The sequence below is a fragment of the Triplophysa dalaica genome, chromosome 9 (genome assembly GCF_015846415.1).
Source record: "Triplophysa dalaica isolate WHDGS20190420 chromosome 9, ASM1584641v1, whole genome shotgun sequence".
Classification (NCBI taxonomy): Eukaryota; Metazoa; Chordata; class Actinopteri; order Cypriniformes; family Nemacheilidae; genus Triplophysa; species Triplophysa dalaica.
The window spans coordinates 22,614,143-22,845,675 of record NC_079550.1 but is presented as its reverse complement, the minus strand read 5'-3'; the positions used below and the strand labels follow the sequence as shown (position 1 = coordinate 22,845,675).

General features: G+C 39.8%; 6 protein-coding genes and 2 pseudogenes across 8 annotated transcripts; 5 read left to right on the top strand and 3 right to left on the bottom strand.

Moving 5' to 3' along the window:
• Positions 1–4,322: 4,322 nt before the first annotated feature.
• On the top strand, positions 4,323–16,963 carry LOC130429241 (NLR family CARD domain-containing protein 3-like). 2 transcript variants are annotated; one of them, XR_008907562.1, is made up of 11 exons: positions 4,323–4,399; positions 5,616–5,733; positions 6,032–6,145; positions 6,487–6,600; positions 7,114–7,227; positions 9,307–11,091; positions 11,774–11,947; positions 12,608–12,781; positions 13,825–13,998; positions 16,715–16,811; positions 16,913–16,963. XR_008907562.1 is itself a non-coding variant. In XM_056757697.1 (10 exons), the coding sequence occupies exons 2-10, from the start codon at positions 5,684–5,686 to the stop codon at positions 14,857–14,859; spliced, it is 2,712 nt and encodes a 903-aa protein (XP_056613675.1). In that variant the 5' UTR covers positions 4,323–4,399; positions 5,616–5,683; the 3' UTR covers positions 14,860–16,012. The 2 variants fall into 2 exon arrangements, 1 of the variants encoding a protein (XP_056613675.1); XM_056757697.1 differs by lacking the exons at positions 16,715–16,811; positions 16,913–16,963 and adding an exon at positions 14,847–16,012.
• Positions 16,964–26,106: 9,143 nt separating this feature from the next.
• Positions 26,107–150,839, top strand: LOC130429240 (NACHT, LRR and PYD domains-containing protein 12-like). The gene is made up of 17 exons (XM_056757695.1): positions 26,107–26,180; positions 29,345–29,426; positions 29,608–29,721; positions 30,968–31,078; positions 31,177–31,284; positions 31,460–33,301; positions 33,965–34,138; positions 35,829–36,002; positions 37,334–37,507; positions 39,913–40,086; positions 41,436–41,609; positions 63,979–64,152; positions 106,166–106,300; positions 137,429–137,602; positions 145,790–145,963; positions 147,008–147,181; positions 149,549–150,839. Exons 2-17 carry the CDS (start codon positions 29,377–29,379, stop codon positions 149,559–149,561), a joined length of 3,939 nt encoding a protein of 1,312 aa, XP_056613673.1. The 5' UTR covers positions 26,107–26,180; positions 29,345–29,376; the 3' UTR covers positions 149,562–150,839.
• Positions 91,460–104,613, top strand: LOC130429242 (NLR family CARD domain-containing protein 3-like; annotated as a pseudogene).
• Positions 123,760–135,014, top strand: LOC130429243 (NLR family CARD domain-containing protein 3-like; annotated as a pseudogene).
• A 2,030-nt stretch (positions 150,840–152,869) lies between the features above and the next one.
• LOC130428454 (ribonuclease inhibitor-like) lies at positions 152,870–188,929 on the bottom strand. Its single transcript, XM_056756513.1, has 9 exons — positions 188,863–188,929; positions 187,049–187,141; positions 184,230–184,403; positions 182,083–182,256; positions 178,659–178,832; positions 172,195–172,374; positions 170,784–170,957; positions 168,033–168,206; positions 152,870–154,092 (listed from the first exon to the last, which is right to left on the bottom strand). Exons 2-9 carry the CDS (start codon positions 187,090–187,092, stop codon positions 154,059–154,061), a joined length of 1,128 nt encoding a protein of 375 aa, XP_056612491.1. The 5' UTR covers positions 187,093–187,141; positions 188,863–188,929; the 3' UTR covers positions 152,870–154,058.
• Positions 188,930–191,186: 2,257 nt separating this feature from the next.
• On the bottom strand, positions 191,187–198,979 carry LOC130428452 (uncharacterized). Of its 2 annotated transcripts, none has more exons than XR_008907467.1 (2): positions 191,442–198,979; positions 191,187–191,270 (listed from the first exon to the last, which is right to left on the bottom strand). XR_008907467.1 is itself a non-coding variant. In XM_056756511.1 (2 exons), the coding sequence occupies exon 2, from the start codon at positions 197,809–197,811 to the stop codon at positions 191,917–191,919; it is 5,895 nt and encodes a 1,964-aa protein (XP_056612489.1). In that variant the 5' UTR covers positions 197,812–198,518; positions 198,690–198,979; the 3' UTR covers positions 191,187–191,916. The 2 variants fall into 2 exon arrangements, 1 of the variants encoding a protein (XP_056612489.1); XM_056756511.1 differs by having other exon boundaries at positions 191,187–198,518; positions 198,690–198,979.
• Positions 198,980–211,029: 12,050 nt separating this feature from the next.
• LOC130428453 (NACHT, LRR and PYD domains-containing protein 3-like) lies at positions 211,030–224,692 on the bottom strand. The gene is made up of 10 exons (XM_056756512.1): positions 224,598–224,692; positions 223,990–224,100; positions 223,699–223,809; positions 220,961–222,802; positions 218,300–218,473; positions 216,383–216,556; positions 215,490–215,663; positions 213,388–213,561; positions 212,361–212,534; positions 211,030–211,754 (listed from the first exon to the last, which is right to left on the bottom strand). Exons 2-10 carry the CDS (start codon positions 224,037–224,039, stop codon positions 211,742–211,744), a joined length of 2,886 nt encoding a protein of 961 aa, XP_056612490.1. The 5' UTR covers positions 224,040–224,100; positions 224,598–224,692; the 3' UTR covers positions 211,030–211,741.
• A 1,946-nt stretch (positions 224,693–226,638) lies between these two features.
• LOC130428876 (uncharacterized) lies at positions 226,639–230,184 on the top strand. The gene is made up of 3 exons (XM_056757165.1): positions 226,639–226,967; positions 227,600–228,250; positions 228,408–230,184. The coding sequence occupies exons 1-3, from the start codon at positions 226,728–226,730 to the stop codon at positions 228,696–228,698; spliced, it is 1,182 nt and encodes a 393-aa protein (XP_056613143.1). The 5' UTR covers positions 226,639–226,727; the 3' UTR covers positions 228,699–230,184.
• The last annotated feature ends 1,349 nt before the right edge of the window (positions 230,185–231,533 follow it).

The following is a 231,533-nucleotide window of genomic DNA, read 5'->3' as shown; positions in this document are numbered from 1 at the left end:
GTCTGTCTCTTTTGTGTGATCAAGAAAAATATAATAAAGCCATAAAGATTTTAGACCAGACTTAAAACGCCTTAAAACATATTAACCAAATGCCGAAATTTATTAACAATCAAACGATTTCATGAATTAACAGCTCAAAAGGCTTCCATTTCTATTGTCATGAAAAAGTTTCTCCAGTCTGGCAGTGATCGTTTTTCTAGATGGAACAGTAAACTCGGGCTGTACAAACTCCATAAGATTTTAAATACCCTCTCCTTCCACTAAGCTGATCAGAAGCATATCCTTAGCCATCATCTTAGTTATTAGAGCTGTTTTTTGACCATAAAACTATCAACTGAATGCTGACCTGTGGATGGATCAGAACTAATTTTTGACACCATCTCAATTGACTGTATCCGTTATGGCACGCAGGTCTAAAGGGCGTAACTTTGTTAGCAATTGTTGTGAGAAAATGTTTTCCTCTATTGTCTCTTGATTGACAGCCTTTAGGTTTTAGATGCGTCGTTATTGGCAGCGCCACCCTTTGGTTACATGAACGCGTTACGCATGATACATTTTTTTGCAATTTTTTTAAGATCACACACACTATTTGAATTCTATACTTAAATTAACTAATCAAATATTCAAAATTCATGACTCATCCCTAGCTTGTAGGTCCCCTACCCTCTTGATAAAAGCGAGCGCCACCGGGAGAGCCATATTCATTGAGAGATGAGAAAGAGCGGTGTCTCCCAGGGGCTCGAAATGGGGAATGTTGAAGGCCCTTCAGGACCATATTGAGGATCCAAGAGGGATTAGGGTGCGTACGAGACAAAGTTCACCTTCTCGCGCCCCTGAGGAACCTAATGATCAGTTCATGCTGTCCCAGAGACTTTCCAGCGACTGGTTCCTGATAAGCGGAAATGGCAGCTACATACACTTTCAGTGTGGAAGGGAGAGATTACTCTAGAGTCTCTCTGGAAGGAAAGCACGTTTCCAAACGAGCAACTCCGTGGGTCTCCTCCTCAAGAAGAGCACCAGGACAAAAGACACACACTGAAAGGCGTACAGCCGCCTTGTGGCAGGGGCCCTAGCCCTAGTGATGGTCTTAACCGCCGGGTGCTGGAGACCCATTTACATTTAGTCATTTAGTAAGTCGCTTTTATCCAAAGCGATTTACAGGTGGGGTAAGCAATGGAAGCAATTGGGACAGCATAAGTACAACAAAAGCATAATTGCAATCAAAAAAAGAAGACTGGTCTCATATAACCTAACACAGTATGCAGAGCTAAGTTTTTTTTTTTTTTTTTTTAAGAGTAGAGAAGAAATAGAGCCATAACAGATCAGTCAGCTGTTGACGGAAGAGATGTGTTTTAAAGACGTTTCTTAAAGATGGCTACAGAATCTGCAGATCTTTTAGCAGCGGGCATATCATTCCACATAGGTGGAACCGATCCGGAGAAGGTACGTGAGAGGGAGTTTTTGCCTTTATGGGATGGCACCACAAGACGTCGGTTGTTTGCAGAGTGTAGGGATCTGGCGGGTACATATATCTTTTTTAACGAGTTAAGATGAAAACACATCTCTTCCGCCAACATCTTACTGATCTGTTCTGACTCTATTTTTTTCTCTAGTCTTTTCTTCTCTAGTCTTTTCTTCTCTAGTCTTCTCTACCCATAAAAAAATATATATATATATAACTGAATGATTCTGTATACTGTGTTAGGCTATATGAGACCAGTCTTGTTTTGATTGCACTTATGCTTTTGTTGTACTTGTGCTGTCCCAATTGCTTCCATTACCTACCCCACTTGTAAGTCGCTTTGGATAAAAGCGTCTGCTAAATGACTAAATGTAAATGTAAGATTAGGGGGTGCCGAACCCTGGTCTTGTAGGCCAGGAGCAGAGTCTTGAATTTGATGCGAGCGACTATAGGGAGCCAATTTAGCTTAATTAGATTAGATTCAACTTTATTGTCATTACACACATACAAGTACAGTGTAACGAAATGTAGTTTAGGTCTAACCAGAAGTGCAATTAGCAAGTGCAGATATACAGTGTGAATAAATACAGAATACAATATTAGGAAAATAATTTACGATGGGCATGTACTATGAAAATATGACAATCGGTATGTACTATGAACAATATATACAGAAGGCTATATACTGTGAACATTAATGTACAGGAGGTTATGAACAGATAACAATATAGACTATACAATAGTGCAATAGTGCAAGTGACTTGAGTGTGCATTAGTTACAGACATTAGCTATTAAAGTTACAGTGCAGTAGATGAGTTGATGCGGTTATTAAAGGTACAGTGCAGTACATGAGTTATTGAAGTTATAGTGCAATACATGAGTAGATGCAGTTATACATTTACAGTGCAGTAGATGAGTTAATGCAGTTATTAAGTAGGAGTGATGAAGTAATGCAGTAATGAAGTAGGAGTGACGTGTGCTCTCTTCGGTTCATTAAAGATGACTCTTGCCGCAGCATTCTGGATCATCTGTAGAGGTTTGGTTGTGCAAGCTGGAAGTCCACCCAGTAGCGCATTGCAGTAGTCCAGTCTGGACAGGACCAGAGCCTGTACTAGGACTTGCGTAGCATGCTCTGATAGGAACGGTCTAATTTTCCTAATATTGTAGAGTATGAATCTACATGACCGGGCAGTGCTGGCAACTTGATCTGTGAAGTTAAGCTGATCGACCGATGCACTTGAGGAAGGCATTGTGTCGGTCCCCCTCCTCGATGAGTGTGTTGCACCCACAAGAACAGCGTAACATGCTGCGCTGGAAAAATTTAGCTCTTTTAGAAAAATAACTTGAACACCTCTGGAACTGCCAAGACGTCCAGGGGAAGTTGCTGCAGGAAGGGACAGTCAGCTGCACCACGTCGTAAGATTCTTGCAGATACAGAAGATCAGCGTATATCACAGTAGATACCATAAGATCCAAGGCTCTGAAGAACTAAAGGTGAATGAATGCCTCACGCCGTCTCCCTTTTATACCCAGATATTCGGGGGCAGAGTCCGGGATGAAAATGATTTGTCAATTTCATTGGCCTTTTCAAATCTAGTCAGAAAATGATAGGATCTCAAGTCAAACCGATCTGTCGGTTCGACACAACGCCAAGAAACCAACAGAAAGGGAACAAAACCTTTGATAACACAAACACTAGATCAACAACATCAAACTGTGCTGTGTCATCTTCACACGTATAGATTTAAATTCAATCATAAGATCCTCTGAATAATGCACAAAAACTCTATGACCTGGTAAAAAGATCTGATGCTGACGACACCTGATGTTTTACATCTACATTAGACAAATGAAAACCTTGATTCTCTCTTAAAAATACAAGATGAATGTAAAAATAATTAAACATTTTAAATAAAGTTATTATTAAGCAATAAGCTCCAAGAAGCCGGGGGTTACAGTGCATTTTATAACAGCTAAGGGGCGTTGTTAGGCACGACGCGAAGCAGAGTTTTACTTACTTCAGTTTTTCTGGATTCTTTAATCACACAAGAACTTCTTCTGGTGTACTTTTAGCTCCAATAAATGTATTCAGATGAAGTTCATCCAAATGCTGTTTAGACATCATCCATCCATCCATCCATCCATCCATTTTCTACCGCTTATCCGAACTACCTCGGGTCACGGGGAGCCTGTACCTATGTCGGGAGTCATCGGGCATCAAGGCAGGATACACCCTGGATGGAGTGCCAACCCATCACAGGGCACACACACTCACTCATTCACTCATTCACTCACACCCTACGGACAATTTTTTCCAGAGATGCCAATCAACCTAGCATGCATGTCTTTGGACCAGGGGAGGAAACCAGAGTACCCGGAGGAAACCCCCGAGGCACGGGGAGAGCATGCAAACTCCACAGACACAAGTCGAAAGCGGGAATCGAACCCCCAACCCTGGAGGTGTGAGGCAAACATGCTAACCACTAAGCCACCGTGCCCCCCCAAGAGTTAATAGTTAAATTTCTAAAATTATTTCTTTCCATTCTGAAGAAATACTCTGTATTTTGTTCTCCTTGCTCTAGCCATCTTCTTCTAGAGTGAATAAAAGCACCCTCTGCCTTATTCTCATAAACTGAGTCTAACTGAGTTTGCAGATCAATAAATTCTGCCAGTTCAGTTTCTGACAAACCATCCTGCATTTTCCCAGAGAGAGACATTATATTAGAAAAGTATTTTACGTTTAGCTAGAAGGCTGCCAAAATTCCTAGTACACAACTATTTCTGTTGTTGTATTGGAAGGTGACGCCCTGTGACGTTTTAGCTCCGCTGCTTCTGATTGGTTCAGACACTGAGGAGACTCCGGTACACACACCTGACTGCGGCTGAAGGGAAAGTGAAAGAAAATGTTTGCGATGATCTTCCGCAGTTTTAAACAGGTAAAACTCGACGATTTACTATGTGGAGCATCAACATGTTTAAAATAAGAGTTTATAAAAGCATATAGAGGTATTTTCATGTATTTATTTGATGTAAAGACAGAAGGTTTTGAGAATTTGATGCTCGTCAGATGTGTTCAGGTGTCTCGAGACTCTTAACTTCCTCATTCATGCTATTGTATATGGACTGATTTATTCTTTAATATTTGGTGGCTGTTACTTTTTATTTGACACGTAATATTGCGTCAATGTGAGTCATTGTGTAGTTGAGTTAGTTGTTTCTTGAACACTCAGTCAGGACTCATTGATCAGTTTTCACCTTTTCTTGACATCTCCATGGAGGGCGCAATTACAGCGAGTGACTTCCGGTTTGATGCTACGCACTTCAGTTTTGTTACTATGTTAAAGAACATTTCTGTAAAATAAATGCTGTCATAACAATAACATAAAGCTCAGAAAACCTTACGAACGAGTGTTACCACGTGACACAACAAGAGCGTTAAGTAAATAACATCTAAAGACAGCTCGGTCTTATCTCTGACTGACGCATTCTGCACCTCTCAAAACATCACAACATATTATTTACTTCGGTATTTACTTTATTGTTGTTGCATATTTCATCACTATTAACACATGAAGCATACATCCAGGGCTAAGTGACATAATAATATTAATAATAATACTGGGATCAAGCAGCGAAATGGAAGTATGTTCCGTCCGGGCGCCGTCCGCATGACGCAATTTTCGTCATCAGACGTGCCGCGTACAACAGCGCATGCGCAAAAAAGTGCATTAGTCCATTCATTCAATTCAAGTTTATTTATATAGCGCTTCTCACAATGTGCAGTGTTCAAAAAAGCAGTTTTACAGGAGCCAACAGGAAAAACAGAAAAGTTAAAACACAGCACAGTGCATGGTGTTTATAGAACGAGCAAGGTCATTCTAATAAATAATATCTAATTAATAAATAAATAAATAAATGCAGTCTCCCAGTGAGCAAGTCAACACTGCCCTGCTATGGTGAGGAACCCAAATTCCAATTATTGATTAATGGAGAAAAAGAAGGGGGTCAGTCAGCTAGATTTTAATTAGAAATTTATGTGCAACGTCTCCTTATTTTGTGACAAATTTCTCTGATTTTTGAAGATCTTTTAATGAGATGTTTATCATAAAATATAAATACTTTAAATCAAAATAAATGTTTTGTGTGTTATAGTTCAGTTGATCAGAAGAGATCATATCCAGAGTTCAGATGTGTGTCTATGAAGAGTGACATCTAACATAATGGAGCCGACATTCAACTTTAGGTGTGAAGGGACACGGCCTGATCTCGGGTATAAAACATAAATAAAACATTATTATACATTGACGCCTTGATTTATTTTGTAAATGAGATGGAAAGTTGTTGTTTTATTAATTATTTTAGGAAATGTTATATTAATGATTATGAATACATGCTTACACAGAAAAACAATGATTGCTGTATAATTTACTCCATGAGACAAATACGTAAACATACAGTCTATTTCATTTTTTATATTAACAGTATGAATAGATAAGATATTGTATGTGTTAACTTGTTGAATGCAGTAATTCAGTTCAGGATTAACAGTAATGTGTTGTGTGTTATAGATCAGTTGATCAGATGAGATCAGATCCAGAGTTCAGCTGTGTGTCTATGAAGAGTGATGCGTCTATGGATCAGCCATTAAACTTTAAGAGTGGAGATACAAGACCTGATCTCAGGTATAAAATGTCTATAAAAGTATATTTATATTTTGCCCTTTTTATGATGATTTATTTTGTTAAAGAGTTCAGAAATTGTTGTTGTGATTGTTTGTAATACATTTTATCATCATTATCAATGATGTTCACAAGAAAAGACACATCAATAGCATCTATAGCATGTTATTGATTAACTCAGAAAGACGCCTTACAGGATGAAATATAATCAACATGTCTGAGGAAACACTCAGTTCAACTGACAATTTTTATATCAACAATATAACTGAAACATAATGTATGCATTTATTTGGTGAATACAGTAATACGCTACAGGATTAACAGTCATGTGTTGTGTGTTATAGATCAGTTGAACAGAAGAGATCAGATCCAGAGTTCAGCTGTGTGTCTATGAAGAGTGATGCGTCTATGGGTCGGCCATTAAACTTTAAGAGTGGAGATACAAGACCTAATCCTGGGTATAAACTATAAATAAAACATGATTATACCTTAACATATTATTAGATTATTTATTTTGTAAATGAGATGTAAAGTTCTCTTACTCCTTTTTGTTAGGAAATGTTATTTTCATGATTATAAATACATGCTTACACAGAAAAACAATGAATGCTGTATAATTAACTCCATGAGACAAATACGTAAACATACAGTCTATTTCATTTTTTATATTAACGGTATAAATAGATAAGATATTGTATGTGTTAATTTATTGAATACAGTAATTGAGTTTAGGATTAGGAAATTTTGGAAATTGTTGTTGTGATTGTTTGTAGTATATTTTATCCTCATTATCAATGATGTTCACAAGAAAAGACACATCGCTAGCATGTTATTGATTAACATGTCTGTGGAAAAACTCAGTTCAACTGACAATTTTTATATGAACAATATAATTATACATAATGTATGCGTTTATTTGTTGAATACAGAAATTCAGTTCAGGATTAACAGTAATGTGTTGTGTGTTATAGATCAGTTAATCAGATGAGATCATATCCAGAGTTCAGCTGTGTGTCTATGGAGAGTGATGCGTCTATGGAGCTGTCAACCAACTTTAAGAGTGGAGATACAAGACCTGATGTCAGGTATGAACTATCAATAAAACATGATTATAACTTAACATATTATTAGATGATTTATTTTGTAAATGGGATTGTTCCTTATATTGGGTATAAAATATCTCTTAAGAAGATTATTTGACATATGTATGATATGTATTTATGTTCTAGTGTTTTGTATTTATCTTTTGTTCGCCGGCGGTCGGCCGTGAGGGGCCGCCGGCTGTTATTATTTATATTAAACGTTTAAATGTTTGCCGGTTCCCGCCTCCTTCCTTCCATTTTATGTAGATATTCTACATTGCCTCACGGCCGACCGCCGGCGAACAAAACATTAATACAAAACACTAGAACATAAATACATATACAAAAACTTCGGGCCCAGACCTCTATTTTCGACGGTCCGGTCCCTCGTTCCTTTTATATGCTCCCGATCTCCTACGTGATTCGAGCCCGGTGTGCGCACAGCTGGCGCTAATTCACAATTACTCAACGGACTCGAACCACGGTCTCGCTTCGCCTACTCTAGTACGATTATTTTCTTACATTTTAAAGAATTGACATCAGACAGTACACGCTCGTGTTACTGAGTCAGTTGTTGATGGAAGAGGAAAGTCTTCAGATATTTCTTGAAAAGCTTTGAATTGGATTTATGCTGCAAGCGGTGTGATGTGCTCCCTCTTCAGTTTGCTGTCACATTCTGAACCATCTGTAGAAGTTTGATGGTGCATGATGGTGAGCTGATCAGGAGAGCATTACAGTATTACAGTCTTGATAGAACTAGTAGAGGAGGAATCTGAAGGATCAGGTCGTGGCAATGTGGTCGGTGAAATTTAACTGATCAGGTGCTAATAAGGTTCTTGGTTGTCTTGGAAGGAGTAATGGTAGATGAGCTGAACTGTACAGAGAGGTTGTGCTGAGTCATAGGGTTGGCTGTGATAACAAGTAGTTCTGTCTTGAAGAGGTTTCCCTTAATGATCAAACATGTTCACACAGAAAGAACATATAACTCACTGAGAGACACGTGTGTGAAATAAACACTGTTCACTTTGAACCATATGTGTGCAAGCACTCTTCAGAACACCTAAAACTGTGACTGTGTGCAGAAAACGGGGATGTCTGGTCACTAAATAAAAATATTGTGATTCATAGTCAGGGCTTCAGACTAACTTTTTTACTAGGAGCACTAAAGACCCTGAATGAAATTTTCAGGAGCGCACCTTAAATCTGTCAGTAATGTATTTATTCTAATTTTCCCAAAACTAACTGTATTACTGATAATGAAAAATAAGTTGATGACAGCAGATTTGGTTCTACTTATTTAAAAAGAGGCAATGTCTACAGAGCAGCTTCATAATTGATTGGTGCTAAATAGAGAGACTGTAATCTGAATTGATTTGAACCTACAGAGATTGAGCTTCTCCTGTATGTCATTTAAAGTTACACATTAAAGCAAAATGGAAGACTTCGTGTTATGTTCTTACGAGGATTTTATTGTGTATTAAGGACACTTTTCCTCATGTTCACAACACGTGACGTCAAATAAACCTTAACAAAACATTCGCCTGTCGTTCGTTCTTGCTTTAAACAGATTTGAAATAATTCAGGCATTTCTCTTAAGTAATCCACAGATAAATGATGTTTACAACAGCATTAAGTGGTATGATAAAAATAAATGATTATAACATTTCGAGAATAAAATTGAGCGAAACTGTGACCAATACACAAAACTGTGAGCAATACATGATCTTATTGTTTCTCACGATACAAACACAAACAATTGTTCCACTTGAAAAGACATTTTGAACCCACTGTGCTTTAGATTGGACTAATATAATGGGTTCATGTTATTTTTGGAGCGTCAACAACATCAACTACATAAGATGTTAAAATTATGACAGTTGTAAATGGTTCATCTGTATTTATCTAAAGTAATAAACATCTAAGGTGGCCTGAGGAAGAGTAATCCATGAGAGAATGAGTGAACAATTCCTCTAAACACATTATAAATGTTTTGCAGCTTATGGAACTAAAACATAGAAGAAGTCTTGCTCTGGGCATTAAGTTTTCTAACTTGAGTAATAATCTGTTATCTTCATTAAACAGCTATGACTCTAAACCTCCTGAAGTCTTGAGAACATTTAAATCAAACCTGAGGAAGAAGTTTAAGTGTTTGTGTGAAGGAACATCAGATGAGAGAAACCCAACACTGCTGAATGAGATCTACACAGAGCTCTACATCACAGAGAGTGAAAGTGGAGAGATCAGTAATGAACATGAGGTGAGACAGATTGAGACACAATCCAGGAGAACAGCAACAGAGGACACACCAATCAAATGCAATGACATCTTTAAAGCTTTACCTGCACAAGACAAACCCATCAGGAGTGTGCTGACAAAGGGAGTCGCTGGCATTGGAAAAACAGTCTCTGTGCAGAAGTTCATTCTGGACTGGGCTGAAGGGAAAGAGAATCAGGACGTCCACCTCATATTTCCACTTCCTTTCAGAGAGATCAATCTGATGAAGAACCAAACACTCAGTCTTTTACATCTTCTTCATCTTTTCTTCCCAGAGACAAAAGAAATGGAAATCTCCAGCGGTGAATATAAAGTGTTGTTCATCTTTGATGGTTTGGATGAGTGTCGTGTGTCTCTGGATTTTCACAGCAGTGTGAGGTTGTGTGATGTCAGTGAATCAGCCTCAGTGGACGTGATGCTGACAAACCTCATGAAGGGGAATCTGCTTCCCTCTGCTCTCATCTGGATCACCTCCAGACCAGCAGCAGCTGATCTCATCCCCTCTGAGTGTGTTGATCGAGTCACAGAGGTACGAGGCTTCACTGACAAACAGAAGGAGGAATACTTCAGCAAGAGAATCAGTGATGACAGTCTGAACAACAGAATCATCTCACACCTGAAGTCATCCAGGAGCCTCTACATCATGTGTCACATCCCAGTGTTCTGCTGGATTTCAGCCACTGTTCTAGAGAGAATGTTGAGTGAAGCAGAGAGTGAAGGAGAGATCCCCAAGACTCTCACTCAAATGTACACACACTTCCTGATCATTCAGACAAACACCAAACATCAGAAGGACTATGAGAAGAAAGTGAAGAATGATGAAGACATGATCTTCAAACTGGCCAAACTGTCTTTTGAGCAGCTTGTGAAAGGGAACCTGATCTTCTATGATGAGGACCTGAGAGAGTGTGGCATTGATGTAGCAGAAGCATCAGTGTACTCAGGATTGTGCACTCAGATCTTCAGAGAGGAGTTTGGCTTGTATCAGGGGAAAGTTTACTGCTTTGTTCATCTGAGCATTCAGGAACATCTTGCAGCTCTTTATGCTCACATCTCCATCACAAACAACAAGAGAAATGTGTTTAATAAAGCTAGAAAATCATATCAAGTAAAGACGTCAATATCTGAGCTGCATCAGAGAGCTGTAGATGAGTCTCTACGGAGTAAAAATGGACATCTGGATCTTTTTCTTCGTTTTCTTCTGGGTTTGTCTCTGGAGTCTAATCAGAATCTTCTAGGAGGTTTGATGACACAGACAGTAAGAAGCTCTCACAGCAATGAGAAAACAGTCGAGTATATCAAGAAGAAGATCAGCAGCACTCGCTCTCCAGAGAAATCCATCAATCTGTTTCACTGTCTGAATGAACTGGGTGATGATTCACTGCTGCAGGAGATTCAACATTATGTGAAATCTGAATCAGTCGGAAAATCCAAACTCTCCTCTTCACAGTGGTCAGCTTTAGTTTTTGTGTTGTTGATGTCTGATCAGTATTTGGATAAACTTGATCTGAAGAAATTTATTGGAGGTCAAAATAAAGCAGATGAAGTTCTTGTGAAACTGAAGCCTGTGATTAAAGAATCAAGAAAACTGAAGTAAGTAACACTAACAACAATCACTTCACTGTTACAGTTTTATTCCTTGTAACCATCACTCACTTTCTAGACCCGAAATCAAATAAAGTTTTCATATTAAACACAAAGCCAGTGTATATATAGGCTGTAGATTATCCCTTACTTATTTAATGATATTATTTTAAATTGTAAATTATTTTTACATTCCTTTTGTATTTTGTTATCCTGACCCAGAGAGTATCAAGGGTTTAATTTCTCTGATGAAGATGTAAAGCAGCAGGTGTTGTGTCGTCAGCATCAGATCTTTTCATCAGAGAGTTGATGTGTATTCAGTTTATATGATGTGTGAATTATAATATATGAGATAAGTGTAAAGATGTCACATCACAGTTTGATGGTGTTGATCTAGTGTTTGTCTTATCAGTTTTTTTTTGTTTGTGTGGAGTTTCTCTAAATCACTGTGATGTTCTTCAACAAGAACTCAAAACTCTTCAGTGTTCTTCATCAGTCTGATGTTCATGAGCTTCAACATCAAACATCTGCGTTTAACAACAAACACAACAAAAATATTACACTTATTACACTCACATGTGTTTATATGAGTAAAGACAGAATGAAAAACTGATTTGTCTGTTTTATTATTGTTTAATTTTCTCTTTTTTATTTCATGTTTAGCAGCAATGTTTGTCATTTATCTCTACAGGTTGAGTCAGTGTAAGATCACAGATGAAGGTTGTGTTGCTCTGACTTCAGCTCTGAGATCAAACCCCTCACACCGGAGACATCTGGATCTGTATTATAATAATGTAGGAGATTCAGGAGTGAAGCTGATCTCTACTGTACTGGAGAATCCTCACTGTAAACTGGAGACACTGAAGTAAGATCATCTCTCTGATAGTCACACATGTACTGATTCTTACAGTAGCAGAAAACATCAAGTGTTTATGGGACATAAAAGTTATGAAGTGATCTGATCAGACACAAGCTCCTCTTTGCTGGTTTTTTGTATGAACAGGTTTTCTCCTCTATTCATTATTAAAAACATTGTGTCAGGTACTCTTGTGTGTTTCAATGTTTATTTAATGATGACATAACTGAGGAACATTTGTCAAACCTGACAATCACACTCGGTCACGCAGCAAAAAAACACCTAAATAAAGTGTCTCGTCATTCTTGATCATGAACTCTGGAGCAGTTGACTTGTGATAAAAACACAATCTGACCCAACAGACCAACAAAACAGACTGTATGAGAGTGTTTGTGTTGATCTTTAAAGATTCTGAGCACAACTTTAACATTCAAGACGATCTGTTATTGTACATTAATGTGACAGTAAGAAGTGCATCATACAACACATATGTTCTGAAAAAATCATCTGAACAAGTAATAAATTCAGACACTTTATTCTGACTGAATGAAAATGTAAATCTTAGTGATGTCATTTTATAAAACATTATTTTATATAGTCATTATTTTTATTTAATAATGATATTCTGCTGAAGTGAGAGACTGAAGTGTGTGTTATTGTTCTCTACAGGTTGAGTCTGTGTAAGATCACAAATGAAGGTTGTGTTGCTCTGACTTCAGCTCTGAGATTAAACCCCTCACACCTGAGACATCTGGATCTGTCTGGTAATAATGTAGGAGATTCAGGAGTGAAGCTGATCTCTACTGTACTGGAGAATCCTCACTGTAAACTGGAGACACTGACGTAAGATCATCTCTCTGATAGTCACATGTACTGATTCTTAGTTCATCATCTTCTATATTCATGTTCATGGGTTGGTTGTGGAGTATTTGAGATGCAGGAATGTCATAAAAACACAAACACAAAACTTTACATTATAAGTGTATTGTGATTGTCAAAAAATTTGATGACTACAATCAACATCATTTTATTACTTTTAATTTTATATGAACTGTCCCTTTAAATTTTGAGCAGATCAGAGATTTCAAACAATGGTTAAGAGATCTTTCCAAAAAGAATAAATCACTGAAATCAGGTGAAATTATGTATTTAAGTATATATAAGTATATATTTTTATTTTAATAGATTAAACACAACCAATAAACAAACTTTAAAAGCCACACAGTTTACTGGGACTTTGTAAAATGCTTAATGTGAAAAGCACTTAACGTACACAAACAACCACCAGAAAAAAACTCAATTTCTGTCAAATGTTACTTGTAATAAACACAAGCTGCTGTAAACAGAAGGAGTTGTTATTCCACAGATAAAGTGAATAATGTCACGTTAAGTGTTTTCTCCTCCATAGAAGTCCATTATAAGGAAACAGTTTAATGTGGGACATTCACACACGCTTCACATGAAACTTTACTTGTTGTGTTTATATTCTGAGCTCATCAGATCATCTGCACATGAAAAACTTTATTTACAGAAGCGCTCGGCTCTGTCAACACTAACTCTCGTCTTCTTTCATTTGATTGGTCACCTCACTTATTTTGACATTGAGGAGCGCTGTTAGACCACTGAGACGTTATCAAATGTTTGAGCATTAAATACACTTCAGCTTTTACACAATTATTACACACATTTGATGACACACTATAGAACAATGGTGCGTACGGTCCTGTGTAAGAAAACAGATGTGTGGTGTGAGAGCGTGAGAACAGCATTTTAATGATGAGGTGAAGATTTAACATGATGATGAATGTTATTCAGTGTAATATGTGTTTCATTCATGACATTCTGCTGAAGTGAGAGACTGAAGTGTGTGTTATTGTTCTCTACAGGTTGATCAAGTGTAAGATCACAGATGAAGGTTGTGTTGCGCTGACTTCAGCTCTGAGATCAAACCCCTCACACCTGAGACATCTGGATCTGAATTATAATAATGTAGGAGATACAGGAAAGAAGCTTCTCTGTGAGCTGAGAGATGATCCACATTATAAACTAGAGACAGTGACGTGAGTAGAGCTCATTTAAATAAATGTTTCATCAGTTCAACAACTATAAAAACTTACTCAAATAAATGTAAATGACTCTGGTGCTGTTATAAGATCAGTGTTTTTGTTTTAAGACATTTCTCATTATTATTTCCTTATAATTTGTTTGTTAAATTCTTTCTACTCATCTCTACCCCTCTGACTAGTTTAAGTTTTTGTCAAAATACAAATATTTCTTAGTTTAATCAAACTTCATGTGTGTTTATTTTTTTTAGATTTTAGTCCAACTGAAAACAAAAACTATATTTTTTAAAACAGTTTGTGGAGCACATATGAGTTGTGAATAATAAAACACAAGAGTAAATGTGAAGTGTACAGATGAACACACTTGATGTTTTATAAGTGCAGCACAATAAGAATTCAATTCAATGAGTGTGATGAAGAGTCTGTTCACTTCAGGATTTAATACTGTCATCTTACTCTTCTTAAACATATGATTATTATTGATGTGGAGCTTTATTCTTTTATTTCCTGCTGTTTGTTTGATGGATGTTCACCTCAGTGTTTGTGCACACATGGGTAGATGTTTTTATTTGATGCTCTTGATCATTATTATTGATCAAATCATCATCACCATCATCACACGTGTGCAGTGAGTGAAAGTCTTGAGTGCTTCAGACACTGCAGAATACTGACAGACTGTAGATATAACAACACACAATATATACACAAAACATCTACACAATAAAGTGACAGATGACACATATAATACAGGTTATAAGTTCAACAGAGGAAGATTAAAGTGAGTTTATTATTGTTGATGTGTGTAGTGATGATACTTTACTTCTGTCTTTGTGTTTCTCTTTTAGGACTCACAGGTGATGACAGTAATGTGTGTGTTTAAAGGTGTGTGTGTGTGTGATCTTCAGTATCATCTGATGGACAATTAGAAGACAACACTATAGTGACATCACAGACACACAATCAACACAGACTGAAGACACAATAACACCTCACACTGATAACACTGTTTGAAAACAATCATTCACACATTCAGTTTCATAATCCTGTGATAGTCTTGATGAAGTGACTGAAAAACTTCTTCAACAAAAGAAAATGATGTTACACAATATTGTCAGGACAGTAAACACACACAAATGTTGTGTAAACTCCAGTAGATTTGAATCAAATAGAGCAAATCTAGTGTGTGTGTTCAGATATGTACAGTAAAGATCATCATGTGTGTGACTCACTTTATCAACCAATAAAACAAATGAATTTAAGCGTCACAACATCTGAAGAAGGATCAGAAATAGAAAGAGATTGATACTTTGAGTCTGAATCCTGAAAGTATTGAAGTAATGACTTCATATTAACATTATTATTATTTTATTTCACTTTTACTAGAAGGTCATTTATGTAACTAACATCTATGAGCTGCACATTTACTTCCAAAAGTAAGTAAAATGAAAATTTTGTCATGAATTACTCGCCCTCGGGTTGTTCAAAACCTGTAAAAGTCTTTGTTCTGTAGAACATGAAGATATTTGTAAGAATGTCAGCAATGGACAGTTCTGTGGTACCTTTGACTATAATTGTCATTTTTCCTACAATAGTAGTCAATGGTGCCCCAGAACTGATAGTTGCTGACATTCTTCCAAATATCTTTCTCTGTGTTCAACAGAACAAACACATTATTACAGGTTTTGAGGGAGAGAAAAGGACATAATTTTCGTTTTCCTGCAGACTTTCCCTTTAACAGATTTTCTGTTCAAACCATCAAACTGACATTATCAGAGATGGATCATCACTTCAGAACAGAAGTATAATCACAGATGACACAGATGACAGTCTACAGTTAAATTGAACAATTCTATTGATTGTGTATATTGTGTATGTATAGTATACTCTATGTGCATCTTTATGTGTTATACTGTGATTATATATCATCAGATTATTTCATAAACATTGTTCAAAACATGTTGTATGTCATGTTAAATGTTATAAGATGTAATAAAACTGTGTCTTTTGTTAGTTTACAAAAATAAGTGCAGTTATGATGTATAAATATAAATATGTGGGAGAGTTTATGGTCAACAAATACATGAAATTTTTACTTTCAAGATTTATTCTGCTGTGAATCTGAAGTTTCTGGAGTTTGACAGACAGCTGTCAGATGATGTGTTTGGGTTTGAAGAGCTTCATGTTGAAGTGTGTTTGAAGAGCTTGAATGAAGGTGTGTGGATATGTTCATGTTGATATATTTCACTCTTGTGTATTCATTGTTCAGAGATTCTCTGCGGTGTTTGTCACATTTGGACTTTAATCTATCAGACCGTGTGAGTCCTCAAACCACGTGTGACCATATTGAGCAATAGACATAATAACACTGAGAAAGAGTTTAGATTTTATACTATAAGAGAACAAGAATATGGTTTGAGTACATAAACAACAAAACACAAAGGGCCTCATTCATGAAACACGAGTACACACGTTTTTTTGGGGAAATTGAGACATTTTGACGTGATTTTTCAGATGCATGAACATTTTTCTAAATGTTGGTTGGTTCAAAGGAGATGTACACCTGCTCCATATCACGTGTAAATAGTGCGTAAAACCACACGTAACCTATTATTTTAGAAAAACTGATGACTGATGCGTTTTGATGCACTATGTGTCAAAATGATATTTCACAAGTTTTTTTTATCATGTTTTACATTGTAACTCTTTTTTTTAGGTAATCGCGGTCCATTTTTACACAGCCGTCCAATCACAGTGGAGAAGAGGCGGGACAAACACTACATTGACCAAGCGTCATACACATCAATGGAGAAGTTAATATTAATGTTTACTGCATTTTCATGTTAAGTAATATTCTTCAAAATAAGAAACTAGTATCAAGTAGATTAACTGTTGATGATATTCTAACTCACAGCAATCAACGTCTCTCCGGAATGACGCGCAGTTTGGCGCCACCAGCTGGTCGTTTTCAGAAGAGCACCAGATATTATTATTTTATCTCTCTAAAAACACTTTGGTGAATAAAGTTTTATTTGTGATTTTTTTGGTAAACATATAGCCTATTACTATCTTATGCATTTATGCTATTTAATGTAGCGAAACCAGAGAATGAAGTCCAGAGGATTCCAGCGGTTTCTGTATAGATTTACGTCATTTGAGTAACTGTAATTCATGGTCGGGATTATGATCATTGTGAATGAGCGCATGCGCGACCTGTTTACGAGCGATTGTAATTCATTAACACATTTTACTACGAAATCTGATGTTTACGAAGTATTTGTGAATCCGGAGGAAAGTTCTCGTCAAGGTTTGTTTGACACACAAATTACTTTGAATTTACTCATTTATGTACGATTATTGTCCACGAGTACTTCAGATAGTTATATTTACAGGTTTACACAGAGACTGTAAGTGTAATATTATCACACATGTATTTATTCTTCAAGTTCACAAATTCAAAATATAAGCAGTTTTGCTTCTCTTCATATTTTAATGATCATTTACTTACTGACATCTTATTGCCTCTGTGTGATATGTGAGAGAAATATTATTTTATTATGTCTAGTTCACAGCTTTCATCTGGGGCCCGTTTCAATAAGGAAGTTCAACAAACACCGAGTTAAAATCTGAACTCTGAGTTGATTTACTCAGAGAATCGTTACTCTGAGTTTTCAGTTTCAGAACAGCTGATTTGAGTTAGTTTAATCAACCCTGAGTAAGTTCACTCTAGGTTACGCGCGTGCAGCATGGCGATGAAAAGCCATCATCAATTGAGTGAAGATAGCACGATTCACCATGGCAACGGCACGTGACAAAAAGCGCTCTGTTCATTTCTCGCCTATCGAATTGAAGGTACTGTTACAAGCGTACAGTGAATATGAGCAGGTATTTAGAAAAAAGAGCAACACAGCCACAGCAGCAGAAGAAAGAGAGTTGGCGTGGGAGAAAAGTGCTTCACGTGTTAATGCGCAAGTTTATATGCCAATCACTGTTATATTTATTTTGTTGAAACTGTGAAAATACGAATTATATTTAACTCTCTCGCTCTCATGTAGGTACAATCCTTCTGCAATAAAAAGATCTTGGCAGCAGCTGAATATGAAATATACGACGGTGTTTTAAAAACAAAAAAGATTTCGAGAATAAAGTCGAAATGTTACGACAATAAAGTCGAAATGTTACGAGAATAAACTCGTAATATTTTGAGAAAAATCACAGAATTGCTAGAAACAATGGCTGTGGAGGATTTCGTTGAATCCTACTTTAGATTATGATTTAGCAATAAGCAAATTCTTTGTCTTTTGGCGCATCATAACGGAGTTATAATTAGTAAAAGGACACTGCAGTGATCATGTAGGAAACTGAAAAAATCAGACATGAACTACGAATTAACTCACTGATTCAGATGACGTGCTTAAACATAATTTAAACTCTTAAACTACAACTTTGACGAAAATAAAATACGTATTACGACGAGTTTATTCTCGTAACATTTCGACTTTATTCTCATAATCTTGATTTTATTTTTAACGTGGCACTAAACGCCGTCGTAGAAATACAATAACATCATTCATTCAGGAAAGTTTAAAGAAATAAAATGGTCTTGCTAGTAGGATGACTGATTGGGAAATGTTAAATATCCTTCTTAAACTGGCCTTAAAAGTGAAGATAAAACGTCCAAACGGGGCCTCACAATTCTCTCCAGACATAAATGTAATTCTCTGCGAATTAATGCAGATTCCTCATCTACGGGTTCCTAAATAAACGAACATGCTATTTTAAGTTCTGTGTGACTAAATTGAGCGCGATTAGGAACACGAATCAATAAACAAATGACGTATGCAATTTCAACACCGCTCGCGCTTCGAAAAGGGGGCGGAGACTGTAACAAACCCTAGGTTTGCGGAATAAAACCTGCTCCCGACCAGGTTAGGTTCACGGAGTATGTTACTCTGGTTACTCTCTCGGAGTATAAAATACCTCGACTTCTGAAATGGGCTTGACTTACTCTGCGGTCGCGGGTTTGACATACCTCGCGTTCTGAAACCAAAAACCCTGAGTATTCCGTTTTCTGGGGTTGACTTACTCTGAGTTTGCACTTACCCTGCTTTCTGAAACGGGCCCCTGCTGTGAGGATGTTTGTGATCTGATGTTTACAGTGTTTCACCAGCAGAGGGCGACATAGACCGTGTGATGATGAGAGCGTTTGATAAAAGACATTAATCACACAAATAGATTCAGTGAAGTATTAACTATAGGATATAAATCTGTATCTGATCACAATATAAATATAAACTTAACATTTCAGTTGTAATAGTTGATAAGTGTGTAAGTTTTCAGTATTTTTATTCAGACCTCTGGATTCTATTTAATTCAAATTCGTTTTTTTCCAAGTCGATTTTCAGGATACGTGTGTGTGTGTGTTTATTTATACGTTTTGATCACATGTCATTTTCCCTCTTATTTATATATTTTTCTATTGTATTATTATATATCAACTATTTTTATCGATATATATATAACTATATCAATATATTTTCTGTTGTTTTAAAGGGAGTTTACCAAAAAAGATAATTCTTTCATTATTAACTGCCTCTCATGTCATTCTAAACATGTATGACTGACTTTGCAGAGCACAAAAGATATTTTAAAGAATGTTGTAACCAAACAACACTGAACACCATTGACTTCCATTGACACATTTCTCAAAGTATCTCCTTTTGTGTTCCACAGAAGAAAGTCAAATACATACATGATGACATTTTATTATGGCTGAACTATCCCTTCATCTGAAGATAATTAACTACATGAAATAAGTAAATTCATTTATATGTGTATTAATGTCAATTAATTGTATAACATTTAGTGTCCAAATGAAAGAGTTTCTTCTACGAGTATCATCTACTACAGCGCTCTGAAGAGGTCAGATAGTTTGGTATTTGTGCACTTTGACGTTTTTAAGACATTGGACGCACGTGCGATCTTACTTCCTGTCGCGTGCACGCGCTCTCAAGTGATCAAGACCGCAAGTGGGGTATAATATTATATATTTCACGTGTCTTATTACAAAAATAAACAGTTATATTAACTTTATTAAATCTTTTAAAATCGTTTAGCTGCTTTTTTAGTGGAACATATTAAAACTTTTATGAAAAATCCAACAGTTAATTTCTCTAAAATGTACATATGTTGTTTAAGTTTATTTAATGAAAAGATATGTATTTAATAAACTAATTATATTTTGGGTATTTCTTTTACATTTACACAGTTTAACAGTAAATTTCATTGATTTCACACTTTTAAAATGTACTCAAGATTTTTGGGGTGTAAATTGCTTTACGTAAATTGTCTGTTACACATTGTAGAGTGATATGAGACCATAAAACTAAAGTTCAACCCTCCTCTACGGCCACATCATCCTCGACGGCCACTGATCATCGTCCTGCTCACGGTTGTTGACAGAAGAGTCTGTATAACAAACAACAGTAAAACATGTTTACATCTATAGACCTGAAAAACAATTCAGTCAGGCTTGTTGATCATATTTCTTATTAATAATAAAGTTTAAATTAACTTTATGAAGGTGTCACGTGACCTGTTAAAAGATGATTATTGTGTGTATTTGGTGTAATGTGTTAACACGGTTTAGAGAGAGATCACACAGACAGTGAGAATTGAAACAGTATCGTCCTGTCGTCAGATCTCTGTGTCAGATTTAAAGTGTTCAGAGCTCTAGATCCAGAACTGATGTTATATTTACTCATCTGATGAAAAACTGCTCTGAAACATCAATAAAAGCTTTAAGTGGGATAATACACGGCTAACTGTGGATTAAAGGATTTTAAAGCCCTCCACTTCATCTGATGATTCTTTGTCTCGTGTTAAAGTCCTGCACAGCTAGCAGTGGATTATTACTGTAAAAACTGTTACTTAGATTCAACTCAAAAAAATGAAGGCAATATTTTCCAACTGCTTTTTGTAAGTTTAGTGAACTTTTTGGTATTTTAAGTTGGTAAAAATCAGTATTATGTATTTTACAGTATGTTAAAAAATGAAGTAGAGTCTACAAGAAAAAGCAAAACATTTGAGTTTAACCATTGTGAAAAATAGCAGCATTGACCTAAATTACACTTAATTAAAATAAGTAACTTTTCAAATTAAAACTTTACTTTTTTGCTTTTAATTAATTCATTTACTCTAATTAATTTAGACAAATTATTTCTTCAATCCACTTAAAATAATTAGTTATCATTGCTATGACAATAAGGAAAGAGAGGTATTCGTTTCTGATGTTTATTTCTCTATAACAGCTGCCATATACAAACAATACACTGGTTTCTCTAATCAATTTGAATGTTAATGTTGTAAACATTTTAACATTAAAAATGACAGAAACTTCTGAGCTCATCTTTAAGTGCAGCGACCTTCAAAGTGATATCTGTGTATTCTTAACACTGACATTAAAATACAGTGACTTTTGACCTGAGCAATTTACAGAACAGACCTGACTTAAGTTCACAGTTCAGTACCTTTTCATATGTATTAAAAACATAAAAACAAACCAATACAAGAACACATTTTAAGTACAATCTGTGCCATATTCTTAAACATTTGACATTAAAATAAAATAAAGGGTCTCTGACCTCAGCATTTGACTAAACAGAAGTGAGTTAAGCTCTTCAAAAGCCCAGCAGCTGGATGCTTATCCAGGAAATGAAGAAGTCTGTGTTTGACTACCAAGTTGTTCTCAGTTAAACTGCTCACCATGCAAGAGTGGTGAGACAAAGAAAACAAACAAAAAACAAAATAAAAATGCATAATCTTACATAAATCCTTACAAAAACACATTCAACACAGTACACTGTAAACTCTTAAAACATTTCACAATTAAATAAAACAGTTAATTCGAATTCAGATTTCCAAGATCAGTAAGCACTGGGATTCCCTCAATGATAATGTCTACTGCATCTGGTTCACTGCAGAAATATATCTGCATATTGTGCATTTTCAAGTCCTCATGGACACTGCTCTCCGTTTTTCCCTGGATAAGATATAAACAGAACAATAAGTGGAAACGGAGAACAACAACAACGAAAGCCTTCAGTAAATTCACACATTAAAAGTTGACAAAAGGATTTAAGTTTGGTCGAGCCAGCTGCTGCAAAGAAAACCTGCCTGTTGAACTGACTTCAAAGTACAACTTTCAGTAGAGACTCACTTCCCACAATAAACCTGCTCGACTACATCACATACACAAGTCACCACCAAGACCTAAATCCTTAAAGGGGAGAGGGGCTCAGCTGGTAACACACAGATGTGGTGAAGTATCTGAAAATGACACTTTTACTGTGACATCATCAGATGATTATGACTCCTGCATTAATGTAAAACAAGGATTTTACTTTTGTGAAGCTGCATTAGACAAATATGACAGATTGTTTATCAAACCAAGTCTACTAGTCACTGGAAGAGCAAAAGGTTAATTTTGAACCCTGGTTGCTGCACATTTAGGTGTTTGTAGGTGTGTAGTAGAGTAGGCGGGGCGAGACCGTGGTTCGAGTTCGGTGAGTAATTGTGAATGAGCGTCCGCTGTGCGCACACCGGGCTCAAATCACGTAGGAGATTGGGAGCATATAAAAGGAACGAGCGACCGGACCATTGAAGAGAGAGGACCGGGCCCGAACTTGTGTTTGTATTTCTATTTATGGTTTTTTCGCCGGCGGTCGTACATGAGGGGCCGCCGGCTGTTATATTACTTTATTAAATGTTTTAAAATGTCTTCCGGTTCCTGCCTCCTTCCTTCCATTTTATGGAGATTTGTTACAAGTTGTTTTTGTACTTTTGACAGAGCCAGACTAGACATTTCCAACACATGACAGTACTTGTTCTAAGACAAGCTAACTAATCGCCAACTCCAGCTCTGTACTAAACTCAGAAAGACATCAGATTGATATCTGAGGAAGAAGTGCTTTTCTCCAAAAAAAGTCAAACTATGTTTTTTAAACAATACTTACGTAGTAGTCAGAGATGAGCTCTTGCCCACTCTCTCCCATGTATTCAATGAGGCGTCTTAGAGTCACGTCTCTCTTCTTCACCACATTCAACTATATTTGGATCCTATAGTTGGTAAGTGAATAATGAAAAACTGAATCTCTCAGGCAATATAACTACAAACATACAATGCCATTATCAGTGTGGGTCTACCTATTCAACAGAGCTTATAAATATATATATATGACACTTTTATACCACTTTTTCCTCACCTTTATCAGTTCTTGATGCGTTAACCAACTGCTCCACTCTGCACACTAAACAGGTCCAGAAGTTTTGGAGTGAACTTGTCCAGCTGGGACATGAACGCTGACTCTAGTGAACTGCAGCACACCTTCTGAATTCTTCATTTATCTGTAATGCATCAATTGTTAGACTCTTATTTGAAACACTCAAGATGTGTAAAGAAATGTCATCCTTTCATGTTTATGTAATCCAACACGCAGTGCTGTTGCTGTCAGTATTATCTTTCTACTTTAAGTCTAAAACCTTTTTTTACCCTTATTCACAACACAAAGCAGGAGAGAGCAACACAGTTATACATATTGACCCATTTTCATGATAACACGTTGCAGAGAGACACGCCATTATGTCCTTATTTTTTTTTCACTCATGCCTCGACGACAACAGTGATTACAAAACTAAAGTTAGCAGTTAACGTGACCTTTGCCCGACACATGGACGAGAGGCCAGAATAATGCACATTCACCGAGGCTAACGTTATTAGATTCCTTAAACTAATAAATAACGGTGTTGTATTTAAAAAGTCCACAAACTACATTTACATTTAGTCATTTGGCAGACGCTTTTATCCAAAACGATTTACAGTGCACTTATTACAGGGACAATCCCCCTGGAGTAACATGGAGTAAAGTGTCTTGCTCAAGGACACACTGGTGGTGGCTGCTGGGATCAAACCAGCAACCTTTGATTTACCAGTTCAGTGGTTTAACCCACTAGACCACCATCTCAAACTAAGTAGAAACAGCATTAATCTCACATATATCTTACATATACCTCTCCTACGTTAGCGATAGCTGTTTAAGATTAATGTTAAGAGCTTCGGTGAGGCCTCATGGCGCTTGAAAAACTGACAAACTTAACGTTGCTGTCTGATACCGGGCGATGCTTTTACATGTTATAGTGCAATAAGTGCTCATTCGACTAAAATCTAACTTTATGAAATGTAAATAGTTACTAACATGTGTTGCACGTTGTATAAAGACCTCAAAAACTCCACAAAAATCCGAATGGCACTGGTCCTGTGCAGGTGATGAGCAACGGTCTCGTTGTTTTTACTTTGGATAGAAACACTTAAGGAAAGTTTTGCAAAGGCAATTTATTGTGAAGTTTAGTAAAATCAATTTTTTGATAGGTAATATTAAGTTACCAATACATTCACACTATTTACTTATGTAAAACCTAAATTAATTCAAAAAGAAAAGGGAATCAATTTATTGAAAGAAATATACTGTTTAAAATAAATTACGACAGAAAAAACCCTTGAAGGACTTTTTACATATTCATTTGTTTTCTTGTTGTTCTTTACTCACAATACACTCACAAAAAAGTGTGACTTGAAGCTTGAATTGCTCTGATGGAGGAAGAGTTCCTTGTTTTGTCAAGACCCTCATCAGTCCCTCCAGGATTTAGCAATTTTGTTGTTGTAGAATGAACAAGCACCAACATTTGAAGGATCTGAAGAGATTCTGTATGGAGGAAAGGACTCGGATGACATGTCATGTGTTCTCAAAACTCATCAGACATCAAAGACTCAGAACTGGATTAAATACAAGGGTGTTTTTGTCAACAATGTGATATTCCTCCACTTCCAATTGTTTTATTTCAAAGAAATGTTTCAATATTGTAGATTTTTAAAATAAAAACAAGATACAATTCTGATTTATTTTTACAGCCCTCTTTACTCATGTTTATCAAGCCGCCGTCACAAATCTGTTGTAGGTTTGGGCCGACAAACGATGTCATCCTCCATCGCCGATTGCTGAATGACATGAGGATGTTGAGCTGGTATCATGATTCCACAAGAGATGTTTCACTTTCATCACGTGACTCCTGCTGCTCTGTGCTGCAACGACACATACAAATTAAGCCTAAAATAAAACAACATCAGATTGTGAAGAAAATGTCAGCTGGAGACGTAGACACATCAGAATGTTAACTGAAGGGACACAAAAACTTTAATGTTGAAGGGCTGTAGTTGGTTTAAAAGTTAGCAGTGGATCAGAGTTGGGCGATGTTCACCAAATGAGCATCAGATGATGGCTACAGTGACACATTGTGATGGATGATGTCATCGCCCTGCGGTGTTTAAAGTGAGGCAGGAGCTGCACAGAGAGTGATTGTATTCTTATTCTCATGTTATATTCATTAAAAGACTTATAAAATGAGACACGACTTCTTTATAAAACACAAGCTGCTCAAACTGTGATCCTCAGCAAGCATATCTCCACCAGGAGCTCTTATCACTATTAACACAGCCTAACCTGCTCCTGCAAGAGCCCACATCTCTGCTCTCCTCTGTCTCAGTGACCACCACTTCAGCAGGAGCTTTATCTTCATCTTCTCACTGTTAACATAGCAGCACTCACGTCCTCAGGGCCTTAACCCTCCTTCTCACGCCCTACCCTGAACAGACTCTTCCACCTCCGTTACCTTAAGCCTTGCGTTTTTTGGGATGTATGCGTCACCCGGCTTCTGTTTGGCTTAAATTTCTAGGATAAAATACAGCTGAGTTTCCGGTAATTAATACGTAAAGTATTCGTATTTAGGGGCATTTTTTGTGTTTTAGAAAAAGCAAAACAGAGAAATATTTTGTGTAATTACTCACTAAATAAAAACAAACTTCTTTTGGTTCTGTTTTTTGGTCAAAATGGATATAGAAATATAGGAAGATATGCAGATTATAGTTCTTCATTTTAAGGTGTTTTCTCTTATTGTTTAAGGAAGCTTTATAACCACATTTGTTTCGTATTTTGCAACTCTGGCGTCTACCGTCAACTCACATGACTCTCGTCTGAAAGAGCAGAACAACACAAATACACTTCATGATTCACAAATGAAGCAGCTCTCTCTGGACCGGATAATCCTCACTGTACACTAGAGAAACTGAAGTAAGATCTCTTTAAGATTGACATATTTACTGTTGTATGAATAACACTTTAAAATAAATAGTAATATTTTAATTATATTAAGAGTGGCTCAATTCCTTAAAAAGATTTTTCATTTTATAATATTGTTTATATTAAAGAATAGGATGTTCATGTAAAGTTTACTGAGGCATGTTTAAAATACAGTATATGTCACAGATATTATTCCAAATACAAAAATATATGAGCCATATATAGCTAAAGAATGTATGATCAAAAAAGGCCCCGATGTTGAAAAAATACTTTTTAAAGACTGTCAAAGAATCTGTCACTTCATCTACTAACTTTGCGCCCTCATGTTTTGAAAACATCCGGCATTACCTTGTCATATGGTATTTGTTATATATTCAGGTTATATATAAATTTTATTTAAAAAAAAACACCCTGCAAGATGTTCTGTGTTATCCTGTTACTTTTTACTTTTCAGTGACTTCCTGTTTGTGTCATGTGTTTTGTAGTCCTTCGTAGTTTTTCGTGCAAATTAGTTCCCCAGGTGTTTCTTGTTTTCTCGTTTCTCTTTGGCATGTTCAAGCTCAACCCGGTGCATAACTTTTTGCAACAGTTTCTGGGTTGAACGACATGTTTCCTGGAAACAGTTTGCAACGGTGTGGGACAGGGTTTGAGATGTGTTTTCTCTTGTTTGTTGGGTGTGTCAAGAATGTCAGCCAATCAGCAGCAACACGTATAACCCACACGGTATTAAAGAGACAGATCGCACAATGGGTCCAACTAAGGTCGTGTCTGCTGCAGCTCGCTTTACACACCAATTGAAGATATTGGAAGAGATTTTTTTGCAGTATTCAACACATATTTATACCCATTTCATCAGACTCCGAAAATTCTTCAAAAAGAACACAAAGAATGACCATCTCAGCTTCAGTAGTTCAACTCTTGCGTCATCACTAGGGTGTTCAACCACACAACCGTATCGGTGTCGTGGGCAGCATATATCAATAGAAGAACCGTTGATCTGCAACGCTGCTATTGGCTGAATGTTACGTCTAAAGATGTTGTTACTTCCATTTTTGTTTTACCGCTGCTACATCTGCAAAGAAAAGCGGTACAAAGAGAAAGAAAATGTGATTTTGTCACTTATTTTTATATGTATTGTGAATTACTGATTTCTCTCCACTAAAATGCACAGTTCTATAAACATTTTTAAATGTTGAATATATGCAAATTAAAAAGCAAAACCTTCAAGGCATTGACCTTAACAAGAAAGAAGACTTGAGACAAAACTTCACACGAAGTGTTTCATCAATTGTTGAATAATAATAAAGAAATGATATTCCCAAACGTTAAATCTCATGAAGGTCAGTGTAGTAGATTAAGTGAAGTGTCTGGAGATCATCATCAGCTGCTTCTTCATCACAGGTCTCTTCTCTTTTCTGATGATGTGTGTCGTGTAGCTCATGGCACCAGATCCGGACCTGGGCATAGGCGGAGTAGGCAAATGCTAGAGTAAAATGAGTAAAGATTTTATTTATAATTCATCATCTTAACGCGTTATTAATTATGTCACCTAGTGAGATCTGTGCAGCTAATCTCACTCCCAGACTACAATTTACATTATGTTGTGTTCAGACCGATCATGTTTCTTGCTCTTTATTACTCTTGGGAACAGTTAGTTATTTTCCTCAAGGCAATTTCTCGCCCGAGTTGAATTATTTCAAATTGCACAGAAGACACGATTTACGCACGTCCGCAGCCCGTCTGCTTTTATTTCTATGCGTTGACTCTGTATGTAATTAACTGGAACATATAACTTAATTCACGTCAATAAACCTTATTATTGTCTGAGGCAGTGTGGTAAGAGTTCTTGCCATTTTGTACTTCTCTCTGGTTAGAAGTTTGGACCTTGTTCAGAGCAGGTTTAGGTAGGATCGGTTACGCATGTCAGCCACTTATGCAAACACAAACCCGTGTATACAAAACTTTTATACACAGGTGAAAGGGAAAATAAATCAAAAACATATCAGATGTGAAAAGGTAGGAAACAAAAAATGTTGGTATATAGAGGTGCAAATTATAGGTTACAATTGCTTACAGAACCACTCTACTGGTAACTCTGATTTGCGATGTATTTTACTGATTTCAACTAAGTTAACTGAAAGTGTGTGTCTCTATAGCATGTGCCATTTATTTAAGAAAATCCAACACATAATTTGGGGTTGAAAAAATGTATAAAAACTATTTCTCATTAACCCTTATCTTAATAATAATCACAATCAAATATTTGTTTTATGAGCTCTAATATTCAAATACTATTATTGAGAAATATAATAGTATATATTTTATTTTATTTGCAACATTATTTTCAAACCATGAGAAGGTAATTAGAAACATTTTTTTACAAACATTTGTAGTTATTTATTTACTTCCTATTTATATTATCTTCCTATTTTATAATCATTTTTATTTATTAATTTATATTATATAAGAGGTGCGCAATCCTAAATCTTGCCTAGGGCACCAAAAGAGGCTGGTCCAGCCCATCATGACACAGTACCAGGATCTGTCAGGTACAACCCTCAGACCATATACATAAACATACATTAAACCCTTGAAATTACTGTTAATAAATAAATGTTAGGTTAGTAGTAAAACAGTATTCATATTGATAATGTGCACAGCAAAATGATACAAATCAATGGAAAAGAATTAGACGAAACACTTGCCAAGTGAACCTTGATCACAGGAGTGGCTTTTGATTATTTTACACCTGAGTGAAGTTTACTTCTTGAAAACAGAAATCTTATCCTAACATTTTAATCACGAGTGTGTAGCCGACTTGCTGTTCACTTTAAGTTACTAGAAACATTTTGATGGAGGTAAGTGTTCTGCATCGTCGTGTTCACTAAAGTTGTTGAAATTATATTTCTATGAAAATAATATTTTATAATGTTTATATTGAAACCGTTTTTATGTTGTTCTTTTGTTTTGCTAGTTGGTTCTGGCTTTAATTTGATCTCTTTGTGCAATGTTTTAGTGTTAAAGCATGTAAAGTATTTAAAGCTCAATGACAGAGTGGATTTAGTCAAAAGCAGTGCAGAGACTGTTTACAGACTTTTGATTTACAGACATTTTCTTATCGACCCAGAATGACAATAATGTGTTGATCTGTTAAGATTCATGAGTGGAGTTCAGATTGATGTGATTTATGGATGATTCACAAACATTCAGAGATGGAGATTATACTCCAGGATTCAGGTATTATTATTTAAGTTTATGTTTAAAATGGTTTTATGTATAATTTACGTTTTTAATGTCAATTCATAATTAAGTTATATGTTATACTATATGTAAAGTTACATGAAGCATTGATAAAAACATGATTTCAATATCAAAGCTGTGATTCACACACAGAACAATGTTCAATGTTTTATTTCAGATCAGAACAGAAGAGATCAGACTCATGTGAGATCAGTTGCGTGTCTATGAAGAGTGATGCGTCTATGGGGAAACCACTGACATTTAAGGGTGAAGATACATCACCTGATCAGAGGTAGGACTATTGTACAATATGCAATAAAAGTAGTTTTTACTTCCTTTTTAGATCCTTCCTTTTTTTTGTGAATGTATATATATAATTTGTGCATGTGAATTAGGTTTTATGCAAGTGTACATTGTGTTTTATGTGTGAATAATTAATGAGATCTAATTAGTATCGCCCATTAGTAACCCAGATGCTGCAAATCATTTTGAGAGGAGCAGTTTAAGATATTTAAGATATTAATTATAAATATGTCTTTCAATAACAAATATGAAATTATATTTACAAATGATTAAACCAGCTGCCTGTTCGTGACATTTGAACGTTGTTTCTTACTTTAAAACCGAAAGGGCTTTTCCTCGCCGATGGTCTGCATTAAGTAAAAATGAGCTGATAAAATATTTCAAATTTGTTAAGGAATAGAAGGACTGAATCGCAGGAGTTTCAGAAGTGAGAGTTTATTTAGCACATGGTGTAAAAATCAACCAGAAACCAAAAAGTGGCGGGAACTCCTGGGACAATAGTAGAACAGAAAGATAATCCAAATGAGGACTGGTTGTGCGAGCACCAGTAACAGCAAATGTGGTGGGCAGAGAGAAATTTAGCCGAACAAACCAAGATCCAAGCCAGTTCTCTCTCGATTCGGCCTCACCGTAACAAGACACTGAATTAAGTGCTTTATGGTAAATCCAGAATATGCATGGAGAGGTCATAACATGAGATATCAGTTCATCCAATAATACAGATTTAAATCATTCCATAACAAGTGAAATGAGAAGAGGGGAATACATAGGAAAACAGAGATGAGTAACAGGTATGGGAAATAATCAATGACGTAGTAATGAAAGTAAAACAGACTGAGAGTCACAGGGTAATGAGGCACATGTGTGATAAAGAGCATGTGGAGCCCAAAAGAACAAAAATTATAGATAACAACAAACCAACCAAGACAGAGTATGACAAAATTCATATTTTTTGTCAAGTTTTTTTTCATGTGGCCTGTAGCCGTGTAATAAGCGTGATAATGTACAAGCAGCCGGCTGTTATCTCGAAATAACCCCCTTCATACAGTCCTGATCACACTATCAGAGCTTATTTCTGTGATAACAACCTGCTGTTGTACATTATCCATTACTAAATGATCATTGTGTGAAATCTTCACTTGTCTTGCCTCTACATTAATAAGACTAATAAAGATTATACATATGATTGGTTGGGACTTTGTTGGTTATCACACATCTACTGTTCATTGTTACAGATCAGCTCATCAGAAGAGATCAGACTCACCTAAGATCAGTTGTGTGTCTATGAAGAGTGATCAGTCTTTGATGGAACCACTGAAATTTAAAGACACATCACCTGATCACAGGTACAACAGATATGTATAAATATGTGCTATAAAATAAATCTAATGAATTAACATCAGACAGTCTGACAATGTATGATTGGCTTTATTCTCTGTTTTAGGTCATTAATGTTGTCTGGATCATACTCATCAGATCAGATCAGAGTGTCTGTGAGTGATCAGACTATAAGTGATCTACAGTCAGATGAAAGAGACTCTCATAGTTCCAGGTAAAATTAAAGTGTTTCTCACTTTTTACTTTATGAGAATACATTTCTTTAGAGTTCTGAAATGACTATATACACTTCAGTCAATAAAAATACTTCATGCATTATGAATAAATATAATTTATTAAGGTCATTATAGATCTACACTCCTTTAATATCCGTGATCATCTGTGTACAGTTATTGTCGTCATCTTCCTGAAGTCCTCAACACATTCAGATCAAACCTGAGGAAGAAATTTGAGTGTTTGTGTGAAGGAACATCAGATGAGAGAAACCCAACACTGCTGAATGAGATCTACACAGAGCTCTACATCACAGAGAGTGAAAGTGGAGAGATCAGTAATGAACATGAGGTGAGACAGATTGAGACACAATCCAGGAGAACAGCAACAGAGGACACACCAATCAAATGCAATGACATCTTTAAAGCTTTACCTGCACAAGACAAACCCATCAGAAGTGTGCTGACAAAGGGAGTCGCTGGCATTGGAAAAACAGTCTCTGTGCAGAAGTTCATTCTGGACTGGGCTGAAGGGAAAGAGAATCAGGACGTCCACCTCATATTTCCACTTCCTTTCAGAGAGATCAATCTGATGAAGAACCAAACACTCAGTCTTTTACATCTTCTTCATCTTTTCTTCCCAGAGACAAAAGAAATGGAAATCTCCAGCGGTGAATATAAAGTGTTGTTCATCTTTGATGGTTTGGATGAGTGTCGTGTGTCTCTGGATTTTCACAGCAGTGTGAGGTTGTGTGATGTCAGTGAATCAGCCTCAGTGGACGTGATGCTGACAAACCTCATGAAGGGGAATCTGCTTCCCTCTGCTCTCATCTGGATCACCTCCAGACCAGCAGCAGCTGATCTCATCCCCTCTGAGTGTGTTGATCGAGTCACAGAGGTACGAGGCTTCACTGACAAACAGAAGGAGGAATACTTCAGCAAGAGAATCAGTGATGAGAGTCTGAACAACAGAATCATCTCACACCTGAAGTCATCCAGGAGCCTCTACATCATGTGTCACATCCCAGTGTTCTGCTGGATTTCAGCCACTGTTCTAGAGAGAATGTTGAGTGAAGCAGAGAGTGAAGGAGAGATCCCCAAGACTCTCACTCAAATGTACACTCACTTCCTGATCATTCAGACAAACATCAAACATCAGAAGGACTATGAGAAGAAAGTGAAGAATGATGAAGACATGATCTTCAAACTGGCCAAACTGGCTTTTGAGCAGCTTGTGAAAGGGAACCTGATCTTCTATGATGAGGACCTGAGAGAGTGTGGCATTGATGTAGCAGAAGCATCAGTGTACTCAGGATTGTGCACTCAGATCTTCAGAGAGGAGTTTGGCTTGTATCAGGGGAAAGTTTACTGCTTTGTTCATCTGAGCATTCAGGAACATCTTGCAGCTCTTTATGCTCACATCTCCATCAGAAACAACAAGAGAAATGTGTTTGCACAAGGTCCTGAAGTGACAGTTAAACAAAGAAAACCTGAAATATTAGGTTGGTTTTCTACAATTCTGGACATATTTAAATCACCAGTTTTACTATGTGAGTTTCATCACAGAGCTGTAGATGAAGCTTTAAAGAGTCAGAATGGACATCTGGATCTTTTCCTGCGTTTTCTTCTGGGTCTCTCACTGGAGTCCAATCAGATTCTCTTACAGGATCTACTGACACACATGAGAAGATGCTCCTACAAGAAAGAGAAAACTGTTGAGTACATTAAACAGAAGATCAGTGAGAATCTGTCTCCAGAGAAATCCATCAATCTGATTCACTGTCTGAATGAACTGGGTGATGATTCACTGCTGCAGGAGATTCAACATTATGTGAAATCTGAATCAGTCGGAAAATCCAAACTCTCCTCTTCACAGTGGTCAGCTTTAGTTTTTGTGTTGTTAATGTCTGAACAGCATTTGGATGAACTTGATCTGAAGAAATTTATTGGAGGTCAAAATAAAGCAGATGAAGTTCTTGTGAAACTGATGCCTGTGATTAAAGAATACAGAAAACTGAAGTAAGTAAAACTAACAACAATCACTTCACTGTTACTGTTTTATTTCTTGTAACCATCACTCACTTTCTAGAAACCTTAAACTCAAAACTAAATCTTTAAGCAACAGTAAACAAATTTATAATTAATCTGACAAAATCAAACAATTACCTGAAAACCTTGAGATCAAAATGAAATTAAGCTTTCATGTCACACATAGACAGTTACTATATAAACACTACAGAGCATCCATTAGACACATGAAGTTATGGAAACACAGCTTGGTTATCAGTTCACAGAGTTGATGTGTATTATTCAGTGTATCTGATGTGTGAATTATAATCAGATAAGTGTAAAGATGTCACATCACAGTTTGATGGTGTTGATCTAGTGTTTGTGTTATCAAAGGTTTTGTTTTGTTTGTGTGGAGTTTCTCTAAAGCACTGTGATGTTCTTCAACAAGAACTCAAAACTCTTCAGTGTTCTTCATCAATCTGATGTTCATGAGCTTCAACATCAAACATCTGCGTTTAACAACAAACACAACAACAATATTACACTTATTACACTCACATGTGTTTATATGAGTAAAGACACAATGAGAACTGATTAGTCTATTTTATTATTGTTAAATTTTCTCTTTTTTATTTCATGTTTAGCAGCAATGTTTGTTATTTATCTCTACAGTTTGAGTCAGTGTAAGATCACAGATGAAGGTTGTGTTGCTCTGACTTCAGCTCTGAGATCAAACCCCTCACACCTGAGACATCTGGATCTGTCTGATAATAATGTAGGAGATTCAGGAGTGAAGCTGATCTCTACTGTACTGGAGAATCCTCACTGTAAACTGGAGACACTGAAGTAAGATCATCTCTCTGATAGTCACACACACTGATCACACAACATTCATTCATGTTTATCAGTGTGTACTTTTAAAACATAAATAAATAATACTGTAAACACTCCATTAAATTCAGTTGTTTGGCTCGACATCAAGTGATCAGTCAGTGCTTGAAGTTCATGTGTTGAAGCAGAAAAATCAGGCGTGAAAATATCTGAGTGACTTTGACAAGCGCCAGATAGAGATGATAGAGACTGGGTCAGATCATGGGGTCAAGAAAAATCATCTTAATTAGATATAATCTCAAACAGAAGTTTTAAGCATCACTTCATTTCTAATGCAACTTTTCTTGTCCAGTAATCTTGATTTAAGATTCTTTAGATATTTGGATTGGAAACGAGACAAAATTACTAAGAAAAGCATTTTTTGTAGTGTAGCTCTATACATGACAACAGATTGATAAATGAATGGTCCAAAGAAGGCGAGTGAATACAAACGTGTATTTAGTCTTGCAATGCAGTTCAAAATAACCACCCTTGCTTTACTACTGTTATTAGCGAGCTAACGCTAATTTGTCATGCTTGTCAATCTCGATAACGAGTAAACATCCGCACCAGGGACATTACGTTCCTCACTTCAAAACGGAACAAAAGTAGGATTCTGTAGCTACTTAACCTGCTGTTGAACTCCCTTCCTTCTCATCACAACATGTTTGAGTTTCAGGTGCTGGATCATTGCCGTGATGCTCCCGCGCCATTACATGTCGCGTTTGCATATTTTGCAGTTAACACACTTTTACTGTTAATTTAGTGTGAAATGCTCCAACACCTTGGATGACTTTGGTCGCGCGGATTTCTCTGTCTTCGGCATGTATCTTTCCTCCGCTCGTTTATTTTATTCCGATCTCTGTGTCTCTGTCAGCTCGTGTCTCTCGGGGTGCAGCGGTGCTCGTGCGTGTGAACACACAGCAGACAGCGAGTGATGTTACTGGAGGAGTTGTTTAGTGTTTTCATGATGAATACTGTCAGTTCAAAAGATCATCTCTCTGATAGTCACACATGTACTGATTCTTACAGTAGCAGAAAACATCAAGTGTTTTTAAAACAAAGCAGAATTTATGGGACATAAAAGTTATGAAGTGATCTGATCAGACACAAGCTCCTCTTTGCTGGTTTTTTGTATGAACAGGTTTTCTCCTCTATTCATTATTAAAAACATTGTGTCAGGTACTCTTGTGTGTTTCAATGTTTATTTAATGATGACATAACTGAGGAACATTTGTCAAACCTGACAATCACACTCGGTCACGCAGCAAAAAAACACCAAAATAAAGTGTCTCGTCATTCTTGATCATGAACTCTGGAGCAGTTGACTTGTGATAAAAACACAATCTGACCCAACAGACCAACAAAACAGACTGTATGAGAGTGTTTGTGTTGATCTTTAAAGATTCTGAGCACAACTTTAACATTCAAGCCGATCTGTTATTGTACATTAATGTGACAGTAAGAAGTGCATCATACAACACATATGTTCTGAAAAAATCATCTGAACAAGTAATAAATTCTGACACTTTATTCTGAACAAATGAAAATGTAAATCTTAGTGATGTCATTTTATAAAACATTATTTTATATAGTCATTATTTTTATTTAATAATGACATTCTGCTGAAGTGAGAGACTGAAGTGTGTGTTATTGTTCTCTACAGGTTGAGAGAGTGTAAGATCACAGATGAAGGTTGTGTTGCTCTGACTTCAGCTCTGAGATCAAACCCCTCACACCTGAGACATCTGGATCTGTGTGATAATAATGTAGAAGATTCAGGAGTGAAGCTGATCTCTACTGTACTGGAGAATCCTCACTGTGAACTGGAGACACTAACGTAAGATTTAATAAAACATTTTATTTCATCCTCTTTCAAATTATAAATAAATCTTATTTAGTTACTTTACTAGTCATTGTTGTCAACTTAGTGACTTTGTTTGTAGATTAAGTGTCTTATTATAAAAGCATGTAGTTATAAATGTGGTGAGTTTGTATAAATGTTAAACACAAGAGCAGGAGCACATTACTGTGTTCAGTGAGTGACAGGAAGAAGCAGCACATTCACTTCAGACCGCACTGACACGTCAATGACATGTGTACATACACAACTGTGTTTCAACAACTCATCACTTACTGTCCTTGTTTGAGTCATTTTCATTTCAAACATTTATGAGTGTCTGGACATCTGAACATGAACACAGCTCATCTATAAACACACACAGTCTGATACACATTTGATCAGTTCAGTCACTGCTGGTTAACATGTAGTTTAACTGCTCACGTTCACTCACTATTTCACTATTAACAGAAAAGACAAATAAGTAAATAATAACAGATTTATTGTGTATTTGACTGTTTTATGATTTATTAAAATACATCTTATGACAGTTGAGAGAGTAGAGAAGAGAAGCACACAGTCATGACTCCTCTCTCATATTGATCTCTTCTTCTTTTGTTAACACACATGAAAAGCACGACTGCCAAAGTGTGATTGATCTTGTGTTTGTTTATAACCTTGTGTTGTAGTCTATGATTCAGTAGGTGTCATCATCATACATGTGCTCCTGAAGTTTATAAGATCCATGTCACACAGTGTGATCTGTCATGATCTTATAAGAGGACTGAAATCACACAGTCTGTATCAGGCTTTAGGATTCAGGAGAAGGATGAAATGAAAAGACACGAGGATGAAGTTTGCTTTAAGTGATGAAGCTTTAAGTGAAATGACACTGATCCTCACTCTGTGTAGAAACTTCATTTTCTATCATCAAATATCAAGTTCATCAAACACTATCAGACATTTTCTCAGACAGAGATTAGATTAAACAAGAGTTAAATAAAGACATTAAAGACGTTTTTACGAACATGCCTTACAAGAAAACAATGACACTGATATATTTATATATTACCCCCCAGAACCCTCTTTACATTAATGATAATCTACTGGACTGTATTACGTACACTACTGTGAGAAACTTGTTTTATACTGTCGATACTTTAGATTTTTTTTACTTAAATTAATCCAAAATTTGTTTCATAGTTTTTTAGAAAAAAATATATCTTAATTTACATTTTAAGTTTTATTCTTTATAATTAAACGCTTCACTCAACACAAACATCTGTGTGTCTGAAGTGAGAGAATGAACTGTGTGTTATTGTTCTCTACAGGTTTTGGAGGTGTGAGATCACAGATGAAGGTTGTGTTGCTCTGACTTCAGCTCTGAGATCAAACCCCTCACACCTGAGACATCTGGATCTGTTTGGTAATAATGTAGGAGATTCAGGAGTGAAGCTGATCTCTACTGTACTGGAGAATCTTCACTGTAAACTGGAGACACTGAAGTAAGATCATCTCTCTGATAGTCACACATGTACTGTTTCTTAGTTCATCATCTGCTATATTCATGTTCATGGGTTGGTTGGGGAGTATTTGAGATGCAGGAATGTCATAAAAACACAAACACAAAACTTTACATTATAGGTGTATTATGATTGTCAAAACATTTGATAACTAAAATCATATGATGCAATTTCTTGTTTTCCTGTATCTTTGGTGTGTTCATGCTTATATTAGACAATAAAATTGCACGAATGAAAGTCTTAAACCAAAACAGATGTTTAATTTAAAAGCGGAGGCTCATCCAAACCTTCCTAAAACGTCTCTTTTAAACACACTCCCACATGTGTATGTCAGTTTGTGAGAAGCGTTGAAGAAAAAAGGCCAAAATGTTTACGCACAGAAAGAAGGTGTGTGTGTTCACGCTGTAGTGTTGTTGCTACGTCATGTGTTTTATTATTTGTTTGTAACGGACTATTCAAACGAAAGCTTTTTGTTGGTCGTATGACCACAAATGCATAAATTGTTTTATATTTACGAGCGTCAAAGTATCGCCCAAATATTCAGCCAATCACAACTCACTGGGTTGCTGGCCAATCAGAGTACACATCACTTTCACAAAGATGAGTTTTGTTAAAAATCGAGGCGCTTCAGAAAAGTGGGGTAAAGAGAAGCAACAGTAATGCACAGCGTGTGTGAAAATAATGTGTTTTTTTATCATAAACCGTGTAAACACACTTTGTTCCACCAATTATACAATAATGTTCGTTTTAGTCATCCAATAGAACCTCTTTAAATGTTGAGCACAGATCAGATGTGAGAAATCTTGCCATAAAGAAAAACACCACAGAAATAAAGAAACAGACAAAGAAAAAAAGTTGCGCTTCTCGATTTTATTGTTAAATGATGTATTTAAGGATATACAAGTATACATTTTTATTTGAATAGATTAAACACAACCAATAAACAAACTTTAAAAGCCACACAGTTTACTGAGACTTTGTAAAATGCTTAATGTGAAAAGCACTTAACGTACCCAAACAACCACCAGAAAAAACTCAATTTCAAAGGGGGAAAACAAGACAGGATAATATATATATAAACAAAAACAAGAACAAGGACTGACTAAACTAAGGAAACAAAAACCCTTGAACATCACTAAACTAACACTCACTAGACAGGGAAAACAGGAACAAGGCAAGACTAGGCATCCACAATCAGGACCAAGGACCAAGGACCAAGGACCAAGGACCAAGGACCAAGGACCAAGGACCAAGGACCAAGGACCAAGGACCAAGGACCAAGGACCAAGGACCAAGGACCAATGTAGCGACATCAAACTCAATGGAACGTACAATGAACCAGCACAGGACAGTCAACACGAGGATGTTTTAAAGGGAAACAAATCAAAAGGGAACAGGTGCAAGGGATAAACTAATTAACACAAACTAGGAGACAGGAGGGCAGGAACGATGACGCAAACCGGAGAGAGAGAGTATGGTGACAGATAGGTGCCAAAATAGTCTCTCTCCCACATGAAACAAAGGATCCTGTATGATTCTACCTCTAGACCAAGAAATACCTGACAAGGTGAGGTGGAATCATGACACACAGAGTTTCAGGATCCTGGAGACCAAGAATGACACAGACACAGAAGTGCAGTTCAATCCAAAGTTTATTGTGTTAAGGACCCATATTTATATGCTCGAAACAGGAGGTAACATTTGTCATGGAAAATCACCAGAGTGGAAAATTACCAGACCTTCTGTTTAGTCTTATTCCTCCTGCGAACAATCAGATATGATATCACAAAGTACGTATTCAATAGAAGTACTCAATATTACAGTATCAAAACAATTTTCCCTTGACATCATTAAGAACCTTGAGATGGAGACCAACAGATACTTATATCAGCATAAGACAGCATAAGACATGATACAACTCTCAACGAGGTTACACAAACAGGACCGTAAGGCACATATTACAGGAATAGAAGCTAATCCTAAATGAATGAATGCATATGATATATGAATATTGTATTAGTCACAGATGCAATGTTGTATTAGACATTGTAGAGGACACAGACGAAATCCAGATTCTTAGTCACCTCACTTTTTTTGACATTGAGGAGCGCTGTTAGACCACTGAGACGTTATCAAATGTTTGCAGCATTAAATACACTTCAGCTTTTACACAATTATTACACACAATTGATGACACACTATAGAAACAATGGTGCCTACAGTACTGTGTAAGAAAACAGATGTGTGGTGTGAGAGCGTGAGAACAGCATTTTAATGATGAGGTGAAGATTTAACATGATGATGAATGTTATTCAGTGTAATATGTGTTTCATTCATGACATTCTGCTGAAGTGAGAGACTGAAGTGTGTGTTATTGTTCTCTACAGGTTGAGTTGGTGTGAGATCACAGATGAAGGTTGTGTTGCTCTGACTTCAGCTCTGAGATCAAACCCCTCACACCTGAGACATCTGGATCTGTCTGATAATAATGTAGGAGATTCAGGAGTGAAGCTGATCTCTACTGCACTGGAGAATCCTCACTGTAAACTGGAGACACTGACGTAAGATTTAATAAAACGTTTTATTTCATCCTCTTTCAAATTATAAATAAATCGTAGAAACATCTATTATTTCAGTCTTGAAGGACGTCTAGTCATTGTTGTCAACTTAGTGACTTTGTTTGTAGATTTAGTGTCTTATTATAAAAGCATGTAGTGATAAATGTGGTGAGTTTGTATAAATGTTAAACACAAGAGCAGGAGCACATTACTGTGTTCAGTGGGCGACAGGAAGAAGCAGCACATTCACTTCAGACCGCACTGACACGTCAATGACATGTGTACATACACAACTGTGTTTCAACAACTCATCACTTACTGTCCTTGTTTGAGTCTTTTTCATTTCAAACATTTATGAGTGTCTGGACATCTGAACATGAACACAGCTCATCTATAAACACACACAGTCTGATACACATTTGATCAGTTCAGTCACTGCTGGTTAACATGTAGTTTAACTGGTCACGTTCACTCACTATTTCAGTAATAACAGAAAAGATAAATAAGTAAATAATAACAGATTTATTGTGTATTTGACTGTTTTATGATTTATTAAAATACAGCTTATGACAGTTGAGAGGGTAGAGAAGAGAAGCACACAGTCATGAATCCTCTCTCATATTGATCTCTTCTTCTTTTGTTAACACACATGAAAAGCACGACTGCCAAAGTGTGATTGATCTTGTGTTTGTTTATAACCTTGTGTTGTAGTCTATGATTCAGTAGGTGTCATCATCATACATGTGCTCCTGAAGTTTATAAGATCCATGTCACACAGTGTGATCTGTCATGATCTTATGAGAGGACTGAAATCACACAGTCTGTATCAGGCTTTAGGATTCAAGAGAAGGATGAAATGAAAAGACACGAGGATGAAGTTTGCTTTAAGTGATGAAGCTTTAAGTGAAATGACACTGATCCTCACTCTGTGTAGAAACTTCACTTTCTATCATCAAATATCAAGTTCATCAAACACTATCAGACATTTTCTCAGACAGAGATTAGATTAAACAAGAGTTAAATAAAGACATTAAAGACGTTTTTACAAACATGCCTTACAAGAAAACAATGACACTGATATATTTATATATTACCCCCCAGAACCCTCTTTACATTAATGATAATCTACTGGACTGTATTACTTACACTACTGTGAGAAACTTGTTTTAGACTGTCAATACTTTAGATTTTGTTTACCTAAATTAATCCAAAGTTTGTTTTATAGTTTTTTAGAAAAAATGAATCTTAATTTACATTTTTAGTTTTATTCTTTGTAATTAAACGCTTCTCTCAACACAAACATCTGTGTGTCTGAAGTGAGAGACTGAAGTGTGTGTTATTGTTCTCTACAGGTTGATGAAGTGTAAGATCACAGAAGAAGGTTGTGTTGCTCTGACTTCAGCTCTGAGATCAAACCCCTCACACCTGAGACATCTGGATCTGTCTGATAATAATGTAGGAGATTCAGGAGTGAAGCTGATCTCTACTGTACTGGAGAATCCTCACTGTAAACTGGAGACACTGAAGTAAGATCATCTCTCTGATAGTCACACATGTACTGATTCTTAGTTCATCATCTTCTATATTCATGTTCATGGGTTGGTTGTGGAGTATTTGAGATGCAGGAATGTCATAAAAACACAAACACAAAACCTTACATTATAAGTGTATTGTGATTGTCAAAACATTTCCATCCATCCATCCATCCATCCATCCATCCATCCATCTTCTTCCGCTTATCCGTGGCCGGGTCATGGGGACAGCAGTCTAAGCAGGGATGCTCAGACTTCCCTCTCCCTAGACACTTCCTCCAGCTCTTCCGGGGGGACACCGAGGCGTTCCCAGGCCAGCCGGGAGACAAAGTCCCTTCAGCATGTCCTAGGTCAGGGGTTTTCAACTGGTTCTGTGCCAGGGACCACCATTCTGACTACCAAGTAATCGGTGGCCCACTATTGTGTGTGTGTATGTACCAGGGTTGCCAGGTCCAAGAAATATTTAATTATATGCCGATAACCCCTCAAAACCCGCCCAAAAGGAATGAAAACTAGCCCAATTTTTTCCCTGTGTCGAATCAAAGTTAACAACTCCCTAAAAACGTTTCTATTGCCATATTTTTTTATCTGAATGGTTTCCTGGGTATTGTATATATCGTTTTGTTCTGTTGAACACAAAATACTTATTTTTTTTCTGCTATGTTAGTCAATGATGCCAAAGAATTTTCAGCAGCTAACATTCTACCAAATATCTTTGTGTTCAACCGGACAAATAATTGTATACAGTTTTGAAACAACTAGAGTAACTCATAACAGAATTTTAATTTTTGGGTGGAGTGTCCCTTTACAAATAGAGAAATTCAGAAACTTGCTTAAGAAATAAGGAGGGTTACATTTACTGCATAATATATAATGTGTACAAGCACGTCAATGTTTTAGTTGTTCTAGACTGCGTATAGCGCTGCTCAAACGTGATATTTGGCAGCCGGAAGAATCAAGTGTTGTACACTCATGTCATGAGTGATTTCTTTCATCGTGCAACGTGACATTCACCTGACGAAACATTGGTAAAAACATCATTCGGATGCACTGTGTCTAATACCACCGCTAATTTCTCCTCTTTAGTTGAGCTGAGCTCCTGCGTTCCTCTCTGTACTGTATCTGTCTGTCAGAGTCGTTCTCCACACTTTAGATAACGGGCTGTTCCTGGAGTTGCCAGGTATTCATTCGGAGTCAGATTACACGATAAGAAACGCATCAATTATTGTTGAGCTGAACTGTGGGCCACGCCCCTCCAGCCTTGATACACTAGGCTGAGTGCACCAGGTGAAGGTGATTTACTAATCATTTTGGGGTTGGAGTCACGCACACACAAACTCTCTACAAAGCAGTAGTGGGAGCAAGCAGCATGAGAGGTGAAGGAGATCTGGACGTTTAGACTGAAAACCTAAGACTGTTGGAGCAAAACAAAGCTTTCAAGGAAGACGCAGCCGGTGAGCTCCTTTCTATTCTTGGATGTAACTGGGCATTATTGTTGTTGTCCATTGGTTGCAAGTCATTGTAGGTAAATGCAGTTAAATCTAATGTCTTTTAAAATCATGTGAGCTGATTGAAATGCAAATGTTATGTATTTAGATGTGTCTTAAAAGCTGCTAAGTTATTGCATAGTAAATCACGAGGTTGAGCCAAATTCCATACTGTGAAAGTATTGCAGATGTGTGCCATATTTAAATTATTTCTGGGTATTGAGAATTTAATACTCATGTGTTTCATAGAATGTATTTATTTTTGTTTCATTGTTTAAAATGGTATTTATTCATGTTTAAAGGTTTTTCAACTGGATATTCATATTGCATCAATCTTCTAAATAAAGAAAAGAAAGCAAAAGTGTGATGAGTGGAATCCTGTAAAGTCTTCCTGAAAATTAGCTGCCCTGTCAAGTGGGGAGTTTTGCACACTATAACTTTGCAAAAGCAAAGGAACTTGACAGTGAAAAACCGGCCGACGCGACCGGCCAGGCCTGGAAACCCAGAAGCCTGGTGAGAAACAGAACGTCACCTTACTTCATGCTTCTGGAATAGAAGATGTCCGACTCAAAATCGCTGGAGCAGCTTAAAGCCAACAGAACAACGGCGAAGCGGCAATTCTCCCGGCTGGCCAACAAGGTTGTGAGGATGCATGCAATATTGCCTGAAGAGGAGCTCAGAGACAGTTTCAAAAGGCTTACAATTGAGGCCAACAAAGTCATGGAGGCAAATGATGATGTGGAGGCCCAGTGTATGGCAGAAGTGGAGTTGGATAAAGGTGCTACAGTTCCTGTGCTGAGTGAGCAACAAAAAGCCGATGTTGGAAAAGCGGCAAGTGAGTGTGAAACCAAACTGAAGGATGTGGAAAATCTTGTCCAAAAGACACTTTGGGCTAACTTTGGAGAAGAGGAACTGACTATGGCGGTAAAAGCTGCAGAGGGTAACTTAGAGTGTCTGGCATCCTTCGAACTCAGCAGAGGCAAAGAGGCTTTCGACTTTATGTTCGACTACCTGGAAAGACTGGTTGAAAAGGCAAAAGAGCTGCACAAGCAGTGGAAGTGTTGGGCCCCTCCTGCTGAGCAGAAAGACTTCCAGTGGCGCATACGAGAGCTTGACCAGGCTATTCCAAAGTTAATGTCAAGAAAAGCACAATTTATTCAAGCAAAAGCTGAAGAAGATGCTGAAAAGGATTTGACTGCAGCTCCCAAAGGCTACCCATCGTCAGCCATTAGACTGAAGCCAACTTCCCTCCCTAAATTTACTGGCATCAAGCGTGACTTTCACTGCTGGAGAAGAGACTGGGAGGCCCTTCAGGTGCAAGGGGAACCGACTGGGTCGAAAGAAGTCAAAAAGTTCCAGCTTCTTGATAGTTTAGATGAAAGGATAAAGAGAGATCTTCGCTTGACAACTTATAAAACAGCAGACGACATCTTTCGTGTGCTGGAGAATCGGTTCGGAAGCCAAACTGTGATCGCCATTGAGATAGTTGAGGAATTGCAGAGGCTTCCAGCTGTCAAAAGCTACCAGCCAAAGAAGATTGTTGAGCTCATCCAAGCTGTTGAGAAAGCTCTTGAAGACCTGAGTGACCTTGGAAACACTGGTGCTTTAAAGAACCCTCTGGTGACTAGGTCCATTGAAAGCAAACTCCCTGATGCACTGAAGAAAGAGTGGCTACTTTGTGTAGCTGAAAAGGGCAGTGCTGATCCAGACAAGCGCTTTGATGGTCTTCTAGCTTTCCTCAAGGGTCAAGAAAGCATCTATGAGCAGCTGGACCAATTGAGGGATGAAGACCCACCAAGAAAAGAAATCCGGGCTGAGCAAAGGCAAGCCAGAACCAGGGCCTTAAACCAGTCAAGCAGCCATCTTTACGGATGTGTCGTTTGTGGCGACATCAAGCATAAGAGAAAACTCTACTTCTGCAGAAAGTTCCGCGCGCTCAGACTCCCAGAGAAGAAGGATGCTGTAAGGAAACTGGGAGCCTGCGGGAAATGTTTGGAGGTTCATGATGATGATGATGACCACTGCAAAACGTCCTTTTTGTGTAGAAATCCTGAATGTGAAGGCAGGCGGGGGGCAGAACACCACTATTACCTATGTCCCAGTGCTGAAACATTCAGAGGCAGCACAACCCAGAGGAAGAGCAAAGGCAGCATGGTGGGAGGTGGAAGCACAAGGAACTACACTGAGGTACAAGAAGAATTCTTCAGCAAACTATCGCCTGAGTTAGCCCAGCAATGCCAAGATGTATTCTGCAACACAGTGTCTAGAACCTGCCATGCTGCAAAAGGGCACTCAAGTCTTCTGAAGGGAGGCGGCTTAGTAGAGTGGCCTGTCATCATGATGCTACTGGAGGTTAAGGCCAATGCTGGACAAAGGATTGGTACCTTGATTGACCTAGCTTCAGACACCAATTACATCACCCACGAGGCAGCAGGTCGACTTAATCTAAGAAGTGAAAGAATCACACTCGTGGTCCATGGTGTAGGAGGAATGAAAGTCTTCGTCAAAACAAGGCGTTATCTCTTAAAGATCCGCGTTGGCACCTCAAGAGGTACCTTCAGGTCTCACCAGTTGATTTGCTACGGGCTAGACAGCATCGCAGATGTCCATAGGCATGTGGCAGCTGAGAAACTGCAAGAGTTCTTCCCTGACATTCCGCTCAGTGAACTGGTGAGACCAAGAGAGATCCACCTCCTTGTAAGTCACAAGGAAGGTCAGCTGGCTCCCCAGAAAATCCGAACAGTGGGGGACCTTGTGCTGTGGGATGGACCACTGGGAAAGACTGTTGCTGGCACACACCCTGAGCTGTTTGAAGAGGTTGCAGTATCAGCCCATATGTCTAGAACGCATTTTGCAAGGTCAATGAGGACCGCTGCGGTGAAATATGAAGAACATACCTGTGTGGTCCCTATCCATTCTCCACAAATTCAACCTACCCCGATAATCACTCAATGTCAGCATTCCAGTTCAGCACCCACTGCCTCCAACTTCCTCGAGTGGTGGAAATGGGACAGTATTGGTGCCGGCTGTGTCCCGAAATGCGGAGGCTGTCGCTGTGGAAACTGTCAGCCAGGTGGCAAAGAAATGACGCTTTCTGAAGAAAGAGAGTTGGAGGTGGTGAGGAGTGGTCTTACATATGCAACTTCTGACGATCACAGTGAGAGCCCACACTGGCATGCCAGTTACCCCTGGGTGGAGGATCCAGCTGTGTTGCCGAGCAACAGGAATGCAGTCGAAGCCACCTTCCTGAGGACAGAGAGGCAGCTGGCGAAGGAACCAGAATGGAAGGCCGCCTATGCTGCTCAAGTTCACGATATGGTTAACCGGCGAGCCGCAATGAAGATGTCTAAGGATGCCCTACATTCGTGGATTGGACCAGTATGGTACATCAGCCATCTCATTGCACCCAATCCACACTCAGTCACGACTCCTGTAAGACTTGTCTGGAATAGCAGTCAGAAGTTCAGAGGTTTGAGTCTTAATGATCTCCTGCTAAAAGGCCCAGATGTCCTGAATCCAATCCGTGCTGTACTTCTGAGGTTCCGGAGTGGAGCCTTTGCTGCTTTGGGAGACATTAAGAAAATGTACAATTCAGTATGGCTTGAAGACCGAGAAGTACATTTGCATAGGTTTCTATGGCGTGACTCAGAAGAAGAGGAGCTGGGCGAATACGCAGTAACGAGAGTCAACATTGGAGACAAACCAGCAGGCTGTATTGCTCAACTCGCCATGAGAGAGACAGCTAATCTTCCACAGTTTAGCCATCTTGAGGAAGAGCGTCGAGTACTGCAAGAAGACAGCTATGTCGATGACCTCCTGACCTCCCATGACAAATTGGACAAGCTCAAAATCATTACAGAAAATGTGGAACAGATTCTGAAAGAAGGGGGTTTCGAGTTAAAGCCGTGGGTTTTCTCTGGCCAAAGGAGGGAGGAGTCGGCTGGAAGACTGCGACAGGAGTCAATTACAAAGATGGTGGTCCTGCCAAACCAGCTCAAAGATGAGGACAATAAAGCTCTAGGCCTTGGCTACACAGTGAAGGATGACAAGCTTCACATCATGGTTGGGATAAACTTCTCGAAAAGAAAGAGAAATATGAGAATTGGAAAAAATCTTGTTCTGGAGCAAGTGAGAGACCAGACGCCAGACCCACTAACGCGGCGGGAGTTGCTCAGTCAAGTCTCTGGGCTGTATGACCCAATTGGCCTGATGACGCCTGCAAAGCAGAAAGGGGCCATCTTGGTTCGAAGAGCATTCCAAGAGGCCAAACCTAAAGGTAGCACCACCAAAGACACATGGGATCTTGCGCTGTCAGACAAGCTCAGAGAAGATGCCATCAGCCTCTTCGAGGAATACGTTCAGCTAAGCAAGGTCAAGTTTCCTAGGGCCTTGACCCCTATGGGTGCTTCTACCGTACCTGATGCCATTACCTTCTCTGATGGCAGTGAACATGCTTATGGAGCTGTCTTATACCTGCTGTGGACCAGTGACCATGATTCAACGGTGAGATTGGTGGAGTCCAAAGCAAAATTGACACCCCTAGACCACAAGGGGGAAGCAGTGAAGGCAGAACTTTGTGGAGCAGTCTTCGCTACCCGCTTAAAGAAGTTCTTTGAGAAACAGGGCCGTATCCAAGTCAAGCAGTGGTACCACTTTGTTGACAGTCAAACAGTTCTTGGTGCAATCCAGCGCGAGAGTTATGGTTTCCAGACTTTCTTCGCCAATAGAATTGGAGAGATCCAAGGCAGCACACGACTTGAAGACTGGTGGTGGATCCCTGGACCCCTGAACATTGCCGACATCATCACTCGAGGGGCTGGTCCGAAAGACTTGGACAAAGAGTCAGCGTGGCAGCAGGGGCCAAAGTTCCTGTGTCTACCAGCAGATGAGTGGCCAATCAAGTCTGCAAAGGATGTTTCTGCAATTGCCAGAGAGAGCATTGGTAAGATGCAGAAGAAATCATTCGTTGCTGCGCTTACGAGAGCTCAGACAAAGAAAGAGCCGCCAGATCAAGAGCATCGAAGGCCACCTGCAGGTGCAGCTGTCCGAAGTCTGGTGAATGAAGGACGATTCAGCAATCTGGTTCGCCTGGTCAAGACTGTTGCATGGGTCTGGAGGGCAGCAAAGAGGTTTGCAGCCCATAATAGGACCTTGGGAACTCCAAAGTGGGAGGCAGTTTCATTGAGCGGAGTCATCACTATAACAGAACGCCAAGATGCGCTAAGAGACCTTTTCCTTGCTGCACAAGAGTGTGTGACTTTTCCCACCACCACTACAGACCGGCTGGTAGTCTATAGAGAGGAAGAAACTGGACTGCTGGTTTGTGGTGGTAGGGTCCAGGCCTTTAAAGAAGACAAAGTTGGTGTTCCCCTCTTACCTTACAGTGCTTGGATCTCAACGCTTTTGGTTCGTGAGGCTCACAGTAAGGGTCACGAGGGAGTCGCTGCAACTCTTCTGAAGGTGAGAAAGAAAGCGTGGATCGTCAAAGGAAGAAGAGTTGCTCAAAAGGTTATAGACCGCTGTGTGATCTGTAAGAAAGCCAGGGCCAGGACGTGTCAACAAGTGATGGGAAATCTGCCTCAAGAAAGAACTAGACCGGCAGCCCCCTTTGAGTTCACAGCGGTGGACCTGTTTGGACCTTATCAAGTCAAAGACGACGTGAGGAAGAGGGTCACAATGAAGGTTTGGGGAGTCGTATTCTGCTGTATGGCCAGTAGAGCTATCCACACAGAATTGGCCAATACTATGTCGACTGAAAGTTTCCTGATGGCTTATCAGAGATTTACAGCATTTCGAGGGCATCCTAAGAAGATTTGGTCTGATCCTGGGACCAATTTTGTCGGTGCCAAACCTGTTCTGGACGAGTTGTATGCGTTTTTAAATGGCCTGGACAGGTCTGCTGTGGAAGAGGCTTCAGCTCAAAATGGGACCGACTGGCAGTGGAAAATCGAACCAGCTGATTCGCCACATCGAAATGGTGCTGCGGAAGCAGCTGTTCGCATCTTGAAGAAGGCATTCCAAAGTTTGGGGAGAGAGTCCTGCCTTAGCTACAGTGAGCTTCAGACAACCCTCCAGCTTGCTGCTAATCTCGCCAATGAGCGTCCTATCGATGCCAGGGTGCAGAGTCTTGAAGAAAGCGTGCAGTACATTACACCCAATGCACTTCTTTTGGGGCGAGCATCTTCAAGTAGTGACTGGAAGACATTTGACTTCACTAGATATCCCTATAAGAGACTCCAGGAAATGCAGCACCAGGTCAACAAGTTCTGGAGGTCATGGAGCCAGCTTGCTGGTCCTAATCTGTTTGTAAGAAGTAAGTGGCACACTGTACAAAGGAATGTTGCTGTTGGAGACATTGTTTGGCTGTGTGATCAGAATGCATTGAGGGGACAGTTCAAGCTTGGAAGAGTTGTCAGTGTCAACATCGACTCCAGGGCCATTGTACGGGATGTTAATGTCAGGATTGTTCCAAGCTCCTGTATCCCTGAAGTGAGGCCGGTAGGATCAGCACCCAAGCACTTTGTCTCCAGCATCCTTCGGTCCACAATACTTCACCGGGACGTCCGGCGACTGGTTGTCCTGCTGCCAATTGAAGAGCAGGCAAGAGACTTGGGAGAGAAATTTTGACTACAAGTGCACCATGGTTTGCGATCTTCCCAACGGTTTCCGTGGGAAGATCGAGTGGGAGGTGTTGAGCTGAACTGTGGGCCACGCCCCTCCAGCCTTGATACACTAGGCTGAGTGCACCAGGTGAAGGTGATTTACTAATCATTTTGGGGTTGGAGTCACGCACACACAAACTCTCTACAAAGCAGTAGTGGGAGCAAGCAGCATGAGAGGTGAAGGAGATCTGGACGTTTAGACTGAAAACCTAAGACTGTTGGAGCAAAACAAAGCTTTCAAGGAAGACGCAGCCGGTGAGCTCCTTTCTATTCTTGGATGTAACTGGGCATTATTGTTGTTGTCCATTGGTTGCAAGTCATTGTAGGTAAATGCAGTTAAATCTAATGTCTTTTAAAATCATGTGAGCTGATTGAAATGCAAATGTTATGTATTTAGATGTGTCTTAAAAGCTGCTAAGTTATTGCATAGTAAATCACGAGGTTGAGCCAAATTCCATACTGTGAAAGTATTGCAGATGTGTGCCATATTTAAATTATTTCTGGGTATTGAGAATTTAATACTCATGTGTTTCATAGAATGTATTTATTTTTGTTTCATTGTTTAAAATGGTATTTATTCATGTTTAAAGGTTTTTCACCTGGATATTCATATTGCATCAATCTTCTAAATAAAGAAAAGAAAGCAAAAGTGTGATGAGTGGAATCCTGTAAAGTCTTCCTGAAAATTAGCTGCCCTGTCAAGTGGGGAGTTTTGCACACTATAACTTTGCAAAAGCAAAGGAACTTGACAATTATCATTATTCCTTAGAATATAAATAAACATTCTGGCGGCCGCAGTACATTATGAAAGTAACCCAAAAACTCGCAACCCGCGGCTCCATAATTTTTCCCGCAACTGCATTCTCAAAACAGCCCAATTGTGCGGAAAACCGCGACCCTGACAACACTGGTATGTACGTATATGACGTTGGGGAAGCAAAACACAACGTAAGCATAGCATAAGATAGACCTGATAGGTGCAAAGCAAGCCATCCTGTGTCAGTTTGAATCTCAACTCAAACTCAAATTATTTTAAATATTTTCATTAAATTTAGTATTCACACCAATGCGCAAATATTCTGGAAATGTTTGGAAAAATAACTTATGGAAAAAAAGTGATTTTAATAGTGAAATTAGGTAGGCTGGAATGCATGTCACGGACCACATGCAATGCCGCCGCGGACCACCAGGGGGCCACGGACCACGGTTGAAAACCCCTCTCCTAGGTCTTCCCCGGGGTCTTCTCCCGGTGGGACATGCCCGGAACACCTTCCCGTGAAGGTGTCCAGGGGGCATCCGGAAAAGATGCCCGAGTCACCTCAGCTGGCTCCTCTCGATGTGGAGGAGCAGCGGATCTACTCTGAGCTCCTCCCGAGTGACCGAGCTTCTCACCCTATCTCTAAGGGATCGCCCTGCCACCCTGCGGAGAAAGCTCATTTCGGCCGCCTGTATCCGGGATCTTGTCCTTTCGATCATGACCCACAGCTCATGACCATAGGTGAGAGTGGGAACGTAAATTGACCGATAAATCGAGAGCTTCGCCATGCGGCTCAGCTCCTTCTTCACCACGACAGACCGGTACAGTATGGGGTCAGAATTGTTTCATTATTCTGTATAAATAAACTACGATTCGCAAATAAATATAGACAATTTCACAAACATTTTATAAATCCACATATGCGCAAAAAGCGAACCATAAACACATGTTAGACGTTCCACAAAAATAAATAGAATTCACATATAAATACAATGAGATTTGCAAATAAAAAATATTTACAAATGTATTTTAATTATATTTATTTGTAGATCGCCTTCTTCACATTTGGGGATCGCTTTCTGCGCATTTGTGAATCGCTTTCTGTGCATTTGTGGATCAGTGCGCGCATTTGTGGATCAGTGCGCGCATTTGTGGATCAGTGCGCGCATTTGTGGATCAGTGCGCACATTTGTGGATCAGTGCACACATTTGTGGATTGCTCTCTGTGCATTTGTGGATTTTGAAACATTTCTAACGTCAACTCGTGCGCACAATCCACAAATAGGGGGACTCCGCCCACTATCTACGTAAGCCAATCGGTTAACGTCCGCTTTTGTTGTCCAATAGGCCACGTTCTAACTTCAGCCAATCACGTTTTGCTATGCACTAAGATTCAGGGAGGTAACATGGCGACTTGTGGCGGTCTAAAATGTGTGTTATATTAAGAAATGATAATGGCCTCTTCTTTATACTATGTAATGATCGCTTGTGTTCATATACATTGTCCGTATTGTTACATATATGCTGTATTTAAACGTGTATGACTTGATAACAGCGTCCAATGACTGGAGTAGAAAATCCCGGTGACTAGGGAGTCGTGACTGATTTGGTCATCCAGCCAGACTTTTTATTGTGTTTATGTACAAAAGGGCTAAATTCCGATGTTTTGCATAAATTCCAACTGTCGGTGTACTACCAGTATAACGATGACAGTATTAACGTGAGGGGAATCATTAGCATTGTGAATTTCTATGTCATTCATAATTCAAAATAAAACGTAATTTCTACAGTCATCTCGGTTTATCTCATTCCTGAATGATCTCTGCTGCTATCGCTACACTGTTCTGTTTACTGTCTTACTCTTTGCCATGACAAAACTATATGATACCTGCTATATACATTAACAATAGCAAGCGTAGTCTTTAGTTGCAGCAGCGTAAGTAGACTATATTGCAAGATTATCATGTGGGACAAGTCTGTCCCCAATTCCCCACATAGAAATACTGTAGTAGTATAATACACAGTCCCCCTATTTGTGGACTGTGCGCACGAATTGACGTTAGAAATGTTTCAAAATCCACAAATGCACAGAGAGCAATCCACAAATGCGCGCACTGATCCACAAATGCGCGCACTGATCCACACATGTGTGCACTGATCCACAAATGCGAGCACTGATCCACAAATGCACAGAAAGCGATTCACAAATGTGCAGAAAGCGATCCACAAATGTGAAGAAGGCGATCTACAAATAAATATAATTAAAATACATTTGTAAATATTTTTTATTTGCAAATCTCATTGTATTTATTTGTGAATTCTATTTATTTTTGTGGAACGTCTAACATGTATTTATGGTTCGCTTTTTGCGCATATGTGGATTTACAAAATGTTTGTGAAATTGTCTATATTTATTTGCGAATCGTAGTTTATTTATACAGAATAATGAAACAATTCTGACCCCATAGTACAGCGACTGCGTTACAAAAAACATTTGATAACTAAAATCATATGATGCAGTTTCTTGTTTTCCTGTACCTTTGGTGTGTTCATGCTTATATTACACAATTAAAATGGCACAAATGAAAATCTCAAACCAAAACAGATGTTTAATTTAAAAGCGGAGGCTCATCCAAACCTTCCTAAAACGCCTCTTTTAAACACACTCCCACATGTGTATGTCAGTTTGTGAGAAGCGTTGAAGAAAAACAGCCAAAATGTTTACACACAGAAAGAAGGTGTGTGTGTTCACGCTGTAGTGTTTTTGCTACGTCATGTGTTTAATTACTAAAGAAAAACTACTTAGTTGGGTCTCTTAAAGGCAGTGGTGGACGAAGTACACAAACCATGTACGTGAGTAAAAGTAGAGATACCCAAGGAAAAATATTACTCAAGTAAAAGTAGAAGTGCTGCCTTTAAACTTTCACTTGAGTAAAAGTACAAAAGTATTTGCCTTCAAATGTACTCAAGTATCCAAGTACTATTATTTTGATTAAATAAAATAAATAAATAAAATAATAAAATATATTTTATGTGCTTTCTTTTAGCATGTCATAAGAAATACAGAGTATATACAGAGTATATTATTTTCAGCATAGGCTTAGTTAGATCAGTCTTTGGAAGCTTTTGAAAATAGCAATACCTGTTAATAAGGAACACTCCACTCCACCAGTCAACTGTTTTAGCATCTTACATGCACCAATGCAAAATTTTTTATAATATAATCATTGTGTTCCTAACTTGTAATAATTACTTTAATTAGCTCATTGTTTCCTTCTTTAAATTAATACATGATGTTAGCTATAACAGCATGATTTGTATTATCTTAAAACTGTACATTTAGATAACTTAGACAGTCACCTCTGATAACAGATCACTCAAAATATTTATGTAGACAAATTCAAGCTGTTTTGAAACTATATGTATTGTGAAAAACGCTAATACAAATAAATGTGAATTGAATCGGTGCAGCCTAGTCAAAATAGAATTAATTTAAATTCCAACATAAAATGTTCAATTCGATTGATTCCCATTTCACAATATCAGAGCACTCAGCTTGAAAAGTTTCAAATTCAAATATGAAATAAGGTGAAACACTAGTTAACAAGTTTACTTAGCTGACGACGTGTACAATGTTCATGGTAGCGTAACAGTCTATATTTGAACCAGAATGTGTTCTGCAAGCTACTGTTAGATTTATATCTTTTTTTTTTAAATGAGTGAAATTAAAATGGCTTACCTCTATGTTTTTCCTTAGATTGGAAGGAGAATTCTTGTATGAAGAGTTGTACAGGACCGAGGCAGGCAGAGAAGGCACTTAAAAATGAAAGACTCGTTCTTCTTTTCAACGATTTCAAAAAAAAAAATGCGTAAATAAGGCCATGGGTTTTGTGGCAAGTTAGATTCTGCAGTTCACTTCCATGATTTCACTAAAGACATTGGCAGTCAAAATGTTATGTTGTTGCAGACAGTTGCACTGAATCTGATGTGTTTAATCGTATTTTCGCGCTAAGTAGATAACGTGACCAAGGCGACAACAGGGGCAAAACAAAATAAATTTAAAATAAAGCGCGCGATGTACTGTGATTGGTGGCTCGTTTTACCAGTTAAGTTTGTCACGGTACGCAAAAGGACTCAGATGCAGGTAAGTCAAAACCAGTTTATTTGCACAACGTCAACCATATAACAGTAAGTCGGCAGGGCACTCCTGACGAGAACAAAGTAGACACGGCCGGCAATACCTCCGTGAGAGAAGACAGGCAGGAAAATCCAAACCGAAACACAGGTACTCCGTAGTAAGAAGACTCCGTGAGTGAAAATCCAACTGAATCCAAAAAAAGGAACACGAGAACCAAAAGAGAGCCGTAAGGGAAAAAATAAAATCCAAAACCGGCTCACAGGCTGTCTCGATCCTATGTAGGAACAGAAGAACAGGTAAACTCCAGGTATAAACAGAAAGACCACGGTACAAACAATTTACATCGCCACACGGAGAGAATGGCAAAACGAGCTGAAATAGAGGGAACACAAATGAGGAGCAGGTGAGGGAAATCAACAGCACTAAGAGCCTTAATGGGTTACCAGACGTGAGACAAAGGCAAAAGACAAAACACAGCAAACTGGATAAGAATAAACCCAAAATAAAATAAAATGACAGGCAAAGCCTGACAGAACCTCCTCCCCAAAGATGCCTCATGGCATCCAAAACCTACCCACGAGAGCGAAGGAACTGATCAATGAGAGAACGGTCCAAAATGTCCAGCATCTCTCCTCCGGACCGTAACCCTCCCAGTCTACCAGGTATTGGTGTCCTCTACCCCGCCGTCTCACATCGAGAAGTCAACGCACCGTATATGTCGGCGACCCCTCGATGAGTCTAGGAGGCGGAGGAGCAGAGGTCGAGGGCTGAAGGGGGGAACGAACAACATGCTTGATCTTGGCCACATGAAATGTAGGGTGAACACGCTTAAGAGAGGGAGGCAACTTGAGGCGAACTGACACAGGATTAACAATCTTAGTGATAGGGAAAGGGCCGATAAACTTGGGACCCAGCTTACATGCGGGGACATGAAGGGGAAGGTCAGATGTAGACAACCAAACCCTTTGACCGCACACGTAAGAGGGCGCCTTGGAGCGACGGCGATTAGCTGATGTTTGGTAGCGTCTACGAGCGAGAATGAGAGCCCGTCTAGCAATCCTCCAGGTGCGAATGCACCGATTAACAAAGCCCTGAGCAGATGGAATGGAGGCGTCAGCCTCTTGGGAGGGAAATAACGGGGGTTGGTAACCAAGGCAGCACTGGAAGGGCGACAAACCCGTAGACGAAACCGGAAGGGAGTTGTGAGCATACTCGACCATTGTCAACTTAGAACTCCAAACAAAGGCTCAGAAGAAGCAACGCAACGCAGGACCCTCTCGAGATCTTGATTCGCCCGCTCGGACTGCCCATTAGACTGTGGATGGTAACCAGAGGATAAACTGGCAGTGGCCAAAACACGACAAAACTCTGCCCAAAACTTAGAAACAAACTGGGGGCCCCTGTCAGAAACCACATCCACGGGAAGGCCATGGATACGGAAAACGTCCTTTAGGGACGATGCTAGCAGTTACACTAGCAGACGGAAGCTTAGGGAGGGGAATAAAATGTACCACCTTCGAGAACCACAGTGAGGACCACGGAATTGCCTCAGGACGGAGGAAGTCCCGTGACGAAGTCCAAGGCAATGTGGGACCAGGGTCTCGAAGGGGTGGGTAACGGATGCAGGAATCCCGCCGGGGGACGATTAGAAGATTTGTTAGTCGCACAGACCGGGCATGCCGAGACGAACTCGTGAGCGTCCTGCGCCATGGAAGACCACCAAAACCGTTGCTTTATAAGAGACAAGGTGCGAGCAACTCCTGGGTGACAAGCTAGTTTGGAGGAATGACCCCACTGGAGAACGTCGGTACAGACCGCCTGAGGAACAAACAACAGATTCGCTGGAACACCAGCCGGGGGAGTAATGTTGACAAGAGCTTCGCGAACCAAGGATTCCACCCTCCAAGTGACCGCACCCACCACCCGAGTGGGGGAAAGAACGGACACCGGGAGGGAGGAAGAAGCCTCGACCTCGAACTGACACGAAAGTGCGTCCGGCTTACCATTCTTACTACCCGGCCCGTAGGCGATGACAAAATCAAAACGCCCAAAAAAAAAGAGCCCAGCGAGCCTGCCGAGAGTTCAGACGCTTAACCGAACGGATATATTCAAGGTTCTTATGGTCGGTCCATACCAAGAAGGGAACCTTAGCCCCCTCCAACCAGTGATGCCACTCCTCCAACGCAAGCTTAACAGCTAACAACTCTTTATTACCGATATCGTAATTCCGCTCCGAGGAATTGAGCCGGCGGGAGAAGAACGCACAGGGATGGATCTTGTCGTCCGGGGCAGAACGTTGGGACAAGATCGCTCCTACCCCCGCCTCAGAAGCATCGACCTCCACAATGAACTGACGAGACGGGTCGGGATTAACCAGAATGGGCGCAAACGTAAAGAGACCCTTAAGTCTATCAAACGCAGTCTGAGCCCGCTCTGACCACACGAACCGCCTCAACGTGGAGGTGAGCTCCGACAAGGGAAGAGCGACCTGACCAAACCCTCGGATGAACCGTCTGTAAAAATTGGCAAACCCCAGAAATCGCTGGACCGCCTTGCGATTAACCGGGGTAGGCCAATCAGCAACTGCTTTTACCTTACTGGGGTCCATCCGAATACCCTCGGGCGACAAGATAAAACCCAGAAACGGAACCGACCGTGCGTGAAACACACACTTCTCCATCTTAGCGAACAGGCGATTCTCAAGTAACCGACTTAAGACCCGCCGGACGTGCTGGACATGGTCCCGTTCATTCTGCGAGAAAATCAAAATGTCGTCGAGGTAGACGAAAACGAACCGGTCGACCATGTCCCTCAGCACGTCATTGACGAGTCTCTGGAAAACCGCCGGAGCGTTCGACAGGCCAAAAGGCATCACACGATACTCAAAGTGGCCTGTGAGAGTGTTAAAGGCGGTCTTCCACTCGTCCCCCTCCCTTATCCTGACCAGGTGATAAGCATTGCGTAAGTCTAGCTTCGTAAAGATGGTAGCACCCTGCAAGAGACCGAAAGCTGACGACATCAACGGCAAAGGATGGCAATTCTTAACCGTGATGTTGTTCAGCCCCCGGTAATCAATGCAAGGGCGAAGGGAACCATCCTTCTCCACGAAGAAAAACCCCGCCCCAGCCGGAGAGGAAGAGGGACGAATAATGCCGGACAACAAGGAATCGGCCACATACCTTTCCATGGCCTCCCTTTCAGGACCAGAAAGAGGGTAAAGGCGACCCTTAGGTGGAGAAGTGCCAGGTAAAAGGTCAATCGCACAGTCGTACGGGCGGTGTGGAGGTAGAGATGTCGCTCGGAACTTACTAAAAACCGCTCTCAGATCATGATAACATTTAGGTACCCCCGAGATATCTACAGGCTCCTCCTGAAACAGAGGAGAAGAAATCAAAGGAGAAAGAGCAGTGTTTAAACAATTAGAAGCACAAAAATCACTCCATTCACAAACAACATTCTTTCTCCAGTCAATAAGAGGGTTCTGTTTAGTCAGCCAGGCGTGACCCAACACGATAGGAGCGGAGGGAGATTGAATCAGGAGAAACTGAAGCTTCTCGGTGTGATTTCCAGACGTGGTGAGCAAAACAGGTTCAGTAGTCAAAGAAATGTGTGTGAGAGGCGTGCCGCAGAGCGTCTCAGCCGCAATGGACTGAGCGAGAGGTACTACGGGAATCCTCCACCTCTTAGCCAGCTCAATGTCAATAAAATCACCCTCCGCTCCAGAGTCAATGAGGGCAATAACAGAGTGGCTAACTCCCCTCCACTGAATGACTGCGGGAAGAACAGTCCGGCTGTGAGAAAGGGGAACAGTAGAGCAAATGCTTACCCCACGAGAAGACAAGCTGACAGGACGACTCTTAATAAGTGGACAACCAGCCACTAAATGCTCAGGATCACCACAATAGAGACACAAATTGTTGGCCCGGCGTCGACGACGTTCCTGATTGGTGAGCCGGGCACGGCTGATCTGCATAGGCTCCTCCTGGGTCGGAGATAGAGAAGGGGGCTGGACAACATCCCTGAACACGCTAGAGGACTCCCCGTCCACGGTTTCCCTCCCGCGTCGTTGAGTACGGAGTCCCAGCCGAAAATCGACCTGAAGGGCGAGCTGTATCAGCCCGTCGAGCGTCGGAGGAAGCTCCAGAGAATAAATCTCGTCCAGCACACGATCCGCTAATCCGTGCAAGAACCGATCCCAAAGAGCCTTGTCATTCCAGCCGCAAGATGAAGCCAATGTACGGAACTCAATGGAGTAATCAGAGACCGTCCTGCAACCCTGTTGTAAGAGGGACAACGACCGAGCTGCCTCGCTGTTAAGTGCAGACCGGTCGAAAACCTTCCTAAGCTCCTGGGAGAACAACTCAAAAGAAGCACAGCAGGCATGCTTATTGTCCCAGAGCGCCGTACCCCATTCCCTGGCGACACCCTTCAGCTGCATGACCACGAATGCTACCTTCGACTGCTCGGTGGAAAAGCAGGAGGGCTGTAGGGAGAAGGTCAGAGAACATTGTGAGAGAAATGAGCGACAGGAAGTGCGCTCACCGGCGTAGGGAACTGGAGGATTGAGACGAGGCTCCGGTCGGCAGGAAGAGACTGCGTCCGTCTCAACCGGTGCAGCACTAGCTGAAGCTGCCACTTGTATAGACTGGGTCTGGTCAAGGTGATGAGCGATAGCAGCGAGTTGTTGGGAGAGAGTAGAGATGCCCACACGAATCTCTGCTGCTGACGTCCTAAAAGCAATCCCTGGCTGGCGATGGCACGGCGAACATCGACCTCTTCTGCTGAGTCCATCTTTGGTGGCGATGTACTGTCACGGTACGCAAAAGGACTCAGATGCAGGTAAGTCAAAACCAGTTTATTTGCACAACGTCAACCATACAACAGTAAGTCGGCAGGGCACTCCTGACGAGAACAAAGTAGACACGGCCGGCAATAACCTCCGTGAGAGAAGACAGGCAGGAAAATCCAAACCGAAACACAGGTACTCCGTAGTAAAAAGACTCCGTGAGTGAAAATCCAACTGAATCCAAAAAAGGAACACGAGAACCAAAAGAGAGCCGTAAGGGAAAAAATAAAATCCAAAACCGGCTCACAGGCTGACTCGATCCTATGTAGGAACAGAAGAACAGGTAAACTCCAGGTATAAACAGCAAGACCACAATACAAACAATTTACATCGCCACACGGAGAGAATGGCAAAACAAGCTGAAATAGAGGGAACACAAATGAGGAGCAGGTGAGGGAAATCAACAGCACTAAGAGCCTTAATGGGTTACCAGACGTGAGACAAAGGCAAAAGACAAAACACAGCAAACTGGATAAGAATAAACCCAAAATAAAATAAAACGACAGGCAAAGCCTGACAAAGTTTTAACTGACTTATAAATAAAAAGGAAGGACTGATTTTGAAAATATAGTCGAGTAAAAAGTAAGATATTTGACTTTGAAATGTAGTGGAGTTAAAGTAAAAGTCTCCCAAAATTGAAAAAAACTACTTAAGTACAGTAACGAATTACATTTACTTCGTTACTGTCCACCACTGCTTAAACGAGGACACGATTATAAATCGGTGGTTAAGTTTTATTAACAGCACTGTTTCAAAACAACACAACTTCAAAATCTGAGTGTGTGCAGCACATCAACACCTGGTTGTGCACAACGACTGTTTCTAAAAAGTGGAGCAAATCCATCTTTGTGAGCACAGTCTGCTGCTTCTCACTCACAGCCTGAAAGTACATTTACATTATTAAAGAATTTGTAACAGACTATTCAAACAAAAGCTTTTTGTTGGTCCAACGATCACAAATGCATAAACTGTTTTATATTTACGAGCGTCAAAGTATCGGCCAAATATTCGGCCAATCACAACACACCGGGTAGCTGGCCAATCAGAGTACACATCACTTTCACAATGATGAGTTTTGTTAAAAATCGAGCCGTTTCAGAAAGGCGGGGTAAAGAGAAGCAACAGTAATGCACAGCGTGTGTGAAAATAATGTGTTTTTTATCATAAACCGTAAACACACTTTGTTCCACCAATTAAACAATAATGTTCATTTTAGCCATCCAATAGAACCCCTTTAAATGTTGAGCACAGATCAGACATGGACTTTTCAAACAATGGTTGAGAGATCTTGCCCAAAAGAATAAATCACTGAAATCAGGTGAAATGATGTATTTAAGTATATATAAGTATATTTTTTGTATTTTAATAGATTAAACACAACCAATTAATAAACTTTAAAAGCCACACAGTTTACTGGGACTTTGTAAAACGCTTAATGTGAAAAGCACTTAACGTACCCAAACAAGCACCAGAAAAAAACTCAATTTCTGTCAAATCTTACTTGTAATAAACACAAGCTGCTGTCAACAGAAGGAGTTGTTATTCCACAGATAAAGTGAATAATGTCACGTTAAGTGTTTTCTCCTCCATAGAAGTCCATTATAAGGAAACAGTTTAATGTGGGACATTCACACACACTTAACATGAAACTTTACTTGTTGTGTTTATATTCTGAGCTCATCAGATCATCTGCACATCTGTGGTGTGAGAGCGTGAGAACAGCATTTTAATGATGAGGTGAAGATTTAACATGATGATGAAAGTTATTCAGGGTAATATGTGTTTCATTCATGACATTCTGCTGAAGTGAGAGACTGAAGTGTGTGTTATTGTTCTCTACAGGTTGTGGAGGTGTAAGATCACAGATGAAGGTTGTGTTGCTCTGACTTCAGCTCTGAGATCAAACCCCTCACACCTGAGACATCTGGATCTGTCTGATAATAATGTAGGAGATTCAGGAGTGAAGCTGATCTCTACTGTACTGGAGAATCCTCACTGTAAACTGGAGACACTAACGTAAGATTTAATAAAACATTTTATTTCACCCTCTTTCAAATTATAAATAAATCTTAGAAACATTTCTTATCTCAGTCCTGAAGGACGTCTTGTCAGTGTTGTCAACTTAGTGACTTTGTCTCTAGATTTCGTGTCTTTTTATAAAAGCATGTAGTGATAAATGTGGTGAGTTTTTATAAATGTTAAGCACAAGAGCAGGAGCACATTACTGTGTTCAGTGAGTGACAGGAAGAAGCAGCACATTCACTTCAGACCGCACTGACACGTCAATGACATGTGTACATACACAACTGTGTTTCAACAACTCATCACTTACTGTCCTTGTTTGAGCCTTTTCCATTTCAAACATTTATGACTGTCTGGACATCTGAACATGAACACAGCTCATCTATAAACACACACAGTCTGATACACATTTGATCAGTTCAGTCACTGCTGGTTAACATGTAGTTTAACTGCTCACGTTCACTCACTATTTCACTATTAACAGAAAAGATAAATAAGTAAATAATAACAGATTTATTGTGTATTTGACTTTTTTATGATTTATTAAAGGAGAGGCTGTTCTAATGGTTTCACTAGATGTTAAATAAGTCTCTGGTGTCCCCAGAGAGTGTTTGTGAAGTTTTAGCTTTTAATATACCATGCGTTAAGTGAGATGGTGGTCTAGTGGGTTAAACCACTGAACTGGTAAATCAAAAGGTTGCTGGTTCGATCCCAGCAGCCACCACCAGTGTGTCCTTGAGCAAGACACTTTACTCCATGTTGCTCCAGGGGGATTGTCCCTGTAATAAGTGCACTGTAAGTCGCTTTGGATAAAAGCGTCTGCTAAATGTAAATGTACATTCCCACTTTTGCATGTCAGGAGAAACGCGCTGTTTTGGTGTGTGTGTCTCTTTAAATGCAAGAGAGCTGCTAGTCTCCGCCCCCTTTTCAGCAGAAACTGTGCAGTGAGCCTGTGCTTCCAGCGACAATACATTAAAGTATGGTCACATAAAGAGAACGAGAAACAAGTTCTCGTCTTTAAACACCAAACACATTGTCTTTGATAAGCACACCTGTTTCCCCCTGTGGCCATTCTGGAAGCCCCTCCGGTCCCTGTTGGGAGAGAGAACCACGTCATGTGTTTACAAACCAATCACACAGTTTTCTGAAGTGAAGATACTCAAGAAAAACTCAAAGATATTTCTCTAAATCAAATTAATGTTACACAGAACAATCCTGTCGCATGTTTACAAGCCACACACATTGCTTTCTAATAGTGAACGGAGAAATGTTCACAGTGACATTTTATCTACTTTTAAGTCACCGCAGGTCCTGGGGTTTTACTTAAAAAATACCTGTACTTACAATGTCTCTATTTGAAGCTTTGACTCGTTCAGTGTGGATGATTTCCATTGAAAACTAAATAAAATCCATCGCTCTCTTGTCTCCCTTGAGTCTGGGAACATTGTTCTGTGCAGCCAACGACTATTTACGTCAGTAAGAGCGCGATTTCTGAAGCGCTTGTTTTTTCAAAGGCTTGCAGAGAGAGACTCACATACAAACAGTTAATGATTTTTCTTTTTTCACGTTTTCTGAGTTGGCAGATGCACTAGAGACCCGATTTTAGCATTTAAACATGGAAAAAAGTCTGTTATTCATGAAATGACCCCTTTAAAATACAGCTTATGACAGTTGAGAGAGTAGAGAAGAGAAGCACACAGTCATGACTCCTCTCTCATATTGATCTCTTCTTCTTTTGTTAACACACATGAAAAGCACGACTGCCAAAGTGTGATTGATCTTGTGTTTGTTTATAACCTTGTGTTGTAGTCTATGATTCAGTAGGTGTCATCATCATACATGTGCTCCTGAAGTTTATAAGATCCATGTCACACAGTGTGATCTGTCATGATCTTATAAGAGGACTGAAATCACACAGTCTGTATCAGGCTTTAGGATTCAACAGAAGGATGAAATGAAAAGACACGAGGATGAAGTTTGCTTTAAGTGATGAAGCTTTAAGTGAAATGACACTGATCCTCACTCTGTGTAGAAACTTAATTTTCTATCATCAAATATCAAGTTCATCAAACACTATCAGACATTTTCTCAGACAGAGATTAGATTAAACAAGAGTTCAATAAAGACATTAAAAACGTTTTTACAAACATGACTTACAAGAAAACAATGACACTTATATATTTATATATAACCCCCAGAACCCTCTTTACATTAATGATAATCTACTGGACTGTATTACTTACACTACTGTGAGAAACTTGTTTTAGACTGTCAATACTTAAGATTTTTTTACTTAAATTATTCCAAAGTTTGTTTTATAGTTTTTTTTAGCAAAAATTGAATCTTAATTTACATTTTTAGTTTTATTCTTTATAATTAAATGTGTCTCTCAACACAAACATCTGTGTGTCTGAAGTGAGAGACTGAAGTGTGTGTTATTGTTCTCTACAGGTTGAGAAAGTGTAAGATCACAGATGAAGGTTGTGATGCTCTGACTTCAGCTCTGAGATTAAACCCCTCACACCTGAGACATCTGGATCTGTGTTATAATAATGTAGGAGATTCAGGAGTGAAGCTGATCTCTACTGTACTGGAGAATCCTCACTGTAAACTGGAGACACTGACGTAAGATCATCTCTCTGATAGTCACACATGTACTGTTTCTTAGTTCATCATCTGCTATATTCATGTTCATGGGTTGGTTGGGGAGTATTTGAGATGAAGGAAAGTCATAAAAACACAAACACAAAACCTTACATTATAAGTGTATTGTGATTGTCAAACATTTGATAACTAAAATAATATGACACAATTTCTTGTTATCTTTGGTGTGTTCATGCATATATTAGACTTGTAAAATGGCACAAATGAGATTTACATTTACATTTAGTCATTTAGCAGATGCTTTAATCCAAAGCGATTTACAAGGAGTTAGGGAGCAACAAGCAATATGTCAAACAGGAGCCATAATACATTAGGTGCCAATACAAAGTTACTAGTTTCAACAAAAGCTGGACCACTACCTGTTGAGAAAAAGGGTTAGAGAGTGTTTTTTTTTCATTTGTCGGTCAGGTATTCACAGAAGAGATTGGTTTTGAGTAGTTTTTTGAATGTTGTGAGAGATGTGGTTGACCGGACAGAATTAGGAAGAATGTTCCACCAGGAAGAAGTTGTGAAGCAGAATGAGCGGGAATGCAATTTACTGTCCTTATGAGAAGTCAATACAAGACGTCGCTGGTTTGCTGAACGCAGGGATCTTGATGTGGTGTAGGGTTGCAGGAGGATGTGAAAGTAAGCCGATGCAGATCCAGTGAAAGTCCTGTAGGCAAGCATTAGTTACTTGAATCCGATACGGGCTTCGACCGGTAGCCAGTGGAGTGAGATGAAAAGGGTTGTCACATGAGCCCTTTTGAGCTGTTGGAAGACGAGGCGTGCTGCTGAGTTCTGAACCAGCTGGAGTGGTTTGATAGCCTTTGCAGGAAGACCAGCAAGGAGAGCATTGCAGTAGTCCAACCTTGAGATTACCAGGGCTTGGACAAGGAGTTGTGCCGCATGGTCAGTGAGATAGGGTCTCACCTTTCTAATGTTGAATAAGGCATATCAGCATGACCGTGTTGTCTTTGCAATGTGATCATTGAAGGACAGCTGTTCATCAAATATGACTCCGAGGTTCCTGGCTGTTTTTGAAGGAGTGATTGTAGTATTGCCAAGATGGATGTTGAGATCGTGTTGCACCATAGGGTGTGCCGGGAACACAAGTAATTCTGTCTTGGCTAACTCCAACTCTTGGTAACTCTGTCAACTGGAGGTGATGCCCTTTCATCCAAGCTGAGATGTCCTTGAGGCAAGCTGTAATGCAAGCTGCTACAGTGGCATCGTCTGGGTGAAACGAGATGTATATCTGGGTGTCGTCAGCATAACAGTGATACGAGAAGCCAAGTGCCTGTATGATGGGTCCCAAGGATGTCGTGTAGATGGAAAAAAGCAGCGGTCCAAGCACCGATCCCTGAGGGACCCCAGTGATCAAGTGGTGAGCAGTGGACAGCGAGCCCCTCCATGACACCTTGAAGGATCTGTTGGAGAGGTAAGATTTGAACAAGCGGAGAGGGGAGCCTGAGATTCCTAGTGATGACAAGGTTGCTAGCGGTATCTGGTGATTGACAGTGTCAAACGCTGCAGATAAGTCAAGCAGAATCGGGACTGATGAATTAGAAAACGCCTTGGCTAGCCGCAGTGCTTCTGTGACCGATAGCAGTGCAGTCTCAGTGGAGTGGTTTGTTTTGAAGCCAGACTGCTTGTTATCCAGTAGTTTGTTCTTGGATAAGTAGGAAGACACATGGTTGAATGCTGCCCTTTCAAGTGTTTTTGCAATGAATGGGAGGAGAGAGACAGGTCTGTAACTGTCGGGAGTATAGGGGTCCAATGTGGGTTTCTTCAGTAGGGGCGTGACCTGGGACTGTTTTAATGTGGATGGAAAAGTACCGGTGAGCAGGGAGGTGTTGACGATGTATGTGAGTGCAGGTGTGAGTGTGTGGGATATGGCCTGAAGGAGATCGGAGGGTATCGGGTCAAGGGGACAGGTGGTGGGGTAGCTCGAGAGAAGTCTTGTTACTTCAGTGTCCGTCAGTGGGGTGAAAGAGATTCAACAATATTTTCTCTGTAGGCCTTCAACATAATAGTTTATCAAAACAAAGACTCCCATAGCCTATATGTTAACTGTAGAACTTTAACAACAACAAATGCACCAAGAATTGCAGATGTGGAAAGTGGATGATAAATATTTAAACACTATATTTTAATATAATAGTCACATATATAGTAGCCTAAGAATAGAATAACCTACTTCTTGTTTGAGGCACTTTCTTGCAGGATTTCACTGAACATATCAGACAGCGAGGGTCAGGGCTCTAGACTAACTTTTTACACTGGTTGCCCTGGTTGCCCTTTTTTTCTTAGGTGCACCAGCACAAAAGTTAGGTGCACCCAAATTTTCGACCGCATCGAATTTAACCCATTTAACATTTAACTGGTTTTACCAGTTCACTTTGTTTTAAATGTCCATATAGGCAAAAATTACAACCTGGCTACACTTTTTTACAATGTGGCTTTATTTGGTAATAAGTATGTTTGGACGTCATCACGCTGTACTTGCGTCCAGGAACTTGTTGTATTTTAATACAACCAAATGCCCAATAAAGCCGTTGTTATTTATTTTCATTTATATATTTAATCTTTTAATGTTTATGTTCATATGTGATTGGATCTGGGAAAACCCAACACATGGTGCAGATTTATATATTTTGTATGTAACTAAATGTAACGGGTAAATATATATATTATCTAAAAAATTAATTCTTTCGGGGAACTTTTATTTTGACGGGCGGATTGGTTTTGGGAGTTAAGTGGGTGCGTAAAAAAAAGAGGTAGAAGAGCGCGGTGAAAAGAGGCTGACAGAAAAAGTGGGTGTTGTACGAATAAAGTAACTTAAGTGAAAGTTAATCGGGGCTTGGTCGAATAAAGGACGACATTAAGTGCATATTTTTCTTTTGGGAAGCTGTGTTCCACGTTTCGTAGTTTTTTTTTTGTGAGTTTGATCCGTGAGTCGCATTGCCTTCGACTTCTGGAGTGACGCAGTAATGCTTTGTGAAGGCTACGAGAACTGTGAGTGCATTTACAGTACACGTTTAGTTTGATTCGAGATGATTGAAGAGATTTTTTCACATTTTGGTTAAAGTTTTGGACTTCTACCTTGATTGAGGAGCACTCGTACCAACTAGTGTTTCGAGACGACTAGTCACGCGCATTTGAGTGTCATCGCACGTGCGGTACGAATTTCAGCTTGCAGTTGGAGCGGAACATAATTTTTTGGAAAATTTGAGTTTAAGACTATTTTGTGTTACCCTGCCATCCAACGACATCTCAGTTCGACATCTCAAGTGCTGTATACCAGTTTAATACATCCCTGTTGGTTCATTTAATTTTTGATTCATCTCAGTTTGATTCATTCTCTTTTGACTCACTGTTGATTTACACATTTTTGTTGGGAAATTTTCATTGACTGAGTGATATTGCTGCGAAACTTCAAGATGATTTCAACGCACGCTACGTCAGGACAACTCAACTGAGGTTTTCAATCTATTCCTAATTTTTTTTATTTTATATATTTTTGATTCGAGGAACGTTGAACTGTGAGAGTTCAGTTGAATCGCAGAAACTAAAGTGAAGTGAGTGAGCACATAAAGGGGAAATTTCATTGTGTATATTGATGTTGTTGTGATTGCCTGATTATTTGAAGTTGACCATTTGAAAACTGAAAACTCAGCATAAGTGGTGTTAACAAAAGTGTTTTTCTTATTTTATTTTGAAATAATTTCAGTCTTATTTCATTGCGTTTATCTCTGTACAGGTAAAAAGGTTAGAGCCTTTACATTGAGAAGGATTAAGTTGAAGTGAGTGTAAAAGAAAACAAATAGACCATACCTTTTACTTTGTCTTATTTTGTGATTATTAACCCTGAATTTAACACTTGAGTTCAGTACAGAAGGAAAGACCTGGAGAATAAATATTGTTTCATTTGCATACTTACTTCATCGTAGCTTTTTGTTTTAGGCTGTCAAGGAGGGGCGTCTCGGCTACTTTATTAGGCCAGTGGAGGGAGGGGTGTATTAGACTGCCTCACACATTTTACTTTTACTTCAGGAAGCCTGTGACATTACTTAAGCTGAAGCCTACCCCATTGGTCTGTACATCCAAGTAGAGTAGAACACAACATACATACATTTAGTGTGTAACGAGATTAAAAGCACTGAAAGCGGGGACTAAGATCTTTTCGTTACTCAGTCTTCCGTGGCAGCACTAATAAATTCTCCCCTACAGGACGGGTTAAATACCCGTTACATAAAGTTATGCCTGAGGTCGTCTGAAGCGCTATGATTTTCAGGAAAGGAATTTGGAGAAAAACGTGTTTAAAGTTCAGTTATGAAAATAAAAGCGCAACAGTCCAGTATCACAAGTAAAAAACACTTTGCATTGCTAAGATTCTTACTCTAATAACAATTTAGTTAAAAAAAATCATTTCTTAGTGTTGAAGTCTATAAAAATACTGTACAAAACCGTTGGAATAACATGAAAATAAGGAAAATGGTGCAGCGCACATTTAAAGAACGAGAGCTCTGCTATTATCACTACACAAGGAAACATTACAAAAAAAATTTAAGCAGTGGAGCAAGTTTTACGTTGTTTATCGTGTGAACAGTGTCTGGACTACTTGTATGTTTTGCGATCGCGGTCCGGCTCACGTGAGCAGCGGAGCGGGAATAACTCCTGGTCCTGTAGATGGGGAGCTTATGGGATCGGAATCCCGCCATAAGTATTGCGGGCATATTAAAAAATGTAATAAGCGTAAATCAAAACCGCGATTCATAACTTTAAACGCATTTTAAATTATATTGCACAAAATGTATACATGAAGACAAACTCCAGTACAAATCGCATGTAAAATGACGTTTCCCTTGGTTGTTTTACTCATTCTTTGATATTTTTGTTATTATTCGCTTGTTTTTCCACGTTCTGCGCTCGCTTTTCCAAATACTGCAGTTCGAGTTTCATGGTTATTAGGGCGGGCTTTTGCGTCACCATTGGTCCACTAGTTCTAGATTGACAGCTCCTCCTCTAGCCAATCAGTCGAAGATGGTGTTGACGTCACTTCATACGCGACTCGCGGCATATCCCTGGAGGTGGACTATAACCGTCATCTGCAAATCCCGGACAAGGTCCACAGGTAATTGAACATAATAATATCATTACTGAGTGTCAGATACACTTCTGTTATGAATATACTCTGCCAGGTTTACCAAGTAATTTGATGTCCGATTCCACCATATAGTCCGATAAATTAACCTACATGTGTCCCGTTAGCTGGGTTTAGTCAGCGGTGCTATAGTTTACAGTTACTTTATTAAGTTATTTAATATTGTTGGCTGTGTATTTAGAAATAAATACTGTAGTGTTGTAAATGTGATGATGTTGCTAGCTCGTGACAATGATAATGAATCTTAACTCATTTAGACGAGCACATGATTCAGTGTCTTATCTCACAGTAGTGCATTAAATCAGTAATAAGTGCTAATTGAACGTAGTGTTACCGGGGAACAGATGTGTTTTGTAAGTTTTGTGAATTTTGCTCCAATGAAAGGTATTATGTCAGAGAGCATGAGATTACACTAGTGTGTACATAAGAAACAATTTAAACATTTAAAACGGTCTTTCTTAATAGACAAAGTGTGTAAAAAAGATGGCCATTGTTTAAAGCAGAATCTTAACCCAATCAGCTTTGAATCCAGGTGTCCATGTGATGATTAAAAATGCACAGAACAATGCAAACTTCAACTTGTATATTTTTTTATCCTAGGACCTTTTGGAGTAAGACAGCGCTTGAGGACTCATTGGAGGAGCAAAAACACTAGTAACAGTCCTTCATGTGGATGGAGTGTACGTTATCATGATATGGCTCAGTTCATGACAACCAATCTTACATTTCAGAGATATTTACTTAGTTCAATTTTGTGACGCAGTCCGTTGCAACTTGAATCTTAAAGCATCAGACTATTATTAATGTAATTTGTGTTATTTTTATGTCATTTAACACCATTATATAGGTGATTAAAAAAGCAAACATCACTACAGGAACGTAATGAGACTGGTTAAATAGAGTACTTTAGTACAATATACTAAAGACAATAATAAAATGAGAAAAAGTATTAAAGCTGCAACAGAATTGTCTTTATTTGTGGTTCAAAAGTTCACATTTGTCCATTCAAGTTATGCGTACAAGTTTAATCAATCAATGTTTGTAAAAAAGTTTCAACTTTGTCTGTTAGCTTTCTGAAACTGTTTGTCATGACACAACAACATTGATCTGAGTTCAAGTTTTAGTTAGCAGCTTGTTTTTACTGAAATGTATAGATTCACTGATCAACTCCACTCAATAAATGTTGAAATGAGTTATTGACAATCTTAAATTGATGGTCATGCACTTGTATTATATGGAGCCATTCATGCTGTTCTGATGAGGAAAGTCATATCTTGGATAGCCTTCGAGTCTTTTTAGATGCAGTATACAATGCAAAGTCCATCTCCATGTTTCTTGAAGGAAATATAATTAAGTAGCTTATGATCTTCCGTTTTACCAAAGCTGTGGAACAAACTCTTGCACTAATTTCAGGAGAAACGTGGCTGAGGACGTAGTCAACATCGTGCTGGAAAAATAACTAACGTTTTCAAAACAGACAATGCTGGTAAAGAAATTTAACTGACTGTGTTGTCTCTTGCAGAGATCCTTTCCATTAACACAGGGGTGTCCAAAGTCAGTTTAGCCTGTGTCCTGCAAAGTTTAGCTTCAACTCTAATCAAACACACCTGAACAGCCAATCAAGGTCTCACAAAACATACTAGAAACTTCAAAACAGGTTTGTTAAACCAAGTTGTAGATAAACTCTGCAGGACTGTGGCCCTCCACGACCGACATTGCATTAACATACCCAGCAAACCGTAAAGTGGATGTCTTGATGCAAGTGGCCTAGCACTGATGCAACTCAAAATGTTGCATGGGAACAACTGCTTTCCTAGAGAAAATCAAGTGACATGAATCATACAAAGCAAAACTAATAATAAATATCTTTTTGTAAGAATGTAAAATTCTTATGTCCCCTTGTCTAAATATTATTCTACGGTTGAAGAGTCTAGTCGACGGAACACACAGAGTTTCAGGATCCTGGAGACAAAGTTTGACACAAACACAGGAGTCTAGTTCAATCAGAGTCCAAAATTTATTGTAGTAAGGACTAATATTTATATGCTTGAAACAGGAGGTAGCATTTGTCATGGAAAATCACCAGACATTCTTATTCCTCCTGCGAACAATCAGATATGATATCACAAATACGTATTCAATATAAGTACTCAATATTACAGTATCAAAACAATTGTCCCTTGACATCATTAAGAACCTTGAGATGGAGACCAACAGATACTTATATCAGCATATGACAGCATAAGATATGATACAACTTTCAACGAGGTTAAACAACAGGAAAGTAAGGCACATATTATGTGAATAGAAGCTAATACTAATGTGAATGAATATAAATGAATACATATGATATATGAATTTTGCATTGAACACAGATGCAATATTTGTAGAGGACAGGACGAAATCCAGATTCTCACACTTTTAAATGTGTTTTAGTCGTAACAAGTGTTGGCTAGTAAAAACAGCTACTGAAACGCACGCGCTTGTCTGTCTCTTATTTGAACTTTAAACAATGACTGCAACGTAAATTAAAATGGGACTAATTATGAAACCATTGAAATAACTTTTAAATGGCAGTTACGCTGGATAACGTTTATTACTGATATAGGTTAGCAGCCAGAATGTCTCAACAGTAGTCAAATAATGTTACCTTCACCCAGAAAAGTTCCCCGGTAACACTACGTTCAATTAGCACTTATTACTGATTTAATGCACTACTGTGAGAAAAGACGCAGCATCATGTGCTCGTCTAAATGAGTTAAGATTCATTATCATTGTCACGAGCTAGCAACATCATCACATTTACAACAATACAGTATTCATTTCTAAATACACAGCCAATAATATTAAATAAATTAATAAAGTAACTGTAAACTATAGCACCGCTGACTAAACCCAGCTAACGGGACACATGTAGGTTAATTTATCGGACTATATGGTGGAATCGGACATCAAATTACTTGGTAAACCGGGCAGAGCATATTCATAACAGAAGTGTATCTGACACTCAGTAATGATATTATTATGTTCAATTACCTGTGGACCTTGTCCGGGATTTGCAGATGACGGTTATAGTCCACCTCCAGGGATATGCCGCGAGTCGCGTATGAAGTGACGTCAACAGCATCTTCGACTGATTGGCTAGAGGAGGAGCTGTCAATCTAGAACTAGTGGACCAATGGTGACACAAAAGCCCGCCCTAATAACCATGAAACTCGAACTGCAGTATTTGGAAACGCAAGCGCAGAACGTGGAAAAACAAGCGAGGGAAAAAATAACGTATGCGTAGAAAAAGTTTAAATATTAGCAGTAAATATCAAAGAACTCGAAAATGAGTGAAACAACCAAGGAGAACATTATTTGGGTTGCGATTTGAACAACTTTGTCTTTATAAATTAATTTTGTCCAATATCATTTAAAATATGTTTAAAGTTCTGATTCATGGTTTAAATTTTTTGATTTATGCTTATTATATTTTTAAATATGCCCGCAATACATATGGCGGGATTCTGATCCCATAGGAGCTCAGTCAACTCACGAAAACATTGTATAAAAAAACTTTGCATGCCATAGTTTACACAGGACTGGTGGGAAATGTGCATTAATACTTCTTCATTCTTCTTGTTATGTGGTTTACTTTGGTCTTTCCCGTCCCAGCGCGACATCCGACAGGTTTTCCCAAATCGCATCACATGTCTAGTCAGTACAAATGACAACGACACGTAGGTCGCTTTAACGTACCCAAACAACCAGCAGAAAAAAACTCAATTTCTGTCAAATCTTACTTGTAATAAACACAAGCTGCTGTCAACAGAAGGAGTTGTTATTCCACAGATAAAGTGAATAATGTCACGTTAAGTGTTTTCTCCTCCATAGAAGTCCATTATAAGGAAACAGTTTAATGTGGGACATTCACACACGCTTAACATGAAACTTTACTTGTTGTGTTTATATTCTGAGCTCATCAGATCATCTGCACATGAAAAACTTTATTAACAGAAGCGCTCGGCTCTGTCAACACTAACTCTCGTCTTCTTTCATTTGATTGGTCACCTCACTTATTTTGACATTGAGGAGCGCTGTTAGACCACTGAGACGTTATCAAATGTTTGCAGCATTAAATACACTTCAGCTTTTACACAATTATTACACACATTTGATGACACACTATAGAAACAATGGTGCGTACGGTCATGTGTAAGAAAACAGATGTGTGGTGTGAGAGCGTGAGAACAGCATTTTAATGATGAGGTGAAGATTTAACATGATGATGAATGTTATTCAGTGTAATATGTGTTTCATTCATGACATTCTGCTGAAGTGAGAGACTGAAGTGTGTGTTATTGTTCTCTACATTTTTTAAAAAAAATACAGCTTACGACAGTTGAGAGAGTAGAGAAGAGAAGCACACAGTCATGACTCCTCTCTCATATTGATCTCTTCTTCTTTTGTTAACACACACGAAAAGCATGACTGCCAAAGTGTGATTGATGTTGTGTTTGTTTATAACCTTGTGTTGTAGTCTATGATTCAGTAGGTGTCATCATCATACATGTGCTCCTGAAGTTTATAAGATCCATGTCACACAGTGTGATCTGTCATGATCTTATAAGAGGACTGAAATCACACAGTCTGTATCAGGCTTTAGGATTCAAGAGAAGGATGAAATGAAAAGACACAAGGATGAAGTTTGCTTTAAGTGATGAAGCTTTAAGTGAAATGATCCTCACTGATCCTCACTCTGTGTAGAAACTTCATTTTCTATCATCAAATATCAAGTTCATCAAACACTATCAGACATTTTCTCAGACAGAGATTAGATTAAACAAGAGTTAAATAAAGACATTAAAGACAGTTTTACAAACATGTCTTACAAGAAAACAATGACGCTGTTATATTTATATATTACCCCCCAGAACCCTCTTTACATTAATGATAATCTACTGGACTGTATTACTTACACTACTGTGAGAAACTTGTTTTATACTGTCGATACTTTAGATTTTTTTACTTAAATTAATCCAGAGTTTGTTTTATAGTTTTTTTAGAATAAATTAATCTTCATTTCCATTTTTAGTTTAATTCTTTAAAATGAAACGTGTCTCTCAACACAAACATCTGTGTGTCTGAAGTGAGAGACTGAATTGTGTGTTATTGTTCTCTACAGGTTGTGGGGTTGTAAAATCACAGATGAAGGTTGTGTTGCTCTGACTTCAGCTCTGAGATCAAACCCCTCACACCTGAGACATCTGGATCTGTCTGATAATAATGTAGGAGATTCAGGAGTGAAGCTGATCTCTACTGTACTGGAGAATCCTCACTGTAAACTGGAGACACTGAAGTAAGATCATCTCTCTGATAGTCACACATGTACTGATTCTTAGTTCATCATCTTCTATATTCATGTTCATGGGTTGGTTGGGGAGTATTTGAGATGCAGGAATGTCATACAAACACAAAACTTTACATTATAGGTGTATTGTGATTGTCAAACATTTCATAACTACAATAATATGATGTAATTTCTTGTTTTCCTGTATCTTTGGTGTGTTCATGCTTATATTAGACACTTAAAATGGCACGAATGAAAGTCTCAAACCAAAACAGATGTTTAATTTAAAAGTGGAGGCTCATCCAAACCTTCTTAAAACGTCTCTTTTAAATACACCCCCACATGTGTATGTCAGTTTGTTGAAGAAAAAAGGCCAAAATGTATACGCACAGAAAGAAGGTGTGTGTGTTCACGCTGTAGTGTTGTTGTTGCTGCGTCATGTGTTTTATTACAAAAGAAAACTACTTAGTTGGGTCTCTTAAACGAGGACACGATTATAAATTGGTGGTTAAGTTTTATTAACAACACAGTTTCAAAACAACACAACTTCAAAATCTGAGTGTGTGCAGCACATCAACACCTGGTTGTGCACAACGGCTGTTTCTAAAAAGTGGAGCAAATCCATCTTTGTGAGGACAGTCTGCTGCTTCTCACTCACAGCCTAAACGTACATTTACATTATTAAAGAATTTGTAACGGACTATTCAAACAAAAGCTTTTTGTTGGTCCAACGATCACAAATGCATAAATTGTTTTATATTTACGAGCGTCAAAGTATCGGCCAAATATTCGGCCAATCACAACTCACTGGATAACTGGCCAATCAGAGTACACATCACTTTCACAAAGATGAGTTTTGTTAAAAAATCGAGGCGTTTCAGAAAGGCGGGGTAAAGAGAAGCAACAGTAATGCACAGCGTGTGTGAAAATAATGTGTTTTTTATCATAAACCGTGTAAACACACTTTATTCCACCAATTAAACAATAATGTTCGTTTTAATCACACGATAGAACCTCTTTAAATGTTGAGCTCAGATCAGATATGAGAAATCTTGCCATAAAGAAAAACACTACAGAAATAAAGAAACAGACAAATAAAGAAAAAAGGTTCCTCTTCTCGATTTTATTGTTAAATGATGTATTTAAGTATATATAAGTATACATTTTTATTTTAATAGATTAAACACAACCAATAAACAAACTTTAAAAGCCACACAGTTTACTGGGACTTTGTAAAATGCTTAATGTGAAAAGCACTTAACGTACCCAAACAACCACCAGAAAAAAACTAAATTTCTGTCAAATGTTACTTGTAATAAACACAAGCTGCTGTCAACAGAAGGAGTTGTTATTCCACAGATAAAGTGAATAATGTCACGTTAAGTGTTTTCTCCTCCATAGAAGTCCATTATAAGGAAACAGTTTAATGTGGGACATTCACACACGCTTAACATGAAACTTTACTTGTTGTGTTTATATTCTGAGCTCATCAGATCATCTGCACATGAAAAACTTTATTTACAGGAGCTCGGCTCTGTCAACACTAACTCTCGTCTTCTTTCATTTGATTGGTAACCTCACTTATTTTGACATTGAGGAGCGCTGTTAGACCACTGAGACGTTATCAAATGTTTGAGCATTAAATACACTTCAGCTTTTACACAATTATTACACACATTTGATGACACACTATAGAACAATGGTGCGTACGGTCCTGTGTAAGAAAACAGATGTGTGGTGTGAGAGCGTGAGAACAGCATTTTAATGATGAGCTGAAGATTTAACATGATGATGAATGTTATTCAGTGTAATATGTGTTTCATTCATGACATTCTGCTGAAGTGAGAGACTGAAGTGTGTGTTATTGTTCTCTGCAGGTTGAGTCTGTGTAAGATCACAGATGAAGGTTGTGTTGCTCTGACTTCAGCTCTGAGATCAAACCCCTCACACCTGAGACATCTGGATCTGTCTGATAATAATGTAGGAGATTCAGTAAAGAAGCTTCTCTATGAGCTGAGAGATGATCCACATTATAAACTAGAGACAGTGAGGTGAGTAGAACTCATTTAAATAAATGTTTCATCAGTTCAACAACTATAAAAACTTACTCAAATAAATGTAAATGACTCTGGTGCTGTTATAAGATCTGTGTTTCTGTTTTAAGACATTTCTCATTATTATTTCCTTATAATTTGTTTGTTAAAATCTTTCTACCCATCTCTACCCCTCTGACTAGTTTAAGTTTTTGTCAAAATACAAATATTTCTTAGTTTAATCAAACTTCATGTGTGTTCTTTCTGAGATTTTAGCCAAACTGAAAACAAAAACGATATTTTTTAAAACAGTTTGTGGAGCACATATGAGTTGTGAATAATAAAACACAAGAGTAAATGTGAAGTGTACAGATGAACACACTTGATGTTTTATAAGTGCAGCACAATAAGAATTCAATTCAATGAGTGTGATGAAGAGTCTGTTCACTTCACAATTTAATACTGTCATCTTACTCTTCTTAAACATATGATTATTATTGATGTGGAGCTTTATTCTTTTATTTCCTGCTGTTTGTTTGATGGATGTTCACCTCAGTGTTTGTCCACACATGGGTAGATGTTTTTATTTGATGCTCTTGATCATTATTATTGATCAAATCATCATCATCATCATCACACGTGTGCAGTGAGTGAAAGTCTTGAGTGCTTCAGACACTGCAGAATACTGACAGACTGTAGAAATAACAACACACAATATATACACAAAACATCTAGACAATAAAGTGACAGATGGCACATATAATACAGGTTATAAGTTCAACAGAGGAAGATTAAAGTGAGTTTATTATTGTTGATATGTGTAGTGATGATACATTTCTTCTGTCTTTGTGTTTCTCTTTTAGGATTTGGCCTTACATGTGATGACAGTAATGTGTGTGTTTAAAGGTGTGTGTGTGTGATCTTCAGTATCATCTGATGGACAATAAGAAGACGACACTATAGTGACATCACAGACACACAATCAACACAGACTGAAGACACAATAACACCTCACACTGATAACACTGTTTGAAAACAATCATACACACATTCAGTTTCATAATCCTGTGATAGTCTTGATGAAGTGACTGAAAAACTTCTTCAACAAAAGAAAATGATGTTACACAATATTGTCAGGACAGTAAACACACACAAATGTTGTGTAAACTCCAGTAGATTTGAATCAAATAGAGCAAATCTAGTGTGTGTGTTCAGAGATGTAAAGTAAAGATCATCATGTGTGTGACTCACTTTATCAACCAATAAAACAAATGAATTTAAGCGTCACAACATCTGAAGAAGGATCAGAAATAGAAAGAGATTGAAACTTTGAGTCTGAATCCTGAAAACATTGAAGTAAAGACTTCATATTAACATTGTTATTGTTTTATTTCACTTTTATAAGAAGGTCACTAATTATTGTGAACAATTTTTTGTTCTGTTGAACATATTTTGAAGAATTTAGGGAAGCAAACAGTTCTGGGGCACCTTTGACTATCATTGTCATTTTTCCTACAATAGTAGTCAATGGTGCCCCAGAACTGATAGTTGCTGACATTCTTCCAAATATCTTTCTTTGTGTTCAACAGAACAAACACATTTATTCAGGTTGTAAGGGCGAGTTAATGACAGAATTTACATTTTTCTGCAGACTTTCCCTTTAACAGAATTTCTGTTCAAACCATCAAACTGACATTATCAGAGATGGATCATCACTTCAGAACAGAAGTATATTCACAGATGACAGTCTACAGTTAAATTGAACAATTCTATCGATTGTGTATATTGTGTATGTATAGTATACTCTATGTGCATCTGTATGTGTTATACAATGTCATTATATATCATCAGATTATTTCATAAACATTTTTCAAAACATGGTGGATGTCATGTTTAATGTTATAAGATGTAAAAATACTGTGTCTTTTGTTAGTTGACAGAAATAAGTGCAGTTATGATGGATAAATGTAAATATGCCGGAGAGATTATTTGAACGCATATTGGCTGCAATTATCAATTTGAAATGCAACACTTAAAATGTGAAAACAGTGTGTAAAATGGCAATGCCATTGTGTATTTAAATATACATTTAAAATTATATATGTGCAACATTACGTGCAAAATGAAAATAAAAATTTAATAATATCTATTACATTTGTCAGTTCCTGCACTAGTTTTATTATGTTATTTAAATATATATATTTAACGCTCTTTAAAGGCATAATAAAGGGTTTTTAACAGGATCTATTGACAGAAATGCAATATAATATACAAAACTTCTTCTTCAGAGGTGATATTTCTCTCAAACGTCTCTCTGCTGGAAACTATCTCCATAGACATCTGTGAGTATCTCTGCTAAACCCTCAGTACTGCGGTTCCTACCCTTACAAAAGAAAACTGCAGTTTTTAAGAAGTAACACTACAGTTTTTATTACATGTAGAAAAGTGCAGTTTTTTGGACACAAAAAAAATGCAATTTTGCAGTATATAGTAATAAATGTCATTTGAAGAGTTTTAATGGAGTTACTGCAGTATTACTGCAATAAGCTTAAAGTACTTCTAAAATAGAACTGCAATCGTACTGCAATACGTTTAAAGTACTATTAAAATACCACTGCAATAGTACTACGATACATTTGAAGTACAACTAAAATACAAGTGCAGTATTACTGCAATACAACTGTTATTCAATTACATTGCTAGTGAAGTAAAATGATAGTAAACTGCTTAATCATTGAAATACAACCATTGATTAGCCAGAAGCAGTTTTATTAAACATCAGCAATACTGTATATAATCTATGTAATTTACATTGAAACTGCAACAGTAGATGTGAGTGAATAGCTTTTTTAACTTTAAATAACATGCATTATATAACAGTGTATATCAACAAATTGTGCATGTTTGTTTTCTCGCATCATTCAGAGAGGTTTCGTTTTTTTAAAAGCTTGTCCTCATTGTTAAGCTTGGTTCTTATGACTGCCTTTATCTCCGATGTGGAAACACGAAACCGTTTTTGGATGTAGCCTGTAAAAAAAAAGAAACAGAAACAAACTGAATTAACAAATAATAACCCATTTATTCTGAAAAAATAAACCAGAAGTCACCTATTAAGACAGACACTTTGTTAGCCGGAAGTGCCTCCTTGCTGGTATCGGCATTGGGCGCCTTTCTTCCATTTAGAGAGTGTGTGGCAAGAGTTTCTCTCCCAAAGGTCACCAAGAGAAGCTCACTTGTAAATTTTTTAAAATCTTGGGTGTTGATCCTCTCAAATTGGCTTCTCTTTATTGTCACCCCCTCTCCTAAGTTGATGTAATCAGTTACCTTTCAGGAAATATCAGGTTTGCAGTAATTATTATGAAGGGTTTGACACACAGTGACACATAGTAAGGTGTGTGTAGCCCTTAAAATGGCCAACTCCCTGATCAATGCACTGACTACTTAACTGGGAGCTGACTGAGACACACACTGAGACTCACTTACCTGCCCACTTTCTTGAGCAATGCGTGGTTCTTGGTTTTGACCAGCAGTGTCCTCAAAAGATGATGGCATATGCATTATGTCAGGTTTCTTTTTTGAATTGCACATCACCTTAATTTCCCCAACTGTACATTTTAGCTCCTGCACAACAGCATGAATTTCTGGAAGAAAATATATATTCAGTTTTGTTCTGTTTAATGCTATACAGTGCCCACCACAAATATTATATTTTTCTGTAAAGGTAAATGTAACATTGTGGCAATTGTTTAAATGGATGACTTAATAATGAAGAAAAACAGCCATTCAGTATTGTTTGAAAGAAACACAGGAGGACCCCCTAAGAATTTGCTACGGTAAAGTGAAATTAAAATTTAGGGAAAGGATGATTACATTGAATATGCTGTAATATCATAAATTTGGTTTACTTTGGACATGTTAATAACTAAAGTGGTTAAGGACACAATAATTGTTTAGATTGTTCTTAGAAATTAAAAAAATGTGTGATGTTATAGATTTCATTACCTTTCCACTCCCTTAGTTCTCTCTCTGCTTTTATCCTGAAGCGCCGTTCATATTTTAAATCTTCCTGTAGTTCTTTTATTTCATCTTTTAATTCTTTAATCTTCTCAGCCTTGTCTGAACTCTCACATGGCTTAGGTGACAGGGGACTTGATGAAAATGATTCCTCCTGCCCTCTCACAGCTCTTGGTTCCTTAAGTACAATATCAATTATGAATTCTAAACTACTATAATAAGAACAAATGAATAAAGTGGCTTGCTGCTCACCACAATTTGAGAACAACTTTCTTTCACAGCTGCCATTATCTTTTGTTGAATACTGTTCTTGGTCTTCTTTTTTTTAGCTGTAACTGGTGCATTTTCCTGAAAGCACCAAACAATATAAATAGAACAAATATCTGGATTAAACACCATCTAAAATCAGATGTACATGTATAACTATATTTAAATATATTTACCTGGTCCAGGAATGAAGTTTCACCAACATCTGGGAAGTTCCTTTTAACTTTCTCTCTTCTCCCTTTCCCCAACGATTCTTCTTTTGCAAAGAGGGGTATTCTGTCAAAGGCACACCCTTTTTCAATTTTTTTGCTAGTGTCAATTAGGGGTTGGCGCTCTCCTTGAGAAAAATTACACAGTACATTCAGTGTAGGCTCATAACATATTTATAATTGCATAATTAAATTTGTGTACAGAAATGCCAGCTGGTTGGACTGATTAATAATACAGAGTTTTTCCTGGCTCAAAATGAGGCGGTGGTGGTGCCATCATATTCTTGTGCACAAACGCTAGGCCTACCGTACCTTTAAGTGGATTAACAAAGCACTTTAAAAACAACATATAACAAGTTCTAAAATAAGATGAAAATGACAATTATTAAGTTATATAAAACATAACTTTAATTCAACCAAAAAAAATTAAGCTCTGTATCATTTTCAACCAACTTTTCAGCCTACAATTGACAGCCAACGGAATTAACCTCTGATTCAACGAGCCAACTGCGCAACTGAAACATTACAATGCTGTATGCCACATTAATTTTAAGGAATGTTTTCAAAAAAATTGAACGTGCTTGAATGCAAAAGAAACAAAACATGAACAGCCGTGAAATACAGCTAATACAGCTCCTTCTGCTACTCTCCAACGTCTGTGCTGATAACGAAACAGCGCCCCAATAATGGCGTAATACCGCAACCTCCGTTACAATTGACAGTCCATTGAGTGCACACACTTTAGGTTTTTTGTGTGAACACCGAAATCATTTTGGCTAGAGTCTGAGATTGCATGAAATTTGACGGAGAAATCCCTCGTTGGGCATCACATGACAAAGTTTAATCATTGTTAGTGAATTAAACTGTAGTCTTTCAATCGTATGAAAAAATAGTTCACTTTAAAAAGTAATATTCTCTATCACCATCGTTTCATTCAGAATTGTATGGGAACTGTTTCTTTAAGTTCGCGCTCCTCAGACTAACTCACTTTCATCTGTTTGGGTAAGCTCGTTTCTCTCATTTGTAATATTTTTATAAAAAAAAACATCTTTCACATTTCGCTAAAATTATAACTAATGTTATGAACACGATACATCACTTATAACGTTACTCACCACTGAATTGGATGACTCGACAAGGCCAGCGCTGGAGCTCGCATGAGGAACTCTTCTTCCAGAAAATGTACTCCTCTTCATTTTTGTCCCACTTGTGAATGGCATCGGGATTCAGTTTTGTCATACATCTGTGTTTTAATTGCGATAGTTCACATATATGAATAGTGTTGTCAGTGAAGAAATCAACTAATGCGTATTGTATATCCATCCTGCAGGATACTGTAGACGCAGTGGACTGACTGAAATAGCAGCGCTCGAGACTTGTTGTCAGGACAACTGTTGCATTGGCGCGAAAAACTAAATCTAGTCACGATTTCTATATACGTGAAACAAGTCCAAAGGGCGAAAGTATAAATACTTTTTAGAAGATGACCGCGTAATTCCAAATAAAAAACATTGCAGAAGAAACAAGTACAAAATATTTCTGGAAGATGACGAAGAAGAAACTCCTCGGAACACCAGTGTGCGAAGAAATACCAGAGAAAGTGCTAATCTGTTATCTGAGGTACGAATTAAAGAAACAGTCTATGTTTAATTCAGCTCCTTTAGTATAATAACTATATTATATAGTTTTTGTAATTAGCATTTTGAAATTATATGCATATAAAAACTGGAGACATTTTAAACAAGTTTAACGGTCATTTGATTTGATTGTCTAAGACACATACAGAAATGGAACAAGAAGGTACTGACTCTGATTCTGAAGACACAATTACTCTACACAGAAGAGGTAATAGCGCTGCACTGAAAATGAATTTAGTTTTCTCTTGGTATTAATTGTTTACAAAGATATACATCTTTGTCTATACTGTATTTTATTTTACAATTACTTTACAGTTTGCCATTTTAACATGTACTGTAGTGAGCTATTTGTTGTAAGCTGTGTGTCATTTAAATATTTCTCCATGTAGTCAGATGACACAGCAGGTGTTGATGTAGATGGCACACAGTGGTTGAGCAATGAGGAGGTAAATGTTGTTATCTAGGGAACTTATTACGAATGGACTTGCAGTTTTATGCTTGCTCTTTTAAAAAACAATATTTACAATATTTATTTTTAATTCATTAATTTATATGTAAAGATTTGTTCTTTATGCATCTGTATTTATCAAGAAATAGGGAATTTAGAAGGAAATCAGGAGAAAGTATATTTAACACAAAGGCAATTTAGTACATACTAATGATTTCATACACATTGACAAAGTAAATTTCATTTGATAGACAAGCAAAACTGTCTTATATCATATTGATGCCTACACATTGTCCAGTTAAATTCTTTCTAGAATCTGAACAGACCCCTAAATTAGTAACCTAACTTTTAAACCAGCAGAATATTGCTTTTAGCTCTGAACTTAATAGTTATAGGCATTAATCATAGGCCAGTGAATGAAGGAAATTAAAAAATGAATTTAAAATTGATATTAAGCTAATTCCTAATTTCTACTAAATCATAAGTTTAATGAAGATCGTATTCTGACGAAATCACATTCAATAGTCATACATCAATTTCTTCTATTTTTTCATCTAAAGAATAGCGGGTCAGTCGATCCTGAGGATGGAAATACCACAGGTCACACCTTTATCCATGATGGTGACCAGCCTTTGTATCCAAGAGCCAAACTTTCAAAAGGTGAAAGTCTAACTGCACTTCTGAGCTACATGCTACGCCACCATGTGACCAAGGCAGGATGTCAGGATTTACTGGATTTGCTTCAGATGCTTCTCCCTGAAAATAGTTTACCCTCTACCAACTACCTGTTCAATCGAGCTTTTAACAAAACCAGCTGGCAGTTACATCATTACTGTCTTAATCCTGATTGTGGAGCTTACATTGGTATACTAGATGTTGAGAGCGTAATCTGTCCAATGTGTGATACAGAATGCAAGGTATCAGAACATTTGGGTAAGGGTTATTATTTCATGTACACTAGCTTGAGAGATGAAATTAAAAATCTTTTTGAAAATCACAATCTTAAAGACAAACTAGCATTGACTAACAATTCTGATTGTATTCAGGATGTCTGTGATGGTGCACTGTATAAGAGAATCACAATGTTGAAAGGTTGCAGTAATATTTCTTTGACATGGAATACAGATGGTGTCCCAGTGTTTAACTCTTCCAGTTATTCAATGTGGCCCGTTCAGTGTATCATAAACGAGGTAACTCTATCTGAGCGGAAAAACTTTGTGTTGGTACCTGCACTCTGGTTTGGTCAAACAAAGCCAAAAATGGAAAGCTTTTTGAAACCATTCATAGAGGATTGTCGATCGTTAGAAAGTGAAGGTGTTGTGTGGTACAACACTGCGAAAAAAACATATGAATGTTCCAAAGTCGCTACCATTCTATGCACTGTTGACTCTGTTGCAAGGGCTCCTGTGCAAAATATTAACCAGTTTAATGGGGCACATGGCTGCAATTTTTGTACTCACCCTGGAGAAAGAGTGGAAAAGGGTGATGGATTTACCAGGGTCTACCCTCTCTCAGTTCCTATTCCTAGTCTGAGAACACATGAAGGCATGATTCATGATGCTGAACTGGCTTCTGTAAATAACCCAGTGAATGGTGTAAAAGGGCCAAGTCTTTTGACAACCTTACAGTGTTTTGACATGGCAGACAGTTTTGTTCCAGACTATTTACATAGTGTTCTTCTTGGAGTAGTGCGCCAAGTAACAGGCTTGTGGTTTGACAACAAAGTGTCCGAAGTAAATGTAAAAAGTCCAAGTGTCATGCAGGAGATAGACAAACGTTTAAAATCGGTGCGGCCACCTAGTGAAATAACCAGATTGCCACGATCTGTGAAAGAACGTCAAAAATGGAAAGGAAGTGAGTGGAGAACATTTCTTTTTATCTCTCCGTTTGTAATGAAGGGTTTAATCCCCACCCGGTATTTCAACCACTGGATGCTACTAGTCTTTGCCATTTTTTTGCTAACTAGTTCACATATCTCAAATGTGAACATTGATAATGCACATATGGCACTTTGTGAATTTGTACTTCTTATTGAATCTCTGTATAAAAAACAAGATGTTTCTTACAACATTCATCTCCTCACTCACTTAGCTGAGAGTGTCAGGAGACATGGCCCTTTGTCCTTGACCTCAACATTCGTTTTTGAGGACATAATGGTAGATTGCTAAAACTTTTTAATGGGACACAACATGTGCCATTACAAATAACTCAAAACCTAGCAAGACTGAAGGAGCTAAAAATATTATGTAAAGTTTATATCTCCGAAGACTCCCTGGCACATGAATACATTTTGTCAGCACTTGAATGGCTGTAAGTTTTTTGGCCATGGACATTTAAAAGAGCTACCACTGTCTCATCATATCCTGCTACAAAATTCTAGAATTCACACTGAACAAAGTCAGGCCACATACTTTCAGAGGTTTGTTTGCAATGGGACACTTTACTCCACTTATCAGTATGACTCAAAATACTCTAGATGTAATTCCTTGGTAGTCATTGGTCAACAGGTTGCAAAAATTGAACACATAATTGTTGTTCAAAAACCATCCATTTCCATGCAGCCTGTTTTACTGGTAAGGTTTACAAATCAAGTCCAAGAATTTTACAAAAAGCAAACAGAGTATGTTTGCATGAATTCTCACATTCTTTATGTTACATTCTGTTCAGGCTACAAGGCTGTGCTTCCATCTGAAATAACAAACAAATGTATAGAAATTGAAAAAAGACCAGATGGGCATTTAATTTTGCCCTTACCAAATACATATGAACGAGATTAACAAATTAACAGCATCACAATAATTGTGGCACAGTATCACTGTTTAACTGAAATGTGTGAAAAGGAGAACATTCATGCTTTGGGAAAGAATCTTGTCTATAGTTTAATCATTAGCAAAAACATTGTGAATGTTTTCAAAATGACTTGAAAATATATTGTATTATTGCATTTACTGCATTTTACCTTGTGTGAAGATGTTTTCATTTTAGAATGTGACAAATAAAATGTATTTTCTAGATATGTGCATTTGATTTTTTTTACTGTTTCTAATCAAATTAAGCTTAATCTTAAACACGATGGATGCTTTTTGTCAAAACAATGTATTGAAGCATTATAGCATATTGTTTTAAAACACAGGACAGACATCATTAGTCCAAAATATCTAAATATCACTGATTGTTTGTGATACCTGATACTGCAGCTACAGCAGTGGCTCCATTTGGCACAATGCAGCACAACTGCAGTACAATGCAGTACAATTCGGGTATACATGCAATTCATTCATCATTAAACTGCAATTTAAACTTCAGAAGATTGTAAACTTACAATTGTACTTCATTTTACTACAGTTGTAATTTTGTACTGCAATTTTACTTCAGTTGTACTTCACTGTACTGCAGTAAACCTATAGTTATTTTTGGAAAGTCTTTAAAATATAAAAGCAGGTACAGCTCCTGCGTGACTTTTATTCTTACACTCTTTATTCTTATTTACACTTAAAACCCACAGACCTTTTATTCGATGAAATAAATAGGACATCACTCTTCTACAGTCTTTCTAATGCCCGCATGATCTCTTCCCTCCGTCAACATGAGAAGACGCGTTGTCGCAGCCGATTACATATTTCGTTCTGTGGTGGACACCGTCGTGTTTGGACAGAGATATTCGTTGCAAATGTATAATTCAACACTAGTGGCCGCTGTAAATCAAAAACTGCCCATTTAAGTTAAATTTTAAAATGAATTCAGGTGTTGAAAACACTTATGACTGCAGAGATGATAAAAGTGTTAAATCGCTTTTCCACAAAAGCTAGAACAAGAACCTTGAGAGAAAGAGAGAGAGGGATAGTGATTGTACTTTCATTTGCCTCAAAGAGATATAGTTCAAGTAAAAGAAATACAGCATCAACTAAAGGTAGACATGAAGGATGGAAAGCAAATGTGTAGACAGAGATTGAACATCTGCTGGAGCAGGACGGAGCAAAGCAGGTCTGGTCTGGTCTGGAATGAGACAAATGAATGAGGTTTTGAGCAGAAGGGGTGTCGCTGCTTATTGGACACCAAGACCTTTCTGATGAGCTGAAGATGTATTTGAATAGATTTGATCACACCATCATTCCACATCTGACTCCAGAAATGAATGATGACTTTCCACTTCACCCTCAGTAATCCTCTAAATGTCTCCTCTCTTCAGGTAAAGAGGGAATTGGAGTGACTAAAGCAGGGAAAGGCGGCTGAGTCTGATGAGATGACCCCAAACGTCTAAAAGCTTCAGCCAGTTGTGAGGAATTCTTTCTCACCCGTTTAATCTGAGTTTGTAGCTGAAGAGCGTTCCTTCCACTTCCATGAAAACATCATGTATAGTTCCTGCACCCAAAGTGAAACATGCTCTTACCTCTTATATCATGAAGACGTTTGAGAAATGAGTTATTTCTTATCTCGGGCTTAAAGTGTGCACTTTTATCCCCCTCCAGTGTGCACACCAGCCCTATATAGGTGTGGATGATGCTCTTATTTACATGCTTCAGAGGGTGTATGTTCATCTTGAGAACTCTGAGCATCTGTCAGAATCATGTTCTTTGACTCTTCAAGCACATTCAGTGTGTGCATATGTACATATATTATAGACATAAGCAGATATTTCACTCTTGTGTCTACAGAATTCAGCGTGCAGGGATTCTCTGGGGTGTTTGTCACATTTGGAGTTTAATCTATCAGACGGTGTGAGTTCTCAGCCACTGCCATAACACAAGGAGGGATATAACACACAGCTCAGTCTATAGGAGTGTTTATTTAAATAACAAAAATATAAACACAACGGTGTGAAGAGAAATTAATCAGGTAACAAAATAAGACACAAAGGAGCTCAGCTCTGCTCAGATCATTCACTTCAGTCTCCTTGCCTGATTCTTCATCTTCTTCTTCTTCGTTTTACGGAGGATTACAACCATCATTTATTAGGTAAATAGCGCCACCTGCTGTGTGCAGCATGAATCACATCTCACTGAATCTTCTGGAGAAACTGTCTGAATCATATAATATACTCCTGTATCCTTCACATATTCCACCACAGCATCCTCTTCATCTTTTCTCCTGTTGTTTCCAAGACACCCTCAAGGATCCATTTTCTTCCAGTCTGACTGATCTTCTGCTTTAATCTAATCCTATCTTCTCTAAACTTCATTTTCTGTGATTTTACATTCATCAGATTTACTTTTAGCACAGAAACAATGTTTTCTTGAACCCTGTGTGGTCAAAGCTCAGTCTGGTTAAAACTGACTTCTCCTTTATTCCTTCATTCACACCCTGTGCATTGATTCATTTCTCTATACTATAATATTTCCTTCCACTATTATCCATGTCCCATCTGTTCTGACATTTCTTCATCATTTCTTTTATAATTAATGCCTTATAGCTTCTGCTTTACCATCAGCTGATATTTTCTATACTTTCATTCAATGTCAGTTTGTATATTCCTGTCTGCCCTATTTTCTTCATCTTTGGATCCATGTGTATAAATATCTAAATAACTGTCAGATTGTCTTCGATGTATTGACTCGCCATGTGTCCTCAGTTTTTGGAAACAACCCTACAGTGATATTACTACATCAGTAGGAGTGTTAAAACAGACTCTGTCTGATCTATATTCCTCTGATTTGGTCTTTGTTACCCATCCAAAGCCATGACCTTGACCAGAGTTCTACTCCCATCATTCTTTAATAACACTATTGGGCTTTTCATCACGTCAGCGACACCAGTATGTGAACATGAGTTTATCTCTTCTCAGGTCTGAGGACACGTCTCTTAACTCTACCTGGATTGTCTTAGTTGGTGTTGATCTCATCGCAGCAGAACAAATCCTCAAAGCTTTATTAATAACTCCATCTGTTTTCATTCAATGTGTTTTCTGTAGACAAAGCATCCGTCATCTATTGTTGAGCTCATTCCAGCCCTATAAATCTACATCAATGATTGTTTATCTGCTCCAGTCTTTCCCAACTTATGCTCTCATTCAGTTTATAACTTTCTTACATTTTGATTCAACCTTTTCCAGATGTACTTTCAATGAACTCTTTTGATTTAACCACAAACACAAATATTTAAAACAGTCGACTGTTTCCATATCGTAACCATATACCTTCAAGTTGTGTTTGTCTTTATTCCTGTTAAATAACACAAGACATGATTCACTTGGAGAAATCTTAAAGCCTCAATTGTATGACCATTGTTTTACTTTTCCTTTTGCTTCCTTGATTTGACTCATCACACCTGAGATCTTGTCCTCTTACCCAAATGTCCCATCATCTGCATACGATACTGACCCGACTCTTCTATTCAAGTTCATAATAATATAATTAATCATAACATTAAACAGCACTGGACTTATTCCATTAATAATCTCAATTCCTCAGACGCTTCTGATCCACTTTAACTCAAAATCTTCTTTCTGATAAAACATCTAAAACCCAATTACAGCACACACCTCTTATTTCAATCTTATTTAGTTTCATTCATAACCCTTCACTCCACTCGTAAGCTTTTTCAAGATCAAAGATTATTCGTGTTTATGAATTGTTTCATTTGAAATGTTTTCTCATTACTTACTTTCACAACAACATCATTGTAGAACGTCCTTTTCTGAAAGCACTCATGTGGAAATAAACCTCTTTGTTGAAGGAAATATTGAGATGTTCTCCATCCACTTGCACAGGTGGGATGTTAGGACGATGGGTCTGTAGTTACAACTTTTTGCCATTTTGACCGTCTTCCCAAATCTTCTTAAACAGAGACGATATTATCTCTAATATTTGTTCTGGTCATTTCTGAAACATGACACAGCTCAACTGATCTTCTCCTGTAGCAGTATTTCTGAGATCATTTAATACATCACTAATTCATTCATATTAAGTTCTTCACTCATGACACTTTCCACATGATCTTATTTAATAAATACATCCCTGCTTTCATTTACAATCTTTTCTTTATTTTGTCTGTGAATCTCTTTTAAATGGTCACTAATGTTCTTTCCTAATATTGTCTTTTCCTGATGTGTTATGGTCATTATTCCTTCATCCTGTAATACTGCTGTTTTAACCTCCACTTTATTCCCACTCATTTTCATTTTCAGCCTTTTTCTTCTGATCATTCATTATATTTTTCTGCTTCAAGTTATTTATTAATATTCAGAGCATTATTTCCTTCTTTTATCATTTCTGTACATTTATCATTCCACCATTTGACCATTTTCTCTTTTTCCTCTGACTGTCTTGAGTGGTTTTCTATTCAAAGCTGCGTTTAATATCAATTGTGAAACTTCAGACTCACATTCCTCAATATCATCCTTCATTACAGTTTAATCTGATGATTCACAACATATTTCTTCACATTGTTGCCCGTCAGCTTTTGTAAAATCTCACTTCTCATGCCGAGGCCTTTCTTGGATATCTATTTCAACATTTATAGAGCATAATATTGGAAACTTGTCGCTCTCAAAACTTGAACTGTCTTTAATATAATTCCCTCACAAGAATTTTCCAGATTATTAGAAACTAAAGTAAGATCAATACAAGACCATGTGTCAGAACGCATGTCTCTTTTTCTACCATTTACATTATTTAGACAAACTGACTGACATCCATCAACTCTTGAATGTGTTTTGAGTAAATGTGCAACAAAACATTAGTGTTTCTATAATAAAGGCTTTAGAGATAATTGTTGAGTAGAGCAGAATGTGTTCAGCACTTCAGTCACAATAGAGACGCTGTGGACTTTTTGGTGGTTTTACAGTTAACAGGTTTAGTCACAAGTCTTTTAATACTTTTATTGATTAAATATCAGACCTGAGAGGTGACTGAGAGCTATTATTTATTATTAAAAAGGTGATTTATTTACAGAAGCAAAATGAAGTTCATTCAGACTTGAGTGTTTCATCTGTTGTGAGGATGTTTGTGATCTGATGTTTACAGTGTTTCACCAGCAGAGGGCGGCATAGACTGTGTGATGATGAGAGCGTTTGATAAAAGACATTAATCACACTAATAGATTCAGTGAAGTATTAACTATAGGATTTAAATCTGTATCTGATCACAATATAGAAGATAAACTTAATATTTCATTTGTAACAGTTGAGTATGTAAGTTTTCAGTATTATTATTCAGCCCGCTGGACTCTATTTAAAACACTGGAAAGAGCGTTTTGTTAAAGTGAAAGTGAAAACACATTTCAGGATGCGCTTGTTTCATGAACTGTTAAGAGACGAAGTAAGTATAATAATTCATCGTTTATTATCTAGAAAGACATGAGCGAAGTTTATATTTCATAAACAAACATCATTAGTGTTAAAAAGAAGAGTTGTGTTTTAAATCTGCGTTCAGAATTGTTTCATAGTTTTGTTATCGGCCACGTGTCGAGATAACGGTCTCATTAGACTGAATGTTTTTAGTTTTGGGTTTTCTTACATGTTTAATAATGTATTTAATATTAATTGTATTTAATAATTTTTTATAATGTATTTGTTCAACACACACACACACACACACACACGTTTTTCTTTCTTTCTACACTATCACATAGAACATCTACAGATGGAGATTTCTGTCAATCCAGCTGCTCTCACTGAAGTCTAGTTGTTTTATTGAGACTTTAAAAGAGTTTATTGTCATGACATGTTTTCTTGTGATACTCTGACGATGACAGTAAAGTTATAAAGAATATTGTTTAAATGGATTATAATTGACTTTTTCTGCCAGTGAGACGATCGAATTCTTGGTCTTGTAAACTTTATTTAAAGGGACGAAAAGCAAACAAACATGTTGATCTTGTGCAGACTGACCTCAAGTTATCCTCATGAAATATTCAAATGTGAAATATGTGCTAAAGGACTGATTTAATATATCATACAGCTATCACATTCCCCTACACAGTCTGTAAATAGCACATTATAACTTGTACAGTATATATATATCACATGCACACAATATATCATCAGCTGCTCATATTTATTTTGTCTGTTGTGTCGTGTCTTGTCTCTTGTCACTTTCAGCTTTACGTGCACTGGCAGCTTCAGTCACTTTAACACAAATTCCTCGTGTGTAGAAAACATTTGATAATAAAGCTCCTTCTGATTCTGATGTATGTTCTCTGCGTTATTATGGGAAACTTTATATCAGCTGTTCATTTGATAGTAAATGTATATACTTCAGTATTTCTATGTGGGGAATTGTGGGCAGAATTGTCTCATATCGTCATCCTGCAATATACTTACGCTGCTACCACTATAAAGACAACTCTTACTAGTGTTAATGTCATGTGTAGTGTTTCTTACAGTGATCATATAGTTGTGTCATCATGGTAAAGAGTGAGACAGTAAACACAACAGTTTAGCCACAGCAGCAGAGATCATTCAGAAATGAGATAAACCGAGACGAAGGTTAAATGATGTTTTATTGTGAATAATGAATGACAGAGATTGACAGAGCTGATGATTTCCTCCACATTAATTCTGCATCATTATACTGGTACACCGACAGCTGCAGTGCGCATTGTAGCGCAGACGCTGCGCATCTTAAAGGAGGCACGCGCTGAGTTTGCGCGCGACCAGCTGCTTACACATGCAGTATCGGTGAAACACATTATATTTGATCGGTTGACAAAATCGGAATTTATCAGTTTGGTACAAAAAGACAATAAACCGGGATTGTCCAGCTCGTGCACGCGTTTATCAAGTCATAAACCTTTCAGTCGTTTGTTACTAACATATGGACAATGTATATAAACACAAGCGATCATTACTCAGTAGTATCGAAAGAAATTTCAAAGAAATTTGAACGTGCCGATTGGCTTGTGTAGATAGTGGGCGGAGTCCACCTATTTGAGTATTGTGCGCACGTCTTGACATTAGAAATGTTTGAAAATCCACAAATTAGAGCCATAAAATAAATGACATAAAAAAAATTTGTAAATATATTTAATCTCAGTGTATTTATTTGTGAATTCCATTTCTTTTTGTGGAACATCAAATATATATTTATGGTTCAGTTTTTGTGCACATGTGGATTTAAAAGATGTTTGTGAAACTCTCTATATTTATATGCGGGATGTAGTTTATTTATTTAGAATAATGAAACAATTCTGATCCCACACTTGTAGGTCTGAGTCAGACTTCTCTCATCTTGTGTGAGACTTTGAGCTTTGTGACGTAAAGATCTGTATACATGCACCAACAGGTTTATGAGACTCTGAAGAGAAAGAAAAACATGAAACTCTATCAGATGACCCTTTAAAATGTGTTGTTACAGAGAGACATTTACAATGAAGAGGAGATCAGACACGCCAGAGTTCAGCTGTGTGTCCATGAAGAGTGACACGTCTATGGATCCTATAAGAGATTTTAAAGGTGCAGACATGAAACCTCACTTCAGGTAATCAGTTTCTGGATAAATATATTAATAATGTTACATTCTGTTCTTTATGATATTTATTTATTTATTTCAAGGATGTTTAATGTCCTTCACTTCGTCTCATGTGGTTCTTTGTATCGTATTAAAATCACTTGAATAAAAGTGTGGCTTGAATTACTGTGATGGTGGTAGAGTTCCTTGTTTTGTCACGACCCCCATCAGTCCCTCCAGGATTTTTCAATTTGTTGTTTTAGGATTTAACACAAATCTGACAAATTCTGCAATATTTGTAACAGTTTCAGAAACTCCGAAGTTTAACTTCCACTAAGACTTGTGACATGATGTCAAACTCAGATCAGTGATGCTCAAAATGCCAGAACTGATCCGCTTTGAGTGTCTGGAGAGATTGTGTATCTGTGTTGCTTTTCAATACATGACCTGTGTAATATCACACAAAAACACTTTAATACGCTTTCATTGACCCAGTCAGTCAAATCTCAATGAATTTGACTCATTTGATGCCCCTCTTCTCAAAAGAACACTTTGTAGAAACTATAAGAACTCATCAGAGATGAACTGTCCAATCAAATCAAAGAAGGCCTGAGGTACTGTCCAATCAAATCAAAGAAGGCGTGAGGTACTGTCCAATCAAATGAAAGAAGGCGTGAGGTACTGTCCAATCAAATGAAAGAAGGCGTGAGGTACTGTCCAATCAAATGAAAGAAGGCGTGAGGTACTGTCCAATCAAATCAAAGAAGGCCTTAGGTACTGTCCAATCAAATCAAAGAAGGCCTGAGGTACTGTCCAATCAAATCAAAGAAGGCGTGAGGTACTGTCCAATCAAATCAAAGAAGGCGTGAGGTACTGTCCAATCAAATCAAAGAAGGCCTGAGGTACTGTCCAATCAAGTCAAAGAAGGCCTGAGGTACTGTCCAATCAAATCAAAGAAGGCGTGAGGTACTGTCCAATCAAATCAAAGAAGGCCTGAGGTACTGTCCAATCAAATCAAAGAAGGCCTGAGGTACTGTCCAATCAAATCACAGAAGGCGTGAGGTACTGTCTAATCAAATCAAAGAAGGCCTGAGATACTGTCCAATCAAATCAAAGAAGGCGTGAGGTATTGTCCAATCAAATCAAAGAAGGCGTGATGTACTGTCTAATCAAATCAAAGAAGGCCTGAGATACTGTCCAATCAAATCGAAGAAGGCCTGAGGTACTGTCCAATCAAATCAAAGAAGGCCTGAGGTACTGTCCAATCAAATCAAAGAAGGCCTGAGGTACTGTCCAATCAAATCACAGAAGGCGTGAGGTACTGTCCAATCAAATGAAAGAAGGCGTGAGGTACTGTCCAATCAAATGAAAGAAGGCGTGAGGTACTGTCCAATCAAATGAAAGAAGGCGTGAGGTACTGTCCAATCAAATCAAAGAAGGCCTTAGGTACTGTCCAATCAAATCAAAGAAGGCCTGAGGTACTGTCCAATCAAATCAAAGAAGGCGTGAGGTACTGTCCAATCAAATCAAAGAAGACGTGAGGTACTGTCCAATCAAATCAAAGAAGGCCTGAGGTACTGTCCAATCAAATCAAAGAAGGCCTGAGGTACTGTCCAATCAAATCAAAGAAGGCGTGAGGTACTGTCCAATCAAATCAAAGAAGGCCTGAGGTACTGTCCAATCAAATCAAAGAAGGCCTGAGGTACTGTCCAATCAAATCACAGAAGGCGTGAGGTACTGTCTAATCAAATCAAAGAAGGCCTGAGATACTGTCCAATCAAATCATAGAAGGCGTGAGGTATTGTCCAATCAACTCAAAGAAGGCGTGATGTACTGTCTAATCAAATCAAAGAAGGCCTGAGATACTGTCCAATCAAATCAAAGAAGGCCTGAGGTACTGTCCAATCAAATCAAAGAAGGCCTGAGGTACTGTCCAATCAAATCAAAGAAGGCCTGAGGTACTGTCCAATCAAATCACAGAAGGCGTGAGGTACTGTCCAATCAAATCAAAGAAGGCCTGAGGTACTGTCCAATCAAATCAAAGAAGACGTGAGGTACTGTCCAATCAAATCAAAGAAGGCCTGAGGTACTGTCCAATCAAATCACAGAAGGCGTGAGGTACTGTCCAATCAAATGAAAGAAGGCGTGAGGTACTGTCTAATCAAATCACAGAAGGCGTGAGGTACTGTCCAATCAAATCAAAGAAGGCCTGAGGTACTGTCCAATCAAATCAAAGAAGACGTGAGGTACTGTCCAATCAAATCAAAGAAGGCCTGAGGTACTGTCCAATCAAATCACAGAAGGCGTGAGGTACTGTCCAATCAAATCAAAGAAGGCCTGAGGTACTGTCCAATCAAATCAAAGAAGACGTGAGGTACTGTCCAATCAAATCAAAGAAGGCCTGAGGTACTGTCCAATCAAATCACAGAAGGCGTGAGGTACTGTCCAATCAAATCAAAGAAGGCGTGAGGTACTGTCCAATCAAATCACAGAAGGCGTGAGGTACTGTCCAATCAAATCAAAGAAGGCCTGAGGTACTGTCCAATCAAATCAAAGAAGGCGTGAGGTACTGTCCAATCAAATCAAAGAAGACGTGAGGTACTGTCCAATCAAATCAAAGAAGGCCTGAGGTACTGTCCAATCAAATCACAGAAGGCGTGAAGTACTGTCCAATCAAATCAAAGAAGGCCTGAGATACTGTCCAATCAAATCAAAGAAGACGTGAGGTACTGTCCAATCAAATCAAAGAAGGCCTGAGGTACTGTCCAATCAAATCAAAGAAGGCCTGAGGTACTGTCCAATCAAATCAAAGAAGGCCTGAGGTACTGTCCAATCAAATCAAAGAAGGCCTGAGGTACTGTCCAATCAAATCACAGAAGGCGTGAGGTACTGTCCAATCAAATCAAAGAAGGCCTGAGGTACTGTCCAATCAAATCAAAGAAGGCCTGAGGTACTGTCCAATCAAATCAAAGAAGACGTGAGGTACTGTCCAATCAAATCAAAGAAGGCCTGAGGTACTGTCCAATCAAATCAAAGAAGGCCTGAGGTACTGTCCAATCAAATCAAAGAAGACGTGAGGTACTGTCCAATCAAATCAAAGAAGGCCTGAGGTACTGTCCAATCAAATCAAAGAAGGCCTGAGGTACTGTCCAATCAAATCAAAGAAGGCCTGAGGTACTGTCCAATCAAATCAATGAAGACGTGAGGTACTGTCTAATCAAATCAAAGAAGGCCTGAGGTACTGTCCAATCAAATCAAAGAAGACGTGAGGTACTGTCTAATCAAATCAAAGAAGGCCTGAGGTACTGTCCAATCAAATCAAAGAAGACGTGAGGTACTGTCTAATCAAATCAAAGAAGGCGTGAGGTACTGTCCAATCAAATCAAAGAAGGCGTGAGGTACTGTCTAATCAAATCAAAGAAGGCCTGAGGTACTGTCCAATCCAATCAAAGAAGGCGTGAGGTACTGTCCAATCAAATCAAAGAAGGCCTGAGGTACTGTCCAATCAAATCAAAGAAGGCCTGAGGTACTGTCCAATCAAATCAATGAAGACGTGAGGTACTGTCTAATCAAATCAAAGAAGGCCTGAGGTACTGTCCAATCAAATCAAAGAAGACGTGAGGTACTGTCTAATCAAATCAAAGAAGGCCTGAGGTACTGTCCAATCAAATCAAAGAAGACGTGAGGTACTGTCTAATCAAATCAAAGAAGGCGTGAGGTACTGTCCAATCAAATCAAAGAAGGCGTGAGGTACTGTCTAATCAAATCAAAGAAGGCCTGAGGTACTGTCCAATCCAATCAAAGAAGGCGTGAGGTACTGTCCAATCAAATCAAAGAAGACGTGAGGTACTGTCCAATCAAATCAAAGAAGGCGTGAGGTACTGTCCAATCAAATCAAAGAAGGCGTGAGGTACTGTCCAATCAAATCAAAGAAGGCCTGAGGTACTGTCCAATCAAATCAAAGAAGGCCTGAGGTACTGTCCAATCAAATCAAAGAAGGCCTGAGGTACTGTCCAATCAAATCAAAGAAGGCCTGAGGTACTGTCCAATCAAATCAAAGAAGACGTGAGGTACTGTCCAATCAAATCAAAGAAGGCCTGAGGTACTGTCCAATCAAATCAAAGAAGGCCTGAGGTACTGTCCAATCAAATCAAAGAAGACGTGAGGTACTGTCCAATCAAATCAAAGAAGGCCTGAGGTACTGTCCAATCAAATCAAAGAAGGCCTGAGGTACTGTCCAATCAAATCAAAGAAGGCCTGAGGTACTGTCCAATCAAATCAATGAAGACGTGAGGTACTGTCTAATCAAATCAAAGAAGGCCTGAGGTACTGTCCAATCAAATCAAAGAAGACGTGAGGTACTGTCTAATCAAATCAAAGAAGGCCTGAGGTACTGTCCAATCAAATCAAAGAAGACGTGAGGTACTGTCTAATCAAATCAAAGAAGGCGTGAGGTACTGTCCAATCAAATCAAAGAAGGCGTGAGGTACTGTCTAATCAAATCAAAGAAGGCCTGAGGTACTGTCCAATCCAATCAAAGAAGGCGTGAGGTACTGTCCAATCAAATCAAAGAAGACGTGAGGTACTGTCCAATCAAATCAAAGAAGGCGTGAGGTACTGTCCAATCAAATCAAAGAAGGCGTGAGGTACTGTCCAATCAAATCAAAGAAGGCCTGAGGTACTGTCCAATCAAATCACAGAAGGCGTGAGGTACTGTCCAATCAAATCAAAGAAGGCCTGAGGTACTGTCCAATCAAATCAAAGAAGGCCTGAGGTACTGTCCAATCAAATCAAAGAAGACGTGAGGTACTGTCCAATCAAATCAAAGAAGGCCTGAGGTACTGTCCAATCAAATCAAAGAAGGCCTGAGGTACTGTCCAATCAAATCAAAGAAGACGTGAGGTACTGTCCAATCAAATCAAAGAAGGCCTGAGGTACTGTCCAATCAAATCAAAGAAGGCCTGAGGTACTGTCCAATCAAATCAAAGAAGGCCTGAGGTACTGTCCAATCAAATCAATGAAGACGTGAGGTACTGTCTAATCAAATCAAAGAAGGCCTGAGGTACTGTCCAATCAAATCAAAGAAGACGTGAGGTACTGTCTAATCAAATCAAAGAAGGCCTGAGGTACTGTCCAATCAAATCAAAGAAGACGTGAGGTACTGTCTAATCAAATCAAAGAAGGCGTGAGGTACTGTCCAATCAAATCAAAGAAGGCGTGAGGTACTGTCTAATCAAATCAAAGAAGGCCTGAGGTACTGTCCAATCCAATCAAAGAAGGCGTGAGGTACTGTCCAATCAAATCAAAGAAGACGTGAGGTACTGTCCAATCAAATCAAAGAAGGCGTGAGGTACTGTCCAATCAAATCAAAGAAGGCGTGAGGTACTGTCCAATCAAATCAAAGAAGGCGTGAGGTACTGTCTAATCAAATCAAAGAAGGCCTGAGGTACTGTCCAATCAAATCACAGAAGGCGTGAGGTACTGTCTAATCAAATCAAAGAAGGCCTGAGATACTGTCCAATCAAATCAAGGAAGACGTGAGGTACTGTCCAATCAAATCAAAGAAGGCCTGAGGTACTGTCCAATCAAATCAAAGAAGGCCTGAGGTACTGTCCAATCAAATCAAAGAAGGCCTGAGGTACTGTCCAATCAAATCACAGAAGGCGTGAGGTACTGTCCAGTCAAATCAAAGAAGGCCTGAGGTACTGTCCAATCAAATCAAAGAAGGCCTGAGGTACTGTCCAATCAAATCAAAGAAGACGTGAGGTACTGTCTAATCAAATCAAAGAAGGCGTGAGGTACTGTCCAATCAAATCAAAGAAGACGTGAGGTACTGTCCAATCAAATCAAAGAAGGCGTGAGGTACTGTCCAATCAAATCAAAGAAGGCCTGAGGTACTGTCCAATCCAATCAAAGAAGGCGTGAGGTACTGTCCAATCAAATCAAAGAAGGCGTGAGGTACTGTCCAATCAAATCAAAGAAGGCGTGAGGTACTGTCCAATCAAATCAAAGAAGGCGTGAGGTACTGTCTAATCAAATCAAAGAAGGCCTGAGGTACTGTCCAATCCAATCAAAGAAGGCGTGAGGTACTGTCCAATCAAATCAAAGAAGACGTGAGGTACTGTCCAATCAAATCAAAGAAGGCGTGAGGTACTGTCTAATCAAATCAAAGAACGCCTGAGGTACTGTCCAATCCAATCAAAGAAGGCGTGAGGTACTGTCCAATCAAATCAAAGAAGGCCTGAGGTACTGTCTAATCAAATCAAAGAAGGCCTGAGGTACTGTCCAATCAAATCAAAGAAGGCGTGAGGTACTGTCCAATCAAATCAAAGAAGGCCTGAGGTACTGTCCAATCAGATCAAAGAAGGCCTGAGGTACTGTCCAATCAAATCAAAGAAGGCCTGAGGTACTGTCCAATCAAATCAAAGAAGGCGTGAGGTACTGTCTAATCAAATCAAAGAAGGCCTGAGGTACTGTCCAATCAAATCAAAGAAGGCGTGAGGTACTGTCCAATCAAATCAAAGAAGGCCTGAGGTACTGTCCAATCAAATGAAAGAAGGCGTGAGGTACTGTCCAATCAAATCAAAGAAGGCAGGCTTTACTGTCTACAGATGAGCCTTTAGGTAACACACAAGTTTTGTATCTAAACTGGGCTCCAGACAGCACTTAAAATGCTGATATTAGTGACCATAAGTATTAATGTGACACTGATATTTGTGCAGAGATTGAAACTAGTGACAATGTAAACACACATGTTATGATTGTAAAATACACATGACTTTAATATGTTTGGGTCATGTGTTGTGTTGACAAGATGCTGCACATGAAAGTTGAAGTGATTGAGAAAGTGAGAATAACCTTTTAGTGGCTGATACAAACATTTGGCAAGATATCAGACTTTCTCACAGTCGTCATCTCTGTCAAGCACCAACACTAATAAAACATCAACTCACACTGTGACAACATAAGCAAGAGACTGAGAGGATCCTTCTGGTGTTCAGATATCACTTGTACACACAATGTACCGCACAATTAAACACTATTGACAGCGTAACTACTTGTAACAAAAATGTACCTCTTCAGTACATATCTGTAGGTAAACGGGAACAATATGTAAAGTTCAGGTGATAAAGGAAAATAAAAACAATATTTATGAGGGAACTGAATGCCAAATAAACTGCTCTTGCAATACTTGATTATAGTCTCAAAATATCAACATTGATTTTGCACATTTTACACATAAAAACAAACTCATAATAAAAATTCATTTGTGACCAACAATCTTCGAATAAATCAAATTAAAATGAGTCCTTAAGTCACACTTCTGTCAAATTTCCAGTCGACAGTCTGCATGTTTCATTCCAGCTGTTTTGCTTGCGCATCATTTCCCATTATTTCATATTTGCTATGATAATAAAATAAGAAACCGTACTAAATTAATATGCACAGTAAATTATTTATGGGTACATTGTGATCACAAAAATGTGTTTATGTTCATGCTAAGATTGTCGTACAGCATACTGCAGGTCATGCACACCATGTTATATTAAAATAATAACCCCTTAGTTTTAAAATACTTTCCTGACTTCTTTATTCCCCAATTTTTGCATATTGTTCCCCGTTACCTACAGATATGAACTATAAAGGTAGATTATTGTCACAGTTAGATACTCTGTAAATTCTGGTCAGTTATGCGGTACATTGTGTGCCGTAATCTAAAGCATTATCAACAGCTTTTTGTTAATATTGTGTGAGTAATGTAATGTGTGGTCGAGGTGACGCAGATGTTTCATGAGTTTATTCTGTAACACTCAGGTTTCAATCTGAATTATTATGGCAGTTTATTCACTTTGTGTTGAGTTTGTTTTGTGTCTGTGTGTCATTTTCATTCAGTTAATGAGATCAGATTGATCAGATTCACCTTTGCAGCTCATCATCACACTAATATTAAATGTTTAATAAATATAAATGTTAATAAAAGTGTGCAACGTATCCTTATTTTGTGACCAATGTCTCTGACTTTTGTTGAAGACATTTAATGAGAAGTTTATCAGATTATAATTAAAATAAATATGTCATGTGTTGTGTGTTATAGATCACTTGATCAGAAGAGATCAGATCCAGAGTTCAGCTGTGTGTCTATGAAGAGTGACCAGTCTACTGTTATGGAGCCGACATTCAACTTTAGGTGTGAAGAGACACGGCCTGATCTCAGGTATAATATATTAAAAAAACATGATAATATCTTGACATATTTGATGATTTTTTTTGGGGGAAATGTTATTTTCTTGATTATAAATACATGCTTACACAGAAAAACAATGAGTGCTTTATAATTTATAAGACAAATACATCAAAATACTGTCTATTTTTTATATAAACAATATAAATAGATAAGATATTGTGTGTGTGTTAACTTGTTGAATACAGTAATTCAGTTCATGATTAACAGTAATGTGTTGTGTGTTATAGATCAGTTGATCATAAGAGATCAGATCCAGAGTTCAGTTGTGTGTCTATGAAGAGTGATGCGTCTATGGGTCAGCCATTAAACTTTAAGAGTGGAGATACAAGACCTGATCTCAGGTATAAAATATCAAGAAAACATGATTATACCTTAACACATTATTAGATGATTTATCTTGTAAACGAGATTGATGAGACCTAATCCTGGGTATAAAATATCTCTTAAGAAGATTATTTGACATTTTATTTAATGAGAGATTGTTTCTTGTGAGTGTTTGTTTACATTCACATTACATTTAATTATTCAGCTGATGCTTTTGTTTAAAGTGTCAATCAAAATGAGGGAGAATGAAAGCAATCATGACAGCAACAGAACAAAATGTACAAGTGCATTAAAAACGTGACAAAATTTGCTAAAGCACAGTATATTCTTACATTTTAAAGAATGGACAGAACAGAAAGTAAGTGCTTGTGTTAATGAGTCAGTTGTTGATGAAAGAGGAAAGTCTTCAGATATTTCTTGAAAACGGTGGAGCTGGATTCAGCTGCTCTTGTAGGGGTGGGCAGGTCATTCCACCAGCGGGGAAGAGTCCAGAGAAATGAGCATGAGAGGCACCACTAGCTGTTGTTTATTAGCAGAATGTAAACATCTGGATGCCACGTATGTTAAGATAAGCTGGGGCTGTGACTGTAGTTGAGTTTTGAATTGGATACAGGCTGCCACTGGAAAAAGTGCAGAAGGATGAAGAGGGGTTTATGTGCGGCCTCTTCGGTTTGTCTCCAGAAAATATGGAGATCTGATCACTTTACTGTAAATGAAAATATCATAATTAAGCCTCAGGTGTATTTTACTTTCACAGCAGTGTAAAAACTGAAGTCAACGAAGTAAACAAATATTTCATTCATTTTCAAGTGTCTGATTCTTGCTTTTTAATTGTTTCATCCAGACGAGTCATAACAGAACCCGTCTGTAAGAGTGGGAAGATTGATCAGTCGAAGAATCAACCACAAAACTTAAATGAAAACATGGATTCTGGTTTCAGGTAAATCATATTAATCATAACTCACCACATTACTTCATGCAAAAATATATATTCTGTCATTTATTCATCCTCATGCTATTCCATTCATTTTGAACTAAACTTAAAATATTTTTATAAAGAAATATCTGTCTCTTCATATGATGTTGTAATATTTTGAGAATAAAGTCAAAACTTTGAGTGCCAAAACATGATCTTATTGTTTCTCACAAAACATACAAAAAAATTCAAACCCACTGTGCTTTGCATTGGACTAATATAATGGGTTCATGTTATTTTTGGAGCATCAACAACATCAACTACATAAGATGTTAAAATGACGACAGTTGTAAATGATTTATCTGAATTTGTCTAAAGTAATATAGATCTGAGATGATCTAAGCAAGAGTAATCCATGAGAGAATGAGTGAACAATTCCTCTAAACACATACATCTTTTGCAGCTTATGAAACAAATACATAGTAGTAGTCTTGCTCTGGGCATTTAGTTTTCTAACTTGAGTAATATTTGTTATTTTTACTTTACAGCAATGACTCTGAACCTCCTGAAGTCTTGAGAACATTTAAATCAAACCTGAGGAAGAAGTTTGAGTGTTTGTGTGAAGGAACATCAGATGAGAGAAACCCAACACTGCTGAATGAGATCTACACAGAGCTCTACATCACAGAGAGTGAAAGTGGAGAGATCAGTAATGAACATGAGGTGAGACAGATTGAGACACAATCCAGGAGAACAGCAACAGAGGACACACCAATCAAATGCAATGACATCTTTAAAGCTTTACCTGCACAAGACAAACCCATCAGAAGTGTGCTGACAAAGGGAGTCGCTGGCATTGGAAAAACAGTCTCTGTGCAGAAGTTCATTCTGGACTGGGCTGAAGGGAAAGAGAATCAGGACGTCCACCTCATATTTCCACTTCCTTTCAGAGAGATCAATCTGATGAAGAACCAAACAGTCAGTCTTTTACATCTTCTTCATCTTTTCTTCCCAGAGACAAAAGAAATGGAAATCTCCAGCGGTGAATATAAAGTGTTGTTCATCTTTGATGGTTTGGATGAGTGTCGTGTGTCTCTGGATTTTCACAGCAGTGTGAGGTTGTGTGATGTCAGTGAATCAGCCTCAGTGGACGTGATGCTGACAAACCTCATGAAGGGGAATCTGCTTCCCTCTGCTCTCATCTGGATCACCTCCAGACCAGCAGCAGCTGATCTCATCCCCTCTGAGTGTGTTGATCGAGTCACAGAGGTACGAGGCTTCACTGACAAACAGAAGGAGGAATACTTCAGCAAGAGAATCAGTGATGAGAGTCTGAACAACAGAATCATCTCACACCTGAAGTCATCCAGGAGCCTCTACATCATGTGTCACATCCCAGTGTTCTGCTGGATTTCAGCCACTGTTCTAGAGAGAATGTTGAGTGAAGCAGAGAGTGAAGGAGAGATCCCCAAGACTCTCACTCAAATGTACACACACTTCCTGATCATTCAGACAAACATCAAACATCAGAAGGACTATGAGAAGAAAGTGAAGAATGATGAAGACATGATCTTCAAACTGGCCAAACTGTCTTTTGAGCAGCTTGTGAAAGGGAACCTGATCTTCTATGATGAGGACCTGAGAGAGTGTGGCATTGATGTAGCAGAAGCATCAGTGTACTCAGGATTGTGCACTCAGATCTTCAGAGAGGAGTTTGGCTTGTATCAGGGGAAAGTTTACTGCTTTGTTCATCTGAGCATTCAGGAACATCTCGCAGCTCTTTATGCTCACATCTCAATCACAAACAACAAGAGAAAAGTGTTTGGAGCAGGTCTCTTTTCAAAAATATTGGACAGAGTGATGCATAAAAAATCAGAAGAGGTTGTATTATGTGAGCTGCATCAGAGAGCCGTAGACGAGTCTTTACGGAGTAAAAATGGACATCTGGATCTTTTTCTTCGTTTTCTTCTGGGTTTGTCTCTGGAGTCTAATCAGAATCTTCTAGGAGGTTTGATGACACAGACAGTAAGAAGCTCTCACAGCAATGAGAAAACAGTCGAGTATATCAAGAAGAAGATCAGCAGCACTCGCTCTCCAGAGAAATCCATCAATCTGTTTCACTGTCTGAATGAACTGGGTGATGATTCATTATTGGAGGAAATCCAACATCATCTGAAATCTGGAACATTAAGTCAAAACAAACTGTCTTCATCTCAGTGGTCAGCTGTAGCTTTTGTGTTGTTGACATCAGAACACGAGCTGAAGGAGTTTAAACTGAGTGATTTTGTTAGTGGAGGAAACAAAGCTGAAGTTCAGAAGGTTATTAAGAATCTGCTGCCTGTGATTTATGAATCCAGATCAGTTCAGTAAGTGTGAACAGTCTCTTCACTCTTTAAACATTATTCATGAAGAAAAGTCTCACAGATCTTCAGTACTGCAGATGTCAAACAGAGTTTAGTGTTCAGTGTTTTCACAAGACTTTTCTTTATTTCTGTACAGGTTGTGTGATTTTAAGATCACAGATGAAGGTTGTGTTGCTCTGAGATCAAACCCCTCACACCTGAGACATCTGGATCTGTCTGGGGTTCATCTGAGAGATTCAGGAGTGAAGCTGATCTCTACTGTACTGGAGAATCCTCACTGTAAACTGAAGACACTGAAGTAAGATCATCTCTCTGATAGTCACACATGTACTGATTCTTAGTTCATCATCAGAACAGAACCGTTCTGATGATGAACAGACCATTTCAAAACTATTTTCAGTTTTTATATGTAGATGTTTTAGGAAAAGGATCATTTTTGTTTCATTCAGTGAACTAGTTCATATTGACTAGTTCATAAGTTTATATTCATGTTTAAACAACACAATAATAATGTTTTACTAGTAATTTTATAATTGTAATCCCATTTCTGTTACTTCAGACAATAAGACGATTGTCATTGACGTAACATGTTTATTTAATAATGACATTCTGCTGAAGTGAGAGACTGAAGTGTGTGTGTTATTGTTCTCTACAGGTTGAACTGGTGTAAGATCACAATCACAGATGAAGGTTGTGTTGCTCTGACTTCAGATCAGACTCTAAGAGATTCAGAAGTGAAGCTGATCTGTGATGTACTGGAGAATCCTCACTGTAAACTGAAGACACTGAAGTAAGATCATCTCTCTGATAGTCACACACTGATCACACAACATTCATTCATGTTTATCAGTGTGTACTTTTAAAACATAAATAAATAATACTGTAAACACTCCATTAAATTCAGTTGTTTGGCTCGACATCAAGTGATCATTCAGTGCTTGAAGTTCATGTGTTGAAGCAGAAAAGTCAGGCGTGAAAAAATGTGAGTGACTTTGACAAGGGCCAGATAGAGATGATAGAGACTGGGTCAGCTCATGTTTAAAACACTTTGACCTGTCAGTGTTCCTCATTCCTGGTGAATGGACATCAGGGTCAGAGGTGCTCAAGACTTACTGATGAACATGTGGAGTGAAGCCGAGCTTGTCTGATCAGATCAGATGTGAAGAGCGTCTGGAGTTTAAAGTGATGAAAATCTGTATCACATTTCTTTAATATCAGGTGGATGATGGGTTGTTTGGAGGCAGTGTTTATGTTCTGGATAATGTTATGGTTTGAGATCATATCATAATTCTTGTTTTACTGGAGATGGTGGTCTAGTGGGTTAAACCACTGAACTGGTAAATCAAAGGTTGCTGGTTCGATCCCAGCAGCCACCACCAGTGTGTCCTTGAGCAAGACACTTTACTCCATGTTACTCCAGGGGGATTGTCCCTGTAATAAGTGCACTGTAAGTCGCTTTAGATAAAAGCGTCTGCCAAATGACTAAAATGTAAATGTTTTAATGATGTGTGAGTTCATATGTCACTTACTTTCAAGCAGCAATAAAAAACAGCGTTCATGAATACTGAAGTCAAGTACTGCGTGTGCACATTCAGAGCGTGATGTGTTGAGCACTAGAGAAAGAGTGAGATTAAAGGAGTAGTTCAGCTTCAACATCAACATTCTGTCATCATTTACTCACACTCTTGTCATTTCAAACCTGTATGTGTCAGGATCCAGGACTTGTTTTGGTCTCCAGCCACTGGATGTCACTGTCTCCTCGTGTGGTGTTTCCGTGGTGTTATTGTTTTCACCTGTTCCTCATTTGTCCCCTGTGTATTTAAGTTGGTCCCTGTTCGCTGTCTCTTTGCTCAGTCTTTAATGTTTTGTAGCCAAGTTCCCCAGTCTCGAGTGGTGTGTCTTTATGTGCTTCGTCCGCTGCTTCGTCCGCTGCTGGTTTTTTTGGAGTTCTGTGAGAACCTTATTATTATTTTTGGATCTACTTCTTCGGAGTTGTTTAAGTTTCCCCTTTTTTCCCTTTTCTTGTTTATCAAGTGGATTACCAGCATTTTTTAAGTTAAGATTCTTTAAGATAACTTTATTTTTTGCTTGGCCTCTACAAGGTTGTTTTTGTTACCCTACTTTCCTGAGCCTCATGGATTACCTTGTCTTCTGGGATGTTATTAAAAGGATCTTCTTTATTTTATTCAAGCTTCTGTTTGTGCGTCTCTCTTAATGGTCACCTTTCCTCAGTGGCACCAATGTTTAAGTGTTCACTCACAACACCAGAGACCCGAGTTTGAGGCCCAGTTCTAACAGTGTGATTTTCTTTATTTTCTGGAGAACACAAAAGAAGATATTTTGAAGAATGATTGAGTTAAAGCTAAAAGCTAGTGAAGCATAAGACTATTGCAATATCTGAAAAATGTGAAATATTGCCTACGTATCGTTATCGGCAAACTTTCAGGAAATATCTTTTTTGACAATATTAAAAACCCCTAATGTTTATTTAAATAATGACATTCTGCTGAAGTGAGAGAGTGAAGTTTGTGTTATTGTTCTCTACAGGTTGATTCAGTGTGAGATCACAGATGAAGGTTGTGTTGCTCTGACTTCAGCTCTGAGATCAAACCCCTCACACCTGAGACATCTGGATCTGTCTCTTAATAATGTAGGAGATTCAGGAGTGAAGCTGATCTCTACTGTACTGGAGAATCCTCACTGTAAACTGGAGAAACTGACGTAAGATTTAACAAAACATTTTATTTCATCCTCTTTCAAATTATAAATAAATCTTAAAAACATTTCTTATCTCAGTCCTGAAGGACGTCTAGTCAGCGTTGTCAACTTAGTGACTTTGTTTCTAGATTTAGTGTCTTATTATAAAAGCATGTACAATACAAGGGAATCAGCCTAAACGACAACCAGCTCACAGGCCGCAATCTGATGAATAGCCTTTCCAGCGTTCTGTTGTGATTCAGACAACATCCAGTAGCCTTGATGTGTGATATTGGGTGCATGTTCCATCAGTTCCACGTTGACAGGCAGACCAAAATTATTTAAGATTTCTCTGGTGGAGCAATGGAGATTGCAACTCTCAGCCACAAAAATTCCGTATGAAAATGCATCTCTTCGGAGCGTCATCGTCTCCAGGGTGTGAGACGATCTCTCGACGTTGTGTCGAGAACGACAGATGGGGTTATCTATGGAAAACGCCACAAACACTGTATCGCGTCACAATCTCAGCGAAGCGACGGTAACAAGCCTGGGCGTGTCAGCTCAAAGCTTTCGTGAAACTTGTAACCTTGTTACAGTGTGGTGGTCGGGGGTTCCAGAGCTTTCCGGAGAAAGATGGGAACAGCCCTGACCGGTAACCTATCACGGACGGGGCCTTAGCTCTCTACAGGCGAGAGGCCGTCCGGCTCGGTTTACACCGGGAAAGCGCAACTCTTAATCAGAGAAGCGCTGCAGAGGCCACCTCCTACCCGTGGGGAGGAATATGGTGGGGATCTATGTATGGTCTCGTCCTTGGAGGAGAACGCATGGAACGTGCGGACTGGATAGTTAACCGCGAGGTGGAGGTCCACCTGGGGAAGCTCATGGGTTACCAAATGTGGGAACCATTGTCATGAGGGTTTGGCAGACGGAACAGCCCTCGGTGGGGGTGTTACTGCGTCTGATAGCACAGGTCCGGTTAGAACTATGTGTGATAGGTCATAAGGTTTCCCGGCCTAACGGGGAAGGCTGCTCTGCCCAGCCAACCCCCAGGAGGTGCTTGCTTAGTGATGGATGGAATGCCTGTTCTTGACCAGAGTCTGGGTAAGAAGGAAGGTTGGTGAGGTACCAATTTTCTTAGCCATGTGTTTGGGTAAGAAGAAAAGGGTAGATAGCACACTGACCCAACCTCTTGAAGGGTGGGAAGGTTCTTTCGCAGGCTTACGCCCCCCCGGATGCCAGTCCTACATGTCGCCACGCAGGACGTGGGCTGACACCGGGTTTACGCGAAGGTTAACCTTTGCGAAGGTGTTTGGGCGTAGCCCAACCCGCAGCTCTACAGATGTCTGCTAGAGAGGCGCTTTTGCCAGTGCCTAGGAGGTGGCTAAACTCCGTGTGGAGTGAGCCCTCAATGCCAAAGGGCATGGGAGATTCTGAGATCGGAATGTCGTCGTAACGGCATCAACGACCCAGTCCGCCAGCCTCTGCTTGGAGACAGCCTTCCCCTTCTGCTGTCCTCCAATACAGACAAGGAGCTGGTCAGAGCTACTGAAGCTCTGCGTGCGGTCCAGGACACAACACGGATGGGGTTGGGTCTTCCTCCCTGACGGGGAGCGCCTGCAAGTTCACCACTTGGTCCCGAAAGGGAGTAGTGGGAACTTTGGGCACGTATCCGGGCCTGGGTCTCAGGAAAACGTGTGAGTTACCAGGTCCGAATTTAAGGCGATCCGGGGACACAGATAATGCTCGGAGATCCCCTACCCTCTTGAGCGCGAACAGGGGGGCCGTCTTACTCAGGTGAGGAAGATCGGAACCTCCGAAGGGCTCTTGGACCCACGTTAGGGTCCAAGAGGGTATGGAGCAGAGATAAGGCGGATTCCGCCCTCTCGTGCTCCTTAGGGACCTGGTGACCAGGTCGTGTTGCCCTAGAAACTTTCCATCAACTGAGTCGTGATGAGTGGCGATAGCGACTACATATGATGTTTTATAAACAAAGTTCGGGAGGAGCCGGAGCATATAATCAAACCCGGCTGGTTCGCAATCAGCAATCATGGCTTCCACCCTACCTGCTAAGCGAGCCAGCCCATAAATAAGCAAGACCTCTTATCTGCGACATCTCTTCTGTTTCTAACACCCACCCCACCTCCCCAGCTCCTTCCCCCGAACTCCCCTGTTAGCAGAATCCGGGGGGTTTGCTCTGGGTTCGGGCCGTTTCCGAGCTCGGGACACTCACCCTAGCAGGGGGAGTGTTCCGGGTTCAGAAGGAACCGGCGAGCTCGGAGCCCGCTCCCCGGACAGCACGCCGAACACGCATACCTTTTACACTTCTGCTAACCGTTTATTATCTGCATAGGTGAACTCGTGAAACACTTTCAGTGTGGAGGGGAGATGTTAGTCTCCAGTCTCGTAAGAAGGACAACACAATCCTGATCGAGCACCTCAGTGGGTCTTTCTTACTGAGAAAGACACCAGGACGAGAAGTGGCACCGTCTAGAGGCGTATAACCGCCTAGTAGATGGGGCCCTAGCCTAGGTAATGGTCTCTGCCGTAGAGGGAGAGTAGCCATCTCAGGATCTTCTCGTCCCGTCTAGAGACCAGACATGGGTGTTCCAAAGGTCTGATCTGGGATGCCAGAACGTGTCTGTAGCGAGGAAGGCGTGCGAGAGCCGTCAGACAAAGGGGCGGGGCCGGTGGCGTGAGTGATAATGGCTATCAGCTGTGCGCACACCGGCTCCGCATTTCTGACGGTGGAGATCGGAAGCATAAAAGAACGAGCTGACAGAAGGTACGGGAGAGAGGAACGGGCCCAAACTTGTGTTATGTTTGTATTTATATTTATATTTATGTTTTGTTCGCCGGCGGTCGTCCATGAGGGGCCGCCGGCTGTTATATTACTTTATTAAATGTTTGAATGTTTGCCAGTTCCTGACTCCTTCCTTCCATGTCTGAATCGTATTACATTGGTGCCGAAACCCGGGAGGAAGGAGAGACATGCTGTTGGAGAGCTCTCGCTGCTGAGGGACATCGTGGTGCTGAGGAATTCGGGCAGCGAGGACGAGGGAAGTCCGCGAGCGGCTGCCCGAGGCGGTGGTGCTGGAATAAGTATTCGGATGGGACGGACGGCTCGCTGACGTGCTCCTGGGTCAAGTTGGGGTGGCTGCCATCCAGGAGGGAGCGAATGAGTCATTGCCTTTGGCCAGAGCCTGCTGCCGTCCGCCGTGAACGGGAGCAGCAGGAAACGGGAGAGTCATTACTGGCTGCCCTTGGCTGGAGGAGCCATCGCCGGCCGCCAGGGGGCGGAGGATCGAGGCGTCCACCAAGCGTCCAGTACCATCGCATGGCACCGCGAGGAAGAGCCTTTCGGCTGGCTGAGGACCGAGTGGCAGCATGTCTGGGAACCGGACCAGATTGTTTTTTGTTTTGTTTTTCCTCTCTCCCCTCTCTCGTCCCTGTCGGTCCTGGTGCTTCCGTCTCTGTTCTCTCGTCTCGTCGGTGCATACCCCCAGGGGCGGCGGACGCCGAGACTGGCTCCCCGGGGGGGGAGTAAGCACAGTCTCGGTGGTACCCCCGGCCTATGAAGGGCGATGGGGGTACGTAGCGAGGAAGGCGTGGCGAGAGCCGTCAGACAAAGGGCCGGGGCCGGTGGCGTGAGTGATAATGGCTATCAGCTGTGCGCACACCGGCTCCGCATTTCTGACGGTGGAGATCGGAAGCATAAAAGAACGAGCTGACAGAAGGTACGGGAGAGAGGACCGGGCCCAAACTTGTGTTATGTTTGTATTTATATTTATGTTTTGTTCGCCGGCGGTCGTCCGTGAGGGGCCGCCGGCTGTTATATTACTTTATTAAATGTTTGAATGTTTGCCGGTTCCCGACTCCTTCCTTCCATGTCTGAATCGTATTACAGTGTCCTTCACCTGAGAGAGCAGGTCCTCTCTCAGGAGAATGGTTCAGGGGGAGTCGCTGTCCAGAGCATCAACTCTGAAGCCAAGTGTGGTTAAACCAGTGGTGTAACCAATAACACTTGATGCTCCTCTTTCCTGACCTTGCACAGTGTCTGTGTAAGGAGGCTCCTGGGGGGGGGGAGTGTTCTTCCGCCCGTCAGCTGAGCGCCAGGGCATCCATTCCGAGGGGGGGCCTCGGTCAGGGAGTACCAAAGCAGACAATGGGTGGTGTCGCGGGAGGCAAAGAGGTCTATCTGTGCCTATCCGAACAGCCCCCAAATGAGCTGGACCGGGGATGGTATACTGACGAGAGAGCGCGTCCGCTGTCTGGTTCAGTTTGCCTGGGATGTGTTTGGCCCGCAGGGAGCGGATCACTTGCTAACTCCACAGGAGGAGGCGTCAGGCAAGTTGTGTTAGCTGCCGTGAGCGTACGCCACCCTGGCGATGTACGGTATGGCAGTCATGCTGTCCCGGAGGACCAACATATGCTGTCCCTGCACTAGAGGCAGGAGCCTTCTCAGCGCAAGCTACACAGCCCACAACTCTAGGCAATTGCATGCCAGCGCAGACGGGGGCCCGTCCAGCGCCTCGCTACTGCGTGCCCGTTGCACACTGCACCCCACCCCTGCAGCGAGGCGACCGTCATCACCACGACGTGCCTCGTAACCTGCCCGAGGGGAACCCCGCCCGGAGGAAGGTCATGGAAGACCAAGGGGTTAGGGTGCGTCGGCAGCAGGGCGACATCACCACGCGCCTGCTGTCGGTGTGCCACGCTGTCCTCGGAACTCGACTCTGTAGTCAGTGTTGAAACGGTCTCATGTGCATCAACCCGAGGAGTATTCCCCCGCGGAGAATGCCATGTGTCCCAGGAGCCTCCAGTTCAACACTGACTAAGCGCGTGCTGCGGACAGCTGCGCTGTTATGGTGCAGAGTTTAGTTCCATACCGAGAAAGAGGATGCTCTGCACTGGGGAGAGTTTGCTCTCTTCTCGGTTGACCTGAAATCCCAATCGATCTAGATGCCGGAGCACCAGGTCCCTCTGTGTACACAACAGATCTCGCGAGTGTGCCAAGATAAGCCAGTCGTCGAGATAGTTTAGTACCCGCAGGAACAGACCGAAAGGGAGGACTCTGTCCTGATATGCCCGGCTCTCGAACGCGAACCGTGGAGCGGGGCGGTGTCGAGAGGATCGAGACATTAGAGTAAGCGTCCTTCAGGTCGATTGCCACGAACCAATCCTGACACCTGATAGATGTCATGATGCGCCTCTGCGTGAACATCTGAATGGCAGCTTGTGAAGGTGCTTGTTCAGGGTACGCAGACCTGTGGGGCGCAACCCCCGTCTTTCTTGGGAATGGTTCGTCGGATGGGGGAGCTAACCATCTGTCACGGGGTCCCCGGAAGGAAGGTTGACTCCGCCTTTTTACCTGCCTGGCGGGACAACGGCACGCACTGTCGGTTTGAGAGTGGTGACGGCTGTCGTATGTATACGGTCCAGTCCAGTGGAGTGTGCGATCGGCTGCAAGTACACCCGGGGAGAACGGAAAAACACTGTGAGTAAGTGGGCGCCAGGCCCTGAAAAGGGCCCAGCTTTGGTGACGAGGCAGGAATCGTCCCGTACCGACCGATCAGAGCCGTGGCTGTGAAGGTTCGGGCCCGATGTTGTTCTCCTAGGAGTCTTCCCGTCCGTGTCCCTTCTCGTGAGAAGTTTGCTGACGGGGTGGAGGTTCCCCCTCGACATCTGCTTCCGGGGTGCAATGTAGAAGAATGTGGTTAATTGCCACTGTCTGCTTCACCGTCGAAAACTGCTGAGCGCAGTCCTCGACGATGTTTACCAACAACCCACCCTGCGAGATGAGTGCATCAAGAAAGCGGACTTCCTTGGTGTCACTCTTCTGCACAAGGTATAGCCGGGGGTGTCTCTCCTGGACCACTACCGTGGACATCGTCCGACCCAGGGCCCGTGCAGCCGCCTTAGTCGCCCGTAGAGCGCTGTCAGCGGCGGCACGGAAATCCTGCATTATACCCAGGTCGGCCTTACCCTCGAGTGGACCTGCAGGCTAGCAATGGCGAAGAGAGAGGAGGCAGCCTTGGGTGCCCCACCATCGAGGGAAGTAAGGGAGGTGGAGCTGGTTTTCACTGGAGCGGTCCGTGAGTGGTCTCCCTCCGATGCTGCGAGCGACATATCATCTACTCACACATCGTTCCCGATGTGTGTGCGTGAGAATCCGGACGGTATGCCACCGCCGGTTGGGGAACGTTCAGAAGAGCGAATCGGGGTGCGATCGGCCCGTGAGCACTCAGCTGGCGGGTTTATGCCGCAGAGTTCCCCATATCACTAACGCTGCTAACGTGGGTGGTCATCGGGGCCGTAGCCACAGATGTCACAGCCCGGGTAGCAGATGAAATGGTGGCTAGTTCCCGTAGGAAGACAGCCACCCGTGACCGCAACTTCTGAATGACAATCTGCCCGCAGTGCGGGCAGATGTGTCAACGAACGCTGCTTCAGTGTGCTGGACGCCCAGACACCTAATGCAGCGATCGTGTCCATTCCCTGCCGCACCAAAGAGAACAGCCGCGCTGGAGAATGCTCAGTCAGTCCTGAAAAGGACTTTTAGATAAAATCTCACACACCTCGGAACTGCCTAGACGCCCAGGGGAAGGTCGCTCCAGGTAGGGACGATCCGCTGCTTCACGTCGTAGATCCGGCAATGTAGAAGAAGAAGAATTCATTGAATTCGTTCTTTTCGTAGTCATGAGCGAAGGCTCTGAAGAACAAAAGGTAAATGAATGCTGCACGCCGGCTTCCTTTTATACCGGATATCCGGGGCGGAGCCCGGCATGCAAATTTCATTCGCCAAATTTCATTGGCCTTTTCTATAGTAGTCAGAGTTGATTGGTTCTCAAGGGCGAACCCCATCTGTCGTTCTCGACACAACGTCGAGAGACCGACAGAAAGGGAACTGAAGTTTCTGGAGTTTCAGAGACAGCTGTCAGATGATGTGTTTGGGTTTTCAGAGCTTCATGTTGAAGTGCGTTTGAACACAATTCAGTATATTTGCTCGTAATGTTTTGAAGCTTTGTGATATTACAGATCAGGGGCCCATTCTTCGTACGTCGCTTATTACATCCGAGATCAAATGACACATCCAAGATCATAACATCGTGCTAATCATGATCCGGCTAATTGGGTTCTTCGAACACACCTGCCGCTTATGATTAGTATCGCTGGATTGAGTTATCTGAGATAATTGCGCGTTCATGCGCTTGTTTAAAGGGGATATGTATCGATAGTAGAAACAATGATCAGCAACGCTGCTATTGGCTGCTCACCATGGCAAAAGAGAGCGCTCAGTTAGTTTTTCAACGCAGCAGAGCAAGAATTATTACTTGAAGGGTTTGCTTCCAGTAATAATTTGAAAAAATAATTAAAACGCCAGGGGAGAGGGCTGGCAAAAAGTAGCAGACAAATTAAATGCGTAAGTGTTCCATGTTATGGTTATATCACTTACAATTACAGTATATAGTCTTATTTTAATAATTTCATATTTCATATATATTTCAATTTTCGTAAATAATTTGTTGCTGCGTTAATATATGTCTATAATCCAAATGGCTTGTACAGTCATTTCGACAATTTCTTTGACTTGTGAAGGTGAAAGCTGTATAACTACTGTAATTTTTTTTGCAATTTGATATTGATCATATTTTCTCCTTGTGTATTGTAATGCCATTGAGTTCTCCTCTTTTGTGTAGTTTTACATAATAAACCAACACTTTTATCTGTTCCCAAGAAAGTGGTGGCTGAAATATGTGCAGTAAGTAAACATTTATAACTTTACATCAAAAGGAAAGAAAGTGCAACACTTTGTAATACCCATTTTTCTTTTGCAGAGGACAGGTAAGAAACCCTCTCAGATGACTGTCCTTTGGAGGAATTACTTGTAAGTGCACAAATAACTTTATGTAATTTATAGGTGTGGACACATTATTTCTGACTGCAATATAGGAGGAGGAAACGCCTACAGACAGGCCTACAGCACAAAAATATACAGAGGTCGGCAGTCTACTTTTCCTTTTTCTGTTGCATGAGGCTTGTTGAGTTTTTTTTTAATGGCACAGGGGGATATCCGTACCCTATATAAACAGAATCTTCAACATAAAATTGAGTATTTTGTTCTTAAAAAAACAAAAATTAAGGGGAGAAATTGAACTTGACACCACTAGAGATTGAGTTGCTTCAAAAGAAACTTCAGAGTAATTGCTTAAACCCTATTTTTCACAAAGAGCACTATTGCTGCCCTTGGATAACAATATATCTTATTGCAGGCAAAAGATGACCATCACTGGCTTTTCTTGAGAAACAATCATTGAAATAAAACTCCATGAACTAAGCATGTTGTCTTCTATTATTCATTTAATGAAAGTTTATGTGTAAAAAAAAGAATTCATAAAATCGTGTTCCACAATACTGTCCTGTGCAGCTCTGCCACTATTGGTCCAAGTGCACTGGCTGGAGGTCATCATCAGGCTGCACCTCCACCACAGGGGTCCTCTCCAGGTGCAACCCTCAGACCCTTAAGACACTGAAATCTTCCTTTTGTTGGCCAAAGGTCATTTCAATGCGTGGCCTTGTCCTGGCTAGAGCTGCATTGTAACGGGTTTGTGGTCCAGGGTTTGGGTCGGGGAATGGTGTCATGAAGTACGGCCTGCCTGAAGGCATAGCCCCTGTCGCCAAACAGGATCCCATCGTCAGCACCAGGGAAAATGCAGTTTTGATAGGCTCAGAATAAAATTATGTAATACTGTGAGTTTTAAATAATTTTTCCTTACCACGTTCAAATAATGTGCATAAATGTGACTCTCTGAAAATCCTGGAGTCACCCACAGAACCAGGCCATGTGGCTTCCACATTTGTGATGTGGAACATGGAGTCGCACACCATCTAAAATATTTGAAATCAGTCTGCATACAAACTGCATACTTTTTTATTGCGTTACTTTTATTTATTTATTGCTTACCTGGAATATGAATAATTGTTATAGTAATTTACTTGCACATTTACACTGTGAAATCCCTTTCTGTTCAAAAAATCCCCTTCATTTGGGCCAGGTGGGGCCTTGATGGGGACCTGTGTGCAGTCTATGGCACCAATAACATTAGGGAAGCCTGAGGAACAAAAACTAAGTCCTGGGCTACTTTTTGGCATTATCATGTTTGCATGATCTTCATTAACAATTATAATGTACCTGCAATGGCAAAAAAAATCTGCTTCACAGCCCGTGGTCTTAAGCGGCATGGAAAATCACAAAGCCCCCTAAAACCTGTTTGAGTGACAGATAAACTTTGCGAGTGGCACGACATACAGCATTTTTACCCAGGTATTCTGCATCGCCAATAGTGTAAAGGAAAGTGCCACTCGCAAAGAATCGCAAAGCTATTCAAACTGTGCAGTTGTTAAAGCCCGACTGGGACGAGTCGAACATTTAACGTGTGGCTCCAACAAGTTGATAATGTAGATTAAACCCTCCAGAGAAAAACGATATCTCTCAATCAGTAGATTATCGCGCAGCTTTAAAGGATCCTGTCGATCTCGCAAAACGCGATTAATTCGAAAAGCTCTTTGAATTATTCTGGTACCTTCAGCAACTGATTCCTGACGTAAAAGCGGACAAGACATGTCTGCGGAAGACTTCCCATATCACCTACGCTTATAAAGCCGCAATCTAATCCTGTTTACATGAAGTAAGCCTGCTCCCGAGCAGGTTCAAGCTTACGGACCTGTTGCTATTACAGCAAGTCCAGGATGAGCTTCGAAGAACCAAACAATCCAAGATCAAGCCAAATCGTCAACAATCAAATCCAGCTAACCGAGTTAGCGACGTACGAAGAACGGGCCCCAGGTCAGTTAGATAATAATAAGAGAAGAAGTGTTTGTGAGATTATTTGCCAGATTCACAACACAGTGGGATTATTGTCCACGAGTGCTTCAGATTGTTATATTTAAAGGTTTACACAGAGACTGTAAGTGTAATGTTATCACATATGTATTTATTCTTCAAGTTCGCAAATTCAATATAATTCATGTGATTTAGTAAATATATACAATAATAAACAGTTATATTAATTTAATAACACAATTTAGATGATGGGGGGGCAAGGTGGCTTAGTGGTTAGCACGTTCGCCTCACACCTCCAGAGTTGGGGGTTCGATTCCCGCTTCCGACTTATGTGTGTGGAGTTTGCATGTTCTCCCCGAGCCTCGGGGGTTTCCTCCGGGTACTCCGGTGTCCTCCCCTGGTCCAAAGACATGCATGGTAGGTTGATTGGCATCTCTGGAAAAATTGTCCGTAGTGTGTGAGTGCGTGAGTGAATGAGTGAGTGTGTGTGCCCTGCGATGGGTTGGCACTCCATCCAGGGTGTATCCTGCCTTGATGCCCGATGACTCCTGAGATAGGCACAGGCTCCCCGTGACCCGAGGTACTTCAGATAAGCGGTAGAAAATGGAATGGAATTTAAATGATTTTTCAGTGGAATATATTAAAAGATAAATAAAAAATCCAACAGTTAATTTCTCTAAAATTCACTTATATTTTCATTAAATAAACTTAATTAATATAAGTATTTGAGTAACCAATTGTATTTTTTATATACACTTAATATTTGTGGTCAATTCTAATAGAAATATTTGAGTTACTCCAATTACTTATATTTCATAGCTTTAAAATTTTCTCACGTTTTTGGGTGTAAATTGTTTCACGTTAAATCTCTGTGACATCTTTAGGAGTTTGGTAAAGTGTTGACAAAAATATATCAAAATCTTTCTTTGAAAAGTCAACATCGCCCTCTGTTGGTCATAATGTGGAACACTTTAACCTCAGAAAAACATTTAGTCATTCAACCACATTGTTCAGGAGTCAGTCGTTTTATTTGAAGCTTTCTAGTTTACAGATGTCATCAATATGATGAATGAGCTCAGATAGATTCTTTCTGATAAATTAATGAACCATTTAATACATGTTTAAATTCATAAAGTCTTAGTGTTCAATAAGCAGCACTTGTCATGTTGTGAACATATATGTATAAAGCTTGATTATAAGTATTATTATAATGATAATGATATTAGAAAACTGAAATGTGACGTAATGTGACGTTTTAATGTTATAACTGCATGAATAAAAAGAGGGATTCTAATGAAATACATGTCAAACAGTGATCAATTTCTCACATGTTATAAATGCTTAATAAATGTATTTATTCTTCATTTATTTGACTCGAAAGCAGATTTATTGTTATCTTGATTTTGATCAGACTGGACACTTTTGTTGTGTTTCTTATATCTGCTCACTATTTGTCAGGTATTTCTTTAGAATCCCTTTTTATTCATGTGGTTATAACTGCAATACATTTGTAAATGACTTATTAATCATTAATGGAATGATACCAAAATATCTTTAGAAAAGTCACGTGAAAAAGGTAAATAAATAATGTAGGGAAACACTTATCAGCTTCAAAACAATAATAAATGACTTTAATTGGAATTTAACAACAGAAACATGTGATTGTATGTTATTATCACACATGATGTGGATTAGATAGTTGGTCTCAGATGTCGTGTTCTCTGAGGAAAATGATCCAATTCACACCAAAATTTGTCAACATGATGCCAAGATACTGATGATAAACTGCAAATGAATTTTGAATAGCAGTGTTGCCATGGCGATTTATAAAAAAATATAACTGAAATTTTTTTATATCTTTAAAGTTTATTATCCAAACGCTTTAACACTTTTTACAACTGTTTTTCTTACATAGTTTGTCTAAAGGTTTAATAAAACGTGTTGTTATTTGACAAGTGTTTTCAGGGACAAGAATGTCATTTAGATTTTTAGTCAGGTATTGAAAATTTCTAAGAACTTTTATTTATTTTTATCTTATCTAAAATTGAGACATTATAAGAGTTTTGAAGGGTCAATGATTCAAAAAGCATTTTTTTACAATATAATATGTATTATTTTAGTAGCTTTCCGTATCATTGTTTATTTTAGTATTATAGCTAATAGCTAGATTTCCAGATTAAGTTAAAATATAAGATATTTAATTCACTAAATAATAATACATACTGTTGCAATACAAGAATAATTTAACCTTTTGTATTAAAAAGAAAATGTCACATTTTATTTGTTTATTTCATATTATTAGAGAAACGTGTCATCTCTTGTGAATGTATAAATTGTATGTATTAATATTTAGTTATAGGCTATGCGTGCTTATATCTCTTCTGTTACTTGAACCTCTCAAACACAACATCTATCCTTTGATCTAAAGGTCACAATAAGCACCAAACCACATCAATATGAGATTGACAGAAACTGTGTGTGATACGTCATCTTTAAAGACAACTACAGAATCTGTGGCAAGAGAAAGATGGTTTCAGAACTCATCCTGAGAAAGTGTGTGAGAGTGATTTTTTCCTTTGTGGGATGGCAACACGAGACGTTGTTGGATCTCAGAGCGCAGGGATTGGGCGGGTACAAGTGCTGCTTTTGTAGGTCAAAAGCAGAGATATGAACTGGATGTGAGCGACTATAGGGAGCCAGTGTAACCTAATGAAGAGAGGAGTGACATGCGCTCTCTTCGGCTCGTTGAAGATCACTCTTGCTCTGCATTCTGGATCATCTGCATGTACAAGCTGGAAGTCCAGCCAGGAACTCATTGCAATAGACAGGAGATAGATAGATATGATATGAAAAGGTAGATTGGATATAGGTCTGTAGTTCACTAGTTCTTTATGGTCGTGTTGGTTTTTTCTTATAACAGCCACCTTATACACTTTAGGCACATGTCCTAGTGTCACAGATGAGTTAATAATGCTGAGAAGAGCATCTGTCATGTCTGGGAGCATCTCTTTCAGTAGATGTGTAGGTATAGAGTCTAGCGTGCATGTTGTTGATTTAGATGATCTAATGAGTTTAGATAGTTCATCGTGATCCATGGTAGAAAATAAATTGTGTACAGTGGGTCATGAGACTGTGTGTGTGTGTGTGTGTGTGTGAGTGTGTTTGCGCTGTCATTTTTACTACACTCATCTGACCTGACTGTGTATGTGTGACGCTGGGGTTTTATAGACGCTGGGGTTTTATAGACGGTTCTTCTGTTAAACGTTAAGAGATGTGACAACAGTTATTGTTTATTATATTCTGAGCTTTATCTGTTTGTGAGTAAAGTCACATTTATTTAAAACATGGTTTGAAATGATCATCAGGAGAATAATGTTTATATTTAAGGTGCAGTTTGTATAATCCTCCGCTAGAGGGCACACATTCAGAACAGATATGTTCAAAACAACATCAACAGCGAAGCGTCGATTGATGAGGACTTTCATCTTTAACTCCTCCACTAATAATCAATCAGACGTGAATGAGAAATCATGTTTATGGATGATGTAAAGTAATAAAGATTTGTAAATGTTGCGTTGGATGATATTATTTTATTTCAGTATATGAATTAGATGCATAGTACGCAATTCATACAATAATTGTTTTACTATTTAGTCAGATGATGTAAAAGAGATTACTGCTTGTTCAGTAAATGTGTACATGACACTCTTCAAGACATTAGACAAAAGACATTAAACTAAGCTTGATGATCGATATAATGAGCATATGTTTTCTGTCAGTAAAGGAATCTAAACACACACAAACAAACAAACACTTACTGCATGTTTTCTTGAGTTTTATGGCTCTTGTGCTTAAATGGAAATTTCATCCAAAAATGAAAGTTGTGTCTTCCAGAGGGTCAGTAAATGATCACAGAATAATCATTTCTGGGTGAACTGTCTCTTTAAGATTCATGTGAGTAGATCACATTAGCTCATCCTTCAGATGTTTTTTCTTTTGATAGTTTTCTGGAAACAGTGATGTGTGTGTGAGGTGACTTAAAAGTGAAAGAAAGAAGTTCACCTGAATCAGTTAGTGATCATATGAACTCCTTGAATCTCCTGATCTATATAACTGGTGGAGTCAGAGCTTGTTTTCCGGACGACTGATTATTGAACAGCTAGATCACAATATGAGCACTTTCAGAGAGTGTTTCACAGACTGTTTTGTGTAGTTCTCCTGTTGTGGCTCAAGTACACTTGATTGTTCACAATCTGACACTTGTATATTCATTATGACATTCATTAGCTCTTCCCAACTTGAAGTCCTGTTAGAGGATTTGTGTGATTGTTGTTCAAATCTGTCAACATTCAGCCAAGATATTGAAGATGCTAAAGTGTGAACTGATATTTGATATCTGGAACTGTGTTGCCATGGGGACGCAATACATTTATGACAATAAAAGGGGAAAACAGGAAGTGTCTCATATCTTCTACATACATTGTACGATTTCCATCAAACTTGTGAAATTAATGGAAATAGTAAAATCCCATCATGTAACTTTGGTATGTTATTGTTTTATTATCAGGTTTTAGGTTTCTTATTGTAAAGCATCAGATGAGTGTGTGGACAGATCAGGTTCAGTCACCTCACTGTACTCGTGTGGTGGAGCGGACGGAGGAATTACACGAGACACGATGAGTTATTTCTGTTCTGTTTTCACACACACACAGATTCAGAGACAGAAGATATTGTGAAGGAGTCTCTCACTGAGCACATGAGGTCGATAACGCCTATATTGCATCCCCTGTGGTCCAGGAGGTTATTTACCAGACACCAGTCATGTGATGCTAAACTGAAGACCTGCCCACCCTGACAGAAGACCACCTGTGAACACACAACAATCAGATATATTCACAACAGAACACATCAGTTCACTGACACTAACAGTTTAAATAAGTGTAAGTACAGTCTCAGGGTTTTGTGTCCCACATGCCTTCAGTTCACCAGACATGAAGACTCAATACATCTGAATCTGCTTTTAAAGTGTATTTTCAGAAGAATAAATCATTGATGTGTGAGTTTAATCTGCACATGTGAGTAAAGCTTTAGTGATTCTCTGTATGTGTGTCAGATCTTCTGTATGAACATCATTCATCACTCCTCGTCTCTCACACCTCTGCATGTGTGTCCTGTGTGACTGACAGTCACTTTACTAACAGCTGATGACTCAACAGACCTACACCACACTGTAAAACACATGAAGATATAAATAATGAAAAATATATATTTCAGCCACACAAAGCGTCCGTTTGTAATTATAATACGAAATAAAACTCATATTAGTGTTATTTTATTCAGATTTTTTCTCATCTTTAAAGCTTTATTCACTAGGATAAATGTAGTTCTACTTTTCAAACCTGAAGATCTGAGTCTTCAAACATCAAAGTTCACATTTCTGGTTCACATGTGTTTGTTTGCTTCACTTATGAAGAGTTTATTATATGAATATAAATCATCTTTAAGATGTTCAGAGGACTCAGTTCTGTTTAAACACACAACACAAAATACTCTCGTGTGTTATTAGTATTTAGATATTAAATCAGTTTGTTCAAGTGAATCATTACAAGAGAACATTTCACTTCAGACTCTTTCTGTTGCTGTATTGGAAGGTGACGCCCTGTGACGTTTTAGCTCCGCTGCTTCTGATTGGTTCAGACACTGAGGAGACTCCGGTACACACACCCATGACTAGGGCTTTAGGAAAGTGAAAGAAAATGTTTGCGATGATCTTCCGCAGTTTTAAACAGGTAAAACTCGACGATTTACTATGTGGAGTATCAACATGTTTAAAATAAAAAGCATATAGAGGTAGAGTATATAGAGTTTCATGTATTTATTTGATGTAAAGACAGAAGGATTTTGAGAATTTGATGCTCGTCAGATGTGTTCAGGTGTCTCGAGACTCTTAACTTCCTCATTCATGCTATTGTATATGGACTGATTTATTCTTTAATATTTAGTGGCTGTTACTTTTTATTTGACACGTAATATTGCGTCAATGTGAGTCATTGTGTAGTTGAGTTAGTTGTTTCTTGAACACTCAGTCAGGACTCATTGATCAGTTTTCACCTTTTCTTGACATCTCCATGGAGGGCGCAATTACAGCGAGTGACTTCCGGTTTGATGCTACGCACTTCAGTTTTGTTAGTATGTTAAAGAACATTTCTTTAAAATAAATTCTGTCATATCAGTCACAGAAAGCTCAGAAAACCTTACGAACGAGTGTTACCACGTGACACAACAAGCGCGTTAAGTAAATAACATCTAAAGACAGCTCGGTCTTATCTCTGACTGACGCATTCTGCACCTCTCAAAACATCACAACTTATTATTTACTTCGGTATTTACTTTATTGTTGTTGCATATTTCATCACTTTTAACACATGAAGCATACATCCAGGGCTAAGTGACACTATACTAATTTTATCATAATATCAAATAAGTGTAAGTTTAATGTTACAGTTGCTCTATATTCAAACATTGGATGACGCAGGAAATAAACACTATTTAAAAGTATGTTGAATGTAATGTATGTATTTAACTGTTTGGTTAAGTCAGCATTGTAGCTCTATAAATATAAATAAAGGCCCGTTTAGCAGCTGTATCACTACATCAGATACCAGAACCAGGCACACTGAAGCATCCAGATGTCTCAATACTGCGTTATTTTATAAAAGAGTAAGACCCAATGCGATGTGATCAGGTTTATTCATATCTGGTGTCAGATTATGACTCCCCTGTTAAGAACACTGAACTCATCCACCTCCGCTTTAGAAATGTGAACTGTTGACGCTTATGGCAAATAATTTGTCCAATGTTAACGCTGTGTAAAGTGTTTTTATAAATGTAAAGCTCTTGGCCGTCTACATACATAAGACAATAAATCAAATGTGCCTGCTGGCTAGAGTTTAATGTCATCACACCAGTAGATATCATTGTCCAACTTCTTATGGTGAGAAACAAAGTTGTTTTTGCAATATCTATTAAAAACTGATGTCTGTGCGGCCCATGTGACAGAATTTAGACACTGCTCTGACATTATCCTGTTTTAAAAGACATAAAATTATCATAGAGTCTGTTTAAAAGCTTTCAAGCTAACTTAGTAATGCCTAACTAATGGGATCAAGCAGCGAACGGGAATATGGAAATCCAAGAGAGTCAAAAACGCAGGAATATAACATGTCAACAACACGTTAAGTATGTGTATTCTACGTGTACTTAACGCATACTTTAAGCATGAAAAAAGAACATGTACTTTACGTGTATTTAATATGGAAAGCGAACGGGGACAATACTTTTGACATAAAACGTGTGAAATTTGTACGCGTAAACACGATCATTTTGTACGCGTAAATACGAATGTTGAGTTAGGGTGTTCGCGTCAGACCGTTCACCAGCTAATAGCGTTGCTCTGTTTAATATTACGTTTGCATTTGTGAAGCGACAGCACTTTTCTACACATATACACATATTTAAACATCAGACTACATTTTTTTGCGTGAAGTCTGATGCGCTGATAGGTAATCAAATACATAGAGATGGGCATTTAAAGCCAAAATAATATTCGAAGATCGATGAGAACTATTCGAAAATTATTCGAAATTCGCACCCCTCCCCCACATGGACGCATTTACAGTATATTTACAGAGAGAGGGAACATTTATGCTTCAAATCCTTACGACGACACACTGCTTAATGTACTATGGAATAGGCAATCTTAGATCAAGCAATACATTAAGTTAACGTGCTGAGACATTAATATATTAACAACCGAATGACGGCACTTATTAACAGTATGTCGAACAGAATCAACCGCTCATAATGCTAGAACATTTCCTTATAAAATATGAGGATGCACATTTATACCAACTTAAAAACAGTGTGATTGATCAGGAAAATATATTAAAGCCATATAGATTTTAGACCAGACTTAACATGCGTAAAACATACCGAATGACGTCATTTATTAACAGTTCGGAGCGATTTCATGAATTAACAGCTCAAAAGGCTTCAGTTTCTATTGTCATGAAAAAGTTTCTGCAGTCTGGCAGTGATCGTTTTTCTAGACGAACAGTAAACTCGGGCTGTACAAACTCCATAAGATTTTTTAAACCCTCTCCTCCGATAAAACCGATCAGAGGCATATCATTAGCGATCATCTTGCTAGTTAGAGTAGTAGCTAGGGATTGCTGACCTGTGGATGGACCTGCTGGGTGCTTCGTCCTCAAATGATTGTGCATCGTAGATGTTGATTCATGATAAACCAGCTTTACATTGCAGAGTTTGCACTGCACTTTATTCTCATTCATTTATTAAAGGACGCCCACACGGAACACATTTTTGACATCGTCTCAATTTACTGTTTCCGTTATGCCACGCGGGTCTACAGTGTGCGTAACTTCGTTACCAATTCTTGTGGGAAAATGTTTTCCTCTACTGTCTCTTGATTGACAGCCTTTAGGTTTTAGGTGCGTTGTTATTGGCAGCGCCGCCCTTTGGTTAAATGAACGTGTTACACGTGAACATTTACATTTTACATTTAGGCATTTGGCAGACGCTTTTATCCAAAGCGACTTACAGGGCACTTATTACAGGGACAATCCCCCTGGAGCAACGTGGAGTAAAGTGTCTTGCTCAAGGACACACTGGTGGTGTCTGCTGGGATCGAACCAGCAACCTTTTGATTTACCAATTCAGTGGTTTAACCCATGGTTCTCAGTCGGAAAAGGGTGGCTTGCTCACTTCAGGTAGGTGGAGAGTTCCTGCCTCAAGTGGAGGAGTTCAAGTTTCTGGGGGTCTCGTTCACCAGTGAGGGAAGGATGGAACGGGAGATTGACAGGCGGATCGGTGCAGCTTCTGCAGTAATGCAGTCACTGTACCGGTCTGTCGTGGTGAAGAAGGAGCTGAGCCGCAAGGCGAAGCTCTCGATTTACCGGTCAATCTACGTTCCTACTCTCACCTATGGTCATGAGCTGTGGGTCATGACCGAAAGGACAAGATCCCGGATACAGGCGGCCGAAATGAGCTTTCTCCGCAGGGTGGCCGGGCGATCCCTTAGAGATAGGGTGAGAAGGTCGATCACTCGGAAGGAGCTCAGAGTAGATCCGCTGCTCCTCCACATCGAGAGAAATATGGAAATCTTCTGCATGTCGGACAGAGGTCAGACATGCAGAAGATGCTGAATATCAGAATGTGCAGGGCCTGGGGGATTTCTATGAAGATCAGTGTACAAGTTAAGTAAACAAAAACTCTTAAACAACAATCAGACAACACAAAAACTATAATTTATTGTCCAGGTACATCAAAGAGTATTAAAAGAATAAGCAATATGTAAAACTTTGAAGATGAGTTTCATGTCTCTGCAACACTCTGTGTGTCATTTTCATTCAGTGTCAGATGTTGAGATCAGATTGATTGGATTTACCTTTGCAGCTCAATAATATTTGCATATATAAATGTTTATTAAAAGCGTGCAACGTGTCCTTATTTTGTGACCAATTTCTCTGATTTTTGTTAAAAACAATTTGAAGATCTTTTTGTTAGGTTTCACATTGGCACCATTCACAGTTTTCGCAGGGCATCAGTCTTATCTGAGGACCTCCTGTAGTTTATAAATGAACACACATCAGTATTTCTTGTGACGCAATCGAAGGGGATGATTTTACTCAAATTTACTGACTTATTTCCTGGATGTGATGGCAAGGCTTTGTGTATATTTTGTATAGCCTATAGAGGTCGTGTTTTGCATCTTCAGTGAAGTGGATTGTGATTAATTTCAACGTCTGATGCTGCTTTACCTCAGAGAGCATGGACCCGAAGCAGCGCTTTCGGTGTGAGCGTGAAAAAACGTTCTGTTCCGCAGCCTCCCGCGTTGATTGGCCGGACTCGTGACTTAGTCTCAACAAATCAGAGGGGCAGTGGGCGGGCATTACTCTAGGCAAACCCCTAGAGTGGCGTGTTCCGACTGCTCTCGCTAAATCCTTGGCTGCGTCATAGCCGAATAGTGCATTTCAAAACTAAATGACTTTATCGGGAAATCGGCTTTGAAAATGATCAATTATCGGCTAAATCCTTAATATCGACGCCGATAATCGGCCAATTCGATAATCGGTCAACCACTAATAGCCTATACTTGTATTGCGTTTAATGGTATATGACTGTACCTGTCTGCTTTTGAGACCCTTTATCGCAAAACGGAAAAAGATCACCGTGATCGCAAGTCTCAAATGTTACAAGAGTTTCCATGATAAAAAATCAAACAGGGAGACTCCCGGTAACTTATGGATATCACCCATCATCCAAAATAATAACAAAACACTTTAAAGCAGCCTCCATTATTCGCAAACGGTGGATAAAACCTTGAAAAATGATATATGAGCCCACCAAATCACAGAGATGGAGATTCGCACAGACTTAAAGGTACAGTGTGTAGCATTTTGAAGGATTTATTTACAAAACTATGTTGTGAGTGTTGAATAAATACCTTACAAAATGAACCGAAATGTTTATATTACAATGAGCCATTTTATGTATATACACCGCGGGCACGCCCTTACATGTAATTTATCACACTGCACAGCCATGTTTCTATAGTATCACTACACGGACAAACTGAGCGCGTTTTGTAAAACGAAGGATGCACGGAACTAGTTCTTCTTCTTCGGCTGTGTTTTGAGGCAGCTTGCCACGCCACTACATAGAAGGATTAGCAGAAGAAGAGGAAGAACAATAACACAATTTACTTGTCGTGTTTTGTATTAGAAATAGAAACGGTTATTTTTTGCGGTAAGAAGTGAATTTTGAGCTAATGGCGGACCACACATACTCTGAACAAGAGCCGATAGAGCGTCAATCTGTATCGTCAGAAAAGAGAAAATACAATGCAGCAAGGCGAACCTTAATAATCATTGCGTGTTTTTTCCCAAATGGAGGGCACTGAAGCAAGAAACGGGTTTGCTAAGCGACGCCGCAGTTGCCAGCTTTCTGCTGGACCGGTAAGTTTGTCTAATTATGCAATATAAGTGAACGGTTTGTTTGATAGCTTTAGCTAATAGATGAGCTGATCATCAAGAGAAGTAGCGTTTTTCCTTGTACATTTTTAGCACTTTGTAATTGTAATTGTAAAGTCCTTGTTGCATGGCCGTTTGCAAATCAAGTTAGAAATCATGTTTACAATCATAATTTGCATACATCGCTTGTAAATTATATTATAATACTGCTTAGCTTACACATCCTCTCTTATGCTCTACCTCTCCGCCCTCTTCCTCTCCCTCTTACTACCTGTGTTAAATCCTCTGATTTACTCAGTGATGATGAGAAAAACGTCTGCTAAGACTTTCGCGGATAGATTACACGCATTTAGCATTAGCAAGCTATTTCAATAGGCTGTAAATTACGAACCAAGTTACTGTGCCAAAAAATGCTATGGAAAATAAGCGAATAAATAAATCACTGACACAATGTTAAACAAGTAGCTCTTCAGTAAATATTAACTATAATGATTACAGTAAATGATGAATTAAGTAACTTTAATTTATTTATTTTTCTTTGTAAATAAGACTCATCTCTTGACTTGTAAAGGTTACTCTCTGCTGTCTCAGACGACATCATCTCTGTCCTGTGTCCGTAACTTCAGTCTGTTGTTCGCCTGTGAGATGTAGATTGCAATGATCAACACCACCGATAAAGCCCGCTATCATTTACGGAACCCTTTTGTCCTATGCCGGCAACCATAGCTTCTCTGATAGGAGGGGGGGGGGAGGGGGGTGGCGGAGCTGTAGGTTGTAAACTTACACACAGAACATTTAAGTTCACAGACAACCTCTGCAAGTATTACAAATGACTAGAGGTCCCCAGGTAATACTGATCTCGTGTGAATAGTGCTCAGCACACATCAAGCGATCTCTAACAAAGCCATTGTGACGCATAGTACAAACATGTTTTACTCACATAAGATTGCTGCACCAGTCCTATCCCATCCAATATTCACAACACATCACTGCTTTTACATTTTATTCATTCCACAAATTCAGTGTCGATCTCTCCCTTGTTAACGAAGAAATCCTTGCAGAAACAAAACAAACAAATGCTTCACGTTTTTCCCACATGAGCTGGAACGTCTTTAAAAATAAACTTTAACCAAGCGTTACTAATGTTGGAATCTGAAGGAAGGTTATGCATAAACTGTATTCTTCCAAAACCAGAGATGGCACAATATTTAGATATCATTAACGGCATGTTTGTTTATAGATTGCTCACTCTATCGGGATCCGCGCCACTTGTGTTACTTCAGAATTGTCATGCGCAAACCAGTGGGCGGGGCTAGAGAAGTAGTCGTTGATATTTTTCTATGGAGGCGGTGTTTAACCCATCAATGTCATCATAGAATGTGCATTCCAGAACCTGGCGTTCGCTGGGTCTGATGTCAATAACAGATGTAATCTCAGTAACAAGGTGTTTTCAGTTCTGACACTTACATGATGTTTGCGTGAATATGATTCCCTCTTCTATAACAAAAGCTTGGGTTAAAATTGTGATTTTAATTCATCACCCCTTTAATGAGAATTTATCTGATAATAATTAAAATAAATATGTAATGTGTTTTGTGTTTTAGTTCAGTTGATCAGAAGAGATCAGATTCAGTGTTCAGATGTGTGTCTATGAAGAGTGACCAGTCTACTGTTATGGAGCCGACATTCAACTTAAGGTGTGAAGGGACACGGCCTGATCTCAGGAATTTTCTTTTCTTTTTGGAAATGTTATTTTCATGATTATAAATACATGCTTACCGAGAAAACAATGAGTGGTGTAGAATCTACTCAGTGAGACAAATACATAAAATACTGTCTATTTTGTTATATTAACAATATAAATTGATAAGATATTGTATGTGTTAACTTGTTGAATACAGTAATTTAGTTCAGGATTAACAGTAATTTTTTAGATTAGATTCAATCTAAAAAAAAAATGTGTTGTGTGTTATAGATCAGTTGATCAGATGAGATCAGATCCAGAGTTCAGCTGTGTGTCTATGAAGAGTGATGCGTCTATGGGTCAGCCAGACAACTTTAAGAGTGGAGATACAAGACCTGATCTTGGGTATAAAATGTCTTTAAAAGTATATTTATATTTTGCCCTTTTTTTGATGATTTTTTTTTTATTAAAGAGTTCAGAAATTGTTATTGTGATTGTTTGTAGTACATTTTATCCTCATTATCAATGATGTTCACAAGAAAAGACAAATCATTAGCATGTTATTGATTAACTCAGAAAGACTCCTTACAGGATGAAATTTAATCAACATGTCTGAGGAAACACTCAGTTCAACTGACAATTTTTATATCAATAATATAACTGAAACATAATGTATGCGTTTATTTGGTGAATACAGTAATACGCTACATGATTAACAGTAATGTGTTGTGTGTTATAGATCAGTTGATCAGAAGAAATCAGATCCAGAGTTCAGCTGTGTGTCTATGAAGAGTGATGCGTCTATGGGTCAGCCAGACAACTTTAAGAGTGAAGATACAAGACCTGATCATGGGTATAAACTATCAATAAAACATGATACCTAACATAGTATTAGATGATTTAATTTGTTAATAAAATTGATGAGACCTAATCCTGCGTATAAAATATCTCTTAAAACAATTATTTGGCATTTCATTTAATGAGAGATTGTTTATTGTGAGTGTCTCTTTACATTTACATTACATTTAGTCCTTCAGCAGACGCTTTTATTTAAAATGTCTCACAAAATGAGGAAGAATGGAAGCAATCATGACATCAACAGAACAAAATGTAAAAGTGCATTAAAAACGTAACAAAATTTGACGAAGTATATTGTTTACTCACATTTTGAAGAATGGACAGAACAGAATTATGTTATTGTGTTATTCGGTCAGTTGTTGATGAAAGAGGAAAGTCTTTTCTTGAAAACGGTGGAGCTGGATTCAGCTGCTCTTGTAGGGGTGGGCAGGTCATTCCACCAGCGGGGAAGAGTCCAGAGAAATGAGCATGAGAGGCACCACTAGCTGTTGTTTATTAGCAGAATGCAAAAATCTGGATGGCACGTATGTTAAGGTAAACTGGGGCTGTGACTGTAGTTGTTCTGTAGACGAGAGGAAATTGAGTTTTGAATTTGATAAAGGCTGCGACTGGAAAAACGGATCACCCTTCCTCTTCAGTATGTCTCCAGAAAATGTGGATGTCTGGTCACCTTACTGTAAATGAAAATATCATGATTAAGCCTCAGGTGTATTTTACTTTCACAGCATTGTAAAAACTGTAGTTAACAAATTAAAAATCATTCAAGTGTCTGTTTCTTGCTTTTTAATTGTGTCATCCAGACGAATCATAACAGCACTTGTCTGTAAGAGGAGGAAGATTGATCAGTCGAAGGATCATCCACAAAACTTCAATGAAAACATGGAATCTGGTTTCAGGTAAATCATAACTCACCACATTACTTCATGCAAAAAATATATATTCTGTCATTTATTCATCCTCATGCTATTCCATTCATTTTGAACTAAACTTACAATATTTTTATAGAGAAATATCTGTCACTTCATATGTCACTACAACAGCATTTAGTTCTACAATAAAAAGAGACGATTGTAATATTTTAAAAAAAAAGTTATTAAACTATGAGCACTGAAGCAATACATGACCTTATTGATTCTCTGTCAGGATCGGTCAGAAGACAAGGAATCAATTGCGGTACTATGTTTATTGAGTTTAAACACAATACAGACAGGGTGATAGTAGTAGCCAGAGAAGCAGGCAGGGTTTCAGCTGATGTCGGTTGACTGCAAGGCCAACTGGGCTAAGCCCCAGTGTACGGTAACGTCAACCACGTCGAAGAACCGAAAGAACCCGTCTGCAGTGGAGAGGTGAAGACCCATCGGAGGAACCCACTGGAATAGTGGTCAAACCCACGGAGGCACGAGACCCGGCTGAGCTGGAGTGACGGACAGTCCTGGAGTCTGGACAGTGCCGGAGTGAGAATCCCAGGGGGAAAATCAGGATCTTGGTTGGCGGCACTTCCTTGTAGGACTGGTCGAGGGTGTTGAAGGTCTGTCTGGTGAGATGGTCACAAGAATGACCAAATAGGGACAAAATAATGACAGCAGTGTTTTCAGAGCCTGAACTGAGAACTAAAAAGTGTCCTAGGAAGACAAAGGGGATCCCAGGATACGGTCAACAGGACAACCACTCAGTCGACAAGACTACAAACAGCTAGGCAGGTTTAAACAGGGATAATCGCCAAGCCAAGCCAAGCCAAGCCAAGCCAAGCCAGCCAAGCCAACCAAGCCAAGCCAACCAAAGCCAAGCCAAGACTGCAGAAATACAAGACAGTACTGTGACCTTAGTCAACGATAGCACAAGGGACATTGAGAAGTGATGGTGCTTATAAGGGGGTAAGTGAGATAGAAACCAGGTGTAGGTCGTGAAGTAAATGATGGGGTAATGGGAGCGGCAGGTGAAAACAATTAGACACAGACGGCGAACAGTGGCGCCATGACATGAACCCCACGTGTTCGAACACTCACACACTAAACAAAACAAACAAGGTAGAGATTAACCCCGGAACCCAACATTCTCACAATACATACACAAAACAATTGTTTCACTTCAGAATACATTTTTAACCCACTGTGCTGTGGATTGGATTAATATAATGGGTTCATGTTATTTTTGCAGCGTCAACAACATCAACTACAAAGATGTAAAAATAACTACAACTACTAAGATGTAACTAATCAGCTACTAAAATGTTAAAATAATGACATTTGTAAATGATTCATTTGTGTTTATCTGAAGTAATAAACATCTTAAATGGCCTAAGAAAGAGTAATCCATGAGAGAATGAGTGAACAATTCCTCTAAACACATTATAAATGTTTTGCAGTTTATGAAACAAATACATAGCAGTAGTCTTGCTTTGGGCATTTAGTTTTCTATCTTAAATAAAAATCTGTTATATTTACTTTACAGCAATGACTCTGAACCTCCTGAAGTCTTGAGAACATTTAAATCAAACCTGAGGAAGAAGTTTGAGTGTTTGAGTGAAGGAACATCAGGTGAGAGAAACCCAACACTGCTGAATGAGATCTACACAGAGCTCTACATCACAGAGAGTGAAAGTGGAGAGATCAGTAATGAACATGAGGTGAGACAGATTGAGACACAATCCAGGAGAACAGCAACAGAGGACACACCAATCAAATGCAATGACATCTTTAAAGCTTTACCTGCACAAGACAAACCCATCAGAAGTGTGCTGACAAAGGGAGTTGCTGGCATTGGAAAAACAGTCTCTGTGCAGAAGTTCATTCTGGACTGGGCTGAAGGGAAAGAGAATCCGGACGTCCACCTCATATTTCCACTTCCTTTCAGAGAGATCAATCTGATGAAGAACCAAACACTCAGTCTTTTACATCTTCTTCATCTTTTCTTCCCAGAGACAAAAGAAATGGAAATCTCCAGCGGTGAATATAAAGTGTTGTTCATCTTTGATGGTTTGGATGAGTGTCGTGTCTCTCTAGATTTTCACAGCAGTGTGAGGTTGTGTGATGTCAGTGAATCAGCCTCAGTGGACGTGATGCTGACAAACCTCATGAAGGGGAATCTGCTTCCCTCTGCTCTCATCTGGATCACCTCCAGACCAGCAGCAGCTGATCTCATCCCCTCTGAGTGTGTTGATCGAGTCACAGAGGTACGAGGCTTCACTGACAAACAGAAGGAGGAATACTTCAGCAAGAGAATCAGTGATGAGAGTCTGAACAACAGAATCATCTCACACCTGAAGTCATCCAGGAGCCTTTACATCATGTGTCACATCCCAGTGTTCTGCTGGATTTCAGCCACTGTTCTAGAGAGAATGTTGAGTGAAGCAGAGAGTGAAGGAGAGATCCCCAAGACTCTCACTCAAATGTACACACACTTCCTGATCATTCAGACAAACATCAAACATCAGAAGGACTATGAGAAGAAAGTGAAGAATGATGAAGACATGATCTTCAAACTGGCCAAACTGTCTTTTGAGCAGCTTGTGAAAGGGAACCTGATCTTCTATGATGAGGACCTGAGAGAGTGTGGCATTGATGTAGCAGAAGCATCAGTGTACTCAGGATTGTGCACTCAGATCTTCAGAGAGGAGTTTGGCTTGTATCAGGGGAAAGTTTACTGCTTTGTTCATCTGAGCATTCAGGAACATCTCGCAGCTCTTTATGCTCACATCTCCATCACAAACAACAAGAGAAATGTGTTTAATAAAGCTAGAAAATCATATCAAGTAGAGACGTCAATATCTGAGCTGCATCAGAGAGCTGTAGACGAGTCTCTACAGAGTAAAAATGGACATCTGGATCTTTTTCTTCGTTTTCTTCTGGGTTTGTCTCTGGAGTCTAATCAGAATCTTCTAGGAGGTTTGATGACACAGGCAGTAAGAAGCTCTCACAGCAATGAGAAAACAGTCGAGTATATCAAGAAGAAGATCAAGAGCACTCGCTCCCCAGAGAAATACATCAATCTGTTTCACTGTCTGAATGAACTGGGTGATGATTCATTATTGGAGGAAATCCAACATCATCTGAAATCTGGAACATTAAGTCGAACCAAACTGTCTTCATCTCAGTGGTCAGCTGTAGCTTTTGTGTTGTTGACATCAGAACATGAGCTGAATGAGTTTAAACTGAGTGATTTTGTTAGAGGAGAAAACAAAGCTGAACAACTGAAAGTTCTTAGAAATCTGCTGCCTGTGATCCGTGAATCCAGATCAGTTCAGTAAGTGTGAACAGTCTCTTCACTCTTTAAACATTATTCATGAAGTCTCATAAACTTGCAGCTGTTGCTCAATCTTGTGAGGGAACAACAAACCATTTGACATGTGATGTAAACGTATCATCACTGTTGATACGTAAAATCACTGTAAAAAAAGATTTAACTATCAAAGCATGACGGTGTTTATTTACAGTAATAAGGTTCCAGTCCAAATGAAAAAATATTGCAGTATAGTTTATCATTTATTATAGTGAACTGTAGTATAATTTCTAGATGCTACAGTGTTTTTGAACCGTACCATATTAATGTATAATGCAGTTAGTTTATAAATTCACTTTTGTAGTGTATTGAGTGCTCAGGACTTGATAATAATGACCATAGAGAGAGAGAGAGTTACCCTGTCAGTGTTTTGGTTGGCTATGCATCTATTCCGTAACAAAATACGAGAGTAACTTTTCAGATAACTTAAGTTCAGTTAAGAATAATAACACTCCATCTGGTGTTTCGTCATAAATGTTCGTCATGTGTTAAACTCTACAAGAACATCAACTTTAGTCAGTACTGCTGAAAATGTTGATAAAATCTATATATAACTGAGACCAGTGAGAGAGATCTGTGCGAGTAAACCTCACGCTAGAAGCTCCGGTCTTTAGTCTCCTCATTAGAGCGCCGTCTCCCATCCGGCCTGAGCCGGTTTGATGCCCGTGCTGAGCGACCGGTAACATAAATATAGCTATAAAATATAACAGTACCTTACAATTTACTACAGTTTACTAGTGTAAAAAATATACTGCAGTATTATAGAGAAAAATAACATGGATTTCTGACGCAGTGCACAGCATCCAATGCAGAACGCATCACTGATTTTGTTGCATTGCTCGCGTGCAGTGTAAACACTTTATACTTTGTGCGAGTAAAGCTTATCCTTTATCATTGTTACAGTAAATTTGTAAATGACGTTCATGCAGTCTATAGGCTTCTTCTAAATCTGTATTTAAGCTTCATAATGTTCTGTACCGAGGTTCTGGGTGACTAATGGATTCTCTGTGAAACGGTTGAGAATTGTCCAATCACATGAGATCAAACGTGTCAAACTCAACATTGATACACTATCAACAAAAGTAGGAGGGTCTGGGGCACATTGGGGACGTTCTGACGTGAGCCAATTACAGAGCAGCCTCAGGTCACCTGCCTCCCAAAAGTTTGTGTACCTATATAAACTTATTTGTCCAGCGCACCGCACATAGAAAATATATTTATTGTCACAGAAATTAACCAAATACAATTTAAAATAATACTTTTTATGAATGTGAACACAACTTCAAAATTAATAATGCAATAAATAATATGTTGAACTCGTTTAACAGTCCACTTCTGGATAATTCAGTGGGGCGACTCAACTGCTCACAAATGTGAAGTACTGCAGATGTCAAACAGAGTTTAGTGTTCAGTGGTTTCTATGTTAAATCACTAGATGAAGAACATCATGTTACTGTATTTAAGTGTAAAGGACTCAAATCCACAAGAGTTTTCTTCATTTCTCTACAGGTTGAATCGGTGTAAGATCACAGATGAAGGTTGTGTTGCTCTGACTTCAGCTCTGAGATCAAACCCCTCACACCTGAGACATCTGGATCTGTCTGATAATAATGTAGGAGATTCAGGAGTGAAGCTGATCTCTACTGTACTGGAGAATCCTCACTGTAAACTGGAGACACTGAAGTAAGATCATCTCTCTGATAGTTACACATGTACTGATTCTTACTGTCGCTGAAAACATAAACGGTTTTTAAAACAAAGCAGAATTTATGGGACATAATAGTTATGATCAGACACAAGCTCCCCCTCAGTGTATCAACAGGTTTTCTCCTCTATTCATTATTAAAAACATTGTGTCAGGTAATAATAATACAGTTATTTTGTATAGCGTAATTAAAAGTTGTTTCTCAATGCGCTTCACAGTAGAGATCGACTGATATGAGTTTTTCTATATTTGATGTTTAGAGGTAAGGGTCAGCTGATGGATGATATGTGCTGATGATATTTTGAAGTTTTCTCTTTATTTAAGCTAAAATGTCACACTAATAATAAGTGGATACACAACATTTCTAAACTTAACATCATCATTTATTGAACACTGACTTGTACCTTGAACTGAACTTGAATAAAGACAGTAACAGTAGTATTCAGGTACAGAAATGTAAAACTGAAGTGTAAAACAACACAATAATGTTTACAGCATAAGTTAAATACAGATGATGAGCAGACAGAAGCAGGTATTACAGGCTGCTGTCTCTTTAAAGAGTACCTTCCATGAGATCGTGAAAATGACGTTTCATGCAGTCTGTTATGTTGCCGTGTTTGAAATTAAGCTATATGCCAAGTTGTAAGTCCGAAGGTGAATAAATAACAAAGTTATTTGCTTGTAAAAATGGGAGTCGACTCTGAATCACACAAACGAGTCGTGGACGCATATCTACATCACTATACATAGTCCCCACCGCGTTTTGCTGAGGCGAAAACTTATCTCTCCTCCCCTTTAATGACAAGAGTTGTCATTTGCCACTGACAAACATCCTGCTCCAGTCGTGGTGGAGTTTGTTGTGGATTAGCTTCCTCTGAAGCTTCCTCGTCAGACTCGGGGCTCAAATTGGTAAAATCGCCGCCATCTCTAGCCACATATATAATATACATGACATCCAACCACATGTTAACCGTAATCCTGTAATGATGGTAGTGGGGTTCCATTTTCGACAAATGATGAACGCGTTTGACCAATAACAACAGACTAGACCATCTGACCAATCACATGATACAAGGTTAGCGGGTAGTCGGGGCCTTGGCGGATGAATCGTGGAACAAATCATTTGAGAGTCAGTCAAGAAGTCAAGTACGAATAACTGCATATTATTACGACATTATAGTGTTTAAACACATTGTATGTACATAAACTTGTTGTTGGACACTCCATAAACCAAAGTAGGACCGAAAAACCATATGCTAGGTACTCTTTAAAACTAAATGCGCAGACCGAATACTGACACACATCTGGTTTCTTTCTCAGCTGTAAACATTAACTTAAGACATAACTGACTGTGTTTACCAGAATACTTGATAAAATGGCTATTTTAACATTACTATGGTTGTGTCTGTCTGTTTGTGTGTCTCTGTGTGTGTGTGTGTCTGTGTGTGTGTGTGTGTGTGCGTATTCATCCGTGGAGTTGTTGTCTGAATCGCATCTCTCTCTCTCTTTACTCTCTCTCTCTCTCTCTCTCTTAACTCTCTCCCTTAGCTCTCTCTCTCTCTCTCTCTCTCTCTCTCTCAAGATTTAAGATTCAAAGGAGCTTTATTGGCATGATAAAATAAAATTTACATTTCCAAAGCACAAGATTAAATATAAACATGCAGAAATACAGATTAAGATAAAAAATAAGATGTTGCGTTGTGCTGGTTGTTCTTTGGTCGTGGCAGGATTTGACATATCTTGCAGCAGGTTTGAGCTTCTTGAGTTTTCTCCCAGTATGTATGAGATCTTGTCCTTTTGTTGAAACTGCTCAAAGTCTTTGTGTAAATTTGTAAACTGGGGGAAGAATGTTTCTCTGATGTGTGTGTAGTTGGGACAGGAGAGGAGAAAGTGCAGCTCTGTTTCCACTTGATTGTGTGTGCAGTGTGGACACAGTCGCTCTTCTCTCGGTGTCCATGTGTGTCTGTGTCTGCCCGTCTCTACAGTGAGCTGGTGATCACTGAGTCTGTACATGCTCAACACTTTTCTTAGTTTAGGGTCTGAAATGCTTGTGAGGTATTCTGACACTTTATATTCTCTCTTTAGTGACAGATAGCATTCCAGTTTACTTTGCTGAGCTGTTGCTTCTGTCCAGTGTTGGAGATATTTCTCTTTTTGTCTTTTCATCATTTGGTTTAGTCTGGCTGGGGTTTGGGGTTGACTTGGGCATGTTTGGGGTTGTAGAGTTAGTTGTGAGATCAGTTGGATGAAGGGGTTTCTCTCTGGGCTCAGCTCTTGATGGCTTAAGGCTTTGTGATGGAGTGTATCTGTGTCGCTGTTCTTAAGGTGTGTGTAGAATTTTAAAGCTCTTTTTTGTATTTTAATGATTAGATGATACAGTCCTAATTCTGCTCTGCAGGCATTGTTTGGAGTTTTTCTCTGTACCCGTAGAATGTTTTTACACATTTCTGTTTGCAGAATCTCTATTGGGTGTTTGTTCCATCTGCTGAACTCTTGGTTGGCGAGAGGACCCCAAACCTAACTTCCATACAGCGCGATTGGTTCTATAATTGATTGTATTATTTTCAGCCAGATTACGGTTGGGATGTCAATTTTGATATTCTCTTTGATTGCGTAAAATGCTCTTCGTGCCTTGTCTCTCAGGTCATTCACAGCCTTGTTTAAGTTTCCAGTGCTACTAATGATTATACCGAGATATGTGTAGTTCTTGGTGTGTTCTAGGGGCATGTTGTTTAGTTTGAAACAGTAATGTTGGTTTGGCGACTGGGCTTTTTTGGAATATCTTAAAAAGAAATGAGAGAAAAACCCGCTGATAAGAAAATCATGCAGTATGTTCCAGGAAAATATGTGTAAAATGTGTAATAAGTCAAATTAAGTCAAGTCATGATTGAAAGTACTGTAGTTCATCCCCAAAAACGAAATTTCTGTCATTATTTCCCAATGATTTTCAAAAATCCTTATGACTACAAGAAATTCGAGGACCGTGATGTCGCCCGGCATGGCGCAGCCGGGGCCCCACCCTGGTTGGGGCTCGTATGCGAGCGCCTGGCGGTTGGGCCCCCCATGGGGTCTGGGCAGGCTCAGCCCGAAGGAGCGACGTGGGGCCACCCTCCCATGGACCCACCACCTACAGGAGGGACTGTAAGGGGCCGGTGCATAGTGGATCGGGCGGCAGTCGAAGGCGGGGGCCTCAACAACCCAATCCCTGGACGCGGAATCTAGCTCTTGGGACATGGAATGTCACCTCGCTGGCGTGGAAGGAGCCTGAGATTGTGCGTGAGGTTCTGAGATTCCGACTAGAGATAGTCGGGATCACCTCTACGCACAGCTTGGGCTCTGAAACCACACTCCTCGAGGGAGGATGGACTCTTCACCACTCTGGAGTTGCCAATGGTGAGAGACTGCAGGCTGGTGTGGGTTTGCTTATAGCCCCCCCAGCTCAGTCGCCATGTGTTGGAGTTTACCCCAGTGAACGAGAGGGTCGCTTCCCTGCGCCTTCGGGTCTGGGATAGTGCCATTGCACTGGCAGACCGGGGTCGTGGTCCCTCTTTTTTAGAAGGGGGACCGGAGGGTGTGCTCCAACTATCGGGGATCACACTTCTCAGCCTCCCCGGGAAAGTCTATGCCAGGGTACTGGGGAGGAGAAAACGGACGATGGTAGATCCTCGGATTCAGGAGGAAAAGTGTGGTTTTCGTCCCGGTCATGGAACACTGGACCAGCTCTATACCCTCTCCAGGGTTCTGGAGGGTTCATGGGAGTTTGCCCAACCAATCCACATGTGTTTTGTGGATTTGGAGAAGGCATTCGACTGTGTCCCTCGCGGCATCTTGTGGAGGGTGCTTCGGGAGTATGGGATTCGGGACACTTCGCTAAGAACTATTAGATCCCTGTAGGACCGGAGCATGAGCTTGGTTCGCATTGCCGGCAGTAAGTCAGACTTGTTTCCGGTGCATGTTGGACTCCGGCAGGGCTGCCCTTTGTCGCCGGTTCTGTTCATAATTTTTATGGACAGAATTCCTAGGCGCAGCCAGGGGCCGGAGGGCGTCGGGTTTGGGGACCACACGATTTCATCTCTGCTCTTTGCGGATGATGTCGTCGTGCTGGCTCCATCAGACCGGGACCTTCAGCATGCACTGGGATGGTTTGAAGCCGAGTGTGAAGAATCTGAGACCATGTTTCTCAGTCGGAAAAGGGTGGCTGAGAGTTCCTGCCTCAAGTGGACGAGTTCAAGTATCTGGGGGTCTTGTTCACGAGTGAGGGAAGGATGGAGCGGGAAATTGACAGACGGATCGGTGCAGCTTCTGCAGTAATGCGGTCGCAGTACCGGCCTGTCGTGGTGTCGATTTACCGGTCAATCTACGTTCCTTCTCTCACCTATGGTCTTGAGCTGTGGGTCATGACCGAAAGGACCAGATCCCGAATACAGGCGGCCAAAATGAGCTTTCTCCGGAGGGTGGCTGGGCGATCCCTTTGAGATAGGGTGAGAACCGCTGCTCCTCCACATCGAAAGGGGCCAGCTGAGGTGGCTCTGGTATGTTTTCCGGATGCCCCCTGGACGCCTTCCCGGGAGGGTGTTCCGAGCATGTCCCACCGGGAGGAGAACCCGGGGAAGACCTAGGACACGCTGGAGGGACTTTGTCTCCCGGCCTGGGAAAGTCTCGGTATCCCCTCCGAAGAGCTGGAGGAAGTGTCTAGGGAGAGGGAAGTCTGGGCATCCCTGCTTAGACTGCTGCCCCCGCGACACGGCCCCGGATAAGCGGAAGAGAATGGATGGATGGATTTACCAATGGCCCCCATTGACTTCTAATTTATTGAAGAAAAGTCAAGCTGGATGAACGGTTTTCTGCTACTAACCTTCTTCCAAATATCTTCTTTTGTTTATACGGTGTACACATTTTACAGTCATACAGGTTCGAAAAGTCAAGAGGGTCTGTAAATGATTACAGAATTCTGTCTATGCTTGTGCGCTTCTCCATATATCTCATTGCTGGTCTAGAGGTTCATCACCTGCCCACTTACATTTCATTAGCACGCGACCATGATGCACTCACATTATCTACATATTTTCCTCTACCTCCGTGAAGAGATTGAAGCTACACCGTATGTAGAACTGACTTTCAGCAGAGCATTTCGATATAATTGATTTTACTTGACAAAGTATATGAAACAATATAATTGAAGGTGATTATTGAAAGGCTGTTGGCGAGGCTGTCTGGACTGTGTCGGGAGCGATTGATAAATTTAGAATATACTGTAAGTTAGTTGTGGAAAAGGTAATCTTATCCCAGACTTTCTATATAAATTATCAATACGAATTAAATGCTGAAATGTAAATAAACAATCCCTTTGACACAGATAAACATAACAAAACCAACAATGTAAAAATCTACAAATTGTCGAAAAGGGGCTCGAATCAGTCAAATACACGACACGTGGATGCTAGTCAAAAGAGCTAACCTCTAGACAAGCAATGAGATATATTGAGAAACCCACAAGCATAGACAGAATTCTGTAATCATTTACTGACCCTCTTGACTTTTCAAACCTGTATGACTGTAAAATTTGTACACCGTATAAACGCAAAAGAAGATATTTGAAAGAAAGTTAATAGCAGAAAACCGTTCATCCACATTGACTTTTCTTCATACAATAGAATTCAATGGGGGGCCATTGGTAAATGATGACAGAAATTTTGTTTTTGGGGATGAACTACGGTACCTTTAAACATGAGATATTACATACTGTATTAGTTATATGGTTTTCTTTTCGGCGGGTTTTTCTTTCATTTCTTTCCATTTTTAGTTTTCCACAAAATTATATGGATTGGATATAGGTTTGAGATGACATGGGCTTCCGACTTGCCTTAGACGGTGCAAATCCAGAATAGGAGGGGCTATCTATATAAGCTAATACGTTTGCATTTTGAGTGACGTTAACTTAACGTCGATCGGCACCCGGCGTTACTTAAACACGTGGCGGTGTATGACGTTAATTTAGCACCAGTCAGCACTTTTTTAACGCCTGGCGGCGTTAAGAAATCGCCGTATTAATATTAGCCAATATTAACCAAGGCGCGCAAATTTTGATACGGTTGGCTTTCGATACGTGCATGGATCTGCTCCAGCATCTAAAGAAGCTCATTCTCAACACCTATTGCAGAAGTCAGGTTCTTTTGTAAAGCTTTTGTAAAATAGTTTTAATAAAGTTTAACTTCAGGCGAGACAAAGTGAAACTTGCGTTGAAATGTGTCATGATTTTCACCCCGTGAGCGCTTTGATGTGACGCGCTTACATCCAGTTTTTGGAGACATGTGAGGAGTCAGCATTACTCACAGTGAAAAAACAAGACTAGAATAAGAATAACCAAACCTAAAGACAGAGAGTCACAACACACTAAAATGTCTCATCTAATAGAGAGTGAAGAGCGATGAAGACCTACAGTACAGACCCCATCAACACCAGTTTATAACACTAGACATATACTGTACTCTCATTGTTTCTGCATATTCATACTTCATTGTTATACATGTTATCTATCTTCATACTGTAAACATATGATATAGCCAGAAGATAAATATAAATAAATAATACATCTGATTATGAGAACTGATTTGATATCTTTAGTTAATTTTCATAACTTGCCTACATTTGAACTATAGTGAGCATTTAAATGAACTGTAATAAATCAATTAGTTAATTGAGGTATAAGATATAGAATTATAATGGGAGATTGTTTCATGAAAAATATTGTTACCGTGAAATAAAATGACTCATTCTGTGAAATAGATTTTTGCCCATTCTGCTCGCCTCTATATGGTGTTTAACTGTATCAGTTAATCTGTGAATCACATGCGTGATGAACCGTGAGGACTGATCCATTCAGATCACAGGTCATCTACAATCCGTTGCACCCCTAACCAAAACCATTCTCTTCTGTGTTGTTTTTGTTGTTAACAGATTGCTCACAAATTACAAACCAAATGAATCTAGTGATCACAAAAACATTCTTGAAGTCAAGAACTGTGTGATGTATATATATAGTCATTGGTCTGAAAAAGTAACTTTATTAGGCTGATGAGCATTTTTATTGGCATTACACAGTTGATGGAAACACAACCAGGTTTTAAGAAGAGATTTAAGTAGTGAATTTGTCTCCCTGATGTCTGTCAGGAGAGATTTTCAGATTTTAGGAGCATATGAGGGGAATGTTCCATCACTCATGATGTGAAGCAGTCTCTTGTGAACAGACTATATTTCTCAGATGGTAAAGGATGTCTAAACCGTATTCTGAATAAAAGGCTCAAATGATAGGGGAGGATCAAAAATGACTCCAAGATTTTTTAGTTTGCTGTGAAACTCCATCGATAGATAAAGTTATAGAGTCTGTATTTCACAGCTGATGGGGAGAGACAATGAGCATCACTTCAGTTTGGAGCCATTTAGAGACAGAATATGATAAGAAATCCAGTTCTTGATCACGTCGACACTGTGAGATAAATGTACAACAACAGAACAACTCAGATTGTACTGAAGTAAATTTAATGAATGGGTTTGTGAGTTCTCAAAGCCCAAAAGAACAACATATAAGTGTGCAGATATTCATATTTTTTCACTGAAAGACTGTAGAAAATCATTACATAACTGATCAAATGCAGTCAAGGAGCTGGAAGCATCTGCATTGGTACTCTTGTGTGTTTCAATGTTTATTTAATGATGACATAACTGAGGAACATTTGTCAAACCTGACAACCACACTCGGTTACACAGCAAAAAAAACACCAAAATAAAGTGTCTCGTCATTCCTGATCATGAACTCTGGAGCAGTTGACTTGTGATAAAAACATAATCTGACCCAACAGACCAACAAAACAGACTGTATGAGAGTGTTTGTGTTGATCTTTAAAGATTCTGAGCACAACTTTAACATTCAAGACGATCTGTTATTGTACATTAATGTGACAGTAAGAAGTGCATCATACAACACATATGTTCTGAAAAAATCATCTGAACAAGTAATAAATTCTGACACTTTATTCTGAGCAAATGAAAATGTAAATCTTAGTGATGTCATTTTATAAAAGATTATTTTACAAGTCATTATTTTTATTTAATAATGACATTCTGCTGAAGTGAGAGACTGAAGTGTGTGTTATTGTTCTCTACAGGTTGAGAGAGTGTAAGATCACAGATGAAGGTTGTGTTGCTCTGACTTCAGCTCTGAGATCAAACCCCTCATACCTGAGACATCTGGATCTGTATTATAATAATGTAGGAGATTCAGGAGTGAAGCTGATCTCTACTGTACTGGAGAATCCTCACTGTAAACTGGAGACACTGAAGTAAGATCATCTCTCTGATAGTCACACATGTACTGATTCTTAGTTCATCATCTTCTATATTCATGTTCATGGGTTGGTTGGGGAGTATTTGAGATGCAAACACAAAACTTTACATTATAAGTGTATTGTGATTGTCAAAACATTTGATAACTACAATCAACATCATTTTATTACTTTTAATTTTAGGTGAACTGACTCTTTAAATGTTGAGCTCAGATCAGACATGGACTTTTCAAACAATGTTTAATAGATCTTGCCAAAAAGAATAAATCACTGAAATCAGGTGAAATGATGTATTTAAGTATATATAAGTATATATTTTTATTTTAATAGATTAAACACAACCAATAAACAAACTTTAAAAGCCACACAGTTTACTGGGACTTTGTAAAATGCTTAATGTGAAAAGCACTTAACGTACCCAAACAACCACCAGAAAAAAACTACATTTCTGTCAAATCTTACTTGTAATAAACACAAGCTGCTGTCAACAGAAGGAGTTGTTATTCCACAGATAAAGTGAATACTGTCACGTTAAGTGTTTTCTCCTCAATAGAAGTCCATTATAAGGAATCAGTTTAATGTGGGACATTCACACACGCTTAACATGAAACTTTACTTGTTGTGTTTATATTCTGAGCTCATCAGATCATCTGCACATGAAAAACTTTATTAACAGAAGCGCTCGGCTCTGTCAACACTAACTCTCGTCTTCTTTCATTTGATTGGTTGAAATAAGTCTCTCACTTATTTTGACATTGAGGAGCGCTGTTAGACCACTGAGACGTTATCAAATGTTTGAGCATTAAATACACTTCAGGTTTTACACAATTATTACACACATTTGATGACACACTATAGAAACAATGGTGCGTACGGTCCTGTGTAAGAAAACAGATGTGTGGTGTGAGAGTGTGTGAACAGCATTTTAATGATGAGGTGAAGATTTAACATGATGATGAATGTTATTCAGTGTAATATGTGTTTCATTCATGACATTCTGCTGAAGTGAGAGACTGAAGTGTGTGTTATTGTTCTCTACAGGTTGAGTCAGTGTAAGATCACAGATGAAGGTTGTGTTGCTCTGACTTCAGCTCTGAGATCAAACCCCTCACACCTGAAACATCTGGAGCTGTTTGGTAATAATTTAGGAGATTCAGTAAAGAAGCTTCTCTGTGAGCTGAGAGATGATCCACATTATAAACTGAAGACAGTGGTGTGAGTAGAGCTCATTTAAATAAATGTTTCATCAGTTCAACAACTATAAAAACTTACTCAAATAAATGTAAATGACTCTGGTGATGTTATAAGATCAGTGTTTCTGTTTTAAGACATTTCTCATTATTATTTCCTTATGATTTGTTTGTTAAAATCTTTCTACCCATCTCTACCCCTCTGACTAGTTTAAGTTTTTGTCAACATGAAATATTTCTTAGTTTAATCAAACTTCATTTGTGTTTTTCTGAGATTTTAGCCCAACTGAAAACAAAAACGGTATTTTCAAAAGAGTTTGTGGAGCACACATGAGTTGTGAATAATAAAACACAAGAGTAAATGTGAAGAGTACAGATGAACACGCTTGATGTTTTATAAGTGCAGCACAATAAGAATTCAATTCAATGAGTGTGATGACATTTACATTTAGACATTTAGCAGACGCTTTTATCCAAAGCGACTTACAAAGAGTTTAGGAGCAAGAAGCGAAAGTTCATACAGGAGCCATAATACATTAGGTGCCAATACAAAGTTACTGGTTTCAACAAAAGCTAGACCACTACCTGTTGAGAGAAAGGGTTAGTGTATTTTTTTTCTCATTTGTTTGTCAAGTATTCACAGAAGAGATGGGTTTTAAGTAGTTTTTTAAATGTTGTGAGAGATGTGGATGAACGGAAAGAGATAGGAAGAATGTTCCACCAGAAGGGAGTTGTGAATGAGAAAGAGCGGGAGAGCGATTTACTGCCCTTATGGGAAGGCAATACAAGACGCCGCTGGTTTGCTGAACCCAGGAATCTTGATGGGGTGTAGGAGTGCAGGAGAGAGTGGAAGTAAGCAGGTGCAGATCCAGTGATAGTCCTGTAGGCAAGCATTAGTGACTTGAATCTGATACGGGCTGCAACCGGTAGCCAGTGAAGAGAGATGAAAAGGGGAGTCACATGAGCCCTTTTGGGCTGTTGGAAGACGAGGCGAGCTGCTGCGTTCTGAACCAGCTGAAGTGGTTTGATAGCCTTTGCAGGAAGACCAGCAAGGAGAGTATTGCAGTAGTCCAACCTTGAGATTACCAGGGCCTGGACAAGGAGTTGTGCCGCATGCTCCGTGAGATATGGTCTGATCTTTCTAATGTTGAATAAGGCGTATCAACATGACCGTGTTGTCTTTGCAATGTGATCATTGAAGGACAGCTGTTCATCAAATATGACTCCGAGGTTCCTGGCAGTTTTGTAATGGGTGATTGTGGTATTGCCAAGATGGATGTTGAAATCGCGTTGGACCGTAGGGTGTGCCGGAAACACGAGTAGTTCGGTCTTGGCAGGGTTCAGCTGGAGGTGATGGTCTTTCATCCAAGCTGAGATGTCCTCGAGGCAGGCTGCTGTAATGCGAGCTGCTACAGTGGTATCGTCTGGGTGAAACGAGATGTAGATCTGGGTGTCGTCTGCATAACAGTGATATGAGAAGCCATGTGCCTGTATGATGGGTCCCAGTGATGTCGTGTAGATGGAAAAAAGCAGCGGTCCAAGCACCGACCCCTGAGGGACCCCAGTGATCATGTGGTGAGCCGTGGACAGCGAGCCCCTCCATGACACCCCAAAGGATCTGTCGGAGAGGTAGGATTTGAACCAGCAGAGGGTAGAGCCTGTGATTCCTGGTGATGACAGGGTTGCTAGCAGTATCTGGTGATTGACAGTGTCAAACGCTGCAGATAGGTCTAGCAGAATCAGGACCGAGGATTTAGATTCCGCCTTGGCTAGCCGCAGTGCTTCTGTGACCGATAGCAGTGCCGTCTCAGTGGAGTGGTTTGTTTTGAAGCCAGACTGCTTGTCATCCAGTAGTTTATTCTGGAACAGGTAGGAAGACACCTGGTTGAAAGCTGCCCTTTACAGTGTTTTTGCTATAAATGGGAGGAGAGAGACAGGTCTGTAACTGTCGGGAGTAGAAGGGACAATGTTGGTTTCTTAAGTAGGGGCGTGACCTGGGCCTGTTTGAATGTGGATGGAAAAGTGCCGGTGAGCAGGGAGGTGTTGATGATGTGTGTGAGTGCAGGTGTGAGCGAGCTGGATATGGCCTGAAGGAGATCATAGGGGATGTTTTTATTTGATGCTCTTGATCATTATTATTGATCAAATCATCATCATCATCATCACACGTGTGCAGTGAGTGAAAGTCTTGAGTGCTTCAGACACTGCAGAATACTGACAGACTGTAGAAATAACAACACACAATATATACACAAAACATCTAGACAATAAAGTGACAGATGACACATATACTACAGGTTATAAGTTCAACAGAGGAAGATTAAAGTGAGTTTATTATTGTTGATGTGTGTAGTGATGATACATTTCTTCTGTCTTTGTGTTTCTCTTTTAGGCCTCACAGGTGATGACACTAAGGTGTGTGTTTAAAGGTGTGTGTGTGTGATCTTCAGTATCATCAGATGGACAATAAGAAGACAACACTATAGTGACATCACAGACACACAATCAACACACACTGAAGACACAATAACACCTCACACTGACAACACTGTTTGAAAACAATCATTCACACATTCAGTTTCATAATCCTGTGATAGTCCTGATGAAGTGACTGAAAAACTTCTTCAACAAAAGAAAATGATGTTTCACAATATTGTCAGGACAGTAAACACACACAAATGTTGTGTAAACTCCAGTAGATTTAAATCAAATAGAGCAAATCTAGTGTGTGTGTTCAGAGATGTACAGTAAAGATCATCATGTGTGTGACTCACTTTATCAACCAATAAAACAAATGAACTTAAGCGTCACAACATCTGAAGAAGGATCAGAAATAAGAAAAGATTGAAACTTTGAGTCTGAATCCTGAAAGCATTGAAGTAATGACTTCATATTAACATTATTATTATTTTATTTCACTTTTACAAGATGGTCACTAATGTAAACAAAATCTATGAGCTACACATTTACTTCCAAAATTAAGATCATCTCTCTGATAGTCACATGATCATGTTGTTAAAGGGATATTACACCCGAAAATTCTGTCATGAATTACTCACCCTCGGGTTGTTCGAAACCTGTAAATGTCTTTGTTCTGTTGAACATGAAGATATTTGGAAGAATGTAAGCAACTGACAGTTCTGTGGCACCATTGACTACCATAGACATTATTGTAAACATCATTACATTATTTTAAACATTTCTTTGTTCTGTTGAACACAAAAGAAGATATTTTGAAGAATTTAGGGAAGCAAACAGTTCTGTGGCACCTTTGACTATAATTTTCATTTTTCCTACAATAGAAGTCAATGGTGCCCCTGAGCTGATAGTTGCTAACAGTATTCCAAATATGTCAATAGAACAAAGACATTTAAACAGGTTTGAAAAAACCCGAGGTTGAGTAAAGAATTTTAATTTTTCTGCAGACTTTCCCTTTAACAGATTTTCTGTCTAAACCATCAAACGACATTATCAGAGATGGATCATCACTTCAGAACAGAAGTATATTCATATATTTTTACTAAAGCTTGCATAGACAAAGACATACAGAAATTACAGCTTAGCAATTTTATTCATTGTGTATATTGTGTGTGCGTAGTATACTCTATGTGCATTTGTGTGTATTATACACTGTACTTTTATGTCATCAGATTTTTATTTTATATAAATTGTTCAAAACATGGTGTAAAGTGTGTTTGAACACTGAATTGACTGATCAACAAGAAATCTGTAAGTTTGGTGTCATTACAGCAGTCCAAGATGTAGGTATGCCAAAGTTACCATTAGAACGAGATGATATAAAACTGTCTTTTGTTTATTGACAGAAATACGTGCAGTTAGTATGTGGGAGAGATTAATTTTACAAAATTAATACATGAAATAGTAAATAATGTAGAATTGTATTCCATGTATAATTAACCGTTAAAGATATCAGATGAGAGATGGACAACAGACATAGAGAGAGAAATGTTTAAGTATACGAGCCCAGAGTTAACAGGTTCAGTCACAAGTCTTTTTAATATTTGTTAAATATCAGACCTGAGAGGTGACCGATAGTAATTGGGGTTTCCTTTTAAAAAAGCCTTATGTCCAAAATAAAAAAATTTAGTCCATTCACTCAAATATTGGCCTGGTTTCAGAGACGATCCATTAATGATCAGATTCTGATCAAAGGAACCCATCAATTGAAATTCCTCTTACCTTTTTACACCCACCAAGTCTGCAAGGAACCTGGGGGTGATGTTTGAAGACCAACTGAAATTCTCTTCCCACATCGTAGCAACCTCTTGAACTTGCAGTTATGTGTTCTACAACATCAGGAACATCAGGCCGTTCCTGTGGGAGCATGTGCTCTAAGAACCCATGTAACATCCCTCCTGGTTTTGCTTCAATGGCTCCCAGTTGCCGCCCGCACCAAGTTTAAACCACTGACACCGGCCTTCAGAACAATAACGGCAAGTTTGCCTATTTATAGGCAGCCTCCACCCGAACTGCAGCACACTTCACAACTTCTCAGAACACACCTGTTCCACATATATATTGACTAAACCATTTGGATAAAAGCGTCGTCCAAATAAATAAATGTAATGTATTATGCAACTAATTGTTTGATTAAATAAACGTGCATTAGCACGTGTATGAACATACTTATTGTATGAGAATAAATATTATAATAATATGCTACAAATAAAAACTACCTCAGAGCATAAATTAATCAAAATATAAATGCAGGGTAGTGGTTGGACAGAATAATCACTTAAAATAAAAAAACATTAGAAAGTGGCTTAAAGTGTCACGGTTCCCTTCAGTCTCTCCATGTGTTTCCCCGATAGACTTCAGTCCCCACAATCCCTCATGTCCACACACCTGTGTCTCATCTGAATCCCCACACCTGCCCATCATCAGCCCCAACACCAGTGGACTATATTACTTGATCTGTTCCTTTGGTCTTTGTCTAGTATTGTAATAGTGTTTCATGTGATATTGTTCCTGGGTTTCTTACTAAACCTGTGTATTTATGCCGTCATAAATATACGTCACAACATACAGAAGGAATATTTGACTGCATATTTAATAAAGCATGCTACAGATTTACAGCATTTCATTAATGTTGCCTATTTATACAGTAAAAACTAGATATTAAAATACTTTTTATTCCCTACTTGCAAGAGGATTCTGAAATTTATTTTCACTTTTCACTTCAACTACTTGAAACCAAATATTCCAGTTTCAGCTGATGATTTCAGCGAGAATTTGATGTTAAACAGGTAATACTTTACATTTGTTAACAGTCTGTTAATGCACTAGCTAATATGAACTAGCAAAACTTCTAAAGCATTTATTCATATTGGTTCATGTTCATTTTCTAACACATTTTTATGATCAAACATTTTCAATGTTAACATTAGTTATTGCACCATTAACTACATGAATTGATTTATTGACAGTAACTGAAAAACTTTACTTTTCATTGTTAGTTCATGTTTTTACTAATGTTAACGAATGCCTTAATAAAAACGTTGTTGTGTTGCCATTAAACAATATAATTAAACAGCATCTGAATAATAATACTGAGAAACTAACACATTGATAACATACATTACTAATTATATACATTATATAATATAACACATTATATATCTATTCTGCAGTTTTAATTGAATTTGTTTATTGTAAAAAATCTGACAGAATCTGTAAGGGGTGTGAAAACTTTGTGGAATGTTTGTGATGCACTCTAACAAAATATACAGCAGTGAAACACATCAAAACATTTGTGTGTGACACACTTTCTGCTCATCAGATGTGTCACTGCAGTTCTGATGGATAACAATGACATTAAAATGAAACAAAAACATGTCTCAAACAGAATGAGTCATGAGACGTGTTTGAGAAAATGTTTTACTGTATTACAATTAATATTTTTAAAACACCACATTCACACAATGACCAACTCAAAAAAGAAATATGATCAAATATCATGCATTTAATATGAATTATTATTGTTTGAATTACCTGAGAGCACATATTTAAGAACATGTTCAGAGATGATCTTACTTTTGGAAGTAAATGTGTAGCTCATAGATGTTAGTTACATAAATGACCTTCTTGTAAAAGTGAAATAAAACAATAATAATGTTAATATGAAGTCATTACTTCAATGTTTTCAGGATTCAGACTCAAAGTTTCAATCTCTTTCTATTTCTGATCCTTCTTCAGATGTTGTGACACTTAAATTCATTTGTTTTATTGGTTGATAAAGTGAGCCACACACATAATGATCTTTACTGTACATCTCTGAACACACACACTAGATTTGCTCTATTTGATTTAAATCTACTGGAGTTTACACAATATTTGTGTGTGTTTACTGTCCTGACAATATTGTGTAACATCATTTTCTTTTGTTGAAGAAGTTTTTCAGTCACTTCATCAAGACTATCACAGGATTATGAAACTGAATGTGTGAATGATTGTTTTCAAACAGTGTCATCAGTGTGAGGTGTTATTGTGTCCTGTGCCGATCCTTAATGTCTGGGGACTCTAAGCAAACCTTTGTCATAGTTTAGACAAACTAAAATGTAAACAACAAGACATAAAAAACAATTGTCACAGCTGTCAAAAAAACTTTTTTTTTTAGTTTTCTTAAATGTTATTTAATTTCCAAATGATTCCTGTAAAGTTGAATCCTCAAGTTATAAAGATAGCATCTTGTTTACATCATAGTGTTTTTGATTTGGTACCCCAGGTGAGCTCCCTGGTGGTCAGAGGCTCTACACAACCTGTGTAGTCTGCGTAGCAAAGATCAGCTCTGATTGTGTCTTCAGTCTGTGTTGATTGTGTGTCTGTAATGTCACTAGTGTTGTCTTCTTCACCATCAGATGTTACTGAGATTACACAGACACCTATATAAAGTCATTTTTCAACCATCCTAAAATGCTAAAAGAGAAACACACAGACGGTCACACAATGAACATCATTACTGTCAGATTAAGATAACTTTACAAACACTTCAAAAAAAACTATCATCTCTATAACAGACAGACAGACATCTGAAGTGATGTATATGTGATGGTTCCCTTTCTGTCGGTCTCTCGACGTTGTGTCGAGAACGACAGATGGGGTTCGCCCTTGAGAACCAATCAACTCTGACTACTATAGAAAAGGCCAATGAAATTTGGCGAATGCAATTTGCATGCCGGGCTCCGCCCCCGGAAATCCGGTATAAAAGGAGGCCGGCGTGCAGCATTCACTTACCTTTTGTTCTTCAGAGCCATCGCTCATGAGTACAACTCAGGATTCAATCCTCTACAACTACACGCTGGTGCTACGACGTGTTACAGCGGATCGTCCCTTCCTGCAGCGACCTTCCCCTGGGCGTCTCGGCGGTTCCGGAGGTGTTAGAGATTTTTTCTAAAAGTCCTTTTCAGGACTGACTGAGCATTCTCCAGCGCGGCATGTCCCGCTGTTCTCTTGGGTGCGGCACCCTCATCGAGGAGGGGGATGGACACGATCGCTGCATTAGGTGTCTGGGCGTCCAGCACACTGAAGCAGCGTTCGTTGACACATCTGCCTGCACTGCGGGCAGATTGTCATTCAGAAGTTGCGGTCACGGGTGGCTGTCTTCCTACGGGAACCAGCCACCATTTCGTCTGCTACCCGGGCTGTGACATCTGTGGCTACGGCCCCGATGACCACCCACGTTAGCAGCGTTAGTGATACGGGGAACTCTGCGAACGTAAACCCGCCAGCCAAGTGCTCACGGGCCGATCGCACCCCGATTCGCTCTTCTGAACGTTCCCCAACCGGCGGTGGCATACCGTCCGGATCCTCACGCACACACTCGGAAACGATGTGTGACGTAGATGAGATGTCGCTCGCAGCATCGGAGGGAGACTGGCATCCGACTCTGCCGAATCCAAACTCCACCCCCAGCGGTCGAGTTCAGGAGGAAGCAGAAGTGATGTCATCCGTGCTAACCCGGGGATACGTGGTTCCCGAGGTCGGTGCGCGGTGCAAACCGCGCCCACCCCGGGTGCCATGTTTTTCCCGGAGGTGCATGAGGAGCTGTGTAAAACTTGGAACGCTCCACTCACGGACCGTTCCAGTGAAACCAGCTCCGGCTCCCTTACTTCCCTCGATGGTGAGGCAGCCAAGGACTGCGTCGAGATCCCCCGGGTGGAACGTCCGCCTGCGGTGCACCTGTGCCGCGGACGGCTACCACCTGGGGGGGGATCGACCACTCCTACCGTCCAAAGCACGTAAGACTTCGGCATCACTGGTGTCGAAAGCTTGCGATGTTGCGGGCCAGGCTGCCTCCTCTCTCTATGCCTTGGCCATCCTGCAGGTCCGCCAGGCCAGGGCGTTGAGAGGGCTCCACGAGGGTAAGGCCGACCCGGGTATAATGCAGGATCTCCGTGCCACCGCTGACAGCGCTCTACGGGCGACTAAGGCGGCGGCACGGGCCCTGGGTCGGACGATGTCCACGGTAGTGGTCCAGGAGAGACACCCCCGGCTATACCTTGTGCAGAAGAGTGACAGCAAGGAAGTCCGCTTTCTTGATGCACTCATCTCGCAGGGTGGGTTGTTGGTAACACCGTCGAGGACTGCGCTCAGCAGTTTTTTGACGGCGAAGCAGACAGTGGCAATTAACCACATTTTTTTCACGCCGCGACTCGGCCGCCTACAGGCCTCCGAGATCTCACGTGACGTCTGCTTCCCTGCAACCCAGGACCCTTTCGACATCGGCTCCGGTTCCTGTGCCCCCACAGGCGGCACCCCGGAAGCAGAGGTCGAGGGGGAAACCTCCACCCCGTCAGCAACCTCCTCGCGAGAAGGGACACTGACGGGAAGACCCCAGGGAGAACAACATCGGGCCCGAACCTTCACAGCCACGGCTCTGATCGGTCGGTACGGGACGACTCCTGCCTCGTCACCAAAGCCGGGCCCTTGTTAGGGCTTGGCGCCCACTTACTCACTGAGTTTTCTGTTCTCCCCGGGTTTACTTGCAGCCGATCGCACACTCCACTTGACTGTGCTCGGCGAACCGACCTCACACCCTGGCGAGGCGTGAGGTCGTACACATACGACAGCCGTCACCACTCTCAAACCGACAGTGCGTGCCGTTGTCCCGCCAGGCAGGTAAGCAGGCGGAGCAAAAACCTTCCCTCCGGGGACTCCCCGCGACATGGTTAGCTCCGCCAGCCGACGAACCACCCCCCGTGGGAATGATGAAGCAGACCGTCCCCTTGGTCACCCTGTCACAGTCCCTGGGAGCTCGAGAGCTGCCCACACTGTCTCGCTGGCTAATGAGGGCGGTCCGTCTTGGTTACTCGATCCAGTTCGCCAGAGACTCACCCAAGTTTCGGGGCATCATCTCTCCCTCTGTCAGAGGCAGGGACGCCTCCGTACTTCGGGTAGAGGTCACCACCCTTCTGGCAAAACAGGCATCGAGTTCGTCCCTCAAAACCAAGATGTTCAGTGGGTCACCACCCGCACTTCATCGTTCCCAAGAAAGACGGCGGGTTGCCCCCAAAGGCTGCGTACCCTGAACAGAGCACCTTCACAAGCTGCCATTCAGGGTGCTCACACAGAGGCGCGTCCTGACATCTATGAGGTGTCAGGATTGGTTCGTGGCAATCGACCTGAAGGACGCTTACTTTCATGTCTCGATCCTCCTCGACACCGGCCGTTCCCACGGTTCGCGTGCGAGAGGCGGGCATATCAGTACAGAGTCCTCCCTTTCGGTCTGTCCCTGACCGCCCTTTCTCCCTGAGAGGAGGAAGGCGAGCGGGTACTAAACTATCTCAGCGACTGGCCTATCTTGGCACACTCGCGAGATCTGTTATGTACACAAAGGGACCTGGTGCTCCGGCACCTAGGTCGATTGGGACTCCAGGTCAACCAAGAGAGGGGCAAGCTCTCCCCAGTGCAGAGCATCCTCTTTCTCGGTATGGAACTCAACTCTGTCACCATGTCGGCACACCTGTCCGCAGTTGTGCCCAACCAGTGTTGAACTGTCTGAAATGAACATTTTAGGCAGACAGCGGTCCCCCTGAAACAATTCAGAGGCTCCTGGGACACATGGCGTCCTCGCGGGCTAATACCCCTCGAGTTGATGCACATGACACCGCTCCAACACTGGTTTCAGAGTCGAGTTCCGAGGAGAGCGTGGCACACCGGCAGCAGGCGCATGGTGATGCCGCCCTGCTGCCGACGCACCATAACCCCTAGTCTTTATGACTTTTTCGACGGACTCAGGTCCCTCTGAGCAGGTTATGAGGCAGGTCGTGGTGACGACTGAAGTCTCCCTGCAGGGGTGCGGTGTAGTGTGCAACGGGCACGCAGGTGGGGTGTTGGACGAACCCCCGCCTGCGCTGGCATATCAATTGCCAAGAGTTGTGGGCTATGCTACTTGCACTGAGCAGGCTACGGCCTCTCGTGCGAGACATACACGTGCTGTTCCGAGGACAGCACTATAGCTGTAGCGAATACAGATCGTCAGGGTGGCGTTCGCACACAGCAGCTAAACACAACTTGCTCGACGCCTCCTCCGGTGGAGTCAACAGGTGACTCGTTCCCTGCAGGCCACACACCCCGGGCAAACTGAACTAGACAGCCGACGTGCTTTCTCGCCAGTTTATGCCTCGTGGAGAGTGGCGACTCCACCCCCGTGCAGTCCAGCTCATTTGGAGGCTGTTCGGGTAGGCCCAGGTAAAACCTGTTCACCTCCCGTAACACCACCATTTGCCCGCTTGATAGTCCCTGCCCTCGGCACGGATATCCTTGCGCACAGCTGGCCGCGGGATGGGCGGAAGCACACCTTCCCCCCCCAGGAGCCTTCTTGTACAGGCTCTGTGCAAGGTCAGGGAGCAGGAGCACCAAGTGTTATTGGTTACACCACACCGGTCTAACCGCACTTGGCCTCAGAGCCGATGCTCTGGACAGCGACTCCCCCTGAACCATTCCCCTGACAGAGGACCTGCTCTCTCAGGGGAAGGACACGTTCTGGCATCCCAGATCAGACCTCTGGAACACCCATGTCTGGTCTCTAGACGGGACGAGAAGATCCTAAGATGGCTACTCCCCCTATACGGCTGAGACCATCACCCAGGCTAGGGCCCCATCTACTAGGCGGTTACACGCCTCTAGACGGTGCCTCTTCTCGTCCTGGTGTCTTTCTCAACGAGAAAGACCCACTGAGGTGCTTGATCAGGATTGTGTTCCCCTCCTCACGAGACTGGAGACTAACATCTCCCTTCCAAACTGAAAGTGTATGTAGTCGCTATTGCCACTCATCACGACTCAGTCGGTGGAAAGTTTCTAGGGCAACACGACCTGGTCACCAGGTTCCTAAGCAGCGAGAGGGCGGAATCCGCCTCATCTCCGCTCCATACCCTCTTGGGACCCTAAGTGGTCCTGGGGAGCCTCAGGGCCCCCCAAAGAGCCCCTCGGAGGTTCCGATCTTCCTCATAGAGTAAGACGGCCCTCCTGACGGCGCTCACTTCCTTCAAGAGGGTAGGGGACCACCGAGCATCCTCCGTGTCCCTGGATTGCCTTAAACTCGGCCCTGGAAACTCTCACGTTATCTTGAGACCCAGGCCCGGATGCGTGCCCAAGAAGTTCCCACTACTCCCTCCGGGGCCAAGTGGTGAACTTGCAGGCGCTCCCCATAGGGGAGGAAGACCCAACCCGATTAGTGTTGTGTCCAGTACGTACTGGACCGCACGCAGAGCTCTGAAGCTCTGACCAGCTCCGTGTCTGTTGGAGGACAGCAGAAGGGGAAGGCTGTCTCCAAACAGAGGCTGGCGCACTGGGTCGTGGACGCCGTTACGACGGCATTCCGATCTCAGAATCTCCCATGCCCATTGGCAGTGAGGGCTCACTCCACACGGAGTTTAGCCACCTCCTGGACACTGGCAGAAGCGCCTCTCTAGCAGACATCTGTAGAGCTGCGGGTTGGGCTATGCCCAAACACCTTCGCAAGGGTTAACAACCTTCGCGTAAACCCGGTGTCAGCCCACGTCCTGCGTGGCGACATGTAGGACTGGCATCCGGGGGGGCGTATGCCTGCGAAAGCACCTTTCCACCCTCTAACAGGTTGGGTCAGTGTGCTATTTACCTTTTCTTCTTACCCGAACACATCGCTAAGAAACTGGTACCTCACCAGCCTCCCTTCTTACCCAGACACTGGTTAAGAATAGGCATTCCATCCATCACCAAACAAGCACCCCCTGGGGGCTGGCTGGGCAGAGCAGCCTTCCCCCTTAGGCCGGGATACCATGTGAGCTATCACAGATAGCTCTAACCGGACCTAGTGCTACCGGACGTCTGTAACACCCCCTCCGTGGGCTGTTCCGTCTGATGTATCCTCATGAGAATGGTTCCCACTCCTGGTAACCCATGAGCTTCCCCAGGTGGGCCTCCACCTCGCGGTTAACTACTCAGTCCGCACGTTCCATGCGTTCTCCTCCAAGGACGAGACCATACCTATATCCACCATATTCCTCCCCACGGGTAGGAGGTGGCCTCTGTAGCGCTTCTCTGATTAAGAGTCGCGCTTACCCGGTGTAAACTGATCTGGACGGCCTCTCGCCTATAGAGAGCTAAGGCCCCGTCCGTGAAAGTTACCGGTCAGGGCTGTACCCATCTTTCTCCAAGAAAGCTCTGGAACCCCCCGACCACCACACTGGAAGGTTACAGTCTCACGAAAGCTTCGAGATGACACGCCCAGGCTTGTTACCGTCGCTTCGCTAGAGATTGTGACGCGATACAGCGTTGTGGCGTTTTCCATAGGCAACCCCATCTGTCGTTCTCGACACAACGTCGAGAGACCGACAGAAAGGGAACGTCTTGGTTACGTATGTAACCTCAGTTCCCTGATGGAGGGAACGAGACGTTGTGTCCCTTATGCCACGAACACGTATCGTATTCTGCTGCAGTTTGAGAGGTCTCAGGCTCTTCAGAACAAAGGTAAGTGAATGCTGCACGCCGGCCTCCTTTTATACCGGATTTCCGGGGGCGGAGCCCGGCATGCAAATTGCATTCGCCAAATTTCATTGGCCTTTTCTATAGTAGTCAGAGTTGATTGGTTCTCAAGGGCGAACCCCATCTGTCGTTCTCGACACAACGTCTCGTTCCCTCCATCAGGGAACTGAGGTTACATACGTAACCAAGACGTTTAATAAAGGACGTCTTCACTCCATCATATGTCAAACACTGAGGTGTAACATTAACATCATTAAACCTAACAGCACACTAGATTGTAATGTCTCATCACTACACATATCACTAATAATAAACTCACTTTAATCTTCCTCTGTTTAACTTTTAACCTGTATTATATGTGTCATCTGTCACTTTATTGTTAAGCTACAAGCAGCATTTGGGGGGCAAGCCCATTGGCGCAAAGGCAAATGATTCTGAAAATTGCAGGGAAAGGAACGGAACTTAGCACACCAAAAAATGCTCATCGTACGTGAGCCAGACAAGATTTGACAGTGATACATAGCAAGATTTTTTCAATGCACAAAAGTGTGATGAAAAACAGCCTCACGACCCTTCTGCATGCTCGCATAAGACAAGAACCATTTGGTCAATCAAAAATCTTTTAGTAACTTTTTTAAGGAGTGTGTCTACTTGCCATGTACCAAATTTCATGTCAATCGGACAAACTTCTAAAGTCTAAAGACAAGTTCTAAAAAGTATGTTTTGAGTAAAATTCGATTTGCAGGCGTTAAGCATGGTGGAAAATTACAAATTTGATATCGAATTTCTGAAAGTGAATAAAATCACTGCAGAATTTTTCATATGTTGTCAGCTGTTTCAAACATTTCAATATATCTCTTGTCCACTAGGGGGCGCAGGCGTAAAACTTTACATCTCTTCTTACAATACAGTCACGATGAACCTTATCACGTTTCATAGCTATATCTCATTGTATTCATTAAGAAATCACTCGTTACTTTTTACCAATAACAATTGATGTAGTAGGAACCTACCACAAAGTCTTCCGACCAAATTGTGAGTATTTGAAATACTTTAGGCTGGACTTGACATACTTCACCTGAGTATAATACATTATAATTTTAAAGGAGAGGCTTTTAAATCTGGTCACTGTATAGTGACTGTTGCGAGTTTGATTTTATTCATGAAAAAGATTTCTCATACGAACACGTTTTTTTAACAATAGACTGTACATGCTGCATACAGAATCAATAAGAGAAATGCTGACGAAAAAACTATCGTTGCGTTACTGTTATATAGTTTATATGTTATATATGTGACGGGAAGTAGTGAACAGCGTACGGTTCCTCTAAGTGGGCGGGGGAAGTAAATGATCCGGGGTATTTAGTCTCGCGGTAGTAGACAGGCTATCGTTTGTTCTCGTTTCTGCAAGCGCACGCGGCAGTTGTTCTCCCCTGGATTGGCGATTGGAAGAACTGTAGGTGACTTCTGTTTGAGAACGTAAGTGTGGGATTTGCATACTTTTCAAGTCATTTTATAAAACATGTTTTTTAATGCAATACAGGCGTACATAAGTGTAAGGGTGGCAATGTAATGTGTTGTGATAGGAGTCTTCGTACGTTGAGGAGATTTGGGGTCTCTAGGAGATGCCGTGTGCGACGGTCATCTCTTTTATTAAAGGCTTGGCCTCTACAAGTCCAGTGGTATTAATTATATATTAAGAGAGGGCGTTGGCTTTCATATCCCAGCAACACATTGTCTGTCCCCCTTCACGAGGTAGCTCGTCTTGTGGCTGTTACAACGTTTCTCCTCTCTATGAAGTGACTGGCTCTAACAGTTCATTCAATTAGATTCTCAAGAGACTCTGGATAGATTGTCGTATCCGAGCCACTGTTTTCTTTCCCACTTTATTTTTACTATTTTTGTTTAGTTAGTTTCTTTATTTTCTTTATCAGTCCTGTGAGATAGAACAATACTGACCAACGTATAGTCACATTGCGGGGACTATCCAAAGTATTATTTTCTTTACATTTCTTTTTCCACGTACAGAAGTTTTCTTTGCTTGGGTGGTTGAGTTCCTCATTTGGTTGCTTTTTTTTCCTTTGATTGCATTTAAGTTTGCTTGGTTTTTGTCGTGTTTACATTAGTTCTTCTGTATTGTGGTTATTGGATGTATTTATTTTACTTTTGGTCCCTTGTACATGTTGATTGATGATGTAACCTCTATTGAACTACAGTCGTGTCTATTGCATCTTAAATGTTAGACCTTTTTCTATTTATAATAAATTGTGAAGATTTAATTGATTCAAGTTAGTGTTCTGTGACTCTAGGTTCATTGAATTGAACAACCTGTGTGCTTAAGTTATTCAGGTTCTCCTTCCTGTCAAATTGGAGTGGCGTAGTCTGCCAGTAGCCTTGCTTCCGGAGATCAGCCGAAAGCTTTTGGTTACATATATATATGCTTTTTTTAAATGCAAACATATAGGCCTGTTTTTATTATTGCTAAACTCAGAACAACAATTGATATGGATAAAAGGATGATAAAAGGATAGCCTATATGCAAAGACATTTTAAGCTTAATACTAATTGTCAAACGAAAATAAAATCCAATTGATAAGGCTGTTTAGTGCACATTGATGGATTCTCAATTACAACGAAACTCAAAAGGAAATAAAACAAATCATTCAGATACAGTCCGCTAACTGTGCAGATATTAAGGTTATAATAATCCACATCAAGCTGAGTCTCTTAATAGAAAAATATGTGCTTTGCTGAGTAAAATACATCATATCAAAATGATCGGGGGAAAGTTTGTTTCTCTGTCTGTTGAGGGCGGCTGTGGAGAAAACGCTCTCCTCTGTGGCGCGGGCCTGCGGGTGTAGCCTATATACTGTTTTCTGTTAGAGGTTGCTAAACGATCACAATTCAAACTTTTTGTATTTTGTGATTGTTATCCTGATAAACGTGATTTTCACCGTCAGACGAGCCCACATTCATTTATCTCAGTTGTAGTTTGAGATTTGTGTTTGATACAAGATGCCAATTGAGGTTTGAATGTTATTTGTAGGAAAGTTTCTTATGTTAACTGAGGCCGTAACACAGCAGAAAGGTTCATTATTATTACAATTGAAACGGCTGTTATCTATGTAAATATTTGATCAATTATCAAAGCTGAATTTTCAGCATCTTTATTTCAGTCTTCACTGCCTCATGATTCTTCAGAAATCATTCAAATATGCTGATTTGCACAGAGATATGAAGCGGCAAAAATGTTTTTAATATTGACAATATGAGCCATTATAAATACTGAGCATGAAACCAGCACATTATAATGATTTCTGAAGGATCATGTAAACCGAAGACTGGAGTAACGATGACGTGAACTAGACAGCTTGGGCGGAGCATCCGTTAACTCCTCCCCTTCGACTTTCAGTCTGCTGCTTAAAATATAGGTGTGTTCGACTTGACACGGCGCTGCACAGATCGATCAAAATCTGACTTGAAGCAGTGCATGCCGGTTAGAAATGTTGTCCGACTTGAACCGACGCCACGTGTGACGTTCACTTGTGGGTTTCAAGTACCGGGAGAGCGTTTCGAGAACAGCCGGCTTGCTCAGCCTGCGCACATCTCAGGCTGTGATGACAACATGGCTTTTCATGATTTCCTAGAAAACGATCACTTGCGTTTCGGGTTTATTATAACTCCCTCAGTTCAACTAATACTTGTTAATGTATGTTTTTAAAACAGCTAAAACTCTGTTCATACAAATATAATAAAACTGTTATTTTGTGTTGTTTAATAAAATAAAGACTAAATGAATACAGACTCCGTTGGTAATTTAATAATATATTCTAGTTAACCCTGATTGTTAGGCACAGTGTTAAGCAGCACACAAAATTTGCAAAATGAAGAGTTATTTTGCTACTTTTTAATTTAAACGTTTGTTTATTGGACAAATCCACTATTCTAACCCACTTCACTCGCACTTTGAAAGTGAAACACGGTGCGAACGTCATTACGGCAAGCAGCAGGTGTCCGACTTGACTGCTCCGTTTTCACCTCCTCACTCTTGTCATGAAACTCAGTGGAGAACCCAATTGCAGGCAGATAGGACGACAGGGGGTGATTTAACAGATTTATTAAATATACACAAAGACTATGAAAACACAAAACAAAACCCACGAGGGGAAAACAGGATAGGAATAATGTATAAACTTAAACAACAACAAGGACACTGACTACAACTAGACTAAGAAAACAAACACTTGAAACAACACTAAACTAACACTTACTACGACAAGGTGGAAACAGGAACAACAACTTGGCACAGCATAGATTCAACAGGCAAGGTATCACAAACAGCTTACAGGGTATGATAGACAATGAACGCGCCCAGGACAATGAAACATGAGGATGTCTTAAAGGAGAGAAGACAAGAGGGAACAGGTGCAAGGGATTACACTCAAGGAAAGCTAATCAACACAAACTAGGGAACAGGAGGGTAGGAAACGATGACGCGACTCGGGAAGAGTATGGAAGGCCATAAGTGTCAAAACCATCTCTCCCCACAAGAAACAGAGGATTCTGTATGATTCCACCTCTAAACTAAGAAATACCTGACAAGGAGAGGTGGAACCATGACACCTCTACTGCAAGCGGCTAATCTCACCGATCGGTCTGCGCATGCGCCGCAGGAGCTCGAACACAAAAAGTGTAACAGCTGTTTTAACACATCCACTCAATTCGTTGTGAAAAACACAAGCCACACCCATTGATTTTCTCTTCCTTTTCAATCGGAAGTGTGTCAGAATATGGAGGTAAAAACGATCACATTTTCCGGTTCAAGGGGACTTTAAATGTACTGTTCTATATGGGTTTCTTTCACTCCCTCCTGTCTGTTCTGTTTCTTCTGCATGTCTCCTCAAACCAGGGTTGGGAATCAATGATGTTGCCTTTTTTATTTGGTAAAATACAGTAACTGAAAACGTGTACAAATAAGTACACTTGGCAATCATGATTTAAAAGTGCAAAGTGAGTTTACTGTATAACACTTACATGTCTGTCATCTTACATCAAGTAGGCAACCGTTAGTTTTGTATTCTCTTACAATTGATAGTTCACCCAAAAATGAATATTCTGTCATCATTTACATTTATTATTTTGCAGCTAGCAGTTACATCACATGACTATCCTGTTCACTTTATTTTGTTGATCCTTTTTTTTAATATTGTACATCCATGCAGCTACATGCTTTTGAGAGTCAGGACTCTGTCTTCACTCTTCTTTCTGACTCTGCTGAACACCAGATGCTTTATGACACATTATTAATTTGATATTTCATTATATATTTATTTATGTTGTTTCATGGAAAGGGTTCATTCATTGGTCCTGATGCTGTACAATCAAACACAGAGACAAACATTTAAAGTAATATCACAATATTTTAACCCAGCTAACACTGCTTGTGTGACAACTTAATTCTGCATAGATATGCAATGGCACTTAAAAGACAGACAAAATTAAGTCTTCTTTGACACAGCCCAGTGCATAAAGTACACATTTTGTTCATAGTAATAACAACAACAATACAATAACATACTGGATGAGGCAACGTTTTGACCAAATAATCAATCTATTAGTATTTGAGTAAAACATTGGGCCAGTGCTAAATCAACACATTAAGTTTGCTTAAAGGTCTTTTTTGAAACAATTTTTTTAACTATTTTAATTAATTTATACAATTGATGTACACTAAAATCGGTTTTCTGCAAGATTGAATGTACCTTTTCAGCAGCGTTAAGTAATACTACTGTCTTTCTGCATTCCAGTATTAGAGTCCTACTATATAAGCAAAAATATTAGTTATTTTTGTGGTAACAGGCAGAAAGGTACTTCAAACCACACAGCACAGACACCGTATAGATTCCCATGTAGCTTCTCACAAGATAAGTGGGGCAACGAAAGATTCATGCTTCTTATCACACCTCATTGGTCACGGCAAAGTAGGCGACACTTGACATGACTGATTTCTTAGTTTGCAAAGCATATGCATAAACCACAAGCCCTTCATGATGTGTACACGGAGAGACAATTCTGGTTTTAAAACTGTGTAACTCTTGCCGCACAGAGAGTCGTAAAATTTACATTTTAAAAAGGAAGAAGACACGCTTGACGCAAGTGACATCACAGACCAACTAATCCGTTATGAAATTCGTTGAAAACTATTGTCATTATTAATTATTATTGACTTTATTGATTTTATTGATTAGTTGTTGCAGCCCTAAACAATACGCCTTTGCATTTCTAAAATACTGCTTTTTATTACAAAATTTGAAATGAGTTGTTCCCCAAAGGCCGACTGAGGAACATTTCATATGGTTAGACTCGCCATGACTCAAGGAATCATACGAGACCACTCTCGTAATTTTAGATAAAAGATTTTACAAGTTATGAGCAAAAATAGCACTTTTTGTATCTTATGACCAGCAGGTGATGCTGTGAAACTTGATACGTCACCTAATGTCCAAACCTTGAAGACATTTACCAAGTTTCGTATCGAGTTTGTTGACGCCCCCTTAAAGGGAAAAAATCACTCACACACACTTTTTCCTGATGTGTACCCCGACTCTGGAACAATGTCCCTCTTGCCACAAGATCCACAAATTCTGTAGCTGTCTTTTAGAATTAGCTTAAACGCATCTCTTCCGTCAACATCTGACCCATTAGTACAGTCTTCTACATCTTTTCTAATTTCTTATCCCAATACCTATCCCGGTACCCCCCCAAAAAAATCTGTCTGTCTGTCTGTCTGTCTCACGATGCTGTAAACAAAATTTAGTTTAAAATGGACAAATAGTCTGTGATGAGTTCGAAAAGTACGTTTTCCAAAAAATTCAAAACTGCGGTATATTTGTGTGACATACATTTACATTTATGCATTTGACAGACACTTTTATCCAAAGCGACTTACTTTGCATTATTCTATATATTTGTTTCTAAGTATGTGCAATCCCCTGGGATCGAACACACAACCTTGTGTTGTTAACACAATGCTCTTACCACTGAGCAACAGGAAAGCTACTGATACATTGTCATAGCATCGATTTGGCATCTGCCTTAAGGGTTCATAGGTGAGATTTATTGTACTTCTAAGACTTTAGGTTAAAAAGTTATTAGCATAAATGTGTGTGAAACTTTGAACTGGTGGTGGCGCTATATAGTTAGAGACTCCAAATTGGCTGTGGTTAATGTTGATACTGTGCACTGTGATACTGATCATTTTACCTAATTTCATAACTGTTTACCATACGGTTCTATTGGCTGACATAGACGCAATGGAGGAAGAATAATAATACAAAACTATCTGATGCAATAGATGTTTACGCCCCTTCGGGGGCTTGACCCCTAATAAACATCTACCCATGTGTGCACAAACACTGAGGTGAACATCCATCAAACAAACAGCAGGAAATAAAAGAATAAAGCTCCACATAAATAATAAAGACTCTTCATCACACTCATTGAATTGAATTCTTATTGTGCTGCACTTATAAAACATCAAGTGTGTTCATCTGTACACTTCACATTTACTCTTCTGTTTTATTATTCACATCTCATATGTGCTCCACAAACTGTTTACCAAAATATCGTTTTTGTTTTCAGTTGGGCTAAAATTTCAGAAAACACATATGAGGTTTGCTTATACTAAGTAATATTTGTATTGTGACAAAAACTAAAACTAGTCAGATGGGGAGAGATGAAAAGAACGATTGTTACTAGGAAATTATAAGGAAATAAAAGTGTAAAATGTTTTAAAACTGATACACCTAACAGCACCAGAGTCATTTACATTTATTTGTGTACGTTTTTATAGTTGTTGAAATGAGACATTTATTTAAATGAGCTCTACTCACCTCACTGTCTCTAGTTTATAATGTGGATCATCTCTCAGCTTACAGATCTGCTTCTCTCCTGAATCTCCTACATGATACCCATACAGACTCAGTTCTCTCAGGTGTGAGGGGTTTGATCTCAGAGCTGAAGTCAGAGCAACACAACCTTCATCTGTGATATTACACCAGTTCAACCTGTAGAGAACAATAACACACATTTCAGTCTCTTCAGAAATGTCATTAAAGGCACAATTTGTAAGATCCAAAGTTTTTGTTTATATTAAATAAAATGTATCTATTGTGTCTTGTGTATGTGTGGATTGTTACTACAAGCCTTTGTTTTTTTAACACTAATGTTTTATATGGTAATGGCCTATTTGGGATTTTAATTTACCATACCCAAGAATTACTTGTTTTATTAACGAGTTATCATGATTTTCACTTTTTAATACTGTTCCAGATTGTATAGAACAGTGGTTAAATGCCGACCCTTTGAGACGATTTTTTTAACATTTTAATCAACATTATTTATCAAAACATCATGGGGGAAAGCAGACCTGGCATCAGTAAATTTAATTTGCAATTAAACAAATTAATTTTTGATAAAATAAAAACTACTTAAACGAATGTATGTGTTTTCCTCATGTTAAATTGGTGTGTCCGACACAAGTTACCAGTAAGTGGGTCCCGGATAGAAACGTTTGGTAAGCCCCTGCAAATTATTGACAAAAATTCAAGTATACAGGAAAACAGATTGAAAAAATAAATCTTAATAAATATATCTAATTTTCACTTATTACTTCGGGCATTGCCAGATATGCTACAAATATATAAAGAACTTTCTAAATTTAGTTTTGAACTCGTGAAACTACAAAGTAGTGATTTTTTTTTCCATTTATTTGAAATATACATTAATAAATTCCTGAATAACACGTCTATGGCTTGGATATATATAGCTTACTATAATTATCACAAATTACATACACAAAAGAAATTAAGAACATTTTTAAGTGGATTACTTTGGTGTGTTTTATATTTATATAAGGTTCATGATATACTTTTTTATTTTGCCTAAAACATAGCCCTTAAAAATGGCTGAGCTTATCAATAACAGTAAGACCGAAACATAATTTGCATCCTAATTTGGAAAATGCTTAATAAAAATAAGCATTTTAGCTATAGAGGCATATGAAACAGTAGATTATCATGATAACAACTATATTTAGTTAAACTACATGTAGATCAGTACAGACACACTAACGTTTAAGTTTGAAACTCATCCGGGATCGTCATCAAATATCTTTGTTTTCATGGAATGGGAAAAACACTGTTCCTGAATCATAAGTGACACAACATGTCTCATATTTTCTTCAATAAACTCTTGGTAGGAATGTTCCCTTACTGGTTAACCTGCTTAATCATGCTCATTGTGAAATCAATCCCGTAAGTGAACTTCCTGAACGTAAAACAAAGTTGGTTTTCCAACCTCTGAATTCGGCGCACATCAATAAAACCCGACCTAAGCGAGACGCGTCATTAGACGTCACAGATGAGATGGCGGCTAGCTCTTCTCAAGCTTATGTGGACTGTAAACAAACTCAAGGCTATTTTTATAACAAGTAATATGTATGAACATGAACACTAAAATATCCATACGCTGTTTATGAACAAATGGCCACGTTTGAATAGTTACCATATGATGATAGTGACATCACGTGGTAAACATGCGAATGGGACGTGTGGTTGACTCGAAAGCATTGAGGTCATCGTTGGAAATCTGATATTTTACGTCATAATTTCCGAAACCCAAGTTGTTTCGAACGCAGCATTACAACTGAACCGAATCAGCTGCAGCCCACGTCACACGTTAGCGAGAGAAGGTAAAACTAATCATAAAGAGCAGCTGAGTAGATCATTGGTGTGTCCCCCCCTTCCAGGACATCTATGTTACCCATCTCACCCGCAAAGCCCACTGCATTACAGTGATCCCACCCATCCAACACTCAGCTTCTTCAGTCTGCTGCCATCAGGGAGGACACTGCTGAGTCTAAACATAGCCCACCTAATCACCGACTACACAAAACCAGATTTTTATTACTCCTCAATTGTAAAAGCATAACTAGTGTTAAAAGAACAAGCAGTTATTGCGGGGATAACAACAGTCTCACATTAAGCTTGTTTATTTCAAAGGAACCACATAACGTGGCTCAAGGCAGCAACAAACTGAGAACATGAAACGAGAGATTTTTTTTCTTCGATTTCTGTTTAATAAGGGCTCGATCTTTTAACAGAAGCTAGTGTTTATTACGAGTACGGTTTGACAGAATTTGGTCATCGTTCAGGAGGTTAAACATGAGTACTTTGAGTTTGTCATAGTGGTTTCCTATGGTGAAAATAACTTGCTGTACTCCACGTGAAAATAACCTTTCAGTTAGCTATTTATAGAGTCTGCATACGATGCCTCATCGACACAAGCAGACTGCTCAGTCCTGCTTCTCCATGACGATGATGGTGTGCGGTTTAAAATCATAACAAAATAATTGAAAGTGGGGCGTCACAAACATAATTTTGATATGTGGAGGGTATATGTCCCGCTTGTTCCCAGTAGAAATTATGTCCCTGGCGGAGTAAGTATAAATAGCCTCTGCTTGCAAGGTGGGCTATTTGCACTGTAAGACACTACATTTTTTATATCTTCCAAAAAGTGGTGGGGACATGTCCCACCTGCAAATTACGTCTATGCATCTTTGACTATCAGAGAGATGATCTTACTCCAGTGTCTCCAGTTCACAGTGAGGATTCTCCAGTACAGTAGAGATCAGCTTCACTCCTGAATCTCCTACATTATTATCAGACAGATTCAGATGTCTCAGGTGTGAGGGGTTTGATCTCAGAGCTGAAGTCAGAGCAACACATCCTTCATCTGTGATCTTACACCTCATCAACCTGAAGAGAACAATAACACACACTTCAGTCTCTCACTTCAGCAGAATGTCATTATTAAATAAACATGACACAAAGATGATATTTGTTGTCTTGTTCAAAGTCAGAGAAATGTCAATCTCATCATTAAATTGCAAGGACAACATGTATGTAATTTGGGCAGGTTTCTAATATGAGTAACATTTAAAGTAGCAGAGAAAATTATCACTTATGTTTATGTATCCTGGTAAAATACCCATCTGTCATCAGAGAACATCACTGTGATTGAGGGATGTACAAGGTGACAGGTTTTGGGTTTAACCACCTCCCTCTTTTTCCCTCTCTCTGTGTTTGAGTGTTGTTTAGCGCGTAGCACTGTTGTGACAGCCACCACGTGCTCATTGTCTGCGTGTTGGTGTGCCCCGCCCCTCTCGGCTCCTCACTCCGCCGTGGGTCTAACACCCGGAGAGGCTCCTCAGCACATGGCAGACAGATCACACCTCCCTTGGTCTGACAAACCAACCCCTCCGGAGTCCGGTCCAGCCGTTTTTCACCATCCTTGGAATTACTCTCATCTCCATAGAGTCGGTTGACTCCCTGGGATTACTCTTGTCTGGATTGCTATCTCTCTCTGTCTGTTGGTACTGAATAAAGCATTTTCAACCCACAATTGAATCCTTGTGTCTGTATCTCGGACACACGGTCTGCAACAATCTTTAGGTGAGGGGTACATGTAAAAACAACATCCACATAAAAGTCAGGACCCAAGACTTTCCAAAATTACATTATCCAGAACATAAACACTGCCTCCAACCAACCCATCATCCACCTGATATTAAAGAAATGTGATACAGATTTTTTCATCACTTTAAACTCCAGACGCTCTTCACATCTGATCTGATCAGACAAGCTCGGCTTCACTCCACATGTTCATCAGTAAGTCTTGGGCACCTCTGACCCTGATGTCCATTCACCAGGAATGAGGAACACTGACAGGTCAAAGTGTTTTAAACATGAGCTGACCCAGTCTCTATCATCTCTATCTGGCCCTTGTCAAAGTCACTCAGATATTTTCACGCCTGACTTTTCTGCTTCAATACATGAACTTCAAGCACTGACTGATCACTTGATGTCGAGCCAAACAACTGAATTTAATGGAGTGTTTAGAGTATTATTTATTTATGTTTTAAGAGTACACACTGATAAACATGAATGAATGTTGTGTGATCAGTGTGTGTGACTATCAGAGAGATGATCTTACTTCAGTGTCTCCAGTTTACAGTGAGGATTCTCCAGTACAGTAGAGATCAGCTTCACTCCTGAATCTCCTACATTATTATCAGACAGATCCAGATGTCTCAGGTGTGAGGGGTTTGATCTCAGAGCTGAAGTCAGAGCAACACAACCTTCATCTGTGATTGGGAAATTACACCAGTTCAACCTGAAGAGAACAATAGAAATGACAAAAAAAAAAGACTAAATGCAATAGCACACTTCAGCGTGATGACTGACAGAATTTGTATTCTCATCATCAAATTGCTGGAAAAACATCTTTGCAATGAAATAAAATAATCAAAGTGCTTTGGGAAACATAAATTAAAGTTGCATATACAGTAAGACAAATCTGTTACACTGTCAACAACTGAATGAACATTTGAATATACTGCCAAATACAGTTTTACATTTGCATCCTAATTTTTGCATTTATTGTTCTCATTCCATTCTAGTGTTTGTTGAATTTCATCAAGCATGACAAAGTCACCCAGCAGCAACGTGAAAGACGCATGAAAAAACAGGATTATTACATAGTTTATAATTTTTTTAACTGATCCTAAAAAACATTACTATTGTGTTTTTTAAACTTAAATATAAACTTGTTTTGATGAACTAGTCAATATGAACTAGTTCACAGAATGAAACAAAAATAATGATTTTACTCAAACATCTACCTTAAGTCATTAGTCATTTCAGAAAAACTGAAAATAATTTTTAAATGTTTTGCCCCCTATACTGAAGTGCTACCGACGATTTTATCCAAAGCGACTTACAGAGAGTTCAGAGAGCAATAAAGCAATATGTCATACAGGAGCAAAAATACAATAGGTGCTAATACCAAGTCACTAGTTTCAACAAAAGCCAGAACAAAACCTGTTGAGAGAAAGAGAGAGGTGTTTTTTTCTTCTCATTTGTCGGACAAGAATTCACAGAAGAGATGGGTATAAAATAGTTTTTTGAATATTGTTAGAGATGTGGTTGATCGGTTATAAAGGGAGGAGTTTTGAAGCAGAATGAGCGGGAAAGCAAATAACTGCCCTTATGAGAAGATAATACAAGACGCTGCTCATTTGCTAAAGACAGGGTTCTTTTTGGGGTGTACGAGTGCGGGGGTGTGTGAAAGTATGCAGGTGCTGATCCAGTGATATTCCTGAAGAAAAGCATTAGTGACTTGAATCTGAAACGGGCTTCAACAGGTAGCCAGTGGAGGGAGATGAAAGTGGAGTCACATGAGCCCCTTTGGGCTGTTGGAAGACGAGGCGTTCTGAACCAGATGTCGCGGTTTGATAGCCTTAGCAGGGAGACCAGCAAGTAGAGCATTGCAGTAGTCCAACCTTGACATTGACAAGGTCTAGATAAGGAGTTGTGCCGCATGCTCAGTGAGATAGGGTCTAACCTTTCTAATGTTGAATAAGGCGTATCGGCATGAATTCGTTGTCTTTGCAATGTGACCATTGAAGGACAGTTGTTCATTAAAAATAACTCTGAGGTTCCTGGCTGTTTTGGAAGGAGTGATTGTGGTATTTGGATTTGGATTCAATTTATTGTCATTACACATATACAAGTAAACTGTAACAAAATGGATCAAGAAGAAAAATACAGCATAACATGAGGAAAGTGGTGAGAAAAACAAATACAAATAATACACCATAGACAAGACTTGCAACAGGGGAAGTTAATCCAGCTCTGGCAAGCAGCCATCCGGTCAAGTGCCATTACGGCACCGTTCACAGACCCGCTTGTCAGGCTGGCGGTTCAAAGCAACGGAGGTGTGGGATCGGGTGAGGGCAATGAGTGTATGTGTGTGTGTGTGTATGTGTGAGTGTGTGTGTGTGTGTGTGTATGTGTGATAGTTTGTAATCACCAGGAGTCTGTGGGGGAGGAACGCAAGAGCGTCTCACTGCAGTGCTCTTCACAGGGTTGATTTTCAACCAGCGGCCTTGGTCAAGGCCAGTGCTGGTTCCGGGGAGCCGAAAAAGATAAGATTGCTTAGTCTTGGGGCGAGAAACCGTATTCCAATTTCACGGCAACTCTCATTGTCCATTTTGATCTCCAATACCATACATTTTTCTTAGCAAAGCAGTGAGGTTCTCCATGATAGCAACCATATTGCGGTTAATAGTCTCATTCTCAATGCTGACCGCTCTTCCCACAGCTTCAATCGATACGGGCAGCCTTGTGAAGCTTTGGACAGCTGTTCCCGTTTTATAAATTCTTCGGTAACCCAGGGCAAATCCAATCAGCACAAGACCTGTTATCATGGTTCCACATAAGTAGATATCTTCGATGTCCTCCACGGAAAGAGCTGCCAGACACACGATCCGCCATCTCTCCCACGCGTCCATCGTGTAGCCAGCTGCGAACATTCGTCAGGGCAGTTAGGTTCCCCCGAACCCAAGCTTCTCGTCGAGAAAATGGTGTCAATTGCGTTGAGAGACCAGTTGATCAGATCCATAATTTTCCAAGTTTGGAGAGCAGTGCAGAGAGAGTCTCTCAATAGATGAGACGAGACAGAAGACAAAGCAGGGAAAATTAGGGCAAGGACGGGGAATGAAAAATCTGACCGTCTCCGCTGAGAGCCAAACGAGAAAAAACTAGTTAATTAACTAGTTGGATGGTTAGATCGTGTTGCACCGTGGGGAGAGCCGTGAATATGAGTAGTTCTGTCTTGGCAGGGTTAAGCTGGAGGCAATGCTCTTTCATTCAAGCTGAGGTATCTACTGGGCAGGCTGTAATGCGAGCTGCTACAATGATATCATCTGGGTGAAATGAAATGTAAATCTGGGTGTCGTCAGCATAACAGTGATACGACAAGCCGTGTGCTCGGATGATGGGTCCCAAGGAAGTCGTGCAGATGGAGAAAAGGCAGAGGTCCAAGCAGCGATCCCTGAGCGACCCCAGTGATTAGGTGGTGAGCAGTGGACAGCGAGCCCATCCATGACACCCTGAAGGATCTGCCGTAGAGGTAGGATAAGAACCAGCGGAGAGGAGAGCCTGAGATTCCTAGAAATGACAGGGTTGCTAGCAGTTTTAGATTATTGAAAGTGTCAAACGCTGTAGATAGGTCTAGCAGAATTAGTTTTGAGGATTTAGATTCCGCATTGGCTAGCCGCAGTGCTTCTGTAACCGACAGCAGTGCAGAATCAGTGGAGTGGTTTGTTTTGAAACTTGGGGGGTCCAATCTGGGTTTCTTAACTAGGGGCGTGACCTGGGCCTGTTTGAATATGGAGGGAAAAGTGCTGGTGACTAGGGAGGTGTTGATGATGTTTGTGAGTGTGCTGGATATTTACATTTACATTACATTTAGTCATTTAGCAGACGCTTTTATCCAAAGCGACTTACAAAGAGTTCGGGAGCAACAAGCGATATGTCATACAGGAGCCATAATACATTAGGTGCCAATACAAAATTACTGGTTTCAAACAAAAGCTTGACCACTACCTGTTGAGAGAAAGGGTAAGTGTTTTTTTTTTTCATTTGTCTGTCAGGTATTCACAGAAGAGTTGGGTTTTAAGTAGTTTTTTGAATGTTGTGAGAGATGTGGTTGACCGGACAGAGTTAGGAAGAATGTTCCACCAGGAAGGAGTTGTGAAGCAGAATGAGCGGGAAAGCAATTTACTGTCCTTATGAGAAGGCAACACAAGACACCCCTGGTTTGCTGAACACAGGGATCTTGATGAGGTGTAGGAGTGTAGCAGGGTCATGGGTGTAAATCTCATTTAACAGTAGGGGGGGACAATACACATAAAAAATTTTCAAGAGCAATTTTTGAAGGGGACACATATAATACAGTCCAAATTGTACTTACTACGACACAAAGTGACAATATGCATTAGGTTTATAGGTTTATCATGCAGACTTGCAGTCTTATTATAACTGAGCTGAACGGTCACATACTGTAATACAAGTGAACAAAAAAGCTTTTTACCATTTATATATTTTTTGTCTCTTTTGTGAAGACAGGAAACAAATAGGAAAAACACACTACCCATGATACTACACGTTAACAATGAGTCACTTTTTAAACACTTGTTATCCTGATTTATACTGCGACATCATCTGACAAAGTCACCATTCATCGACATTATTGAGTGGTTGTTGCTTTCCAAAATTTAAATATTTAAAGTTATCTTTAAAAATGTTGTTCATGTTACTCTAGCCGAACAAACAGGCAGTAACAGTGACAGATGCTTAAATTCTCTGTTGTACTCGTTGATGAATCGCCCGAGGTTCAGTAAACTGAATGTTTAGCTTATCCCCCGTGCACATACTGCACAAAATAGATGCTGAGAAAATGATCCTCTCCAACTGAATGAAAGCTGTGCACCTTTTGTGAATGCTAGATATAGTGCCAACGTCACAAAATTGCAAGCGTTATGTTCACAGCTGTGTGTGACACAGGACCTGAATGGCAGGATGGGTGGCTAATTGTGGCCGTTAATGTTCACATCATGCCATGTCGCCAAAAATAAAACAATGCATGGGAAACGGCTTCCGTGTGTTAGTTGCAGTGTGTAACGTCCTATGTAACAAGCTAACGTTAACTAGCTAAGTAACGATTTAATCGATAACAAAGCAGATTCATGAAAAAATACATCGGAAATCAGCATTTTTTGCAACAACTAATTTATTAATGAATCAGCATCAACTACATTTAAGAGAATCACTTCATTTAAAGTGAATAAAATAGCTTTCTTACTGGATTTCAACAACAACTGATAAACTGAGCCGCATACCTGACTTGAATGTGTTGTGCAATGCGCAGGTGAGATGAACGGGGAGAGCAGGCAGTGGGCCAAACCACTGTGAGAGGAAGGGGAGGGGAAACTCAACCGTTTCTAAACTTAAAACACATTTTTTGCGTTGGTATTTTCTTCTAATTACACTATCAGTTTAGGTAAACATAAATATATTTATGACAATAGAGAATGCAAGTTTAATTGATTTGATGACGCCCATGAGAAGGGTGTGACAGTAAGCCATTGCAGATCCAGTGAAAGTCCTGTAGACAAGCATTAGTGACTTGAATCTGATACGGGCTTCAACCGGTAGCCAGTGGAGAGAGATGAAAAGGGGTGTCACATGATCTCTTTTGGGCTGTTGTAACACGAGGCATGCTGCTGCGTTCTGAAGCAGCTGAAGCGGTTTGATAGCATTTGCAGGAAGACCAGCAAGGAGAGCATTGCAGTAGTCCAACCTTGAGATTACCAGGGCCTGGACAAGGAGTTTTGATGAGAAACCATGTGCCTGTATGATGGGTCCCAAAGATGTCGTGTAGTTGGAAAAAAGCAGCGGTCCAAGCACCGATCCCTGAGGGACCCCAGTGATCAAGTGGTTAGTAGTGGACAGCGAGCCCCTCCATGACACCATGAAGGATCTGTTGGAGAGGTAGGATTTGAACCAGCGGAGAGGAGAGCCTGAGATTCCTAGCGATGATAGGGTTGCTAGCAGTATCTGGTGATTGACAGTGTCAAAGGCTGCACAAAAGTCTAGCAGAATCAGGACCGAGGATTTAGATTACGCCTTGGCTAGCCGCAGTGCTTCTGTGACAGATAGCAGTGCAGTCTCAGTGGAGTGGTTCGTTTCGAATCCAGACTGCTTGTCATCCAGTAGTTTGTTCTGGGATAGGTAGGAAGGCACCTGGTTGAACGCTGCCCTTTCAATTGTTTTTGCAATAAATGGGAGGAGAGAGGCAGGTCTGTAACTGTCGGGAGTAGAGGGGTACAATGTGGGTTTCTTCAGGAGCGGCGTGACCTGGGTCTGTTTGAATGTGGAAGGAAAAGTGCCGGTAAGCAGGGAGCTGTTGATGATGTGTCTGAGTGCAGGTGTGAGTGTGCTGGATATGGCCTGAAAGAGATCGGAGGGGATTGGGTCAAGGGGACAGGTGGTTGGGTGGCTCGAGAGAAGTCTGGTTACTTGTCCGTCAGTGGGGTGAAAGAGGAGAGTTCGATGGTTGAAGTGTGGGAGGTGTGTACCATGGTCTGAGGTACAGAGAATCGTTTGCTGATGGATGATGTTTTCTCAGTGAAAAATACAGCGAAGTCTTCCACAGTCAAAGATGAAGTGGGAGGAGGGGGCAAAGAAGAGAGTTAAATGTCTTGAAAAGCTGTTTAGTGTTAGGTGCACTGCTCACCTTGGTGGTATAGAAAGACATTTTAGCTGTGGTAACACTAGCAGAGAAAGAGGAGAGTAATGACTGGTAGTCCCCTTGTTCAGGATATGGCCTGGAGGAGATGGGAGGGGATTGCTTCAAGGGGACAAGTTCTGGGTTGGCTGGAGAGAAGTAGGTTGACTTCAGTGTCAGTCAGTGGGGTGAAAGAGGATAGTTCAATGTTTGAAGTGAGGATAGTGTTTACCGAGGTTTGATGTGGGTGGGGGAGGAGGGGGAAAAGAAAGAGTTTAATGTCTTGAACATGTGTACATGTGTGACTATCAGAGAGATGATCTTACTTCAGTGTCTTCAGTTTACAGTGAGGATTCTCCAGTACAGTAGAGATCAGCTTCACTCCTGAATCTCCTACATTATTATCAGACAGATCCAGATGTCTCAGGTGTGAGGGGTTTGATCTCAGAGCTGAAGTCAGAGCAACACAACCTTCATCTGTCATATTACACTGACTCAACCTGTAGAGAACAATAACACACACTTCAGTCTCTCACTTCAGCAGAATGGCATTATTAAATAAACATGTTACGTCAATGACAATCATCTTATTGTCTGAAGTGACAGAACTTTTATTCTCATCATTAAATGACTATGAAGAATATGAAGATATAAAGAATCCTTTTGAGTGGACACAATAATAATGTTTTTATTAAGGCGGGACTATGCATCTGTGTCAATAGGACATTGAAAATATGTTGTGATGACAGTGATTTCAAGGACTGACTTCATAAAGCACTTCAACACCCAGAACAAAGGAGCAGAAAAGTTTTCTCTTTCCATAACTGAGACTTTTTGCTAGAGGATATCAAGGACTGTAACAAGATTCAAGTATGGAAGGAAGGAGGCGGGAACCGGCAGACATTAAAACATTTAATAAAGTAATATAACAGCCGGCGGCCCCTCACGGACGACCGCCGGCGAACAAAACATAATATAAATACAAACATAACATAAGTTCGGGCCCGGTCCTCTCTCCTCGACGGTCCGGTCGCTCGTTCCTTTTATGCTCCCATCTCCTACGTGATTCGAGCCCGGTGTGCGCACAGCTGGCGCTAATTCACAATTACTCACCGGACTCGAACCACGGTCTCGCCCCGCCTACTCTACTACATACCCCCATCACCCCTCACAGGCCGGGGGGTACCCCCGCGACTGTGCAAGCTCCCTCCCCCTCCCTCGGGGGGGGTGGGGTGGGGGGTATGCAGCGACGAGACGAGACAACGGAGACGGGAGCCCTCGGAGCGACCGGAAAGAGAGAGGGGAGAGAGGAAAAAAAAAAAATCCGGTTCCCCGACATGCTGCCGCTCGTTCCTCAACCAGCCGGAGTACTCTCCTTCGCGGTGCCTTGCGGTGGCCCTGGGGCTTCGGTGGACGGCTCGACCGTCCGCCCCCTGGCGGCCGGCGGTGGCTCCTCCTTTATCCGGGAGTCGGGGCGGGTTCCCCGTCCCCTGTTCCTCCCCCTTGGGCGGACGGACGCAGGCTCCGGCCTCTGGCAGGCGGTGGCTCACCCGGCACTTCCGCCCCCTGCTCCTCCCCCTCGGGGGACGGACACAGGCTCCGGCCTCTGGCGGACGGCGGCAACCCCCCCGCTCCCACTTGGACGAAAGCCACCCCACCTCGACCCAGGGGCGCGGCAGCAAAGGTCGCCGTTCCACCGAAGTTTTGACGGTGGCCGCACTGTGCACTTCCGTTTCCCCAGAGCCACCGCTTCGGGCAGCCACTGGCGGACGCCCTTCGTCCGCGCTGCCCGAACTCTCCGGCACCGCGAGGCCACTCGGCGGCGAGGACTCTCCGACAGCATGTCTCTCCTTCCTCCCGGGTTTCGGCACCAATGTAACAAGATTCAAGTATGGAAGGAAGGAGGCGGGAACCGGCAGACATTAAAACATTTAATAAAGTAATATAACAGCCGGCGGCCCCTCACGGACGACCGCCGGCGAACAAAACATAATATAAATACAAACATAACATAAGTTCGGGCCCGGTCCTCTCTCCTCGACGGTCCGGTCGCTCGTTCCTTTTATGCTCCCATCTCCTACGTGATTCGAGCCCGGTGTGCGCACAGCTGGCGCTAATTCACAATTACTCACCGGACTCGAACCACGGTCTCGCCCCGCCTACTCTACTACAAGGACTTACTTCAGCTCCGCACTTCAACACCCTGGACAGTGGACTGCTAAAGGTTACTGTTTCCATAGAGACACTTTGTGATTTGGGAACTTTTGTAGATGTTGGACTATTGGGATTTCCAATGGTTTGTGTAGTATGGTGTGTGTGTGATACTTCTTCATGGGTTTTTCTATATGAAGAAAGTATTTTGTGTTTTGTGTTTGCAAGTTGTGTTTCTGGATACATGAGTTAGTTTATATATTTGCTATTTTGGTCAGTGGTTCCCTCAGTGGTTAAAATGATTTTGTTTAAATTTCACTAGTTTAATCTCAGGTGATTGTTACAGGATGCAGTCATTGTGGATAGATGAGGAAATCCATGTTCTAAGTCTTGTTTGATTTCATCCGGCGCCAAGCAGACCGATGGACGGATGACATCACAGTACTGAGAGAGAGATTTAAAAGCATACGGCTCATGATTCTCTCTCGTGTTGCTGTAATGTCACCGGCTCCATCAGTGTACACAGCGCTGCATGAAGTCAAACAAGCTTTATAACATGGATGTCCTCATCTATCCACAGGAAGACGTACTTGCTTTTCCTCTCTATCATGTTGATTTTGTACTGGCCGCCCCGGTCTGTGACTAGTAACCAAAGTTGTGAGTGAAATCTCATTCTATGACAGTACGTACTGAAGTTGAATAAGTATCTACCTATCGAGCGTTAAAACAGTAACTCATGTTCTATGTAGTATGTGTGGGGGTGTACCAATACATTTCTCACATACTGCATCCGTCATGTTTTATTGTCATGTGACCCGTATGCTCCCTGACCTGTGATGTATCAACAACAACCTGTACTCTGACGTTAATAAAAACTTCATTTAGTCTCATGAATTTCCTTTATTGATCCTTACATTTAAAAACAGATTTCAGTCTTACAGTTTTACACTATTTTTATTTGATTTAATGTTTTATTTGACCGTTGCTCAGCTCCTGTGGCATCATGGGATAGAGTGTCCATCTGATCCACACTCACACACCTCGGCCCAAGCAGAAGAGCATCTGTGTATTTCTCTCTACTGTTTATTCATACTGAGGTTTGGGACATATTACTCTTGACTCTATTTCACCTGATATATAGTATAGAAGCAGAACAACTGTCATCTACAACCAGCTTGAACGTGTATATAACTGTTTACATTTGTGTACGCATGTCCAGTGTTTCTGAACGGTCATGTGACCTGCAATTTTTTTTCTGAAACATATGTATGAACGGCAGTATAAATGAGGATCTTTTTCATTTTAAAACATTGTTTTACACACATGATAGCGCAGCTTCCAAATCATACTCAACTGCTGATAATGGCGAAATTGTGATTGGATGAGCTCGACACATGTGCAGAATGTCATTTGTCTTGAGAATGTGATGTACGTGGATGGGATATGCAGATGACCGCAGACCCCCTGATGATGAAAATTGCGTCATGCAGGGGAATCACGATGCTGGCCCAACATAATATGAATGTCACCATCAGCTATGGACGATGTCATCATCTATCGGCCCAACCCTATGTGTGACTATCAGAGAGATGATCTTACTTCAGTGTCTCCAGTTTACAGTGAGGATTCTCCAGTACAGTAGAGATCAGCTTCACTCCTGAATCTCCTACATTATTATGAGACAGATCCAGATGTCTCAGGTGTGAGGGGTTTGATCTCAGAGCTGAAGTCAGAGCAACACAACCTTCATCTTTGATCTTACACCAGCTCAAACTGTTGAAAACAGAGACACACAGATCAAATCTACAGTGAGATGAATTTTTTTCTTTTCTCGTGATTATTTAGTGTTTATGTTTATATTCATTTTATTTGTATTGATGTGTGTTTGTGATTTAAAGAATTTAACTTAATCCGTTGTATTACACAGTTAGATTCATCTTATCAGAATAATCAATTATTACAACAATCTTCTTGTCATTTGTAGTTTTTTATGCTCCTCTAAAACAGGTTTGACATCAGCTGTGTCTGTCTGAATAAATGTATTACTGTATTATATCATTAATGTTCAAGCTCTATTCTTATTCTTCTTATCTCATGGAAGTCTATGGCAGCTCATTGAACCGGTTGATAAAAGTGATGAAATTGATCTCACAGATAGTGGACAGTCTGAAGTGTTTCTCTAGTGTTTCTTAACTTCAGTCCTCAGGATCACTTCACAGAATGTTTAAGATGTTTCTCTAATGAACACAATATGCAGCTAATGAGATGAATCGTGTATTTTATATAGAGACACATCTTAAACATTCTGTGAGGGGCGGCGTGAGGACTGAAGTTCAGAAACTCATCAGCCCATTTGAAAGTTTTATTTTTTTCATCTCATAACTTTTGAACCATACGTCCAAGAAACAAAGTTTTGTGAAAGAATCTTGGTACATGTCATCAAGGTCTTGACCTGAGGTCACACACACATTTTCAGCACAGGACCACCTTCTGGTCCAAAAATATAAAAATGCCTCTTTTTGCACAACATTTTTGTGTAATGTGCAGTATTTTACAAACACAATGGTCTATTGTTATGAAATTTGGTTCATGGGGGTAATGTTCTGAGAGGAGCTGTAAAGTTTAAGGCCCCCTAATGGTCAATACAATTATTTTTAATTTAATTAAAATTGATGAACATGATAAATATGACATTTTTACATGTGACTGACATCAATAGATTTGTTGACTCACACATAGTACTATGATAGCAAATGTCTCATATTCTTTCATACTAAATTTGATTAAAAATGTACCGTTAAATACATGTGATCAGGGTCTGTGTTATCTGTACTCAGAGTAAGCTGTTGTCTAGAGTCTCTATAAGTGAAGCACATGATATCAAAATACCTGAAGAGTGTTTGTAATGCATACACATCAGTGTATTTGAGTCTGTGATATAATTCAGAAGACTGAGAGTAGACTGAGCAATTCTGTCCTACAGCAACACATGCATTGTTACACATATCCTGTATGATAATGTTTATATACGGCAACATGGTCAGGCACCACGAGAACTGGGACGAACCCTGGCCCTCTGTCCCAGCCTGGGCTTCTCCCTCATTGGCCTCTGTCCCAGAGGACTGTGCCCTGGCCATAGTGTTGTTGGGGGACTCTCACCATCTGCCTCGAGTCCCGCGGTTCCTGTCCTGCAAGCCAGCCTCGGTGGCAAGCATGGAGAGAGAGAATCATGGGGGTTGGCATCTGATGGACCCAGTTCTGACCCAGCTATGGCCCCTGCTGCATTCCCTCAACCTGCCACGGTTCCAGGGGTCCACATGAGTCGGAGGAAAGTCTCCAAAGCCAGCCCCCGTGTCAGCAGCAGCCTCTCCAGCCTCTCCAGCTGCCCTGTCATCCTCACCAGAACCGCGATCAAGTCGGTTCCAGCCTCCCCCATTCCTGGACTCCATCCCTTATCCTGGAAGCCCTGTTTCCTCTACTAAATGAAGCCTGCTCCCATTGACCCCATATTCTGTTCCCTCGTGACTTTACCCCCTGTCCTGCCTGGCCTCACATCTTCTGTCTTCAGTTTTACTTTTAGTCCGCTATTTAAAAGCCCATAATCAATTTTTCACATATGTTTCCATATGTACAACTGCATGTATTGTGTCATTTTGTATTTATTTATTTATTTATTTTTGTTTGTTACTGTAAGATTCGATGGTCATTAGTAAGAGGATCAAAGTGAACGTTTTATTAAATCTTACGTCAGTGTCTCCAGTTTACAGTGAGGATTCTCCAGTACAGTAGAGATCAGCTTCACTCCTGAATCTCCTACATTATTATCAGACAGATGCAGATGTCTCAGGTGTGAGGGGTTTGATCTCAGAGCTGAAGTCAGAGCAACACAACCTTCATCTGTGATCTTACACTGACTCAACCTGTAGAGATAAATAACAAACATTGCTGCTAAACATGAAATAAAAAAGAGAAAATTAAACAATAATAAAACAGACAAATCAGTTTCTCATTGTGTCTTTACTCATATAAACACATGTGAGTGTAAAAAGTGTAATATTGTTGTTGTGTTTGTTGTTAAACGCAGATGTTCATGTTGAAGCTCATGAACATCAGACTGATGAAGAACACTGAAGAGTTTTGAGTTCTTGTTGAAGAACATCACAGTGCTTTAGAGAAACTCCACACAAACAAAACTAAACCTTTGATAACACAAACACTAGATCAACACCATCAAACTGTGATGTGACATCTTTACACTTATCTGATTATAATTCATACATAAGATCCTCTGAATAATACACATCAACTCTATGACCTGATAAAAAGATCTGATGCTGACGACAGGACACCTGCTGTGTTATATCTACATCAGAGAAATGAAACCCTTGATACTCTCAGGATCAAAAATACTAGAGGAATGTAAAAATGATTTGCAATTTAAAATCATATCATTGAATGAGTAAGGGATAATGTGAAGCTATTACTGCCTGTGTGTTGGATTTGAAAGATTTATTTGATGATTCGACTGATTCAGATTTCACATAATGTTGAATCTCCTGCAGCAGTGAATCATCATCCAGTTCATTCAGACAGTGAATCAGATTGATGGATTTCTCTGGAGACAGATTCTCATTGATCTTCTGTTTAATGTACTCAACAGTTTTCTCTTTCTTGTAGGAGCATCTTCTCATGTGTGTCAGTAGATCCTGTAAGAGAATCTGATTGGACTCCAGTGAGAGACCCAGAAGAAAACGCAGGAAAAGATCAAGATGTCCATTCTGACTCTGTAAAGCTTCATCTACAGCTCTCTGATGAAACTCAGATAATAAATCTGGTAATTTAAATATGTCCACAATTGTTGAAAAACAACCTGGATTTTCAGTTTTACATGTTTTTTTTTCAATTCAGGACCTTCATCAAACACATTTGTGTTGTTTGGCTGATACAAGCCAAACTCCTCTCTGAAGATCTGAGTGCACAATCCTGAGTACACTGATGCTTCTGCTACATCAATGCCACACTCTCTCAGGTCCTCATCATAGAAGATCAGGTTCCCTTTCACAAGCTGCTCAAAAGACAGTTTGGCCAGTTTGAAGATCATGTCTTCATCATTCTTCACTTTCTTCTCATAGTCCTTCTGATGTTTGGTGTTTGTCTGAATGATCAGGAAGTGTGTGTACATTTGAGTGAGAGTCTTGGGGATCTCTCCTTCACTCTCTGCTTCACTCAACATTCTCTCTAGAACAGTGGCTGAAATCCAGCAGAACACTGGGATGTGACACATGATGTAGAGGCTCCTGGATGACTTCAGGTGTGAGATGATTCTGTTGTTCAGACTCTCATCACTGATTCTCTTGCTGAAGTATTCCTCCTTCTGTTTGTCAGTGAAGCCTCGTACCTCTGTGACTCGATCAACACACTCAGAGGGGATGAGATCAGCTGCTGCTGGTCTGGAGGTGATCCAGATGAGAGCAGAGGGAAGCAGATTCCCCTTCATGAGGTTTGTCAGCATCACGTCCACTGAGGCTGATTCACTGACATCACACAACCTCACACTGCTGTGAAAATCCAGAGACACACGACACTCATCCAAACCATCAAAGATGAACAACACATTATATTCAGGGCTGGAGATTTCCATTTCTTTTGTCTCTGGGAAGAAAAGATGAAGAAGATGTAAAAGACTGAGTGTTTGGTTCTTCATCAGATTGATCTCTCTGAAAGGAAGTGGAAATATGAGGTGGACGTCCTGATTCTCTTTCCCTTCAGCCCAGTCCAGAATGAACTTCTGCACAGAGACTGTTTTTCCAATGCCAGCGACTCCCTTTGTCAGCACACTTCTGATGGGTTTGTCTTGTGCAGGTAAAGCTTTAAAGATGTCATTGCATTTGATTGGTGTGTCCTCTGTTGCTGTTCTCCTGGATTGTGTCTCAATCTGTCTCACCTCATGTTCATTACTGATCTCTCCACTTTCACTCTCTGTGATGTAGAGCTCTGTGTAGATCTCATTCAGCAGTGTTGGGTTTCTCTCATCTGATGTTCCTTCACACAAACACTCAAACTTCTTCCTCAGATTTGATCAGAATTTGTTATATTTTTCAGCTTTCTCCATATGTCAGGCTTTGCCTTTTGTTTTATGTTATTTTTTGGTTGGTGTTTTATTTTTCTGCTGTATTTTTGTCCTTTGATTTAGCTCATCTGGTACCCTGTTTAGCCTCCTTGTTTTTCTAATTACCCTCACCTGTTCCTCATCGCTGTTTCCCTCTATTTTAGCTTGGCTGTGACAGCTCTCTTTGTGGCAATGTTATTATTTGTTACGGTGTTGCTCTTGCTGTGCTTGAAGCTTAACCTTTTCATATGATTCGTAGGAACGTGGCAACCCGTGAGCCGGTTTGAATTATTTTCTCCCCGTACGGTTCCTTTTGGTTCCCGTTTACCTTTCCCAGATTTTGTGGATTTTGGTTTTCTCAGCCAGCTGTGTACCTGAGTGTTTGGACGGGAGTTCCCTGCCTTTCTTTTGTTTCTCTCTGTGGAGTCCTATCTAAATAAACTGTGTTAACCTTACCTGCATCTGAGTCCCTTTGTACACTTGACACCATATTCAGTCATGAATACACAGTTGGTATCTGATGAGTCTGATCTCTTCTACTGTAATTGTCTGTATCAAAGGAACAATAATGAAACATTATACAGTGGATGTTTGATAACTGATTTTTCTTAGGCAGTAATGTGTCTTTGGACTTGTTAGTTCGATTTATATAAGAGTATGTTAAGTTTATTTATAAAGAAGAAAGAAAGATTTCGGTAAACAGTAAAGATTTGAATTATAAAACACACAATTCAGTAACACAAGAAATGATCTTAATAAAGATAATTGTGGTCTACCTTGGACGAAACATTATTTTGACATAGGAAATAATTATTTATGTATTTTATTGATTTTACACTATATAGTGTACCACATTGGAACATCAGATCTGATCAGTGATTACACAAAGCAGCTTATACTATGTATTGCAATAGAATATTTCTGACAGTTTAAATGTATAATGCCTGTATAGAGCATATATATTTTTTGTTGTAACACTTGTATTAAAATATTTCTTCCTTCAAGCAGTGTTGGCGACGTTTCATCGTAAAGCTCATAGGGGGGGCCGGCTCTGGGTATGATTTATGATTTGAATGTACATTTAAACAATCAGGGAAAAGCATGTCATACAATTTGTTTAAAACATTTTTTTATGTGGCATATTGAGAGAATGTTATGGTATTAATATTTATGCAATATGTGTATCTTTACATAAAATCATTATTAATGTAAATTTCTTTGAGTGTGTTTAAAGAGTCTATAAAAAAACGTTACGGAGGATGAGAGTATCAGTCCTGTTCTTTCATCCACTATTTCTTCATTTTTTTTTCATACATAAATATTCAATTATATTACAATTATATTTTCAAGAATATAAAATTTTTACTTTGTTTAAATCACAACATATAGTGCACTCAGACAAATCGGGATGTGTCACGGTTCTGAGAATTTCAGAAGAAATGCAAAAAAATACATAATTAATTCCTATGTCAAAATTATGTTTTGTCCAAGGTAGAGAGCACCTATCATTTTTGTGTTACCGAATTGTATTTTTTATAATTCAAGTCATTACTGCCATGATGTTTCAGCTGTGTTGTGAGAATCACCCGAGTTAACAGTGTCTCAATGTGAAGTGAACCCATTCATATCATATACTGATTCACAGCCTCACAGCTGTGAGTGATGAACGACAGTCACATCAATGTGATCAGACCCCATGAGCTAAAATAAACAAAATTTCAATTCACTCAGGACCATTGTCATCAAATATTTAAACAACAGCAATATTTAAGGTTGATGGAATGAAACGAACACTCCGCCTGTCCATGCTGCCTTGCATGTCCCTCCACCTGGGGAACCAGAACAGTTCATTATGCATAACAGGATTAAATTAAAATGATCCGACAGATACAGACAGATATGGTGGGGATTGAGGTGGGTTATGAGTGCAGCACGATTAAGATGATAAGGAGCAAAGAAAGGCAACTTAAATAGGACACGTGAGTGTTGTATGACTATAGTATAAACGTTGATAAGTTGACCTGATGTGATCGGCTGATGCAAGTTTAACTCACGTAACCTGCCAGAACTGACGCTATGCTTGATTATATTACAACACTCTTAAATCACAATGGAAAAGATGTTACTGAATTTCAGAAAAGAGAAAATTATTGGTCTACATATAAAGCTCAGAAAACAACTAAACAGATACAAATGTGCAATGTTTTTACCGTCAGTGTAATAATTCTTTCTAAATGTAGGTCAGTGTTTTAGAAGATTGAATAACTTACCTTATATAATGACAGTGTTTGTAGATCTTCACCCTGTCTTGTTGAACAGAGAAAGTGAAATTAATTTTACATTTATGAACCAAGACTTTGGGTGTGTTTTTCATGAAAATTTCCAGTTAACTCCGATGATGCCAGAACAACATGTGAAACTGGTTTTTCAGAAACCACGAGACAAAGACACAACACTGTGTGTTGAGGAAAACAGTATTCCAGCTGTGGAACTAAACAGATTTATATCCATAACTTTATTTACTCATTGAATACCTTCCGTTATAAAGATTCTGTGTGTACATGATTGAGATTTACTTATTTTTTCTTTCAAATATTGAAAATGTACTCTGGCTGGTCTTTCATGTTGGTTGATTTTATTCAAATACTATCCATCTCCAAGTATTTAAATTAGAATTAGCATGTTTCAAATCGTAGTATGCTGAAATATGTACTCTTAAAAGTACACGGATGGTAAAAATGTGAAATTGAGATCTATTGCTGAATCATAATTAATCTGCTTATGCTATTCTCTAGGAGGGTGAAGTGTGTTGTTGTTATGAAAAACAACATTTCAGTTTGTTTTGCTGTCTCGTCTTCATTTTGGTCAAAAAGGAAAATCCTGTTTCACACATATAGGTGGTTGTGAAGGGTAGTAGCAATAAAATGCTTGCTTTGCTCAGCATGGGCTACTCCGTGGAAAGGCCTATCCAGAACGAAGACAATTACTGTTTTGTGACGAGTTTTCAACGTGCTGTCACAAGTAAGCTGAAGCATTTCTGATTCTTCTTCAGGGGTTAAATTCAGTCTAGGAATTGATTCTGGAGTCAAAGGGATTTTTCACCCACTCCTTGTCTTTTGATTCACCAAACTTTTCCGTGGGAAATTAGCGACAGACACTGCCCGACAATGCCTCCGGATGTGACTGAATGAGACGTGATAGATTTGAGACCGATTTCTTGCAAACATAATTTTCTTCAATGTGTCTCATCATTGTCGGAAACATATAGTAGTTTGCGGTTTTGAGTCGCTGCTGCCAAGGTTCGAGTGATTGCTGGAAAGCCTGAATTTGTTCGCAATGTCTGAAAATGTTGTCTTGCCATCCTTACAGTTTTAGATTCAGTTCGATTAGAACAGAAAATATGTCGGCAAGATAAAACAGCGTTAAAAGCCATTTCTCATCATGGAATGAGCTTGCGAGAGGACAGCCAACCCTGACCGCAAACCCTTGATAGACATGTCTCGCAGTGCGGACATGCCGTATCCACGAACGTAACTTCAGCATCCATCTAAATAAGCTCACTTTTTAAAAACTTGACCCATAAAGGAGCAGTATAAAAGGCGGTACAAACTATACTAAAAAGGTACACTGTAAAATATTGCTGTTCAAAAACAGCCAAATACTGTTATTACAATACACAGTTTAATCCTGTAGGATAACAGATCAAGGCCCATAGATGAATCCCTTTCTGTACATTTGCAGCATTTAACTGTATAGCCGTTGGTGCCTCAAAAAAACAGTCTTACACTGTGGAAAGTGGGGTTGGGAATTCTTAACACATCCCACTGATTCAAAACAGCGTGGTAATCAAGATCACGTCACAGCTCGTCTCTTACCAGATAGCAACAAATTCTGTCTTAATTCTGGCATTTTTTCAATGTTTTTTTCACAGTCTTTGTTTGAAACAGAATTAGGGTCATTTTTGTCTGGTCAGCCAGAAGCTACAGTTAAGATTTTGGTCGGTTTTGGTTAGCCACAAAGTTAAAAGCAAAAAACTGGCAATAATAATATCTAATAATATGATACTATCATGAAAACCCTTTGCAGGTACACCAAAATTCATATCAAATGAGGAATACAACAGCTAATTTTAAAAAGGGGATTTTTTATATGATGTTATATTATCTAAACATTTATATCATTAAAACGATTTTATTTTATTTTTTATATTATTTGAATTGGTGTTTTTTGTGACTGCGGTATAGTTTGAGCATTGAGAGCCGACTGCTTCGCCTGCTTTTTAATCACTCTTATGTCTCTCCAGTCAAAACCAGCCTCCCTGAGTCCACCAAAAAGGAAAACAGAGAACTGAACTGAATCTGTAACAATTTGAAAATGATATGTTTCTTATTGGTCTTGAATGTACTGTAATTTGCCTAATATCAGTATTAGTTCCAAAAGCATGTTGTAGTAATTTGTCTTAATACTCACAGCATGTTTTCAAACATTCAAGGTTCTTGATCTTGGATTATTTGGTGGAGTGGATGTGAAGACACAGTCTGGTGAATAAAGTTTGTAACTGCACTGATCCAATAAATCACGGCCACGAATCATACAGATGTCTTTTAGACTTTTATTTTGCTCTCTCTTTCCTGTGTCGATCCGAAGATGTCACGGTCTAAGAAAGACACCGTGAAAACTACAAATAAAAGACATATACAACTTAAACACACCTCTTTTACAACAGAATCCCATAACAAATAGTCCAATTTGCCTCATTGTTACAATACAGAACACGTTACATTACACACATTAAAGCACATAAACTCAAACATAAAAATTATAACATGCAACAAATATAAACAAATACCGTGTGCGCCTTTAGGACCATATGCAGAGATTATACGTTTTGAAGGAGCCGCACGTGTTACGACCTGTTCGCATCCATTGCTCTCTGACCCACAGTTCTTCACTCCCTCTCTTAGTCATGTGACGCATTACGCATTATTAAAGGAACATTACATACAGAAAAGCTTTTCATTTTTAAACACAATATAAACAATTTATAATCAACAATTTTCTCTAAACATTGTATTTTAACCATGTTTCAAAAAACCTCAATGAACTTTACAAATCATATCAATAAGCATTACAATATGTCATCGGACATTTACACTCCCATCAAATTACTATGATTTATGATGAACTTCAATAAATGTTTGAATAAATCCAGTAATTTTCAAAATCAAACATCAGAACAAATTGTGTTTTTACTTATCCATGTTCATGTTAAATGAGTACTTCAAATTCCATGCATTATTGCATTTAGAGATTACCACACAAATTTAGTTGTTTTCTACAAGCACAACCAATTTATGAATTGGACGTTCAAGAATAGAAAAATTATTGTTTTTGCTTTTGCCCTCTTTACTCGCCTTTCTATCGCCTAATTGAATTGTGACCTTTCGCACCAATCCATCTTCATCTGTACGAACATCAAGCACTCTTCCTAGTCTCCAGCCATTGCGTGGAAGTGCGTCCTCTTGGAGAATGACAACATCTCCGATTTTTACATTTCGTTTTGCGGAATGCCAGCGCTGTCTGAGTGCTATGTTTGCCAAGTACTCCCTTTTCCATCTACCCCAGAATTGCTCTGTCAAGTACTGGACTCTACGCCACCTTTTTTTGGAATAAAGGTCTTCTGCTTCAAATTTTCCTGGTGGTGGCAGCGGTACAGAAGCTTTCATGGTGAGCAAGTGGTTTGGGGTAAGAGGCTCTAGGCTCTTTGGGTCATTAATGGTATCAGTGGTGAGTGGACGGCAATTTATGATAGACATGGCTTCATAAAGGAAGGTTCTTAAGGAAGCATCATCTAATCTGCCAGCACTTTGAGAGAGGACCCAATTTAAGACACTCCTAATTGTTCTGATCTGCCTTTCCCAAATACCCCCCATGTGGCTGGCATCAGGTACAATGAATGTAAAGTCACATTGTTTTTGGGCTAAGTATGCAGTTAGTCTCTCTTTGTCCAACTCGTTAAGTGCCTTCGTCAGTTCATTCTTTGCCCCAATGAAATTTGTGCCTTGATCTGACCGGATTTCTCTTACAGCACCACGGATTGCTATAAAACTCCGCAGAGCATTTATGAAAGCATCAGTAGTAAGGTCTTCCAGCATTTCCACATGAATTGCTCTAGAAGAGAGACAGGTGAATATGAGGCCATATCTCTTGTACTCTTTACGGCCTTGCTTGGTGTGAAATGGCCCGAAACAATCCATGCCACAGTAGGAAAACGGTGGCGAGGGATCAACACGGTTAGCAGGTAGGTCTGCCATCTTCTGTGTTTCTGTTGGCCTGCGAGCTCTTCTGCATGTAACGCACTGCTTAATGTAGTTAGCTACAACTTTACTGCCACCAACAATCCAGTAACCGTTAGCTCTCAGTTCGTTAAGGGTTTGCCCTCTGCCTTGGTGTTGAGTTTTCTCATGGCAGTGACCCAAAATTAGACGTGTCACCGAACCATTCTTTGGCAGGATTATTGGATGCTTCAAGTCCAAAGGTGAGGAAGCTTTGGTTAAACGCCCCCCTACTCTGAGAACGCCATCGTGCAGCACTGGATCAAGCTGGAAAAATTGATTGTTATTTGGAAGTTTGCCATGACTTAGTGTTTCCATTTCTTTTTCGAATGCATCCTTTTGTGCCAATTTTATAAGCGCGACACCTGCTTTCTTTAAGTCCTCGACATTTATGGGCTTTGGGAATTTGTTTCCTTTAGCTAGTTGCTGGATTCGAGCGACCACTTTCAATGCTGTATGCCATTTTGAGAACCGACTGAATCTGTCCAAAAATTGTTCTTCCTTTTCTAGCTTGGTTTGTAGTACCTGTGTCACTTTTACTTCAGGATCACCCACCAAGAGCTCTGGATCTGACTCCGACGTGACAATCTCTCTTTCCCACAAAAACTTGGGTCCAGTAAACCAATTTGAACTGATCAACTCTGACACACTGAGGCCTCTGGAGGCATGGTCTGCTGGATTACTGTCACTATCAACGTAGTACCACTGTGCGGGGTCTGATGTTTCTCTGATTCTTTGAACTCTATTGGCTACAAAAACGTGGAACCTTCTAGCTTCATTATTGATATAGCCCAAGACTACTTTTGAGTCTGTCCAAAAATATTCTTGGTCGATTTTGAGTTCTAGCTCTTCCCTTAACATACTGCTGACTGCTGAAGAAACTACTGCAGCTGATAACTCAAGCCTGGGTATTGTCACAACTTTAGTGGGTGCAACCCTTGCTTTCCCAATGACTAAAGAGCAGTGTACTTTGTCTTCACTCAGCAATCGTATGTATGAGCACTGACCATACCCTTGACTACTCGCATCGGAAAAATGATGAAGTTCAATTCTCTGGGTCGTTTCCATTTTTCCAGATGTGATGCATCTTGGAATCTGAAGACCCTGCAGATTCTTTAGATCATTTAGCCAGCTTTCCCATCGTGGCTTTAATTCTTCTGGCAGTGGTTCATCCCATTCAATGCCCTTTCGGCACATGTCCTGTAGTATTTTCTTTCCCAGGAGGAGGAAAGGAGCTAGAAAGCCCAGTGGGTCAAACACAGAAGCTATAGTTGAGAGAATTCCCCGCCTCGTTGCTGGTTTCTCATCCAAAATAACTTTAAATGAGAAGGTGTCACTATTTGCACTCCACTTCACTCCTAACACAGTTTGGACTGGAAGGTCATCATGCCTGAGATCCACGTCATGCATTTCAGTTGCTCGTTCATTGTCAGGTATTGACTCCAAAACTTCTCTGTTATTGGAGATGAATTTATGAAGATGCAGTCTTCCTTTGGCACACACAGTTTGTGCTTCTCTCACTAGGTTTATGGCAGTGTCCACATCTTCAACACTGACGAGGCCATCGTCAACATAGAAATTTTTCCTTATGAAGTTGGCTGCTGCAGGATAGTCTTTCTCATTTTGGTTTGCAAGATGCTTCATTCCATAATTTGCGCAGCCAGGTGAGGATGCCGCTCCAAATAGATGGACTTTCATACGATATTCCTTTGGCTCAGAATTCGTATCCCCGTTCTCCCACCACAAGAAACGTAAATAATCTCTGTCCTCCTGGCTTACATGGAACCTGTGGAACATCTTCTCCACATCACAGATGACTGCTATAGGGTATTTGCGAAACCTGCAGAGCACTCCAGTCAGTCCATTTGTAAGATCTGGTCCAACGAGCAGATGATCATTTAGTGCAGTGCCATCATACTTGGCTGAACAGTCGAACACTACCCTAATTTTGTTTGGCTTTTTAGGGTGGTAAACACCTTGGTGAGGGATATACCACACATTTCCTGTTTCAGATTGTTGTTCAGCTCTCTCAGCATCACCATCCTTGAAAACACCTCCCATGAATTTGACATAGTCTTCCTTGAACTTTGGATTTTTCTCAAGCTTCCCTTTTAACCGCTTCAGCCGTGCCAAAGCCAACCGCTTATTTTCTGGCAGGTGTGGGCGTGTCCTAAAGGGTAGGGGCATTTCCAAGTGACCATCCGCATTGTAGTTTGTTTTCTCATTTAATAGTTGCATGAATTGTATGTCATCTTGTGACATGCTCCTTTCTCCAGGGTTGGTATCCTTGAAGTCTGATTCAAGAGCTCTGATGATGGTGGCTGGTGTCAATGGTGGAACTTCCTTGACGTGTACGCGATGGCACAGACCTATTACTTCTGTAGACTTTGCAACCTTTGGTGAGCTACCGACAATACTCCAACCTAAATCTGTCTTAATGGCATAGGGCTCATCTTCACCTCCTGTGATGACTTGTCGTGGTGCCAGCGCTCTTGAGCAGTCGTAACCTATCAACAGTCCGACTTTGCAATCCATCAGCTTTGGCATTTCCTGCACTATACTGTTTAGATGATTCCACCTTTTTGCAGTCTGAGAGGTAGGTATGTGGGAACGTTCAAGAGGAATGAAATCTCTGGTATAGGCGGGTGGCAAGTTGACAAGACTTTGAGAGAGAAGCCCTTTAACTCGAAGCCCATTGACTCTCTCACTCTGAATAATGGAATCTTTTCCCATCATTGTGGTAAGCTTTAACTTAACTGGCTCTAGACTCGCACCTATCTCTTCACATACTTCTTTGTCTACAAAGGTGTTGCTGCTTTGGGTATCCAGTAAGGCATACACCAGGATCTGTTTTTCTGGATTTGTAGATGAAGAAATCCACACAGGAACTATCATGGATGTACTCCCACCACAACCTCTGTCAACAGAGCAAGAAAGGGAAGAAGTTGTTTCTTCTGTTTCGATAGCATGAGAGGATGTGTCTGCTGCAGCAGAAGAGCGTTCTTCATGAAGTGGGGTTGGATGACGTTTCTTACAAATGCTACAAATTGCCTTGCTTCTACACTCTCTCGAATTATGTCCTCGTCTAAGACACCCAAAGCAGAGATTGTTATCAAATATAAGCCTTTTCTTCTCTTCCACTGGCTTATTGGCAAACGTCTGACATTTGTGGATGGAGTGGCTGTCTCCACAACACAGGCATGGAACTGGCTCTGAAAATGGCGATGTGACATTTACTTTATTTGATTCCTTTGGTTGATTTTCACCGGCACTGTTCGACCTCATCACTGTACAGAACTTATCAGGTGCCTTTACATTTGTTATAAACGCGTTGGCCCTTTGGCGCTTTACGTCTCTGATGGGCCTTTCTTCTGTTGACTTCAAGGCATTAAAGGAAGTTACAGGGTTGCATGCCACTTCTGCCTCACGGGCCACAAATTCAGCAAACTCATTGAACTTAGGGTATTCCTCCGTTTCTCTTAAGTGCTTTGTGACATAACGGTTCCATTGAGAGGTTACCCAATCAGGGAGTTTTTGTACCATTCTCTGATTCTCTTCACAGTCATTTAACACCTGAAGTCCTTTGATGTGTGGCATAGCATTGTTGCAGGATATCAGGAAATCACTAAATTGTCTCAATTTAACTGACTCCCTAGAACTAATCTTGGGCCAGTTATTTAGTTTTTCTCTAAATGCCCGCTGTATTACAAAGGGATGACCATATCTAGAGTTCAATAGCTCCCATGCCTGTTCATAGGCTTTATCATCCTTTCGGAAAAAGCTTCCCTCCAGTACACATTTTGCTTCACCACTGATGTATTTCTTTAGATAGAATAACCTATCAACTGGATTTGTGCATCGTCTTTCAATCAAAGCTTTAAAACTTGAACTCCACTCTAAGAATGTAAGTGGATCGCCTGTAAAGACTGAGGGTTCGGGTGCTGGTAGTCTGGTAAGAACCATTGCGTCATGCAAGGCTTGTGCTAATGATCCATCATCGTTAGATTGATTTGGTTGCACTTTGTCAATGTTAATGAATGTCTGTTCCTTTTTCATTTCTTTAGGAGAATAAATGGGACTATTGGCCACTTCACTACCTGTGGTTCTACTTTCGTCACTAGAATCAGCTTCAGAGTATGCTTTAAGCTTTGCGGCTATTACTTGTAGATCTCTTTGGTTTTCCAGTCTCTTTAGCTCCTGTTTTTGTGCAGCTATAGCTTCTTCCATCTTAATTTCAGCCTGTTTTGCTGCGAGTTGTGCTGCACATTCTGCTCTTTTTGCTGCGATGCTTAGGTTTTCGGACGAACATTTTGAATGGCTACTTTGGACAGTGTGTTTTGATTTTGTACTTCCAAATATTGAGTTGGCGTACTCTTTATCCAGCACCATGTGAATTCTTGCATTTTCTCCTGTAGCATCAAATTCCTCTAACCCGACTTCACACATACGTACTTTCAGTAGCCTCATTAGGTCTGCTGTTACTGCTGTACAGGAATCCATCTTCCTTCTAATTTCGGTAGAAGGTGCTGTTTGAGAACGAATGGTTTCATACATTTCTTTTACTTGTGTCTCCAGTCCTTCTACGGCATCCATCATTTTACTTAAGTCTTCCTCAGAACACTCATCCTTTATTTTGACACGTGTATCTTTCGCTTGATCTTTCCAACTTTCATAAAGCTTGATCCACTTAATCTCCTTTTGAGAAATTTCTTGCTGCTTAAGCTCCAGCATTTTTTCAGTTAGTTTTCTTTCCCTTGAAGACTTTCTTGGTTCTTTTTTAGAAGGGGCAGAAGTAGAACCTTTCTCTACTTCTTGTATTGTTTCTAACTCTGTCTGACTGGTCTCCATTTGCTCACCTTGCAACAACCTTTCATTATTTGACATTGTGCCTGGCACTTTATCTTCTTCTTGTTTAATTATTTTTTAGCTCTACTTTATATACTCTTTGAGACCAAGACAGTGTTTAACTGAAAAATCCCAGTAACACTTAAAATACCATTTAAGAACTCAGATCATATAACAGAGCAAGAACATGAACAACAGTTGAATTGTACGATGTTGATAATAATAGAAAGTGTAAATGTAATGATAATCAAATAAACACAATTATATTTAAATGAAACGTTTCCCTTTTATCAAAGTCCTTTTAAATGTCCAGAAATTTTAAAGTTAACAGTCAAACCTGATGTTTGTATGGTCGCACTCTTCTTCCGGTATTGAGTAACGTCACACAGTAACGCTGGACTCTGAAGTCTTTGCCGAAGATTTGCGGCGATGTTGTCAACACAGGTAATTCACGCCCTCTCCTGGTAAGACGCGATATCTCTAAAGATGCCAGAAACCAACACTCCCGGTCATCTGTCGATCAGCAAACCGAAGCTCCGCCTACACCAGCGATATCGTCTTTTCTCTTATGGCGTCTTTCTTTACTCTGTACTCTCGTCGACTTCGACGGTACGTTTTCACTGTAACTGCACTGATCCAATAAATCACGGCCACGAATCATACAGATGTCTTTTAGACTTTTATTTTGCTCTCTCTTTCCTGTGTCGATCCGAAGATGTCACGGTCTAAGAAAGACACCGTGAAAACTACAAATAAAAGACATATACAACTTAAACACACCTCTTTTACAACAGAATCCCATAACAAATAGTCCAATTTGCCTCATTGTTACAATACAGAACACGTTACATTACACACATTAAAGCACATAAACTCAAACATAAAAATTATAACATGCAACAAATATAAACAAATACCGTGTGCGCCTTTAGGACCATATGCAGAGATTATACGTTTTGAAGGAGCCGCACGTGTTACGACCTGTTCGCATCCATTGCTCTCTGACCCACAGTTCTTCACTCCCTCTCTTAGTCATGTGACGCATTACGCATTATTAAAGGAACATTACATACAGAAAAGCTTTTCATTTTTAAACACAATATAAACAATTTATAATCAACAATTTTCTCTAAACATTGTATTTTAACCATGTTTCAAAAAACCTCAATGAACTTTACAAATCATATCAATAAGCATTACAATATGTCATCGGACATTTACAAAGTTAGTTTGATTGTGTTTTGGCACCTCTTTTGACATTGTATTTATTCTTGCTGCATTTGAGTAGATTTTTTGTCAGCATCAATTAAACACAATACTGCATTTGCTTGGCGTCTGTGTTTAAATGTTGCTAACTAGCAGGCCCGGCAGTTATAGGATATAACACGCTTAAAAGGTTTGAATATCTCACTTTGCGTGGTTCATAGAAACGCAGCACAACAGATCCTTCAGGCAAAAGCTCCGGACAATACATCTCTGCCACATCATCAAATTCAGCGCTCACTTTAAATAGACCGTCGTGAGACAGGTTAGTTTTACCCTAATGATGTAGTTTTGTTGCGACAGTAATCCTGCCCAGCAGGTTCCTGCTCTTGTCTGAGGAGCCACTGGCACGCCCCTACTGTCTGCGGGATTACGACTGAACTCATGCCGTCGCTCATATGACATGCACCGCAAGTGTGTGTGAGACCCGGTGCCAGATGACTCGTAAAAGACCTGATTCTTACATATTCTTGTTGCATATCAGTGGACAAATTTGGTCTATTGTGAAATTAAAAGTTGTGTTGCCTGCTTGTCTAGCAATGCTTGTTGTTTTTATTAGTGGTGGGCCGTTAACGGCGTTAACGCCGCCGTTAACGCAGTGAGACTATTATCGCGCGTTAAAAAAAATGTCGCCGTTAATCTATTCTCAAAATTGGGTTGGGAGCTGGGTCTATACTACGCAAGCTATGATGACTTTCACCTTGATATTTTAGCGCGGATGTATACCAGCTTAACTGCACTGTACGGGGCGAGAACGAGATTTTTCAACTCGCGTCATTCGCGGAAGCAGAAGCCGCCTCATCATCTCATAACCAGGGCTTCATTCGCGCAGCAAGTAGGTCTATTGGCTCTTTGCATTAACATATAAATCACTCGCACTTGTTTGCACCTTGTGCAATGCGGAATTGGTTTAAAAAAAACACTTTCTCTCAACAGGTAGTGGTCTAGCTTTAGTTGAAACCAGTAACTTTGTATTGAGATCTAATGTATTATGGCTCCTGTATGACATATCGCTTGTTGCTCCCTCACTCTTTGTAAGTCGCTTTGGATAAAAGCGTCTGCTAAATGACTAAATGTAAATGTACTGTAGGAGCTCTTCCAGTCTCAAGTACCACCTAAACGCAAATCATCCCTTAGCTAATGCGGAAGTAAACACAAGTTCATCTTATTGAACATAATTTAATTTTCATCACCAATTATCATAGTAGAACAGCTTTCTCAAGCAGTTTGTGATGCATTTTGGAAACAGGAGATGAGCCCCTGGTCTAATGCGCCACCTGGCTTGAGAAACCCGTTCTCAAAGACTTACTTTTAGTCATTATTTGGGTAGAACACATATTCTGAATGCCTTCGGCAGAATTCAAATGAGCCATTTTAATCTAGATTAATCTAGATTAAAAAAATTAATCTATGCCCACCACTAGTTTTTATACATAACATTAAATAGCATTTGTCTTTTCAAAAGCTACATTGCCTTTCATGAGTTCCTTGAGTGGGCTCCTACGATTTTGTTTAAACCAGAGCCATTGACAGAGAGAGTTCTGCCAACGGAAGTCCAAAAAGCTGAATAATTTTGTATTCATTAAATGGGTTTCTTTTTTAAATGGGTTAGAAGTTTACCTCAGTTGGTCTGTTTAATTGCAACTACATGCGTAACTAGTAAATTCCGGGAACTATTGAGGGCAACCATGAACCGACATGGTGATGTAACTGTTCCATTGGAGTCAACGGAGTTGACACGACTCTCTCTCCAACGGCTCTGGTTTAATGATCTTCAAAAGTTTTCAGATGATTTCCGGTAAGGGAGCATAGGAAGCATCGATGCTCCTTGCTGTTTGCGGTGCGTTGTGTGAATTTTTAGGTATGGACCGTTTAAGTGAACAGAAAGCTTAAACTGGCTGACTCCATCAGTGCCCTGACTATTGAACAACGGAGCTTTTCGAGACAAAGCCATTGTGTGGAATTCTCGTGTCTCTGATCTATGGCAGCCGTTTCGTGATTAATAAATCATTAATTATTCATTAATCCAGTATTAATAAATACTGGAAAACTATACTGTTCATTGAAAGTTCATGTATTTACTAATGTAAACAAATGCCTTAATAAAAACGTTATTGTGTTCAGTGCTCGAATTAAACCAAGTCTTATGGGGGTCCCCCTCATAATACTTTTATTGGTGAGGGTTAGTCTCGCAATAAACAATTTATACAAAATACACAATATATTTGATTATAATATGCATAACTTTACACTATTAAATTAAAAACAGGCTTTCAAAGAATAACAGATTTCATTCACTATCCAGCTTCTTATTCGCAGTTTCTTATTGACGCTATCCGTTCCACATTAAAAACGCGAAGCATCCGCTTTTCCAGTTTCTTATTCACGTTTAGCTTAGGGACCATCTCGTGTTTCTCTTCTTTTACGTTTAAAAAAAAAACTTTTTGTGTGTGAGTGTCTGTGTGAATGTGGACCAGTGTATGTCTGTGGACGTGTCTGTATGTGCGGGCATGCGCGCGTGTGTGTGTGTGTGTGTGTTTCTGTGGTTGTGTCTGTATGTGCGGGCGTGCGCACGCGTGGGTATGTGTTTGTATGTGTGTGTGTGTGTGTGTGGACGTGTCTGTATGTGCGGGCGTGCGCGCGCGCGTGTGTGTAGGTGTGTGTAGGTGTAGGTGTGTGTGTGTGTGTGTGTGTGAGTGCACAGAGGATGGTCTGCTGCTTGCTGTCTAAGTCATGACATGCTGAATGCCCCCTGAGATGACCGTGAACTTCACGTGAAACCTCCATCACCCACTCCCCTTACCATTCTCAATATTACTTTGATAGAACAGTTTTTTAGGCAGCCTATCTCCACCATGAATATTAATCACATCCAATAGTACCTACATGTTTGAAAGTGCAATATTCTAGTGCAGAGCATGAAATACGGTTTATGCATAATTAAGTCAATTACGTGTATATTTGTAAAAAGCATAGTATACACAGTTTTATTATACTTAGCATATCTATCATTTACTGTCCCTCTTACCTCGTATGTAAATGAATTATTTTCTACATTGATGTATTGTATTTTTAATCTATATATATTTTTTTTTCCCATTTCCTGTGTTTGTCTATACTGTATTTTTTCATTCTGAGCTCCTGAAACCACAACACGTTGCTTGTCTGTGTGTGCACAATGGGAAAATAAAGCTTATTTGAATTTTTTTCTGATCAATTGCTCTTATGACCCATTATGTAAATGCTTGTCACTTGTTGTATGTACAGAAAATGTCTAATGTCAGAACTGTGTTTTTGTACAAGTATGTCTTTGATGGTGCCTTAAAAGTTCCACAGCTAGGTAATACCTTGTCTTGATGTCTACCGTCATGCACGAAAACAGACAGTTTTACTGTAGCATTTCGGGAATCGGTATATGTCACAAAACAGTACGATGGCCAGTAAACTTTTGGGACATTTCCGGGTGCCATATCTCGACATTCTTTGGAGTTATACCCAGTTTTCCTGACTACCATCTCGCTTAAAGGCAGACATTTTTATTGTAGCATTTAAGTTATGGTTATAGACTCCTGAAGTTGGCATATCTCACAATACTCTTCAATGGACCGTTGCACTTATGGGTCATTTTGAAAGTTGCACTTTAAAGGTTCTCAAAAACCTTTAAGGGTGCGTTGAAATTTCCACATAGGGGTTATACCCAGTACCCTTGCCTACCACCTACCCAAAAAGCAGACATTTTTACTGTAGCATTTTTAAGTTATGGACCCCTGAAGTTGGCATATCTCACAATACTCTTCAATGGACATTTGCACTTATGGGTCATTTTGAGGTGTTACATCTCGAACACCTTTAAGGGTGCGTTGGAATTTACACATAGGGGTTATACCCAGTACCCTTGACTACCATCTAGCCAAAAAAACAGACATTTTTACTGTAGCATTTTTAAGTTATGGACTCATAAACTTGGCATATCGCACAGTACTGCTCAATGGGCCTTCACACCAATCTTTACATCTGTCACACTTAGCATATTGTTTGTCCAAGGTGTTTGGTAGCTTATACAATATACAATATAGAGGTTCAGAAGAAACGGATACCCCTAAACTGGAAATGCTCAGCCTTATTAGGTAAAAAAACTAAAAAATTACTTCATATTGCAAAATACATTGACTACTCTCAAGCATATTTAATGAACATCAGTATTCTTCTACTCGGTTATGTCCATGCTTAAATTTTAAATTACAACATAGTTTAAAAATGTGAGGTAATGCATCCCGAGTCCCGCCCCTCTGCAGTAGAACCTCCGGTTCGGCCGAGACGCAGACCTAAGCGGATGAGAGCGACCCCCCCGTCAGCAGTCTGGACTCCCAGCGGCCCGGATGGGATGAACCCGGGGGAAACATCGGACCCGACTTAGGCCATTCCATCGCCGAGTCGGAACGAGACGCTGCCTGCCACGTTTCCACCAAGCCGGGCCCTTTTTCAGGGCCCAGCGCCCACCTTCTCATTGAGAGAGTTGTTTTCCCTGGGTTTCCCTCCTCCACAGCACCCTCAGGCGTGCAGGGGTGATTGCCCGCTTTGGTTCTCCCTGACCGAGGGTTCCCTCGGCACAGACGCCTTAGCGCACAGCTGGCCGCGGGACAAGAGGAAGTATGCCTTCCCCCCAGTGAGCCCCCTTGCACAGACACTGTGCAAAGTCAGGTAAGAGGAGCACTATGTCCTGTAAATTGCGCCGGATTGGCCCAGACAGACTTGGATTCCAGACCTAATGTCTCTGATTACAGCTCCCCCTGGCCAATTTCCCTCTCGAAGGACCTTCTTTGCAGGGGAAGAGCACGGTTTGGCACCCCAATCCAGGCCTCTGGGACCTCCACTCCTGGTCCCTTGACGGGATGAGGAGGGTTTAAGTGGCTTGCCTCCGCCAGCCCAAGAGACTGTCATGCAGGCTAGAGCCCCGCCACGCAACGTTTATACCTCTACAAGTGGTGTCTCTTCTCGTCTTGGTGTTCCTTCCCTGGAGAGAACCCACAGAATTTCCGGTATTGGCCTTTTTACAACAGAGGCTAGAGAGTAATCTCTCCCCATCCACTTTGAAAGTGTATGTAGCCGCTATTGCCACACATCACAATCTTATGGAGGGTAAGTCTCTTGGTCAGCACGACCTGGTCATAAGGTCAAGGGTGCAAGAAGGTTGAATCCACCTCGACCGCGCTCTATACCCTCTTGGGACCTTAATGTGGTCTTACAGGGGCTAGGAATGGCCCCGCTTGAGTCCCTCGGAGACGCCTCTCTTCCTCATCTAATGATGAAGACAGCGCTCCTGACGTCACTTGCATCTATCAAGAGGTTCGGGGACCTCCAGGACTTTTCCCTGTCCCTGGGATGCCTAGAATTTGGAACTGGTAACTCTCAAGTAATCCTGGATTGTGGACGCCATTTCCTAGGCAGTCCAATCCGCGGGCCAACCATGCCCAATTGCAGTAAGAACCCACTCCACCCAGAGCTAGCCTCCTCAAGGGCGTTGGCCCAGGGTGCCACTCTGGCAGACATATGTAGTGTTGCGGGTTGGGCTACGCCCAATACCTTCGTGAGGCTTTACTACCTACGAGTGGAACAGGTGTCAGCCCGCGTCCTGCAGGGATAGGGGCCGGCATCTGGCCTGGACGTACGCCTGCGAAGCGCCATCTCCCCTCTTCAGGTGAGGATAGTGCGCTATCAGCCTCCCTACTATTCCCCCCTTAGTGTGAAGTATAGGCATTCCATCCATCACGAAACATGGCATTTGGTAATAGATCGAGCGGAGTGATCTGTTAGAACAAGGTCCAGTACTTTGTGGTCCAGTACAAGGTCCAGTACTTTGGTAGAGTCACCCCTATTCAGGTGGACCCCTATACTTGGAGTAATGGCCCATACGTCTCCCCTGCAGGGTAGTCCCGTGTTGCTCTGCTGGAGATGGTAATGCGGCGTACTGGCGTGGCGTGTAGAGATACTTCCCCAGTCTGTCTCTCAACACAACGTCGAGAGACTGACTGAAGGGGAACGTCTCGGTTACATATGTAACCTCCGTTCCCTGATGGAGGGAACGAGAGGTTGTGTCATCATGCCACAACACTGCGCCGATCCGCTGCAGCGACCTGGAGACATCTCTCAGGTTCCTCAGCCCAAAAGGTAAGTGATTGACCGCCGCCATCTTCCTTTTTATACCCGTATGTACGGGGAGGAGACTGGCGTGGGCGTGCCATTGGCCAATCCCATTGGCGTTTAGAAATTCCTCTCGGAGATGATGGGTTCTCAAGATCAAACCCCAGTCTGTCTCTCAACACAACGTCTCGATCCCTCCATCAGGGAACGGAGGTTACATACGTAACCGAGATATGTAACCTGTGGGTAAGCTGTTCCATCTGGTAAACTAAAGGCTGCTTCAGAATCTTTCAGACAGCGCACCAGTATTAACTTCTCGTTTGTCCTTGAATGAACAAAAACAGGCACGATTATGCCAGAAAGCACATTTTGCATTCTAAGTATTAAATGAATACAAAGAGTTATGAAAATAGGAAGCACATTAGGGCGGCAGTTCTTGAAGGGGCCTCGTTGTTAAACCTACTGTTAAGTCACTAATGTTAATTTAAAAAAATAAGAAATCAATGTGATTTAGATGCTTAAAGAGGATTCTACTGCATTTCATGTATTTAGAAATAAATACTGTAAAGTGTTTAAGAACTTAATTGTGACCCTAGACAACAGAAACCAGTCCTATGGGTAAATTTTTTGTTTTACAAATGACATCTTGAATTAATGTATGGTTGTTAGGATCAGACATTATCTGGCTAAGAAACTTTATTTGTGAATAATGATAATACCAGAATAAATTATATTAATATTGCATTTTTTTGGAGGCATTCTAATTCTTAATAGCCATTTCAGAACCTTGGGCATTGATAGAAATCACCTTATCTCCTGCACATTGAACACTAAACCTAAAAGTCTGCTTTCTGGCATGTTGGTAGACAAAGAGACATGGTATAACCCAGCTGTGGAAATTTTAGCACATCCTCAAAAACAGTTGAGGTGTTGCACCCCAAAATGTGCCAAAAGTGCAAACGCCATTGTACCGTTTTGTGAGATATGCCAACTTCATGGGTCAATAACTTAAAAATGCTACAGTAAAAATGTCTGCTTTTTGGCTAGATGGTAGTTAAGGGTACTGGGTATAACACTGTAACAAATCTCCATAAAAAGGAAGGAAGGAGTCTGGAACCGGAAGACATTTTAAACATTTGCATATGCAGCGACGAGACGAGACAACGGAGACGGGAGCCCTCGGAGCGACCGGAAAGAGAGAGGGGAGAGAGGAAAAAAAAAAAAGTTATAGTCCGGTTCCCCGACATGCTGCCGCTTGTTCCTCAACCAGCCGAGAGGCTCTTCTTCGCGGTGCTATGCGGTGGTGCTGGACGTCCGGTGGACGGCACGATCCTCCTCCCCCTCCTGGCGGTTGGCGATGGCTCCTCCGGGTATCGGGAGCGAGTCAGTCCGCAGTTTCCTGCTCCTCACCATCATGGCTGTTGGCAGCAGGATTCCGGCTCACGGCCAACGGCGCTGACTCCTCCGCTCCCTCTTGGACGGCCGCCACCCCACCTCGGCCCAGGAGCACGGCAGCGAGCTCTCCGTCCCAGCCGAATCCTCGCTCCAGAACCACCGCCTCGGGCAGCCACTGGCGGACGTCGCTCGTCCGCGCTGCCCGAACTCCTCAGCACCGCGATGCCCCTCAGCAGCGAGGGCTCTCCGACAGCATGTCTCTCCTTCCTCCCGGGTTTCGGCACCAGTGTAACAAATCTCCATAAAAAGGAAGGAAGGAGTCGGGAACCGGAAGACATTTTAAACATTTAATAAATTAATATAACAGCCGGCGGCCCCTCACGGACGACCGCCGGCGAACAAAACATGAACATAAATACAAACATAACATAAGTTCGGGCCTGGTCCTCTCTCTTCGACGGTCCGGTCGCTAGTTCCTTTTATATGCTCCCATCTCCTACGTGATTCGAGCCCGGTGTGCGCACAGCTGGCGCTAATTCACAATTACTCACCGGACTCGAACCACGGTCTCGCCCCGTCTACTCTACTAAAAACACCTATGTGGAACTTTCAACGCACCCTTAAAAGTTTTCGAGATGTAGCACCTCAAAATGACCCATAGGTGCAACGGCCTATTGAAGAGTACTGTGAGATATGACAATTTCATGGGTCCATAACTTTAAAATACTACAGTAAAAATGTCTGCTTTTTGGCTAGATGGTAGTCAAGGGTACTGGGTATAACATCTATGTGGAAATTTCAACGCACCCTTAAAGGTTTTTGAGAACCTTTAAAGTGCAACTTTCAAAATGACCCATAAGTGCAACGGTCCATTGAAGAGTATTGTGAGATATGCCAACTTCAGGAGTCTATAACCATAACTTAAATGCTACAATAAAAATGTCTGCCTTTAAGCGAGATGGTAGTCAGGAAAACTGGGTATAACTCCAAAGAATGTCGAGATATGGCACCCGGAAATGTCCCAAAAGTTTACTGGCCATCGTACTGTTTTGTGACATATACCGATTCCCGAAATGCTACAGTAAAACTGTCTATTTTCGTGCATGACGGTAGACATCAAGACAAGGTATTACCTAGCTGTGGAACTTTTAAGGCACCATCAAAGACATACTTGTACAAAAACACAGTTCTGACATTAGACATTTTCTGTACATACAACAAGTGACAAGCATTTACATAAATATATATACATGTAACTACACAGTAGTAATATAATGTGTGTATAACGCACTGGCTAAGACCAAGAAGAGTCAAAGAAATTGTATAAGAGCAATTGATCAGAAAAAAAATCAAATAAGCTTTATTTTCCCATTGTGCACACACAGACAAGCAACGTGTTGTGGTTTCAGGAGCTCAGAATGAAAAAATACAGTATAGACAAACACAGGAAATGGGAAAAAAAATATATATAGATTAAAAATACAATACATCAATGTAGAAAATAATTCATTTACATACGAGGTAAGAGGGACAGTAAATGATAGATATGCTAAGTATAATAAAACTGTGTATACTATGCTTTTTACAAATATACACGTAATTGACTTAATTATGCATAAACCGTATTTCATGCTCTGCACTAGAATATTGCACTTTCAAACATGTAGGTACTATTGGATGTGATTAATATTCATGGTGGAGATAGGCTGCCTAAAAAACTGTTCTATCAAAGTTATATTGAGAATGGTAGGGGGAGTGGGTGATGGAGGTTCCACGTGAAGTTCACGGTCATCTCAGGGGGCATTCAGCATGTCATGACTTAGACAGCAAGCAGCAGACCATCCTCTGTGCACTCACACACACACACACACACACCTACACACACACACACACGCGCGCGCACGCCCGCACATACAGACACGTCCACACACACACACACACACACACACACAAACACATCCCCGCACGTACAGACACAACCACAGAAACACACACACACACGCGCGCATGCCCGCAAATACAGACACTAGGGATGGGCGATACCACCTTTTTTTGATGCGATACGATACTGATACTTTTTCTTGACATTTTATCGATACCGATATCGATACTGATGATGGACATTATTTTTTATATATATATATTTTTTTAAATAAAAATATAATTACAATTAAAGAGAAATTACATACTTGTACTGGCTATTATTAGCAAATTTACAAAAAAAAGTAATTTAAACAAATAAATACAATATTTTAACAACCTTCTTACAAAAATATTGATTAAATAACATAAATCTTAATAAAAGAAACAAAAATAGCACCAACAAAAAAATTGCATATTTTCTCTGCCGTCTTATTTTTAAACAGGCCATTTTTCTTAGGGTTTAACATTTTGTTTGTACTGTAATATACTGTATTTTGAAGGAAAAAATATTGATTAACTAACAAAAATCTTAATACAATCAATAAAATTACAAACAATATAAACTGTGCATACATTAACTTAACTTTTACGCTTCCTCTAAGCCATCTTGCAATTCTCTCCTCTGTTTAATGCGGAAGTGTGCAATACATGCGTGTTGTGTATGTGTACGTTACGGAGCTGAATAGCACGTCCATCTGACCGCGCTGCGCAGCCGGAGACCGATCCGTGTGTGACGTCAAACTGTCGCGAGAGCTAGTACTTTCATAACATAGTGTCACTGATCGGCATGCACAGAGCTAACAACATTTAGTTATGCTGAAACTATTAATGTAATTAACCAGATAATCGATACTTTTCTGAAAATATCGATACCTAAATAGCATCTTTTGAGTATCGATATATCGATACTGCAGCATCGATGTGCACATCCCTAACAGACACGTCCACAGACATACACAAGTCCACATTCACACAGACACTCACACACAAAAAGTTTTTTTTTAAACGTAAAAGAAGAGAAACACGAGATGGTCCCTAAGCTAAACGTGAATAAGAAACTGGAAAAGCGGATGCTTCGCGTTTTTAAGGTGGAACGGATAGCGTCAATAAGAAACTACGAATAAGAAGCTGGATTCAGCCTCGTTTGGATTACCCAGTTCCAGTTTCCTGCTTGAGTGTGTGTCCTGACCGTGAGTTCTGTCAATGGATTTCATGTTTTGGACTTATTTATTAGCTGTTTTGTTGTTTTCCCTTCGTGGTAAGTTTTCTGTATTGTAATACGAGTCTCTGTTTTGCACCATAGTGGGTTTTGTTTTGGTTTATTTAATAAAAGTCTCTTTGTTACCTCCACCTGCCTGCGTTTGGGTTCTGCCTCTTACACAATCGTGACACATGACAACTAGCCCATAAGAAAAAACGTAATATAAATTATTTTAGATAATTAATTCACACAATGTACCAAATCCATTGCATGGATTTAATCACATGTGTCATTATAATTTTTTCTCAAATACAAACATCTGAAGCACCCCACAAAGTCTATTTTTTACTTCTTATGGGAGGTCCCTATAATGTCTTATGGGGTGTCCCGGATCGGCCCCGCCCCCTTCAATTTGAGCTCTGATTGTGTTGATGTTAAACAATATACTAAAAATGGATCTGAATAATAATACTGAAAAACTTACAGTGATATACGTTAAATAAACAAACACATTAATAACATACATGACTAATTATATACATTACATTAAATAACATACATTATATATCTGTTCTGCAGTATTATTTTAAATTAAAAAATTTTTAAAAAATATGACAGAATCTGTAAGGGGTGTGTAAACTTTGTGCAATGTTTGTGATGCTCTCTAACAAATTATACAGCAGTGAAACACAAAATATCATATAATTAATATGAATTATTATTGTTTGAATAACAGCTCATATTTAAGAACATGCTCATGTGACTATCAGAGAGATGATTTTAAGTAAATGTTTAGAAGTAAATGTGTAGCTCATAGATTTTGGTTACATTAGTGACCTTTTTGAGAAAGTTGAATTAAATAATCCTTACTTCAATGCTTTTGTAACCAGTGGCTCGCGTACGTTAGAGGCACATTGAGATTAGGTAACCACATAAAACGTACAAATGAACAATTTTGGGTGAATTATTACATATTTAGTAGTACACTTTGTATACCTGTTCAGACTCAAAGTTTCAATCTCTTTCTATTTCTGATCCTTCTTCAGATGTTGTGACGCTTAAATTCATTTGTTTTATTGGTTGATAAAGTGAGTCACACACATGATGATCTTTACTGTACATCTCTGAACACACACACTAGATTTGCTCTATTTGATTCAAATCTACTGGAGTTTACACAACATTTGTGTGTTTACTGTCCTGACAATATTGTGTAACATCATTTTCTTTTGTTGAAGAAGTTTTTCAGTCACTTCATCAAGACTATCATAGGATTATTGGATTGGATTCAATTTATTGTCATTACACATGTACAAGAACTATGCAACGAAATGTATCAAGAAGGAAGTACATCATAACATGAGGAAGGTGGGGAGAAAAACAAGCACACAGTACACGTAGACAAGACTTGCAACAGGGTAAATAATCCAGCTCCGGCAAGCAGCCATCCGGTCCTGCAGCCATTACGCCGCTTAACACAGACCCGCTTGCCAAGCTGGCGGGTCAAAGCTAAGGAGATTTGGAATCGGTCAGAGTCTGTGTTTGTGTGTGTGTCTGTATGAGCGATAGGGTCCAGAAGTCTGTGTGTGTGTGTATGATGGGGGAGGGAACGCAAGAGCGTCTCGCCACATTGCCCTTCAGGGTTGTTTCTCCAGTATCGGCCTCGGCCAAGGCCAATCCTGGTACATGGGGCCGAAAAGATAAGATTGCAGTTGTTTCGTCTTGAGGCGAGTAAACCGCATTCCAATTCCACGGCTACTCTGTTTGTCCATTTTGGTCTCTAGCATCATCAATTTTCCATTCCATAGCCGTGAGCTTTTTCAAGATATAATCCATATTGCGAGTTATAGTCTCAGTGCTGAATTATGAAACTGAATGTGTGAATGATTGTTTTCAAACAGTGTTATCAGTGTGAGGTGTTATTGTGTCTTCAGTGTGTGTCGATTGTGTGTCTGTGATGTCACTATAGTGTCGTCTTCTTATTGTCCATCAGATGATACTGAAGATCACACACACACACCTTTAAACACACACACATTACTGTCATCACCAGTGAGTCCTAAAAGAGAAACACAAAGACAGAAGTAATGTATCATCACTACACATATCAACAATAATAAACTCACTTTAATCTTCCTCTGTTGAACTTATAACCTGTATTATATGTGTCATCTGTCACTTTATTGTGTAGATGTTTTGTGTATATATTGTGTGTTGTTATTTCTACAGTCTGTCAGTATTCTGCAGTGTCTGAAGCACTCAAGACTTTCACTCACTGCACACGTGTGATGATGATGATCAATAATAATGATCAAGAGCATCAAATAAAAACATCTACACATGTGTGCACAAACACTGAGGTGAACATCCATCAAACAAACAGCAGGAAATAAAAGAATAAAGCTCCACATCAATAATAATCATATGTTTAAGAAGAGTAAGATGACAGTATTAAATCCTGAAGTGAACAGACTCTTCATCACACTCATTGAATTGAATTCTTATTGTGCTGCACTTATAAAACATCAAGTGTGTTCATCTGTACACTTCACATTTACTCTTGTGTTTTATTATTCACAACTCATGTGTGCTCCACAAACTGTTTTGAGTAAGTTTTTATAGTTGTTGAACTGTTGAAACATTTATTTAAATGAGCTCTACTCACACCACTGTCTTCAGTTTATAATGTGGATCATCTCTCAGCTCACAGAGAAGCTTCTCTCCTGAATCTCCTACATTATTACACCTCAGATCCAGATGTCTCAGGTGTGAGGGGTTTGATCTCAGAGCTGAAGTCAGAGCAACACAACCTTCATATGTGATATTACACTGACTCAACCTGTAGAGATAAATGACACATATTTTCATGAGTGACAGAAATGTTTTTCTCATCATTAAATTACTAGGTTACCATATAAATGAACATTTAAATACAGCAAGACAAATCTCTCACACTGTCAAAAACTAAATAAAAAATTGGTAACGCTTTAGATTATGGCCCGCAATGTTGCACATAATTAAACTGAATTTACTGCGTAACTATTTGTAACAACACAACAAAAAGTTTGGGAATAAAAAATGTGTAAGAAATTTGTATATATATATTTTATTCATAATGGAGATGGTGGTCTAGTGGGTTAAACCACTGAACTGGTAAATCAAAAGGTTGCTGGTTTGATCCCAGCAGCCACCAGTGTGTCCTTGAGCAAGACACTTTACTCCATATTACTCCAGGGGGATTGTCCCTGTAATAAGTGTACTGTAAGTCGCTTTGGATAAAAGCGTCTGCCAAATGAAATGAAATGAATATATATTATATTATATTATATTTAAAAACTAAGGGGTAACTATTTCAATATAACGTGGTATGAATGGCCTGCAGTATAGTATACAACAATCTAAGCATGAACATAGACTATATTTTTATCACAATGTACCCATAAATAAGACAAGATTTAAGGTGTAAAATGTGCAAAAATCAATGGTGGTCTTTTGAGACTATAATCAAATATTTCAAGAGCGGTTTGATTTGGATGTTTATATGGCATGCAACTCCCTCATAAATGTTTTTTTTATTTTCCTTAATCTTAACCCACAACCTATCTACACTGTTAATCCTGTTTATTATGCGCTACATTGCGGGCTGTAATCTAAAGGGTTTCTGAACATTTTAATATAGGATATGATCTTACTCCAGTGTCTCCAGTTTACAGTGAGGATTCTCCAGTACAGTAGAGATCAGCTTCACTCCTGAATCTCCTACATTATTACCAGACAGATCCAGATGTCTCAGGTGTGAGGGGTTTGATCTCAGAGCTGAAGTCAGAGCAACACAACCTTCATCTGTGATATTACACTTGATCAACCTTTAGAGAACAATAACACACAGATCAAATCTACAGTGAAATGAATTTCTTTCTCTACTTGTGATCATTTAGTGTTTATGTTCATTTTCATTTTCATTTTCATTTTCATTGATGTGTGTTTGTGTTTTAATGAAACACATCAGTAAGATTTTAATTAAATTAACTTCATCAGGTAATGTTTATATTAACAGTGATTTTTCTTATACAGTAATCAGACATCACAATAATTTTCTCATCACAGAAACTTTCTTTGTCCTTTGTAATATTTTATCAGCGACTTCTGATTTTGGTTATCGGCATAGCAGTGATGAATTTATGAACTCCTTCACAAATAAAACAGAGGCTACACTAGCTAAACAAACAACTAACTACAGCTCCCCTAAAGAGCACTTGCAATTATTTTCTAACGCAGATCACGTTGAACTGTCTATAATCATTATATCATCTAAATCAAGAACATGCATGCTTGACCCTATACCTACACTTCTACGGAAAGAGATCCTCTTAGAAATATAGATCCTTTTCTTGGCATTGTTAACACATCTCTGACACTAGGATGTGTGCTTAATGCATATACCGTGGCTATTATAAGGCCATTTGTCAAAAAACCCAACTCGATTCTGTAGAACTTGTTAACTAAAGACCTATATCGAAACTACCTAGTTAAGTACTTCGTTTCTAAAGTATAAAAGTAGTTTCAACAAAATTATGTTCCTTTCTCCAAAAGAATGACATCAATGAAGAATTCCCATCCGGATTTAAAGCACATCACAGAGACTACTTTGATCAGAATTACAATGTATCTGCTTTTGCAGTCAGACCATGGCTTTATCTCGTTATTTGTGTTTCTAGACCTTAATGCTGCATTCGACACCATTGACCACAGCACACTCTTACATAGACTTGAAAATTACCTCAGCATTAATGGTATAGCTTTGAAATGGTTTAAATCCTACTTATCCGACCGTTTTCAATTTGTAGCAAGAAACAATGAAGTGTCACGCAAATCACAAGTCCACTACGGTGTACCACAGGGCTTAGTTTTAGGGCCTCTAATCTTCGCATTATACATCCTTCCTCTAGGATATATAATAAAATGACACAGAGTTATCGTTCAGTGCTATGGAGATGACACTTAACAAATTCCCCGAAGCCTCAAGAAACAGAGCAGTTCAACAGAATAATGGAATGCTTAGTCGATATAAAAAACTAGATGAGTAACAACTTTTTATTACTTAACTCGGAAAAAAACAGCCATATGCAAAACCACCATATGCAACAACCAAGATCACGGTTTAACTTAAGATAGATCTTCAATATAAACCTCGTCGTCAGCAAAGAATCTTGCCGTTTTATTCAATAGTAATCTGTCATTTGAAAGCCATGTCGCCAACACCTGTAAAAGTGATGCGATCTGGGAAAACCCGTCGGATGTCATCCTGCGACATTTTCAGAAATATCAAAAAAAGATCGTAAGTAGATTTATAGCAAATATCTTATGGTAATGTCAAATAAGATGCCATTAACAAATGGCACCTCTTGAGTAGTTTATGTTGGGCCTATTTTTTTTTTATTGTAATCAGCTATCATTCATTAAAAAATAATTGAACACCAAAAGTAAAGAATACTGTAGCCTCGAGAGACTTCCATACAAAGACACTAGATGTCGCATCTACGTCATTCATGCAGTGTTTGGCTGGCTGTATGATGACTAAGCGCACATCCTAAAAAGAGGTAAAAGTTATAACCTTTTTTTAAAAAAAAATTTACGTTTACTTTAGGTCTGCTATTTAAAAACACATCATCAGAAATGTTCACAATTCCTTTTTGCTGCTGCTTGTAGTCTATTATTTTGCATTTATTTATTTTTGTTTGTTTGTTTGTAACTGTAAGATTTATTAGTCATTAGTGACATTTTTCATTCTTACCACAATATCTCCAGTTTACAGTGAGGATTCTCCAGTACAGTAGAGATCAGCTTCACTCCTGAATCTCCTACATTATTATCAGACAGATCCAGATGTCTCAGGTGTGAGGGGTTTGATCTCAGAGCTGAAGTCAGAGCAACACAACCTTCATCTGTGATCTTACACTGAATCAACCTGTAGTGAACAGACAAACAAAGATCAAATCTACAGTGAGATGAATATGTTTCTCTTCTTGTGATTCTTTAGTGTTTATGTCTCATTGATTGTTTAACTGAAACACATCAGAAAGATTTAACAGTAAATTAACTTCATTAGTTTATGTTTATATGAACAATATTAAACAATCAGATTCATCTTATCAGACATCATGACATCTTCTCTTATGTTTCTTGCTTTAATGACTTTTAAAGTGTTGTGATGAATCTTGAACCTTCAGTTATTAAATCCATTACATTTACATTTTACATTTACATTTAGTCATTGAATGCTTTTCTTCAAACACGTCAATAACAATTATTAACACTCTTTTATTTAATCCTCTTTGTTCAATCTCAACACCGATTCTTCTCTTAAAATGACCATATTTACCATCTGAAAAAAAGGAGTGCTTTTAAAATGCAACTGTTCACTTGTAAACTATTTTAATATTTTGCCAAATAATCAGTGGACCTCAATGACCTGACAGAAGATCGAGCAGATGAAGTCTGTATATTTAACTGTGCACAAGATTTATTTTCATCTCTATGTGCATTGAACTAAAAAATTTTTTAGTTTAATCTAAGGACACAGTCCTTTGTGTTTAAGAGAAAAACATTTATTGCCCAAATATTTTTTGCCAATTTTCACTTTTTACTGTATATGATTTCTGTCCGAGCATCAGATCATAATCGTACCTCAGAGTCTCCAGTTTACAGTGAGGATTCTCCAGTACAGTAGAGATCAGCTTCACTCCTGAATCTCCTATATTATTATAAGACAGATTCAGTTCTCTTATGTGTGAGGGGTTTGATCTCAGAGATGAAGTCAGAGCAACACAACCTTCATCTGTGATCTTACACAGACTCAACCTGTAGAGAACAATAACACACACTTCAGTCTACATTTAGAGATCAATAGAACACACTTTGTTCTCTTGAGTTGCCCTTTGAGTTAAAGTCAATAATTTCCTTAAGATGCACTGCATATATTGGTGGAGAATGCAGGCAGTTTAAACATGTTTGAGAGCAAATGCAGTATCGATACGTGTGTTTCGGTCACAGTCACCAGCAGCAGTGCCCTCTTAAATCTTCACATCGCCCGGACTTTCCGTTTACTTTTCTCATTTCCCATAACCCGTTGCCCGGACTCATCTACCATGATTGCATTCACCTGTGTCTTATTTCCTGTGTCTATTTATTCCTGGTTCTTTCAGTCACTTATTGCGAAGCATTTCTGAGCATTTCTCGTTGTGTTGGATTACACAGTTTTTGGACCTAGGATTGTACTTTCTATTTTTTAAAGCTTTGCTGCCTGCCTCGACCCATGCTTGAGACCCCGTCCCTGATTGTTTGCTGCCTGTCCTGCACTTGTTGCCTGTTTTGTACCTGTTCTCTTTTTAATAAAACTGAATTTAGATCTTCACCTTCCTGGTGTCATATCAGTTTGTGACAGCTTCACTGTTTTCAGACCAAACCTGCACAAAGCATCAGGAAAAGTAGTACCGTGCAAAGAGATTTACTATCCGAGGCAAGGATACTATACCTCTTAAAAGTTAGAATATGACCCCACTGATCATTCAGTGGAGGGATGTTTTAGGGGGGCTGCATCTGGTTAATGCTACTGAATACACATGCGTATTTGCCATTCGAGTTTAAGTTAAAAATTTATCTGAGATGCAATGGGTTCTGACAAGAGAAACACAGTTGGGATGGAGGTGTGCTTCTCTTCTCTACTCTCTGAACTTTCATAAGCTGTATTTTATTAAAACATAAAACAGTCAAACTCATAATAGTATTGAATAGATGAGTTTAAGGTTGACTTGAAGGTCTGGAGAGTAGGAACAGAACACAGATTATGGGGAAACCTGTTCCATAATTTTGGACCTAAAATACAGAACGCACCACTGCCCACTGTAGAGAGCTTGAACAAAGGCAGAACAAGCAAGTTGTCATTACTTTGAGCTAGCAGAGCATATGTTGGCAATAACTCAGCGAGGTACTGAGACATGACAGGCCTTGTACACTAAAATGAATACTTTAAACTGAATGTGATTTGCCACAGGAAGCTGGTGAAGTTGATATGTGACGATTTTTTGTTAAATCTAAGCAGTCGAGCAGCAGAGTTTTGTACCATCTGAAGACGATCAATAACTTTGGCAGGTAAGCTACATAATAAGGAGTTGCAGTAATCCAGTCTGGAGGTAATAAAATCATGGACTACAGTTTCCGTATCATTAAGACTGAGTGAGGGACGTACACAAGAAATGTTATGGAGTTGAACGAAATGTGCTTTAACAGTCTGACTGATATATGGCTCAAAACTTAACATTTGGTCAAACTGTACTCCCAAATTTCGCACGGTTTTCAAGGCCCTAAACTGGACACCATCAATATCATCAATGTGAGTTAAGGCCGACCATCATGATTTCAGTTATTCAAAAACTCAGCAGATTTATCAGTAATTTTTGAAAATGAGACACTAAATCTAGAAACAAAGTCCCTAAATTCACAACACTGACTAGACAACCTTCAGCATTGAGAGAAGAAATGTTGGTCATATCTATTAGTCATTTGTTGAAAGAGGATGAAAGAGAATGTTTCATTAAATCATACCACAGTTTCTCCAGTTTACAGTGAGGATTCTCCAGTACAGTAGAGATCAGCTTCACTCCTGAATCTCTCAGATTAATGTTAAACAGATTAAGATCTTTCAGGTGTGAGGGGTTTGATCTCAGAGCTGAAGTCAGAGCAACACAACCTTCATCTGTGAATTTGCACCGAATCAACCTGTAGAGATAAATTACAAATATTGCAACTTTTTTAATTCATGTTTAGCAGCAGTTGAACAATAATGAAAACAAATAAATGTCTCAATGTGTCATATAAACACATGTGCATGTAATAAGTGTAATATTGTTGTTGTGTTTGTCGTTAAATGCAGATGTTTGATGTTGAAGCTCATGAACATCAGTCTGATGAAGAACACTGAAGAGCTTTGAGTTTTTGATGAATAACAACACCATTTTGAGGGATTTCAATGCTGCATAGCTTCGCTATGGGAAAGCTATACCAAAAATGCCTGTTTGTGTGTAGTCACTGCCCACATCTAAGGCATCAGCACCTGACCCCCAGGTGTCGCTTCCATATCTAGCACGTAGAACCGAACAAACGTGAGCGGAAAGGACCAACCTACAGCATAACAAACATCCTGAACTGAAGCCCCTAGCCACAAGGCCGTAGATGCTGCTATACTACTAGTATAATGAGCTCTGATGGCTATAAGTTGGGGTGTGCGATATGACGATATTAGATCGCGAACGATTAAAATGACTGCACGATCCACTTTTTCGGGAAAATCGTTAAATCGTCCTATATAGTAGTGTTCTATAGAATTCGTCAACATACTTGCGATAGATTGCGCCATGTTAACAAGCTCGTATATGTTGCTTGTGAATTCAGTAAGATTAAGTGACGCGGTCAGTGAAGATGGAGGGAAACACGGAGGACTTGGTCCCTAAAAAAAATTCTCCATCAGTAATATTGAAATGGTTTGGGTTTTCCCCAACTGACACGGCCCAAACAACAGTTATTTGCAAATGTGGCAATCATAAGATTCGAGCGTCGTAAGGCAACACAACGAACCTTTTTAACCACCTCAAAATAAAGGGACTGAAAGAGTATGCCGACAGTCAAATTATAAAGGGATCCCACGCGAGTAAATCAGGTACAACCAAGCATACAGAAACTAAAAGGCCTAAACAACGACTTTAGCGAAAGAACCATTTGAGAAAGGAACTCCGTATCCGTATGACAGAATGAACAAGCGCTGGAAAGATGTCACTGACGCGGTCGCATTTTACCTGGCCAAAGACATGATTCCCATAAAGACTGTGGAAAATGAGGGCTTTAAAAAACTGCTCAAAGTCGTAGATCCACGTTACGAAATACCCAGCCAAAAATATTTATCCTCCACGTCCATTCCACAGCTTTACTCCGAGTGCCGCAACAAGATGAAAAACAAAATTCAAAATGTAAAGTTTTTTGCTAACAGCTGATTTATGGTCTTGCACTTGCATTAAATATTAACTTGATTAAAATATTCTTCAAAATATAAATGGTAAAGAGTATATTTTTATATGGGGACTTAGTTTGGCTGTATTGAAGCCCCTTTAATTTGCAAAATAGTCTTAAAACCAACTTGAAGAAGAACCGCGATAAAATCGTGAATCGTGATCTATCTGGAAAAAATCGTGATTTGAATTTTTTTTCTAGATCGCCCACCCCTAGCTATAAGTGAAGGGCGTCCAAACACATCATAGAGAGAGTCTAGACTATCCACTTACTGAGTGTTTTATGGTCGCTGGGAAACATGTCTTCGATGAAACCAAGCACACAAAGAGTTGCAGACCTGTAAACCTGCTTGTCCAATCTAGCTTCTCTTGGTCCTGATCCCTTAATGGGGGAGGCCAGAAAGCCTGTATGACAATGGGCCATGGCACATTAGTAGGTACCTTTGGCACTTAGACGTGCCTCGGATAGACTAAAAGCTTTAACCATCCCAGGTCCAAATTCCAGGCATGTTGGGGAAACCGACAGGGCCTGAAGGTCACCCACTCTCATCAGAGAAATGATTACCAGCTACTGGAAAACACCAGCTATAGCGGTGGTTGACAAGTACGTCTCGCTAGGGAGGACCTGTAGTTATCTGTACTTTTTCTTTGCCGAAGCCTTTGTGCGAAGCCCAAGTCTGTCCTCTGCTTGTGAGGATTTGGCTGAGCGCGACCCACAGTCTCCCTGCTGGGGAGCACAAGAAGCCACACTCTGTTTTTTACGTGTTCTGTAAGGTGTCCTCCTGCCCAGCAGCCCCCAAACTCCGACCACGATGAGGGAGTTACCTCTCCAACGCCGCTGACTGTTGACGATCCTCCCCTAATGACATCGCCGAAGAGGCGAGGGGATAGTACGCCCTGTCAGCGGACTTTACGTCAGACAGGTTGAGTCACAGATGCTGCTCTGTTGCCACCAAGACTGCCATAGACCTGCCCACAAGCCTGGCTGTTTCCCTAACAACCCAAAGTTATACATCAGTGGGCTGACGCAATTGATTTTACACACATGCTTCAGACGCAATCACGGTGTTCCCATGGCGAAGCTACGTCTATACAGCATTGAGTTCCCTAGAAAGGGAACCAAGAATTGGTTTTAAGTAATGTGTGAAAAACAGTAACAGTTTTTCTGTTGTTTTTCTGTTAGATTATTGTTAGTTTTACTTACTTAAGTTTTCTGGATTCTTTGATCACAGGCTTCAGTTTCACAAGAACTTCATCTGCTGTATTTTTACCTCCAATAAATTTTTTCAGATCAAGTTCATCCAAATGCTTTTCTGACATCAACAACACAAAAACTAAAGCTGACCACTGTGAAGAGGAGAGTTTGGAGCGTCCGACAGTGTTAGATCTCACATAATGTTGAATCTCCTGCAGCAGTGAATCATCATCCAGTTCATTCAGACAGTGAATCAGATTGATGGATTTCTCTGGAGACAGATTCTCACCGATCTTCTGTTTAATGTACTCAACAGTTTTCTCTTTCTTGTAGGAGCATCTTCTCGTGTGTGTCCGTAGATCCTGTAAGAGAATCTGATTGGACTCCAGTGAGAGACCCAGAAGAAAACGCAGGAAAAGATCCAGATGTCCATTCTGACTCTGTAAAGCTTCATCTACAGCTCTCTGATGAAACTCAGACATTAAATCCGGTAAATTAAATATATCCACAATTGTTGAAAAACAACGTGGATTTTCAGTTTTACATCGTTTTTTTGTCACTTCAGGACCTTCATTAAACACATTTGTGTTGTTATGTGTTAGGGAGATGTGAGCAAAAAGAGCTGCGAGATGTTCCTGAACACTCAGATGAACAAAGCAGTAAACTTTCCCCTGATACAAGCCAAACTCCTCTCTGAAGATCTGAGTGCACAATCCTGAGTACACTGATGCTTCTGCTACATCAATGCCACACTCTCTCAGGTCCTCATCATAGAAGATCAGGTTCCCTTTCACAAGCTGCTCAAAAGACAGTTTGGCCAGTTTGAAGATCATGTCTTCATCATTCTTCACTTTCTTCTCATAGTCCTTCTGATGTTTGATGTTTGTCTGAATGATCAGGAAGTGTGTGTACATTTGAGTGAGAGTCTTGGGGATCTCTCCTTCACTCTCTGCTTCACTCAACATTCTCTCTAGAACAGTGGCTGAAATCCAGCAGAACACTGGGATGTGACACATGATGTAGAGGCTCCTGGATGACTTCAGGTGTGAGATGATTCTGTTGTTCAGACTCTCATCACTGATTCTCTTGCTGAAGTATTCCTCCTTCTGTTTGTCAGTGAAGCCTCGTACCTCTGTGACTCGATCAACACACTCAGAGGGGATGAGATCAGCTGCTGCTGGTCTGGAGGTGATCCAGATGAGAGCAGAGGGAAGCAGATTCCCCTTCATGAGGTTTGTCAGCATCACGTCCACTGAGGCTGATTCACTGACATCACACAACCTCACACTGCTGTGAAAATCTAGAGAGACACGACACTCATCCAAACCATCAAAGATGAACAACACTTTATATTCACCGCTGGAGATTTCCATTTCTTTTGTCTCTGGGAAGAAAAGATGAAGAAGATGTAAAAGACTGAGTGTTTGGTTCTTCATCAGATTGATCTCTCTGAAAGGAAGTGGAAATATGAGCTGGACGTCCTGATTCTCTTTCCCTTCAGCCCAGTCCAGAATGAACTTCTGCACAGAGACTGTTTTTCCAATGCCAGCGACTCCCTTTGTCAGCACACTTCTGATGGGTTTGTCTTGTGCAGGTAAAGCTTTAAAGATGTCGTTGCATTTGATTGGTGTGTCCTCTGTCGCTGTTCTCCTGGATTGTGTCTCAATCTGTCTCACCTCATGTTCATTACTGATCTCTCCACTTTCACTCTCTGTGATGTAGAGCTCTGTGTAGATCTCATTCAGCAGTGTTGGGTTTCTCTCATCTGATGTTCCTTCACACAAACACTCAAACTTCTTCCTCAGGTTTGATCTGAATGTGTTGAGGACTTCAGGAAGCGGGCAATAATGACTGTGAACAGATTATAACCGAGTTATAACCACTTTGACTGTAATCACTTGCAAATTTATTACTATTTACCAAGTCTGATTTTTGTGATTTTAATAAAACACAAACATGTTTTTTAAAGCAATAAGCATTCCCCATGTGAAAACAGACCATATTAACAAATGAGATACAAATTATACCTATCAGCCACATCGTAAAATAGTTATGAACTTCCATTAGATTGTGTTGTCAGTTATAATCAATAGATTAATGTTATTTAATCTAATAATTATTAAATTAAATACTATACATGATATCTGCTAAATTCTCAACAAAATTATAAAACAACGTGGACACACACAATCAACACCAAAGTTAGTCCCTTAAGATGAAAGACTTTGACAAATGTTAATGTTCTATGTAGTGAAGTAGGCGGGATGAGACCGTGAGTCGAGGCCGGTGAGTGAGTGTTAATGAGCGTCAGCTGTACGGCACCGGTCTCGTATCACAGAGGAGATTGGGAGCATAAGAGGACGAGCGACCGGACCGTCAATGAGAGAGGACCAGGCCTGGATTTTAGTTGTGGTTTGTGCTATTTGCCGGCAGTCGTCCATGAGGGGCTGCCGGCTGTTTATATACCGTGTGTTATTCGCAGGCGGTCATCCGTGAGGGGCTGCTGGCTGTCTTTTTACTTTTTTGTTGTTTTATTAAATGTTTGCCGGTTCCCGTCTCCTCCTTTCCTTTAATTGAACCTTATTACATTCTTTTATAATGTAAAAAATAACATTTTACTTGGAACTACTGTATGACAGCCCTGACAATAATCAGACAGTCAATCAGACAGTCTGATATTAATGGACTACATTTTTAAGCAAATGTTTTGCTACACATTTTGGTACAGTTTTACAGATCTGTTGTACCTCTGATCAGGTGATGTGTGTTTAAATTTCAGTGGTTTAATCATAGACGCATCACTCTTCGTAGACACACCACTGATCTCAGGTGAGTCTGATCTCTTCTGATGAACTGATCTGTAACAGAAAGTCAGTTATTATTTAAAGTAAATTATTTATTCTATGTCATTCGATATAAAAAACATGCTGAAGAATTATATTAATATAAAGATTTTATTGTGCTTTTGATATAATTTAGCATATTAAAATCAAAATGAAAAACTAAACGTTTTTAAACACAGACTTTAATAAGAATACCTGAATCCTGGAGAATAATCTCCATCTCCATCTGTTTGTGAATCATCCATGAATCATTCAGTCACATCAGTCTGATCTTCACTGATGAACCTCGACTGACTCTGAATTGATCTTATATTTGGACAACATTGTTATTATTATTATGGTTTATTAGGTTTTTAAATCAACACACAGAAAATCAATGTAAATGTTATAAAATAAGAATATTTATAAAAAAATATCTTTTGCCAGGCAAATTCATTTACCTAATTAAAATACAATTATGTATCTGGCATTGAGGGGCTTGCCATAGTTTTCAGTCACGTGATCAAAGCGGCAGTTTACATTGAGCTCTCAATTTTCCTTGTTTCAAGACACGAATATTTCAACGGTTGCAGTGAGTAACACGCGATCAGACGTGAACGACGAACACGTTCGTTCATCTCCACGTTTTATTATCCTCGTCTCTGAACTGTATAAAGCGGGAAAGTCTCTTTACTTCTCTGCGTGAGAAATATAAGGTGTGACGTGTGTCTCGAGAGCTGATGCTCCAGATACTCTAGCCTGCACAGATAAACGCCTGAATAACAGTTATCAAATCATTAAAAGATCATCCACTCGACACTTACCTCGATTAAAATGTTACTAGATACTCAAAGAAAATCCCCCCAGAGTTAAAAGGCGACTTTACACTATAATAAGATAATTTTTGGTACTCTTCTTCTTCTTGTGGGATTTGCGGTAGTTTAGATGCTTCTGAGGTGTTTTGCTGCCCTCCTCAGTTCATCTGAAAAACTGCATTTTAGAGATCAAATCCTCCAATAGAAACCAGCGTGAAGTAATAATTCAATATTCAGACTCATTTTTATTTGTTTTGTAGACTGTGTGAAATGGACAAGATGTACTGTTTCACTGTCGCTTTTGTTGAAAAAAATAAAATACGTTAACATTTCGTAAACCAACCACGTCAAAACTAAGATGTGACGAAACCATTTGATATAAACGATTTAAAACGAATTATATTATATGTATACCTATATGCATTCTATACTGTTTCTTAAATACGAATAGGTGGTTTGATGGGTCCGTTGGGTGGGTGCTAGATCTTTTTTATATTATGTGTATAATAATAAAGTGTCTAATTTAATCGTCTCTTGAATTAAAGCAAACAGAATTCATCACATCTGAAACATAACCAGCAAGCAAAAACAAGATAATGGCCATCCAAACACATCCCTGACGTCTAAACAAGGCGAGATTCGGGCTTTCTGTGAAAATCTAATAGAAGTCTAACCAATCTAGGAATAGACCAGTAGATGTAAAAGTGCTCTGTCTTTGGTGTTCTGACTTTGGAGCAGTTTGGCAGGAACTGTCTGTACACCTAGAATAAAGTGGGTTAGGGTTATCTATGTGATCTATTTCTATAATTTATTATATTTTAATATCATCAACAGCTCTACTGTCATCTAGCGGACATTTGTGTTATTACAGCAGTGATTCTCAACCTTCAGTGGTTTTGTATTCTGTGTTCAAATAGGAATAAAGCTTAAAGAGCTCAATCTGATAATATTATGAATTCTCATCTGAGAGAAGCACAATGCGTGCTGATAAAAATATATTCGTGCATTTTACATTTAATGTAGTTTTCATCTGTTTTGCACAGCATTACTTTAGTCATCATTAGAATGAAGCGTTATCATTCTGCATGAGAGTTTTGCTCGAGTAGCGTCCGGTAGCCCCCCCTCACTTCTGCTACGTAAGCGAAACTGCAACTGTTGAGTGTGTGAAGTGTAGTTCCACACTTAATATTTTCGGTTGAAAAAGTGTATCATTCGGGTAGTTAGTGCACTTCTTTTTTTAAGAATTATCAATATGAACGCATGCTCACACTATTTATACTACACAATGGCGTAGAATAGTGCAAAAGTGCGCGATTCGGGACGCAACATGAGTATTGCGTCACATTGAAAATCGTAACCTCTGTGTCTGTGCAAATCGCACAATACGTACGTAGATATAATTAGTGAACAAATTCACACATAACAAATCATTGAAATACATTTTTTTTCCATATAGACGGTAAAAGTGTGTGCTCGAAGAGAGCTGCGTGTAAAATAACTCATTCAAACTTTGTGCACACTGCAGAGTAACTTGATTTTTTTTCATATTTGAGATCTTTGTTTTAGATACAATAGAAAATACGTTTGTGTCGAAAGTGAAAGCTTAGATCATTGTATCGCATATAAAAATGTGTTTTAATCAACGCCATCAAGGTCATGGGTTCGAACCCTGGTATTGCTCACACTGCATCTGCCAAATGCATAAATGTAAATGTAATTACAAAAATTATATATATTTTTGTTAAAAAAGGGAAAAGCATTCTTGGAATTAAGAATCAACATAGTTATTGAATTTCATATTCTTTTCTTCTCTCTAGATTATATTATTTTTAGGGCTATATATTTATTTATTCCATGGTTGTTTGTTGACTTTTGTTCTTTTACAGCTGCTTTGACACGATGCAAATTGTGAAAAGTGCTAAACAAATTATCTCAATTTGAATTATCATTTACCAACAATCTCAGCCATCTATGAAGCCCATGTGGAACATGACGTTAAAATGAGTGGAGAGGGTGAGCAGCTTTTAATACCTGGGGGTCCACATCAGCGACGACCTCACCTGGACACTCAACACCATCGAGCTGGTTACGAAGGCACAACAGCGGCTGTACTTCCTGAGGAGACTGAGAAGGTTTGGCATGTTACCTAAGATCCTCAACAACTTCTACAGCTGTGTAGTTGAGAGTGTCTTCACCAGCTGCATCACTGCTTGGCAGCACTACAGTGAGGGACCGCAGAGAGTTGTGAAGACTGCTGAGAAGATCATTCAGGACTCCACTGCCCTCTCTGCAGTCCATTTACCATCTGAGAGTCCACAGAAGAGCTGCATCCATCATAAAAGACCCCACACACCTCAACACAGACTGTTCTTCCCTCAGGTCAGAGGTATAGGAGTGTAAATTGCAGGATATTTATTGTATATTTGCTAATATTACTCATGTAGCCTCATCTCACTTGCACATGTGATACTTGTACTGCTGCTATTGTTAACATGTAGTTGCACTCAATTTAGACATGATACTGCACTATTGTTTTTTGCACATAATTGAATACTCTACATTTGCAGATATCATACAACAGTATGTTTATTTTTTATTATTGTGTTTCAGCACAGTAGTTATTATTATGTTTCTTATATTGTGTACATGTTTGTGTGTATAGTTTGTGTATGTGTGTGTATAGCTTTGCACTGTCTTGGCATTCAAGTAAGAATTTCATTGCTTATCGAAACTTGTTTCCTCACTGGCCATTTGACAACAAACAATTTGAATTTAATTGTTAAATGTAAAGTCAAGAAATGCAAATGTTCTTCAATGAGGAGATGTTCTGCAAAATCATTGCCTATTAAGTTTTTCTTTGCACAACTTTATTTTTGTTTGCAAGACATATTTTTTTCCCCTCAATACCTAACTTTCATTTTGCGATTCATTATTTTCGTTTTCAATTGTATTTTTCGTAAACGTATCTTTTGAATATCGCACTGAATTGCCTTTATATCCGTATTCTCCAGAAATATTTGCGTACACACTACCACTCAAACCGATGTAGTACCCATGCCAGACCAATAGGAGGTGCTGTTATTCTGCCGCCGAGATACACCAAAACGAAGAAGAGTTGGTGTTTGCGCAATAACAAGAAGAAGAAGATGGCGAGTGCGTCAAGAGCGAGAGTGGAGTCGTTCGTCTGGACCGACGACGAAGTTGAACTTCTTCTCAGAGTCACACTCGATTACAAGTCGACTAAACTCAAAGACAATGTTGACTGGGAGTCGTGTCACTCAAAGTACTCGGACATAATGGACGCGTTTCAGGCGCAGTATCCGAGGGAGTCAACCGAGAAGGATTTCCCTCACGGTGCTAACATGTTGTCAAAAGCCCAAGTCACCACCAAGTTGAAAAGCATTCGCTGCAAATACAGGCAGACGGTCGGCAAAGGGCGTCGAAGTGGCCAAGGACGGGTCGTGCTCATATTTTATGCGCTTTGCGAAGAGATCTGGGGTGGATCCCCTGCTACGCGCTGTATCGACGCCGGCATCGAGACGACTGACCTGGAAGAGTCGTCTACATCGACAGTAGAGCTGGCCGCCGACTCTCCATACTCCACAGAATCCCTCGACTGTCTCCCTTCTGCGGTTGGAAAGCAGCGCCGCGATTCGCTCCGGGTAAGCTGACGCTAGGCTAATGTTTACAAGCTATGCGAGTTAGCCATGTTGTGACGTTTGATGTTGGCCTAGTCATGATGGTCAGTGCATCATTCACAACATAAGCTTTGGTCTTAACTTGTGATGCGTAACGTCACGTCCCTCTGCTTTATTCAAGGTAAAGTTGAACAGCCACAGAGGTGACAGGCCGAAGAGGAAGATTCTGACGGATCCCGCAGAGGAGGACCTACACATAAAGAGGAGGATGTTGGAGTTGATGGAGGACTCGGTCAGACGCAACTCCGACAACATGCAGCAGATAAATACAAACATTGCTAATTTGACCAGCACCATTCAGGACGGGTTTTCATTGATGAGGGAGTTGTTGTCGCAACGCCACTCCGGAGCGGAGGGGGGCGGTAACGCGCAAAGACATTGGATGCCAATCACCGTAAAACAAGAGGAATAATGACGCCTTCACGTGCTTTCGGAAATTTGACATCTCCCACTTATCATGTCATGATTCCCAGCTGGAATGAAGCTGTCTCGAAAAAAACAATAAATCCCATCTGACACAGCAGAAATCCTTCTCTTGACCACATTTCAATGGTCTGTTCAACGAGTTTGTTACACTGGTAACTTCTCTTAGGTTTACGACTGATAAAAATGCCCTTAAATTTGTGTTTATGTTGGAAATGGTTTTGTTATTCGATTAGGACCCTCACTCTTTTTATTTAGTATTATTATTTTATATATATATATTATACTCTTTTGTTTTGTGTTTTAGAAATGCCATATCAACACGAATATGTCTGTTAAGAATTGTATTGTGCTATGGCATAAAATGTTTTTATTGAGCTTTGTACATTAATAAAAAAAAAGAATTTCCAATCCGACATGTTGATTGATACAGGGTGGTGGCTGGATCCAGATCCGACTCCTCCCACTTTGAGTTAAGTTACAACCCGTGGTCGCCAACTTTTGCTCTTATCAATATAATTTAGTTTACACCTGTTAGTAATGATCACAGTTAAATATGTTAATCCAAACCCTTCCCCTAAATCTAATAAATTATGTTATTAAAACACGTAAATAATAAATAAATAAAGATTGTTTCTGAGCAAATTATCTGTCGAATAAATAACTTTAGTTGCGGTTTAATGCGGGAATGGTGGAACACGACACCAGTATGACGTTGTTGTGGCACAACTGCTGCAGAAATATGTCGACTAATTAAGACGCAGTGGGAGGAGACTGGATCCAGTGTCGACCAATCACAATTCAAGGGAAGGAGACTGGATTTGGATCTAACCTCGCCCCTAGATCGCCAGGTAAGCTACAGGTAAGGCCCGCCCATCTCGGGAACTGTGGTATCGAAATTATTTTCCAACTTCCCAGTGGGAAACGCGACGTCAGAGGACGTTCATGTGCAATTTTTAACTCGGAAACTTAATATCCGATTTTGAAGAATTTCAAAAAGTTGTGAATGATATTCTGAATGGATTCATTCAGCTAATGAAAAGTCACCTTGCGTTTGGGAGTTATCAACGGATGTTTCCTGAGTTGTCAGTAGATGGTTTTAAACTCTTTCCCCGTTCCAGTAATACAATAATTTAATGAATTTGTCAATCCAAACGTAAAATCTGTCCTAGAGGAAAAACCTTTTGAATATTCAGATCCCATATATTGATTGGAAATTGGTTAGCTGCATATTAATTATGTATCTTTAACAAAATCAAAGAAGTGCACTTTAAACTTTTGCACAAAATTTACCCTTAATAAGAAATGCACGTTTTGTAATATGTCGGAGGAATTTTTGGATAATTTATTTTATAAATGTGATGTAACATTCTGATGTCAGCTCCTTTAAATTTGTCATATGTTATCTCCAAGAAATTCTATTCTTGTTATTATTATAATATTCTAATTATGTTCATTTACTAATGAATGTAAAATGTATGCTTTGTGTTGAACGTCGATATTTTACATGGTAAATATTATATTCATAGAAAGAGTTTGCCAATTCTGTACTTAATTGTAATTTCTTTTTGTTCGAAATGGAGACTTTTTTGTATATGTGTATTTTGAATTTTGTCCATAGGAAGGAGGATGAATGTATTTTTTATCTCTCTTTGTTTAATGTGTTTATTGATTATTATAATATTGTAATTATAATTTTATAAGCTTTTAAGATCAATAAAAAAGTTGCTTTTAGCAACTTGTTAACACTGTCATAAAAAGCAATGTCTGAATTTAAGAGAACGGAACTAGAATCGTCATGTGACCCCACAGTAAATCGCACCTGCTCACAGGTACCTTCACAGATCGAGACAGTCACAGAAGAAAAGAAACCAACAACATAGAACATACCAAAACCTCTATTACATTTTTAACAACAACTATTTAAATGCCCCATCAGTTAGCATTCTTTAACCAAACGTATTATCAGAATGCTCAGGCGAAGGCCTGCACTTGCAGATCATTATTTTCTAAAGGATGGACATCAACTGAACTAAACATGGCTTCATAATGGAGCATGACTGTATTTGTGGTGAAGATGAATACTGATATATTTTGTGTTAATGCATGTAACTGTGTTGATCATTTGCAATGGTAAGTGTGGATACGTTGCAGTAAGAAGGGTGCAATAAAATAAGGTGACTGGATTTTTAAATGAAAACCAGGGACATTTTCTAGTTGAATGGTCAAAGTATCATTGAAATGTGATTTGTTGTAATCAATTAATTAAAAAACAGGGTCACATTGTTTTTCCCTTTTTTGTTGCACATAATTATTAAAGATTTTGTGTACTATTAAAATTAAGTACAATACAAATATTGTTTGCAAATCAAACTGACCGTAACTGGTTTTAGAAAGTTTACCAAAACTCTATGGAAAAATTGTAAATTGTGAAAATAGTAAAACCACTAACCATTTCAAATGATCAAAACAGTTGCATGCATTAACACAAAAAAACAAAATATAACAAATATTAAGAACATAAAACAAATAAAACTGTATAGTTCTCTAATTGTTTAAATGTTTGAAAACTGTATTCAGTCATTACAACCAGTAATTAAAACTTTTAAAATAACCTGTTTGTGCTTTTGGACCTGCTTTAGGCTCCTTAGAAACAGTTTCACTTTAATTTAACATGAGAAGTTAGTACCTTGAACCAGATAACTTTGAATCTTGTCTATTGATAATAATTTGATGACGCTTCCTCATGTCTAGTCGTACATTTTTCACCGCTAAGCGGCGCGCGAGTAATAAGTGTAGTTTACAGCCCCCTCTGCTGGTGTAA

Excerpts from the sequence above, each read along its gene's own strand:
- LOC130429240 (XM_056757695.1), top strand. The coding sequence starts at position 29,377 with ATGGATGATTCACAAACATTCAGAGATGGAGATTATACTCCAGGATTC. Across the intron at positions 29,722-30,967 it reads GATACATCACCTGATCAGAG|ATCAGCTCATCAGAAGAGAT; the intron begins GTAGGACTATTG and ends TCATTGTTACAG. Across the intron at positions 33,302-33,964 it reads AAAGAATACAGAAAACTGAA|TTTGAGTCAGTGTAAGATCA; the intron begins GTAAGTAAAACT and ends TTATCTCTACAG.
- LOC130428454 (XM_056756513.1), bottom strand. The coding sequence starts at position 187,092 with ATGACTGAATATGGTGTCAAGTGTACAAAGGGACTCAGATGCAG. Across the intron at positions 172,375-178,658 it reads TGTAAACTGAAGACACTGAA|GTTGAACTGGTGTAATTTCC; the intron begins GTAAGATCATCT and ends TGTTCTCTTCAG. Across the intron at positions 170,958-172,194 it reads TGTAAACTGGAGACACTGAA|GTTGATGAGGTGTAAGATCA; the intron begins GTAAGATCATCT and ends TGTTCTCTTCAG.
- LOC130428453 (XM_056756512.1), bottom strand. The coding sequence starts at position 224,039 with ATGGATGATTCACAAACAGATGGAGATGGAGATTATTCTCCAGGATTC. Across the intron at positions 223,810-223,989 it reads GATTATTCTCCAGGATTCAG|ATCAGTTCATCAGAAGAGAT; the intron begins GTATTCTTATTA and ends TTTCTGTTACAG. Across the intron at positions 222,803-223,698 it reads CACACATCACCTGATCAGAG|TCATTATTGCCCGCTTCCTG; the intron begins GTACAACAGATC and ends ATCTGTTCACAG.
- LOC130428452 (XM_056756511.1), bottom strand. The coding sequence starts at position 197,811 with ATGTCAAATAATGAAAGGTTGTTGCAAGGTGAGCAAATGGAGACCAGT.
- LOC130428876 (XM_056757165.1), top strand. The coding sequence starts at position 226,728 with ATGTTACCTAAGATCCTCAACAACTTCTACAGCTGTGTAGTTGAGAGT. Across the intron at positions 226,968-227,599 it reads ACAGACTGTTCTTCCCTCAG|AAATATTTGCGTACACACTA; the intron begins GTCAGAGGTATA and ends CGTATTCTCCAG. Across the intron at positions 228,251-228,407 it reads AGCGCCGCGATTCGCTCCGG|GTAAAGTTGAACAGCCACAG; the intron begins GTAAGCTGACGC and ends GCTTTATTCAAG.
- LOC130429241 (XM_056757697.1), top strand. The coding sequence starts at position 5,684 with ATGGAGCCGACATTCAACTTTAGGTGTGAAGGGACACGGCCTGATCTC. Across the intron at positions 6,146-6,486 it reads GATACAAGACCTGATCTCAG|ATCAGTTGAACAGAAGAGAT; the intron begins GTATAAAATGTC and ends TGTGTGTTATAG. Across the intron at positions 12,782-13,824 it reads TGTAAACTGGAGACACTGAC|GTTGATCAAGTGTAAGATCA; the intron begins GTAAGATCATCT and ends TGTTCTCTACAG.